At 44.3% G+C, this 288,358-nt stretch overlaps 3 protein-coding genes across 10 annotated transcripts in view; all 3 read right to left on the bottom strand.

Moving 5' to 3' along the window:
• Positions 1–101,888: 101,888 nt before the first annotated feature.
• On the bottom strand, positions 101,889–123,665 carry GATA3 (GATA binding protein 3). Of its 3 annotated transcripts, none has more exons than XM_080622520.1 (6): positions 122,577–123,664; positions 121,792–122,398; positions 118,642–119,178; positions 115,744–115,889; positions 110,084–110,209; positions 101,889–103,926 (listed from the first exon to the last, which is right to left on the bottom strand). In XM_080622520.1, exons 2-6 carry the CDS (start codon positions 122,027–122,029, stop codon positions 103,642–103,644), a joined length of 1,332 nt encoding a protein of 443 aa, XP_080478646.1. In that variant the 5' UTR covers positions 122,030–122,398; positions 122,577–123,664; the 3' UTR covers positions 101,889–103,641. The 3 variants fall into 3 exon arrangements, with proteins under 3 accessions (XP_080478646.1, XP_080478647.1, XP_080478648.1); XM_080622521.1 differs by having other exon boundaries at positions 122,996–123,664; XM_080622522.1 differs by having other exon boundaries at positions 115,744–115,886; positions 121,792–123,665.
• Positions 123,666–153,415: 29,750 nt separating this feature from the next.
• On the bottom strand, positions 153,416–278,757 carry TAF3 (TATA-box binding protein associated factor 3). Of its 4 annotated transcripts, XM_080622555.1 has the most exons (8): positions 274,758–274,843; positions 265,312–265,340; positions 265,098–265,201; positions 180,170–181,986; positions 174,266–174,348; positions 158,156–158,411; positions 154,900–155,006; positions 153,416–154,157 (listed from the first exon to the last, which is right to left on the bottom strand). In XM_080622555.1, exons 2-8 carry the CDS (start codon positions 265,338–265,340, stop codon positions 154,043–154,045), a joined length of 2,511 nt encoding a protein of 836 aa, XP_080478681.1. In that variant the 5' UTR covers positions 274,758–274,843; the 3' UTR covers positions 153,416–154,042. The 4 variants fall into 4 exon arrangements, with proteins under 4 accessions (XP_080478681.1, XP_080478679.1, XP_080478682.1 ...); XM_080622553.1 differs by lacking the exon at positions 274,758–274,843 and adding an exon at positions 278,482–278,757 and having other exon boundaries at positions 265,098–265,340; XM_080622556.1 differs by lacking the exons at positions 265,098–265,201; positions 274,758–274,843 and adding an exon at positions 278,482–278,586.
• A 3,258-nt stretch (positions 278,758–282,015) lies between these two features.
• Positions 282,016–288,358, bottom strand: part of ATP5F1C (ATP synthase F1 subunit gamma) — a gene marked incomplete at its 3' end in the record, with an annotated part of 8,018 nt that continues 1,675 nt past the window's right edge. For 2 of the 3 annotated variants that reach the window (XM_080638934.1, XM_080638936.1), the window contains 8 exons: positions 288,109–288,240; positions 286,559–286,763; positions 286,230–286,373; positions 285,819–285,883; positions 285,050–285,205; positions 284,003–284,099; positions 282,655–282,696; positions 282,016–282,152 (listed from right to left, as the gene is read on the bottom strand). In XM_080638934.1, coding sequence (XP_080495060.1) covers positions 282,690–282,696; positions 284,003–284,099; positions 285,050–285,205; positions 285,819–285,883; positions 286,230–286,373; positions 286,559–286,763; positions 288,109–288,240 — 806 coding nt within the window. Of the gene's footprint in view, positions 282,153–282,654; positions 282,697–283,998; positions 284,100–285,049; positions 285,206–285,818; positions 285,884–286,229; positions 286,374–286,558; positions 286,764–288,108; positions 288,241–288,358 lie in introns of those variants that run through there. The other variant, XM_080638935.1, reaches the window with a different exon arrangement.

Raw genomic sequence — 288,358 nt, 5'->3', positions numbered from 1 at the left:
CTGAGCAGAGCTTAGGTCCCCTAAAAGCCACTATATTCTTTCAGCTTCTAGATCAAGTTCTTTTTCCTCTAAAGAACACTTAGTATGAAGATGAGCTGAGCATCTCCATTTTGCATTTGCAGGGGTATCCTCAGCACCTTCTAAGATTGAGCCCTAAAGTGGCCTCATCCTCAATGCTGAGCAAAAACTGGGTTGCAGACACCACCGCGTCCCTTGCAGTAAAAGCATTTTACATGAAGTTTCATGTCTGCTTCCCACAGAACTGTCTCACACTCAACTGAAACAAGCAGGACGCAAGCGTAAGTCTCTGAAGACAGAAGGCAAAGAGAAAGATCCTTGAAATGTAATTTTTACAGCAGTTTCATGGCTTTTAACCCAAGCTTGTAATTTTGAAGAGCTTGACTTGTGATTTCTGGACCCCTGGGGTGAGCAGTACTGAAAGTAAGAGGTGCATTCAAGTTCCTCTGGATGTCACAGCCCTGAAACATGCCTCAAGGAAAGAGGGGAGGGACTGGTAGGGTACAAACCAAATGAGTGACAAATGCGTCTTCCTTGTCCTTCTCTCTCCCCACTCAGCCCTGCTCCTGGCACGCGTTTGCTTCTCTTTTGAAAGGCAATACTTTTGTTTGAGCTGACCTTCAAGCAGATGTCCTCACAAAAAAAGGTAATACTCTGGGAAGAAATGCCACAAAACAGAGCCCCACTATTGAAAAGGAGGTTTCTGAAAAGCTGAACAGATGGCCCTGGAGTCTCCCAACTCTATGGTGAGGACGCTTGGCAGCAGAACGAACGCTAAGGGGAAAAAAGGAGCTGATTTCATCAGCTCTATCTGGTCGAGCTGTATAACTTTGCCTTGGGTTTCTGCCTTTACGACCTCCTTTGCTGGAAAGTGCAATACTTCTTTAAACAAATTCCTAACAACAAGGTTTATGTTCGTTAATAAGGTAGCTTATTTCCTATTTATTTCTTTTGTTTCTCCTTGGTCAGCTGCAAGACAATAGCCTGGATCACTGCGTGTTTTCATTCAGAAATCATCCCGTACAGGAGTCTAAGCAGGCATCGCTGTAAGCCTGAGAGTGAAAATGTACATATGTGTGATGCGTGTGGAGAGGGATAAAACCACCCCTCCCTTATTCAAACAGTTAAACATTTACAGGAGACTGAGTCTGATTTTTCCCCTCTACTCCAGTTTTTTGTTTGAGCCACATGGAAAGGTTGCAAGGAAGCCTTAGGCAGATGTATCAGGATCATGACATATCAGGGGCATGCTGGTAGGATGCATGTACCTGTGGGTTGCAGAGTACTCTTCAGTGATGCCCTATCTGTAGCTGGCTCACTCATTCTGCAACTGATTTTCTCTGCGTCCTTGGGCAAGTCTCTTAACATTTGCATTCCATAAGATGACACCTCAATGTCTCTGTGCATTGGAGCTTTGCTCCTTTTCTCTCTCTCCGTTGCAAGCATAGAATCATAGAATCACAGAATGGTTTGGGTTGGAAAGGACCTTAAGATCATCCAGTCTCAACCCCCCTGCCATGGGCAGGGACACCTCACACTAGGCCATGAAGAGGGCTGTAAAACACCCTTCAGGGCATGGGGAGAGGGGGAATAACCTCTTTCCTCACCCCATCCCTACTGTCAGAAATAAGCACTACCTGACACCTACAGAATATGGTGTATAAACCAAGAGCCTGAGACTCATCAGTTTTGAGGATGTTCCTTGCTCTGGTGGTGCCTATAGAGTGACCTCATCCCCTTTTCCCCACTGCGTGATGGGTTTTCCCTGTCCCCAGCACAGAGTTCCAGTACATGAGCCTCTCTCCCAGCAAGCTCCTGCTTCACTGTTGAAACCTCCCCGAGGAGAGGTTTAATCCCTGTCACCAAAACAAAACTCTGGAGTGTTTGTTTTTTCACCCTGCGTAGCTGTCAGGATTAATGCCATTTAAATGATGTCAAACAGCCACTGGTTGGTTGGCAATATATTTACTCCATATGATTTTTCAATGTGGCGCTAATATTTTACCATGGGAAGCAGAAAAAGCAAAGCAGGGAAAAAAAGCCTTAGAAAAAAATACATGAGCAATAAATACCAGAGTTACTATCCCTAAACTGTGTTTTTTTAATCACAAAAGCACAAAGAGCCCAAAGATTCTGATAATGAACATAATATATGGCTGCTACTTAAAAAGAACTTCTCTGTCCCATCAATTTCAATTTACTCCACTGTAAATCAATGAGCTACTTAATCAAATATTCTCCCACTTTAATTGTTTTAGCTTGCTTTTATGTTAAGTTTCAGTGGGTAACTGTGGGCAGTAGTCTTCACACTGCAGAAATAAGAATGATAGTGGATTGGCACTAATTAGTATAAAACTCAAACATTTAGAGCATTAGCCATATTGAAGTAAGCTCCTGCAATTTAACTGGTTCAGTGAAACCAATCCAAGGAAAGGAAAGAAGTAGGGAAAAAGAAGCCCTAAGTTGGATTAATAAAGTTAGCCCGCTCATCTATTGTCAAATTCCGGAATTAGTTCCCTTCATCTTCAAAATAAGAATAACTTCTAACAAGTCCTTTGAAGACTGTCACTTGGTGTTATCCCATGAAGCATTAAAACTCAGCTGGGGTGTTCTTTCCAAATTCCTCAGCCTTGCCTCAGTCCACTTAGAAATCACAAACGCTTGTCTGGACTAGTCCAGCGTTTCCCATGAGAAAATATATCAACACAACGTCTATAAAAGCCTGGGCTCAAGCTCCAGTGTTTGCCATGAAGGGCATTACCCTTGTATTGTGAAAAGACAAGAAACTGTCCCTTGTGAGTCATTTTCTTCTGTAAATAGGAGGGGAAGCATTCTTCTGTGTTTTGTTTTGTTTAATTCTCTGTTATCGATCGATAGCTTCTTGAAAAGGCCGCGAGGGATACTTTATTAGTTGGAGTTACTGATTAAGCATTTGTAATTGTGATTCAAGGATGAGCTTGCGTGACATATCTTGTACACAATATGGAAAAATACGGACAGAGGCATGAAAATCCAATCCCCTTTGTGGTGAAGGTTGAGCTGGCTTTTGCCCTGCTTCAACAGCTAACAGAGTGTTCATAGGTTTTCACCACCAACATGCTCAACTGTCTGAGTTCCTCATATGGTAAAATGTCCTTGAATAAGATACCTTTGCAGATCCAGTAGTCTACACAAGTCTTTAATGGACACCGTTCCTGCAGAAGGTGTCACGGTCTGATCCAGACATAGACTGAAGCATGCTTTAGATGCCCTGTCTCCCAAAGCAAGGGATACCCGTCAGCAGCAACTATGGTAGCCTGCACCTGGGGAAATCTGCTTTCCAGTGCATGCAGGGGTGGATGTGGTGGCCTGTCCTCCAGCAGTAATGCTCTCTGCATCAGATGGAGAGGTCAGCAGCCCGAACACTGCTTATGCAACACACAACAGCACAGAGGTGGAAAAAGACCAGTGAGCAACTCTCAACTACCTCCACGCAAACGGACCAAAACAAGCCAGTCTTCCTTAACAAGCTTGTGTACTATGGAAACTTTCAAACATATGAGGCTGAAGGAGATGGTGGGGACCCTTTTTTAGCCATTGCCAAATTTTGCTCCAGACCAGGTCTGGATTTTGTCCAGCAGTGACGTGTTAAGGTGCTTGGTTCCAGGTTCTGTTTTTTTAAGCCACCCAAGTACAATCATCTGCATCAGGAGAAGGGAGAAAAAACAAAAGCCTCCACAACATTTACATGGAAGCTTTTGAATTTCAAAGATCTTTTTTAATAAGGCAAGAATGAGGAAGTCTAAAGATGCGCATATCTTCTTTACAGTTGTTAGCCTAATAAATGCAAATATTTCCAGCAGCCAAAGGTTTTACCCTGCAGTTCTACCTGCTAACATTTCCTTGTTTTGAATTATGTAGATCAGAAATGGAGGAAAAACATAACACTGGCTCTAAGGGTATGGAGCTGTCATCTAATTTTAGCTAAATGTTCTCCAAAGCAGAAAGATGCATAACTGTGGGGTAAATTGCTAGTGAGGTTTTTATTTTTTTAAGGATCTGTTTACAGCTTTGCTAGCCAAAGTCGGGAAGGGGGGGAAGAGAGGAACAACACACACAAGCAGTGCTGAATATTCCAGAAGAAACATCAGTAAAAAATACTGCTCTCAAATTCCAGTATTATTTATTTTTCAAATTTAGGTCAAAATCTCACTTTAAAAAGAAACAAAAGTGTACAGTTCACAAGATGCTGATTGGATGATCCTTGACGAGGATTTCTGATAGTCGGAGCTTTGCGGTGTCTGATTGTACGTTGGCAACCCAAGACCTTTTATCAGAGCCTGGGCTTCAGAAAGGGGGCACTCAAAACTCAGAAATCAAATTCATAAAGGCATCTAAGTTCAAGCCAGTCAAAACCAAAGACTCTGGGAATCAGTGGTTGTGCTTGGAAATGAAGACCTTTGTATTCCAACATTCAAAGTGTAACTTCCAAGATGCAACTTACATCATTTTACTCATCCAGAAACAGGTCACAACCTGGAAGTAAAACCCTGCAGACACCAATCTTCTTGGTATCACATGATCTACAGATCAAAGTCATATTTATATTGCTATCATTTGAAAATAGCTCCACAGAAGAGAATGAAGTCTCTGCTAAAGCTGATGAGATTAAAATTAGGTTGGTAAGTGAAAGCTATTAAGGACGACTGGTAGTGGAAATCTTATATTTGATGGATCCTAGCATCAGATTTATGTCTGTTGTCACTGCTGCTATCATGGTTATCACTGTTTTCATCATCTCTAGCGGTTCCAGCCAAGATCTACCAACACTGTAATTTCTACTTTACACATCCATGGCAAGACACAATCTCTGTACTGAAGGCTGCACGGTTTAACCATTCTGCAGGCAAAGAAATGGGTGGTGTTTATCTCACCTAGCTTTAAACATGTGCATATGAGCTAGTAATCAAGGTTTACTTTACAGATGCTGGAGAGAAACAGGAACTTCTACATCATGATTCCCCTGCCTGAAGTGAGGTGTCAACCTTAGGATAAAACAGTCTGGACTCCTGGAGTCTCTTTCTCATTAGTGACTACAGTGGGGATCTAAGATATTGCCCTCCATGTTGCAAACATGGGTAAGATGAATCCTGTGCAGTATTAGGTCTGGTACTGGTTTCAAGCGAGAGAGAAAAAGGGTGAGGTCTTGCTTCCAGTCCATTATTTCATTAATATATAAAAGAGAACTGGCATAAAATTTCCTTAAAAACTAAAAATTCAGGATTTAACAGCCTTTGTGAAGCAGTCATCATACTATTTGCAGAGGAAACGACTCACCTTCTTGAGTCATGTGTACCAGAGAGGGAAGGCCAAGAGCAAGAAGTGGAAAGAGTCTCTTAAGACATGTGAATCTCATCTGCACCACAGAAGAATATGCCTTCAAGTGCACTCATAAATTCAGACTGTTTAGAGTCTCCCCTTCACATTTTTGCATGACATTAGTCATGCAAAACTACTCTTTTTAGCAAGATTGAGGGTCAACAGCTGGGCACATACCCTTAAAATGCAGAGTGGACATCACCAAAGGCAACTTAGAGGTATATAAACTGCCTCATTGGGCTGCAATCACTTTTACATCTACATAGCGTGGCTGAAGGGTGCTCTATGGTAAATGCAGCTTCTCAGCGTAGCTAGCTGGGGTGGCAGCAAGGATGAGGAACACGGCCCAACCTTCAGTGAGACCTTCCCAGTCATCACCTTCGCTCAAGTCCTCTTTGCCACAACCCAACCATTGTTTTTCACCAACTGCTCTAGGTCACAACTCGTCTGGTCCCTTCCTCAGACAAATCTGTCTTTTCTATACGGTGTTCCTAAAGGGTATAACTCAAAACCCCACTGCATGAGAATATGCATATTCTGTTACTAAATTATACTGGTTCTTCACCAGAAGTGCTTGAAATTCACCCATTTTTCAGCCGTCAGCATTTCTGACCATGCGGAGTCATATAACTGGGGGAAGGAAACAGGTTCTGCAGTGTTGTTGCTAAAGATGTTGAAGCAGTTTGGGAAACTCCAAGATAAAAGCTCTCAAAATGCAAGCTAAGGTGATATAAGTTACTCTCCTTAACACGTCAGACAGGAGCAGTAAAGGCTATATAAGGTGATAAATTACCACATCCGTGCATATCTAGCAAAAGGAGGCTGAGATCATATTATAAAAATTAACCTGGGGGACATTACAAATGTTGCTTCAATGGAATTTTATGATCAACAGCCATAGAGAATAATATTTGAATAACTTTCAGAAAGATTTGTTCTTCCAGCAACGCTTAATTTTTTCCCTCTTGTAACCAAAACGAGTCTTTCAAAGAAAGCGTGAGGCAAAAGAAAAACTGACCTTTCAAGCTGCAGGAGCTGGAAACTTCACACTGATGCTGTTAAAGCTGATTTAAGTAATGCAAAACAATTATTTCACAAATGCATATGTTAAAGCTGCAAATTGATATATCAAAACCACAACCTGAATATAGCAATTTGTCTCTTTTTTTTCCTTTCTTCCTTCCCCTCCCTCTTGTAGTATATTCCACAGCTGCCTGTCAGATAATATACTGATTGCAACTTTCTTAATTTACAGAGCCTTTAAGTCTAATCTCATGAGCCAGCCTAAAGGGCTTCTTCATCCATTGAAATGCCAGAATAATTGAAATTGTCTTCAGCTGACAGTCAGGCAATAATGAATATTTTACTTTGCTGATTGCATGTCAGTGTTACATACAGCACTGCTAACACACCTAATCCTGTGGATCTCAAACCCAGGCTCCCCCACTATGCCATGTGCTTCAACTCATTATTTGCCTCCTCTCTCCATGGATCAGCGTGAGCAGACTAAGACCAAATGTGCTAGTGAGTGGTATAAGGGCGACCCAGTTGCTGTCTGAACAATGAAACTGTGGGTGTTCAACAGCGCTCTAGAGGCAAATGACAGTCTGGGAAAGGTTTTATTTAAAGGTTTCCCTGAAGGGAAAAGGGAGAGGGAGGAGGAAATGCACAAGTAGTCAGTCAAAAAAGGGGTTGGGAGGAAATGTGTGGTATGGCATGAAAGAGGCTTCTGTGTGAACCCAACCTGAATGAACTCCACACACTCTCACTCACAACCACACATGGGCATTTCTTGATCCAAAGTCAAGTCAATAGAGTATTAATGATATAGAAACAAAAACGATGATCATTGCTCTGTTAAAGGAAATAGGGAGTGTCTGAGAGTTGTGCACAGAAATAAAGGCATTATGGACATAGGGGTGATTCTGAGCTTCTGGGTCTGCATGTACCCACAATTCAGCTACACATATCAGCATGTGCAGCATACCAGAGATGCACCAGCTACACCCAATACAGTCATTTCCATAAGAAAGAAGCTCAAGCCCATGTTCCAGAAGCAATCACACTGTGCACAGGCAATGGGGAAGCCAAGATCCAAGGGCATACGGCAACTCATCCCATGGGGCAAATCAAGACAAAGCCCAACAAGAGAACACAACAATATTCTTCCTGCCCCATGTTCCATTTAAGACAATCTCTTACAATGAGTAAAGTGTAAGAAAAAGGAAACGCTGTCATTTTCTTATAAGCAAGAGCCATACGTGGTGGTTTGCGCATTTCTTGAGCCATGAAGAAATCTTTTGTTGCCAGACACCTCCGTGGGTTTTCCTCCATGAATTTATCCTAGCAGACTCTGATCCAAAGAAACTTTCAGTGTCCATAAAATCCTGCAGCAAAGAATTCCCTAGTTTAAGTGACTTTCCCCCTTGTTTTAGGAGAAATCAATGGTTGAGTCAGTATTTGCTCTGCGATATCTGACCCTGAGCCTACATAACCATTTTCACCACTTCTTGAAAAGAGAAATGTCAGTCACCAAACCATTCATATCCTAAATATTTCACTCCAACCGGAAAACAAAAAGACATCTATTCTGATATGGGTTAATTTCAACTATATACAAAGAAAGTAAGAGGGAGAGAGAAAGGCTTGTTTGGAGGAACGAAGAATGCGGAAGAAGAAACAAATCCTGTTTGGGGAGAAATAACATGAAACTTGGAGGCAGCCTAATTTGGCAGCATGGCTTCTGCATCCTCAGCAGTCTGGAAGACTGGCAGCTGCTGGGTTTGGACCTGACCACCCACGAACCATAGAGCCCAGGGTGTCAAAGGCCAGTACAGGATAGCAGCAATTCCTGTGTGATGCAGACAAATACCCAGCAGCTCATATGCAGCCCTAAGCAAGCTGGTCTGAATTCATAGCTGATCCTGTGTGGACGAGGAGTTCAGACAGAGATATCCTGAGGTCCGTTCCAAACTAAGTAATCCTATGGTCCTATGATCCAGGGAGGACCAAGGGCAATTGGTTGCCAGGCAACCTGCCAGACAAACATCCTTGGAGGCATGGAGTTCTGGCAGGAAACTACTTGGGTAAAGCAGGGCAGCAGCTCTGGGAAAGCTGTTACTGCAGAGGCACAAGGTCTCTGCAGAGAGGCCAGCCTTTCACTGCATGTCCTGCAGCCTTAATAGCAGGGAACAACAAACCTCACAGGAGCTCTTACAGAGAAATCCTTCTTTCTTCAGCATTTCTGCAGGACCAGAAGCTGGATTTGTCACTTCTATTCAGCTTGAACACCATGCTTCATCACATGCCTTCCTCCACCCAGCCCAGCATCCCCAGCAGCTTCACACAGCTCTGGAGGCAAGATGTTATTCACCCATCTCTCACCAGTTTGCCAGCTCAGATGCCAGCATGAACTCCTTGCATATAGAGTCCATGGAGTGTAATTAAACCTATAGTAAACTGTTTACTGATAAGATCTGCCCCTGACCTGTAAGAAGGTGTCTTTGCTGTTTTAACTTCACAGACTTTATATCAGTGCTTAAATTTAGCAAGTTGCCTTTATAATTAAGCCATCCAGGAGAAAGCAAAGGATGCAGTACAGAGTCCTGATTAGTATTAAATCATGACAATAGCAAAACCTGTGGATGTTCAGCACCCACCATACAGGGTGCTGAATATCCAAAGAAGATATTCTGTAGGCTGACAATGGCTCGTGCCAGTAACCTTCCTGTTGGCCAGAACAGTTTAGGCTCTTACACTCCAAAATTAGCTTTATTTTCCAATAAGAATAAGGCAGCTCCACCCTAAAGAAAACAACTCTGCCCTCCTGCAAATTAGGCAGCTGGACCCCTCAGGGGAGCAGCTCCTTCACATGCCAAGTAGCTCCTGTCTGAGCCCTCCTTCACCTTCCTGAGCTGGAAAACTTTTCAATCTGTGGTCTGGGAACCAGCCCATCTCCCCCCTCCTCCCTCAGCCCCTACCTTCCCCCAGGGCTCATTCCCATTGCTTTTACCTACTTATCCTAGCAAATAGGGTCAACTGTCTTCATGGGTCCTGAAAAAGCCCCTACCCTTGGCTGCAGTGAGATTATAATTAACTTCACAAAAGACAGACGGGAAACAGAGACAAGAAGAGAATTACCCCAGGTCCCCAGCACAGGCAGGAATGCAGCCCCTGGGTCCCAGCCCTCTGTACCCTCCACCTTACTGCTGGCTTGTTTTCTCTCACCTCCTTTACCCTTATCTTGGTGCAGTCCTGAGTATGTCATATTATGTCTCATATCTATGTTTTTAAGCTTATAATTAAGTGATGGTACCACAACTCAAAATGTCCATGGTCAAGCCATTCTGGCTCTCCAGTGTTCTGCCATGTAACAGCACTGGAGCACGCAGGAAGACCTTGCTCCATACAGCTCTAAAAGCTGTCAGGAAAACTCTATGGCCTGACTGTAAGAACAGGAGATTGCCACTAACAACTTTATTGTCTTCTCCTTACTGGGCTCCTCAATTCAACCCAACCAGTGTTTAGGGAGGTTTTGATTCTTCTGGAATGAGACCATGGTTGCTATTCGAGGTTATAGCCCATGACTCTGAACAGCTGGAGAGTGAAAACTGAACAGGACCTCGATAAGCATGATAGGAATCCCTAAACATGAAACAGAGCCGAGTATGTGCTCGCTTTCTTAATGGATTTGCCTTTCCCTCAGATTTTGGTTTGGAAAACTCCATCCAAAAAGATTCATAAAGTGCTGGAGGTGCTTGACATACACTTAAAAGCTCCAGGCCAGATCTTGCAGCTGATACAAATCACTGTCAGCTCCAGCAGCTCCAGTGGCTCAGGGGCTGCAACAGAACACAGCGAGAGCTAGTGAGAATAAATCAGTGTATTTATCAGTTCGTCCCCTTCTCCTTAAACCCAAACACACTTGAACTGATGGATTGTTGCTTTCATATCCCTGCATTATTGTGTCTCAATTGCATACATTTGTGCTCTCTCCACTGGATAATAGATACAAATAATGAACAGCTGTAGGTATGCAAATAGAGGTGGCACACTTGTGTGTAGTCATCTATGCACACACACACACATGCTGTCTGAAGCCTGCAGCTCAGCCCTGTGAGTCTATTGATCCTGAACTTCAGCTGAGGATTTTATTTACTCCTGGGAAGAAAAAAATCCTCCTTTTATTTATTTTCATATTAATAATGATGAAAAACGTTCCAGTGCACCATTTCTAATACAGTTAAGTATATTAAAGATCACAAAATAATACTACAATAACCAGACAATATATACATAAAGAACTCACTTTAATCCAACAACTACAGAGCTAAGACTGGAATTAATGCATTATCTGTGCCCATTGTTGCCAAGTATTAAAAGCTATACCCTGCCAGAGGAGAAGAGCAAAAATTGAACATTTGCCTTATGTTACCCCTCCCCAGGTCCTCCAGGATGTGACACCAACAACACAATCTTCAGCTTTTTTATGGTGATGCTTCATTTAAGGGCATCACTGGGTCCTGCTCTTCATCTCCAAGAGTTTCTGAGCTTGGCTGGTTCATGGCTATTAGGGCCCTTGCTTCTATGTAATTCTCATTTCTTACCTGAGCCTTGGTTCTCACTTATGTGTGTTTGTACTTCTACGTCCACTGCCATGTGACATCTAGTGATGGTGCCTTGGCATGCAGGGTCAGTGAGCATAGAAAGAGGTGAGCCTTGCTTAGCTCTGTCATTCATAAGGGCAATTTTCTTTCCATTAGTTAATGGGGAGACAACTGAAAAACCCCCAGAAGGGGAATAACTGAGTTCAGTGTTAACATTGAGTCATAAAAACACCCACCCTTTGACCATGTTAATATGACCTCACCTGGAGGTCAGTGTACCCCATGCTATAGGGCAGGGTGGACCTTCCCCAGTAGAGCAAGAAGAGGTGGTGGAAGAGTCAAGGGCCAGATCCAATGTGCAGGTCACTAGGTCTGGCCTAGATACCCAGCTTGGAAAAGGTACAGACTCATGAGAGTTGAAAGAGATGGGCCAAAACTCAGCTGGGACACAGACACACGTCTGTTTTGCTGAACTCCAGAGCTATAACAGGCATTTCAACAAGACCTATGGTGCATGGATAGACATTTGTCCTTGAGAAACAAGCAGAAAAGAGGGAATGGCTGTCACAGGAAAAGACCCAGCTTCATTGCAGGACCAAATGAATAAGACAGAATCCAGCTGCAAAGGAGAGGAAGAGTCCATGGTCCGAAGGAAAGGAACCCTGATGCCTGTGAGAATTCTGACCAGCTATATGTAAAAGTACATATTTTCTTTGTGACGCCTAAAGTAATGAGTGTTTTGTTCCTCACGGCCTTTGGAAAAGCCTTCCATCCATTTGTCTACAGAGCTCTGTGTTTCTGGGTTCACTCTAGGCCAAGGTGTCTCTAAGCATAAAACACAGAGAATGGTCCCGGTTTTGCAAAATTTAGGAGTTGATGAGCTTGGATGTATGTCAAGAGTTCCAAAAAAGATACTATTCCCCTCCACAGGCCAAAAAAGACATATATATACCCCAAAGTCCCATAATGGAAAGATGTTTTCTAGAGGTGTTGTAGAGCCTGACTGGAATCGTTTACAGGTGACCTGGCTGTGCTGTACCTCACCATAAAGGTTGGACAGCAGCTCATCTTTGGCTTATCTCTCCCACATGCAGCCCCCCAAAAGAGGTGCTCCTCAGTTCTCAAGGCATTACTTTTAAAGTTGCAAAATAACAAAAAAACCCTTGGTGCCAAATTTCATTCCTTGCAAAACTCGTTGAGCAGAATGGTTCCTCAGTTTGACTTCACATTACTGATTTCAGTGGTGACACTCCGTAGTCATCCATTCCTAACTGAGAGCAGAATCAGGCCCCAGACTTAAAACTGGAGCATGCAGCGATCAGAGGGGAGGCACAGCAATCACAAATGCATCCAAGGAAATTTTTAAAGTGCAAATCAGCATTCCCATAAGCCACTGCCATGGTCTTTGAGGTAGATATGCACTTAGGTGATTTACCCAGTAAGCTGTGGCAACTCCTTCAGCAGCTGCCATGCTCGACTGACTTAATACATATTTAGAGTATGCAGAGTAAGAGTGGGCAATGCAAAGCAGAGCTGAAACATCTCAGATACCTCGGGGAGGTGTTTCTCCATATGCCAAATCAGAAAATATTGTGGATTAATCACTTGCCAAATTCCTTTCCTTTTTTTCTTCCTTCTTTTTTTTTTTTTCCTAATTTTTTAGTCCAAGCTCTTTGAATTAAACAAGAGCCAAGAAAATATAAGCATCTTCATCCAGGAGAGACAGCTTTGCATCACTAGTTACCATTTCTAAAACAATGCATTGCTCCATCGTTATGTTGGAGGGGGCAGGAGGAAATGCAGCCCCATACCTGACAATTCACTGTGTTAAATTTTAGGCCAAAGCAAATCTTTGCTCTCAAACTTTACCCCTTCAAGGGCAAAATCCCCTTCCAGTCCCAACATTCAGCTTCAACAGAACTGCTGGCAGAGACAGCCACTGCAATATCATGCCTGGTGCTTAGCAAGACGGCTCCGAAGCTTGCTTCCTTTTGATTGCTCCTTATGTAGGACAAATCCAGATTAAAGGCAAATTTCTTTCTGACTTTGCTGGGTTTTGGAGCCTGTCTCTTACTCTGGCTTTGTTGTGCAGTGAGGTAGAGTGTAATTTTCTGACTCTTCCCAACTCCTTAGTTTGAGACAATAATCCACTCTGTCTCCTCTTAATTAAAGTAAATAACCCAGGCTCACAATAGCAGTTCAGAAAAGGGCCTTAAGTCTCGTCATTCCCTCGGTGCAAGGAGCTAATTGATTTTCAAATGATAATGGTGTTTACATTAGAAAGCCCACATCCCTCCCTCCCCCTTCCTTTTCTCTTCTTAAACCTTCTTCATCTCATGAATATCAAATGGCCAGGATCCCTCCATTGTGGCTGCCAGCTCCTAATGTACCTGGTGTCACTCCAAAATGCTTAACAAGCTAATGGAGTGATTTCTGATTTACATGCCCGCCTCTTGTGCCCTGTTTGTTATCCACACACGGAGGACCTGCAGGAATGCCCCTTTTCTTGCCTTCCTCACCCCATTGTCCAGGGATACAGAGGCCGCGGTTACAGGCCTGGAGGCAGGACTAGTTTTTCGGTTGGGTGGAATTTTCAGGGTGAATGGGAAAGGTCACTTCAACCAGGAGAAGGAAGTATATGAAAACGGGACAGAGCCGCCAATGTAGCAGAAAGGGAGAAATGAAGTCAAAGCTACAACTGCCCACTGAGGTGCAAATGAGGATGCCCAAAATGACTGAACAGGATATGAAAAGTGTTAGTTTCACAGTAATTTAGAAAAACATCCAGCTACAACTTCATAAACCCAGAATGTAAATACGTGCTGCCTATCTAATGTGTCTGCGCAAAGAGATGCATAAAACAGAAGTACATCAAACAACCTTTAGCTCAGATCTCCAAGTCAAGCGTCCAACACTTTGGAAGTTCCAGGATTAAAGCTGCTGTTCTGAACACATCCATCCTGCAAAAGAAATGCAAATGCACACTCACTTTTTTCTCTTCCTATAAGGCCATAATCTCTGCAGAGGCTGGACAGAGCTCCCATAGTCATAAAAGCTCTTCTGACTTTTACTTTCTTCCCTGTGTGGTTCATGACCCTCAAGACAATATTTTTCGCATGTTAGCATGGTTTTGCCCCAAGACAGAATGATTCATTTGCACATGGGCTTTTCCTCAATGCCCTTTACTTTAACGCTTGAAGGCGCCTCAGATATTTATGCTTTTCTCTCTGTAATGACTCTGTGTGTTGAGAGGGTTTTCTTGGCCTCACTTCTTCAGAGACTGAAATACAGAAAAGTTGAGGTGAAAAGTGTGAAGGTGTCCACTCTGTGGCAAGGAGAAAGCTGCTTTCCAGCATCCTTTCTGAGGACAAAACTGAGCCGTTTGGTGGAAGAAGCTCAGCATCTCCAAGTTCCCTCCAAGACAGGCCACTTGTACCGAAACAACACAAAACGGTTTGGCTGGAAACCTTTGCCAGAAGCAGAGCCAGAGTCCACTTCTGCAGTGCAAGAGCCCCTGATACCCACAAGGGCTGCATAGTAAACCCATCTCCCATTGCCTGACCCTACTCTTCACTGCAGCAGGTCTCTCTCATGTGATAAAACACACAGTTTGTGGAAAGGAAAGTGTATTATATCTTTATATATGCATTTATCACAAGGGGCTGAACCACAGGGACAGAGGGAACTTTATTTCCCAGCTAGGGGAATTAAATTTTCCATTTCATGAGGTGTTTTTATATCACTTTGACTTTTTTCCTGCCTAGAATACAAACTTCATCATTATATTCGTTAAATTTTTCATCACACAGCTTAAATTTAAAATTTAAAGTTTTGCTAACTTTGAAATATTTTATATTTGGTATCAACCCCAAATCTTACCAAAAAGTTATGCAAAAAGTACATTTCATTTTGAAAGAAAAAGGAAAAAAAAGTTAAATTAATGGTATTTTATTCTGTAGATTATAGAATGGGGCATTCTGCTATAGTTTAAGTGCTTTACTCTGAGCAAACCTTTTCAAAACATGAACTTCAATGAAACAATTTTTGGTTAAAAATGTTAACAACACCTTCTAAAGCATCTCTTTTCAGGCTGCGGTGCTAGGTCCACTCTTAATTTATTCGTATTTTTTTAAGTCAGGGGGTGTGTGCATGTGTTATTATACATACATATAGATGTAGGTTAAATAACTTAAGCACTTTATGTGTATATGTTTGTAAATATACACACGCATATATATACATGTTCTCCTTACAGTGACTTAATGGCAAATGTTGTTATTTGTGCATTAGATTATAGGCTCGGAGTTTTCTAAGACAAACTGGCTCTTTAAGTGGCTTGGGATGAAATAACACATCCCCAAGAGCATCTCAGTTAAGACCAGTTGTTATTAGTCATTGAAGAACCTGGCTGAGAGAGACACAATCACACACATCCCTCCCTCCCTCTTTCTTTCCCAAGCTCTTTCTTCTGTTTATTACTTTCTCTGTTGTATTAAAGACTCATCATAGTTATAAGCTCCTTCTCTTAGTTCTTCTTGGTCAGGACGTAGGAACATAAGTTAAGCCTCTGTCTTCGACACAGCCTGTGTGACCTTGTTTAACTCACTTAATACCTCCGGGTCCCAATGCTCCACCTGCGAGCTATGGAGTTCCTTTCTCCTATTCTGAATTCCACTCACTAAGAATGCAAAATCTTCAAAGCCAAAACTGTGCATTAATATATGTTTCTCCAACCTGCATTGATAAGGTTTGGATCTTGACTGGGTCCTGCAGGTTACTCCACAGTACTAATAATGACACTAATTATTTTGTGTGTGTGATCATTGCTTTTTAATAGACACTTGTGTTTTTCACAAAGTGGGAGCTAAGATGACAGGATCAGCCTGGCCCAACGTTTCTTGTTGTTGCAGAGTAATTGAGCCCAGGGTATGAACTTCCCACACTGAGAATGTCTGACCTCAGAAAATGAAAAGAAGATAGTTTTCCAGCGCATATATAGAAAGTGTGAAAAAGAGACACTTGTGAGTCTGGGGTGTAGCGAATGGAAGGAGAGCCTTGGCTGCTATTTTATCTGTTGAGAAAAGAGAAGAGGAAGCAGAGGACATTCCCCTCTAGCAACACATCTTGGCAAAATGATGGACACTGGAGTGACAAGCCACCACTGCCCTTTGCTTGGGCCTTGTTTCTTTCTGGTATTGTCTGTTCTGTTAAGAAACCACACTGAACTGGAGCCTTTTCCTCTCTCATACCATCTGAGACACTGATTTATTCTCTGGCCTCAGGCAAATCACTTACTTAACCTTCCCCTGCCTTGTAAAACAGAGACGATCATACACACTTCATCAGTCCTGTGTTGATTAATGCATTAAAGCATTCTATACCTTCTACCACATAAAATGGCATTACTATCTATACTCAAGCCTTATAAATATTTATATGTACATATACCATATTTTTCTAAATCTAGATTCATTCTCTCTCCAAAAACACCAGTTAAATCTAAGGGAATTCATAATCTGACTGTAACACCAGATTTGCAGTTGTCCCTTGAAGGAACCTTGATCCTATCTCCAGCAGACAGCCATGTCTCCCAGCCACTACCTCTGTCACTCCCACCAGTGCAATTCCAGCTGCCAAAGGACAAGATTTCCTCAAAGGGAATCTAAAGGATCTGGGGGTTCATTTATATAAAGGATTTGCTTATAACTGATACACTATGGGATGTAGAAGTCATTTATAGCTTTTCCCTATGGTTCATTCCTATGCACTTTTAAGCACTGAAAGATGAGAATGTTGCTCGACATTCTCCTACACCAAAGCTGCTCTCTTTAATGCCACAGAATAAGGCAAAGTAGGGGGTCACTTCCTCAGATTGGGAGCATTTGCCTAGCTCTTTTGAAGTCACAGCAAAGTCATAAAAGATGATCCTGTCTGAAGCAAGCCTAACTCCACCAAATAGCCTCAGGTGCAGTACAGGCACTTTCCAAGGCACTGGAAGGACAAAGAATCACCCATGGCTCCATCAGCTGGGTCTAAACTCGGAAAGCATGACATTGCTGCCGGATAACCAAACTATAAGCTTTTGGTTTAAAAACAAACAAATAAAAGGGAGAAACTTCAACAGATAGGAACACTGGGGGCTGTTAAACCTGGTTGTATAAATATAGTCTGAAGATGTCTACATCAGTGATTGCTGAAGGCATAGAGACTTTCTTTTCTCCTCTGTGAATAGTTTATTCTTCCTTTTAACCATTTACTCTTCACTGTTGTTGGAATTAGGATGCTGGACCAGCAGGGCCCTCTGGCTTGACCTAATATGGCCACTGTTACATACACTATGTTTAAGACTACATTAGCTAACATGATTTTCTTATGATACAACTAAAACTCTAATGTGACAAGTCCTTTAGACTGAATTAACTGGGATCTAACATCTTTGAACTTCTTGAAGTCATTTATCCTAGAAAAGATTCATCTTACCTTTATTTAGTCCTCTAAGATGCAAATATTACATAGCTGATACAGCTACCTCCAACTGCATCAGCAGTCCTGAATCAAAATGGGCATTTTTAAGAGGCAATTCCTCTGCAGATGTCTGTGTTATCATGATGCTCTAAAAAGGGTGAGGGTCTCAGACAAAGCCATCACACAAGAGACAGGCAAACCCTACTCCAAGTGTCACCATTGTCCTTTGGAAGAGCTACACCCAGGAATGGGCTGTTAGATGTCTGTGTTGGACAACCCTTCTCTCCATATATCCTCCTTCCATGCATGCCCAGCGCAAGGGCATATCTGCAGACCAGGATGTTGAACCTGTTTAGACTTTCTTCTTTCAGACAGCCTTGGTGCTCAGGTAGAGCATGTATCTGAGCGCCTACCTGCACACAAATAACATTGGGCTGTCGGGAAGTCTGGACACAGTCTGGGGCTTGCACCAGTCCTTCAACCCATCAGTGGGAAGCTGGGATGATTTCTCCCCTTGAATCTCATTAAAAGTGGTGTGTGTCTGCATTAAGGATCACCTGAGCTACTTCAGCATCTGCTTTAGGATGTAGATGCCACAGTGGGTTGTTAGAGGTCTCAGACTATGCTCTACTGATCCAGTCCTAACTGGGCAGAGAGGGAATCAAGGAGATAAGCCAGATGACCTTCTGCCTAAGCAGGGAGCCAAGGGAAAGAGTGTGATAGATGTATTTACTTACGTACTCACTGATGTAGTATAGAGCGGCGCTGCTGAAAGCTGGACCTCACCCATTACAAACAGACGCATCAAACAAAACCCCTAGAAAAGGGGAGGGGGGTGCACAGCAAATGGGGAGGGAGAGGGAGAGGCACAAATCCTGCCAAGGAAGGACGTAGAGGACGGGAAAACCACAGAACCTTTGGGAGAAGGGGGGAGAGCGGGATAACAGCGAGACGCAAACGTTGGCCTCGGCAATTGTAAGAGACAGAGGAGCTCAGAAGTGATTTTCATAAACTTTTAAATATAGCTTTAAATATTAGTAAAGCTAAGCCAGTGCACACAAAGGCAAGTTCTCTTTGAAAGACTTCCAGAAAACCATGAAATGCTGTTGATAAGGCTGTGCCAATTTGTAAAGCCTGCCACAATCTCTGGCTCACTTTTTTCTCTCTCCCTCTCCAATTCTCCCTCTTTCTCTCCCCTCCTCTATTTTTCCCATTCTTTCTCTCCTTCCAAAGGCTCACTGTGCTTAATGAGTCACAGAAACTGCAATGACAGCAACAACAACAACAATCTTTATTTCTGAAGCCAGAGCATCTTCTTGGCAACGGGGAGAATGCGCGTAGTGTCCGCGTTTGATTGATTTGGTAAAAATAATAATGTCAATGTGGCATTTGCAGAGGCAGATAAAAGATTCTGATGGAAAGTGCCCAGTGGGGATAATGTAAGTAAACTCAACCCAGAGTTTCTTAGCTTTTATTAGCAAATTGTGTTCAGCCTTAATTACAGGTTTGCCAGGGCCTGACACTTGTCAGTGTATTTACATGGAAAGATTGAAACATTGATAAGGGTCTTTTTGAACTGAAGGAAAAATAAGTTCAGCATGGAGGGGGATGGAAGAAGGGGGTTTTGACAGGTTCTCTGTCTCATTAGTTTAAGTTTTCAGTGCTTTTTGGTTTTTTGTGTTTGTGGCATTATTTAGAAGATGTAGCTGGGAAGAAGTTTTCAGTGTGCTTGGTGCTGTACATAGAGAAAGAATTACTTAATAAAGGAGAATAGAACTGAATTGGCAACCAAATGGCTGGAGGGACTCAAGATCACATCAGCTACCTCAGTCTCAGTTTAGAGTTTTTCTGCCTGACCACTCCTCAGCTTACATCCATCCTGGGAAATTCTGCTTCTGCTTTTACACCTCCTCTGTTGCTTTTCAGTCCCAGCATCAGGTTGGTTCCTGTTTGCTCAGATCACCCAGGTGATAAAACATGAAGAATGAAAAACAGATTAAAAATGTATTAAAATCCAATATAAGAAAGGCATTAAGAAGAGGTGATTAAACTGAAGCTTGATCTCTGTGTGATAGGAGTTCCCATAATCCCTCTCCCCTGGGTGGGGTGGTGGGGTGTGCCACAGACTGGGAATTCTTTCATGAAACCTTGATTTTCTCAGCTTCTGGAAGCCAACCCTGCCCATGGCCCAAGGTCCATTTAAGCAAGCTGATGGGCTTCAAGAAATGCTGGGAAAACCTCTCAAGGCAATCAAAGCGTTACACTTCAGTATGTTAAAGACCAGGTTTGTGCTTTTGCTGTTGGACTTGACTCCGGTGAAAAAAAAATCAGACTCAGATAAGTATTTATTCAAACAAGAAAGTTGACAAAAAAGGAATAATCTTTGTTACATGAACCAAAACCCTAACAAAATCTGATTCTTTTCTGCTTTGTGGAAATTTTGTGTGAATTTGGTTTCATCCTTTTCTGAGAGGTGACTGTTCCATTTGTTCAACAACTGCAGCATTTCTGTGAGATGAACAGCCTCTCCACAGTCAGCTCAAGCATTAATCTTGGAATTAATTTTGGCTGTATGAACAAGTCTGTTCATCTGCAACAACACCTCAGTGCCCAGACCACACATGGTGTGCTGGACCAGGCTGAGGGGGATTACGGTGCATCCATCCCTTCTCACAAGAGCAAATCCTTTCCTATTATACCGCAGTGACAACAGCTAACTACAATCTGTTCATACAGAGGTCAAAAATTCCCTATCTTGTCCCATACTTCATTTTCCAAAGAGATCTTGAACTAGCATGCAGAAGGTGGCTCTGCAAGGTACACCAGCTCCTGATGGTCCTTATTGTGGAGACAAAGCTGGGAGGTGCAAAAAGGTGCTAAGCTGGACTGGGTCAAAGGGACAAGGTGCAGGTAAGACTTTGTCAGAGGATGAGCAAGGAAAGGATGGTGGAAAGAGCTCATCTTCTTGAAGCAAGTAGTGGCAGGCAACTGGGTTAAACTTAGACCACACACAACCCATAGGCTTCACATTGAAGACACATGAAGATGCTGCACGGCCACCCAAAGAGCATGGCCCACACAACTCCCAGCTCTCAGTGATGTCCCAGCCCCTTCTCCACTGCAGCAGCCAACACCATCCAACCTCGACCCATTCCCAGGCAGGCTGGCCCAGCCCCATTTGTCACGTAATGACTACGATTACACGACAAAGATGTCCAGAGGCAGCCACCTCCACACCCCGCATCACATGAAACTTCACACAATGGGTCAGGAGAAAGCACAAGGAGCCTACCCTTTGCCTAAGGCTCCCAACTGTAATGTATAAGATAATTATAAGGCTCTTTTCACACAATGTGGAAATCTGGTGTGCATCCATACCCCTCCTCTCCTCTGGGGCAAATGCAGCAGCCTTTTAACAGCCAGCAGCAACCCTCCCAGAAGATGACAGGCCTTCCAGAGAGGAACGTTTTGTACCCAGCACAAAGCAATGGTGAGAGCTGTGTATGGCACAAGCAAGGGACAACCTGTGCTGAGAACAGCAAAAGAAGTCAAAGATCCTTTTTAATCCCCAGAAATTGTGTGCAAGGTGCATTGGGCTCAGGTTTTGCTGTATCCTAAACAGCTACACAGACTTGTCCCAAAGGCAGGCTAAGCCCTATCTTCTTAATAACCCACCACTCCCTTCCATAACTTCCTCCTATAAAGACCTTTTATACCTTCTGTAACAGCCAACACTGGCAAGGACCCAGCTTCTCACCTCGTCTAAATGTACTCAGCTCTCACCACAGGTGGTTTTGCAGTCATTGACACCAGTGAAAATCCAACACAGGCTTTGACCTGAGCTGTGTCTCCTATCACCTCCAGCTTGCAGGATATTAAAGGTTGGTAAGTCTAGACACATTAGACATGTGAGGACATCTTACACACGTATTAGGTGTGATGCCTCCATCAAAGCAGTTGATATGAAATGTTGAATGGCTCAGCCTTCTCACAACTAACTTTAGACATTTAAATGACCAAGGCTATCTCCACCCAACTGCCCTTCTGGTCTTATCTGTCACTTCTGTTGCCCAACCAAGAGGGTAAGGGTCTAAGCCTTGGACTTAGCTGTGCTCATAGCGCTATGCAATGGGCCTTTATCTTGTAGATGGGCTTGAATTGACTTCTATGTCTTAGATTTCTCCTCTCTACTGATACATAGCCTTTCATCCTCACCTTCTCCCCACAACATGCACATAGCAACCACAGAAAGTTAGAAAAGAGAAGTTATTACTGCATAGAAAAGGTGGCCAAATTACTTACTACAAAATGTGGGGTCAAAATATTTATGAGGGACTTCAGGACAACTTCATAAAAAAACACTCTAAAAGGTCACTTTTAGAGCATTTAGAGCTCCTCTACCATCTCAGCAACAGCCACGTTTCTAACACAGGACATTTTGTTACGCTTGCTATAGGAAATAATTAATTCCCATCGTACAATCAAAGGGACGATAGTCTTCACCTAAACGCAAGAGTTGTTCTAGGAAAAGGTCTCTCCCTTCCCCTTTCAAAGTAGCCTTTTCTATTAGCCCTGGAAATTGTATCAGTTACACCCTTATACTATTTCGGTGTGTGTTTTTGGTTTGGACTTCATTCAAATGTTTACCTAAGATCAGGGAAGCAAAAGGAAGACAAAGTTCAATGAACTGCAGCTACCTTTCTGAAGAGAATTACTTGCTCTTCTGTTCTATTTATTTTTTTCTATTCCTATTATTTGTATATTTATTTATCTAATTATTTTTTCTTTTCCTTCCCTTCTTCCTTCCTTCCTTCCTTTCATTCTTTCCTTCCTTCCTTCCTTCCTTCCTTCCTTTCATTCTTTCCTTCCTTCCTTCTTTCCTTCCTTCCTTCCTTCCTTCCTTCCTTCCTTCCTTCCTTCCTTCCTTCCTTTCCTTCCTTTCCTTTCCTTCCTTTCCTTCCTTCCTTCCTCCTTACCTCCCTCCCTCCCTCTCTCAATGTAAATCTTTGGATAATTGGTTCTCTGACATCCCAGTCAGAGATGCTCAGATGCCCATTTCCTATTGTGAGTTCCTATTCCTGTTTTTCTGTACCCCAAAGAGCAAAGACACATAGGAACTTTGGTTGGTTCAATATTGCATGGGCCCACAGAAGGATTTCACAGTGCTATAGTCACAGGTATCAAAGTAAAGATGCGGAGAGTGCAATCACTGCAACAAAGAGGGCACCATGCAGCAGGCACAGCTGACCCACTCTTCAAAGTCCATCTGCATATAAATAAAAAATGCCTGAATCTGAAGCCAAACCCCTTCTACTACGAACATCTTGAGTCTGAGCCTGTGTTAAACCCAGACTTGCTTCCTGGCCCAAGTTTAATCAGCAGCACATGTCTGTAGTACAGACATGATGGGCACAAATTGTTCCAATAGTCCCATGGCAAAGTAATAAAACTGGAGGCACTCAAATCAAATGATCTGAGTTCTTTTCCAAGAGGGACCCAGGACCGTGTGTAGATGGGATCTGTAGGCATTCTGAACAGCTTGGCATGCTGCATTGCATAAAGGCATCCTGAGAGCCCGAAGTTAGGTTACTGGAGGGTTGGCAACTTCAGTTTGCTTTCTGACTTATTTCCTGAGATACAAAATAAGTGTGGCCAAAAAAAGAGCAGTAACAAAGGCCCGGCAGCTATCCAAAAATCCAAATCTGACCCTGCTATTTAATCACAAGCAATAGCAGAGAAACAGATGATGACTTTCTCCCAACCACTACTGTTCCAATTTTTCTTTCTTTCTCAAAGCATCTACAAAGCGGAGAAAAAATTCAAGTTGCCTCATTCCAAGCATTTCTTTTCCACAGTGTCAAAAAGTAAGATATGCCTGAACCACTGGTGCTTCCACTAGCAGAACATGTTTCCATGAAATACAGGTTCTGAGCCCGAAATTCGTTTCTGCAGCACAAAGCATGCCGGTCTCATGTTCAGGTATGTAGCAAACTGAAATGCAAAGGTGTATAGCAGGATTAGCACAGAGCTCAAGGTGCAGAGGTCGTCAATGTTAACAATAACTTTCTCGAAACAGTGAGGAAAAGTGGGTTGTGAAATAGAAGCAGGAACAAGTCATAAAACCTCAGAATTGTTTGTATTGCTCTAGTCCCCAGAACAAGAAGGAAAATCTCAGGCGGGAGTGCTCCTATAAAGAATATTCTGTTGTATTATTGATCATGTTTACGGTATTGGTACAGCTTTATAGGTGCTTATTTGCTGAAGAAGTGTCTGCCTGGAGGCATGCAATGTATGATTAAGTCTCACTCTAGATGTGTAACAAAGGCCACCCACACCCTTCCCAGACCCAGGCAGGTATTCAGTGACCCAGCTCATGCAGTCAAAGTGGCTGGATGAGATTGTAGGTTCTTCAGCCCACTGTGAGGTCACTGGTTACAGAGATCAGGTTAGCTGCATATACCGTCTAAAGTCTTGGTGATAATTTGAATTATCTGAACTGATTCAGGTAATACACCAATACAGAATTATTCAGTCATTAATCTTCATTTTTCTATAATCACACTTGATTTCTAAGAATGCATCTGTCATTCAAAATAAATTGGCCCAGTAGCTTATGGTAACAGTTGTTAACCTACTGGTCAGAGGTATAGAACCCTCTCTTTCTTTTCTTTTTTCTTTTTTCCTGTACTAATAAAACCCATTAAGATATTCCATAGATTCAAGCCTAGGACCAGTTTCTCCCACCTAAGGCACTAGCAGGATCACTTAATTTAGGCAGGTAGTTGCCCTTGAGGTAAGATAGTGATGACTGCAGAACAATTCAGATATGAAATAATGTGAATCACCCTCGGCAGGTGACTATTGAGCTCTGTTGACTATAGAGGAAACACAAAGTGATCATGCAACATGCTGCCAAATGAAGCACTTCTAGTAAGAATCAGAAGTTTGAAGAAGTTGATTGGGGTTTAGAAGGATTAGTTTTTACAAGGGCTGCTCTGCTGCATGCAGTCAGCTCCAGCAAAGAACTCTGCAGCCTGATAATTGTATTTATGTAATATATACACAGTAGCCGTCCTTTGGAGACGTAACACATAGACATTCACCCCACGTGTGTTGCACAAATAGGTTGAAATGGAGAAGATGGGGTAATAAATGTATAAAGGCACAATCAGTTCCTAGATAACCAGGAATAGTAACTGTCTGGCAGTTCACTAGCAATTGCACAACCAGTTTTGCTCACCTGAAAGATTTATTGATAGTTTGCTACTAACCTGGGAAATGACCTTGGGCCAGAGAGAAATGAAACACACGCAAATTCCCATCCTAAATTACAAAGACTATTAGTTCCATCATCAAGGGCAGATTTCAACATGCGTTTGATCACTCCTCTGAGCTGACTTTCTAGTTCTGAAATCTTTGCTCTAACAACCCCTCTTTTCTAATCAGCAAACGTTTTGCCTGGATTCTGCCTTCAGCCCTCTACCATCTATATTACAGTTTTAAACCACCAAAGGAAAGGAATTCCCTTTTCCCGTCAGTAGACAACAGATAAATATTGAACTTTAACCTTTCTGCCGTCCTCGGCCTTTAGACTGAAGACATGGTAAAATTTGGAGATAGAACTATGTCTGTATTCCAGTGGCTTACTGCTTCTGCCAAATGACTACTCTGCATTTGGCTGCAGAGCTTACACACACACACGCACACTGGGAAGCAGAAGATGTGAAGAGAACCAAGAAAGCTGAGAAATGGAAAGATCAATCGTTAATCCCCAGAAAGTACCGTTTGTGGGCAGCATAGCTAAGTTTAGAAATCAAAACCTATTTCCCATAAAATAATCGTCACTAGAACAAAAAAGCCCGCAGCGTAAATTATTTATTTTGGGCCCTATAATGCAGAAATGCTGGTTTTTTAACTCTAATGTATCACTCGTGTTTTCAAACTGTGTCAAAGTCCTTCATATCAAGACAGTATTAGATAGAGGTTATTCCTCTCACTGCGGAGCTAGCTGCAGATAGAGTATCTACATCGACATCATGGTTTCTACCTAGCAAATTAATTCAGAGCATGTCGGCAGTGCGTAATTTTTTCCTCCTTTCTTCTCTCATATTTTCTTTGTGTTTATTTCTGATTCACTTATCACTAAAATACACATTTTAATTGTATTGTGCGAGATTCAAACTTCCCCAGCTTTGAACATTCACATAAACATTTTCACTCAACTTACCTTCACGCCGCCTGGCATCCTTGAGGGATGTTTGACTGCCTGTCTGCATTATACAACACAGGATTTTTCCACATAGACACACTGCTTTCTAACACACGTATGCTACAGAGACATGCTACACACACAAACACATTTATAATATATAGCTATATAGATGTATATATAATGTAGATATATATATTGTATAGAAATACATACATATAAACAACCACATAAATCTAAAGAGTAATAAATTCCAGCTGCAATAGCAGGGGCTTTTTGCCTGTGAGACCTCTAACTGGTATCTCTACATACCTGACTATGCCAGCTACCATACAGAGTAGTCAAAATCTGCTCCAGATATTATTCTTCAAATGTGCTTTTGTACAGAAACTTTACCAAAAGCCAGGATCAAAACCTCTCCAAATTCCACTGGGCTTTGAGTGAAACACAAAGGTTCTTATCCTGGGGGGAAAAAAGGCTTTTGTATGTGTTTAATAATAAAGTAATTGTCCCAAATCAACAAGATGGCTTATGGGTTTAACATACCCTTCAGGACAAGGTAAAAGCCAGGTAGGTTGGTAGGTAGATGGATAGACAGACACAAGGTTCTTCCTCCAGTTTTTTTACCATCTGGTTTGCTATTTATTGATTTCCACTCAAGTAGTATTACACCAGTGCTCAGTACAGTATGGGAGCATGAAGTATCAATTCATCTATCTACCTACCTACCTACCTACCTACCTACCTATCTACCTACCTATTCTTTAATCCACTTATCATTTGATGTGTGTGCATATAAATGCGTTGCACTGAGACACGATACTACCTACATGTAAAATCAATAGCTAGATGACAAGCAGATGATAGATTAGCTGAGGGCAGGAGGATTTAAACTTTAAAAGCTAAGAACAGAAGAGCTGGCTTAACCTGGCTTTAGCTGGCCCTGCTCCACCTTCTTCTTCTGACTCCGGAGCTACCTCTCACCTCCTGAGGCCAGACTTCCCACAGCGTCCCAAGGCTGATGCTTTAAAAGCACCTTTCAAATAAATCTGGTGTCAGTCATCCCTCTTTCTTCCCCGCAGCGTTATGGGGCAGCACTTCTCTCGGAGGGAAGCAGAGGGTGTGTGTGTGGGACAGGGAGGGGAGGAGGAAAGGGATGTACAACTTCAAAAGTAACCCAATTCAGAGCACTCAGCCTAAAGCAAAGAAATTAAGGGCTGTGATTCTGCCAGCTGATTGGTGGAGGAGATGAAATCCATATGGTGGTCTCAGCACACTTCCTAGCGGCCAGGTGCCTGTATGGTAAATCATGCAGACACTATCCCACTTAATCTGTCCCAAACCCACCAGGAACTGCATGTGGCACCCCTGCGTGGAGTAGCCTTGAAGGAGACACCTACAACACAGACATCATCCAGACTAGAGGAGCAGAAGGACTGCATTTCCCCACTGTTCTTGGTTGAACAGCAAGGGCCAAAGCCTAGACATGGAGAAATCATTTGGTGTCTTTAAGAGGACGTGGGTTTGCATATGAAGGACATGGATATGGCACTTCCAACCACATTTCAACCTTGTAAAATTAACCCTGGCATGATGCTCCTTGGCAACCATCCACCATTTGTATGTTAGAGTTTTCCTTAAAAGTATCTGAAAAAATGAACTATATTCAAAGCAAGACCCCAAGGCAAGGGCAAAGAAACCAGACACATTTCACATCAGTGCACCTCGAATCTCCTCCTACCTTTCCAGGCAGCAGCTAGGTACCCTCTGGTGCTTGGAAGGGTTGAGGTGCAGGGATGGACTGCAACCATGCTACATGGACACAGGCAGGAGCTGCAGAGCTTTCTCCTTACACCCTATCGCTTGGGAACCAAGTGACCATCACTCACTGCAGAGGTAAAGAGGGACCTCCCCTGCTTGAGGCTTACTCAAGGCTGGCCCAGGGCTATTACCTAGTACAAATGCACCCATGGCCGAGGCTCTTATCACCAGTTCACATCCACGTCTCGCCTTTTGGTTTCACCCTAAACATCCATTGAAAATAATCTACCTAACCCTAGGAACACATGCTCAGCTTTGAAGGTGCTGTTGTGGTCATTACATCTGATGACCTACCTCCGAGTTATCGTCACCATCTTCAAGCACTAGCAAACACATTATTATTCCACATAAATGTGCTCCTTAAAATTCACTCCTATGAAGATGGTCCTAGACAACCTTCCCTGAAGGACACATTGACCGAAGCAGCCTTGGAAGCAGGCCTGCAATCAATCACACTGAGCTAGAAACAGAGCCCTCTGATACTCCTTTTCTTCTTCTATTATCTGCAGAAGCAACACAGAGCTTGTCCCTAGGAACCCTGAGGAGAAAGAGCTCCTCATGGAAGGAGAGGGGCTGGAAGGTGAGCCTGGGGGTTAGCCTTGCAGTTCCTGTAGCTTCAGGGGGTGTCTGTCCTTTCCAGAGGTTGCAACATTCATGCGTTCTTGCCTTTCCTTTGCCAACCTGCTTTTGCATAGGCAAAGTAGTTTGCAAGCTCATGGCCATTTTGTCAGCTATGGCAACCTGCTATCCTAAACAACCCCTGACATTTTCATGTTAAAGCTGACCTTATAGCTTCCTATTCCATACAGGTAGGGAACATGGCACTGTTGACTGGCTGATGCTCTGACTGCTGCATGCTTAGCGCGTTGTTTGTGCAACCACAGATAAATAAGATATCCTAATAGCAAGATGAACATTTCTGATACAGCTCCCTCACTGCCCTTTCTGGCGGTGCATTGCCAGCTGACTACCTGTTGCCGCTCCAGTCACTAAAAGGTAATGTTAGCTCAAACAATGAGTCAGATTCACAGGAAGCTTCACAGCCTGTCATATAAAACCTTTCTTCTTTGCTTTGGAGCTGAACGGTGTTTAATAGCACTACCTTTCTCCCACCCACACGAGTGAAAAAGGCTAACTCATTCTTCCTCTCTCTTACCCGTTCTACCAGCTTTACACATCCTCTCTGCTTTGGCTCAGGTCCACGGCGTCTGACATTCTCTCTGCTCTGGCTACAACCCTTCCTGCTTGAAAAGTGGGGACAAGAGGAAAAGGTGGTTTGTTGGACCAAATGCTGTCAATCGGTTCAGTTTCTAACTCATGGGGAAATTTCAGAGGAATTAAACTCCTCTGGCATGGGCTTTCTTTTAATTTCAGTGTTGAGAAGCTCTGAAATGATGTTTGCAGCAATTCAAAGCCACATGAAACTGCTGCCAGATTAAAGCTGAGCCTTTATTCGTGGGCTAGCTTTGCTAGTACCATATGGAAACACACTGCAAAAACATAGCATAGGACCATAGCATAGTTCCTCTCCCATCTAGCAAATTCAGATGATCAAACACTAGTTTATTACCTGTATCAATCCTCTGCACAGGGTGGAGAGGAAGCTGTGCTGTCTGGACACAAACACCTTGATCATGCAAAATCCCAACCTCCAAAGTGCCTCTTAGACCTCTTGGTGTGTGCTCTTGCAGTAGAGCTAGTGACCAGCTGATTTTTGCCAAGATCTCCGGCTTATCCAAACTGTCCTGATGCCATTGCCCCCCAAATGCACCCACTGCAACTTCACATTCTCCATAATCATGGATCAAATTACCTCCAGGGACAGAACAAAAGAGCAAGAAAGCTGCTCCAACCTTGTACCAGTTGAAAAACAAAATCCCAGCCATTCCTCAGTCAGATGAGAAGGGGGAATACATGGTATACACCATTTTCTTCCTCCAGGATTGCTCCTACACATCTCCTTACTATTCACCAGTGGGCCAAAGCTGTTCCCAGCAGCAGAGACACATTATCCGCCAGCCCCCACAGCCAGCTGTACATTCCCCTCATTATAAGCAAGGTAACAACTGGAGGTCTGGCCTTGCACAGCGAAGGATGCTGACCTCAGAAAATTCTTTGCAAACCAACCTGTACAATGGCAGTGATGTATTGCTGGAAGTGCAGTTTTGTGTTCAAGAGGAAGTCGTGTCTAGTAAAAGCTCTGACACCTGATTTGCCTGCAAACAATGCAGCACCTTCTGCCTGAATTATCACCATGGCTGAGAGAGGAGAAAGGCAGAGAGAGAGCTGTGACAACATGAGGAAACCAGCAAGGAAACAGAGAGCTGGAGCATGAAAGAGTTTGAACAAAGAACAAGGGCTGAGCAAAATGCCTTCAGATTTGTCCAAACCAGGCAGCCCCAGAGGCTCAGATTCAATTTGGAAAATCATCATTTCAAAGTTTTGTCATTTTGTTGTTATTCTTTTTCATTTTTAGATGGGGTTTTGCTTTCAGACTGGACTCAGATACTTGTTTGTGACTGTTATTAAATTTAGTATTCAGCTATTTAGTATAAATACAATGAAAAGTTTCCTCGTGCTCCAACTGCGTGTCTGTGGGTTGAGCAGCCATGCGCTTTTTCTTTTCACTTCCTTTTATCTCATTGACAAAAAGCACTGAAAGGTTTTTGTTTCAGATCAACTGAAGGTGATTCTTAAAATAATTTGGCTTATTCACCCCCTCCTACCCAAAATCCTTTATTCATACATTTTTGGTAAGAATTTCTGGAGGTCTTAGAAGCCACAATCTTTACCCGGGTATCTGTACCATCTACTTCTAGGAAAGCTGTCTGTAAACTACTACCAGACAAGATCATAATCAGATGTTTCCTTCTCTGGTGTTTCTTCTTTCCATCTCTTACAGTACTGGTAATGCTGTTTCCCTCCGGGTCTGCCTACTGAAGAAGCAACACGGCTATGAGAAACTATGATTTCAGGAAAGGAAGAAAAGATTATTTCCAGTCTGTAAACCCAGAGCTGAGCAGGGTGATAAAAACAGGACAGAACAGACTATAAGGAAAGAAGTTTGTTTAGCAGTTACTCTGATCAGACCAGTCATGTAATTATTTCTGTACCCTGTTTGAGATGTTAATAGGAATAATTTATGATTTTAATAGAAACAAACAATTTGACAATGGATGCAAATAATTGTGATTTGTCCAGAAATCTTTCGTTAAATAGACAGTTGCTTATGCCATGTATTTATATAATCTTCCTAAATCTATTCCTTGTCCACCTAAATGTATGTCCACCTTGCTCCAGACAATAATGTGGAGTGCTTTATAAGAAGCTACCATTCCTTAGCTGATAATTACCATTTTCCCACTGAGTTAATGTCATATTAACTGAGATCTGGTGCCTTAAAACAGACCCATTTCTTTCCCCTTTAAATCACCTAATATTGTTCACTGGCCTGTTACTCTTTGCTCCTCAGCTGAGGCTTCTTAATTTCTGACATTAGCTGATGAGATTTGTGGAATTTAAACACAACCTGGTTAAAGACTATTTTACCAAATAATTATTTCTTGATGGCATTTAGTTTTCTTCTTAATCCTGCTAGGATCCTGGTCTTCGTGGTCCTGGATCTTTGTCTCTTGGAGGAATAGGGCTGGGATAAGAAGGCCAACATCCATCCAATCACATTTATATCATGTGACAATATACCATAGAGAATACATTTTCTTTGATCTATTTTAAACTTTCTGCCTTTTTTTTGCTGAAAGTACCCTTGTTTTACTGTTTGAGGATGGTAGTCCAGCTCACTGCGGTTCTCCAGCGCCCAGTGGGCATGCTTGCATCTGGTCCTTAACAGATGGATGAGGATGCATGAGTGGATAATGTCCAGGACTATGCAAACAGACAGATCATGGCATGAAGGAGGAGACACAGATAGGAGAAAGTAGAATCCTATGTCAAAGCACCCCTGGGAGAGGAAGTGACTCTTCCAACCCGTAGCCAGACACCCAGATGCAGCTGACTGGTGCAACAAGCCTTTGGTTCAAGGATGAAGGGAGATCACAGTTATGCCAGAACACTATGAGCTCTGGCTTTGACTGGGATAAGAAATGAGGCTGGACATTTATGTGGTTACGAGCCCCACAGGCCTTCCTTTGTGAAATGGCATCTGAGAACACAAGTTCTCATCTGAGAATGCAAGAGAATGTATGGGCACTACAGAAGGGCAGGCATAGAACAAAAACAAGCATAGAACAAAAAGAGAGGCCATCATTTATGAGTCTGTCCCAATTTCACTTTGAAGCCTAGAAACATACTGGAACACATTATTCAGTGAACTATTTGTAAGCAAACCAGGGACTAATAAGATGAAACATGGGTTTGTGAACAGCAGATCACGTAAAATCAATCTAATTCCCCTTAATGCCAGGACAGTTGGTATAATAGATGGAGGGAACATGAAAGTCTGATATAACAAAACTATTCTAAGGTTTGTAGCAGACTCCTGTAAGTCATTCTTATCAGTAAACAGAGCGTCTGAGGCCTGCATACGATCACTGAAAAGCAGGTTTAGGACTACTTGTGAAAAATACTCAAAGAATCCCTATCAACATATCAGCTACTCCTGAAGATGTAATAGGGGGATTTGCTGTGTGTAGTATGGCAGAGATGTTTCCAGAGTTGAAAACCACTCTATGACACACTGGGCAGTATCTATATAGAATCAGCATATAGTGCTATCAAGACAGAGTTTTCAGAAACTCCAGAAAAGATCACGATTTGTGCTTTCTTGGTAAACTGGAGAAATGGTCAGAAATCGTAGAATCATAGAATGGTTTGGGTTGGAAAGGACCTTAAGACCATCCAGTTCCAACCCCCCTGCCATGGGCAGGGACACCTCCCACTAAACCATGCCACCCAAGGCTCTGTCCAACCTGGCCTTGAGCACTGCTGGGGATGGAGCATTCACAACTTCCTTGAGCAACCCATTCCAGTGCCTCACCACCCTCTCAGTAAAGAACTTCTTCCTTATATCTAACCTGAACTTCCCCTGTTTCAGTTTGAACCCATCACACCTTGTCCTATCACTACAGTCCTTGAAGAAAAATCCTCTCCAGCATCCCTGTAGCCCTCTTCAGACACTGGAAGCTGCTCTGAGGTCTCCACGCAGCTTCTCTTCTCCAGGCTGAACAGCCCCAGTGTTTTCAGCCTGTCTTCATATGGGACGTGCTCCAGCTCCTGATCATCTTCATGGGCCTCCTCTAGACTTGCTCCGACAGCTCCATGTCCTTCTCTGCTTGTGGCCATCCAGGCAATTCCATATCCACTGAGTGGTCCACCCACTAAATTGGTGTCTCTCCAATTTAGAGACAAAGATGTCATGTGGGACAGTGTCAAACACTTTGCACAAGTCCAGGTAAACTACGTCAGCTGCTTTTCCCCTATCAGAGGAAAATCCAAGGAAACAATGATTAGCCTAAGCAAGCATAAAAATGTATACTAGGAAACTCAAGGGCATAAGTGTCTAATAGGTGGGAGCTCTCTAACAGCAGAGACGTAGATCTATTGAAGAGATATGCTAGTCGAAACATGCAAGGAAAGGTTTCAGAAGTCAGATTTGCTTAGTCTAGAAAGGAGGAGGCTCAATGAGGACAATCAAGCTTTCCTCCCATGCATGAAAAGTTGTTTTAGAGGTGATACCAACCATTGTTCCCGAGTGGCACTGAGGATAGGATGGGAGGGGAAATGGTTCAGTCTGCAGCAGGAAGGGTTAAGGTTATCTATTCCGAGGGCATGCTGAATAACAAGACCCATAATCACAGAGTCTGGATATTAAGAAGGTTGTGGAATCTTGTCCCACAGCCTTTAAGACCATGGTAGATGGATATCAGTAGCAAATGCCTAGGTATGCCTAGATCCCACTTCAGAGCAGAGTGGGACTAATGTCATCTTGCCTGTCTGGACAGAAGTGTGAAACATCTACCTGGATAGAAGACAACACACCCTGTATTTAAGTATGCATTTTTTTCCCAGGCTGGCTATAAAACTTTGCTTCAGATTTCTGTAGTATTAAAACAGTTTCCATATTCATTTCCCTCATATTTATCTCATTACATGTTTTGCTTGTCTTTCACTTAGAAGCAGTGGGAAAAGTAGAAAAAGTGAGGCTGTTATAGAACAGATACACACATGAACTCATTTGAACTGTAGAAGGGACTTTTCATTGTCCCCATCTGATTCCCAGTATAGACCTGAGATAAATCCATCCCAGCGCTGAGCTCGGGTTGGTTAAGTGAAGCATGGATTTCAGAAAGGTTTCTAACTCTACTATGGAAAAACATGAAAAGAAAAAATAATACCTCACCAGTTTAGCAATTTGTCCCGAAGTTGATCTCACTGACTAAAACACAAGGGAAATATTCCCAGCATAGATAAAATATGAACCTGCTGGAGCGAGTCCAGAGGAAGCCAGCAAGCTGGAGCACCTCTTCTATGGAGCCAGGCTGAGAGAGCTGGGCTTGGTCAGCCTGGAGAAGAGAAGGCTCCTGAAGGGGAGACCTGAGAGCAGCTCCAGTGCCTAAAGGGGCTGCAGGAAACCTGGAGAGGGGCTTTTTACAAGGATAAGGGGGAATGGCTTCAAGCTGGAAAAGGGTAGATCTAGAGTAGATATCAGGAAGAAACTCATCACTATGAGGGTGCTGAGACGCAGGAAAGCTGTGGCTGCCCCATCCCTGGCAGTGTTCAAGGCCAGGCTGGATGGGGCTTGGAGCAACCTGGTCCAGTGGAAGGTGGACCCTGTGGCAGGGTGGTTGGAACTGGATGATCTTTAGGGTCCCTTCCAACCAAAGCCATTCTGTGATGCTACGAAATTTATGAGGCTTAATTTTCCAGTCGTGGATTTTTCTTTCTGGATTTCTCTGCTGGATTACAGATGCCTTTAGAACTAGATCTTGTTTCATTGCAATCAAATTTCCCTGGGGATTTGCTAAGAATAAGTTCTCCAGACTGATGGTCTGGGATAAGGGCTACTGCAACTGCAGAAGTATAGTTACATTAATTTTTCATTCTTGGCCCAGGTTCAATCTAAATTATAGTGGCTAGAGGCAAGTTTGATCCCCTCCATGTGTTCAATGAAAAGAATCCATTGGAAGACTGTCACTCCCATGGCATATGACTTCTTTTTCTCTCTGTGGTACCATGAGGTCTTTTGTTCCGTCTCACTTTACAGCCTTCCCATTGAGTAGATGTGATTTATTGGCACAGGCAAACACAATATGAATAAAGCCTTTATGCTTTCTAATCTGAGATCTAACTGAAATATTTGATATGGTTCTTGAAATTCTACGTGTTCACTCTAGATCACCCAACAGAAATGTTCCCATGAAGGTCTGGAATGTTGTTTAGGGTGAGTCAGTATAAAAAGAGGATCATTCCCACTCTCTCCATCAAAAAGTCAGGAATGTCTGTTTTGGTTTATGTTATTTTATTTCTCCCGGAATGAATTCTGAAGGAATTCTGATATTAGTCAGTCCTTAAACCAGATATTATCTTACACCATTTTCCTTTAGCTGAAAAGGATAAAGAGGCCATTAAGGGTTATAAAGACACAGACAGCCCTTGGGGTCTTTTGGCATAAGTAACTGTTACACAGATTTCACCACTCAATTCAGAAGCACCTGATAGTGGGCAAGAGAAATAATGGTTACCAGATATTTAATATTGTCTATATTCTGACGTATTGACCCAAATTGATTTCTGTCTCTGCTAACAGATTAGGACTACAGGAGATGGTGAGATTTTGTAGTCGATGCACTGATCTATTTTCTGTCTTCCCTTGTGGCATGACTTTTAGCAAGTCACTGCCTCATTCTGTGCTGTAGTTTCTCCATTTTTATGACAGGGACTTGAACCTTTATCACGATCATTTCAGACTCACTGCTAATTAAAATAATCATCACCAATATTGTTCCCTGGCATCTGTTTTTATTTCCCATAAAGAACCTTCCCAACCTCTGAGGACTTTCCAAACTATATTCTCAACCTTCAAGGACTTCCCTTAGTAAAATTGTTATCAAGAATGAGGAAACGTTTTCCATGCAGAAAAATAAAACTTGTATTTCCAGTTTGAATGCAAGTGAGGAAAACAGCTGTGATTAGAGCAGCAAGCAAGGTTCACTCAGGAGCATCAAGGTGGCCACAAGAATACTGAAGCAGAAACAGCCTTAAAAGAATTTAGAAGGGGTATAGAATGTGCATGAAAAGGAGCTGAGAGGTGGAGGCAATGACATTTTCAAAGGAAGGAAGGAAGAAAGATAGGGGAAAAATTGCTGTATGCACCCTTTCATTTGAGTTTCATTTTTCTGATTACTGCTACGTTGAGTAGCACTGAGATACATTGAGCTACTGAAAGGCTCTATCAGATGAATAACAAGTATGCTGTTGCCAGAAGTAAATGTCCAGCACATCTGTTAACACAGATTGGGCTGAACAAGAACAGCAGGAGGAAAAAAAACAGTTGTCCTGGAAATAGCGAAGAGTTTTGAGATGTCAAAGACCTGTTAGGAATACACCTTGTATAAGACGTTGTGCAAAGTCCTCTTACATTAAATGAACTGGCCACTGTGCAAAACACTAATTTATGCAATGAACTACAGATTTTGCCCTGTCTATTAAAAAGATCACCTTTTGTGATCTCTGTGGATATATTATAGATACACAGTAAGATATACAATAGTACATATATGTATAATACAAGACATGGCTATCATATATGAAGTCTGGATGCCTGTAACACGCAGATCATCCCTGTGATGTACACATCAGTATGTAATTTGAATTTACCTCCAGAATGTCTCATCATTCTGAGACATAGCATCAATGTCTCCAGAATCCAGGCATCCCACCATGTTTTGATGGAGTCACTTCATGACATTTTGGTGTTTGGGGGACAAATGCCTGGGCTGGGAAAAGAGGAAAGAATAGGCCCATTTAGGATTCCCAGAAATGTGGTGTAGTATCTATGATAGAAGTATAATGCTTCCTTGAAGCTTTAAAAAAAAAAGTTAATTAATCCTGGAAGAACTAATAATAAGGAACAAATACGTTCTTTCTGGTACTGCTTCTGTGGTACATGTGTACCAGTTACATTTCTGTGTCATTCCTGGAGTGTGCAATTGAGATCATGAAGCCATTAGGTTGGTGGCCTGTGTGTCAGGAAAGGGATGAAAGCTGTCTGATAACTGCCCAGGAAACTGGCCTCTTTCACTGTTTGTTTGTTTGGAAAGAGGAATTTAAAAAAGAAAAAGACAAAATTCCAGACTACCAATGAAATAAAAGCTTAAAATCAAGATCTGCTTACTGCTAATGAAGGCGAAACTCGTTCGTTTCATTCTCCACAACTTCAGGGGTTTGGAAATATGAGTGAGACTTTGAGCATCTCTGCAAATAAAGGACTGGGAAAAATAAGGAGGAATGAGGAGGGAAGTGATAGCTGGAGAAAGGAAAAATCCTGTGAGAGTTAAACTCAAGTTGACCAACAAAGTAATGGCATCCACTAGTGTAGTTCTACAAGGTCCATTATTGGGCGCACAATTGTTTTCCACTGAGACACAGGAGGCAGTGGTCCCAGCTCTGCCCTCTGCCACACCACCCACTGATTTAATACAAGAGCCAAGAAATGACTTACAGGCCTTTTGTTTTCAAAAGAAAGTATTTCAGATGATGACTTGTATTTCTGGTCAAAGCAGAAGCACTGAAATGTAACTCAGCTCTGGTTGGATTGCATCTGCCAGAAACACAAAGGGGTCCTGAGATCAGAGATGTAAGCCCTGGCTGGACCAGCTTTCCCATGGAATAAGAGAAATATCTATATTATAAGCAAAAGGAGCTATACCTAGATGCCCGCACTGCACACCAATTCCCAAATGCCACTTTGCAGTGCAAAGGTCTCAGTCCCCCCAGGGCACCCTGAGAAAGCTGCATCCTGGAGCCAGCTCTCTGTGTACTTCCCATAAGCTGATGCAGAATTGGGCTATGAGCAATTTGAAGTAGAAAAACAATCCCAGGAGCCTGGCTAGTCTTGGCTTCTAAGCCTCCTTCAGAGCCAGGGACCTTAATGTTTGATCTAAATCCTCTGGTACTCCAGACTTTAATCTCTGTGGGTCTCATCTCTTCACCCATAGGATGAGGAAGCCTTTGCTCTTCAGCTTACCTGTTTAAAATTTAGCCCTAATGGAGCGCTATTGCCTACTCTGGAATTAGTTTAATTTTATGCCAGGGTTAGAAGAAGGTAATTAAACTCCACCTGTATTTGTCTAGCTGTTTATGTATATAAATACATATCCCCCAAGGAAAACTGGACAGCTTCTGTTCTCCTGACTTTCTTCTAGTCAAACTAAGGAACAAAACCTCTTTACATTTTTCTCTCTTTGTGTGTGTGTGTGTGACTTTTAATTCTGAGTAACAAAGAGAAGAGGAAATGATGGCATGCATACCTTCAGAAAAGGAATCTCAGGACAAGTAAGCATTTCCTGCCTCAGAAATTCACCTTCTTCACAAGTTCTGTTTAAACAGCCATGCAACAGCTCTGAGTTGCCTACATAAACCAGAAGAGTATTCGCTTGGCCTTTCGTCATATGGTATTAATACATGAGAAAAAAATATATATGGTTATTTATATTGATACCTACAAAAATTGCTATTTCCTTCTTACCAAATGACCAAAGAAATTGATTCTGGAAATCAGTAAATAGCAGAGAAGTGTCCTTACTCAATACTTCTTAGTTTCTGAATCATAAATCCATACTGGCAAAGATTTAAAGAGTCACACTTAATTCAGCTATAAGAAACTAAAGTAGACACTTTTTGATATTTTTTTTTGCTATGAAATTACTAAGAAAGAATAAATATTTGGGTCTTAAAGACTGGATTCGATACAGAGTAATGTTAATACAATCACTTGGAATAACTCTTATTCCCTAATGAGTCTTGGCTGTGTAGTAAGTATTCATCTGACCTCAATTTCTTAAAATAGCCTGCCAAAACCAGAGACAATGACAACTGTAAGGTAACACTGATATGCAACTACCATTAGTGTCAAGGGAGGCTATACAAACGAGGGGAGAATGAAGCTCGCATTATCTTGGCTCTCATCTCCTGTCTGATAAAAAGAAACATAACTATCAACAAGGCAAGCTACCAGCAAAAGATCTTTCTCTAGTCTGATATCCATAGCACCTTGATTAACCAGAGATGGTGGAAACAATACCAGGAGCAGAACTGGTGAAGTATAATCCCTTTGTATTCACCAGAGCCTTAATGAAAAGCTGGCACCTCTGATCATAACATCTTTATTACTTCTCCAGCAGAAATTTGCCTCCTCCTCTGCAGACATGCACATTTCCCATTGTATGTCCCTTCTGGCACTTTATAAGATAGATGAGAGCACGGACATTACATGGAAGATTTAGTCTTTGGTTTATCTAGAATTTAGTTATCTAGTCAAAATCAATTGTGTGGGTTCTGTCTATAGCAAAGGTCATTTGTGCTATCAGTAGGTGTTTTCCCCAAGGAGAAACAATTTCCCTACTGAAGTGTCTGAATACAGAAGATTAATCTCCTTGCTGAAGAGCTTTACTGTGGGAGGCAAATGCTCTTGAAGAAGTTTGTGTAGCCGGAGACTAGGAAGACACTGTTTGGTTCAAAACTACAGCCCAAATCCTTTGATTTAAACCTGTATTTCATGGGTCCTCTAACTTGAATCAGTTAATCAGAGGCAGATATGAGTATGAAAAACGCAGTGATGACACTGCACAGTTTTTGTCACCAGCACAAAGATGGTGAATTGAAAGGAATCGTTACTGCAGAGTAAGCAGCGCATGAAACACACCCTCCTACAGCAATATACTACACCAATGCCTCAAACATACCTACTGATATTTTCCATGTGTGTTGATTGGGGTTTCTGGGAGTTCATGATAAAATGCTGAATGTTTCATGCTAAGACATCCTCGTTTCTTTTCAACCATTATTGTCACTTCTGCAACAAGTTTGCTAGAATCATTACCCATTTGGACTTTCAGGACTGGGGTTCCCTTGAGGTTGGATTTGTCTCCTTACCTTGAAGCACAGATACCTACATCTAGGCTGGTCACCCTCAGTTCCCTTTACAGTCAATAGAGAGGAAGAAGCACCTAGAGAAGGTGATTCATCTCATCCTAATCTAGATATCAAACAAGTATCAGATTAAGTGCTCTCTGGAGATATCTGTTTATCTCTTTTGACAATAAAAGGAGCCTAGAGTGACTAATTCTGATTTACCTGTCTATATTTTGGTTACCTACAGTTAGCTGAGATAAATCCCAGTCAGAGCTTCCTTTGATCAAGCTATTCAACCACTATCACAAAATGAAACAGATAAGAAGGGCAAGAGTGGATGAACAGGAAGGACAGAGTAATTGTGTGTTACCTGATCAGAAATAAACACACCAGAGAAGGGATTCATAATCTTCCACTAGCCCAGAGATATCTTACTTTCTATTTGCCCAAACTGGTCTTGAGGGAAAGACTGTATTTGTTCTCAGGAACATGTTCATATCTCTTCATGGTAGCCGGTATTGATAGATCAGAGCTGGGGTTCCCCTGAGCCGGCCAGACTTATCAGAGCCTACCTCAGCAAGTGTGAACATTACAAATTACAACCGCTTGTAGATCTAGCCCTTGACCTTCTGCTTCATGACTTGATTGATTTACACTTTACATAGATTTTCATTTATGATCCAGCCTCATTGTGCTGTTAGATTGAGAAAAATATATCTCAGATATATGAAGGTGGTGGTGATTCTACTTCTTTAGTTTGTTCTTACACCAGTGTTTTCCTTGTCACAACTTGAAAAGAATGGAGATAATAGGACAGACCTATAGGTTATTCTTTCCAGTCTTGGACCAAAATGCATCCAAGATCTGGGAGCATCTCTACTCCAAATGCTTTTCAGCTCTCAAGGAAAATCTGTTATTTACCTATCTCTTCTAGACTTTGAATATTTTCTTTTATTTCTTCTTATTCTATCAGAAATAATCAAACCAAAGGACCCTCAGACTGTATGGACTGCTTGAAAGAGGGGAGAAGGAATAAGTCTGGCTTCAAAAAGTTTTGACAGTTGGCATGGTAATGAGCCCATTCCGACTAAAATTACCTCATTGCTGCTCATTTTTCCTGGCTACCAATCGATTTATGAACCTCTTTTAACATCAAGAGAAGTGTTAATGAATCAAGTGTTTAAAAATAACATACACCAGGAGGTCGTAAATTACAGCCCCAGCATCCTTTGAATGAATTCACATGCCACATTTCCAACACCCACCTGGTACCCGTCTGCTGCAACATGTGTGTTCATTCAGGGTCTGAATTTATGATGCACAAATATGTGTTTGGGGTTCCACCAAGCTTTGATTCTTCAGCATCCAGCTTGGCTGTCAGTTCTGATACAGCAGAAGAATCATAGAATCATAGAATAGTTAGGGTTGGAAAGGACCTCAAGATCATCCAGTTCCAACCCCCCTGCCATGGGTAGGGACACCTCACACTAAACCATGGCACCCAAGGCCTCATCCAACCTGGCCTTGAACACCACCAAGGAGGGAGCATTCACAACTTCCCTGGGCAACCCATTCCAGTGCCTCACCACCCTCACAGGAAAGAATTTCTTCCTTAGATCCAATCTAAACTTCCCCTGTTTCAGTTTGAACCCGTTAACCCTTGTCCTGTCACTACAGTCCCTGATGAAGAGTCCATCCCCAGCATCCTTGTAGGCCCCCTTCAGACCCTGGAAGGCTGCTATGAGGTCTCCACGCAGCTTCTCTTCTCCAGGCTGAACAGCCCCAGTGTTTTCAGCCTGTCTCCATACAGGAGGTGCTCCAGCCCCTGATCATCCTCGTGGCCTCCTCTGGACTTGTTCCAACAGTTCCATGTCCTTTTTATGTTGAGGACACCAGAACTGCACACAATGCTCCAAGTGAGGTCTCACAAGAGCAGAGCAGAGGGGCAGGATCACCTCCTTCGACCTGCTGGTCACGCTCCTCTTGATGCAGCCCAGGATACGGTTGCTTTCTGGGCTGCGAGCGCACACTGCAGCCGGCTCATGTTCATTTTCTCATCGACCAACACCCCCAAGTCCTTCTCTGCAGGGCTGCTCTGAATCTCTTCTCTGCCCAACCTGTAGCTGTGCCTGGGATTGCTCCGACCCAGGTGTAGGACCTTGCACTTGGCATGGTTAAACTTCATCAGGTTGGCATCAGCCCACCTCACAAGCGTGTCGAGGTCCTTCTGGATGGCATCCCTTCCCTCCGGCGTATCAACCGAACCACACAGCTTGGTGTCATCGGCAAACTTGCTGAATAAGAAGATTAAAGGGTGGTCAAGAAGGGGTGTCACTGCTTGAAGGGGAGGAAGTAAATGGAGAACCAAGGCTGGCTCTGGCCATCCTGAAGGCAGCACTGTTAAAAGAATGGCACAAAGTGGTTCTGAATCAGTGCACCTCACTGCATTTCAGGCTTTATCTTGAGCAACCAAATTGACCAATCACGACTTAGTGTGGCTAGCTAAAGCACTGCCATTGACAGTGTGTTTGGTATGGTCTGTTTGTGGGAGCCAAAAATTATACAGTGAGCTCTTAGGCTGCAATTCAGTTTGCTCGGCTGTCAGCTATGCAGAGCTAAGACGAGAGGTCAGCTCACAGACTGAGATGCCAGTAACCCGATATTGTAGCAGAAAAGAATAAACTTTTTTCTGGGCATCAATATGTCTGTTGTGTGTAACTTAAAGAAACAAACTATGAAACCATACTTAGGGTGCTAGACTTGGGCTTATGTGTTCAGGCTGAGCATCAGTCCTTAAAAATAGTGCTGGCAAACTGAAATGAGTCAAAAGGAGAACAACGAGGTTAAAAGCTGAAAGAAAGTTAAGAAAAATTGATTGGGCTGGGTTTCTAAATGCTGAGAGAGATTATCTCACCTATTGCTGCTATAGTTGTGACATGAAGCAATAAGTATATGTTTGAGCTTGGTTTTAATAGAGTAGCTCAGATAGTCTAAGCAATGTGGAACTCCTCTACTTCACCCTGCTTCACAAAAGGACTTTTCAGGAAGCAAAGTTTGTAAACCTCAGCCAGTGTCATACTTGAAAACTAACCCAGGTTTGCCTATCCTTCCATTCCATCAAACTAGACTTATCTTATGGATTCAGCCCAGCCAAAAGTAAGGATAAATCAGGACTGGAAAACTATTCTGCAGGACTTCTGGGAACGATCAAGTCAATCTTTCTCCTAATGATGTCAGTGGCAAAGCTCGCGCTGACTGAGGTGGCAAGGAACTAGGCTTTAAATCTCTTTAATTAGAATAGAAGAGTAATTTTTGTTAACACTTTGCTGAGTGGTGTATATATATTTATTATACAAGTGGTGTGTATATGTATATATAAAATATCTACTTCTCACTGAAGTGGTTTGGATTCGCATCCAAAACCAGCACACTGGCAGTCAGGAAAGCAGGCTACACTAGGAGCATATCAAGCAGGGAAAGAAAAAAAAGAAAACAAATTGAAACAGTTGTATTTTTTGATTTAGCGATAACAATTACACTCCTCTTGACCCAGCAGACTAGTGCTTTTGCTTCCACCAGGCACTTTGTTCATTCCTTCCAGTCACCCTTTTGTTCCATCATAAAACTGAATAGTACTCAATGAGATGAAGCAAAAGGTCATCTCACACTCACCCCAGTCTTCCCTTGGTCACCGAAAAAAGCTTATGTTATTGAAATATCCAGAGGATCTAGGATTACCAGTTGATGAGTGAGGAACACGTTGCCATTAGAGTGACATCACCATATCAAAACCTGAGAGGCATCAATTCATACCTGAAAAGCTCCTGGTTTCAGGCTGTGAGCAAATTTCTTCAATTGTGTCAAACTAAAAAGATAAACTAAAACTAAGAGTACATTCCTAAAATGAAAAACACAACAGTCCTATGAAAACCAGGAGAGCTCAGATTTAATGCAAAGTGTCATCACAGATTTTGTTTCTGTCCAAAGGGAACCTCCTGCTTTCACACAGATAGATGCAAATGCTGAAACATTCTCTTAATTTTCATGACTTTACTCCAGGTTTACAGTGGTGTAACTGAGGACTGGATTTAACTCATTGTGTTATTATTTTTAATCCAAACCAGGTCTTGGTAAAATAAATGCATTGAAAGGCTCACTGTGGAACCAACAGCACCTGTCAACCAAACAGGTTTTCTGAAGAGTTAAAAAAAAGGGCTTACTTTTTCAACTAAAGTCGACAAAATTTAAGTCTTTGGTTAAAATGCCAAAATATCTTCGATAACACATTTACACACCTATAAAAACAAAAGTTCACTCAAAAATTCCAAAAAGTGGTCTTTAGGTTGCATAAGAGCCATACAGCTGCGAAAACATCAAATACGTCTCTGATAGGTTTTAAAACCACAGTCAAAGAAAATTCTTGTACACAACTTTCAACTCAGTTTTATTTTATTCTTTAAAATTTGAACTTCTCATTAAATAAAAAGCAAATGTTTTGACTTGTAAGGAAAGACATCACTCCGTCTTCAGTCTGAAGTTTCCATGTAGATCCCAAGATATGCTTAACAGAATTTCTTCTTTAGCTAGACAAATATGGAAGAGAAAGCAAAAAAGAAATAAAAGAAGAAAAAATAATTGTGGGTAAAAATAGCCCAAAATCACATCCTCATCTGATGTAAATCTGCCTAGTGCTAATGAAGTGTGCAGGGGTTACATCAGCTGAGGGATTAACCCAGGTCTCACACTGAACACAAAATGAAAGCTGAGAAATACCAAATGCCATCATGATAAGAACACATTGAGAAAATATAAAGGTAAACTGGAATAATGAGGAGAATCAGTCCTTCACATTAAACAAGGCTCCATCATATACTCCATGAAATCCAAGTTAAATACTGGATTCCAAAACAGCTTGTTAAGTAGGAGTACAACAATTTTCCAAACGTTTGCATTCATATTTTACTGGACAATGTATGGCCTGATTTTCTGTTAAGCCATTATTACATTTTGCAGACGTCATTTTGACACATTTTTGAACAGGCTGGAAGCCCTTGTTTATTCAGCTTTCCCTTGGGCACTTCAAGAAGTTATTCTCCTGTAATTCCAGTTCTGCTTCGCCTATGTATACCTTTAACAGTCCTTGTTTTGTTATTAACTCAATGACTGATTGACAAAGGTGACTGGATTTTGAAACTTTGCCATCAAAGCCATTCCATCAACACAGTGGTGACATAAGAGTCCTTATAAGGGAAATTTAAAGGGAACAAAAGACTTTTCAAGCAGGAGAAAAAAAAATGCTGGAACCTTCAAAACCAACTTCTTGCCAAAACAACAAAAAAAAAGGTTGTAGATAAGACTACCAAAAGACCAGTAAGTATCTGTGTTCCCACATCAGCCATACCTTTTCTGTCCTTGGTGCTTCTTTGTGTATAATAGCTGTAGACTCACCATCAAAGAGCACCTGTCCTCCATAGACCTCAATCAGATTAGACTTCATGGTGTTTAAAGCATTGATAATCATCCAGGGGATTTACTGTATTCATTAACAGCTCAGATGGACACACTATACAAGCAGGCTGTCTGGAATAGATGAAGACAAAATAATAATGTGTTGTTTAGGTTATAAGAGTTGGTTTAATATCAGCTTGTGTACACAAGAAAAAAGTCTTGTTGAAGGCAAAGCCAAGAGCATAAGAATGGCCGTATCATGAGAAACCAAAGATCTAGCTGGTGTTAACCTTGTCTTCAGCAAAGTTCAAAAGTAACTGCCACGCTCAAGATAAGAGCATAGGAACATGAAAAGTAGAGCCCTACATTCTTAGAAGACTGGCTTCTATGCTTCTAATAAACCATGGTTTGAGGATATTCCTGGCTAGCAATGAAATCTTTGTGTTAAATAACCTCAGAAGATTTGTCTTTGATCAGTTTGTGCAGCTACCATCTGCAAGGTCCTGTGGAAGAGGCACTCATAGTTTGACCACATGTTTAAAAAGTAACCTTCTCTTTTTGTTTGTCTTATGATTGGGACAACTTGTTTCATTTGATGCACTCTACTGCTTTTATTAGAAAAAAAAGAGAGAAAAAAAAATCCCTACTTGCCTTCTCCATGAATGGAGAAGTCATCTCTGTCAAATCATCTTTTCTGAAGGGTGAACAGTTTTAGTTTGTTAGTTATTCCTAGTACAGAAACCATTCCCTGATCTTCTATGTACTTTTTCCAATTCTATCATGCCTTCTTTGAAACAAGGAAAACCAGCACTGCATACTGTATTCAAAGTGTGGGAGCACTATGGATTTATTCAGAGATATAGTGATGTTTTCTAGTTTTTTCACAATTTATTTCTTAGTAGGTACCAAAACCTAGTTTCCTTTTTTTACCTCTATCAAGCATTGATCTGGTCAATCAAAATATCACCCCATGATTTATACTCGTGTTGCAAAAATCATTTTCAATGTGGAACCTGAATATAAATTCCTATCATATCCCAAGACCTGTATCTAAATGCAGCTCTGAATTTCACAGAGGAACCAACTCTGCCTCAAGAGACAGAAAACTAAAATCCCAGATACAAAGCTCAACAGATGAAAGATCTTCAGAACTCCAGATCTTGGTTTAAAGACTCTTGTCAATATTGGAAGTAGATGATCTTAAGGTCCTTTCCAACCCTAACCATTCTATGATTTTATGATTTAAGGAGTATTACTGCTTGCCTGTTGTAAGCTAAGGCTCAGTATTAACATTCACCTGATGCCTGCCAAAATATGTATTTCCCCTCAACAATATGTAAGCAGAAATTGCCTACAGTTTCAGAGCTTATAATTAACCTTTTACGTATATTTTTAATCCTCTCTGAGCAAAGTTATAGAAAGAAGCTTCTGACTGACCTTCTTCCACAGGAAGATTCCAAATAGAATTATTATAGCCTATTCCCACCTATACTACAAACTCCGGGCTCAGTTATCATTCATACTACATATCTCTTTGGTATGGTGTAAACCTAATGGAAAATTTTCCTTTCAGACTGAAGACTATGCAAGGCAGAACTTAGGAGCAGGTAAAACAGGGCATTTTAATGTTTTGGGTTTTCTTCTGGACTACCTAGCAATACTTATCTTTTAGAAAAAGACCCTGAATAAATAAAACACTTTGATTTTATGTGCCATCAAGCCTATTCAAAAGGTGTAAAATTTCTCTTAACATTGCTTAAAGAGATTAGGAAGAAATTAGCTACTTACATTATGATACATTTTACTCTAATATTGGTCAAGTTTTGCTGACTAAAGTGGAGTAAACTCATATGTGAGAGTATCCTGGATAGTACATGTTCATTTTGGTATCAAGGCAGAAAGATAAAGGTGTCAAAAGACCCTGAAACATGAATTAAAAGGGCTAAGATCAGAAGTAGGCTTCATGTGACCAAAACCAAAAGGTCTATCCAATTGATATCTACAGCTGATCTAGAGTGTCTAGACTCCCCAGTAATTCAATGAATAGAATTAGGCACTTCAGGCTGCAACTCTTTTCATCATCCTAAATGAGAAATCTAAAATTAGTGATATGAATCAAGCTCTAAAAATTACTATTTTTAATCCAGTCTATATAAAGAATCTGAGCGACCTCTACACAGTAAATATTTTAAGTCAGCTGGGATGATTCCAGTTCCTCTTTGTTTGCTGACTTAAAATATTTTAGATTAGCAGTATCCTGATTAAAGGAGTCACACAAATAAAATATTCATGAAAGACAGTGTGGTGACATCCATCTACGTCACTGGAATTGCTGTCATTGACTTTAAAGGAACACGAGTTTTACCTAGGATGGAGCCTCTCCCTCATCAGTCTAGCTGTCTAAAAGTTCAATATTAAGCTAAACAGCTACAGCTAATTGTCATGAATCCATACCTAGTTTCTGTTTTCCACTGCTTTTCTTCTTTTTTCTAGTTTTAGAGAAAATACAGTAATATCTGTTGTAATATTTGAAAATAGTTGGAAAATATTTCTAATTTTCCATTGAGTTAAAGTGTTTGAAACTGAAACAAAAAGTCTTCATAACTGCTAGCTTATGCCATGGTTTCCACTGGGCTAGAATGTCACCCATCAAAGATACTCTCATGTTTCAAGTGACCTTTAAAACCCTTTGTCATAAGTAACATCCCACCCCAGTGCTGCGCCTGGTTCAGTAAGCTTGATTAGACATGTACACCTCTACAAATCACTTCCCCTTCTTCCCTAAGTCATGAACACGTTTAAAGAGCTCTGCTTTATTAGTGCAAGTTTGGAGCAAAATCTGGAGGATAACATACGTTCCATGTAATCACAGAATCACAGAATCATGTTTAGTTCTCTCGTCTTCCTCCCTCACAGGTAATACGTCCAACATGGCATTTCTTCCCCATTTTCAGCCTATCTTTCTCTGTCTCTTAAAGATCAATGTTTTCACCAACTCTTAAAGTATTTTCTTCCTCTAAATTCAGTAGCAAAACTAAAGTTCCCTCAGGACTTCTTGGGACATTATGAAACTTTTTATTACTCTACTTTCATGAATATATTTCATTTAGTATGCTGATGTATTTCAAGATAAATTTCAAGGTTTAGGAAGAGAGAAGTATCACTGTAAGAATGCAGTTTTTATTGAGAAAATACATATTTTCCCTTTTGGATTTTTTAATACAAAGACTTGTAAGCCCTTCCTAAAGACTATTGCTCTAAATTTATAGAACACACTTTTAAGGACACTAATTTCCTGTCTTTGGGCTCCTCAAGACAAAATGAAAACTAACAAACAAAAAAAATCAGAGTTCAATAAGCAGCAATATATAAATGATGAGGGAATTTAGCTCTACAGTACCTTCCAGGAGAACACTGTGGCATCAAGCCAGCATGCTGTGGATGGAGGGTCCATTTTCAGCCTCACCACAGACATTTTTGTGTCCGTTTATCTTGCCTGTCCTTTTATAAAATGAGGATAAGCACTCTTTGGTGCTTCTCGGAAACTGAAGTCAGCAGTTTGCCCAAGTATTCTAGTGATGAAAAGCATGTGACTGTCTTAGATTCGAGCTTTTCAAGGATTTCCCATTGAAATTATCTTCTGATGTTTGCTGCCACTGAAACATCACAATTTTCTTGGGAATCAAAGTTCCAAATTTCTTCCAACTTCATTTTAAATAGACAAATGTCAACCTACATTTTTGTCCCTACCTTCACTTTCAGTGGTTTCTAATAGATCAGTTAAGGAGCTGTATTCAGTGTATAAGGAGTTTGAACAATGCCTACTCAACAGGCTTAAACAGTCCAGATTTATTGTTGTTTTGGAATTTTGGAGGGGGGAGCTTACCGTTCCCTATGTGAGCTAGCTGATTTCTCTACAATTCTTGGTTAGGTTTGTTAGTTAGGATAATCCAGATCAGACCCTTTTACAGATGGGATTACCAGTAGTACCAAAAATCCTTTCGATAAATAGAGAACTAAAGCAACATTACACATTCCTAGGTCTGTAGATATAAGCAACTGGAACATCATAACTAAGTAGGCATTGATGAAAATGATGTACATTTCCTTTGAGCAGACCCCATGAAGCTTCCAGTACAGCGCAAGCAGCTACTTCTCCCTGAAACTTTCCATGCTTGAAATAAAGACCAAACCATTCCAGCAAAGCGGTTCCATGTTAAAATCACAAGACCACCTCTATAGTCCCTATAGAGTGGAAACATGCCGGGTTAAATGTTCTCATTGGCCTTATTTTATTGCAGTCAATGGAGTCATGCCAAAATGTGAATTTGGCCTAGGAACCTAAGCATATGGCATTGTTCTATTACACTTGCACAAATCACTGGATATTATTACTGAGAACATACTGGGCCCTTATTTGAGTGCTGGAGGAGAAAGGGTTTGAGCACAGGGCTAAGAGCCAAGAATTCTTGAGTTCAGTGCTGGGGTCTATTGAATAAGCCACGCTATTGCTGTTTTCTTGTGTGTGAAATACAGGGATAGGAGGACGAGAGTATTCACATTATTTACATTAATTTTCACCTAGAAAAACCATCTCCCCGGACTTTTTCCATAGTCTTTGGAGAAAGACAGGCTCCACCATAGCAGGCCTCAGAGAATTACCAGGTGTTGATATACCCCCAGTGATCAAAAGAAAGGATCCTGCAAAGGAACATATTTGTCCTATCTGGCTAACTTTGAAAACTGATAGCATTCATGTTCAAAGAGTCAGAATGGCAGGATTTATATACCAGCACATTTCCACCATAGCTTAAAGCTAGAATCGCTGTGAAAATGTGTAGGTGATCTTTGCTAGCAGAGGCGGTATAAAAGTTCACTTGAAATTTGTACAGCTCTTGAAAGACCGGAGACATTACTTAATGTCAGAATTACTGTAGCCACATGTAGGATATTCACAGAGGTCACGTAGGATAGTGAGTGTTGGAGCATTAGCCAACATATTCAAGAGGTTTCCAAGCACTTAAGGCCAGGCAGAACCACTAGAAGGGCTTGTGGAATCTCATTTCTTGCATCTTTCTTGGTTTTTTATAGTCACCCATAATTAAGGCAGACAGATTCCAGCTTAGAGGGCCAAACGATGCTGCAGGTTATGTTGCATACAACCAGTGAATGTCATGTTTGACTCACAGGTTGGATTCCCCGTTGCTCGCAGCTCAGGCATGGCAAAGGAAGCAGATGAAGGTTCCAGCCTCAGACACCTGCAGCAGCTCTGACGTATAGTGGGTGGAATAGTAAATAGCAGGAGAGACAGGGGTGAGGCAGCATCTGCTGAATTTAAGAGCATTTTGTTTAAGCAGGCCTGGACACCTACCCCAGGAATAGCAAGCTAAAAGCTTACAGCAACAAGCTAAAGAACTTTTTGAACTATGACCGAAAGGTTTTTAGGAAGTCTGGGAACACTCCAGAGGCTGGGATAGCTGCTAAAGAAGCTCTAACATCCTTTAGAAGATCTGGTATTTTTCTACATAAGGCTTTCAGAAAGTTCCTGGCAAAGGTTCAAAGCCCCGTTCATGCAGGTGTCAAGGGGATTGTCTAAACCATGACAGGGACAGTCACATTCAGTGAAGCTCCCCCCAAAGAAAAATCCTCTTCCTTCACTGGTAGTGTAAAATTCTCTAAAATTCTCTAAAATTTGCTCTAAACATGTTACCAGTTAATGTTCTAAACATATTGCCGGTTGTGGTCACTTTTAAAGGTGACCACAAGGTAAAGAATCAAAGGTCAGTTTGTAGGGTTTCAGTTAGCTGCCCTAAATAGTCATGAAGGATCCAATTCCCTGCCCTTTCCCTTCTTTACCTAGGACAGACTGGGGATGTTGCCCTTTATTTATCTTTCTAAAAAAGATAAATAGGCAGATGTAGGCAGCTGATCCACAGACTACTCAAGTTAGGTACCAGGTAACTGCTGGCATGTCCTCAGGTTTCCTCTCTCATTCTTCATTGCGTGTTGGCTGCAGCACATTTCCTACCTAATGAGACTGAATAAATGGAAAACACCACTCCACGCAAAGGCTGAAAAGCGATGTGCTGACACACAGCAAAGAAAGCCTTTGGGAACATCTCAGCAAACACTTTTGCATTCACCAGCCTGGGCATTGCTGATGCTGGCCAAACATATCCAACGAACACCACAGATGATGGGTCTCAAGTGTTGTGGCCCCATTCAGTTTATTACAACAGTTTTCTCCATGTAGTGTGCAAGGGCAGTGCTAGGGAAAACAAAAAGGATCACAGGGTTTATAACCACTCAGAGAACCCATTCCGCTTATCTCACCTCTGTCTTCTCCTCTTGAGGGTTTGGTCCAGTTCAGAGCGAGGTACAGGCTACTGGGCCAGCCATGAGACACAGGGCAGGTCAGTAGCAGAAGCAGGCAGCAACCTGAAACACCAGCTGGTTTCGTTAGAAGACACAGGCTCACTTTCATCCTGGGAGAAGATTCAATTCACTCTAACTCAAACCACGCTTGCCTGGCAAGCTCCCAGCTTGGTCTTCACGCGGGTACCCCCATCTCCCACACTATGCCTTACGAGGCAGTTTTGCTGCTGCAAACTATCTGATAAGCCCTTCCTGATCTTCCCACATGCTCCCAAGCAGCTTCAGGTCCGACAGGCAGCTGCCAATGTGCTCCATCTGCCCTCCACAGCTCCCCGCTGCAAGTGGTGAGTGGAATCCAGAGCAGATGAGGATGGGGAGGTCTCCTTATAGCATTTCTTCTGGTCGTTCTAGACCACCACATCCTCCCTGCAGATACCCCCATGCTGATCTCCAGCTCAGCCCCCTGTGACTCTCCTCCAGCTGATTTATATCTGTGCATTTGAGGAGCTCAGGAAATTCAGACCTTTGAGTTTAATTTCTTCTCAGAGGTGGGTGAGTTACAGCATCCCCATCCAGAGCACGGCAGCACAGTGACATTCCTGTTTCTATCTGCAAGTGCCTGAGAGAGCATCTCTCCGCTGCCCATGCCGTTCACTGCTCTTCACCCCACACTCACTCCAAGCCCAGGCAAAATTCCCACTGGAGCCAACAAAGGAACATTGCCTGAGTGAGGGATATAGGGCTTGATTAACGGTTAATTGCTGTGGAAGGCGCTGGGATGACGGATAACTATCCGTAAGTGGGATGAAGGTTGCTTTTTCCCTGGTCTTTCACGGCTTTGTCAGACAACTCAGATGCCCCGAATGTCAGCCTAGCCTCCCACAATGGGATTTGTGAGATCCCTTTGTTGTCTAAATTCCCTTAAGTGGAAATATGTTTTCTAACAGCACAGAAACTCTCCCCAAGGCTTCTGTTGTACCAGGTTAATCAACCGTACATGACAGCAGAATTAGAGGTGCTAGTATTTTATGTTCTGCATCTAAAGTGTGTTTCTTCGTGTGTACTTAACAGGCTTTAATTTTATAAAACATTGCGCAACAAGGCACCTTGGGGAAGAGCAATTAACTCAGATTATGTTTGCGTTTCAGTGAATACCAAATGAGAAGCTGAAAATACTGATTTATGTAGCCACAAAGTCAAATCATGCTCCTTAATACTGCTTGATTTTCCAATGCTGCCGTCTTTGGTCACAGCAAACCCTTTTAGTCTTGACGTGCAATTAAGAAGTTGCTCAAATTGAACTCTCCCTTACAAATATATCAAGATATTTTACAATCACGATACGCAGATAGCCCATCCTGTTTGAAGTTAATTGTGAGTCTCCTATCATCTTCAGTGAGAGCAGGAATAAACCTACTGAGGACATTTCGGTGTAATTTTCCTGTTGATGACTATCACAGCCAGTTTATGTTAATTATGGATGGGGATAGGCACTGCAAAACAATTTGAAGGATGAAGGTACTAATTTAGGATCCAATCTAGCTCTCATTAAAGTCAATGGAAAAATTCCTATTGACTCCAATGGAAGCTGGTTCAGGCCCATAAAGACCGAATGAGCTCATGTGAACCTTCTCATCCAATTTCTCACTACAGAAAAGAAACGATGCATCAGCACCTGAACCACTATTCATGCAGAGGGCTTAATTTGGTCACCTTGAGTCATGCACATCAGCTCCTTACTGTACCGGCCGTTCCCTTGGGATCAAGAGGTCTCTGGACAACATGTGATTTGGGTTATGATTTGGGCTAATTCGGGAACCTGCTGTCTGAAGGATTTTTCATTGGGAAATGGTCTTCTGTGGGTGGCAACAACGCAACAAAGGAATGGAAGAAGGAGAGTGAAGGGAAAGGGAATAAATGTCCATCATAAACCTAGAAACAGCCTCAGCTACCATTTTCAAGGCTTTCAGGTGGGATGCAAGGAGCAAGCCTCTCACGTTGTTTCCCCAGGGCATCACATCATTCCTTTACAGTTCTGCTGTGGAAGCTGATCTGACCCCGACAGCACAGAAAGCAGGGAGTTGTGAACCCCTCTACTTCCTCACCTTCTCTCTGAGGCAGTCCAGCCCCCTCTTCTCTGGCAATGACCGATTGCTCTGCTCCCTCGCTGGCAGCCGCCTGCCTGGCAGCCTGAACCAGGGAGAGCAAACAAAGGCTGAGGCCAGGCAAAGCCTCCCTGCCTGCAAGGTTCATCTCAGGAGTCAACCAGCAGCAAACCAGAACCTTCCATCCAGTTCTCCCGAAAAGGATATGTTAGGAAATCCCCTCCAATGAACAAAAAAGCTTCTTTTATTTTCTATCTTATAAACCCACCATGAATCCTATGCAATAGCTTTCATTTCTACTCTTCACATGCAGTGACGTTTTTTCTTTCCTTACACTAGGAAAAGAATCTCTTCTTTCTGGCCCAACCGGTAGAGAAATGTCACTCAACGTAAATAAGGTTGTCATTACTGTCTATTAAGGGATATTATTTCTTTAGACACAAATACATTTAGTCTGTGAAAAGTTCATGAAAATTGAAATTTGATTCCATCAAACAGAAGTAGAGAGATTTTTTCACAGCATTTTCCTAATTCTTATGCATGTCCTGCTCCGGCAGATGGCTCTTTAATAATGACACCCTATTACCTGTGTTCATTGCTTTAGGTTTTCTTTTCCCTTTTCCCTACCCCACTCATTAATAAATGTTTTACTACTTTCAGTTAGCATGCCAGTGCCAACGCAGCCAGGGCAAAGAAGCTGGATTTCCATCTCTCTGCTGTACTTACAGAGGAATCATTAGCTAATTTCCAGCTGCAAATTTCTACCTACTAATAATGTTCAAGCCACAAGGAAATGGGACTGAATTTCAGATTCCAGCCTGAATCTCCGATGCTAATAATGGTGAATAAAATAACATTCTTGGTACCAAGGGGTTTTGATGTAGTCTTTGAAAGATAAAGAATGGGTCTGATCTAGGCTCTTTCAAGACTGATGTGATGTTTAAGCTCAAAATGGAGCATTTTTTGTGTCTTCCCAATCTGGTCTTGCAGGTAAAAAAAAAAAAAAAAGAAAGAAAAAAAATGCTATATCATGAATACTTGCTTCTTTGTAACAGGATATTAACTGTCAGCCGACCAGCCCATCAGATAGCCTGGCTTGCCGTCTCTGGGCCAGATTCCTATGGCCCTTAGTCAGCATTGCTACCAGGGAAGGCAGAGAGAGCCCTCCCCTCTTGCCAAGGCAGTAGCAGTGCTGGTGAGCTCGTCTCTGACAGAAGTCACTCTTTGCATATCTTCCACCCATCAGTCTGGGAATTAAGAGATAAGGAGCATTTCCGTACATAAATAACCTCTGAGCTGTCTTTGAAAACAGAGCTCGGCGTTTTTCAGCTTACCACTGGCGATGGCATTCCTGCTTATGCAAGGCTAGTTCATCATAGCCCTGACTCAACGTTGCAAGAAACATCATGAAGGCCACCCCCGACCCCTGTGCTGCCAGGGTGACTGGATTCCCATGCAGAAACCTGCCCTGCTCCTCCCTCTCTCAGGAAAATGAACAGTCTGCATTTTCTGCCTTCAGCATGGGGCTGGGGTCATAGAATCATAGAATGGTTTGGGTTGGAAAGGACCCAATTGATCATCCAGTTCCAGCCCCCTACCATGGGCAGGGAGACCACACGCTAGACCATGTCACTCAAGACTCCATCCAGCCTGGCCTTGAACCCTGACAGGTTCAGGGCTGCTCCTTAAGGATGGGCAATTCTGGCTGCAGGATCAGTTCCAGACCCACTCATGCTGGTTGGAAAGGAATTCTCCATGCCCATCTCGCCTTGTCACAGTCCCCCTATCCTATGGGTGTTTCCTCCTTCAGTTCTCTGACTGTGAACACCCTCACCCACTGCAGCCTGGATAACACCTACTATTTAAGCTGCCTACACCAGCCTCACTCAGGTAGCACCCACATGGATGGTTTTGGCCAGCAGGTCATATGGGGCTCTCACCAAAGTGAGCAGGACAAAGAAATGGCAATCTGGTGTCTCTGTTCAGCTGCTTGCAGCTGCCTGCACCTATGGTGATGCCCCCCAGGACGCTGGGTGATCCCTGCAGTGCTCCATGCAGGCAGGAGGGGATGGATGGAGGGAGAAGCACAAGGCACAATGAGGGTGCATTTGTCACACTGGGGCAGCAGAATCCAAAACGCAGACCTGTGCTGGAAGTGGAGGGAGGATTTTTGGCACACAGGGTGCCAAACCCCTTTTCATAGCCCTTCCATAGACCCTCATAGACCCTGGTGAACATCCCCATATCCCAGCTTTGCTGGATGGGAAGGGCCACAAGTAGAGGAAGTAATCAGGCATATTTGCTTCCAATGAACGTATCCCGCTGCATGAGAAAAAACACTGTGTAGTTAGAGCACCATTCTGACCTCCTCCTTATCACAGCCCTGTGGCACTTGCACAGAGAGACCTGCAAGGGGGACCAGAGAAAAGGACCTAACCTGCAATCCTGCAAACTGGCTGAGGACACCGGCCAGAGGAACACAGCACAGCTATCTCATCTCTCTCTCTGACTTCCCTCTGGCTGTTTCCAGTATGACACTCATAGAATAGCTGTTACCCCCAGAACTGCTGGAGGTTATATTCTGATCTCTGTTGTTTCTCATCTACACCTAGCTCTGCTGCCTGTAAGGCAGCTGGTCTTGCATTGTGATGAGACGAGAGCAGCATACTAAACCCCACTCAAACCCCCTGCCAGGTCACAGCGTCCTTTCTGATTCTTATATCCCAGTTTTTCAGTACATCATTCCCACAGTTCCCCACACACAGAACAGTATTTTGAAATCTCTGGATGCAATAACCCCTTTTTTTTTTTCCCAGAAGGGCTCCTGCTCTGCGCTATGGGCAAACACAGGTTTCTGCATCCAGCCAGCAATTCAGCTGCATGGCACCCTTCTTGGCCAAGTTCACATTGGCCAGGGTTTTTCTTCTCACTTCCGTGGCCTTCATTCTCTGACACATACAGACCTTGCTATGCCATCACAGGCCTTACGTTGCATAAAGCAGTTGTAGAAAAATTGAATGCTTCCTCTGCTTTTTCACTGTCCTCTCTCCAGCCTCGCTCAGCTACTCCAGTGCGCTGGTTTTCAGTCCTGTCCCCTTCCCAGTCCATTCGGAAAGCTCATCTCTGTGTAGAAAGGCCATCATACCTACATTTCTTGAAGCATGCAGGACCTTTTCTACTGCCTTCTGCAAGAGTAGGGCCAGGCACTTGAGGATCCATTGACAGCTTTCCTTGAAGCTTTCTTTAATGGTGATTAGAAAACTGTTCATGTCCGCATCCATCAAAAGCTAGAGCTGATCTGAGGATAATATACTGGGCCAACGATACGTAATTGGCCTTAAGCACTGTAGAAATCTTATGAAATAGACTCAAGTTTAAAGAAATGCCAAGAAAAAGTCTTGCCTTGGGGAATCTCATCCCCCTGTGCTCCCATCCAACTCCCCAGAGAAACAGTTTCTTCTGTCCCAAAGAGGATACTCTTTTCTCTCTGCTTCATCCTCACTCAGCCATGTTTGCCCATGCCCTCTGTTCTTCTTTTGGGAAGAATCATCTTGGTAAAGAAGTACTTTAACCCAAGTTCATCCCCTTCAATTTTCACTCCCTAAGAGTGATACCTCAGCTAGGAACAAGAGAGGGAGTTCCCACTGGAGGGTGGTTTAGATATTAGTTTTATTAAGTGACTCTTTCAATCCATTGACAATGGAGGGATCAGGAGATAGCTACCACCTCAGTAGGTACTTGCTTTTCGTGGCTGAAGGCACTCTAACACCACGATTAATGCTGGTGGACTTCTGTTCCAGCTTTTGAGTTTGGTGAGCAAGGGAATTTTCCAGTTCTGTTCCACACTGAAAACTACAGAAATTACTGTTTTGTGTGGAACAGGCAAAACAGAAACTCATGGCACAAAAGGCAGCATCACTTAAAATCTGATTTTAGACTCCACCTCTATCACTTGAAGGTAAAATCAATACTTCTCCACCTCTCCCACCCAACTCTCTGAAATCCCATTGACTTCAGTGGGTATTTCCAGCTGCAACTAAGGCATATTTTGGGGCAAAAAATAGAAGTATTGTTCCCAAAGTACTCCAGTAGAGTATTCCCTTTCTTTCATGCAACACTCCTTGTCACAGATTTTGTTCTCCACAGTTTCCATTCCACAGTACCAGGCAATCCCAACATAGCTGAAGAACTGGACTTGGCCACACAGGCAAAGCCATAACTATAACTATAACATGTTCCCAGCTAAGAACAGAAACAAACATTTAAGCTTTAAAGCAATCTTGTCAGAGAGGCAGATCAAATAATGATGGCTAACACAGCAACATCTCTGCCCACAAGAGACACAACACACAGTGAGTGTTTGTGAAAAGATCTCCCACTGACTCCCATAAATATGCATCATCATAGCAAGAGCATGGGTGGGGTGAGACGGACAAGCCACATGAGGGCAAATATGTCCAAACGTGCTATCTCTTACTACCACCATCACCCAGGATAAAAGAACTGGGATCATGAAGTGAGGAGGAGGAAGAGGCTGAAAGAAGCCTGGTGAGAATTATAGAAAATAAGGAAGATAGCCAACATGATTGATAGATTCTTTTCATTGTCGTTCTGGACATCCTTGGCTGCAGGTCTCCAACCTGCACTGGGGTTTTCTGTTGTTTCACAGTTCCTGAAGGATTTTGACATGGAAGTTTTTCCATCTTTGAGATCACACTAAGGGTGCAGATGGACATACACACGCACATCTCCTGTCCATCACACCCCTTTCTGTGGAAAGAAGAAACATTTCCAAACCACAGACAGAGTGGGAGAGATACCACAGGTCTACCAGCCAGGGCAGGGTGCATGGAGAAACTAGCTCACAAGTGGCTTGATATGGGCAATAAGACAGACTTTTCCTAACTCCCCCAGGATTTCTTCCTCTTCACATGCAAACGATTCATGGCAGCAGCGTTAGTTTTCCCACCAAGGTGCATTGTTCCTGTTTTCTGGGGTCGTTTCTCTCTACAGCCACCAATAAAAAGACCCAGGAGGAGATCTTCAGGAGATGGGAACCTCAGGACAGGATCTCACTGTGGACCTCCTCAGAGGTTTTAGTTTCTGGCATAGCTCTGCTCCTAATGAGTCATTGATAATCACTACCAGTACATTTGACAGTGTTCAGCCAATACTGAGCACTTTAGGAAGTCCCAGCACGAAACACTCTCAGGTATAAAGGATGGTCCAAGGGCAGATCAGATAACTCTTCTACAAGTTAACTTCAGCCATGACATTGGGAGGTACCACTGAATGCTCTGCTTTAGAAAACCAGGTCATTTGTAATATTATTTTGCATTCCTCGGACAACAATTGTGTCCACAAGCCATAAGCATATTCACTGAGAGTCATTGAGCAATATATAAGCAAAAAAATTGCTGTTTCTGCTGAAGATTGCAATTGGAAAAGTTTGGGCAGTCTTTATGCTGATAAAAATGATAATCCACAACCAAATTCCTGAAAATTCCCAGGGTCAAGAAGTATCCATGGAGAAGAGCACTAAAGACCTTTTTATGATTTTTATCCATTTCTAAATATGGATTTGGGATCCTAAATTTAGGTCCCTACTTGAAAACAGAATTCCTGATTCAAGTGGTTTCAAAAATACATTCGCATAAGAAACCCAAGTGAGGGAGAAATAGAGAGTAATGCAGACCCACAACTGGAAGCAGAGGACAGCCATTCCATGCCTTTGAGTTTTGCAATCTTTACTTGTGGCTAAAAGCAAAGGCAATTAAAGTAAACAGGAATCTGTTGTTGACACCAAGGTCTTGGAACAAGGATTTCAGCCAAAACTTTACACTGAATCGACATTCCAAGGTCTATTTTCAGGGGGAATAAAGAAAGAAGAGAATTCTTAACTTGCATGTGGCCAACCTGATTCAATAAAGCAAACAGGAAAAAGTGGTGGCTCTAGACACTCTAAGAAACAAATCCTGGAAACAAAGCAGCTCCATCTCTACACTGTCTGTAGGGGAGCGACTGTCACAACCCCTTCTTGGTGAAGGCTTCCAATATGAGCTGGAATTCTCCATGTGAATCTACTTCTAATTCTGAACTGATCAAAGATAAGAGCATTTTGAGATCAACTTTACAAAGTAATTCATGTTCAGCATCCAAACCCTCTCTATGCTTTAATCTGTTCCTTTTAACTTTAAACTAGTTAAAAACAAAGTTATTATGCCTACATGGCCTTTTTTTGCCTGAATTAGCCAACTCAAGTAAGTCAATACAAGAGAAAAGCACTTCATGTAATTCTACCTCTGCTTTATCAAAGTATTTACATATGCTCCTGTCTTTAAGCTCAACTAAAAGTGTATTTATGTGCTTTTGGAACTGAGACATACGGTTTTAATGACATGAAATCAGAGACTTCTTCCTATCTGAAATAGCACCTCTACCTTCCCCTGAGCATTAGAGTTTAAACAGCAAATGACTTTGATCTCAGCTACCCTTCATTTTGGTTGTGGAGTTGCAAAATGAAAACCCACATGACAAGGCTATGCCAAGCAAATTAACACACCGCTTTGCCCTTCTCTGCCGAACCCCCAGCCTGTGAATATTAGACAGAGATTTAGAGTAGACTAAGTTCTACTGAAAGTTAAAATGCATGAAATCTCATATAGAATGTCATGCACCTAGGTTAAGTTGGACTCTTTTTTGGCACAGTGATCCTTTACAGGGCCGTGCAGTGAGAAGAGGATACTGAAGATATCTGAGAGTCATTTCCAAAGGGAGAGTTAGAGAAAAAGTTAGAGAAAAAGTTCTTTCACATTCAGTGCTAGCCAAAGTAAAATATAGCATGGATTCAGCAGAGGTAGCAAAATCAACCAAGAAGGTAAAGACCGTACAAAACATGTGGATTGTGTATTGAGTAAATCTCACTCCAACTTTGTTTTTTGCCAAATTACCTTTGCTGTATTAAACTTGAGAATTATATGCCCCACTCCTAGGTGACCAGCCTTGATGCACAGCCCAGGGTGGGTCATTTATGTATGAGTTTTGCTGATTATCTCATGCATGTAGCAGATATTAGCTATCCTGTATATAAGCTGGAAAGTGAGTTGGAGGGTGGTCTTCAGCACAGTGTGCTTCACGGTCCTACTCAACTTTTCTGTTGAGTCTGTACAATGGACAGGGCTCTCCTCAGTCACATCCATGACCTCCTCTCATTCCCACCATCTCCCTCTGACTAACAGTGGGTCTCATGCCGACACATTGCTGAAAAAACAAGCTTTTTTATTTTACTTTTCTTGTTTGATTTTTCTCTTTTTTTCTTGGCCAAGTTAGTTTCTGGCCAGATCATTTCCCTGATCTGGATCACCATGCAGATTCACGAACATTAGTGTAAGCTCAAAGAGAATGAGTGGCTGTAGGGAAAAGGGGACTTAAATGACCCTTCCAGTAATTCTTTTCAGCAGACTTTTCAAGAGCTATGCCAGATTAAAGCAATGACTAAACCACAGCCTTAAACAGTCAGCCTTTACTCAGGCAAATTTTCCATTATCAAAGGACCACTTGTGTTAGTGGGAGAAATCCCTGTTCTCTAAGGACTCTGGAAGTGCAGTGACAAGAGCACTGTAAGTATTTATAGAATTTATCCTGGAATCTTGTTCATCTTGAAAAATCTGATCAGTTGCTTCTTGATTTAGGCTTAATGGATCCAGAGCTGTCACCTCTAGACTTCTTTTATGCGCCATTCTCCTAGCAGGAAATGTATCTTTCCCAGAAGTTTTTCCCAGGGGTTCTATGTGAGATGACCTTATGGAAAAAAGGATCAGACACAGAAAAATCTGTCACATGCGGTGAACCACCTGAGGTTCGTTCTAGAAAAGGCTGCCAGCCCATCAAATGCAAGACCAAGAGAGATGAGAAAGTAGCTTTTCCTTTACACCCCCAGCGAATTGCTTTGCACCATCTCTGACAAGCTGTGTGTAATCTCAGGGCAAGCGTGTGTCATGGGACAAGAGGCTGTTTATGCCCCAGGACCATACGCGTTGAATTCAACCAAGGGGAAACTTCCCCACAACAGAGGCAGCTTTTTTGTGGAAACAACAAAACAAAAGGGAGTGCTGGGACAAGCTGCCCCCTCGATTGGAGGAGCGGAGGGTGTTGTTTCCAGCAATCCACCTGCGTGTTCATATCTGTCTCATTTGCATGCGTTTGTTTAAGCTTTTTAATTAACAGAGGGTCAGATCCTGATTACATATACACACAGGCACAACTCCATTGATCCCGACGCTGGCCCATCTTGCTGACCTTACAAACCACCTACCAACACCTTTCATTCAGCCAAGAGACAGAAGACACGTATCAGGCACATCAGAGAGGGAAGGGAGGGAGAGCAGCAGGAGTGGTTCACCGAGGAGATAACAACAGCTCTCCTCCGTCTCTGCACCACTGTGGGATGGGATGGGATGGGGCTGGGCATGACCTGGCAAGTCTTGATGATTTGCTTCATCCCACAGATTACCCAGCAGCCCCGCATCGGTGCAGTCCCACTGCCGATTACATGATATCACCCCAGCATAAATGCACTTAAATTGCTCAAGAGCCATATGCAGCTCAAGAGCCCCCATGGGTATAAAGTATCTCGCTTTCCCATGCAGCGAGATCAGAATCAGGCACAGTATTGGGTTAGGGAGCGGCAAGAGTTGTTCCATAATTAACTCTGAAGCCGGGTTCTCATTAGACCTTGCTTTTCATAAACACCCTTCCCTCCACGCATGCCTAATTTCCTACTACTCATCAGGGAGGTTAATAGGGACTGAAGTCAGTAGTAAAGCTCCCATGGGTTCCACTGGGGCAGGTTCACACCCACATAAGAAAGGGCAGCTAACTGGGCTCATCTCTTTAACTATCTTCTTTTTTTTCCTAGATATATGCACAACACCTTGCAGCATGAAGATCAAGCCAGGCTGCTGCTGCCAATGAATGTTAAATACATGTCACAGTGACACTCTGAAAGGGCAGGGTATTATATCACCCTCCACATTGTGTGAAGTGTTTGCTCAGTGTCAGCCCTATTCAAAACTACTGTCACATCTCTTTTAGATTTTCTTTTATTGTCGCTCACTCCTGTTGTTCCTTGGGAATATGCATGTGCCCTTATTTATTCATGGTGCTCCGTATCTGCAACACAATAAACGTGGGCAGATGTCTTGTCCCACATAAAGTGGACCCTTTCGACATGTCACGATCAGGCCCATCTTATCTTGCTCTGGAATGGGAGGTTTGCCAAAGAGAACAAGCCGGGAAGGACAAATATAGCTAAGATGAAGGTAGAAAAGTGGAAGCAATGGGTGTAGAAAGCAGAGGGAAACTCCTCTGCAGGGAGATGATTCCAAGCCCAGTTCCTCTTTTGGGTGCAGGGTTCATGTCACTGCTGAAAAGTAAGATGAGCACTTCATTTGTCATCCCAAGTATCTATATTGGGTGGATCTCAAGGCCAGGCTGGACAGAGCCTTGGGTGACATGGTTTAGTGTGAGGTGTCCCTGCCCATGGCAGGGGGTTTGGAACTAGATCATCTTGGGGTCCTTTCCAACCCTAACTATTCTATGATTCTATGATCTTAGCCCCCTGTTGCAACAGAGTGCCTGTCCCTCCTCTCTGCCTGGAGAAGGTGCTACAACCTATCTAGTTTATCCCATATGTCTAACATCAACCTGCTCGACACCAGACAAGCTACATCCCACCCTTAATGCCTGCCCCAGTTGCACGGGCAGGGAGAAGACAGGAGGCAGGGAAAACACAGTTATGCTCCTAATGCCTCTCCCTCTCCACCCAGCCTTGCACATCCGCACCCTGTTTCATCTGCTCATCAAAGTGGGGGGTTCATATTTTTGAGCCTCTTGAAATTAATTCATCTTCCACAACCTGAGCAAATTTTAGCTGAGGGATCATTTTTCAGCTGATTTCCAGCCTAAGTGAGTGAATGCATGGTTTGACAGCTCATCTCAAAGCAAGGATACCCTGGTGAATGCAAAAGGATGTCCAAAGCCACATTTCCAAGTCCTTTGGTCACTCAGCTCACGATCCTAGAAGACAAGACTCACTGCAGTCACCTATGACGTCTGCCCCCTCACTAGGATCCCCCATCCCAGCGTTGGGATTTCCAGGCAAACACATATTTCATCTCCCCCATCTTCTCAAGAGCCTTTCTCCCACTCCACCTCCGCTCTTCTCCACCTTAGCCCCCCTCCTCTCCACCTGCCTCTCCTCCCATCGGTCTGAACACCGACCACAAGAATGCGAGGGAAGTTTCTGTGCCTAGGTGGTGATGAACAACACAGCCGAGCGATTGTCTGACTGCGGAGGGTAGAAACTTAATTGGAGAGAGGATTAATGATTCCTCCTGCCAAAAGAGTGAAAGGCGAAATTCAACAGAGCGAGCTCAGAGCAATGAAGTCCTCCGGCCGGTTCGAGCAGACACCAGCTGCTGGGGAAAGCACCGTCCCAACTGGGAAAGTGACAGGGGCGAAAGAGCCATTTTGGCTAGGTGTAGTGTCTGACCAATTCATAGAGATGGGGGTGACCTCCCCACCAACACAATGAGAGCAGAAAGGAGAAACAGGCAAAATTATGTGCCCTATGCCATATGGCAAGAGGCAGAACCCAGAAAAGCACCTGGAGCTGCTGTATAGTCCCTGCTAGACCCCAACACCCGCTAGGTAGTCAGCTGGGGAATGCCCAGTAGTGTTGTTCCTACAGACCTCAAGGGTTTCTTGAGCCAAAACCACCAAGTCCAATATCTCATGCTGGGATGTAGCACCAGATATGAGTACATGTGTTCCTGTTGGACATGGTGCCCTGTCTCCTAGGGCATCCTCGACTTATTCAAGCCAGGATGGTAGAACTCTTCACACATAAGGAAATTGCTGTGGTGGTTAACTTCTGATGGGAACAATTGCTTGGCAAGAAGATAAACTCTATAATAAATAAACTCTATTCCCCCTCTGTTTTGGACTCGTTCATTAGCTGTGCTCCACAGGTCAGCCTAGAACCTACTTTTTAGAGACGTGGTGGACCTGAGAACAGGTCCCAGCACGGATGTGAGGATTCCTTTGGGCCAGGAGTCTCCAGCTGTGTGGTAGCCCCATGGCCAGCTGTCTGCCACCTCCTGCCACATCCCTCCTGCCTTGACAGGAAAGGCTGCCATGAAATGCCACAATTTCCAGCCAGCATCATACCCGAACGCCATCACAACTAGTCAGGGCAAGTTAGAGCAGCCCTATGGCTGCTTGACGGCATGTTTGCTGAGTCTAATGTAGCCCCTGCAGTTCAGAAAGACAAGACAGAGAGGTGGTTTAAAGCATCCCTGTAATGGGCTAGCTGCACTATGGCCCTATGTTGTGTGCGCACACGTATGTGTGTGCACACATGAATCAATGTGATATATGGTTAATATATATGAAAGAGTTCAGAGCCAACATTACAGCTTCGGGGGAGCCAATCCAACGTTGTTACTCATCTAATTCCAAAGAGCAGTTATTCCTTTTAGTCAAAGTTTTATTTTTATTTCAAATGTGATGTGGTTACAAACTCATTCCCTTGTATAATTTTGCTTTCCAAGTTAATTACAAGATGTTCTAATTAATTATATTTAATGATTAACGTACAAACTCACAAGGAATGAACATAGCTTAAAGAACATTTGCTCTCAAAAGATATGTCTAGACTAGTTTGGTTTATCAGGAAAAGGTTGAAAAAATTAAAATGAGAGAGCGCCAGGGAGAGAGAGCAAAAATACACCAAGTAAGAAAAAACAGCAATAAAAAAAGAAACCCAATTATGTCCAAACAAGAGCATATTTTTCTTTGGAGTTCAAACACCACCTTTAACCATCTCCCCACCCAGTATCTGATTACTTTTAATGGGACTCTGCTTGTGATTTAAGTTGTTGTTCATTTGTACAGTAATTAAGTTGAGTTGAGTTGGTGTCTATTACATCATGGTTTATATTATGAATTCACACTGCAATTATGTGCGTGTGTGCAAGAGTAAGTGAGCAGAAAAAGGACCTTCTAGTTAAGATCACAACCGATAACTCCAGCAGGCTGGATTTAGCTGAAGTCTACCACACACTTCTTCCCCAACCTTAGCTTTGTCACCTCCAGACACCCAAATGACACATACAGGAGTGGGGACTTTGCCTCCAGACGTCCTAGTAACAGAGATATACCAGTGTGAAATGTCCATGAGGAAGCAGGATCCATGAGAAGAGATTGTGAGACTAATCCTTCACCCCCCAGGCTAGATGGCTGCTGACACTTGGGCACTTGTCCCTGAGCAGCATCCAGCCCAGCAGGACCATGATTTTAAACAGGGCATCCATTGCCACAGGAATCAGGGATTATAACATTAATTATCCATCCAGGGATAAAGAATGCACTTACATATCTATTACACATACCTCTGCTTGTAATTCATACACATATGGGCATGTATAATAGACATCTAATTTCTAATGCAAGAAACTTAGATTTTCTATAGACAGAGATTGGAGTGCATTAAGTCAAAATATGTTTCAAAGTCAGAATTTAAAACCTTCTATTTAAAATATATTTTTCCCCCTTTTTGTCCAACTCAGCAAAATATCAATGGGCTGCAAAACAACCCTAAATGTTAATGCCAAGACGACTGCCACAAACATTTTCAAGCAGCATGTCCAGAGCCCCCCAGTTTGAAGCATGTGGATGCTCTGCTGGGTTTTAATGCTTGTGGTATCATGTTGCTTGGCGAGCTGGCTGGGGACAAGGACACCCCTCCACGAGGTGCTACACAAACACAGGCTCTATTGTTCACCCAGACGGCTGAGTGCTCGTGGCAAGGGATACAGATATGCCAGCTTTCATTCTGTGCTGTGAGAACGGGACAGAGTCATCTCCACTGATTTATTCTCACCAGCCATAAATGCTGAAGTCTCATTATCACTTTCCACCAAATATTGCACCGGCACAGATTAGAGGGGGAGAAAAATCTCCATCCACCAAGTTATGACAATTACCTAAAGAAAACACTAGAACAGCTTGTTCCTGCTAAAAGCTTCACTTTCATTCCAATAGGAAATAACACTGACTTGCTGCCCTAGTTGTTCATCTTCAAGACTTTCATACTGTTGGGAGATCTGGGAAGTGACCACGAGTGAATTATGAGTGTTCAAGATAATAGCAGCAGAAAAGGGCAATGAGGAATCTGGTCCCTTCTGGGTCTTCTGGAAACAAAGCTGTGCAAAGCAGAACTGCGGAAGGAATGAGTTAATAGTTGGATAAAACAAGCACCACTTTAATCCCTCTTTCTTTTTCAGAGCTAGGATCCCAGCTATGCTCTTAAGACCCTGTTTAGCATCTCAGGCTACATTCTTGAAAGCATTTAACTTCATCTAGTCTAGTAAATAAAACATGCATGGGGCTGTTCTTGGGCCCAGAGGCCAATTGGCATGGACCAACCCACGTCCGTGCTGATAAGCGTCTTTGCTTCCAAAACCAGGGGGCTGCATCTGAACTGCCTGTGGTGATGCTCCTTGGCCCAGGCTGTCCCTGGACCATGCCCAGGCATTGTCTGGAAGAGTGCTAGTTGGAACAGGACAAAACCATTGTCAGGGATTGGATAGTTTGGGAGAACATGTGCCAGTACCTGGGATTGAGCCCTGGCCTTGTTTAGTTTATCGACACAGCCATAGCTTTAGGTGTTTAAGTGTAATTATTTAGGGACCTAATTCCCATGGGTGTCCCCTTAGAAAACAGGTTTCATAGCACTCTGTGCATGGCTCGGAAGACTGCCTAAACTAACCAATAGAGAACAGCAAAGGGAAAAGAGAAAAAATGATACGTTTTAGACCCTGCCTCCCTTTAGGATGTAGGTACCATACTCTGTGGGGCAACAGGACATTTCCCTTCCCAAAGGATAAATGGCCCTGACCCCTCTCCTGGAGTTAAGCAAAGATTTTTCTCTCAAAAACCCAAGAAAGGGGCAGGAGTTTCCTATTCCCCACCTCCTTCATCCCTCTTCTGAAGGGCCTCACAGTGGATGTGTAAAAGAGAGTATGAGCTCACTCCGTCTGAAAGGATTTGAAATTTCATTCCAGGAAAGTGCATGAAAAAAAGTGGAAGGAGGAAAGTCTGGAAGGAAGAAGAGGACAAAGAGTGTTGAGAGGCACTTAGCCAGGAAGGCTTCTTATTGACATATAAGTTAGTATCATTATTAAGCAATTTGGAGCAGGAGGTAGAAAAATACAAGAGAAATAAAGATTGGAAGACAATATAAAATACTGCAGTGAAGCAAAACTTTGCTTTACTGCTAATCCCACTGAAGTCTCTAGCCTGGTGTTGTCTCAGCAGAACATATTCTGTGAGCAACTTGGGAAGTAATCTGAGTGTCTCTGAAGTGTTTTGTCTTTCATTGGCTCATCCAGTATTTAATCATCTGGCAATGAAGAAAAGCATTTAAAGCTAACTTCCACACAGAGTAAATTCCTCTGGAAAACTCTTGTCCTTCAGCCCAGGTTACCCAAAGTCTGGTAGCATTGATTAGGCTGGGCCTGGGTTTGAATTTTTTAATGTGTTTTCATTTTTTCTATTAAAATAAAAAGTCAATTTAAGAGAGAGCTGCTAACTTCTTTGGACTTAGTCACTTGCTGGAAAACATAGAAGGCAGATGTTTGAGTTGAGGAAGAGAAAGCTGGTGCTAGGCTTCTGATATGCTCTTCTGTCATACTGGAACAATGAAAATGCAATTACAGCTCTCCCAGGACTCTGGGGATTAAAAGCCTTGTGTATGTGACAGTTCAGACAGGGAAGCAAGGTGCATCCCTTCTAAACAAGGGCTTTGCATTTAGGCTACAGCCAGTGCTAAAAGCGTCTCAACACCCCTACTCAGGGGTGATCTAAGAGGTCCCCTCTACCTCCAACTCCACGCCTGGCTCTTTTGCACCCACACTAGTCTTTTCTTCTCTACATTCCAAAGGCCAAGAAGGCTACAAAGCCTTTGATGTTCCCAGGAGCCCTGCTTCAGTGCTCTTCTCCGCACACACCCACAGTGCTTAGCCAACCCAGGGAGCTCCTCATCCACAGGCAGCTTGACATGTCCTCCCAATGGACCAGCACCATTGCCTCCACACATCCACCTGATCCTGACTGGTCTCATAGGTGGTTTGATACCTACTAATTTGCTCCCATCTGCCTCCATCCCCTTCAACCCAGGTCACCTCAGCTTTTTTCCCTTGTTTCCAACCCCATTCCCCATTCTCGCTAGCTGACAGACCTGCTCATCTCTTCCTACCCGCAGGCTTGGGAAGCTGAAACACCCCCGTCGAGTAACACACCTAGTTAACTGTGTAATGCTGTACCTATGGGGCAATTCCATCCCAGCACCTGCAGGGATCCTGATTACACCCTAAAACATGATATTTCAATTTCATTATCTGATCGGGCATTAGCAACAAGCACCACTAATGAGTATATTAGTCAGTTCCTTTATTAAACTAGCGGCAGCATTTGATGCAATGACCTCCTCATGTAGCTCTTTGATGCCATGTGATTTGATTTTTATTTCTTTTTTTAAACTGAGAAAGATACAGCAAGGCAAATGGAAAAATGGTGAGGAGCAGAATTAGCACATTGGCAGTGCAGGCAAATACATGTTCAGCAAGGAGAATGAGTTTTATCAGAGCTGCAGAAATGGCAAATGGTGAGCTCTAGCTAACTAATATTGGAATATACTCATTCATTATTCCTGCCATTATTACTGTGAATTTGTTGTTGTTATTCTATTACACAGCCAGTCCTGTGGACTGGTTTTGCCATCTATAACCTAGCGATGTTTCACCCTTAACAATTGTTTGGCCGTATTACCACAGGGCTCATTGTGCAAGAGGCACAGCTCAGAACAAAAAGGGGATGCCAGCCCCAGGGCATTTCCAGTGCAATTGTCAGATGAGTGACAACAGAAAGATACAGACAGACAGAGGAGTATGAGGAAACAGGGACAGATGTGTGGCTGATCCAGGAGTAAAGGTTTGGAGCGCAACTTAGGGCTTAACCTTCTATTGACTCCATTGGGGAAACATTGTGTTCAGGCACATGAATTCCCATGTTCTGGCAAATCTACGTGCTGCAGAGTAATGCAAAGCACCCTAACAAAGCCGTCAGTATAGTTTTCACTAGAGAAGTCATTGCAGCTTTCCTTCCAAGATACTCTGATAGTGCAGTCACAGGCCCAGATGACTCCTGCAGCCCTTTCCAAACATGACTGCTTTTGCACAGATTCCATCTCAAAGTTCAGTTCCAACCTGATAGTTAACCATTATAATGTTCAGGACTCCTTCAGATAATTACTGGATGTATTAAGCTAACCCAAACTGAAGCATTAAGTGATTCGCACCCCTGCAAATGGTTTGCATGGGCTTACCTAAGACGCATTTTCACTGGCCATAGGTTGTTTGTGGCACTGCTTTGGCATGCTGACATGTGAAACACCATTGTATGATCCACCTGAAGATGGGACGTTGAGGCCAGCTCACTCAGGCTGCTGGGAGTAAGATGCTAAATACACAGGAGATCTTAACAGAATTATTTCTGCAGTCACTTTCCTTCAGGAGGCAAAGAAGCAGCAAAGGAAGCTGGGAAGATGAAGACTGAAAACAGCTCTGTTGATATGATAAACATTGGAAGACTCAACCTGCCTACTTGCTGCATGACCTTGAATCCAACAGGTTAAAATACTATCATCACTGTGCCAAGTTTGTTCTAACCCTAATACTCATGTGTCATCAAGCTGTTGTTTTCTCCCCATCACAAGCAAAGCCCTCTGCTCCCTGCTGCCATGGAGGATGGTGCCTGCAATGGCCCTACTGATAGTGCTGCGCCCAGAGGTCTAGTTCAGATTTCTTTTCAGGAGAAAGAGGGTCCTACATCAAGGTTTATGGTCTAAATACTGCCCATAAACTGTCCAGTCTTTACACAGCTGCAGCAAGGGGCTCGTGGCTTCCTTTGACCAGGACTGGCAAGTGAGTACTTCACCTCCCATCTTCACATTAGCCAGGAACTGGGCATTTTAGGGGGATAACAACAGAACACTAAATGAGACCTGGAGGTCCTCCTCCTCATACGCTGGATTGGCTCAGCCAAACTGGCCTCTCTTATGTATTTTTAAGCAGACCCTCTGCTGCAAATCACCCAACCAAGTCGCATGTCCACGCATGCCTGGCAGCCCTCCACAAAGGCCAAGCCAAACCCCAGCACACCCGGATATGCAATGGGCCTTCTTCCGTCTGACTGCCCAGTTAACATCCTCCTGCTGCCTCCTTAATTATAATGCCTTTATTTTATCTAACCCCAATTGTAGCAGTTGGTGAGTCACCGGGCTCCATAACAAGACGATCAGGACACATTTCATATTACACTGCAGTTTTCATTCCAGGGCGTGGGTCGAAGGCATTGTTTATTTATTTTAATTTGGTTGGGTTTGGGGTTTTCTCACATATGATGGAGCGCAGAGATTGAGGCAGGGGGTAGAAGGGTGGAAAGCGGTAAAAACAATAACAACCTCAACCCATCTGGATCAATTAAATCTTGTTGAAAAGTTTTCAACCCCAGGGTTGCCTGAGGTAGGTCTAATAGTCACACTCTGGCATTTAATGAAAATGCTAATGATTTCTTCTTTGGAATATATTTTCACGTCTAGTTTGAACAAGATGCATCTCTGCTCCAATCAATTCCACAAGCTCTTTTTTTTTTTTCCCTCCCCATTTATGCGCGTGCCCCTTAAGGGCAAATTAAGAAATTATTGCCTCCATCCAAAAAATAGCTGAAATGTGCAGCCTTACATTTCACGTCACAGGGGTGGGGAGGAAAAAACTGCATGGGAGCAACAATCCCATTTGTGTCTGACTTGCGTAGGAAAAAATGGCATCAAACCGTCCTCGCCCTGGTTCACCAGGGAAAGCTGCGGGCGCAGGTCTCACCATTGAGCCAACAGAGCTGGCTTTAGATTTATGGGCACTGAAGACCTTACCTACAATGTTAAATATTCTGGTTAGTTCATTGTAGCAAGAATAAGAGTGAGAGAGATAAAGAGAGAAGTTTCATCGGATGAGACTTATCTCACCCAACTTTTAAGGGATCGGAATGAAGGTCAGTGTTTCACGTCATCCATGCACTGTGGAGACAGCTTTGTGCCGTCTCAGATTGGGCACTGGGTTTTTTGATGGCTGAAAAAAACGCATCAAGTGGGAGAATTGCCATGAGTCAAAAAACTTGGAATTTGCAAAGGAAATTCAAACAAATCACAAAAGTTTCCAGTAAATGATGTGAATACTGAACATGGGCTTAGAGGCATAAAGGCTAATGGGAAAGAGTGGATGGGAATAGGAAGCATCTCCTTGAAATTGCCGTCAGCTCAAGGGAAGACTAAATAATCTCCCTACAGAGGTCTGAGAGAAAATGCACAGAGAAATATTAGTTTTGCCTATACTGGTATATTAAACGACGCCATGGCATGTGGTTGCCCTGCTCTTAGATGAGTTCCTAGCCAGTTTTGTCCTGGCATGCTGAGGTTTGTTCAGCAGACATCATGTGCCAGGCATCATTCCTCATACACAGTACCCATGGGACCACTCTTTTTCGGTGGAGAGGTGGATGTTTTACCATCTCAAGCCATGCCCTGCCATTTGCCTTTGGGATCAGAGATTAAGCCATGGACCACTTTATTTACTTTTCTAAACACACGCATAAAGTCTGACTGTGAACAGTTTTAAGAGGTCTATCAAGTCCTAGGTTGAAGAAGTTGATCCAGAAAGTGTTAACTGACATCAGCAAAAAGTGGGACTAGGACACCTTCAGCCTTAAAGAATAATTGAAGACATGGATGTAAAAGAAAATTGTAATAAAACACAGCATGTTTTCTGACAAAGATAGATCATTCTGAACTCACCCGATATTTTACCTTGATAAGATCACTGATTTTCTAATGAAAGGAAATGCAGTAGATCTAATCTCTCTGGACTTCAGAAAAGCATTTGTTATGATACCTCATGGGAACTTATTAAGCAGTAGAGTATGGAGATTAGGAGAAGAATTTTAAGATGGAAAAAGGAGTGACTATAGCGGAAATGTCAACAGGTAGTGTGGGGAGAGGAATTATTGAGCTAGAGGGAAGTCATGACTGCAATTCTTCAGAAATCAGTTTGGGGACTGATTTGTATTACTATTTTGCCAAATGCCATTATCACAAAAAGTGGGGCAGTGTTATTAAAATTTGCTGCTAACAGAAAATCAGAAGGCACCACTGTCAGTACCTAACAGTATGAAGTTATCACATAAGATGAATAGCATGTCCTTGAGAACCAGAGGTTCAGTACTGAAGGAGTGATGCATCTCACCTATCTTCAGCTGTATTGAACATGTAGTCCAAGGTAGCTGTCTAAATTTCTTCTATAGTCAAGTAAAGATGTAAGTAGATAAATCAGCTTCTGAGGGTGTCATTTTTAGGCACTTGTAGTAAGATATGATACCTATTTTCTCTCCTGTGTCTGTAGAGCAACCGTAGACAGCTGTCAGATAAGCCTAAGCTAGACAACCCTGCTGGCATTCAAGACAGATGTTGAATGGGTGCTTTAACAGATTAGGTACTAATGAGAGTTTTTGAAGCTATTCCACTAAAAAAGGTCTGAAAAGTTGGATATGTGTATCATAGAATCATAGAATTGCTTAAGTTGGAAAAGACCTTTAAGATCATTGAGTCCAACCATTAACCCAGCACTGCCACGTCCACCACTATACCATGTCCCTAAGTGCCACATCTACATGTCTTTTAAATATCTCCTGGGATTGTGACTCAACCACTACGCTGGGCAGCCTGTACAATGCATGACAACCCTATGGGGGAAGAAATTTTTCCTAATATCCAAACTAAATCTCCCCTTGCACAACTTGAGGCCATTTCCTCTTGTCCTATCACTTGTTACTTGGGAGAAGAGACTGACTCACACCTCAATACATCTTCTTTTCAGGTAGTTGTAGAGGTCTTCCCTGAGCCTTCTCTTCTCCAGACTGAACCCCCCAGGTCCCTCAGCCCTTCCCCATCACCCTTGGGCTCCAGGCCCTGCACCAGCTCCATTGCCCTTCTCTGGCCCCACTCCAGCCCCTCAATGTCTCTCTTGTAGTGAGGGGCCCAGAACTGAACACAGGATTCGAGGTGCAGCCTCACCAGTGCCCAGTGCAGGGGAACAATCACTGCCCTGGCCCTGCTACTACACTGGTGCTGATACAAGCCAGGACTTTGGTGGCCTTCTTGACTGCCTGAGCACAAGCTGCTTATGTCAAGCAGTTGTCGGCCAACGCTCCCAGGTCCTTTTCTGCTGAGCAGCTTTCCAGCTGCTCTTCCCCAAGCCTGTAGCTTTGCATGGGGCTGTTGTAGCTCAAGTGCAAGACCCAGCACTGAGCCTTGATAAACCTCATACCACTGGCCTCAGTCCATTGATCCAGTCTGTCCTGATCCCTCTGCAGAGCCTTCCTACCTTCCAGCAGATCAGCACTCCCACCCAACTTGGTATCATCTGCAAACTGACTGCAGCTGCACTTGATCCCCTCATCCACATAGTTGATAAAGATATTAAACAGAACTGGATCAACCATCAAAAGAGGACATGTGACATGGCTGTCAAAAATGTATCTGACAAGGTATTTCCAATACAGATAGGGAAACGTCTTGATCTCCACAAAATACACAGACAACCTCCAAAGCACCAGAACAATTCCAGGGTAGAGAAAAACCTGGTTACCTATATTTAGGAGAGATGAACTCAGAGTACAAAGCTGAAGTACTGGGATGCATCAGGAAATGGTGAACCTATATCATGGGAAAAGAATATGCGTCTTGGCTCGTTTGGCTGAACAAAGTGAAGACTGAGATGACGGTGCTGATTTATGTAAATATATCAGGGGAGGAGGGAGGAAAAAACTATTTAAACTAAAAAACAGCATGGGCACAACAAATGGCATAAATTGAAAGTAAATAAATACAGGCTAGTGAAAGAAAGACTAGGGTGAAGGATCTTCAACTTCTACTTAGCAAAAACACACAGGCAAGAAACTTCCTTGAACTCTTTTCAGCTCATGGAAGAGACAGGACTTACAGACTCAAGAGGTGCCCTCCAGTATTACAGGTCTGTATGAGAGAAAGAACAAGTAAACTTTCTGAAGAGGGAAAAACCTGTCTGGTATGTTATACAGAAGACTGCATGGTTGTCGTTTTAGCACCTGGTACTTCCTTTTTCTCACTAGACTGCTGGTGTTTCACTTGTAACAATACACTAATTGAATAGCACACTGACAGATTTGCATGCCACAGTCCTCCCGCTTCTGATTTCTTTGTTGCATTTGTGTACATCTAAGCCTGGAGAAAAGAGAAAGAAAAAAACTCAACAGCTAACAAGAGAAACAAAGCAAACACACATGCACACAGCACTTCCAAACTGGTCTGGAGAGCAAACAATAGCAGGAAGGGATAACTACCACTCTCAGGGCTCTCAGATGATCGGGTCAGTGAAGCAGACACAGGAAAGGGGATTTCGAGAAACAAATGATACCTGTGCCTGAAATGGGAGCTTTGCTGTAAAGAGAAAAGGAACATATGCTCTTCAGCTGGAGTGGGTTTCTTATGTTGCTCAGAAGTGACTGGCTCATCCTCAGTGTAAAGGACTGGTGTTGTATTAACCATTCTGTATCAGTTTCCCTTCTGAGTAGCCTGCCTGAGACATCGTGTTATTTCATTTCTGACAGGCAGCACAAACAGAACACTAGGGTAACTCAAGTCCCTGATACTGCTGAGCAGACATCCATCTGTGCTTCCTGGGAACACATATATATATACACCCTGTCAGGGCTGGATGTGGCTGAACAGCATTGGTCAGGAGCAGGGACAAGTGGTGACAGCGGTCTGACAAATGCAAGTCCCTACTTTTCACAGGGTACCACATTAGCCTGATGTTCTTGCCAGGATCCCTGGAGTCCTGCTCCTTCTTTGCCAGCTGCCCTTGGCCAAAAGGGAGCAATGCAGCTACAGCATCCTTCTCACTTTGCTCAGTGAGAGCAGCAAGTCCCCTGGGAACACATGGACCCAAGGAAGCTTTGGGAGAGGCCTGATTATCAAAGCATGGGAAAAACGTGTGCTCTACAAGCAGTTTAACAAATTTTGGGTCCATCATCATTCTCCCTGTTCTCATGTGGTCTTGTTTATGCTTAAGCCAGCATTCTGAAACAGGCACTGCCAGGTTCTGCATCATGACTGCTACAGAGCTGGCTCTTTTATTGTGTATCCATTCCTAACTGAAAAGAAGGCATTTGCCTCCAGGGGAAGAAGGAGGTGAGCTACCGTCTGAGTTCTTCTCTGTACCACCCTCTACATCACATGGCTTCAGAGCCAACATATACAAAGTTTACTTTGCCTTCAACCTACGTACCTGAACACGGTCCCACTCCCAGCTATTCCCTCCCTGCAGTTGTTTGCCCACTTTTCAGAATTATGTTCCAGCTGTAGATGGCCTGGATCCAGTGCAGAAAAAAAGATCTCCCAACACCAGTGCCATTGTTTGCCATAGACCTGGATTCTTTTGGAACTGGAGCATTCACTTCCTTGATAGACCGAGACTCGCAGCTGAAAGTTAGATGATTTCCCTGGAACTAGCACTGGGAATTATCCCTAAACCCTTCATTTCAGCAGAATAACGTCAGGGGAATCTGGACCTCCTTTGATCTTTATAGCATCAGCCCCTCTTTCCAAGCTCAAAGCAAAGCAGATTGTGACTTGCCATCTTGGCCCAAATGAACATCAAGATAGATGCCAAAGACTTCTTTGTTCCTTGAATGTCAACTGTAAGTGTGAGTCATTGTGGCTTCAGGAAGGAGGGAACCTCTCAGACAAGGTTTTTCTGAGGGAGAGATAGGAATTGATAGATGATGCAGAAGATCCAGTTTTAATGATATGAAGGTAGGTTCTCAAGGGCACTCGTTTACCATTGATTCCTAAGTACCTCGTAGGATCCAGTCATAATGACTGAAATGACAGAGAATTCATTTCAAGGGAACCCTAGTGCTTTGTTCTACCATGTTGCAGTGCTTAATAAAACAAAATATCCATATTTTGACCAGATAACAGCTTAAAACTCAGTTGTACACTTTGTCACCTGATGCGTGGGCTCTTTCTTCACAACCAGATCCACTCTCTTGGGTTGCAAGGTGTGATTGTTCACCTCTCAGTACTGCTCCGTGTCTTTTTCTTATTAAGTGAATTCAATGGGATTTCTTATACAAGGGTGGAGTAACTTAACAATGAACAACTTAGCAAAATTGGGCTTTATGTAATTACTTGAGGATTTGGCCCAACATACTGGTACAACATGAGATGTATCTCATGATCTTTCACTTGCGTAACCCTCTTCCTCTTGTTGTTTATTGTCATCCCTTGCTGGGTTAGTTCCTTGGGGCAGAGACCTTTTATTTAATTAGTCTGGAAAAGGCCTGGCACACCTACAGAGCCATATTAATAATGAGAAACAGTACTAACCTACCCACAAGAAGATGTGAGCTTCCTTGCAAGATATGCGACAGGGTACGACCACAGTGATCAGTCATGCTCTGACCCAGTAGGGCTCACCTTGGTTTGTCTTGGGTGGGAAACTTATCACCAATATGTCCCCAGGCTTTTTTTCCTCTTATGTTCAGAGAAATGTCATTATGATAAATCACCTGCTGATTAGATTTACCTCAAATAATAAGCTAGTAAGTGTCTCTCCAGCTTCTGGAACTCCCTTTCCAAGACAAGGAAGAGGGAAAAAATAGCAAGTGGACAGCAGGTCTCATGGAACTTGTCTCCAAATGATTTCTATCTGATGACTGATAAACTTCTAATAGGGTAGAACTAAGGTTGCAGCAGGAGCTCCCTTGTTAGTCATAGGAGAGAAAGAAAGGAAAGAAGGAAAGAAAGGAAAAGAAAGGAAAGGAAAGAAAGGAAAGGAAAGGAAAGGAAAGGAAAGGAAAGGAAAGGAAAGGAAAGGAAAGGAAAGGAAAGGAAAGGAAAGGAAAGGAAAGGAAAGGAAAGGAAAGGAAAAGGAAAGGAAAGGAAAAGGAAAGGAAGCTTAAGCATGTGTTTGTGACTTCTTCGATGCCACAGAGAAACAGAAGCAGGCGGTGATTTCTGTGGTGTTTGAATGGGCATAAACTGATTAAAGCCGTTCCTGCAGGTAGGGCATTCAAAACATCTTTCCTGTGGGGATTCTCTAATATCTAACAAGGGCGGACCTCACGTTGCTGCCTTTCAGCAAAACCTCCAGCTCAAGTCTGTTCCCTGTTTCCTACAACTTACAGGAGCTGCATATCTTTAAATCTCTATTCCTGCTGTCAAATGTGATTGAATTTGGCTAATGGCTTCCGAAGTTACCAGGCAGACAGACACACGATCAGGCACACACATCTAGACATAAAGGATGAGCCAGATTTCCATTGGAAAGGAGGCTTAAGGAGACCAACGTGGCCAACTCCCCCTTGCTTGCATCCCATGTGAAACACTGATCTGCACCCACACTGAAAATTGGACTTTGCAGAGCCCAGCAACAGGCAGCTCAACAGCCTTCATTTAGCCCTTGTGTCATGCTTTGCCAAAAGCAGTATGCTTTCCTTTGTCACTGCTCAAGGAAGAGTCTAGATTGAATCAAGAGGTGTCATTGACTTTCCCTTTTTATCCCATCCAACAAAGCCAGCATGGTGAAACAGAACCGGAAAAGCACGCTGAATGTGTGGCTTTTTGCTGTTCATATGGCTGTGTTTTGGAGGCTCTCTCTGTTTTCAGTTAGGAGCCATGTAGGCACCTCCAAAAGACAATTTAGATATTACATGGGCTGAGCACAGGCTTATCAGTCAGAGGTCAGAAGGAGGGAGTGTTAAATCCAGCTCAGAATGTGGTTTGTTGTTTTTTCTCAGCTGAAAAGGGCTCCAAAGGCCTCAAACCTTACAACCTTCCTCAGTTCACCTCATTCTTTTGATAGCTCCCAGGTTGTGGATGTCAGCTTTTACCAGAGACAAAAGACAATACGAACGGCAACAAAATTGGGAACAAAACTGAAGCTTATTAAAATTAAAAAAAAAAAAAAAAAAAAAAAAGGAAAGTGAAAAAAAAACCAACAACGCACACTAAAATATTCCATATGTTCTTATGGTGGGTTGCCCTCGGCACATAGAGAAAGATTGTAACTAGGCACAATACGATAAGGCAGAATGCAACTGCGAGCTACTAGGCAACCATGAAAAAAAAAGAGGGGAAAAAAAGGACAAGATCAGCATACACACAAGAAAGGAGAAGGTAGAAGAGGGAGGTGAAGCTGAGTTTCTGTGCGTAAAATATCACTATTCATGGAGGAGCAGATGTTAATAAAACTTTGAGAGGGTTTCCAAGTGAGGCTATAAATGACGCTGCAGTTTGGAGGCTGCACAAAGATGCCTGTTGTAGTCTAGCTGGTTTTCTTTCCCTTTTTGTTGCATGGTGGAGAAACACACGCTAACAGCATAATCACAAGACACTCTCGGCACCTTCTTCTCCCTGTCTTTGTAGGTCTCATCCCATTGTCAAGCCTTGTCATTAATAGAGGCCTTGATCCTGCCATATGAAGCAAGCACAGGATGGCGGGTTCTCCCTGTTCTTCACTGGAGAACAGTTTTGCACCGAGATGCTAAGGGAGGGTGCTGTACTGCAGAGATTTCAGCCAAGGCCCGCAAAGCTAGTTTTGTTCCCAACATACAGCTTCTTAAATAAAAACCCTACGGACATTAGTATGCAATTAGAAGTTAAACTCTGGTGGATCTAGATCTGAAATCTCTAAGGACAATTACTGTTTCCTAGCTCTGATCACTGATTAAGAATCAGACGCACTACTGCAATGAATATTAATGCTAATAATAATAGTGCAGTAGTTCTAAGCTTGCAGCTCTGGTTCAAGCAGACTTCCTATTGAAATTAACCAGGCCTCCACACATCCTGAGAAAGTGCATCTCCTAACAAAATGGAAATGTGATCCTGCAGTCCTACCCCATGGTAGCAGTCAGGCCCAGGAACAGCGCCAAACAGCTGAGCAAGATGAGCCCATACAAGGGCCATTTTACATAAAGGAGGAGTTATCATAGAAACACGGCTCTCTGGATCTGAACCAAGCCCCTGAGTCACAGAGCAAGACCCCCCTGTTGTAGTTTCTGTAGAAACACAGAGCAACGTGGGAACGTGGCCTCATGTGAAGAGAAGAAGGGCAAAATCCCTTATTCTGGGTTTTTAAGGCAAGCTGTTTCACACCAACCTGCTGTTTGGCTTTGAGCAAATCACTTTGCTTGCTTAAGATTGTTGGGCTTTTTGTTTCTTTAAATTAATACTGAAAATGGGTTTCGACACATTTTTCCTCACGGGGGTGTTGGGAAGCTGAGTTAAGAAGTGCTTGCCAAGCAGTAGGAGATTCTCAGATGAATCTCACTTCCCCTGGATGTGTACCATGCTCGTTGCGGCCGTGTCTGAACGCTTACGCATGTATAATTAAGAAGGACCATGATAACAGAAAGTGCAAAGCGCTGCTCCTTTCTCACTGCATAATCATGTCTTGGAGGTGGGTGGCCCAGAAGGGAAGCATTGCATCAGGTGCGACAGGGTTTGCTGCTGAGGTATGTTCTGAGAACAGTCGGTTTTTGTCTTTCACTGAATTGGGGCTAGGTATAACCTTTAGATTTTTCTCTATATGTTAATTAAACCTTCCCTGGGCATTCAGCTATTCCCTCCAGCCCCTGCTTGCTTTCTGTGTGCAAACCCTCTACAAGCCTACACAAGCACCCATCAGCTTTCATTATAATTTCCCTGCAAAAATCCACACACTCCTGCTTTCATGTAAAAAAGAAAGAAAAAACTCCCCAAAAAAACAAACCTAAGGTATAAAAACCATTGTGAAAGCCATTGAAATAATCTGTTGCCTACAAATCAGGCCTGGGATGGTAGGAATTAGACCTCCCACATCATGTTAGCTTGGAGGGCTCTCCCTTCCCCTTAGCCTGCAGTGAAATTCCCATTCCTACCACCATGGTGGAAGCCAGCCCTGGCCCGGTGTCTGCATACCACCCCTCCTGTAGCTGCATCATGTTTACTTCAGGATTAAAAATTAAGGAGGGAGGGGGGGAATGACTGTGAACTAACAGCCATCTCTTTGTTGTGTGTGGTATAGGTAGGGCAGGTGGAAGAATCTTGCTTTGGTTGGAGGCCAAGGTTGCATGGCCTCCCCGATCTACTGTCACTGAGATCTGGGTGATCTCAGATGAGTTAATATGTTAGAAAGAGGGAAAAGGCATGCTGGGTCAGGCAGACCAATGAGGTGGGATTGGTATGTTCCCAGCCTTAAGCACTCTATATGACATAGCCCTCAGTGTTCTATGATAGCTGCTTCACTGCCCATAAGCTCTCACAGCAAAGAAGGTCCTTTCTGATACGTGAGTTTAACCTGAGCTCAACTTTGCCCTATCACTAGTTACTATAAACTGTTATCTCACTGCTGTTGGTTCCACACTTTGTATTGCCAAAGATAACCCTGCACATGTAGACAGCTCTAGATGGTTATCATGTCACACTTGGAAAGTGGCAACACCTTCTAGTCAAGTGGTACAATTCAAGCCCACTATCTCCTCTCAAAGTTGAGGGCCTTGCATGACCCAGTGGCCACCCCAATGCTGTGAGGAGCACTGGGTTCTTCTTGTTATCTGGGTGTCTCGCTTGTATCTCACTCTGCCAACCAAGACGGTCTCCATCACAACGGCTCCCGTCAGCACTCCATGCTCACACGCACCAGCTTCCATATGAAGAGAGGAAGGAGGAGGAGAAGGAGGAAGACTGAGCAGAGCCAGTACTCCAGGTTCCACCGTCTGCAAAATTGAGGGCTTGAAATTACTGACTCAAGTCAGTGGGTGCCAACTCACCGAAGCCTGTACCGCACCCTCTCTTTTTGGCATACCTGAAACAAACACTGGGGAGCCTTCAAAATGAGGGCTGTACAATCGTTAAGATCTACAAAATGGCTTGCAGGACCTTGCCAGTCTTGGTGCTGTAGCAAGAGCCTGGGGAAGACTGAAGTCGGCAGGATGTTTTCGGAGAAGGGGTGCAGTAGGATCTCAGTTATTTGGGCATTTGACGCATTGGGGTTTCCAAGACACTGTGACAAGGACTAGGTAGATGGACAGACAAGAAGTGACCATGGCCACAATAACTCGTTGTCTCTTGCATATTCATCTACCACAGATACAGCTTAGCAACAAAACCCTGAGTGGGCATCACATGATGAAACCAGTTAATGCACAAAAACTCTGACTCCAAATACTCCCATAAATATAGAGCTACATTTTTCACACTGCTAAGAGTCAGCAGTAGCTTTCTGACCCAAAGGAAAGGAAGGCTGCACAAAGGGGAATAGGAGCACTCAAAGAAGGATAAACAATTCAGCTGAAGAGGTGGACTGGGGAACAGAAGAAAAGCAGTGAAGATATAGTCTAATCAGAGCTAAGCAGGGTCATCCCTTAATGAGAAACAGGCCTTGCAGAGACACAGGCTCCCATCCAGAGCCATCAAGGATTTCCCTTGAGACTTGAAGAGGATTTTGGATAATATGCTATAAAAGCGGTTACAACTCTACTGAGTCCTGCAGTGTTCATTAGTAGTTAATTTAGGAATTATTCCAAAGAGTCAGAAATGTCAACAGGGATATCCTTGTAATATATTAAAATCAGTTGATCTGGGTTTTCCCACTGCACATGTTCACATCATGATGAGGAGGACAACACACCACAGTCACATCCAGGAGAAAAACAAGCAAGTGGACAAGCCACCTCTCCCTGGGAGGTCCCTGGGCAGAAGGGATATGCAGAAAGTCACTTACAAAATCAGAGACACTCATGGCTCTTGGATAACATGGGTCTGCAAGAGCAAAGATGCCTGTTAACTTCTTTTACACAGTTAATAAATTTGGTAAATACTATTATGAAGAGGCTAAAACAATACCCATAGACCTATCTACAGGGCAAAGTCTTATAGTTCTTCCCATTGAAGATCCAAGTCCTCACTCAGCCAACAACCACATTCAGAGCACATTCAGAGCCATTTCATTGGCCCTCATTGAATATCCTATACGGTAGAAGACCAGAGAGCTGCCAATGCCCAGTGGAAAAACAACAATCCCAGCGATGTATCTAGGTTCATGAACCCCTTTGATAGCTGCATATTTTTCCCTTGTGGTTTGCCAGCTAAAGAGATACCATTCCCAGCTATAAAATGATCGGCAGTTCTCTGACAAATTGAGTGCCTCGTTCATGATCCTCCCCTTTCAGTTATCCAAAAATCAGATTGGTATTTTCCATAATGGGTAACGGCTGTTTGCCCGAGGGGCAACTCATACTCTCCTGGGCTTGCCGTGTAGCTAATAAGTAATTGGCGGTTTAGGGATACTGTGAAGTCTTGGCTTTTTCCTTGGAGACATTAGACAAGACAAGAGAAATTATTTCTAATGGCAAGTGTATTAATCGCAGGAAGTTTTAAGAACCGCTGACGAATATCAGCCCATAAGGAACAGAGCTGAACCCGCCTTCAGAAACCTTGGGGTCAGAGCAAGAGATTGACTTCTCTCACCCCTGAGGTTCCTTCCCATGCTATTTACTGCATTTGCTACTTTTCCAGGAAAACATTATACTTACTTCCATTCTGCTCTCTATAGGTCCCAATACCACCTCTCTCTGGAGGTTTGGAGACACCTTTCAGTAACACTGGAAGTATCATAACCAGCATCTCGCCATTCAGTGGCAGCACTCAGAAACAAGTCAAAGGCAGGCAGCAGGGGCAACAGCCTTCATAGATACCCAGCTCAGCAACCTGGGTGCTCACATAACCTCCAACTGGGATCATTGCAATGTTTCTGAGCCACCCAGGACCTTGTCTACAGGGACCGGTTTGCTGCGGTCTCTTACCACGTAGCTGTGCTGTTTAAAGACATAATCAAATGGATTCCCTGAAAACAAGCCTGGACTGTAAAGTTTCACTACAACCCCTAACACACCTGCTAATGCAGCTATCGTCCGGCTGTGCGCTATCAAAGGTGTAATAACACAGCCGTATCCTACTAAAGCTCCAGGGGAAACCTTGAACAGAAAAGCCTTCATAGTCTTAAGGCAAGGAAAATATTATTGCACTTCCACAAAGCAGCTTCCCTTCCTCCAGAACAACCACCTCAGGTCTTTCATCTCAGCGTGCTCTTGGCATTTATTATTTTAGAGCTTTTTCGCATTGAGAAATGATTGGTTTTTTTCTTGCTCAGAGATCACTCCTTATTGTTAGTTAAATAAATCAAATTGGTGGAGAAAATAGCAAATGCTTAACAAAAGTGTATTTCGTCAAACTGTCTGATCCTGGGGATCCCAGGTATTTATTCGACGTGGAAAAACTGCTCAGCTGGATTTATACATATATATATATGCATATATACACACACACATATACACATATATGTATATACATACACATACATGTCATAAGTGAGTGTACATTCATGCGATGGCTAATATCGAGTCTCTCTCTGCTGCTGGAGGTGATCATATTTCTTGAGTGCAGACCTAAAGACTGTCTCTTTCATAGGAAACAAAGAGGGAAAGTCCCAGAGACTTCCATTGATTTCATTTCCCTTGGGAAATCTAAGTTTTGACTGCAAGAGTGGCAAGCACTTCACTGGGAAAGGAGAGGAGATGAGATGATGTTCCCATCTGCCTTACTCTATGCGTCTCTGCCTAAACTTCTCTGCCAAACTCTGGGTAGGCTGATACGGATGTTAAATCCCGAAAGAAATCATAATCCTAGGTTTCTGGGAGACCTGGAAATTCCTGCACACATCCCTGGATACACCATCGCATCTGGAGCATCCCTTAGAGGCTGGTGGCTCCCTGCTGCCTTTCAAAGGCAAGGGCTGCGGTTTCATGGAGAAGATGAATATTTGCTTTTTATTCACCCTTTGATCAAGACCAACTCCAGCAGCAGCCAGTGGGCTCTGCCGGCTTCCCTTTTGGATCTGACCCATTTTGGGTACTGGTTTCTGCAGTAACTACCCATGGATGCTTTAAGGCATGTTTTTGTTTCTCATCTATCTATTCACTTAACAAATTAGCACAGTCTAGTCTTATGCAAATCAGAGGTTCGATTTCCTTGTGTACATTGAAACTCTTCCTCTGCCTTTACCAGCCAATGCACAGCTACTGTTATTTCCCTGCTAAGATGGGTTTTCATTGTTCGCTGCAGGCTGTAGAAGTTAATGCATGTGAATACAATCCAAGTAAGCTAAGCACGTGTTTTACTATACACAGAGAGTAAAACATGGGGACAACAGAGAAAGAAGGGAAGGAGGGAAAAGGGAAAGGGTCAGATTCATTTTTTTTCAGATAAGAGAAAAGAAAAAAAATAAATAGAGGGGAAAAAAAGCTTTAAATTTTATTGGTTTTTAGAGGAGAGAGTACAAATAATTACCTGCACTGAGCTAAAATGCAAAATGGCAGCTCCCCCCCTGGATGAGTAGGGTACCTCTCACATGTGAGGGCAGAGCATGGGGAAAACACGATGTTATTTCTTTTCAGATGCACCTTGAGATCATAGAATCATAGGATGGTTTAGGTTGGCAAAGACCTTTAAGATCATTGAGTCTAATCATAAACCTAACACTGATAAATCCCACTAAACCATGTCCCTAAGCACCAATCTGCACTTGCCACAAAGCCCATGGGACAGTTTTCTCAGTGAAAAAATAACAACCTCTTTATGATGTCCATAGCAGGCCTGAAGACGGTGGAAATGGGAAAAAGGGGAAAAACTTTATGAAGGGAGGAACAAGATTGCAAAGAGATGATCCCACAGCAAACCTGCAGACCTCAGATCCTACAGCCCCTAAACCCCAGCTTCAGACTCTGACCACTGGACAATAAAACCTGCTGTTTTCACTTGATTTCAGTCAAGTTAAACTGGGGCCTGATTTCCATGCAGCTGTAATTTTGTCAAGGGAATTGTAATGCGTCCTTTGCCAACACAGTTAAAACACCGTAATATACGCTATTCTGATGACAGCCATCAAAATAAGTAGATAGATTAACTAACAGATAGACAGAAAAGGTTTGAAATAAGGAAGATACATACAGACAGAAAGAGAGATGGGTAGATAGATGAGCAGGAATTGCTGGGAATATAAAAGATTAGATAGATAGATAGACAAATCTTGGCATTAAGCACTCGCATTAAGGTGCATTTGGCAGCCCTGATTTAATGCATCGTTTGTTCAAAGTGCTCATCTCCCTCCCTTTAAGTAAAACGAGGTTGTTTGTTATGTGTTATGGAACAAATCTGTGTGTGGGCTCCCTCAGGGTCATAGGATTGCATGAGGTGAAGGGCCCAATCCTGCCAAGTTCCCAGCACCCTTTCTGCCCACTCTGAAATGCAGGGTGAAGGGATGATGCCCATCAGTATCAGCACCCAAAAATGCCCTTGCAGCCCTGGCCAGTGCTGGAAGGAGCTCCAGGACACAGGGAAGAAGGAAGGAGGGTGGATTATGACTTACCTGCATCATCTCATAGCCTGCCTCAAGATGTATTTAAATTATAAGTAAGTAGTAAGATTCTTTCTGTCAACACATTTCAATTTAGGTCTTCTGGTTTGGCAAACAGTTTCACAAGAAAGCTCCTTACAATACCCAAGACGGTGTGAACACAGAGGACTCATGGCCACTCTTCTGCATCACAGAGCACCCTTTCCAATTTCACCTGAGAAATACTTCTTGTAATTGGTTTAAACTTCGAGGCTCTCAGGAGGCTGCCTACCCTTCATTTTCATTTATAGCAACTATACCTTGTTTCTGGGCTGCATTAAACCCTGACATAAATGCCTTTTTGTCAATCTAATACCATAGCCCAACACGATGTTTTAACAAAGCATTATGCAAAGCTTGGAGCTAGGGAAAAGAAACAATGCAAATAAAAGACTGCAATTCTCCTATTAAATAATCTTGCTATATTCTCCCCCACTGCCAGTCCCTGTCTGATGGGCAACCTCTGCTCTTTTTCAAGGTAGGGGTAAAATTCACCCTATCACAGAATCATAGAATCAGCGAGGTTGGAAAAGACCTTTAAGAACACCAAGTCCAACCGTCACCCAAGGAATGCAACGCTCATCACTAAACCACATCACCCTGATTTCAATGAAGGCAGAGGTTTTTGCAGCCTCAGCAGGGACTTGAGTCGTGACAGAGCTCAACCATAAAATTAGTTCAGTAGTGAAGATTTTCTCTTTCCCTTTTTACATCTACAACCCAGGATCATTCTCAGTCACCCACGAGGAAGACTCAGTTTTTACACTTTGGATGGCATGGCTGGGTAAAGGTTTCAGCCCCACCTCCAAACCTCCTCACTAACGAGAGCCACCACGAGCTCTGCAGAAGCGTGCTGGAAACCTACCCAGACCAGATGGCCCTTTGTGGTATTTCAGCACATCCTGCTTCTTGTCCTACCTTGGAGGACTGAAAATGAAAATATGAACACACTTTCCAAAACCTCAACATAGTTTTGGTGCAAGGGTGGGGAAGGCAAAGCTGCGGTTTCGTTTGCATTGCACATCCACACAAAGTTCAGCCTTTTCTCTGTTTTTTTGAGCCACAGTGCCCGATTACCTTCTATGAAATGGTCCATTTTGGCCTTGGAACATGTCATTTATCCATAGGAACAAAAAACCATCATTTCTTAGCCAAAGTTACCTGTTTGTTGACAGTGGCTGCGTTCTTGACCACTTCACAAGGACAGATAACTCCAGCAGTGATGCAGAATTGCCTGCCGTAGTTTGAGGAGGAAACACTCCAAGAATCTCATGTTTTCTCCTTGCTTGGAAAACTGATGGTCCCGATATCTCCAGTCAGGTCACATAAAACCCTGCATTCATTTCATGGTAATAGCTTTTTCCCTCGGCACTGTGTGGCAATGCTTAATTAACAAATGCTCAGACCTGAGGAAAGACGTGAAAGATTGAAGACGTTTGAGGTGTATCACCAGAAGTATTTTCAAAGAGGTCACCAGTGGTGATTCACTTCAGTGAATTACTGCATTTTCCAGCAGCGTGGCCAAGCATAATAAGTGTGGAGGGGGGAAAAGACTTCCCAGAGTCAAAGCAAAGCAAAATGGGAAGCTTGAAGGTTTTCATTTGGTTTTAATGAAACAAACACCCAAAAAAAATGAATCATTTGAGTCAGCCCAAAACATTTTCTTCATCTGAAAGTGAAATGCTGAGTATCATTTGGAACTCATTTAAAACCTTTCTTATCTTTCTTATTTTTCTAGATTAGGTCAATCCTTCAAAGAAAATGTCATTTGGAAACAAAAAATACTAAATGCTTCAGTTTAAAAAAAGTCAAACCAAATTGTTATTTCCATTAAATAAAACATTTTACCCTAAAAATACCTACATGTTACAATTTTTAAATACTTTGCTTATTTATTTTGGTCACAAATTTCTACCGCAAATTCAACCAGTGAATTTGGGCCCTGGTATATCTGTGTTATTTATTAAAAATATATGAATTGCCCTCCACATCATTCAGTACAAAATGCTAATTGCCCATTACCAAAAGCTGAATTAATATGCAAGCATGAGACAAGACAGTGTTCCAAACCATCACTAGTGTTCTGGTAAAAATACCTAGCAAGTAACAGACTCTCTAACAAACCAGACCATAACTAGAGTGAGTTTTATGGCCATTATCCTTGGGAAGGGGCTCACAGACAGCATAATGCCCCCAGGCAGAAATTCAGGATCACCACAGAGCTTGTACGGATCTACAGTGATGTTTGCACACTGAAAAGCTGATCAAGTGTCAAGAAAAAGGCTACTGCTCATGACCCTCACATTTTCCTTAGTGGTCTTCATAGCAAAAAGTTTGGAAATGTCACAAAAATCACTCCTCCCGTGGCCATTTGGACATTTCTCCTAATAGAAGCAGCACTCAGCTTAGCACCTGGGTATTTGCCTACCTAAAGGGGGGGTGGTGGGTAGGGGAAATATTGGATTTTGGGGGTTTTTTAGAATTTTATTTAAATCTTGGAGTCAAATTATACCTGTCCCACTTAGGAATATATGCTATTAAAAACAGATTTGTTTTTTATAGAAAATGCTGTTACTGTAAATGTGCTGCCCAGGAGCAGGTTTATTTTTACTACATGCTTTGGAGTACTTTTGCCTGAACGGCCACGTGTGTGTCGTGTTGGATGCTGGATATTTTGCCCCTAGGGTAAAGGGGCACAACCCACGTATTTATGCATGTGCTGAAGCGCAGTTACCCTGACCACCCTATCAGCCTATCGTCTCGTTATCAGCACCTCCATCTGCCTGTATATTTTATCTCATCCTTCTCTATTTATTTATATTGCTATGATATCTGAGATCCTGCCTACACTCAGCTGCCAGCGTCTAGAGCTCGTGTGCTGCACAGGAGGCGAAGGCATGAGGAGCGGGTTCAAGGCTCAGCCTGGCCAGACGTAGTTGTATAACGCAGGCAAAGCTGAAGCAATGTCTTGCCTCCACAGAGTGCAAAATCTGTGTGGGTTTGCCTTTTTGTTTTCTTGGCTGAGGGGTTGTTTTTCTGCAAGGTGATTATGCGGGGAGGTGCAAAAAGGTATTCAGCTCCCTTCCAAATGAGCTCAAATTCACCCAGATGGTGTCGGGGAGACTTAGGGAGAAAAAACAAAATTTGCTTCATTTTTTTGGTCTTTCTGACACTGTTTTTCAACCATTCATTCCCCAGCCGCTTGCTTTGCTCGTTTCTGAGTGTTAAACACAGGGAGGCAACCTCTAATTGTGGTTTTCCTGAGGGTGCTGAAACATTAAAAACGCGCACAGGCTCGAGGTCAGTGTCCTGGAAGTGTCAGCTTTCTCCCTCAGAGGAAGCCCGGTGCGAGTGGTACCTCGTGAATCACTCTCCCAAGGCTGTATACCTGAGATTCTGCCTGAAGGAGGGGAGAAACGTGGCTCAAATGCTATTTATCACCTCTGTCTTTCAACAGCGCCAGCAGAGTCATCCAACATCTGCGGCAATGCTGAGAGACTCCTGTCCATGTTTGCTGGGAAGGTCACCCAGAGGTAACTGAGCACTGCTGCAGTTAACCATTTCTCTTGATCCGATGGGTTGATCCCCCCTTAAACCAAACCCAGGGCACAGCACAGGTATGTTCCATGGGGATTATTTTTTTCTGTATCTCTAGAAATGGGATATAAATGCAAAGTGATAAAATGATTCTTGTGGGTCTCTGCTGGGGTTGTCATGGCAGGGACCCTCAGTTCCAGGTCCCTATTAGCAAAACTATAAAATGAAATGGCAATGTCAGCACTGTTTTTATTACAACATGCTCGATTTATGCTGTATCTTACTTTTGAGACCCAGATGGCCTTACAAATGTCAGTGAGTTATGCCCCGTTGCAAGTAGGTGGAGCTATTATTAGTAGTAGATCAAACATAACTAAGATATTAGATTGGGATTTACACCCCTACGTTCATGGATTATAGGGGAGCAGCTGAAGGACTTGTGAATATACAAAACTTTGGCTCATCTAAGCCCACTTCTATTCCCCCACCAGTACCCGATGCCTCAGAAGAATCCAATGCATGATCATGCCTTAGCAGCCTTCCATACACCTGTTCTAACAGACTAAAACAACGCTCTACCCATGAATGTGCCAAGACACCCTTCAGGATGGAAGAGAGGAGAGGAGAGGAGAGGAGAGGAGAGGAGAGGAGAGGAGAGGAGAGGAGAGGAGAGGAGAGGAGAGGAGAGGAGAGGAGAGGAGAGGAGAGGAGAGGAGAGGAGAGGAGAGGAGAGACAAACTCTTACCTCCTCTACCTGTTAGTGATCTTCTGGCAAGACGGCCTCAGAGATCTTTATGCCAAAAATCCTATGGGAAGTAGTACAATCATTTGATACCTGAACTGATAACTATGTAGTTGAAAGCCTTTAGATGTATATGCCCAGTCAAGAAGTCCAGCTTTTCACTCTCTGTGTTTGTGTGTATACACATGCTGCTTTTACACGGCATCATTATTATTGTCCATCGTTCTGCCTGGACAGAAATTTGCGATCTTTTCATTCATGGCTACTGGTCAATATGTCACTCACAGATAAAATAAAGCTTTTATTACATCAGATATCTCTATAGAGTCTCTAAAGAGAGCAGCAAAATGTCACCATCCCTGTTAATGATGGGATCTCTGAAGTTAGGCTGTGTTGGCTTGGCCTTGATTATTGATCACAAATAGAGAAGACTAAGCCCAAGAATGATCTGAAAATATATATGTATGTGTATATATGTGTGTGTGTATATATATATACACACACTTTGCTAGAAGGAGAAGAGGGTTTCTGATCAGAAACTGAAAAAATATTTAAGGAGAGTTAACATTCATTTTTTATTTTACGCCTTTTTTTTATTATTGATTATAAGTCAAGGCAAAATATTGTGTTCAACTTGACCTTCTAATTTTTACATTCATTTGCCTTATTAATTTCTTTTCCGCATTTCTATTATTTCTTAAGCTAAGTCAGATTTTTATGAAGAATGACTTTTTTTGAAATGGAAAATCATTTTGCTTTGGAAACGTGAAAGCAAATACATTTCCAAAAGAGAAACATTTCGCAAATGTTGAAATTAAACATTTGGGGACTAATTTCCCCACAGCTTTTTCAGTCAACTTCAAGCTCAGTTTTTGTAATGAGTCTCCATCCCTTTCTCATGCTATTTTTAAGAAAATTTAACTTAAAAATATACCCAGCTGCAGGAAGACTGCAAACTCGTCTGCTCCACCAGGAACTCAGCTCCTGTGAGAAGAAACCAAAGCAGTGCCACAGTCATAGAATCATAGAATCATAGAATAGTTAGGGTTAGAAAGGACCTCGAGATCATCCAGTTCCAACCCCCCTGCCATGGGCAGGGACACCCCACACTAAACCATGGCACCCAAGGCCTCATCCAACCTGGCCTTGAACACCGCCAAGGATGGAGCATTCACAGCCTCCCTGGGCAACCCATTCCAGTGCCTCACCACCCTCTCAGTAAAGAATTTCTTCCTTAGATCCAATCTAAACTTCCCCTGTTTCAGTTTGAACCCATTACCCCTTGTCCTGTCACTACAGTCCCTGATGAAGAGTCCCTCCCCAGCATCCTTGTAGGCCCCCTTCAGATACTGGAAGGCTGCTCTGAGGTCTCCACGCAGCTTCTCTTCTCCAGGCTGAACAGCCCCAACTTTCTCAGCCTGTCTCCATACAGGAGGTGCTCCAGCCCCTGATCATCCTCGTGGCCTCCTCTGGACTTGTTCCAACAGTTCCATGTCCTTTTTATGTTGAGGACACCAGAACTGCACACAATGCTCCAAGTGAGATCTCAAGATCAGAGTAGAGGGGCAGGATCACCTCCTTCGACCTTAACATCATCTTTAGTAGCCAGAATTATTTTTCATGTCATTATTCTTACCTGTTTAAGATTGGCAGCTGAAGAAACCCAATGATTTAACAGCCATGCTTTGTGGGGTGGCATGCTTGTAGGTTTAGATCTATCAGGACTTTATCCTCACAGAACTGTATTTTTCAGAGCATCTCGTAGCTCCCACCATGGCAAAGTACTGTAATATTAGGTAGGTGTATTGTAAAGGGGGTTTGGCTTTTCTGAGGTCACTCCAATTAGAATTTAGATGGGGTCTGTACTGTTATGGTGGCCACTTTATCATTTTCTTTTAACTTAGAAGGTTTTAACATCATACTCAGAAACATATTGTTATTCTTGCATAGAGAAGGAGATATAATACTTTGCATCTCAAATGCTTTCACAGTGTTTGATGACATGAGGCTACTTACCTTCGTTTTTCAGATGTACAAAAAGATGAGAATCTAACAACTTACAGAAATAGGCATTGAAGCCTAAACCTCACTTCCACTATCCCAGGTAAAGTCCTGAAAGCTAATATGGTAAGGTAAAAAATAAATATAATTAATTAAGATTCACTTAATAGATTTGTGTTTATGTAACCATAAATTTGTGATGGGTTAAATGCACAAGTTAAAATAAGACTCAGGAGTACAGACTTGATTTTAATGCTTTAACAGTGAAATAACACCCCCTTAAGATGTGTGAAGCATTAATTTTATGTAGCTGAGAATCAAAGTATTTATGTGTTTGTTTATTTACTTATACAATGGCATTTCAAGCTCCTTTAACTTCATTGCTGTGTCTGGGTGCCCTCCAAATGCATGCTCAGATGTTAGATAAGATAAATATTAAAATAATTTGTGTCTATAATTATTGCTGCTGCTGCCAGAAGCCCTTTTGATACCACGTCTAAGGCCAAAAAGAAAACCATGTAAATTAGTAGATCATAATAAAGCTAAGGAAGAATCACTGCAGCACCGACTGCAACACTGATATAAAAATGAAGATGCCCAAATCTGGAAAGGTTTGACCCTCAGAGACTTTGCTGGGATGTCATTTTAGGAGGAGGTTTTAGGTGAGGAGGGATGCAAGTCTCCTTCCTACTCTACCTACTGTATTCCTTGGAAAATTCCTTGCTACCAAGTAGTGCCAGGACAGCTCCAAATCAACCACAGAATCTTCTGTGCAGAAGTCAAAGGCCAGCAAAATCACTATTGCCTTACATGAATAAGTTTTTCTCTCATTTTGCTCTAATACCTGAGATGGGACTTATCTCTCCTTCCTCCTAGTACTGGCAAAGCCCATAGCTAGAGTAGAGCTACTCAGTGAAAAGAAATAGGCAGTCCCAGGATGCGGATGACATCTTGAAATTACTGTCTAAAATATGTATAAGATTCAAAGAAGCACCTTTTCCTCTTCACTTATTGTTGAGAAACTCCAGACAACTACGTGCAAGTAAACCTTTTCTCTGTAATGTCCAAAGTTGTCTGGAAAGAGCCCCAAGCCTGCTGACGCAGGACAGTTGACTAGATATACCTGAAAAAGGCCATTTCTCCAGCTGGATATTTAGCCTAGTCTAAGAACCTAAGTCTAAGCATGAGGAGGTAGAGAAACATGCAAAATGAGCCAGGTAACACAGCAAGCACAGTCAGAAACCTGTCATAAGACACCTCAGGGGGAAAACTCGGTTATTTTCTGAGTCGACAGTGAGTCATTGGCCAGCTCCCACAAACACTGATGCAGGTTTTAGAGATCTGAGGACTCTAAATAAATGTCATTATTCAGAAACAGGAGCACTGTTCCTGGATATTTGCTATAAAGAGGGTTTGAACACAGATGTTCCTATTTCACGCATCTCAACTGATCACTATAATCCAGAACATAACTTCATTCTTTGGTTTCATTCCAGCCTTAGTTTCACAGCTCTAACACCACCAAAATCGATCACGCTGATGTACTTGTGGGCAGAGATGGACTCTTCCTGACCACCTAAAAAAGTAAAGGACCCAGCCCAAATGCTGACCCCAGTCCACTATAAATGTGATGAAACTCTGCCTTCCATAGTTATAAGGAAATATAAATGATACCGGTATAAGGACAGCAGTGCCAGAGAAGGATCAAGCAACCTCTTCCCTATCTCTTTTTTCATTGCCTGAGGACATGTGCTGTGAACATATCAGAGGAAGACTACTACCATCATAACTAGCCCTCACTGAATATCAACAAAGTGCGGTCAAGATTACATCCTGTGCCTGAATCTGCTCTTGGGAGTTTCTTTTGAAAACCCTCACACTCCAGGACAGGCAATGGCATGTATTGATCACCTCTGACAGGTTGTCTGTTCCTTTGAGGACCAAGAACAGCTGACAGGCCAGGAAATCTAACATCTGACCCTTGTTCAAGGCTGACTGATCCAAAGCTGACAAATGAGACGGGAGGCTTTCTATAGCGCCAGTGGCTCTCTCGAGGGAGAGGAAAGGGCCTTTTCAGAAGCAACATCTTCCAGAAGATCAGGATCTGAGTTGATTCCTATTTCTGAATCAGGTGCTGAATCAACTGAATCAACCCTGCTGCACTTACGGCTGCAAGTTGCCTCTGCTTTGCTGAATGCAAATAACAGTCAGCAAATCATTACTTGAGCAAAGGCTAGAGGTCATGGAAAAGTCTTAAGGATGGAGTACATAAGATAGGTGAATGGTCTCAGAAATGAATGAACAGACATGAGTATCTTTTTTGAAATGAGATCATACATTTTTTACACAGGAAAAGTTTGACTTTGGTTTAGCAGAAAGGATGCTAAATAAACTATGTTGCAGGTCAATCTGATTAATGGCATTTGTAAGCGCTTGTCCACCTGATATACACTGATTTGCTGAGGTGTCCTATAGCATGTGCAGGCCTGTGAGTCTACCTTACATACCTCTGCTCCTGACTGCAGCTAATGTGGACACAAATGTCCCTAAACCCAAGAGCTGTAAAGGGGCACATCCCCCATTTAGGTAATGCAGTTCCCAAGCCATAGTCAGTCCCAAGCAGTCAAAAGCATCATCTAAAATATGTTACAGAACTACCTAAAACCACCTAGAAATCTTTGTGATTATCCTGCAACAGCAGGAATAAGTTTATCTGGATTGATCTTAGCCCAGGCACTTATCAAAATCGATAAACTCCTATAGTTATGGTAGATGTTTTCCTTTCCATGCCCCTGGGTTCTCATTGACTACAGGCTTCCAAATGCCTTAAAGGAAAAATGGCTTATGTTTCTAACCTAGCAGATTTATGGCAGAGAAGAGCGAAAATTTGGGTATCCAGTGGCCTGAAGGGAGAACTTTGTCAAAGGAACCCAGCAATTGCTGGGAGTGAGCAGAGAATGAAACTATTTATTTTAGCAACACTGGGATGAATGCCTGATCCTCAAAGTCTGAAGGCAGGTTTGAGCTGAAGGGTTATTCACTCTACATCCACAGTAAAGATGCATGACATCATGTCAGAGATGTGGATCAAGTAGACCAGAGGGAATGGAAAGAAATTGGTGAAAACATAGGATTTCCTCATCCCTCCAAGCATCATAAATCATGTCTGAGCTGCCAACACACACTATGCTGATCCATCATACTCAAGTAAAGCAAGCACTCAAGTGGTTGACCAGCCTGAGGTCTTCAAGAAGGCAGGAGGCATGATGATACCATTTGAAGGCTGGTCTCCCAACTTAATTCTCCCCCTCCAAAATGAAAACAAACCCAGAGACCAGCTACTTCCACTTAAACAGGTCAGGAATGGTTTGAGCATATTTCCTCTGCACCATGGGCGAGAGAAATCTGAGACATGCTGCTAAAGCCAGAAGCCAAGCAAAACATTGGTGTTGATCACTATTAGGACAAGAGCAGAGAGAAGGGACACTCTGAAACACCAACTCAGAGCAAAGATGATGAATTTGATGCTCAGGGTTTGTGTGATAAAGCTTCAAGGCAATTTGCCAAAGAAGTGGTACGGAGACGTGTCCTTACCAGAGCCTGCGCCCCGCTTTCACATGCAAAAACACAACTCTGTAAAGCAGACTTCACATCTGTTCCTGTGTGACATCCATGAAATACTGATGCATACACAATAGGAGCAGATAGATGTCGTCAAATCCATAGGCTTCCACCTTCCTCTCCCATGACCCTTTTGGAAAAGGTCTACTAAATAAAACAAGGTTGACAGGCCCATATGCAAGCATAGTTCTATTTTGTTGTACAGGATTTTATAGAAAAGCCACTGTATGGAAATTAATAGACAGCAATATCCCTATTATACATATGTATGCATATTACTATACACGGTACACACAGTATGAAAATTCTTATAGAAAGGTTATCAGTATCTGACAAACTTTATCAGGTTTTCATAAGGAAAACATCCTGCCTGCTATTAATGGAAAGACCCTGGGTTGACTGTTCAGAAATCCATCATAGGTTCAGTCTCTCCTTCCTCATTTTCGGCTTTCCCATGGGTCCCGTTCAATTCTTACCCAAGGATCCTCCTCTCTCCAGGCTCAGCAGAATTTTATATTCACCACCACTTCCTGTCCCATACTGGTACTTTTAAAAGAAGTCTATTATGGAGCAGCTGCAATCAAGGATCATAGTTCAGGACCTGTGCCTATTCATTGCTGTTTCCTCAGAGCCCCTAAATATAGTTTCATATTTATCACAGAATCTATAAATCTGCTCCAGTGCAACTCCACAGGAAGTAAATTCATCAGTGATCATCTCTGCATGCATGCAGAAAAGGGATGACCTTCTGCAACTAGCTTGAGGTTTTGCAAGTAAGAACTTCACCTCTTTCACACAGGACTCCTCTGGCCTCCCTGGCCATGGGCAATCTTGGTACATGGGGAAAGAAACCAAGAGTCTCAAGAAGCCAACAGTCATAGAATCATAGAATGGTTTGGGTTGGAAGCAACCTTAAAGCTCACCCAGTTCCAACCCCTGCCATGGGCAGGGACACCTTCCACTAGAGCAGGTTGCTCCAAGCCCCTGTGTCCAACCTGGCCTTGAACACTGCCAGGGATGGGGCAGCCACAGCTTCCCTGGGCACCCTGTGCCAGCGCCTCAGCACCCTCACAGGGAAGAACTTCTTCCTTATATCTAATCTAAGTCTACCCTCTTTCAGTTTAAAGCAATTGGCCCTTGTCTTATCCCTATAAGCCCTTGCAAAAAGTCCCTCTCCTGCTTTTTTTTAGGCCTCTTTATGTATTGGAAGGCTGCTTTAAGGTCTCCCCTGAGCCTTCTCTTCTCCAGGCTGAACAAGCCCAACTCCCAACAAGCCTACCTTCATAGGTGCTCCAGCCCTTGGAGCACCTTTGTGGCCCTCAGCACCCACCTGCATTCACAGCTGTTCCTATTGCTTTCTTCTGACTTCTTAATTATTCATAATGATCGCAGCTGAGAAAGGAATATCTTCTGTGATTGGTGAATATGAGGGGAGACTGTAATTAAAAGCAGAATTGGAGCTGAAGGATTGTGTCCTGACCTGAACCTGTGGACAGCAGTGCTCCCTGAAGCCACTGGGACTACCCCAATCTACACACTGGTTGATTTGTGTCTTAGCAAGAAAAGAGTTATCCAGTCAAGTAGTGTAAGAAGATTACTGTGGTTCTAACATAGAAATAGTTATGTGAATGACTGCACTATAATATTGCGATAGAGTATTAATTGGGAACTAAAACAGTTCATGGGCTAAGCCTAAATATGCATGCAGAGGTTTAATTTTCCGTGTTAACATGAACATCAGCCTGTGAGGCTCGCGAACAAGCTTCCCCTGAGCATTTCAGTCACTTCTGTCTTCCCAGAGGACAAGTTTGCATGAATTATTTCAGTGCCTCTGGAGTTGACAGTAACCCAGAGTGGAAATGTAAAAGGACAGGTTAAATAACCAGGTGTTTTGTACCTTGAGAGAAAAAAAATGAGTTTAGCTTCAGGTCAAAGCCTTAATTTAAACTTATAACAAGGGAAATATACTTCTAAGATAGAGTGCTCCAACATCCACCCGGGAGTCTGCGTAGCCTCAGGGAATTGTGTGAAACAGGTATAAATTTGCTATACATTTGTGTTGTGCCTCGCTTTCTGTAGAGCTGTTGTTTAGATATATCCACACAGGCACACATAGAATGTCACACAACCAGCAAAGACAGATGGGTGACAACAGGCACCCTCCAGTTCTCTGGGTGTAGACTTACACACACATAGGCTTGACACATGTCATGTTTCTTTTGCTGACAAGGTACAGAGTCCATGCCACCAATAAGCACCTGTCTGTACCTGCACATGTATATCTTTATGGAGGAATGAAACCAAAAGAACGCATTAAGAAAACAGCATGAAGATTAAAAAATCAACCACTGAAATGTGAGGAAACACCAAATTGAATTTTTCACCCTTCCTCCACCTCCATTGCTCCTTCTGCATAGGACAATCACACCAAGTATTTTTCCTTTGCCTCATTGAGGACACAGGGAGGATGTTGACCTTCATGAGCTGTGGACCTGTGTTCTGCTCACTCCTCAAGCCTTCCTTCCTGCAGAGCTGCTGAAGCTGGTGGGTTTTCCATGGTGCTCATCCAAGCACTTCTCAAGTGATGGATTTATCTTCGCAACACATCTTTGAGGAGAGAAGGAGTTACTGTCTGTTCTCCAGATTTGGAGATGGGAGGAGGTGGAAGAAATGAAGCTCTGGATTTGCAGTATTTTTAATATTTACTATATTCTGCAGGATTAAGACAAGCACAAGATCCTTTGGCTTAAGGTACCACTGAACATTTCTGCAAAACAAACTTCAGGGTGTGCAATTAGGCAGCACCAAAAGGGATGATCACATTATTAGTGGCTGTTCTCATGTGAGTTTCCCAATGCCAGATAGAAGATCTATGAAAGACGAAAGGATAAATATAACGTTTTTAAGGCTTCATTTACAGGGTTCTTTCCATAAGAACTTCTGGTCTGTTGTCCCAAACACCTCCCAAACTCTGCAAAAAACAAGACAGGCTCATTCCCTCTAGCCCCATCATCACCCACCCGGGTTCTTCCCCAGACTACAACCAGTCCTGAGTGGATCAGAAGTCTTGGTGACCAAAATGGAGTAGGAAAACGTGTTTTACGGTGATGTGTGTACTAACAATAGGAGTGACGCTGGGGGGGGAACAAACAATCCATGCTGAGGACCCAAAGGACATATTTTGAGGGGTTGCTTCAGGGTGATTTTAGCCCGGCCCTTTGGCCTGAGCTCCCATTAGTGTGTTAGCACATTAGGTGGGGTTCCAAAGAAATCATGCTGCCTGAGCCAAGGTAAAATTTCATCACCCTAAGGTGAAACTACTGGGAAATCACTTCAAAAACACACTGGTAATCTGAACCTAAATACAACTTTAGATGCTTCCTAAAATAACTCATAAGTCAAATGCACAGGAGAAACATTAGAGTTTTGCAGTGTGTAAACAACATTTCTCACTTCTTCCACCTTGAAGCATTGAGCTTGGTAATCTTCAGTATCTCATGTATGTCTTGTGTACTGACACAAGACCGATGCAGCTGAAAAGTTAACTAAGGCAGATAAACGAAGGTGATAACACTGAAATTAATTGGGAGGTCTTGATTCAAGTCTTACTACATTACTCATTGGGAGTCTTTCCACTAATGCCAGTGGACTTTTGCTTGGATCATGAGTAGAATGCAGTTACCACCGTCACACCAGCACAGCAGCTATTACTCACTCAAATTCCCAGAAGGCATCTTGCCTGCAAAAAGACCACAAGATTTGACCCCACTAATGATTTCCATGGTGTTTTCTGCATAATATAGATTACCAAAGTAGAGCTGTGACTCAGAGGGCTTTCCTGCTCCAGCCTGCCTATCATCAGCTCTTCCTTGCAGTCTCAGAAATGAAGAAAGGAGGAGTAGCTATTCACAAGATGTTTGCCTAAAAGCAACAGTCTGCCTTTTCTGTAAACCAGACTTTTCTCAGGTGTTAAAGGGAAGGAAGCAAACAAATCAAAGCAAATAAAACACCATAACAAAACCAACCAAAAACCAAAGCCCTTCAGCACATTAAAAATCTGGAATATTTACTCTGGAAGAAAAAGGAAAAGACATAACTGAGAAACTGGTAGATTCATGTTAATTTCTCATCTTGGCCAGTAATCAAGGGTACATGGTGTGAGTTCCTATTCATCCTGCTCCTGACATCAGAACGTAAGATGATTGATGTAAGAACTCTCTAGACAAACTGTGTGTGTTTCTTAGAGTATATGCAGACACAGCGTCTCCATTTGTGTCCTTTTCGGGATGCTCATTATCTGAGCTGGCCTCAGTCCTGCATCATCTCACTCAATACCCCTAAGACCTATGAAACAACATCAGAAGGAAACTGCAAGAAGAAGGTGTTTTCATTTTTTAGGAAGAAGTTAGAGCAAGAAACTCAGGAGCCAGTTCCCTCTAAAGCAAACTAAAAGATAAAAACACAACAATAGATGAGCACACCACTGCAAATACTGGAATCAGTATCTTAGTCCAACTGCAATCTGTTGATGAGCAAAAGGAGGGAAAGGTTGTAGCATCACGAATTAAAAAATAATAATCTCTCAAGCTTAATATCAGCAAAGATGATCATTTCCTTTGATTTGTCAGTCTAAGTGGAAATAGCTTTACAGTTTGCAGATGATTAATTAGGAGCCAACAAGATCTCCATTTGCATCTCAGTAATTCTTCTCTCTGTTTTATTTTAACATTTGGTCTTTATGCTTAAAATACTCATTGAGTAAGCAGAAAGGTGATTAACATAAGATTTTAAATGTGTGCTATTTGTTCTGACTTTTTTTGACACGTTTTTATCAACAGAGAAGAAAGGAAAGAATATACAACATTACAAAACAATTACTGTCTGTTCTGCTTACATCTGCTAAATCCTCCTTTATGGTAGATGTAGTTTAACAGTTCATAGCTGATGAACTGGGTTCATTTTGAAACAGGGGAAGAAAAGCACAAATAAAGGTCAATACTCTTCCCCTTCTCCTCTATTCCAAAATTAAATGACTGTTTGGCCTCTGTATAATCATCCTGAAAGTCTTGACGTGGTCTTTCTTATGTGAAACATCCTTACTCATGTGAGCCATCCTGCAGAAGAAGATTAGACCAGGCCATTGTTAACCCTCTCCAGTTATCACCTCAGGGAAAGTGGGTTCAAAATAGCATCTGACACATGCGGTGATAATTTTTCCATCCACCTGGCACAGAAACACAGGAGTATGCATATTTCTGGGTGAAAGAACTCAGCGATTTCATTCCATATCTAAATAAATAAGTAAATAAATAAATAAGTCATTTGCAGGTCATGTCGGTTGAGGTTTTAATGTTGTTTGGGGAGTTTTAAGCATTTTCTCACAGCTGTGGCAACCTCTGTCTTATCACACCATGCTTAAATCTCCAAATGGAGCGGGGTGATAAGTTTAACCTTTCATTTGGAAAGCAAATGCTCAAACCTAATGATAGCATAAAGAAGCTGGAAGAGTAAATGCTGAAGAGGAGGACCAATATTTAAGGATTAAACCATCAGAAATCAAATCAAAAGAGCTATCCACACTAATAACATTAATATAAATGGCATTATAAGATTCTTGCAGGAAGGGGCTGCCTGAGGGCCTTTGAAATTTGGGGAATTGACCTCTATCTACCATCAAATCCAGCTTTTTGTAACAGGTTCTGCCCACTCCTCCAAGCACAAGGACAGGGGGTCTGGACCATCCATCTTGATTTCACATCAAGATCTCAACAGCAGACCACCAAATTATATCACCGAGTACCCAATGGGCAGAGCAGGAAGAGCTTTTCCAGTTCCTGTCCATAGCCTCAGGGTCTTTCCTAGTACTGGCCAAAATGTATCCAGGATCATAAAAACCCTGCCATATCTTTGCACTTATCCCAATCCCAAATTGTCCTCAACACAGGTTTGCCACCTTGGTAGCCATGGTTCACTGAGACCAAAAGGGACCCATCCCATGTGAGAGTTTCACATTAGACGGCAGCAGCAGCTGGGCTGAGATTCAAGGGACAGGGAGCACACACTGGACAGTGGGGTTATACTAACATGCAATCTATTTATTTGTGAGGGTTTTTTTCCTTCCTTTGTTCTGTGTTTTTTCTTATTCTCAAGCCACTACAAACACTGCTTTGGCTGTCAGCATGAGCACAGAGACGCACATTCCCGTATCCATGATAACTATGGAATAAATACCATCAAACCAACTTTAAAACAAAAAGAATAATAATAATAAAGAAACATATTCCCTTTCCCCAAGCACAAAACACTTTTAAGTCAACAGAATTTAATCTAGTTTATTCTCAAAAAAAAAAAAAAGGAAGAAAAAATATGAAAACCAAAAAAAAAAAAAACAAAAAAAGAAAAAGCAGGTCTTATCACTAGCAGTAAATAAATTTGTACAACCATTCAGTCTGTATAATAGGATGAAATAAATCTACATCTTCCTTATTTTGGTGCGTTGAATTATACATACAAACAACAATTACAGGAACTTGTTCACAATGCGTATAGACCTGGAGAATGGCTATCTGAAAACCCCTTGTTGGCAATGTCCGCATGGTAACACTGATTGCCTGACACCATTGGTACTTCCTATGTAAAAGGGCCCGTGGCCCAAAATGAATGATCTCCCTATAGGTTTTTATTGATTTAATTATTTATTTCATTAGTTAGTTAATGCATCATCCAACAACCGTTCTAGCCAGCCCCCTCCCCCTTCCCCGGCAACCAAATCGAAAGAAACCAAACCAAAACCAACAAATAAAATCAAATCAAAGGAGAAGACATGACTGGCAGTCGGTCCATTTGTTCGTAAGACCACGTTTCCTCTTGGTCAGCATTGTTTGTGTGTCTGGTTTTTCAATTGTCCTCCATTCCTCTTTATTTTTTTGTCTCTTTTCCTTTTAAAAAAAAAAAAAAAAAACTAAAGAAAAATCTCTCGGAGTCCTTCATGCCTTTTTCTTTGTCTTTACAGCTCTCCAGATGCGATAAAGTCTTCCTCAATGTACAGCATTTCTTACAATATAAGTTATATGCAATGTTCAGCGCTTTTTACTTTATTTTATTTCATTTTATTCTTTTTTTTTTCACAGCACTAGAGATCCTGTCCAATAGGGAATGCAAGTTCTGAATGGCTTATTCACAAATGGGATCCAGATTCAGTGAGTAAGAATACATAGAAGCCATAGTGAGTTCCTTTAAAAAGTGGCAAACATCACTTTTCTAAAACTTTTTTTTTTTTAATTTTTCTCTCTTTTTTTTTTCTTTTTTTTTTTTTCCTTTTTGTGGTTTTTTTGTAGGGTTTTTTTTTCTGGGTTTTTTTAATTTTTTTTTCTCTCTTACGCCTTCAAATAATTTTTTTTCTTTTATATTCTTTTTTTTTCCCCCTCCCATTTGATTCGGGACATCAGACCCATAACCACACGCCTGCAAAAATGCAAGTATATAAAGTAAATCTCACTTTGAGAGCGTAAGCATTCAGCAGGGGAGTCTCTTGCTAACCCATGGCAGTGACCATACTGGAAGGATGGTGAGGTCCGAAGGAGAGGCTGGATGGAGGATGCATCGGTGTCGGTGTAGTCAGCATGTGGCTGGAGTGACTGAAAGGTGAAATGTGGCTGATGGAGGACATGTGTCTGGAGAGGGCGGCAGGGTTAAAGGAGCTGCTCTTGGGAAAGTCTTCGAGGTTGTCATGGACCTTTTTGCACTTTTTGGATTTGCTAGACATTTTCCGGTTTCTGGTCTGAATTCCTTCTTTCTTCATAGTCAGGGGTCTGTTAATCTAAACAAAAACCAGTTATTTTTTTTTGTGCTTCCATCCCTTTTCCCTGCATCACCATGGGATTCATGTGCCCAGCACCACCCGAACAGCCAGCAGCCCCCCCTCTTTCCTTTGTAAACCGTACGTGCCATGGCTACACAACTTCTCCCCCCCAACCCAAAGTTCAGATCCCACCAGGAAATCCCAAGTTTGGTTGACATTTCTGAAGACAAGATGACAGAAAATTGCTGGCAGAGCCTCACTGGAGCAAATTCAGCTATCTGCACACTAGGTAATTGTACCGTGTTTGGGGAAACCAGTCATTATCACCTTGAAATATCCCCTGCAGACACCATCTCACCCCGAGGCTTCCTGACTGATTTAAAACCATTAGTGGCAATAGCTGCTGGGATTTCAGTGCTGTGAGAGATCTCAGACTTTCACAGCAGCACTAAAGAGCTGGGCAAACACAGAGGAGTTGTGAAGAGTTTCTCTATTTTTTTTTTATCTTTTTTTGTCTTATTTTTTTTTTCTTTTTGTCTTATTTCCATGTTATTTTTCTTTTTTTGAAAGGTTTTGCTCCAACCATCTTTTCAGGTTTACATTAGCTGACCTGGTTTTATTTCTAAAGCCTGTCAGGTTTTTTGAGGGAGGTTGAAACGCGTATCTGTGCTGCCCAGCAAAGCATTTTCTACTTGCATGCAGACATATCTGTAAGAAAACTAAGCATTCAGTTCTCCTGCATGGATAGGCACAGCAGCAATGACCATTTGCACACCCATCAGAGTTAGGAAATGGTAGCAAAAGGTCTGTTGGACCTATTGTAAGAAACTCTTACTACTGCATAGACAGCCAGCATCACAACATGCATTAGCACAGGTGCCATGAAAGCCCCAAAGACCACACTTGGAAGGGACTTTATGCATCCAATATCCATAAACAACCTAAAATCTAAACATGAGAGTCTAGATGATCTTAAGGTCCTTTCCAACCCTAACTATTCTATGATTCTATGATACACGAGAAAGTATATAGATATTGCACTAGCTCCTCTGCAGGATTTCACCCACAGCAGAAGGCAGGAGAGCCCATCAATCACCCCAGGGCTGAACATTACTTTTCATACTAAAAGTGAGCACATGACAGCACTGATGGGTATTCTGCAAAGGGAGAAAAGGGGGAAAGAATGGACCTGCTATCCACCAGGAGCTACTATCTCAGCCCCAGCGAAGGACAATGAAAAGATGTCCCTGTAAGGGTCCTGAGCAGATCTTCACCTATAAGATCTTAAATCAGTGCAAGGGACAAAGCACTCCCTTCTTCCAGATCACAGCAAAGTTTCACTTGTTGCTCATCGGCCGCTGCCTAATGCTTTTCCCCGCTGCATGGGAATCATTCACAGATTTCTCTCATTGAGGAAACAAAGATGCAATAGCTTCCTGTTATATGTGGGGATGCAGGCACTGGGAATGAAAGGACTGGGTTCATCTTCTCCAATTTAAGGATCCCAAAGTTTTTCATCCTCATCTGAATCAGTGACCTCAGGCTCTCTGTATCAGCAGTGATGGGAAACTTCATCTTGTCCTAAAAATAAGCTTATTCCTCTACCTATGGATAAAGGGAATCAGAGGAAACAGCCTTGCTTGCCAGCAGCTAAATGTAGGAAGGAGGAGTCTGCCCATGTGCAGCCCAACAGCCCTGGGGCAGCAACAAGACAAAAACCTCATATGTCATGGGCTTTAAATACAGCTTCACCAGTCTCCCTGGCTTCCTGTCCTCGACAAGGGAGTGGGGATACACACACAAGGAAGGCCCTTTGCTCCAGCTGTATGGCTGGGATGGGAAATCTTTGCCTGGCCTGTTTTAAGCCAGAGAGCAGGAATATGCTGCCCAGGTTCAAAGCTGGGAGGAAGCCCCAGGTGAGCCCCATCAGGCAGCAATGTTAGAGCAGACCTGGAAGTCCCAATCCCTGATGAACCCAGCTCAGATTTGGGAAGGCACAGTTTAGCCTCCCCAGCTCCCGATGTGAATTCACATCATGACACACAGGCTCAAGAGCAGCCAGAATTGATTCCCAAGGTGAAGCAGCAAAGGTGCAAGCTCAGGAGGTGGTGCTGGCAAAGTGACACTGGCCTGCTGCTTGGACTGGGGCTATGCTGGCTTTTTGAGCACGCGCAGGGTCCTGACCCTGTGTTGCTTTGTGCCCTGCAGGACAATGAGCACTTCCCCAAAGTGACATCTCTCATGTCTCACTCAAATGCTAAGAGCAGATTGGCCCAGACCATGATTTGATGCAAAACTTATGGATGGGAATACCAGTTTTGCCCAGGACGGTGACAAGGCCATGGCCAGCAACTAGAGGCAGAAATGCCATCCAAGCTGTTAGGTGGACACATCATCCTGGTGTACATGGTCTCACCCTCCTAGCAGGTACCTGACCTAAGTGTCAAGCAGATAAGGACTCAGATAAATGTCAGGAGTAAGACCAGCACTGTCACAGCAGCAAGCTGGAATATCTTCCAGTGACTTCAGAGGTCAGCCACAGCAGAATTAAAGTAGTCCCCAAAACATCAAAGCCATGGCCTCGTCTCTGTTTCTGGGGTAGAGAAACAAGAGACCCAGAGGGAAGACCTTCTCCATGAAAATCCATTGTGATAAAAATGACAAACACATGCTAAATTAAAATTAAACCAGCCCAGTGCATGTATATGAAATTCATTAATTTCAGATGGAGCCAATTAATTATGGGCATGGATTATGCTCTTTGTTTTATCAAATGCAAAACACCAACTGCTCTGCTCTTGGGACACACAGCCCTGCTTTAGGATAATGTGAAAGAGGTCTTTTCTGAGGACTTGTACCACAAGCAAACACAACTCACTCATTCCTATGGGCACAAGCCAGTCTGCTGTGCATCTCCAACAAGGTTTACTCCCCCCATCCCTGAAGCGAGTGAAGGCTCATCCTGCTTCTAAGAAGGACTAAAACAGCAAGGATGAGAATCTCACATTCAACAGATGAAATCCAGAGGATAGTCTGATCTTGCTCTGGCTGAAGACAATGGGATTTTGCCATTGACCTCAATAAGGTCCTGTCACTGGTGCAGATTTATCCTTCAGACATAGTCATTACAATGTGGGGTTAATCTTCCGGATGGCTGTATCATAGAAAGCACTCTGGGATGCCACAGGATGAAAGGCACTGTATCAATGTGAAATATTAGTCATTGTTAATACTGGCGTTAATGGAGCCTGTTCTTTTTGGGAGAAACACCAGCAGCTTCACTAAATACACCCCAAGACTATTATGATTGTTGCTTGTATCCTACTGGCAAATGGGTTTGCTTAAGCTGTGGGAATCAACAGTAAAACAAACTGATAAAGCCCCATGCAAAAGAATAGCCCCGTGACAAAAAATAGCCTTTTCACTGCAAGTGTTCCCAGTATGGACTTAAAAACTGGGTAAGTTTCACCTTCAGATCAATCCATTAAAATACTGTAAAGAACTGAAGGCTCAAGAAAAATCCATTAAACCCAAAGAAAAAACAAAATGGGGAGGAAGGAAGATAAAAAACAGCCATGAGTTTACTGTAATGTAGCCTAAAACAGGGTTAAGGTATCTCCCAAACATCTAAAGACCTTTCACTGTCATTGATGCAACATCTGTGCAGACCCTCAGGTGTTTGGGATGGACAAGCTACACTGAGCATCTCTATTTCTGACACCTCTCCTGATGGAGAACCGATCCAGATAAGGTACATACAGGGAGCAGGACCACAGCCTGCACAAAGGGGTCTTGCACTTGAACAGACCAGACCAATTTGCTCCAGCCAAGGAGCCTTGTTCACGTGCAACCACCAAACTTCCTCCCTTCCTTGAGTTGACTAAAGGATGATGCTGGTGCCATTTACCAGGCAGTTAGCTCAGATCCCTAGGTCCTGCCTCGCAACAGCCAAAATGAGAAGGCTATCCCAGCCTTACCACTGCTCACAAAAATCTTACTGCTGAAGTATTTGGCTCCTGATCATAATCTGGCCTTCAGCGTCACAACTTCTAAAGCAAGTTGGGCTGCAGAATAGTGTTCCAATGCTCTGCCATCATGGACCTAACTGAGATAACTAAGCATCATCTTAAAAAAATAAAATCAAAGGATCTACCCACTCACAGCCAGTCTTTGGTGTCCTTGCCTAGTTATACCGTTCACACAGCATCTCAATCCTCTAGGGGTTCCATTTAAGCAGGCCCCATTAATGGAGTTTCTCGTAAGGCAAGATACTACTTGACTTTGCTAAGTAGCTGTGCTGAGCTTTTAAGCAGCTGTCAGTGCTTTTAATGAATATGAAAACAGTTCCAATGTGCTCAAGGCCTGCCCCGTGTCACAAATTTCACAGCTGGATCGGAGTTTCCCTAAACACTGGGTCTAGGGGGTCAATTCAGGACAACTGGGATCACAGAGTTAGCATGAAAAAGAACAGGATGTTCTCTTGCAGCACATTTCTGGAGAACCTCAGCATCCAGGCACCATTCTAGACACCTTAAAGGGGATTCTTCCAGTCAGATGTCTACAATATAGGTAATACATCTGAACCCATCATCCAGCCACCTTTTATAGTTGTAGGGAGAAACTACACCTCCTCCAAAGGTAAAAATCATCTCATCCAAACAAAGGCACCTCCATCAGGTCCAACCTGAGAAGAACCTATCTTTTTCAAAGGGCTTTGCCAAGGTACAAGGGGAGCAGCCCAGGTGTAAGTCTCCTTATCTGTCTCCCAGTCTATATGATTTAAGTCCTACTACTGGTGGCTGCAAGGCCAAAATGAAAACACAAGCACAGACTCCTCCAGTGAATCTGGCTGACCTTGCTCCCTTCTTCCCATGGAAATAGCAAACAGAATACGTTCTTGTGGTAGTCTCAGAGCTTTCACTCTGGGTCCACCCCCTTTGTTTGCAGTGACCACACTGAGAGTTTGATGACAAGCTTTGCTTGCCACATGGGACTCGAAACGTGCTGAGACGCCTGCTCACTACAGGGTAAACACTTTTTCCTGTTTTCCAAGAGAGATGCCTCTCACAAAACAGGTGAAAATTAGCCTGGCTGACAGTTGGGTTTTCTATTTTTTCCCACTTAATCCAAACTTGTTTACTCATCACAAGAAACCAAAGAGCTTGAAATAACAAATGCAGGGGACTAAGACACCACAAGGGTTGGGCGCTCCGGGAAACCCGATCTGTCTTTGATGTGTTTGCATGGGTGGAGAGAAGGGCAAAACATAGCCTGAGATTTCTAGGCCCAACATAAAGCAAATGACCACTAGGAAGAAAAGGATATAATATCTATCAAAGCAAAGAAATAAAAAGTCTTCCCTTTTTCTGATATACTAATTATTCTAATGCCACATGTGGAATGAGAGTAACAGGAGTAGCCTTAAGACTCCTTTATTAGCAATATTATTCAGTAGAAGAATTTTCAGATCCCTTTAGCTCTTTCCCTGGGGCACATATCCCTGGCTCCTGCAAGCTGGCTTTGCATGGAGACATTAGATTAAATCTGCCAGCCGTTTAATTTCATTTTTCCTTCCCTTCCATGACAGATGCTTTAAAATTCACATCACAGGTTGAGCAGACTCTGCAACCCACTAACTAAATCAAGTCCTTTTTGGTTTAGGAATCACTTGCGTCAACCAGGGCAAAACACAAGACCTAAATAAATCATCTTTGGGGACGGGCTGAGGAACGGGACAAAGGCAGCCGCAAACCCAAGAAAGATCTAAATAGTTGCTGGCACATTTTGCTTTTTTTCCAGAGTTCGTATTTGCTGGAGGAACCAAGCTATGCCTAGAAGGGGTATCAGCTTGCAGGACGGCGTGTTGTCTTTTCCAACGCACTGAGTCCAATCAGCAGTGGATAATGTCTCTCTGTGTTGATCCACCCCTCCTTTCTTGGCTCAGGCATGGGAAAGCTCTAACGTTACCCACGGACAGCCCTGTTTTATACCTCCCCTAGTCAGACTGGCTATGTTTGAGGGGATGCCGGCTCATCACTCCAACCCTTAATGTCCCCAAAGGGATAAATGAGGCATCAGCACTACCCGCAACTGGAAAACCTTAAGTCAGGGAAGAGTATGGAGCATCGAGCACCGCAACTGAGGCCCCGTTGTGGAGCGTTACAGTCACACTTACATTGTGCAGCTTGTAGTAGAGCCCGCAGGCGTTACAGACGGGATCGCCGTTGGCATTTCTCCTCCACAGGGTGGTAGTGGTGGTCTGACAGTTCGCGCAGGACGTGCCCGCCCTCCTGGCTGCAGACTGCGGGGAAGGAGGGGGAGAGAGAAGGGGAAGGGAAGAAGAGAGAAACACCCGTGTTAAAAAATCATATGAAAAAGAGAAAGAAAAAAGATGACATCAGCAAAATCTCCAAGAAAGAAAACATCAGCCCTGCGAGACTGACGCACGTTGACAGGGACCTCCAGAAACTAGCTTGTGAGAACAAATAGTAATTCTGCAAAAGAAAGGAAAAAATCCCCAAGGTACTTTAATCCCAAATTATATATGAACTGAATCAGGTGCCAAAGGGCATCCTAGAAGTGAGTGCTAAACCTCTAACAGAACTCGTCAAAATTAGCAGCTCTGGCACAGCCCATTCCAGAGGGGAAAATATCATTTAAATACCAACATGTCTTTCCATCTTGATTCTCTCAGACCCCCCAGGGGTCTAATTCTGCAGTCAGGGCCTGAACCAACAGTTGCTGAAGTCAACGGCATGAGTCACGCTGGCTCCAGTGAGCACTGGGTAAGACCCGCACTGGGCATGGTGGGCAGCTGCTCGCCTGGTCCGACCGCAAGCACAGCTCTGTCCCGTCAATTCAGCTCGGCTTCAAAGGATACGGGCTCCAGAGCGGAAATAACACTGTGGCGAAGAGCGAGAATCCCAACTTTTTAATTACACCCTCTTGCAGCCTAAACCTTCATGTTTATTTAAGGATTGGTAATGAGCCTGAAAGAAGAATTTACCATTTCATAAAGGGGGAGGAACAAGGGGAAAAAAAAGTCTACGTGTCAAAGTGTACACAGAAGCTTTTTTGTTAGCTGTGATAATGATTTAGGGAAGCCAAATTTAGCCAAGTCGCTCTCCTTTCACATGCATGAATTCGTGCTTATCATTTCGAAACTGTAACTTCAGCAAACAAATTGTCCTTCTGCCACTGAAGGAGGAAAAGGAGTTTGTAGACTTCCATGTGAATGCCTATGCATTTTTGCGTGTGTGCAAGTGCCTACAGCTCCTAAAAAATAAGAGACCTTTAGATCCCCGTCCTCTCTTTTCTTCATCAATATGACACACTCCTCGAGCTCTGATTTCATCCCGATGCATCGCTTTCAATGGGACTGCTCATGTGCTTAAAGTTAAAACATGTGCTTAAGCGATTTGCCAGATCATAGCAATGCTTGGCACCTTGCAGAACTGAGCCTTTAATGCTCCCTTTTGTGCTCTTACTGTTTCAAATTTACCCCTCACCCCACACAGCCGCACACTGTAGCACATCCAACGTTTAAAAGAAAAAATACCGCATCTTTGGATCCCGTACAACAAACCCAAAATGCAAACACGGACACTGGCACAGCGCGAGCGTTAATACCGACTCTTGTTAGGTCATGTTGCAATTTTAATCATAATTGAATGCGGCGTAGGTGGAGAGAGGACGGGTTGGTTTTGTTTTAGATAAAGTAGGATTCTTTTTTTTTTTCCCCCTTTTAATTAGACAAAAAGGACTGCCTGAAAAATAAATAATGCAATGCCCATGAGCATTAGGAAGCATTACAGAGCCCCAGATCTGACAGAAAACAACTCTCACTGCCTGCCCATGGGGACAATTCCATTTTGCCTGACCATAAACCACACTGAAATGAGCCGATCTCAAGCCTGAGGAGGCCTTCAGTCGACTTTTCCATGCTGATGACATGCAGGAGCTGGGAATAACACATGGGTCTTTGGTTGCAAAAATCCCAGTGCCAGCAAAAGCTGAAGCATCCCACCGCCAACAGCGGAGCTCCAAACAGATGCACATACACACGCCTCTGTCCTCTCCTCCTTCAGACCATGCCACGGCACCAAATTTGGTTCCCATCAAAATCACCAGGTTAATACACACACATCAAACGCAGCACAGACACAACCAACTGCAGAGCCGGGCTCTCACTGAGACCCTGGGGACAAGTCTGGAGGTCTTTGCTCCATTGGCTCCCACCAGCACGGGCGGCTCAGTGGCTAGATTGAGTCTCTCGATGGCAGCTTTGCCCTTATCAGACCTAAAAATCAAGCCTAGGGAAATTTCTGAAAACCAGTGATATTTGACTCAGCCCACACGGGGGAAACATCCCCTTTGAAGATATTTGGGGTTTCTACACAGCGCTCGCCATAATTTCTCTTATGGCAAGTGTGTTTAAAAGACACGCCTGGTCACCACCTTGCTACCTTCAAACAAACTCTTGACATTAAATAAGCAAATAAATCACAACATCCACTGTCTTCTCTAAAACCTCTTCCATCTGTCATGTTTCCCCTGCAAAAATTCAGCATCATTAGCTGCATGTTTTAAACTCTGTGTTCTTTTGGTCCCAGGCTGTACCCTTTATGCTGTACCAACTTTTGCCAGAGACACCAGCAACAAGCAGGAAACAATGAATAATAATGCTATTGTAAAAGCTCCTAGCAATGGCATCCACTGATGCTAATCTGACCCCAGCCTGGCCATGCAAGTAGAGGGGTGAATAACAGGGTGCCCCATATCACATGCAGGACCAGACCCCCATGACCCAGCTGCATGTGAGTGAGGGCACAACTTCAGAAGTGCTGGTAGTGATGAGAAAGTGGAATTGAGGATGATGTGGGAAGAACCACACACTGATAAAGATGCTTATTTAAGGGGCATATTTAGTGTCTGGATTTGCATGAGGTACCCACAACACTGCAAGCATCAGCTAAATGCGGCTGCATGTGCAGGGGCCTTCTGACAAACTGGTTATAATCCTTCAAAAACCAGCATGACTGGACACAGAAATGGAAACCTCTGCATCCACATGGATAGGAAAAGGAAGAAAATCTAAGGAAGGTTTTATCTCAGAAACAGCAGTGACGGGACTGCCATTGGCTTTGACAGGGATGGGAATGGTCTCCAAGAGGGCTGTAGACCCTGTCTACAGACCGTGGTGGTGTGCTACTACCCGCCTGTTCCTGCAGCATCTCCAGATCTTCCCCCTAAGATGAAGCAGAGCTCTCTAGGCCTCCTTGGCCGGCAAAACTCAATCCATCTTCCCTAAAAGAAGCCCTCACAAAGACACCCATTGAATTTAATAAACCTTGGGATGGGCTCTCAGCATCTAAATGATTTATTTGCCTTCTCTCTCCCACCCATTGGAGTCCTTTCATTGGCTTTAGCATGCCTGGGATCAGAGCCTACGAAACCAAGCCAAGGTCACGCAGGAAATTTGTGGCAGAGGCAGAGGAGCACACAGTGGATTCCCAGCCTGACCCTCCATCACATGTCACCTTCCTCAGCCCACTCGCCTTCACAAGTGAGGAAAGATCAAGTCAAGCTGCAGACACACACACATCAACGTCGATGCACACGAAAAGCAAACGCAGACCCAGCTTTTGTGCCTTCTGGGGGAAATAAACAGAGATACAAACAGTATTAGAAATGTTTCTCTTAGCTTTTTTCTCCCCAGGCAGCGCTGGATTAAAGATATATATAGAAAATTCAAAAGTTCCCATTTAGCAAAGACCACGTTTAAAGAACGGGAACTTTCTGTAACTTAAACTTTACTAAAATGCGCGAGATTGGAGTGATTATGCAAGGCAAGGGCTCTCCTTACTTTTTTTCTTTCCCTTTCCTATTTTTTTTTCCCCCAAGAATGACCTTTTACAATGTATTTATTTATACAGTTCATTTTACATGTGCCGGGCTGAGGGTGACTCGGGACATTCTTTCATGGTTCCATCAGACAGTGTTTGAAAGCTCTCCCCCCCTGTCTCTTTCCAGCCGCTTTCCTATTCTGCCTCCCCCTCTGCTTGTTTGGATACGCTCAAGCTCCTGTGTGTTTGGGCTGGGGAAACAGAGCTGTTGTTTAGGAGTTATCTCCAGGGCTCAGATATCCGGCAGCTTTTTCCTAGGAAGTTCACTTTACACATAAAGAGAGAACGAGGAGGAGGGGAAAAAAAAGGAAAGGAAAAAGAAAACGAAGGGGGGTGTGTTTAAGACACAAGGGCTGGGGGGAGGAGGAGAAGGCAGCAAAAGAGCTGCCCAAAAGAATCAAAATCCCAGCCTCTACTTCCCTCCCTAGAAAGCTTTTCCTTTTTTCTAACAAGGCTGTGAAAGATGAAGGAAACCAACGTTTTCCTATGCAGGCTTTTCCCGTATAGGAGAAGTTTCGTCTGCGGGAAGTTTGGGGGTAGAGGAGCAAAGCCACGTCTTCCCTCAAACCCACATGGCCAGACGGAGCTGCCACCACTGCCCCTTGCAGTGTAACCCCTCCTGGGGCTGTATCCTGCAAACACTTCCCAGCGCCTATGGGAATAAAGCTGGTCTAATAAAGCCAGTCCAGTTTTGCAGGTGAGGAAGCTGAATCCATGCCTAAGAGTTGCCCTTCCAAAGCCCTGAGCGCCTTCATGGTGCTCAATAAACCTTGTATTACCATCCTCCTTTTCGCAGGATCCAGCCATGCCAGGCACAAGCCTTATGCAAGGCCGGATCCATCCATCACCTCAGAAACTCCATGGAGAGGCAAGAGCTGGTTTTCCTCCGCATTTTGAGTGGCCTCCAGGAGCCCGTCCACATCTTGAACAATAACGAAACCAAACATGCCCCAATTCAAAACATTCAATAGCTTCCCACAGAAGGAACGTATTTTTCCCCCCACTTTGATGTATCTTTTCCCCTTGTGGTTTGCCTGATTATTTGCCATATCTATTGCAATGCATTTATTACCCATGCCCACAGCTTCCAGACCTTTTTGTGGCTTCCAGGGAAATTCGCAAGTAGATCGCTGGGGATGCTGTAACTTATTGCCTGTACACTGTGCAGTCCTGAGGCTTGCAACTAGGACTTCAAATATAGCTATGCATTTTGTCTTCCTGCAGCTTTTGTGACCCCAGGTACACATTCAGCTTTGCACACTCACCAGCCTTTGTCATCCCCTACCTTGTGTTCTTGCTCACACCAACTCGGAGAGGAATGGCATGATTTTAGACCCACATAGCTGAGGTACAAATGACCACAAGTGGCACCAGGAGCATGAGCCAAGAATCTTGCAGGACCAAAGTCCAGGCGATGGCCTAGCGGTACCCAGTACCTAGCTTAGGTCCCCTTTCCACGACACAGCCAACCAATGGGGATAGAAACACACTTGGAAAGGGAAAGACAGCAGTGTGGAAAGCCCAGGAGAAATCCTGTTCTCATGATGCTAATCTCTTTGGTCACTAGGAAATGATTACTTTGCCCTTAGCCCATGGAAAGAGCCACTGTCCCCATTGTCCTTGGGTCACTATCCCAAAGAGTGCTGGGGAGGCATCTGCCCCATTGTGACCTGGGAGAAAATTCAGTCCTGGTTTACAAGATATTCTCGGTCTTGATTTTTTAACCTGTTTTTCACTTTGCAAGAGGGCCAAACAACCGAGGCCCACAGCAGCTAGGAGCATCACTCCGAGCATCCCCATCTCCCAGCCCTCTGATGTAGTGGAAACAGATTTTGAAGCTGGCTGAGCTTCCCTGTCCATCCTGAGCTGTAGACAAGAAGCAAAAGTTGCAGAAGAAGGTAAAGAAAGAACGAAATGGAAGGAGACTCACCAGCCTTCTCTTGGGTTTGATCAGGGGCCGGTTCTGCCCGTTCATTTTGTGATAGAGTCCACAGGCGTTACACAAATAGTGCCCGGTGCCATCTCTTCTCCACAGAGGGGTTGAGGTAGCCCCACAATTTACACACTCCCTGCCTTCTGGAAACAAGAGAGCACATAGTTCACTAAGGGAAAGCAGAGGTAAAATAGGTTGGGGAAAGGCCCCCCTCCCCCCCCCGAAATAAAACAAACCCATAAAAGATGCAGCCCTGCCAGGCCTTGCCAAACCTCTCCAAATTCAGGATGTCCAAGCAAGGTTCCAAGGCCACGGCTGAGCAACATCCCTGGCATCCCGTCCCCGTCCCCAGCATCACCCCACAGGCAGCATCAGGCCCATGTCCCAGCGGAAGAGGGTTGGTGACAATGACAATCTAAACCCCATGGTGGCTCAAGGGGCTCCTTTGTGGCAGGATGACAATTCCCCCCTCACCTCTGGATTTAGGGTTTCTACAGCCCTCCAGCCCCTATGTTGCCATATGGGCCAGGCAAACCGTGGCAGGCTTTGGAAGGAGCCTCCATCCCTTTCCCCCGAGATGGATGGATACCCAATGTAAGTCCAGGCCCCCCTTTCCAAGGACCCCAGGGTCACTCCTGGAGCACTGCCCCAGCTCCCATGAGCCTGGCAAGGGAGAATCTTCCTTTGGCCTCGGGTCAATCCTCATCAAGGCCCCCCAGAATAACCACATCTCAACAACCAAAACACCTCCTGGCCCCAATCAATACACAACCACTCTGCCAATATCTGCTATTGAGTAATTTGCAATTAAGCTTCCACAACCTAACTTGTGGAAACCTCTCTGGCCTCCCCACCGCATCCTCAGCCTGATGGTCCATCCCAAATATGTGGGATCCCAAAAGACCCTAATTAGGGTATTTCCCTCCTTCTTCTCCTCCTTTTTGCCACCTCTCTAACCTCTCCCCCCTTACTGGGGGTCTCCTGCAGTGCCACCTTAAAAAAGGGAATTGAGAGGGGGTTCAGGAATGCAACTCAGCTACTTTCAGAGGTTTGAAGAGTATTTTTGTTGGGCTTTTGGTATATTTGGGTTGGTTTCTTTGCACCTAATGACACTCTCGGCCCATGTGAGAGCAGCAGAAGACCTGAGCCGGCCAGAGCAGAGCTAACTCAGCACAGAGCCGGCTCCCCGCTGCCCCAGCCTGCGCTGCATTCAAGCAAGAGGCATCCGCGCCCTAACCACAAACGGCAACCGTTTTTCCAGAGCCTTTGCACTGAACCCCTCTCCTCTCACCACCCCTCCAAAACAACAACAACAAAAACCTCTCTTTTTGAGCCGTTTCTCCCTCTTTCACCCTGCAAAAACAGCCCCTTCCCTCTCGTTTTCCTCCAGCTCCAACCCTCTTTGTCTGCGAGCTTCCCAGCTTGCTAAAATCAACTTTAAAAGAAAGGAACAAAAATAGGTGTTGCTGCTGGGGCTGGGTTATCACAAGCCGCAGATGTCTCTCTAGAAGGTAAAGTAACAGAAAGTGGCAAAAGGAAAACAACGAGGGGGGCGGAGCGGGGGGGGGGGGGGGAAGACGGTTTGAAAATACCGCGCAGCCGGTGCCCCGGCGGGAGCTGCGGCTCAGCGGGCGGCCGGGCAGCTCAGCCCGTCCCGGCATCAACCGGTCCCTACCCCGACACAGCACCCGGTCAGTACCGGGGCCAGGCTGGGAGCCTGCCGCGTTAATACCCAGGTCGTTTTGTCCCCCTCCGCTTAAACGGGGGCAGCCGCTCCGGGGCTGTTTGAGCCTCTGTCCCTCTCTTTTGTTTCACTCTATCTCTCTCTCTCCCCTGCTTTCATGTACAAAACATACAGGTCTGGGTTTTTTTGTCACTCTAACCGCATCCGGACTCTATTAAAGTTCCTGGCGCTGGATAAACAATGCAACTGTCGCGTGCAGCAGTCTGAAAATAATTGGATTAGCTCAAACATATCAGCTAAATAGAGACAGTCCCTGCTCAGACAGACAGAGTAAATGTCACCCTGGAAAAACCCTGAAAACTGATCTCATTCACGCCAGGCAACCCTGCAGCAGCCTCCTCGGAAAAAGAAATAGAGAGAGAAAAAGAGAGTTTTGACTAATGGCCCTTTCCTCTGCACACACATACACCCCCCTCGCTGCACACAAACGTCCAGACACGGAGCGTTCAGCCATCGGGACCCGCAGCCGCGCAACTCCCGCACTCCGCGGGGTGCGCAAGGCGCTGGGACACCCCGGGTCCCCTCACCCCGAGCCCTGCGGTCAGCTTTGAGGTGGTGCATTAGGTATGGGCAAAGTCCTCGTATGGAGATGGATTGGGCTGTAGGTGGGCAAAGCCCTTGAATGGAAGTGGATGGAGCCAGGGGATGCCTCGGGGTGCTCACATTCCCCCCCCCCCCCCCAGGGAAAACCCTTCCCGTATGTCAGAGGAAGAGGCCCTGGGAAAAGCGAGGCGGAGAGGGCAAGCAGGGGAAGTTGGCCGGGATTTAGTACCATGATTAAAATACAGAGATACACTAATGCTGCGGTTCCTTGGGTTTCGCTTCCTCCCCAGGCGCCGAAGCTGAGCGCACCGGGGGCGCCTGGGGAGGAGCGGGTGGGGGACCGGAGCATCCCCCGGGCAGGAGCCCTGAGGAACTTGGGTGATGCCCGACAGGCCTGGGGCTGCATCCCAAGCCCGTGCTGGCCAAGGGGGAGCTGGGTTACAAAGCAGGGCAAGGTGAAATATTGACCCCAGCTTTCACCACACGGATGCTTGTGCGCATCCCTCTGTATGGGAAGGATTGGGGGTAGCCCTTGTCCTTTTGGCCTCCTGCTTTCCCACATAATTTCCTCTCCCGAGCAATGGTCATGAAGAAGCCGAAAGCCCTACCTGTGCTTGACCGTGCTTTCGGTCGCGATTTACACCCAAACCCGGTAGGCGATCCTCCTAGGAGGCTACTGGGGGGAAAAAGTCCAGAGCCATATTCTGGGACATACGGCGGGTAGGTCGTGATGGGGTGATGAGCAGAAGAGGTGGCTCCTCCTAAAGAGGCCATGCTGCTCCGGGAGTGAGAGGACTCCAGCTTCATGGTATCGGCCAGGGACACCTGGTATTTGATGCATTCCTTCTCGTCCTGCCGGGTGGAGCCGGTGGAGCCGGGTGTGGAGATGGACGGATCCGGGGACACATCTTTCGGAGGGGTCGGCGGGAAGGTGAAGAGGTGCGGGCTGGAGTGGCCGGCGGATAAGGTAGAAGAGGAGGCGGGTGGATAAACGGAGAGGGGTCCCGGTGAGCTGTGATGGATGGAGGTCTTGGGGAAAGGGCTGAGGTTCCACGGGGAAGCGCTGTGGTGGCTGCCCAGCGCCTTGCTCCCGTCCAGCCAGGGCAGAGAGCCGTGCAGCAGCGGCGGGCGGCAGACCTGGCTCCCTGCGCGGAGAGAGCACAGCCGCACACCGGTCACAATCCCCTGGACCCCCGGACACACGGGGGGCCGGGCTGGACCCCCTTGTCCGCTTACATTCCCGCCCCCCCCCCCTCCAAGGGCTCTGCATCCCAAATGACATCGGATGTAAAACCCCGCTCCCCTTTAAAAACTCACAGCTAAAAGCGGTAACAGCCCGGATCCCGCTCGCGGAGGTGTTGTTCCCCCCGTCCCCGGGACATGGATTTTGGCTTCACTGTCTCCCCTTCCCAGCCTCTGGAGCGAAGATCCTGCCTGAAATTGCCAAGCCCCGGCTGCAGAATTCATTTAATTTTTCTTAGCTGGGAAATAATTTCCCTCACGCTGCCTTGGGCTATAAACCCTGGGAATATTCTAGCCAAACGAAGGAGAGCAGAAGGTGCCATCAAACTTGACAACAACCTTCCCAACAGAGCCTATAAACTTTGTAAACTGCCCAGTTTGTCTCTTTTCTGTCCCCCCTTTTCCATGAGGCTGCACGTAAATGTCAGGCGGCTTTTTCATGGCGATATGGCACAAGAAGAGAGCACCCACTGTCCCGAAGGAAACTCTTCATCCCTTTCTTATGACAGGAGATCCTTCACTTGTATTTTAACATACAGACCTGGGCTTTGAGATAAACACAGAATAGATTTACTAGGCTAGATTTACGCAGTCAAACCTATTTTTCTTCTTTGGTTATTAACGTTCTTAAGGGATGGTACCTCATATTTTAAATTCATCGTTGCCCTCGCTATAAGAAATAAAACTATAACCCCCCCAAAAAATCAAATCTATCCAAAATCCACAGCAAGTTGTGCAGACGGCTGTAAGCTGAAAACCACAGCTACTCAACTGGAAAAGAGCAAGTTTGTGCCTGCTAATAGAGCCCTGGAAAAGGATTTGACGTCTAGAGAGCCTCAGCCTCTGTAGGTATCGTGATATGTGTGTAAAGGCTGCTAAATATACAGAAGAAGAGATGCAAACAGAGATCTACAGAGCCAGGGAGAGTTAAGGAGCCGGTGCAGTGTGGACACGTATGTTTGCATGGGAGCCTGTGAGTGTCTAGAAAATCTCCAAGCTACTTTTGCACTGTACCAGGCATTTGTGAACAATACTGAAAGTAACTGCTCGAAAGGAAGGGAAGGTGGGTTATACGAATAGAAAGGGTCAAGATTCATTATCTTCTCCAGGAAGTAACATAGTAAATAATATTCAGGCTAGATCAGAGAGACCGCATTTCCACTTTCTGCTGATATATCGGGGGGGGGGGGAAAGAGAGAAATGCAAAGAAAGAACGGACAAAGGCTGCTGATCCTTAGAAATAATTGTTTTAAAGAGTCTAATGACAGAACAAAGCGGTTATTGAGCAGAGCCTAATGCAGACCCGCTCTCAACAAGTAGCTGAGGGCCGGGAGCAGCCCCCGAACCGGCTTGCCTCCATCTCTGCTCACTTAACCCGCTTTCTGCTCCTTGATTTTGGAGTATTTCCACTGCATACCTCGGGTATTTAGATTTCGACAGGACAGAGGCCACTGTCCGGCTTCACAAATTACCATCTGTTTTTTCCCCTCCTTTTTTTGCTTTAACTCTTTTCCCTATTTTCTTAACCACACAGGTAAACTCCAGCTACAAACACTGCATCTCTCCAATTCCTCCTGAAAGATGGCCCCAAAGCGCTCATCCCTCTGTGGACCTGGGCCCCATCGGCGCCAGGTATTTCACCTCCTTTCTAAAAGCTGTGACCCAGGAACTAAACTCACGCTGTGGATCATTACCTTCCTGCAGGACCCTCAGGAAAACACAACCGGGCTGGTACTTAACAACAGCAAGGCACTTATATTTTGTCTTTCTCTCTTATTTTTAACACACGCCGTGGTGAGGCCCTGGGTGCATGTGTGAAAGTTTCGACCCAAGCCCTAGCAAGCTCCCCGAGTGCCAATGGAAGAACCCAAGCGTGAGGACAACGGGGTCATCTTCACACCCCTGCTCCCCAGCCGGCTTTTCTGCCCCAAAGCAGCTTAATCGTGCAAAAACTAAACACCGCATGAAAACCCTGACTGTTCACCTAATTGAAGCGGGGCGGGGGCTGGAAAGAGGGGAAGAGGAAAAAAGCAAGATGAAAGGGAGAGAAAGAGAAGGAAGGAGAGGGAGAGAAAGGGGGGAAGGGAGAGAGGTAAGAGGGGAGCAGAAGACAGCAAGATAAAGAAAGGGAAAGAGAAGAAAAGAGGGAAAGAGAAAAAAAAGGGAGAGGGGTAAAGAAGGGAGAAAGAAGAGAAAGAGGGGAAAGAAAGGAAAGAAGGGAAAGAAGAGAAAGAAAAAGAAATAGAGAGAAAAGAGGAAAAGAGATAAGAGAATAAAAGAAAGATAAAGAAAGAGAGAAAAAGAGTATTTTAACAAGAAATAGGTAAAGAAAGAGAAAGGAAGGAAGGGAGGAACGCAGCCTGGATTGGGGTTTATTTTCAACAAGCCAACCCCAAAATCCACCCGTGACGTCGTTTTCCCGCTGGCGGGAGAAGGTCTGCCCGGGCTGCGGGGCTCGGGGCAGCGCGGAGCCACCGGGGTCGGGGCCGGGATCTCTGTGTCTGCGGGGCACTCACCGTGATGGGCCGTGGGGTATCTCTGCACGGTGGCTCTCACGGAGTTGCCGTAATAGGGCGGGACGGGGTTGCCTTGTCCGTCGATATTAAAAAGTACATCCACTTCCTCGGCGAGAGGATACTGCGTGGGGTCCATGTAGGTATGGCCAAGCGTGGGGTGATGCGAGTCCGGGTGCTGCCCATTGAGCACGGCAGGGTGATGGCTCACCCACCGCGGCTGGTCCGTGGAGACCTCCATCTTCCGCGCCCGCTGCTCCGCCGCCGCTCTTTCTCCCTTCCTCCTCCTCAGCAAGGCGCGGAGGGAGAGACGCTGCTGGAGTTATTGGGAGCGAGGGGAAGTGTTCGGCGAGTTTGGGGATGTTTTCTGGTTAAGTTTGGTTGGAAGTGGAGGGGAGGGGGGGTATGGTGAGAAAAGGTCGATTCCAAAAAAAAAAAAAAAAAAAGTAAAAAAAAAAAAAAAAAGAAAATAAAAAGAAAAAATAAAAAAGAAGGAAAAAAATGTAAAAAGAAAAAAAAAGAAAACAAACTCAGGGGATAAAAAACTCTACGAAGTGAGATCCCCTCGGTATCTTCCGCTCTTTTGCAGATGTTTCTCTTCTTTGATCACCTGTAACGAGAAAGAGGAAAGGGAAGGAGCAGAAAGAGAGAGAGAGGAGGGAGAGGCAAGAGAGAGAAACGTGCTTGAGAAGTTCTGAACTTTAGCACCTGACTTTTTAGGCAGGAGAAAACCCATCCCATCCCTCGGCAGCCATCCCTGGGAAGCGCCTGCTCTGCCCTGGACCCACCTCTCCCGGCGCCTCTTTCTCTTTCGCTCTCTCCCTGCTCAGAGCAGCTCTCACCGCCCTCCTCCTGCTCTCGCTGGGTTACTGGGGGTGGGTTTTTGGGGGCTCTCTCTCTCTTTTTTTGTCATCGCGGTTGTTTGTTTATTTGTTTATTTGCTCCATTTGCACCTGAGAAGCTCCAGCGGCTCAAGCTGGTGAGAACTTGTGCCCTTCTCTGCTCCGCAGTCACTTTGATTGCTCATTAATTATTATGCAACCGAGCAAGGGAGGAAGAAGGGGAAAAAGAGAAAGGAGGAGGGGGGATACAAGGAGGGAAGCGATGCAGAAGGGGGTGTGGGTGCAGGAGAAAAGGAGAAGGGGAGGAAAAGGAGGGGGGGAAGAGAAAAAAAAGCGACAAGTTGCTAAAGAAATTGCGCACAAACCTTGGTGGAGAAGCAGTGTGTGACCCGGGAGGGATGAAGCTGAAAGTGCTTGATCAGATCAGATTGTGCTCGCTCGCCCTATTTTTTTTCCCTATTTTTTTTTTTTTTCCTCCCTCTCTCAATTTTTTTTTCTTTCCCTTTTTTTTTTTTTTTTTTTTTTTTTCACAGGGAAGGCATTCTTTCTGAAAGGAGCAGGATGGCGCCAGCCGGCTCAGTGCTTACAGACAGCTGTGGCGAGACGCAACTTAAGGAGGTTCCAGTGTCATAAGCCCGAGGGAGGCGGAGCCTGTCCCCGCCCGAGGAGGGGACCGGCGGGACGCACCGGCCGCCCCCTCCGGAACCCCTTTGGACCAACTTTGAGTCTTCCCCCCCCCCGCCCCTTTTCTCTTTAATTATTTCCTATTTTTCCCTTTTCTAAAGAGGAAAAGTTTTCCCGCTCGCCGGCAAACTCTGCCAATGCCCACTCCGGTGGGGACGGGACCGGTTCTCTTCTCCTGCAGGCATCCCGAGAAGGGGCAGGAGAGACCGGAGACCCCCGAGAGCAGCCAGGATGAGCCGGGATGTACCGGCAGGTGCAGGACCTCCGGGAGCTGCCCCTGTTCCTACAGCGGCGCGTTTAGAGCCGTTCCGTCTCGTAAGGGATTTAATTGTTATTAGTAAGGATATACGCGCAGAGAACGGCGGCGTGTGGGAATAACACGGTTTTGGGGTAGTTTAGGGTGGTTTCTTTCACGTTTTGCGGGAGATCCCAATGCGGGACAAGGCGAGGAGCTCGGGGAAGGGAAGCGGGAGCTGAGGCCCGAGGTGGGCTGAGGAGCCTGGGGGGAACCGGTCCCTACCCCGGTCTCTACCCCTGCCCCGGCCCCGCCGCCTCCCAGCAGGGGCCGCCGCCACCGTTCCCGCAGCCAATGGGGGCCGAGCAGGAACTGGGGAGCCGGCCCCGGGAGGCGCTGATTGGCTGCGGGCCGGAGCCCCGCCGGCCGGGCCGGGCGCTGCGTTGAGCCAGGGCATCCCCTAGCGGTCCCGGCGGCACCGCGGCACCGGGCAGGGACAGCGGGGCTGAGGGGGGAGAATGGGGCGGGAGATAGGGGAGAGGGCAGCAGAGAGAGAGGAAGGGAGAGAAGAGGGGAAAGGGAGAGAGGAGAGTGGAAATAATGACAGAGAAGAGGAGAATGACAGAGGAAAAGAAGGAGGAGGAGAAGAAAAAGCAGAGAAGAAGGAGGGAAAAAGAAGAGAAGAATAAGAAGAGGAGGGGAGGGAAAGGAAAAGGAAGGGAAGGGAAGGGAAAGGAAAAGGAAGGGAAGGGAAGGGAAGGGAAGGGAAGGGAAGGAAAGGAAAGGAAAGGAAAGGAAAGGAAAGGAAAGGAAAGGAAAGGAAAGGAAAGGAAAGGAAAGGAAAGGAAAGGAAAGCCTAAAGAAAATGAAAAAGAAAAATAAAGGAAAAAAATTAAAAAAGGCGGGAGGGGAAAAATAAAAAAAAAAAAAAGGAAAAAGGGGGAGAAGAAGGGGGGGAGAAATAAAAGAGGAGGAATGATAATAACTAGAGGGAAAACAAGTAGAAGGAATTAGACAAAGTCACTCACGGTGCCTTTACGCGCCGTGTCTGTGCACACCGGCAAGAGCGCGTCTGCCCGGCTGCGGGGAAAGCACCTCCCTGGAGTCTTTATACAGGGGGGAGCTAATTAGGAACCGGGCTCCGAGAAGCTATAGCTCCTCCGTGTCCGCTCACGGTGTCCGGCCGGCGGGGCCAGCGCCAGGCTGGGCTCAGCCTCGACGGGCGGCAGAGCTGAGCCGCCGGAAGGGAGCTCCGGTCCCGGCGCCCTCTTTAAAACCGGGTTTTAAACCGGTTTTAAGCCCCGGTGCGGCCCGTCCGTGGGGACAGAGCGCTGAGGGATCGCGCTCCTGCGTGGGGATGCACCTTTATGTATTTATTGTATTAAAAGTCGTGAAATTCAGGGTGATCCCCCCAGTTATTGGGGTGCACAGGAGAGGAGGGAGGAATGGATTTATTTGCAGGCAAGAGAGCAAATTTTCCGCTTCCCGACCCCAGATTTAAGCGTTTTATGGTCAGGAGAGCGAAGTGTGTCCCTGGGATTTGCCTCTTTATCCCCGCTTCCCAAACTTCCCCAGCTCCCAAGCAGACCCTCTGCGGGGCGGTCTCCAGCACTTGGGAAAAGTCGCTTTAAAAAGAAATCTCTTTTAACATATAGGATCGGGAGGGAGGGGGGGTGTTCTTAGTGCCGAGCTGGGATTTTGGGTCAGGTGAGCTGAGATTCCCAAATCCCCCTCCGTTGGCAGTTACAGCCCTGGGACCTACAGCCGTGGGACCACAGGAGGGGAATTTCCGTCTGGAGGTCACAAAATTGCTGAAGCAGCGAAGAAATGTGCCTTTCCCCTGTCCGGGGGTAGGGGGAAACCATTTTCCTTTAGCTCTTTGGCGGGTACGGAATGTTTAATGCGAGGTAAAATGAATAAAGTCAAAATACAAAAGAATGAAATGAAATAATGAATTTGAATGGAATAAAAAATAAAATAAAAAATAAATTAATAAAATAAAATAGTAAAATATATAAAAATTTAAAATACATCAATAGCTACACCAAGTCTGATCAATGGTGAAGGAGGAAGAGTGGGAACAGCGCCGAGGGCCCCGTCCTGCCCCGACGTGGAGGGGGGTTAAAGGGTGGTATGGTGGGACCCTGCACACCGCTTGCCCCTCGCAGCCCTAGCCCCAAATTTGAGGGAGAACACTCGCTTTCACATCTAATTTCCTCCGCTTGTCGTTTTCTCTGCATTATCACGCTAATAGACGCAATTGTCCTATCCCCTCCCCAGCCGGGGGTGAAAGAGCGATGGGGAGGGCAAAAACACCCCCTTCATAAAAAGAAAAAGGGGTGGAAAAGAGGAAATAAAAAGAAAGAGAAAAGCAATCCCATCATTCTCTTCCCCCCCCCCCCCCCCGATTAATCTGTGATCCCGAGGAGCGCTGGCATTGACCGTCCTTTTCCCAGGCTGTGGCTGCAGCTCCAGCCCCTCGGCCCCCCTCCTTGCATGGTTTCCAGTGACAGCTCGGCCTACAGAGGAGTCCATTGTTGGAGCAATTAGCCCCAAGCTCGCCACCAGTCGCCAGATAAGGCCCGGGGGCTCGGGGGTTAATTCTGCCGGGGGTAATGGCGGAGGGAGGAAGTCAAGATCCCTCCTAGATAGGAGAGGGATAGGGGGGTGTGGGAAGAAAATGGGGCCAGTTCTGGTGCTAGAAAAGTCAGGAGGAAACGCTTTTGACCAAAAATAGCTGAAAGTCCCCAAAAGAGGGGAAATAAATGATTAAATAAATCAAATCAATGACAATTATAATAATAACAATTAATAAAACCCACCCAAACTGGGGGAGAGGGGGCGGTTACTCAGCCTCCCCCTCCCCTAAAAATGACCAAAGGGCACTAAAGCTTCCTTCCACCCCCCCACATCCCCCACCTCATTTTTCCTCCAAGTCTTCCTATTAAAATAGGTATTTAGGGAGCATTTTCAGGTGCCGGGACCCCGGGGCCACCCTCTGCCTCTGTCCCCATCTGTGCCCATCGCTGCGAGTGGCACCTCGGGGCGGGAATAGGCAGACAAACACACACCCCCCTCCCTCTTTTACCCCCTTTTAGACGACAATTGACTGAAAGCAGATTAAGTTACGTTTGCCGGGCTGGTTTTTTCCAGGGTACCAGAACAGGACAGGTAAAGCTGTACAAACAGCCGGGAGCGAGGAATCGGGGGGTTACGGAGAGGACACGGCCCAGGGCAGAGCTCCCAAGATTGTTACTTCATTTTTTACTTGCATTATTGAATATTTTTGTTGTCTGTGTACGGCAACTGGCTCCGAGCAAAAAGGACCCGGTTTTGGACCTCCCCCCGGCCGGGGCCTGCTAATGCTGCTGAGATAATCTGAGGTTAAACAAAGAGGGAATAGATTTTCGCTTTTTCTTTTTCCTTCTCGAATCAGGCAGGAATTAGGAGCTGTTTCCCCAAGGCCAACCCCCCCTTCTCTTTATCAATAGAAAAGGATAATCAGCATCCTTGCAGATAGGGGCTGGCAATAATAATAATGAAAATGATAATAATGATGATGATGATAATAATAATAATATGAAAGAAAAAGAGACGGAGACACTACACCCGCATTTCTGCATCTCCCCTTTCTCACCCCATGCAGCCTCCCCCTTCTCTGAAACCAGCCACATGGGTGGTTTTTCTTCCTTTTTGTTTTATCTTTTCCTTTTCTTTTAATATCTACATGCATATTTCCGTTCTCTTCTTATTATTCATCTCTCTCCCCTTCGCGAAGATGGGGAGGAAACACGAACACACGCACACACAAAGCAGCGCCGGAGTCATGCAAATTCGGAGCGAGAGCAAACCAGCGGCTCACTGCAGCGGGTCCAACGCTTTTCTCCCTTCGAGCACCAACCCCCCCTCCAGACACACTTTATTTTCCAGCACAAATGATGCTATTTTATGGGGGGAGGGGTGGGGGGGGACGGGGGGACCCCGTTCTGCAGAAGAAACTCGAAGAATTAGAATTGGGAGGAGAGAAACTGGGACTTTTCTTTCCCCTCCTCTGCCCCCCCCCCCCCCCCCTTTGAAGCTGAGGGGAGGGCGACTGCCCCGGGACACTGCTAAAAAAAATAGAGGCTGAGAGAGATCAAAAACCGGCTCCGCAGGTCCCAGAGGCGGCTTCTCTCCCCGACACATTCCCCGAACTGCGAGGTGGAGGCAAAGGCAAGGGGGAGAAAAGGAGGAGAAGGGGGGGAAACCTCCGTGTTCCTCCATGCCTCCGATGCCCCGTCCTGCTCCGGGACAGGAGGCAGATTCCCGCTCCATTCCCACCCTCTTTTCCTCTTCCCGTGCTTCCCTCCGTAGTTTCCAGCTCAACACGGTAAGTCCGTTTGCTCCCCCCGCCACCCTTTCCCTTTCTCAGACACCAAAGGTGTTTAGAGCTGCGTTCTCCTTCTTACTTTAGTTTTCCCCTCTATTTTTCCCCCTATTTCCTCCTTTTCCCCTCTTTCTCAGTGCGCGGAGAAGCTCCGCGCCCCTCCGCTCTGCGTTGCGCGGGTCTCTGCTGCTGCTCCCGCCTGCCCGGGGCTGCGCTCGGGCAGCGCTCCGTTAGAGGCGTCCGCACGGTGAGCTCACAAATGGAACAAGAAAAAGCAGGAAAACCCCTAGAAAACTCCTCCAAATTAAGGGGAGATGGAGGAAATAAGCATTTAAATATAATTTGCATATATATATTTATATATGTAAAAGGGGTCGGTTTATTTTCGGGTTTGCTTCATCATTTTTGTCAGCGATAGATTTGAAGCGAAGGCAAAAAGCATCTTGCTTTAAACCCGATCTTGCGTCGTTCCCCTCGCACCCCATGGAGAAGGTGAAGCTGCCGTCGGGTTTAATGGCTTTTCTTTTTTATTTTCCTATTATTTCCCCCAAAGCAGGAATCACCCTGGGATTTAGATACAGCACAAAACACGGATCGCCGTGCGGTTGGTGTGAAAGGAGGCGGCTGATTTACCACCCCATACTTCCTTGGCCAGGAGAAGGGGCATATCTCAACCTTCAGGGATTAAAACCGGAGTCATTTACTCCTGGAAGCGTCCGGCTCCAGCTGCTTTACAGCTGTCCCTACACCCCCAAATAAACCCCCCGTGTCCATAGAACCATCCCTCCGGGTGTAACCCGGCACGGCCGCCTCGCACAGTGCTTCACATTTACCATCTCATGCTCCCAAATTCAGGTTGTACGAGCAGTGGGGTGAAATCTGCGGGATTTTTCTCTGAGAAGGGGAATATTTCACCCCAAATTCCCCTGAAGGGCCCATATAGGCAATTACCGCCCTCTCCGAGTGCAGCGGAGGTGCTGCCTGCATCCCGGGGGAGACCGGAACCCCTATTTTCCCTGCATTACCCCGCTCCCTACCTGCCCCATCAGGAAGCGCTTCCTCGTCTCTTTTTCACTCTTGAAATTAAAAACTAAACCTCAAACCCTCGTGTCTGCAGTCAAATTAAAGCAAAATAATAACCATAATAATAAAATCCCTGGGATAAGGAAGCGTTTTGCCCCAGCCGGGAGCAAAGTGCCGGCGAGGAGGACGGACCTTCCTAATGGAGTAAAACAAGCTGGGCTGGTGGTTGTTAATTATCCGGTTGCATTCAAATCCGTCACCCGGAGCCCGCTGCTTGTGCACGGAGAAGTGAAGGTAAGAGGAGCTGGGAGGGATGGATGGATGGATGGATGGATGGATGGATGGATGGATGGATAGATAGATAGATAGATAGATAGATAGATAGATAGATAGATGATTGATTGATAGATAGATAGATAGATAGATGATAGATAAGTATTTTCTCCCCTTTCTGTTTTAAAGGCACCCAAAGACGTTAACGCGAGTTTCTGGGCAGCCCAAGCCATTTCCAAGCTCTATCCCGAAACACTCCCTGCCCAACCTGGAGGGTTGCAAATGTTCCTACGAAGACCTAAATCCAAGAGAGCCGGGAAAGAGGCGACGCTCTCCCCTCGTCCTCCGGGTTCTGCTGGAGCCCGGCCTGGCCCGGCCAGCGGGAACCCCCAGGGGGTACGGGGACGGGTTCTGGCCCGAAGCGGAGGCCCCCCCTTCCTCATCTCATCCTCCTTAACAGCGTATCTCCCCTCCGCGGCTGGGGCTTAGGTTTACAAGATATAAGAAGGAATATGAGCAGAACGAGGCGGAAGATCGCCCTAATTAGAGCCTGTTAGAAGCGTAGGATGAGCGTTGTATATTATCTACTAGATATTTCTAAAGCGAATATAGATAGTACTAAAAATATTGTATATATTATGCACTTTACAGCACAAAGACAGCTAGCGTGGTCAAATCAACATCGCTGAGTATAAGCCGCGGGGAGAGAGCAGAACACCGGAGTCCTGCGAGCACGGACGTCACTCCGCGCATAGGGGCCTCGGGTCTGTATATACGGAGGGATCTGCACATAGGTAGGGAGCCAGGCACAGATAATTCTCTTCCCGTCCTCAGATCAGCATTTCCCATCCCAGCGATGACAGTGACGCGTCCCATCTCCCACCCCGACCATCCCAGTCTCGCTCCTTCCCTAAAACCCGCGGAAAAAACAGCTTTCTCTCGCGCGCTTCCCAAATTTCCTGTCTTTCCCGAGCCGGGGGGTGCCTTTCTCCAAGGTCACCGGGAAAACCCAACTCTCCCCCTAAGGAATAAGGAGAGGGGGGGTGACGGGTTGAGTTTCAAGCCCTTGAGCCGAGATCCCCATCCTAATCTCCACGTGGAGAAGGAGTAAAAGGAGGCAGAGAATGAATTAAAATAATAAAAATTAAAGAAAATAAGAATTAATTAAAGAAAGGAGAAGGGGGGGGAGGGGGATGCAGGCACCCGGACTGGGGCATTCACTGACCTGGGCAGAGGAGGTTGCTGGAGTCCCGCTCCGGTGGAGCTCTCAGGGCAGGAGCGCAGGAGCAGCGCTGGCATGTCGCAAGCTCCCACCGAGGGGGAAAACCTGGGGGAGCCGCATCCTCCAAAAGCCCACCCTCCTCCTCCTCCTCCTCCTCCGGGCTGGGCTGAAGATCAGAGCTCTTCCGGGTTGGGAAAGGGCAGAGAAGGAGTGAGAGGAATATGATGGGCCGGTTCTTTGCACACCCCTCCCGGGAATCACAGGGGGCGGGAAAAGAGGGGGGGACGGGTAGGGGCAGGGCCAGGTACCGGGGCTAGCAGCGGTGTGAGCGTGATGTGACCTGTCCCGGGAGCGACTGTCACTGCCGGGGAGCCTTCAGCGCCTGGGGACAGGGACAGAGACTGGGGGGGGGAAGAGGGAGGGAAACAAATACTAAGCTGACGATGATAGAAATAACGCCGGAGCTCGCTCCGCTTGCATCGAAAGCTTTTGAGGAAAAGCTGTGAAATTAGCTATTATGGGCTGTTTCTTCTCGTCTGTCCCCGCTTTTCTTCGGGAGGGGCTTTTATTGCTCCTATTTTCCTTTATTTATTTTTTTTAATTCTTATTAATTTTTTAAATATACTTTTGTGCAAGGCTCCTGGATTTGGACATAAAAACCCCATAAACCCAGAATTCCAATCCACACTCATCCCCTAGCATTTGGAGAGCTCAGGGGGGTCTGTTGCTCTGTTCCTCTCCTCTTCATCAGGAAGAGAAAGGCTCCTCTGCAGAGGACACCGATCTCGGGGATCGGTCCCAGCCCGGAGGTCTGTGTGTCCCCCCACTATCCCAGTCTATGCTTCCAGAGCTGGATGGGCTCGAACCCAGGGCCGATCTTGCAGAATGAATTGGACGAGCCTCCTGTCCCGATCACCCCCTTCCCCCGAAGACCTGGGGGCTTTCGGGGGCTGGAAAGGGAAGATCCTCCCTATCCCCCCAAAATGCTGTAGGGCCGCAGGCTTCGGGGGATGCCCCAAATCTTGCAGCTACGAGGAGATGGAGCTGAAGCTTTTAACGCCCCCCACTCGTGTTTGTGCCCAAAACCTAATGCTGCAGCCTCAGCGTGCCCCCGCAGAACAAACTTCCACCTTGGTGATGCTCTTGTTTTACTATTAGGGTTTGTGCTCATTTCTGCAACCCGCTTCGCGGGGAAGGGGGGGTTCTGCCAGCAAAATCCAGCAGTACCAGCTTGGGGGGGGAGCTTCCCCATGGAAAACACGTCCCGGAGCCCCCACACTGACCTACTGGCGTGGGCAGGCGCTTCCCGGGATGGAAGCGGGGGAAAGTGGGAAGAAGGGGGAAAAAACACCTCCCTCACCCCAATTTAGCATTAAACTCCACTTCCACCACTGGCATAAAATGCTTCTACGGGAATAAACGAGGAATGTTTTATTCCCAGGACTAAGGAGGGTGCGTGGAGCTTCCGAAATTATGTCGAAAATTGATAATTTAGGGAAAACAATAATAATTATATATATATAATTAGTCCTGGTTAATATTATTCATATTATACATATATATAATTACAATCCTGGTCCCGGAGGGATATTGTTGGGTTGGGTTTTTTTCTGCTGACGCTGGGAGTTGCTATCTCTGATTCTAGAGTGACTCCCTGTGAGGTGAAAGGTAACGCGACCGCCTCCGAATTCTATCTTTAGAAAACCCATTCAATTAAGGTAATAACCTAAAGCTCATTAGAACTGCGACCGGAGCCTTCCCACCACGAAACCCCTATGGAACCAGCTCGGGCACCCCTGGGGAGGCGGGTTGAGCCCATCTATCCCCGCTAAACCTGTGCTTTTTGCTAGGAAAAAGGTTCGAAAATCAGCTGTTTAAAGCCAAGAGGGTTGCACGGATTGTACGGAGCCGGCTGGAGGAGCCGGGGCTAAATCCTGGGCAGGATATGGGATAAAATATAAAGGAGAACACAGCTAAAACCAGGCAGGGTGTGTATTCTACATCACCGAGCACGGAAAACCCCTGGGAAAACTGCTCCCCAAAAATATCTCTGCGGGAGGGAGGGGAGACCAACGCGGAATATGTCGTATCCCCCGCAAAATGCCCAGAAATACATAATAAATGAAAGAAAGGGGTGTGTGTGAGAGAGGGAACTGGATCTGGGATATCCGAGCACATTGTGGAAAGCAGGGAAACGAAAAATCAAGGATCCTCCTGCAAAAACCTCTTGGGAAGGCCATGGAGATGGAATCCCTACTCCCCCGGCTTGGGGAGGAGGGGAAGAGGGAATTTGGGCACAGGCGCAGGCGCGTCCACGCAGCACCCCCCCCCCTCCGCATTCACCCCGCACCGCGAAGTTCATTTCCAGCTCTGACGGCCGGTGATTCAAAGGTTAAACATAACTAATGAGGCTTTAAATGGCACCCGGGGTTTATCATCGATATCGCAGACCTTCCCTGATGCCTGCGGTTTAGGTCCCAATATACATTAAAAGCAATAGCCAGGTAGCCAGAGGTCATTTAAATAAATACGTACATGCACATATGTGTGTGTATATATATATATTTGTTTGTGTATATATTTATTTATTCACACTCACATATATTTTTTCCTTGTATGTGTATATATACGTGGAATTTATACGTATCGTGTGCGTGTGTGTATATATATTCCATATATATTTTATATATCTCATATATTCCACATATGTAATATATTAATATACTCCACATACAGTATATTAATATATTGTATATATCCTATAGTACACACATATAATATATTATATGCTTTTCCTGTAATAGATGAAAAAATATCTATCTTTTATATATTATATATACTTTTTTCTCCCTTGTGTTTTCCAGCTTCCGTGGTGAGCCTGTGATTCGGCCAGCGCATGTGGCTAATCCCACCTCTCGCTCTCCTCTTGGCACACATTTAGCCGCCTTATACATCGAAATAAATACCTAAACACACACACAGAGAATCGATTTCGGCTCCGCCTGAACCCAGGTTTGCAGCCGGACCTTCCATAAATACAATCCGTGCGGTATTGTTAGTGAGAACCGCTCCGCCGGCTGCAGGGAGGAGGTTGAAGATGGGTTGTTCGCTATAATTAAACTGCTCTGGAGAGAAAACCCACCTTTCTCTGCCCCCAACACGGAGAAAAAGCGTGAATAACCAATAATTCCCCCCTCCCCGGCTGTGAAACGTTCTCGGGCAGGTTATATTTAATATCATCCTCGTAATCTTCATTTCCAAGGAGGGGTAGAACGCTCCCTTCGTCTTGCTCGCCCCAAACGAGCCGCTTTGGCACTGCTTTGGCATTGATCCTGGGCTTTGTGTGCGCGGGGTGTATTCGCTTTGAAACGATTTCCATTAAACGCAGCCTCCCGCATTCGGGTAGGCTCGACCTAATGACTTTGTGTGAACGGTGGGGAGGGACAGCGGGGATGGGGGGGGAAACCTCAGGAATTATACACATACACACCCCTAAAATTCCCCTAAATGAGGGACTCGGGAGTGAAATCAAACCCAGACCCCAGCAAATCGCCCCGGTTGCAAATTCCCATCCATTAGAGCCAAGGTGCAAAATGTATTTATAAGAATACATCCAACACGTGGAAGTGGGGGATTTTAATTAAATCTCACTGCGGCTCTAACAGCATGGAAGTGATATTTCATTCCGAGCCCGCCTCTTGCTTGTGTTTTATGGCGTTTTCTTGCCTCTGACTTTTCTCTCTCTTCTTTTTTTTTTCCCCCCTAAATATTAGACGAGGTACAGAATTATAAATGACTCTTTCCTTATCTGAGCTGCTCACATATCCAGGATCAGAGGAGCTGATTAAGAAAGAAGTCAGAGGCAACGTTGGATTCATAATGATTCGGAATAATGAATCCTTATCTCTGCTTTCCAGATTATCACCCTTTCAGCTCCCAATGTTTTGTTACATGGGATAATTTATTGCATCTAATACATCACAATGAATCTGATGGTGGAAAGCGATGGGCAGCGTTGGGGGGGGGGGGAAGGAAAAAAAACCCCAACCCAAAGCGTGGGTCCGTATTTTAGTTGAGTTTTAAACCGAGGGGCAGCGAAACTGATTTGTTTTATTACTATTATTTAAAAATTGGGGAAATATAAGTTAAATCTGATAATAATAATAATAAATCGGGAGGGGACGAGGAGCTTTAATTAATGTGTCACTTTCAGCCTGAAATTAGGAAAATCGACCGGAGCTTCTCCTCTTGCTGGCTGCGAGATCCTAATTTTACATGATTTATATTTTATTCAAGGGGGAGATAATGCATCATAAACACGGGCTAAAGCACGGAGCCGGGTTAAGATAAAACACAATTTGCATCTTAGTTTTCCTCTCCCCTTCTTCTTTTTTTCTCTTAAGGGAGGGCTGCCAATAATGTTCCATTTTTCTCCCCGCCCCGTTGCCAAATAAATACATGCACAGCAAAGAATCGATAAGGCTCCTGCTAAAGGAGTCTCTCCCCTTTCTCTCCCTGTGTCTCTGCCTCCTTTTATTTTAAGGTATTTCTTATAGACCGAAGAAAACTCCGAGCGTTGCTTTGTATGTAAATGGAACGCTGCTCCGGCTTTCTGGCTGCAGAAATAAAAAGGGAGGGGGTTAAGGGGTGGGATTCACCTGAAATTATTGATATCCGTGTGCCTGAGGAGGGGAAGATCTGCTGATATTTATGCTGGATTGGAATGGATTCGTTTGAATCCAGGGAGGGAAGGAGCAGCCGGGCTCTGCCTCCTCACCTGCGCGGGGGGAAAAGATGGACTTCAACTATTTCCTGCGGGGAATAACCCCCTTTTCTGCATTCTGAGGGATGGGGTAGGAAAAGGGGGGAAGATCCCAACGCTGCCCGAAAGTTCTTCTCCACTGAACCACCGATAAAGTCTCAAACACCCCCAAACCCCACCCTGAGCAGGGCTGGGGGTGCTCCTCAACCCGCGCGTTAGAGCATCCCCACTTCTTCTTCTCTTAGGCAGCAATGGCCAGAAAATGGTGCCTAAAATCTTTTCCATGGTCAATTTGCTGCATCTCGGATTTGGGGTTTTGGGGTTTTTTTCTCCTTTTATTTTTCCTTTCTTTTCCTCACCTCCTTTTTTTGTTTTTCTTCTTTTTCTTGTTTTCCCCCTCCTTTGCCTCCCTTTATTTCAATCTTTTTCCCTTTATTTCCCCCCCGCCCCCATTTCGTGTACGGACATTCCTGATCCTAATATTCCCGAGGACAGGTGCTGCCAGCCTTATTCTCTACCTTGCTTTAAGTTTCCCTGCCTCCCTCTCAGCCCTTCTTGGCTCTGCCGCCACAACGACGGTGTTTAATCATTAACCACCTCCAACACGGTCCCTTTCTATTTTCTTTCCAGGAAGCGGGAGACGCTTCTGAAACAAGGTTGAAAAATAACTTGGCTTTCCCCTTTGCCTAAAGGGAAAAGCTCCCACTGGGGGTCTGGACTGGGGGGAACCGTCCCCACCACCACCCGTGTGCGTGTTGCACGTCTCCCTGCTATAGGTTCATCGTTTTCTATGCGGTGCTTCCCAAATCCCATCCAAACGGTAATCTCCGCTTCCCTGCTCTCCCTCCACTGTCTATTCCCTGCAATATTTGTCAAGGAATTTCAAGTATCAATTATAACCGAAATTTTTGATCCCCCCCCCCAGTTTGGAGTGTAGATGATTTGATAGGAATATACACATATATAATACCCGTTCTCCCTCGGATGAATTTATTGGACCACGTCCCACCCTTAGCTGAACATTCAATATTCCAGCATTATCTCCGCACTTAAACTCGCTTTCTCCATTGCTGTGCCAAGATAAATTTGCATAATATTTGCAGTTGTAATTAGCTGATGAACATCTCTCAGCCTTCCCCTTTGTTTTCCGCGCGTTTGGTTTTCAATTGATGCCACTTTTGATCTTTAATATTACAGTATCCTGATAGAGTATTTTATATCTTATCTGGAGCGCACGAAAGTCGCGCAGAAAGGGAGAGAGAAGAGGTGGGGTGTGTGTGTGTGTGTGTGTGTAAAAAAAAGGCAACCAAAAAACAGGGAGAAAGGAGAAGGAGGAAAAAGGCACAGAACGAAGCCGAACTAATCAGAGTTTCCAAAGGTTGCCTCAGATCCCTGGATCTGCAGTTATGGGGCAAACGTGATAAACGTGGAAATTAGAGCTATTTAAAAGGATATAAGGGCTTAATCGGGGGAGGTACCGCCCGCATCTGGGCATCCCCCTGGAAGGGCGTCTGGGGTTGGGAACACGGGGATTGGAGATACAGGAGGTTGGGGAGACAGGGATTTCGGACACGGGGGCTGGGGTACACCCCATTGTGTGTGTGTCTGCTCCCCCTCCGGGCTTGGGGACCTCGGGGAGAGGCTCCCTTTGGACTTTTAGGGACTCAAACACATAAGTTGGGGTTTATTTATTTTATATATACATATATATATAAGCGTGTATATATATCTATATATGTGTGCATATATATGTATATGCGTGTATATATATGTATATGCGTGTATATATGTATGTGTGTGTATATATATATGTATAACTTGGGGGGGCTGTGTGTGCTTTCTTCACCCAGCAATTGCATGGGGTTCAGCCCATACTGGCTGCCCGGTACCCCCCGACCCCCCTCCCGTAGCATCATTCCCCCCCCTCCAGGGTCACCTCCGCTCGCAGAGCCGGGAGTAAAGGATGTTATCACGTCGGGAGGGTTATTAAACCGCTAATGAATGAGTGTCTGTGAGACTCTGGACGGGCTGGAGAGACTGCGGGAGGGGGGCTAAGGGGGGAAGAGGAGGCAGAAAGGCTCGATCTTCATGCCAATCTCTGGAACAAATAGCTAACATTTAACGTTTACACCCTGCTTGGCGACGAACTGGCGCTCCACGGACCCCTGATCCAGGCTAAAATGTCCAGAAAGCCTTTGGAGAGAACAAGTTCCTAGCTATCAGGTTCTTCTGATCTCTCTCCTCCTTTCATAGGGCTTTGGTTTCAGGCTGGACTTGTCCAATGTCTGCTTTACCGCTGCGAGCTCCTAAATGAGTGTCAAGGAGGCGAATATCAAATAGCAGAGAGGTCAAGGCGATTTGGTTAACCGTTGGCTGGGCTGATGGCTTTAAACTTGTGTGGGAGGCTGGGGACGTGGCGGGGGGGAGGGAAGGAAAAGGGGGAAGGAATGGGAGGAAAGGGGAAATAAACCCAGGAGAAAGGAAAGCAAGGAAAGGGGGATAGGAAGAGGGTGGGGGTGCGGTATTGATGCTTGGAGAGCCCCAAAAAGGCAGCACCAATGATGAGTGGTTGAGGGTTACGGGAAGCCATGGTGGAGGGTCTACTGGTGGCACCGGTTAGGCTGGGGGTGTCCTTGTCCATGAGTAATGCATGTATTTTGGTGGCATCTACATTTGGGCTTGATCTTTGGTGTTTTACATGGGATGCTGCACCCTGGATGAGCGTCAGGGTTTGAAGACATGGGGAGGGGGATTCTGTAGCATGCAGATGGTGGGGCAACACTGTGTTTGTGTGTGTGGGACAACCCGAAGATTGATCCCACAGCCCAAAGAGAAGGTGTGTTCATGCAAAGGGCAGGGATGGCTGGGGGAGCTCAGAGCCTGGGTTGGGATCTGTGGTCCTAGGGGTGATGCAGGGCATGTGTGGTTTTGGGGCTGCGAGGGTGGTTAGGGAGATGCCATGTGTGTCTGCGCACTGGGAGGAGAGAGAGATGGATGTATGGAAGCGATGGGGATATGTCAGGAGGAGGGCAGGTGAAGAGTCCCTATGGAACATATAAAGGTGGGTGTAAAGCTGTTGTGGCTGTAGCTGAAGCGTGAGGTGTGAGTTGGCTGTGGGTGTAGGATGGGCTTTGTAAGGGGGCTGGCTGTGATATGGGAATGTGACTGTTGGGTGATGAGCACAGGGAAAACCTTGGGCTGGGTGATCCAGCATCACTCTCAGGGGGCAAATTCCCTCCCTAAGTGCTATTGCAGTTCCCATGGGGAAGCATGGGGACAGGCTGGGTCAGCAGACAGCGAAGAAATCATAGAGAAATTTTACTTTCCCTATATAATAATCCGCTTTAAACATATATATAAATATATATATATAAATAAATAAGAGAGAATTTCCTGGGAGAGAAAGTTTTCTATTACTGAAGTGGCCAATGAACAGAACAAATACTCGAGGCCCTCTCCAGCCGCACTGCTCCGCTACGGGGCCGCACCAGCCCTCCCTTCCCTGCAATCACATTCTGCTCCTGACATTAGCGGAAAGCTCACTCTGGTCCCAGGTAATGTAAAGCTCGTCAGCTGAATCAAGGCAAACAATCGCCATAGGAAATGTGTGCACAGCTACACACGGCTGAGCAGCGCCGGGGCTTGCAACTACCGCAGAGTTTGCAGTAGCTAAAACCAAGGGGGAGTTAATCGTGGGTTTGGTTCCCATGCCCTTGACCTACAAGTTGAAGAGCTCAGGAGTGCAATGCTGATAGAATACATGCAGGTGAAGGCTCCATGGCCCTCAGTCTAAGGCTATAGTCTCCATATTGCCCCGGCTTTTGGATTTTGAGCATGTTATGGGGGAATGGTTTCCTTCCGCTCCCCCTTTTGGAGGTGCACAAAGGACTTCATGGGGTTGTCCTGTGGGAACAAGGGGTGCCATAAGAGACATTTTAACAAAGCCTAGTGAGGATGGGGAAGAGGATGAGCAAATTTCAGGATCAAATATGCATTCTGGGTTATTCTTGTTCTGGTGGTTTCATTTGCTAGGCTGCTCAGGGCAGCATGGAGCCTGGCGAGCATGGGGCCGCGCATCATATGGGCATCACCAAAGTGCATCCCTATGGAGAGGTGCCTCCTGCATGTGTTTGGATACGGATGTATTGGGAATGTGTGTGCAGGGGGTGCTTGTGCATCTGCAGGTATCTTGAGATATATATATATATATATTAAAAAATACATATCTATTCCATAGGAGGCCCAGAGCTATAGGTCTCTCCATCGCACCCGCATACATCCACATACATACACCCACTAAGGTTGCGTTTCCGGAGACATTCTCAAATAGAGCAGTGTAATTTCTCCGCTGATTTTGATTGACACGCTGTCCCTGGGATCATGTGTTAATCCCTTCTTCACTCAAGCCTTTTCATAACTCATTTCTCTCTGCTAGATGGAGACTCTGATGGTTACCGAGGCAACGATGATAGCACTAAGCCATTTCCCTCTCTGCACGGAGACCATTATTCCGCATGCATAGGCCATTTGCAACAAAGGTCGCCACAAAGTCATCCACAACACAGCACACGTTTATTAAACTTTTATTCCTTTTTGCCTTCCCTCCCCCTAACACAGAAACTAGCCAGCACGTGTGCAATCTCTGCCTTTCTCTTTTTTTGGGGGGGGAGGAAAGATCTTTGTAATATAGGTAATAATAACCGTAGCAGATATTATTGTACCCAAACTATATATATCACACAGATCAGGGGCTTAGAGTTCCTGGTCTAGAAAGATCACGTTTAGATGGCGAGGTTTTGAACCAATGATTCCTATTTATCTTTTGTTCTCCTATCAAATAGTAACTTTAATAGCAGTTGGAGGAAAAAACAGCCAACGGCAATGATATGAGGACGGTGTGAGGTGAATATCTGAATGCAAAACCCACATGGAGATTTGCCCTGCAAAACCAAGCACCTCCCAAAACCCAATAACCAAATAACCATCAGCAATAACCACCCCCTTGATGGGGTGATTTTCTTATGTCCGATTTCTACTTGGCTCCTTACCTGGGCTTCCTGAGTCTGGGTGTAAGCTGCAGAGGGTCCTGCTTGGGTTAGGAGCTGGTTTAAGGGTGTTAAAAGCCAGCTCTGGTCATAAGAGGACAATGGGTTAATGCACTGCTGAAAGGGCCCCCACTAACCTGAGGTGCTCCCTCCTCACTAGCAAGGCTTTGCCCATATGGGGCCACGCTACTGGATTTTATTTCAGCCCCATCCTTTGCCTCTGGAGACCGAATATGATGCATTGCTTTGGGCTGGCTTTTAGCGAGCAGCCCTTTCCCGTCGGGAACGGCGTGGGTAAAGGCATAAACCCCTTTACTTTGGATTTGTGAATTTAGCTCTGAAACCAACCCCAACAAACATCCACATGCAGCATCTTCTGGCCACCAGCCACATCACTGCGCCTGGGGTCACAAGTCCTTATCCCTAAGCTATTTATCACCTCTTTCTATCTCTGTATTAAGGCACATCTCTGGAGGTCTTACATTACCAACCCCATCAGGACAGAGATCCCATCCTGCTGTATGGGTCTTGTTGCTGACGGCAGCAGGGACGGGCTGGGCGGCTTGGACAGTGCTGCAGCATCAGGTCTGCCACGGATGTGAAAGAGGAGGAGAAGATGGCCCACGGTGATAAGCTCCCAGGCAATTTCTATGGTGCCTCCTACTCTTCTCTGTCCAGACAGCTCCAGCGCTCCTCCGGGATCTTATCTCTCCCTATTGCTGCACCTCTTCGGCCTCCCTCCTACAGTGTCCTGCTCAGCTTGGTGCAAAACACACTCCTAATTGCACTGGCCTGGCCCAAAGCTCTGATCCCATCTGCCCTCTCTGACTCCCGTCACTGGCTTCGCTGGTTTTATCACCTATTTCACTTACATGTTTCGTGCCGCCTCTTCAAAGTCAGGCAGAGGTCAGCCCAGCCCCAGCTCCACCACTGCTTTTCCCTTTATTTTCACGTGGGGAATTGAAAGTAATAGTAATTATCAACCTTTAAATATTTAGCTTCTTCTTTCAGATATGTAGAGCCACTGAAACAATTGAGAAGTCCATGAGTCCAACCTCTGCAAGGGCATTTAGTCCTGAGCTTGGAGATCCATCTAGAGGAAAGCATCTCCCAAGAGCAAACCATTACTCGGAGAGAGCCGCAGTGATTTCCAAAACAGCCCATGTGCTTGTTTGCAGAGTTTCTGTTTTGCAAGATATTCAAATAGTCAGAGACAAACAGGAGTTGGGCTTAATCTTCCCAATCTGCCATTTATCTGAAGAATCACTTTCCCACCACAATGCAACCACCGCCAAAGAGGGTGAAGCACCATCGGTCCAGCTGACACAGGAGAGGGTGGTCTATGATATAGGGTGAAGTGACTCCTCTGCTGAGCACTGATTTAGCAGAGGTGTTTGAGAACAGCAGTGCCCCGGATCCTCAGTGGTTGGTGTCCAAGACCTATCACATCCACCCCTTTGAGCTGATGGGGAGCAAGAGCGAGCCTTGCTCCATTAGAACAGCATCACAATCGGGGGACCTGAGAAGGATTGATCCCACAGACAAGGTCTTGCTGTCCGGAGGATGCACTGTCTCATGGCACTTTTCACTCCATTCCCAAACCACATGAAGCCTTTCTGAATAAAAGCCCATTTCCCTTTCCCCCATTCCCTCACCATCCAGCATTCTGTCTGCTCTTGCACCACTCTTCCTACGGAAAGTTACCAGCCTGTCTGGCTTGATATTATAAAAGAAGGTGGAAAAAGGTATTTCTCATGATTTCAGCTCATAAGGAGCTCTCCCAGCTCACACAGGGATGCTCCAGGCCAGGAAACACAGGGGGATGTTTACTTGTGATGCTGCGCTGGGATGGTGCTGGGACTTTTGAGCGAAGCGTGGCAGGTATTTTCAAGCCCCCTGCACTAATTGATGGGCTCTCTATATATCATGCCAGATAAAGGGCTCTTGTGCAGTAAATGCTGATGTTTAGAACATCCTGATAGTGTTTTGTTAACAAGAAGATAACGGGAGAGCAAGATACGTTTGTTTAGCTGCCTATAGATAAACCCAATAGGGTCTTTGTTGAGTTTTCATGACTGATGGCAGGTACTAAATGCGATAAATAATACCCCAGATCCTGATTGGAGCTACTGTAGCACAAATTATAACCCATGGCACTGACCTGTGAGGGGTATGGAGGGGTTGAAAGATACAGGAGGGAAGACCTGGGGGTTATATTTGGGGAGTGACCCCTTGTTTCTGAACAGGTTGGACATAAGGAAGAAGTTCTTTACTGTGAGGGTGGTGGGACACTGGCACAGGGTGCCCAAAGAAGTGGTGAATGCTCCATCCTCAGCAGTGTTCAAGGCCAGGTTGGACAGAGCCTTGGGAGACACGGTCTAGTGTGAGGCATCCCTGCCCATGGCAGGGGGTTGGAACTGGATGATCTTAAGGTCCTTTCCAACCCAAACCATTCTATGATTCTATGATGGTGGTCTGCTGAGGCTTTTCCGACAGCCCTGCAAAGTGGTACCCACCAGAGAAGCAAGAGATGAGAAGGATGTTGGCAATAAGATGTTTGAGGCAGTAGAAAAACAGAGGGGCTGTAAAAATTCAGAGGCAGAGGATGGTGGTGGACAGCCCCAGTTTAAAACCAGCCCTTTTCTCCAGGGCTCTTCACCAGCTCATCCAGGATGGGATGGCCCAAGAGTCTTTGGAAATGGAGGGTGACCAAGGCTGTGTCACAAAATCACATCCAGCAGATCCCGAGCATCCTTCTCCCCCAACCCAGGAGGACACTGAGTCAAGGCAGCATTTGCCTCCCTCCCAGGTTCACCTCATCAGGGTGCTTATTAGAAGCTGCTAATTGCAAGGTGGGTCGCTGTCAGCCCTCTTACAAAAGACAGGTTTGTCATTGAGAGATGTGGTGGCCCTGAGTCATGGGAGGAGATGGGGGGGACACCAGGTCTACCCGCAGTGGTCCCTGGTGATGTCCCAGCAGTGTCCCTATCAATGTGCCAGCCTGAAAGGCCAAGGCTCATATTAAACCAGGGACAGATTACCAGCAGGGGGGGACATGCTGAGCATCCAAAACCTACAGCTGCAGAAGCTGTCAGGGTTTAGAGGTCAGGCCATGGAACAGCCCAGCTGTCAAAGGGGTTATAATTACACTGTGTTCAGCACCACCTTCCCTGAGAAGGCACCAATTTGCTCCCATTTCTTTGTTTTATTCTCCCCATGTTTCTGTTTGTGTCTTTTAGAAGAGGAGACTGCGGGAGCTGCACATGCTAAAAGCATCATGATCCTTGGGCTGGTGCCCTCCTGGTGCATCCCACCAAGCAATGGGATGAAGAGGGCTCCAAGCTTAGCTAAAAACCTCTGGGATGCTGGGGGTCTCAGCTCCTTTTCAGATGGAGGTGAAGCCAGAAAGCAGCTGTGGCATCTCCAAGCTGATTCTGGTTTTGCACAAGAGTGTGACGCCTGGCTTAAGGTCCTTCCCAACCCGAACTGTTCTATGATTCTATGTTTCGGCTCTCTAGAAACTGGCAATGAGGAGCTCAGAGTCCAGGCTTCCACCTAAGAATGAAATGGATCCTTGTGCAGTTTGGGTTTTGGTTTCTCTGTCCCAGCTGCTCACATGCGTATTTGTGTATAGTGTTACAAAGCCATTTGTTTGGGCTTTTTAACACTATAAGGAGATGCAAAAGGCTGGAGAAGAAAGCTCTGAACTGGGTTTGTGCAGTGTTCTGAAGAATTAATGTTAATACCTGGACCAGCCCTGGGACATACCAAGAGCTCCTGATTTCTACTCCTGCTTCACGCACATCTCTCCCATCCAGCACCAAGCATCCAAGACCCCAGCAAACTTTGGAGGGTTTTCACTTCCTTTAGGTTTTCTGGCCATCAATAGCAATGTCCATTCCCATCCTCTGACCAGCTCCATTTCTGCAAGGCAGCTGCAGGGTTTGGCTGTAGATAAACCTCATCCTCCATTTACGCTCTAAGCCCAGATTACTTTCCAGCAATGGGTCCTCACCAAGCAGAAACACTGAAAGAGGAGGGAGACTTTGTACCCAAGGCTGAACCATACACATTTAAACACTCAAACCTTGAACATTTATGTCTGGAGTAGAAGCTCTGCCCCATAACTGGTTGGGAAGAGCCTAAATATCCATTTCACAACCATGTGCGATGCAGGATTCATGTTGTGCTCCGGTGTCAGAGCTGGGCAAGAGCAATGGAGAGATGTAAATGGAAAACTCCATTTAAATGGGTCTTCCTGAGAAAACTTTGAAGAGGCATCCAAGAAATGAATGTGTTTTCTTCTAATGAGGAGCGTTGGTTATATCTCGTGGTGATCTAGAACAAGCCACATGCCAGTTATTGTTGGTACAAGCACAACAACCCTGACTGTGGGAAAAGAAGAGTATTTCCAGGCATGTAGGACACAAAACGTGCTAAAGGCATTTTAATGGCACTTTAATTAATCTCCAGGCATAGGTTAAACAGAGAATCTCTGAAAAGGTGTGTATGTGTGTGGGGGGTAATAACAAAAGTTAGGACTCGAATCAAAAGGTGTTTCAGTACCTGCAGAAGCTATTAAATATAATTATATTCATTTAAAATATCCCCACGCACAAGAAAGGGTGAACTGGAACGAAGGTTGGGAGCAAATCACAGTAAATCAAGGCTTAAAGAAGAATGTATCCAAAGAATGTTGTGATTATCATAGGAACAAAAACAAACCCGAATGCGTTTGGAGTGAAGGTGAGATGTAGAGAAAGAAATCCAAAGCAGCTAGGTGTGGAGAATTACACTGGAGGCAGCTCAGAGATGTAAGAGCCTAAAGAAGAAGCCAATGTGGGTTTAGAAGCGCATTATCCTGACCCAGGACCACAGACAATGGAAATGCCTTTCTCAGATGTCTTTGTCAGCTGATAGAGTTTATCACAGTGAGCAGAGCCTCATTTCCAGACCACGGTCCTGTTCACACGTACATCTGTGACAACGCAACCAGGGGCTCTGCAGAGATGGTTCTTTTGGTTCAAGGAGAAATGAACCTGGTTTTATCCAAAATCACCATTTCCTGCCCAATTCTCGCAAGTGCTTTGCTGAGCTCGCCCTGCGTTGTATCCCACTTGTGGATGGGAGCTGTGCCAAGCAGCCTCAGGGGGAGCCCATGTACAGGCATCTCCCCATGCCTTTGGTTTGGAAGGACCTTGCCGAGGGATCCAGACTTCTGCATGTCTATTACATGGAGATCTTGGCGGCTGATACCCACTTTTGGGACAATGTAAGCTGGTGTACCCAGTGAGAGGTTCATAGAGAGGTGCCTGGAAAAGTACCCGGAGAGGTACCCAAGGATGAAGGAAGCTCAAAGGTGTATTTGCAACAGATGTCACTGTTAAGACAAGGATTAGCTGCTAGAAGGGACCTTTCTTTTATCACCAGGGGACTCTTCTCCATAGGCATTCACCTTCCTGGCCTCTGATGGCTCCAGCACCAGCTTTGTCTGCTTGGTGTCTAAGGGAGCTGGGAGCGTGGAGGTGCCTGTTCCCATCTCAGCTTTGCCCCTGACGTGCTCTGTGACCTGGCACAAATCACTTCACCACCCTGCTTTGGTTTCAGTGCTCATAACGCCAGCAGAAAACAAACCAGCCCTTGTTCACAGGAGGTGAGTGATGCCAGCCCGGCCCCTTCGCTTCTGCAAGCACATCTGATGGGAACTACCACAGCTTTGGAGTCCTTAAGCCATTAAACTAATATCCACGCTGAATAGTGACCTGTTTTGATTACCCTTTCCCACTGATGGTTGGGACAGCCACCCACCGTGCCCAAGCACATGCAAGCATGATGAGACATGTTGCACCCTGATGGATTTGACTAGATGCCTTGGGAGGTCCCCTTATGTCTTAGCTTATAAATTATTGATTATTATATTATAATAAACAGTGATTTATTGTGTTCCCCTTCTGGAGAGCTTGTTTCTAGCAGGAAGATGCACCTCCATGAGATGACAACAGGCACTTGTCCTACACAGAGGATATGTGCAGTGTCAGACAAGTAAAAGTGAGGGACCCGTTGCAAGCAGCAGGACACTTCTGATGGAGATAAGGATAACTCAAAGCGGAGATAAACAGCTGAATGACTAAGTCGCTGCAGAGAACTGGAGTACCTCGGGGGTGCCAATGCCAAGAGCACACTCAGCTCTGAAACTATTCTGCAACGTGTGCATCCAAGGCTGGCTTCATACCAGAGCTCTGAGTAATGCTGTTTGGTGAGCGTTCACTCCATGGCCAGCACTTGCTATCCAGAAACAAGAAGAAAAACAAGGACATGATGCAGCTCCACAGCTGTTTGAGCATGGCTTTAGTAAACAGAGCTGGGATAACACTCACTGGAGCCTCAGGCACGGGGTAAGGCACCAGCTCCTCCTTCCACCCACTTGCACACAGGTACAAACCTGGGCCTAATGGGAGCCCTGGCAATTAATCTGATCCCTCTGCATCTCCCCATCACCCAGCACCAAACCAGCCCGCTCGGTGCTGCTTGTAAACACAACCGGACCATCAGCCGATGAGGATTCAGGCTGCATCCCAATATCCATAGCCGGTTAAAAGCCCAGGGAGCGCTTTCCAGCATAGCTCTGCCAACACGGGCACCAGGGTGTGGGAAGAATGCTGGCAGGGCGATGAACTCATCAAGGTGGAGCTCTGTCACCACCTCCCAAAGGAATCTGAGATGAGTCCATCGCGCTGCCGTACCCCTTGTGCAAGCGGGTGTAGGAAGGATCAGTCACCGGAGCCCCGCGCTCCCCTGCTCTACACACCAAAGTCAATGCCACCAGGAGAAATAGGAGCCCTTTCCATGTAAGTGAACTGATCCGGCTGATATCAAGTGACTCATTAAGGGCTTACAAAACTTAAGTGGACCATGGCGTTGCTCTCTAGTAGTGGAGACTTCTTGGCTTGAGAGGCGCATTTGATACCTGCCAAAAGCTCACCTTGGGGCTAACCGTCGCCAGCAACAGCAGATCTGCCCTTGGCTGTGCTTGCGAGAAGTTGCAAACTGCACCTATTTTAACTGAATAATCCAAAGATTCCAAAGAGATGAGCCGGACCTGCACTGGGTTAACAATGAACTCCAAAGCCTGCAAGGCAGGCGATGAGGAGTGAAGGTGGAACCGACCTGTTTCAACACTGAACAAATACATCTACCCAAATTGAGTGTTTTCTCTGTAGTTCATAGCATTTCACCCTCTGCTTTCCTCCTTTTCCCACCCAAGCCCCTCAAAATGAATGAAGATATCCCATAATGATCAGATGTGAGGGTGCTGAGGCGCTGGCACAGGGTGCCCAGAGAAGCTGTGGCTGCCCCATCCCTGGCAGTGTTCAAGGCCAGGTTGGACACAGGGGCTTGGAGCAAGCTGCTCCAGTGGAAGGTGTCCCTGCCCATGGAACTGGATGAGCTTATGGTCTCTTCCGACCCAAGCCATTCTATGATTCCATGATCTCCAAGGGACTCTGCTGGAGGTTCAGCTCAAGACTTTGCACACAAGACATTGCTCAAGACTTTTACATCATGGTTATGTTCCCTAAACATCACCTCCTGTGTTAGACAGCTACGCCGCCTTCAGTGGGATCCTCAGCACAAACCTGCTGCACATCCTTGCTTTGGGAAACTCTTGCCAGGCCAAAGCAATCCTGAAGCCAAAGCAATGCAGCATGTAACGAAGGAGGGCTGGAGGGACGTGCTTCCTTCTGAGCTGTGGCCTTTCGCAAAGCAGGTGGCACTAAGAGCCAGCGGTAGGGCTGGGTTATCAGATACTGAGGCAAAGGGCTGGGTTTGGGGCTTGACTGAGCACCCGTCTTTAGAATATAGAGAACAACAGCATCACTTCATCCTCAGCACCTTAATACGTGCCCACCCCAAGCACTAACTCAGATATATCACAGTCCACGAAGCCCAGAGAAGGCAGCTATTGTATGGATTATGAGAGGTGTATTTTGATGTCCCTGAAGTCATTGTAAGCAAGAAGCTGTTTCTCAGATGAAACCCCTCCTCCAGGCACCCCTGGAAACAAAAACCAAGTGGTTAGGATTAAAATAAAGTCTCGGTATGAGCCCAGACAGGTTCCTTGCACAGAAAGGCTCAAAATCAGTGGGCGAAAAGGGTAGGATTGATGTTGGAAGAGGGTCAACTGAAGCTTGCAAAGCCAAAGGGTCTGCCTGGTTCAGGAGTGGAGGAGATGGTTCCCAGCTCCCAACCTCAATGCAAACACAAGCACAGAGGTGCAGAGGAAGGCTCAGTGGAGGGGCAGCTTTACCCACCCTGTGTGAAGAGTGTTATTTAACCCGCGGGAAGGTCTGGGCTGGCTTTACAAGCTTCGCATCAGCCGGGTCCAAGGCTGAAGCAGAGCTGCCAGAGTAGGAAACGTTATCCTCCTCCGTGGATGGAAACTGGGACACGCACTGATCCCGTGCCCAAATGCATCACTAAAGCCACGGCAGAGCTGCGAAGTGTCCAGCTTTGCCCACAACGAGATGATGTTTGTCCTTCTGAACGTGTGCAGTGGTTACCGTGTGGACAGCAATGAGTAAATGCATACCCCCCCCAAGATGACAATTCTGACAGCAGCTGTTAGAAAAGAGCTGTCAATGACATCTCAATCAAATATAGGCAATTTACACACTATTCCTCATCCTTTTTTGCTGATTTATTTCTCTAAAAGGGAAAAGAAGTAAGTATGGCTTTTAATGGGGATGCCAAATTAAAAAGAATCCGCAGCAAATAGGGCCCAGTCCCATAGATGGGGATGGACCAGCTTGAAGGAAGAAAGCTGAAGGTCTCCTGTACACAGCTAAGCAGAGGCTCCGGGTGACGCAGTGATGGGGTGTCGGGCTGGTGACACCCTATCACAGTTGTCATTAGTGCCATGGTAAGCAGCCAACAGGCACAGTAAGTTGTCAAACCCATGCTGGCTTAGGCAGGAGCAGACAGGCAAGACTTGGGAATCAGAAAACCAAATTCCTGCTCGTTTGACAGGTGATGAAACCTGGATTGTTGTGAAAGTCTCTTTCTCCTTCACCCCCTCATCTAGGGATAAAATAATAAGGATATAAAAGAATCTAACCGCTTTCTGTTTTGTTTTATAAATCTGTTTCAAGGCTGTTATGGGAACGCTCACACTGAGAAGGTATCAGGGAGTTCATAAGAAATCACTTTCTTCTCGTGCTCTAAAATATACGTGGAAGATCTTAGACTCATAGAACCATTAGGGTTGGAAAGGTCCTGAAGGTAATCACAGACTCACCAAGATGATGGTTTGTGTTGAAGGGACCTTAAAGCTCCTCCAGCTCCAACCCCTGCCACGGGCAGGGACCCCTTCCACTGGAGCAGCTTGCTCCAAGCCCCTGTGTCCAACCTGGCCTTGAACACTGCCAGGGATGGGGCAGCCACAGCTTCTCTGGGCACCCTGTGCCAGCGCCTCAGCACCCTCACAGGGAAGAGCTTCTTCCTTAAATATAGTCTGTACCTCCCCTCTTTCAGTTTAAAACCATTCCCCCTGGTCCTATCACAACAGGCCCTGCTGAAAGGTCTTTTCTCCTTTCACCCAGCTCAAACCATGCACAGCACCTTGAGGGAAGCACCCCAGGAGCAGCTGCGGTCGCTCCTGTTTACGTGTGAGCTCCTGCTCGCATCAGCCAGGTACAGGCTGTTTGCTGGCCGTAAATCTCCCATTATAGCCTCCTCTGTAAGAGAGCACCCACGGGTTAATAGCAGCTTTCTGCTTTGGAGGTTACGGCTGATCCTAAAGTCCCCAGAAGCAAAGAGTTTCTTAAAGCAGCATGAGTGACAAGAGTGCGAAGAGGGAGTTTATTCAGAGCATGATCTAATTCATTCCCCGGTGAAGGAAACTCATCTACTTTTGGGACTGAAAACTTCTCAAGCCAACTGCTATGATCTAAAGGAGATTGGCCATAAAACTATTAGTATTGAAAACTTAGCCAGCGTGCCTTTAGTGAACTTCATTCATTAACATTCTTCCTGGCAAGGGTTCCGTATCTCAGCGTTCATTTTATACTTTAATTTGGTTAGTAGGTCTCTGTTTAATCGTCCTATTGAAAGGGGAACAAAGAAGGTTTAGGCGATACAGTGGAGTAATACACTATGTTTTATCTCTGGAAAGCCCAAAGTCAGCAGGCCCTGATACCCTCTGATTCGGGGTTTCTTTTCATTCCGTTTCTCTTCCAGGACATTTGGAATCACAAATCAGTTGCGGAGCAGAAAGATCCTCACTGTATTTAGCTGCGGACACCTTCAGAGGAGAAACACCTTGTCAAGGAGAGGAATGATGCCCTGAGCACAACGCACAGGAAGATTATCTTAGGAAAAGTGCATCCCCATTACTCCGGGGAGGGATGCTCTGCGGTTATGTCTCTGTCCTCCAATGAAAATCAGTTTCTTCCACTTGTGAGTGTTGTGCTTCTGTCTCAATGCTAACACCATGGATTTTCCTGGGTGCAGAAGTCATTCACACGTTGCAATTCCACCTCTTGACATGCAAGCACCCAGCATTGCTGCTTTCCGTGGTGACCTGCAGGCACAGGCTGCCCTAAAGGAGGATAAAAAGGGTAAAGAGGAGAAACCCCCCCACATGGTTTCCCAATAAATTGAGCTGCTCCCCGTTCCCAATGCCGGCTGCTGTAAACTGACACAGCTCTGACTGACTCCCAGCTGACTCCAGATAATCATCTGGCCCTGGAGTAGAGGCAGGATTCAACAAGCTTTTCTCATGGAATGGCTTTTATGCTCTTTTCTGGAGTATTTACTACCAGGATTCACTGTACCACTTAAATCCACCATGCGTGGTGCATCAGTAAAGGAGGGGAATTGCATCTTGTCCTCTTTTTATGGCGCAGGCAGATGGTGAGTTGTCTTCTCACTAAAAACCCACTTTCTGAACTGCTAGCCGGCTCCGCTCCAGCTATCCATGGAAATAGATGCTCACAATTCATCTTCCTCTTGGATGAAGCTGCCCTGAGAGGCAGGAAAATCATTCAGAGACACTGATGCTCTCTTATGCCATCCAATGAGCAAACCAAGTGGCAACCCACCCACTGTGCCCACTTCCCATGGATGGTGGTGACCAAAACCCAGATCATAAAAAGGATTCAGAGGAACACGAATGCCCAACCATAAGAATCAATTGGGCAACCAAGGGAGCAGCCCTGTGGCAGAGTCCATGGAGAAGAAACACAACCCATGAAGTTATGGCAGCAAATGCAAACATCTGGGGGAGCAGCGAGTTTGCTCAGCACTGGGTGGTACAAGGGGCCATAAGGAAGGTTCATGACACATGGGTAACTAGTTCTGGAAGCCAGTGATTCTTTAATACCATGGATTCCTGACACACACCCCAGGGTAAGTGAAAGGGGAGGCAGGCTCTGCGTGGCTATGGAGCAGGGCTGGCTTCAAACCGATGACCCCGAAGGGCCCCTTCTCCCATTACTAATCCCATCAGCCACACAAGCCTCCTGCAAACGATGCTTTGGGTTTTTACTGCCATTTATAAAATCATAAACCCCAGGGTAGGAAACCAACCCGGCGGTCAAGCATGCACAGAAATAGCTGAAGGGCCAACGGGCCAAGTTCAGCCTTCCCGTGTGGCACCTTGAATAATGGTGTGGATTCGATGAGAGAAGTTCTGATCAATGGAGGGGAGGAGGAAATGGACAAAACAACTTATCAAAAGCTAGTCCTTTTATTATTGCAACCAGAAATGACCAAAGACTGTGCATTTTGTATGTCTGCACATTACACGTGGGAACAGAACCAACCGAGAATCAGGTTTGCAACATCCAACAATTCGAACTGAAACCAAAGGCAAAAATCAAACCCAAGAACCTCCCTGACTGGTAATTAGCAGGGACGGACTGTAAATGAGGTGGCATTGAACACAGAAGGTAACGGTGCACTTTTAATAAACCGATTTCATCCGTATCTGCACCGATATGCAATTTTAACAAGTTCTATCAGCAAAGCCTCATTTCCCTGCCTAAACCGGTACTGTTAAAACCACAACTGATTCTTTCCCATTAATATCAATTTGGATGCATTCAGGAAATAACTCTTAGTATCTGTGCAACGGGTTGAAGGGTCGTATTCTCAAGCATCAGCTGTTTCTCACTGGAGTAGAAATTGATTGAAGTAGAAATATCCCCAAACGAACCAACCAAGTCTAAAAGCCCTTTGGAAACAAAAGGTGTCATTTCTGTTTTCACGGCTTTAGCCTTGTATTTTCAGTTAGCTCCCCAAACTATTGCATTACAATATTTAATACTGACTTATTTTATCTCTGCAATCTCTCCCCTCACTTTGAATAGGGAATACAACTCGTATTCACTTTACTGGTCTTTCCAAGGGGATGCAGAAGGCAGAGGAATGCATCCTCTGGCCTTGATGCTATTCTGTATCTCCTCCATCTAAACACGAGCCCGATGGTTTTGGCACACTACCACTTGTTAAAGGAAAAGAAGAAAGTGAAAAAGCTCAGCTCCAGCTACAGATTAACACACTGCAGCTCCCATTAGACGTGCAGAGCCCCCTGGCTTAAGCTCTCAATTCAGAAGGCATTTAAGCACATGTATAACGAAGTGTGGGAACGGGCTCCTTGAAGGCAATGGGATTACTCACTTCTTAGGAAGTTACCACATGTTTAAGTGTCTGAATCAAGGCCTAATTACGGTGCTGGCCGACTCCTCGTGCAGTGCACGCACCACTGGGGCAGATCTCACCAATCCCTTAAAGCCGTCGGGACAAGGTGGATGTCACGCGGGTTTTTAACAGCTGCAAGGTTGGTTTTCTTGGGCAAACCAAGGGAAAAAGGCCCTAAAAAAACCCGTAATTACAAAAAAAAAAAGAGAGAATTACTTTATAAATATCAGGTATTTACACGTGTGACCATCTTTTAATGGGAAGTGTTTTTACACATCAATGAAATGTACAAGCAATGACACGGTACAATTGACAAAGACTAAAAAAAACCAACCCCCCCCCCCAAAAAAAAAAAAACAACCCAATGTATAAAATATATTACAGGTCCACGGAAATCAATTCACACGGAAGGAAAAAAAACCCCTGACACAATAGAAACTTTGCTTTTTTCCTTTTTAAAAAATAGAAGATATATCACAAAAGCTTGAAGGTGTTTTATTTTATGTTAGTACTAAAAATCAAGGGCAAAAAGCTTCATATATTCTCATCACAAAAATATTTACCAGCCACTCTTTTTATTTCGGCGTTATGATTATCTGGCTCAGCAGGAGTCGAGGCTGAACTGCACCCAGACTACAGAAAATCATTCCAGAAGGTCGTCTCAGTTTACAACTTACTGCAAATTTACATTTCCTCCTCCTCTCAGCACCTTACTGCAAAGGTTCAAGAGGGATTAAGAACAAATGGAGAAGGAACGGGGCAGGTATCTGTATTTACAACATTCGTCTTTGTTGCTGCCGAGCCACAGGAGCGGGAGCGGGAGCACGAACTACCGAAGTCTTCATGTCACCCTGTGCAAATTGGTCTCGGTAGGTGAAAGACAGCATCAGAATGTACCAAAATCCAACCCCCTGGGCTTGGATGGCCTCTGAAAAGCAACAGCCCCTGATGGAGAGCATCTCCTCACCCCTGATTCGCTCCAGAGTCATAACCCTGACCGCCGGTGACGGAGGGTGGGACAGGAGCCGGCTGGGTTCCCCTCCTGCAGCGGAGTCAGGGCAGAAGGTGCCGTGGCCACCACACAGTATTGGTCCACTGCGGAGTCTTCAGTGTGCCCTGTGCTTCCTCTTCTTGTGTTTCTTATCCTTCTTTTTGTTGGCACACTTGGAGCAGAACCATTGCATCTCTTCTGGGGGTGCAGCCGTAATCCCAACGCAAGGCCTAGGAAGGATGGGAAAATCTCTTATAATTTCAGTGGAGTAACGTTGCTTTTGTTTCTTACCCAAAGAAATGAAACTTTTCAGTGGGAGACATTAATTCAAATTAATTTGAGCTGTATTAGTTCAAATTAATATAGAAATTATCGTTATCTTCGTGATCGAACAGAAACCGAAAATAACACTTGCTTTGAAACAAATATTGAAAGGGCACTCAGATAAGAAGTGCTATTTTAATAGAAGATAGAAGTGCACTTCCAGGTATAACAGGCTAGATTTAAAATAATATCAAATGCTTCTTTAACATCTGCAGCAAAACTGATGATTTTATGTAGCTGTTTAAGAAAATGCCTAAAAAAGTGATTAATTCCCTCCAACCCTTTTATGAGAGCTGACATTTATATTACTGTTCATACAATGCTTCATAATTTGAAATGTCTCTCTGTATACACGATGCTCATAATCCTGGAGTTCTCACAGAATTACCGGAATCAGCAATATTTGCCAGCAGTTTCCAACCCAAATGCCCGTTAATTAAAAAGCAACTCTCCTTCACAGCTTACAATCTGCTGCTTCAAATTCCACAGACACAGAGATAAAAATATCTCCCAGATGATTAAATTGGACGCATAAAAACCATTTAAATATTCCTGGCGTCACAGACCATTACATAAAAAAGAAGGGTTTTTAATAATAGAGCCCCAGTCTGCCGAGGAACAGCAGAAGAGGAGGGATGAGCAACTTACCAGTGATACCAATCGTCGCAGTCATCACAACCTATCATTGGACTGCCATCATCTGGCTTGTTACAGCCAGGACAGATCCAGATCTGGTTACCCCACTCATCTCGGATCTGGTGCAAAGAAAAGGGAAGTCAGCTGGTTTTCAGGGCTAAGCAGGCAGCAAAATTGATATCTAATAGTTAATGCAATTCTTGCTTCTCTAACACAGCTATTCGGCAGCGCCGCTGTTATGAATTCTCTGATCAGAAGTGCTTGGCGTGATGTCTCAATTGATTTTCCTATGGTGTACATGACAAAAGCATGCATTTTTCTCTCCTGTCCTGTAAACCAGTAAAGCCAGTTACATTCACACGCAGCAGCTAGGGCTTATGGACACAATTCCTTCTCTGTCTATACTACAGTGACTCTTAAAATTCTACCCTGCTAATGGCAAGAGCGAGTACCGGCAGCCTCCTGTGGAAGATAACAGCTTATATACATGTAAAACATACAGTGCCATGTGTATATATTGCCGTATTACTTATTAGCCAAAGTCTTCAACTTCAGCTAGCTGATAAGATCAGGATATAAAAAAAGTTGTTACTGAGTAACTTTCCATTCCCCCTATGACATTTTTGTGGCAGTTCAATTCACTAAAGGGTAAAGGAAACAAGAAAGGCAGATCATTTACAGCATGAGGCAGCTGCTCACTGCATTTAGCATATTCAGAGCTTTATGATTTTTACGTTTACATCCTCATTTTAAAGCTGATTGATTGCAATAATCATTCCTGTCTGCTTGAATGAGTCTAGAGGGGGGCCATGAAGATGACGAGAGGGCTGGCGCACCTCTCCTACAGAGCCAGGCTGAGAGCTGGGCTTGCTCAGCCTGGAAAAGAGAAGGCTTTGGGGAGACCTCAGAGCAGCCTTCCAATACCTTTAAGTGTGAATCGCCATGAGGGTGCTGAGGCGCTGGCCCAGGGTGTCCAGAGAAGCTGTGGCTGCCCCATCCCTGGCAGTGTTCAAGGCCAGGTTGGACACAGGGGCTTGGAGCAACGGGGTCTAGTGGGGTTGAAACCCTACGGCAGGTTGGAACTGGATGAGCTTTAAGGTCCCTTCCAATCCAAACATTCCAGGATTCTATAATCTAATCTCACACCTGCAAAGTCATTTTAAGTTGGTAGAGAAGCATCTGCTGTGCTTGGTGTGAAAAGGTCTGCAGTCATTGCTGTGGGGTGATGCTGCTGGGCAGAAGGAGATGCTGGGCTGTGCTGCGGGCTGTTGGGCTGACAGCTATAGCCTTTTACTACCTACTTGAGCAATGTGGATGTACCCATACCATCCACCATCCTCCAGCACAGGCAGTGGTGTTGCTGGGTGCAGGCAGCACTGCGTGATGTCCCATTGAAGAGAGATACCCTAACTTTCCCAAACTGCTGAATGAGGAGTTAAATATATTGCATCACTTCTCACTCCCTAGTGAGCCAAGGGTCGTGGAAGCAGAAACATTGTGTGATTGCTGAGTGCTATTTCAGTACAAACCACTGAGAGTTAATGATCAGAGCACACTGACTGAGATGCTATCCTACAGGAAGATCCCACATCCTTTCTTCCTTCTTTTTAAACTCCCGTCCTCCCCTGCAGACGGAAGTTGCACACCTCTGTCACACTGGCTCCAATCTTATCTCTGGACAAGCTTTCCCATGCGACCTGGGGAAAACCATTTCATCATTCTGTGTCCTGGATTCCCTTCATATAAGAGGCTAATAGTTAGTAATTATTCCCCAACCTCTCTCTCAGCTTTTGGACTTATAAATGTCTCATATCAGGAGTCTCTCTGACTGTGCACATAATTGGAGCCTAATGCAGTAAACCCCTGGTTTCAACAATAATGTTGCAAAAGAAATAACCTGGAGTCTACATGTCCTCTGAATTCTCTGTAAGAGTGTTACCACCAGAAGTACATAGGCAAAGTTCTAGGTTTTCCTTCTTTAAACTAACAGAACCTCTAAATTATTTGCTTTACTGAAGAAAATGGGATGTAGTGCAGTATTCTGGCAATGTTCCTCTTTTAGAGTGCATTTCCAAGCTTGATACATAAGAGTTTCACTGTGTTTACACTTATGATACAGAAGGTGAGGAGGTGTATCCTACACCCTGAAGATATGCACAGCCTATGTGAGGTCTAGTGCTGTAACTAACTCAGGAGTGAAATGTAGCAGCTGTTTAAATAGAGACCAGTAACATGATATACAACAGTTTTAAGTCCAGCAGGGAAGAGCACTTTTTCCATTAAAAAAACCAGGGTAGATTTACATTAGGAATCATTATAAAAACAGGGATTAAAAAAAAGAGGATAAATATCATGATATGCTGCAATTAAAGCACAGGAAACTGCAATAAAAGCAAGGTTTAGCTGTTTCAAATGGTGAGTTTTTAAAGTGCTACCCACTACAGATGAGTAAGGTGTCACCAACCAAGCTGGAACTTGGCCAGGACAGGGAGGATAACGACACTGCTGCTGTTGTTAATGGTATCTGCTGCTCTTGAGTGATCAGGAATGGCCAGGACTTCCATTTTACACTGCATCTAAAGCAGAAAGTTTCTGCCTGGAGGTATGTCCATGTTCTTTTAGAGAATGTAGTTCCTACATCATGTTTGATGGGAGACTTCTCTAAAACAATGAAACCTTAACGCTGTCAGAGAGAGGCCACGTTCAGAGCCTCTGTCAAACAGACAGGCTAACGAACTACCTACAGCCTTCCTGAGATGCACAAACATCTGCAATTTCTGTATGCTGAGGAAGGCAGGAAAGAGATTTGTAGACTCTACACATTTCAAACGAGGGCTAAGTCAAATTCTTGATGTTGTACGAGGTTTTGTACTTTACCTGACTGACAGCAAAATCTATGGTGAGTTTGACATTTGAGGTTTCAATTCAGTACTTATGAAAGCACCTATATAAAAATATTTGCCACCTTCAAAAATAAATGCTCTAAGTCAGTGGGCAGAAAAAACCCAAGGGGAATATAACCGGATTTATGGAAACTTAAAACATTGAGCTGGGAACAAAGGAAAAATGCAGTCCAAGTAGCAGTGTTTTAATGGTTATTAACCCCTCAAAACGTGCATGGAAGCAAGGGAAGGATAAAGAGTGGCTTAATGAAGAGGAACATCACGAGGTACCATCAGTTTGAGCTGATGAGTCACCCAGGAGCTCAACTACTCAAGAGAGGAATGTCACTGGCACTGGGACAAACACGGCAGTGTGTGTAACCTACCACGTAAGTACTGACGGTCTCGGTCACCACGCTCCTAACCGGAGCTTTGGAGCCTCCTGCTGCCGAAACAGCCGGAGAGGGCGGTGGGATCAGGACTGGTGAGACGGTGGCTTGTGGAGGAGGAGGAGCTGGAGCTGGAGGAGGGGTGACATGAACGGGAGCTGGTACTGGTGATGGGACGGGTGGAGGAGTTTTGGGTCGGCTCACAGGCGTAGCAGGTTTGGCCTCTGGAGCTGGCACCACTTTGCTGATGACTCTGTAGGACCAAAAATGAGAGTTGTTAAGAGTTGATGGGAAAACAACAATCAATCACTGACTAGACATAAGGAAAACACAGTACGGCTAATTCACATCACCCTTGCGTCGGCAAAGAGACTGTTTCAGCCCAACGCAAGGTCTGTTGCACTGCTACACCCATCCATTGGACAGGACAAAGCAGAGAGCCATTACAAAGTGAACACCAGGCCAGTCTGAACCACTCTATAGCTCTCTGTCATCCAAATATTCTTTGTGGCTTTACTAAACCTTGTTTCGTTAAGTTTTATTACATTAGCTCGGTTTGTGGGAAATATTAGAAAGGAAAGTCAATCAGCTGTGAACAGCACTGATTTTAATCTTCAAGCTGAGAGACGATATCAGCCTCTTAAGATCCTACATTAGGGGGTTCTCCAAATATTTGCTAGTTTGGTATTTCTTTTCCCAAATGTTTATGAAATCAGCAGTGGATCTAGGCAGGACAAATAAATGACGCACACTATATACTCAGCAGTTAAACTATTGCTACTTACTCGAGTAGCTCAAGTAGACAGGATGTAGCTCTAGTAAATATACAGTATAGAGTAATCTTGCCCAGGAAGGGGGATACATAGAGGACCCAACGTTTATTAATGATGTTGATACACAGTGTTACTGATGTGTGTGCAATTTAACAAGGCAGAAAAAGCCCTTACTATAAGGCTCTAGATTAAAAACTTAAAGAGAAGGAAAAGGATGCTTTAGAAAATAAAACCAATAAAACCCTGAAAAACCAAAATCCAGGATAGGTCTATTTGTTTTACCACATTTTGGTAAATAATTTCATGAATTTATTTATATTTGAATGGTAAGCGTGGGAGTGCAACAGACTTGCGATGGGACTGTATGAAGAAGGCAAATTAAAGAAAGGTTAGACATTCCAGAGAGGAGGACAGCTTAAGACAGCAGAAAAACAGAGACATCAGTAGGAAAACCATGACAAAAATCCAATTGCAACAACTCCGGAGAACCAGGAAAGTCAAATGCTTGACTTTTCCAATGGGAACTTTACATTCAACTTTAGAGTTTACTGAAACTTATCAAAAGGCAGTATCACTACGATCAGAAACACTGTCTGCATTTCAAGTCAATAATCCAAGCCATCATTTGAGAAAGGCTTGGAATTACACAGTTATTTAATGTTTGGCTGAGATAATAGTGTTTTCCTCCCAAGGTATTCCACTTGCACTACTAAATCAGAACTAGTTATAGTGCAAACAGTTAGCAAAAGGACGCAGAGCAACGCGTTTGGTATTCCTGCTTAACCTGGCAACTGTAGCATCATGCCTACCTTCCGAGACCTACTTTGAGTGACTAGGGGAAGATAACCAAAACCAAGGAAGTTTAGAAGCTTAGAGTGGAGCAGAATCTAGAAGGTGTCAGATGATTTTCCATCAGCAACACTGAAGCCACTCACAGCACTTGATGTCCTAGTGATTGCTTCAGGTACCCAACCTGGGAGCTCAGGCTCTTCATGTGTGTCAGTAAGGTGCTAGACTGTGAGTCAAAGTAAAGGACTCCTCATTGATGTTGTCTGTGACTTGCAGAAGGAAGGAAGTCCTATTATCAGGCCATCCTGCATGCAACCTAGGCATCAAACCCAGCCTCTTTCTCCTGTTAGTGGGCTACATTTGAAAACCCACTGGTATCTCCCACCAAGAAAGCTCTCTCTTTGGCTCCTGAATGTCCATGATGTGTTTCTGGTTCAATGAAAGCCTCAGTGTGTGGCTCCCTGGGGCTTTGCCACCCCAACTTATATGTGTCTTCTGTGCCTTCCTCCTTCCACTGCTCCCACCGAGAGCGCTGGCTCCCATTGTCAAATGCCTAAGACCTTGGTTTGTGGCAATACTCCCATGGCTTGCGAAGTCACCCTCACGACTTGAGAGCCACCTCTCAATAAAGAATCTTAGCAATTATAAGAGCGAGGAGAGGGACAGAGAGCAAAGTATGAGGCACAGCAAAAGTCGCTTGGACAGTTTCAAATCTCATTACCCTTTCTGTCCCTCTTGTACCCCCTGCAAGTAAACAAAGTCCTGCTACGAGTTCTTCAGGGAGTCAACCCTCCCCAAGTCTAGCCTAGGAAATGTATTAGCTAATAGGATGTTAAACACAACTCTGCACACAGTGTAAACAGTTTTAAAGAAGCATTAGCTAATACAATTTGAATAAGAGTGACCATGCCCAGCTAAGAGATGAAATTAAATGACACAGTTTCTTGGTTGAGATAAAGCCAAGTTCGCCTCCTGAACAGGGTCTTTGGAGCCACTCTGTTAATAACTGCAGGAGCCACAAGGAATCCCACATATGAAACCTTCCAAAACTACAAATATTCATTAGCGGGCGACACACACTCGTCGATTGGCTGCTTTGCTTCAAGTGTGCAATTAGGACATGTTCAGTATATAGGGCAGCTTGTTTATCTTGATTTCAGAGCTCAGTTATCAAAGCAGGAGATCGGCATTTCGGAGCACGCTTGGGCCTACCACTCCCTTGGGCTAATGAAGTTCAGAGACTTCAGACTCCAGAGTGGAGAAATGAATGGCTTTGTGCTACACCATCAGAGGTGATGGAGTAATCTCAGCCAGGGTGGTTTAGCCTGTCCTCTATCCTGAAAAAGGGGCTGCATACATGGCAATATGGAGGTGGGGAGAAATCAAAGGGAAATAGCAGTCCCACGGCTAATAATTAATGTTACTTCAGACTTGGAAGAGAAACCTGATATCAAAACACTATGCAAATGATGGCAAGATTTATGAGCTCTGTTCTATAGACAGGAGAAGTGAGGCACAGAGCATACTGCAAACAGGCTGTACTCAATACAGCAGAGCTTCCACCCTCTTGGTACCTAGATCCCTGCTAGGATTGAAGCTCTACATTTGGACATAACCATACAGATATCATTACCTTCTTTTCCAAACATGTTTTTCACATGCTTCCAAAATCAGCACTTGTATATATTAAAGTCTACAAATACAACACTAAATGAGACAAATTTTCCCTTTCTTCCCCACCCCAATCCGAAACCTCTTGAACTGAGGCTGGATTAATTATTTTGGAGTAATCAAACACAAATGAACATCAACCACCATTAACACACTCAGACTCTTGAGACAAGGACTATACTCCTCTGCAGGCTGCTTGCCTGGCAATGTATCACAAACATGTTTTACATTGGAAGGTGCAGAGTCAGTTAAATGCTTTTGAGTCAAAATAGTTCCTCCAGAATGAAGGGGTGTGAGAAAACCCATGTGTTCAGTTATAACTGAACACAAGCATCAGTATACCTCTTTGTAATGGCAGGGCAAATGAAACCCCATTTTAATCGTTACTCTAGGGCAATCATCAAGATAGAAAAGACTCTGTCAAGGCCAGGTTGGACACAGGGGCTTGGAGCAAGCTGCTCTAGTGGAAGGTGTCCCTGCCTGTGGCAGGGGCCTGGATCTGGATGAGCTTTAAGGTCCCTTCCAGCCCAAATCGCTCTCTGATTCTATGAATCACCCCATTCACAGCTACAGATCCAAACCCAAATAAGATGAAAATGAAGTGTTGGCTTGCAGGTAAAGTGCAAATTCTACCAAGATTTTAAGTGCCACAACAGGTCAGTTGGTTTATGATCGGCTCTAACTGGCATGACCTGTAAAATGCTACAGCTGGAGCAAAATGAGGCTCTAAGGTGTGAAACGATTTCCTGTCTTTGGAAGTAATTTATTTGATTCCATTCTGATCCTCACAGCTGAAAGCCCCATTGACTGCTTCATATAAACACAGGGAACAGACATGTGCACTGAATGGAAATGGCTTTTCAAAAATAGGATATGAACCACAGGGCTGAACGACTGCTATGGGTGATGAGCTCCAAAAACCTGCTGTACCAGGACTGTGAAAGGTCTGGTGAAAAATCACAGCAATCTTTGTTTCTGAGCTCCACGGAAGCTGCTTCTCTGCCCAAAGGAAAAGCAAGGTTGAAAAGTCCTAATTCTTTAATGAACCCACTTTATATATGGTTTATATATAAATAAACCATTTTTAAGGAAGGAGCTAAAGGGGTCTTTGTACGTGACACCATCAACTGCACTGACTAATCAAAACTAGTACAACTCACTGGGATTATTAGAAGCGATATTATTATCTATTCGTATTCATATTCCCCTTGTTGATATAACTTCCTTGATGCCAGAAAATTAAGTGGGGCAACTGTTTTATTAGTGAAGAATCTCACACCTGGAACTGAGATTGATGTATCAGAAAAAAACCCCTAAATATTCTAAGACCTATGGGTAGAGTGTCAAAACCACCCAGGGGGATTCAGAAGATTTCCATATGGTTTAGATTCCTCACAGATTAGAAGTATTCTGACAATTGTATTCCAAGCCTGGAGCAGAATCAGTGTAATTTAAGCTGTGTAAGGTAGGCTAATTCCCATATTACTTTTAGAAAGGGAAATTTAAGTTTTTATCTCTTATGCCCCGCTGAATATTTTATTCTGTGCAAACAAGTCGTATTGGCAAACAACGAGCTCCAGAAATACACACTGTGACCATATTCATGCATTTGGAGAGTGCCAAAGATGCATCGAACCTCCAGTGGGGCCCCTGGCAATTTTGCAAGTGAAAAGGCTGCACTACTTACATTTGAAATGTAAAAAAAGATATAAATAATTAATTTGATAAGCTGGCTGAAACGTGATATTCTTCTCTATTAAGGAAAATAAACTTCGAGTGCTTATCCCAAGATACCATTTCTGTGGGCTGTGCTTGGTCTCATACAAACAGCACAACTTCCATGTTGTTGACTTGTTCCATGTACCATGTTCCATGTACCAGTACAGGTTGGGGGTTGACCTGCTGGAAAGTAGTGAAGGGGAAAGGGACCTGGGGGTCCTGGTGGATAGGAGGATGACCATGAGCCAGCAATGTGCCCTTGTGGCCAAGAAGGCCAATGGCAACCTAGGGTGCATTAGAAACGGTGTGGTCAGTAGGTCAAGAGAGGTTCTCCTTCCCCTCTACTCTGCCCTGGTGAGACCGCATCTGGAATCTTGTGTCCAGTTCTGGGCCCCTCAGTTCAAGAAGGACAGGGACCTGCTGGAGAGAGTCCAGCGCAGGGCAACAAAGATGATGAAGGGAGTGGAGCATCTCCCTTATGAGGAAAGGCTGAGGGATCTGGGTCTCTTTAGCTTGGAGGAGACTGAGGGGTGACCTCATCGATGTTTACAAATATGTAAAGGGTGAGTGTCAGGATGATGGAGCCAGGCTTTTCTCAGTGATGTCCAGTGATAGGACAAGGGGCAATGGGTGTAAACTGGAGCATAAGAGGTTCCATGTGAACATCAGGAAGAACTCCTTTACTGTGAGAGTGACAGAGCACTGGAACAGGTTGCCCAGGGGGGTTGTGGAGTCTCCTACGTTGGAGATATTCAAGGCCCGGCTGGACAAGTTCCTGTGTGATGTACTCTAGGTTACCCTGCTCTTGCAGGGGGGTTGGACTAGATGAGCTTTTGAGGTCCCTTCCAACCCTTGGGATTCTGTGATTCTGTGACTTTCAGTGGTGCATACGGAGCTCAAAAGCCCCTTTGCCATCACTATAGCAAAACCTCACAAACATCCACGGGCAAACGAGTCTAGTGATTTCACAGGCACCATGTCACCTAGTCCCATTCACAAGTTTATTGATCTTCATCTTAAAACTGGTTATCTGTTTTGTCCTCACCATCATTACCCTGTTTCAGGATCTCACTGCTCTGGTGGCACAACAACCTCTTTTGATTTCCAGCCTTCATTCATAGCCACCTAAGTCCCATTTGTTTTTGTGCCAACATTCTTCTTTAGCTTAAATTGCTTTCTCCCTCCAAAATGTTTACTTGCCTGAGGTATTTGTAGCCAGCAATCATATCACCTCTTCACATGCAAGACTAAACACACAAAGTTGCTCTCCTCCCCTATCCTCTGTCATAATACAGACCCCCCTATGCTCCAACTAACAGTGCTCCAAGCTCTCCTCTGCATCTGCTCTTCCCAATTCATCCTTTCTTCAAGAGCTGAATATAACATTTCAGATGAAGTATCAACAGATTCTCATATGATGGCCATAATGATACACTGATTGATCAGCTCTTTACTTCTGGCTGAAGTTTCTAATGGGTAGAATTCGCTTCAAAAGCAAAGCCTTAACTGCAAGTTGTTTTTTACTGAATTAAATACCATTTCTGCCTTCTACTTAAGGGGATCCAGCTTTCCATCAGATTCATCAGATCCTCATTTGTACTGACATGGTCTTTCAACCTTACTGCCACAAAGACATCAGTGCTCTATCTCCTTCTGTGACAAAGTTTTAAATGAAATTTAAATGAAATTAAATCAAACCAGCCCTAAAATACATCCCTGAGCATATTCACTAGTAACCTCCTCTCTGGTTAGATAAGCTCTCTTACAACTCTCCGCTGCTATCTTCCTTCGAGTTAGTTCCTCACTGCTGAGCAGCTCCTCTACTAATCCTGTCTCTGCCAGCTTCCCTAGGAATGTCCTGTGTGACAGTATTAAATGTTTTCCTGAAACCCATCTTTTTTTTGCCATCATCTATTCATCCATTAGAAAGCATTCCTTGTTCCAATGGTAGGACAGATGTCGACTTTGTTCCATCTTGTACGCATGCGAGCGTCTCACCTCTTCTTCATCACGGATGAAACCGTCCCTTGGAGGGGAAGTGGTTTGATCCTGCACCCAGCCACTCCTTCCCCAGTCCAGAAGAAACCATTCTGCAGTGGGAAGTGGAGGCAACTGCTCTCAGCATTGGTGGTGGAAACAGATACGTGAGGTGCATGGCAAAAATGAGCGCTGCCATCCACATCTCTTGGAGGGACTGCCAACTGGAATAGGCTCACCTAGAAAACCAGTTGCTTATCAAAGATTTGCTATCAATCAAGCCTGCTGGTGTGGTTCACTTCTGTTTTGTGTTTTATTCCATTATTTCCAAGAATGAACATAGGATCATATGGAAAGTGATCTTTCTCTTCTTGGCTCATCCTCCATCTTCTGCCTGTCTTCATTTCCATGGTCCTCCTTCTTCCCTTCTTTTCTTATTTGCTCAAGATCCTTCACAACATTTCATCCTGCCAAACCTGACTTCACCTCCACAGTCTTTTGCCTTGGAGATGTAAATTCTTTGCTAACAGTCCTTTTCTCCTTGAGGTATGATGCTTATTCCCAATGTTCTTTGGAAGGAGTTATTCATACCATTCATTCTGTAGCCATTTTACTACAAGCACCCAATTCCCACAGGTAGAAAACATCATGTTTGAATCCATTAGGTCTTCAGTCCAGCTGACACTTCTTGCTATCTCCTTTGGTTTATGGACATTTGCACTCTTGGAATTGAATTACAGTTTTTTTACTGTTTATTTTTCCATTACTGTAAGTAAAAGAGAATTCTGCTCTTGGCCTCCACCCTCTGCATCTGTTACACCGGAGTATTTCTCCCAACAACCACAAGCACTTTGCTTCTGATGACTCCTAAATCTTCCTCCCATTCTTTCTCACCAAACTGACTTACATCTTGGATGGTTCATTGCCAGTCTGACAAAACAAAACTGAGCTGGTAGCGTGGCGTCTTGGTATCTTTCATCTTCTTTTCTCTCTTATCAACAATAACATGCTGCTCAGAGCTTCAATGTGAAAACCACCTGGCATTATCCCTTCTGCTGAGCTCTAGACTGCAAAACCAGAAGCTGGTGAAACATGTTTATGCCAACGAGCCCTTTGCAAACATTCTCTTATGTGCTCCCTGAAAACTGCCCTTTATTGTAATTTGTTTTGGGACATGCTATGGGACACATGATCTAGAAGTTGGTCCATAAACCAGTCCTACACCTACCCTTTCCAATGGGAATTAATCTAGATATCAATTTTATCAACTACCAGCAAATTATGCCACAATGGGTTTAGAAACCTCTAAAACTGTAATTTCCAGCTTGTTACTGAGACATGTTTTCGAAAGAACCAAGTGAGATGGTCAGTCCTGAGCTTGGAGGCTCCATACAGCTAAAAATCAACTGCTCACAGGACAACTTCACTAAATTCAGGTAGGACCATCTTTTGCCTTTGTGTCGATGGATGGCTATTTCTCCACATCCTTCTTGTCCACATCCAGCTCTCATAACATGAACTAAATTCAGATAGGATCACCTTTTGCTTACGTGTCTATGGATGGCTATTTCTCTACGTCCCTCTTCTTCACACCCAGCTCTCCACGTAACATGAATCCTTGGGTCTATATAGTTTCCTCACTTTTGTTTATAAACTTCAACAGAAGAGTGAATAAAAAGCAGCACCTCTGTCAAAGACAAGAGCAAATCAGTACCTCCCTCTTGCAGTCATCTTCCACAGAGATGAAGTCTATTTTTCCAACAAATACCCATCTGCCTTTCTAATCTTTCACACATATTTGATCCATTTCTGTAGTGCTTTAGAAGGGCAGCTGCTCATGCCCATTTACACAAGCAACTCACTTATGTGCCCAAACCTGCCTGAAGTAGGTTTTTTTCTAACTGTGGTATACATGTACGATTTCTTTCCTCTTGAGCAATAAGCAGCAAAATCAAAGAATCTCACAGTAAGTTGTTTTGTTTTCTAATGACTCAAACCTTCTTATGGATTCACTTCTGGACTCATCACCCAATGTGGCCAGCAGCAAAATGAAAAGCATTTGCTACAGCCTAACACCTACCATAAACAGGATGAATAATTAGCTGGGGTGGCTTCAGTAATTAAGAAGGAAGAAACAAGTGAAGGACTACGTCTGAAGCTGGGAGTAACACTCAAGAAAGAAAAAGCTCTTCTAAATGACATCTAGAAATACAAACAAAAAGGATTATTTACTTGTTTCGGTAAAAGGGATAGAGTATTCCTTGCCTTTTTTTCATGTAAAAGCTGCAATCCTGCAGCAAGAGAGAGGCTGGGGAACCTCCACTGAAGTGAGTGAGACTTTTGGATGGATACAAGACCATGCATGGGGATTTTAGCGCAGGATTGAGGCCAAAATGTTATGCTAAAGAAGAACCATCGGGAAAGGGACATGAATCATACCTGGGACAGTATCTTTATTAAAATATGTTCAGCATTCAGCACTGAAAATCAGTCCTCCAGCTCTTCGAATTTAAAAGACCACAGAGCAGAAAAATGCAGGTATGGGTATGCACACACGAAGATTTACGTAAAGATCACTGGCATTCCTCAAGCACACCTCTGCAGCCGTGGAGAGGAGCAGGATCGTTTTTCATTCCTCTGCCTCCTCACTTAGGTGGTCTATTGAGCAGATCAGAAATCATTTCACCATTACACGCTCTTTTACAGCCAAAGTGGGACTGACACCCAGAGAGTTAATTCCGTCAGCTCACGGTTAACACAGCCTTCCTCTGCTAAGGGCTGCACTGTAAGGTAATTGGGATACCAGTTAGCACTGCAATAAACAGGCTTTTGCTGCCTGGATGCTCCTGTTTAATTTTGCCAAACAGTGGTTTACCCTTCTAGGTTTTTCTCCCTGCAGTATCACTTTTTTCCTCTTCTCTTTAATTCCACAATAAGTTCTCCTCCAGAGCGTTCTGTTGAATAAGCAACGTCTCGCAAGGTAACCAACACCGCCCACAGCTGTGTCCCACAATAGCCCCATGCTGCTTGCATTACGTCTTTGGGAGGATTTGGTCACGGTGCCTTAACTGCTCCAAACACTGCTCTTATTCATCCGAATGTGTGGAAGGAGGGGCTTCCAGCAGGATTCCTTTACCTGTTTCCCCACCACAAAACAGTGAAATAAATGCAATGGGTCATGAGCTACTTGGCTGGTAATGCAAACCTATGGCTTGACAAGTCAATAAAAAGCCAGTCCTTTCCTCCCCAGCCACACGTAGGGAGCCAAGGCTAGAGGCAAACAATTTAGATGTGCCTACACAGGGAGGTTAATGAACCCCATTATCCAGCTATTGTGGGCAAACACTGAGAAGACAGTAATCTAAAGTATCAAAGTCTGAGTAGCTCTCCACTAAACAGCACCAAAAGTTTAACAGTTTCACACAGGCTGATTTATCCATACAAGAACAACCCTATTCAAAACCAAAGCTCCGGAAGAGCCAGCGAAGGTCACTGTAAAAACAAGATGCATTCTTGGTAGCTACATAGGGCAGAATCTAATTTAACTGAAGCTAATAGAAAAATCCTGTCTTAGGTACCTACCTTTCTTTTTCATAACTCCCAGGGAGCTTAAGCAGTCTTGAATCCCCACATATTCATGTTACAGGAGCAACTACAGATCCCCAGTGAACTTAAGGGAACATCAACATGGCCCTTGCCCAATTTCTTGCTTTCAACCAGGTCAATCAAAAGCTTATCAAGGGATTTGCTAATACCTTCCTCTTCTCTCCTTCCTTGGTGCCACTACCTATTTAAAGTCTGATTGTGTATGTGTGTGTGTAGTTTCCCCAAAAAACCCAATCTCTGGAGATTCTGCAGCTCAACTCTTCCGTCAATCAAGCTCGCTGCAGATAGAAGATTACCATTTAGGCATCTATTTTTGGAGAGCATTACACTATAATAAATCTGGTGGTGCTCTGCATGCTGCAGGTCAGATAATGAAGTTTTACAGAGTTTTATAAAGCATGGATAAGGAACTGTTTTACTGCAATTCTGTTGCCCAACTGTAGTTGCACTTAATGAATCTTGAGCAAGCAGCAGCGACAATTTAAACCATGTAAACTGATGAGAAATAAACTCCTCCAACAGTCTAGCTGTGTTTCAGGCAGTGTTATAGCTTCAGTGAGGAGATTTTCTCAAGCTGCATTTCCTTTCAGGATTCCACTTTTTCAAACACGTGTTATTTTGGCAAGTTACAGCAATAAATGTTATTTGGCATCTTACTGCAGTAGAAGCTGTGGCTGCCTCATGCCTGGCAGTGCTCAAGGCCAGGCTGGACAAGGCTTGGAGCAAGCTGCTCTAGTGGAAGGTGTCCCTGCCCATGGCAGGGGGTTGGAACTGGGTGAGCTTTAAGGTCCCATCAAACCTAAAGCATTCTACGATTCTATGATTCTTAGATGGACAATCACTGGAACTCAGTGTGATACAACAGGTTCCCCTGTCCTCTTAGTCCCAAATATAGATCACCAATACTACATAGAGAGGTCACATCTACTGGCCACAAAATAATCTGGTCTATACTGCCCCTTGGTTTCGAGATTCCCTACAAAGGATGTCAGCTCTGAGGTTGGCTTTTGTCATGGGGATATCATGCAGTTGAGTGAGCCTCCAAATGAACATCAGTTAGGCTGATAATATCCTACCAAGCGATAAAAAGCTTTAGTGAAGTCAATTAAATATCTGGATAACAAAGATTTCTCTATCCCTTAATCCTTTAAGGATTTTATTTTACAATCCACAGGTTATTCAATACACATTTTTATAGACACACACACATCTGAGCACGTGTGCCTTTTGTTTTTGGAGAAAGACACATACCTATTCACTTTAAAAGTACCTAAGACAAGGGGCAACTTCATAAGAGCAGCAGGTCAGGTTTACAAGTTAAACCCTGTTAAAATACCTGTCTGTCCCCTTCTTACGTCTGGTTTCCAGGTTCCTCTGCTGATGGCAGAGCTGTGATACCAGGAAGCACAAGTGTGGAGCAAAGGCCTGACATGTTAAGGTAAATATATATCCTGCTTCTAAGTCACAGAAGCACTGACACAGAAGCACGGAGTGTAAATGTCAGAAGCCATGTGTTTTTTCTTAAGAACTGTATTTAAATGGCGAAGAAATTTATCAGAAGTATCAAAAATTACGGCACATGCTTTAGCTGAAGTTTATGTCAACTGTGGTAGTAGCTGGAATGTCAACACCTCATCAACAGATAGGCTTACAAAAAGTTCTGTGCATGAAAACCGGCAAGGCAAAAAGAAACCATGATGCAGTTGAGTAACGGCGTTAAATTCTGCTCATCATTTGCAGATGACTTAAAATCTAGAAGCCTATACTAGCTGTGGGTTTCTGTTTTGTTTTGTTTTGAAGAAGATAGCATCTCTAGTTCCTTCCTATACTAACTCAGTTAGCAATCTACCTTGATAACACTGGAATGGAAAAGAAAAACCCCAGTCAAAAGAAGCCTTCCGACATATCATTCAAATCATATCTCAAAAGGTGGTCATAAATATTTTAGAACCCAAGCAAACCAATAAGAGCCAGGCCCATTAAAGGATAAGATCTTTTGCAACAAATTAAATAAAACAATTTATTGAAGCCTGGACTTGAGATAAACTAGATTTACTAGCTGACCTTTTATTCATTTAAAGAACAAAATTAGCTCTAATTGCATTAGAATGGAATCCAGTAAATTTCTTCTAATGTGGCATCCATGCAAGTATTGCTGTAATTGTTTACAACTAAGATGGAAATGCTTTGATTAGAATCTACTTTCTTCTTGTTTTACTGTGCAGTTAAAGCACTTGCAAAAACCTCCTAATGTAGAAGAGTTTTTCCAATATTGGTTTATCCATCCTTCAGCAAGGGTGCATTTTCATGTCTGTTAACCTTACATTATTAATAGCTGTCCCTTTTCAACTGATGCATGTTGTAAGGATATTTGCACACCAGACAAGCTTGAATGCAGGTATCACTTTGAATCTAGGAGCAATATGTGCTCGTTTTCACAGAAAAAGACATCACTGCTGCTACCATCACTGCTTTGTATGTTGGTCCAAGCAGAGGAGCCAAGAAGTGAAATGATAGAGAAGAAACTGTTTGCTACACTGCGAAGGCATTTTCCTCACCACTGCAGGTTTATTTGAGTAATCTCACGTTGCTGTTGTTGTGCTGTGTTTAGGGTGTGATGGGAATCTTCATTTCAAGCACCATCAATCTGACACTTTCTCTTCAGGCACCTGAAAGACTTTGTGGCCTCACCAAGATCTGTAAGTACTTCCATTATAGAGAATGTTTTAGATGGAGTTCATAGAATTCCAGACTGGTTTGTGTTGGAAGGGAGCTTAAAGCTCATCCAGCTCCAACCCCTGCCACGGGCAGGGACCCCTTCCACTGGAGCAGCTTGCTCCAAGCCCCTGTGTCCAACCTGGCCTTGAACACTGCCAGGGATGGGGCAGCCACAGCTTCTCTGGGCACCCTGTGCCAGCGCCTCAGCACCCTCACAGCGAAGAGCTTCTGCCTAATGTCTAATCTAAATCTATCCTCAACTCTTCTTTTGAGTTCTCCTAAACAAACCAACCTCCAGTTCAATGGGTCCTTAAGTACTTCCAAAAGCTTCCAAACAGCTCTTGTCAAACAAAGGACACTGAAAAAACTCATTCCATTTGGTTTTTACTCATCGAATTCTATGAATCCCAAAACACTTCTCTCATACCTTTTCATAGAGATCGATCCTCAGACATCCTCAGATAATCCCATGCTAGTAAACTCCAGAGACACACTAACTGAAACACAGTATTTCTATACGATCATTGCCAAATATTCAGCACTTCATTACCAACACAGATGAAACACAAGCAAGTTTCACTTTCCTTTACAATAACACATCACAAAAGCTTTGGTTTCTGCCTGTTATGAGCTACTTAAAAGGTTGATGATCCTACTATGGTGTTTTCAACTAATAACTTTAAATAGAGGTCGCAGAGATTTCTGGTATTACTTCAGAGGTCGAAGCCACACAGAGAACTATGTAATGCTTTGCCTTAGAGCCACACCAGTTCCTTTCATAATGGTTACAATACATGAAAATTAAAATATGCTCCACGTTTAGAATGAATTTTGATTGTTGAGGACAAAAGCAAAAGTATTATTTAAAGCAGGACACCTCCACTGCAAGCTCTACACATTAGACACCGGATCGACACACAACACAGTCCCCAGAGACACGTGGCACAAACTGGATTTACTTGTGTAACGGCAAATGCCTTCCTAGTTTTTGCCTTGGAAAACTATGGAAAAATCCCCAAAGCTATTATGAAGCTCCAATTTCTTGTTTGCTATTAGCCAGAACATACGACTGGGTGATTTACACCAGGACAACTTCAGGGGGCCAGTATGGTGGGCAGGGTGGAGATACTTCAGATAGAAACAGGAAATAGAGATGGAATACTAATGGCTCAAACCTCACTTGGTTATATAGGTTTAATCAGCCTCAAGGATGTGGAGAAGATGAAGTCCCCCTTGTGACACCCGAGGTCAGGCAGAATCACAGAAGCAACCAGGTTGGAAAAGACCTTTAAGATCAAGTCCAACCGTTCCCCAGCACTGCCAAGGCAACCACTAGACCGTGTCACTAAGGGCCTCGTCTGCATGGTTTTTGAACACTTCCAGGGGTGGTGATTCCACCACTTCCCTGGGAAAAGATGGTGGTCAATGTGTCACTGAGGATGCAGAAAGGAAACTGCAATAGAAGCAAGTTTCCCCAAAGACTGTAAACCAAGATGTTGGTATCTCTGACACACAACGGGCTGGCAGAGCTGATGATGACGTACCCATATGATTTGTAGCAGGCAGATGGAGTCTGAAGTCCCTTCTCAAAACGTGTGTGGGTACAGAAAGATTGGGGTCTTTCTATAGGGATGGAGATGGGAGGCAAAGTCAACTCTTTGGTGCTAAAATATGGCTTCAGAACTCTTAATTTAGAACTTCTTCCTTGAAAATGTGTTTTCATTTCCCCACATAAACACTTGTACAGTCATTGAAGAAGATGAGCTTAAGAGTATCCATAGTTCCTCAAGGAGGAACATGAACCTGTGGGCTTTAAAGAGGCAGTCTGTCCAGATGTGCACATTCAAACCACAGACAGCAGGACAGACAACTGTTCTGCGAAAGCTGGAGCTTTCATACAGCAACCTGAGGCACTGAAACTGTAAATCATACTTAAATGCTGTGAAAGAAAGCAAGCAGAAATGGTTGAAGAGCAGGAAACAGCCCTGATGTTTGGGATGGGGGTGTCCCATAGAAACCAATTACAGAAGTCCCTCAGCAACTTCAAACAAGTGAAAGTCACGGTTACCTACTGTGGAGGAGTGGGACACCATAGAAAACACAATAATCCTCAAGGATGCCATTCAACTTCTAAAGCAGAAAAATTAGCCATTCAGTTCATAATAGCTCTAAAAGAGAAACAACTACATCAAGTGATGAATGGAAAGGAAAGATTTGTTTGGGGCTCACATGCACCATCAGCCATTAAAAACCAACACGAAAGAAGTGATTAAAAGAAACCCTTCCCATACAGCACAGGACCAGCCTAAAAAGGCCAGTGACACGTGGTTTCCCCAGCCTCTCCAGCTACCTGTTTGTGCTGGATGATCTCTCAGTACAAAGTACCTATTATTTGTACAACAGCACCCAGTAATTAGGGAGCTAATGAACCACCATGTGAAATGCGTTAGGTACGCTCATAAATAATCATCAACAGTTATAATGAAACAGACATGCGTAAAGGCACTTCAAGTGTTATGTTTTAAAGCATAAAACAACTGTTAGCTGAAGAGGGTTATGAAACTTAGCTGTAGGTTACACTAGGAGTAACCATCCATTATGGAAACCTCATTAAATGTCACTGGAGGCATCATATGAGTCTAGATGGAGTCTTGTAATCCATGCCCTAGAAAGGCACAGAGTGAGAAACACAGTAGGATGGATGGATGGATGGATGGATGGTCAAAAGATGTCATAGCTGTATAATTTGCCACTGATTTTTAAGCATTTCCCACTGAAAATAAGAGCTGCCACAAGTGACAGAGCACGAACTGTGGAAAACATAAGCCTCAGAGATGGATTTATTTGTACTTACATCTTGTCTTGGCCTGCACCCACTCTTAATGTCAGCCGAGGAATAACCGGTGATGGAGCTGGAACAACTGGTTCCACCTTTATCTGTACAAGGGAACACAATCATCAATCAGAGACTGCAAGCAGACTCCCCAAATACATTAATTACATGAAAGCACGGATGGAGTTCACTGGAGTCTATGAGCTTAATGAGACAGACCTCTGAGCGGCTGATCACTGCTCTCACGCTTCATGCTGTGGCACGGATGATGGTCAGAGTCTAGTTGGGAGTTCCCAACCGCAGCAAATCACAAATATCAATTCTGGACTTCAAAATCAACTTGAAGTTTCATTGCATTTGCACCTCCTAGAGACACAACCCCCTCTAAACAATGATATGAAATGCTTTGACCTTAGTACTCAAACTCGATGGGTACCCAATGGTGTTCGCATTTCTGAGATTGAAATCTAATCATCTCCCAGGTTCATCATAGAAGTGTATGGTGACCCTCTTGAACCAAAAGTAGACACAGAGGAAGCAAATAAAACCCAAGCACCAACACTGGATTCTTTATGAAAGTGCATATCCACATAGGCATAAGTGACCCACTGCTTTTCAATGCAATTAGAGTGAGGTTTCTAATGGCTATTTTTCAAATGGCCTGGTTTCCAACCTCAGTTTCTGGTGGAATTTAAACCTCTTGAATATGTCCTTAAAACTCTTTGAACTAGCATCTGCCAAAGTTACCAACTCCCATTGAGCTACTGCTTTGCAAAATCTGTACAGATTCATCTCAGATTTTACAGTTGACACTAATGATTCTCCATACATAGGATGCTCAACTTACATCCATATATAAGCGTATATACATTATATATGTGTGTATATATATAGAGATAGAAAGGGAGACTGATCTTATTTTAAGCATGTGCATCATCATATTTAATGAAATAACCACTTAGCTGAATCTGATCCAGGAACTTAAAAGAGACAGAAGTAGCCTGCATCCACTACATGGAAACGTGAGCAAAACTCAGTGAGAGAAATCTGGTTTAGAAAGCTTTCCTAAAGAAAGGGGGGCAAACAATCCATTCAAGGCACAGAAAGCAGCGCAGGAGGCAGCAGGCTAAGGTGGGGGGGACTCAGTTAGGACTTACATTGAGGAATGGCAATGACAAAGCCCCGTGCCACACACCTCGCCCAGAGAATTGGAGTTGCTCACCTACTCCAGAGAGAGAAGGGCTGCAGCCTGAGGACTATTTCTGTTGTGACACAAGTTAACCATGCTTTTCAATGAAGCCCTCTATTGATATGTATTAGCTTACTCCACAGGCCTCTCTTTACTCTTTTGTTTATATAGCATGATTTCTTTGTTATGTCATTCCCCTGGAGTGCTGCAAAAGCTTTTCTCCTCTGCAGCTCCTAACGCCTGCAACAATCCCACTGCCACTTCCCACAGGTACATCTCTTAACTGCTTTTCCAGCATCTTAACCTGTAGCGATGTCCAAGGGACAGAGACATGGAACTGAACCCTGAGTACAGGAGGCTCAGGAATATGGTTTTGCACAGATTATCTTACCTCTTTTGCTGCAGGTTTCTCCTCCTTTTGTAGTGCCTATTTTGAATACAAAGCTTTCTAGCACAGGCACTGTTGCTTAGCTTGCAGCGTACAGCACAGAAAGACACCTATGTCATCTGTGCTTTGTAGAAAGGTCCTTTGTGTTGTTATCTGTGTACCAGAAAGATAGAATCACAGCATGGTTTGGGTTGGAAAGGACCTTAAAGCTCATCCAGTTCCAACCCCCTGCCATGGGCAGGGACACCTTCCACTAAAGCAGGTTGCTCCAAGCCCCTGTGTCCAACCTGGCCTTGAACACTGAGGGATGGGGCAAATTGTTCCAAACAACAGTGGTGTGGGTTCACGTGGCAGAACAAAAGCAAATAAACCACCTTTTTTAAGCTCAGATACCCACATCACAGCCTCCCTGAGAGCAAAACAGTGTTCCATGACAATCCTACATCTTACCCTTTGATACAACAGGAGAGGAAGCAATTTTCTACAACATGGGTCTGTGTGTAGGGTTTGCACAACCAGAGCAGAGAGAAAATGAAGGAGCATTCACAGCTACATCCTGCATAGCCTGGTCCTCGGTACCAGTGGTAAGATTTTGATTCATGATCGGGGGCAGCATACTTTGGGGCAGCTCCAACAAGCCTTGTCCTTATGCAAGGACAGCTCCATTCCTCACGAAGCAGTTCCTCAACCACTTTAGTGTACAGCTCGGGGTATTAAGGTTAAGGCTGAAACTGGGTCAGCAGCAGCTTCCTGAGCTGCTCAGTCACTCCTACAACACACTCAGTAATCTCCGTAGTAGAAGTGGTGTGGAACTGCTTCAAGTGTTTGCTTTTAATCCGGCAGCGCACGTAAGGCAGCACCCCAGCTCACTGCCTCCTTTTCTGGCTCCAAGGGCAGCACCCCGAAGCTACTGCGGAGCACAGAGCTGCAGGCAAGCCCCGCACAAAAGCTGCTCTTCCTCGGTGCCGCCATCAAATGCTTCCAGCACGAAGCCTTCAGATCTGCTTCCTGCCATTTATGCAGGGTATCAGTTGCTGTTCTGTGTCTTCCAGGGGTAAAATTACAGGCAAAAGGTGATAAAAAGCTTCAACATATGAGGGCATGTAGTGATGGGAGAAGGGGGAATGGCTTTAAGCTGAAAGAGGGGTGATTAGATATTAGGAAGCTATATTAGATATTAGATATTAGGAAGCTCTTCCCTGTGAGGGTGCTGAGGCGCTGGCCCAGGGTGCCCAGAGAAGCTGTGGCTGCCCCATCCCTGGCAGTGTTCAAGGCCAGGTTGGACACAGGGGCTTGGAGCAAGCTGCTCCAGTGGAAGGGCTCCCTGCCCGTGGCAGGGGTTGGAGCTGGAGGAGCTTTAAGGTCCCTTCCAACCCAGTCTGTGATTCTATGAGGTTCCCAACAGGATGGGAATCACACCTAGGTAATAACTATAACAGCACTCAAAAATGCAAACATCATTGAGTTACTCTGTAAATACAGTGATATCAGAAACAGAAATCTGATGGTTTGTACTGGCCATCAAGAGCTGAAAGTGCAGTGAGACCACAAACTCACCTTTCAGGTTGCACTTCCACCTCTGAAGCGGATGTACCATGGAAGTTAAAAGTCTGAGCAGTAACACAGTCATTTGCTCTTACAGCACAACTGCTGGCTAAATAAGCCATTGTGTGATCTAAAAGCTAAATTAAGGAAACATGTAGTTTTAGGGGTTAAAACGAAAGAGCAGCATTCTGGGGTAATACAGGGAATTGGGGCCAGCAGAAGAGCATTTACAGTGGATTACTAAGCTTCGCAAATCACCAAAGAGGTAAAGTCCAGCAATATAAGACTCCTTTGTAGCCAACTAAAAATACATTGTCAGTGGATTTGTCCAGTTTTATGTATAAGCAATACTTCTTTCACCTGAACTAATACTAGTAGTCATATAAGCCCCTTATTGCCATGTGCTGCATTTTTTTTGCTAATCTTCAAGGATTTAGCTTCTTTGCCACATACCTCAGGGCACCAACTGATAAAGCTCTAACTCTCCATTTTTCCAGGACACCAGCAGTGCGGCCTTGCAAAAAATGAGAATCGCTCCAGAGATTTAAAGGGGAAAATGTATTGGGAAAATCCTGACTTGCACCAAAGAGGTGGATTAAAAAAAAAAAAAAAAAAAAAATAATAATAATGAAAAAATAGAAAAAAAAGCTTATCTATCAAAAATCAGTTTAAATTTTAATTCCATTTGGGCACTTTTGCATGCATTTTAGCTTTCAAGTTTATCTCTCGACAGGGACTTTATGCCGAGGTAATGGGCAGCTTTGTCAGTTTAACTTGTCCATGTTTTTATTACTGTTGAACTCATACATATATAGAATCATATATATGATATATATATTCTATCATATATAGAACTGTTAGGGTTGGAAAGGACCTTAAGATTATCTAGTTCCATAATTTGTCCATGTTTTTATTACTGTTGAACTCATACATATATAGAACCATATCTACGATATATATATAGAATCATATATATGATATATATATTCTATCATATATAGAACAGTTAGGGTTGGAAAGGACCTTAAGATTATGTAGTTCCAACCCCCTGCCATGGGCAGGGACACCTCACACTAACCCATACATATATATATATATATATGTTTCCTAATATTTCTATATTCCTATATATGTATATTTCCTAATGTTTCTGTCAATGCTAAAGCTTTACCAGGTAGTATTTGTTTCTCTATCTGTTCTGCTGCTCTAAAGCAAACTAGATAAAGAGATTTGCAGAAGAAATGCAAAATCAAATGGATGAAAACTAGGAAACTCTCTATATACATGCATTTAACCTAAATCTCTAGTTCAAGGCCAGGTTGGACAGAGCCTTGGGTGACATGGTCTAGTGCAAGGTGTCCCTGCTCACAGCCGGGGGTTGGAATTGGATGATCTTGAGGTCCTTTCCAACCCAAACCATTCTGATTCTATGATTCCTTGCGGAAATTCTCAGTGGAATACTGGCAAAACACCTCAGGCATGAGGAGCAGCAGACAGACAAAAGGGGGAATCCATGGAAGTGCTGCTGCAGCCTAAACCCAGACATTAAATTAACATGGACAACTGGGCCACCAGTGACTCATCCACAGCAGACAAATGTTAGTTCTCCAGATCACCCAGATTCTGCATGGAAAATCACTTGTCAGCTTAAAAAACATGTCAGGTTTGGATATCAGGGGTTTGTTTCAGTTTCAGTAAGCAAGTAGCATAACAGGGTACAATGGCAGAGGAGGAAGGTGAGGAATATCCCACATCTGAGCTCGCATGAATTGAGTAGCACGCTCAGAGCAGGATGTAAAGAGCTCCTTGGTAAAACCCCAAGTTATACAGGGTTTCCTACTGCTAAGGATAGAGATTTAGGAAATCCTGTATCCAAGGTTATCACATCCGAAGACAATCTCTTTCTTTTCTTCTTTTTTTCCTTCTTTTTTTATTAACAATTTAATGCGTATTAAAAGGTGAAGTGACAAAAAAATTAGAGCCAACCCTGAACTAGAGGAGCCGATTCTAATGGGATTTCAAATCTGATAACATGCAAATATGCTGGTTTCATTTCTGAAATATTAACTATATTCTCAAGATTAGGTGATATTGGAAAGAAGAAATTATCTTTGGCTGATGCAAATCAGGAAGAGTTACAGGAGTGGAAGGAGCTCAACCCACTCGACAATCAGCTCTCCCGTCCTCTCTCTCAAGCATCAGACTCAAACCGAAAGGTGACATTTAGACCATGATTTGAGAACAACTGTCTTACTTCAAACAAATTAGAGTCCTGCTAAGAGAAGATTCGACAGCTCTTTGGAGCATCTGAGACTACTTGTGAACGTGTTCATTTGAAGGTGATCTGCTCCTCACTTCTCTCCACCTTGTAACCTACAGGCTTCTAGAGCTTTGAAACAATAAATTAAAGTCTATACGACAGGTATAAGGTTGTTGGCCCTACCAGTGGAAATCTACAGAACCAAATCTGTGCATTGCAACACTATATACATTCATGGTGTGTGTGCTGCTGCTGAGCATGGGTCCAAGCTTTTCAAAGGGAAAACTGAGTTGAGGAAAACCAGGACAATCTCCCATCTCAAATTCACAGCATTGAACTTCCACTGTTTTATCTTCCAAAGAGGTGGGACAACCCCTGAAACTCTTGATGGGTGTCTTCCTTGGAGCTGTTCCTTTTAAAGCTTAACCAAACCTGTAACCACACATCTCCTCAAAGCTCTTGAACAACACTCAGCAGCAAATACAGGAATCCATGTGCGTTTTCCAAGCAGGCATGCCACCTCAACCCAACTAAGGAGCTTACCTTCTCATGTTTGTGTTTCTCTTTTTCTTTCTCTTTCTTTTCTCTTTCTTTCCTCTCCTTTTCCTTCTCCTTCTTTTCCTTTTCTTTGTCCTTCTCCCTTTCTTTCTTTTTCTTCTTCTCTTTTTTGTCTTTCTTCTTCTCTTTTGGTTTCTCTTTGTCCTCAAACAGTTTTTCGGGAAGCATTGGAGACAAGGAAGGTAACATACTGGGAAGCCTCATGGCAGTTGGTGTGCTGAACAAGGGCAAAGGCATTTCTTTGGGAGGTAACACAAGAGGTGCTGATGGAGCCTTTATCTTATCTTCCTTACTCTTATCTTTAAGTTTCTCTTTGTCTTTCTTATCCTTGTCTTTTTTGCCTTTCTCTTTCTCTTTCTTTTTATCTTTATGTTTTTCTCGGTCTTTTTTGGTATTGCCATCTTTCAACTTTACTTTTGTGTCAGCATCCTCAAAGTCCTTTAGTTTGAATTTATAGGGATCAAGATCATCTTCTTTGAGTAGTTCCTTCCACTGAAACTTTGCTTCCTTGTTTCCTTCCTTGTCTTTCTCCTTCTCCTTGTTCTTGTCCTTCTCCTTATTCTTTTCCTTGCTTTTCTCTTTATCTTTTTCCTTCTGCTTTTCTTTCTTCCTCATCTTTGTCTTCAGCTCTTTTTTCAACTTCTTTTTCACTTCTACTGATGCAGCCAACTTGGCTCTCTCCTCATAGACCTTGAGAAGAGGTTCTGGAGTAGGTGGTGAAGCGGAAGGAGAGGAGAAGTAAGTGAAGTTGGTAGGTGGATTAGAAGGTGTCCCCATGTTTGCCTTTCGAATGACCTCATCAATTGAGTCATCCATTGTCCATGAAATGTCTGAACTTGAAGTTCCACCTGAGGGAGGTATTGGAGTCGCTCCTGCCTTATTTGTGTTATTGGCAGAAACAGAAGGTTTAGGAGTTGCAGTCTCTGATATAGAAAGTCTTTTCGGACTGGTGAAAATTTCCCCTTCTGATTCAGAACCAGAGGAGAACTCAAAGGGATCCGGTTCTCGTTCCGCACATGCACGAGCAATTACAGCATCGATCGAATCATCGATGGTTTTGTCCATCACTGGTACTTTCTTAGTCTGGTTTTCAATATTTGGCTTGGTGGCAGGCTCAGGTGGCGTCTGTCCTTGTTTCACTTGAATGTTTTCCTTTCCTATCTTGTCACTTAATGCAGCCAGAGGGGTTCTACTTGGTGCTTCAGGCTTGACCGGTGGTTGAGGAACATGAGCAGGAACCTTTGGACTTTTAGGACTTTTTGGGCTCTTGGCGCGACCCGGTGACTTCTTCTCTTTGGATCCAGTTTTTGGTGAACGTATGGGACTTCCAGTTACCACTGGTGAAGGTGTAGTTTTAGGTGATTTCGTCTTCTGTCCTGGAGAACTTGTTTTGGACTTAGTTTTGGGTACAAATGGCTTTGCCTCCAAACTTTTGGGGGTTGGCACTTGCGGTTTTGCAATGGGAGCCAACATTGGTGGTTCTGGTGAAGGAGGGGCTAAGTCTGTACTGTCCTGAACATGAACGGGAGACAGCATTGGTGGTACTTTCTGAGTGTTTATTGAGCTAAGAGGTTCACGTGGTTCCAAAGCTCCATCCAAGGTGTCCCCTTTGGAAATGGAGAGTTTTGGCCGTTTCACAGGTGGAAATTCCTCAGCATCAGGACTGTCCAATGGTCTTTTGCTCAAGTAGTTCTCATCGTTAATTGCTTCATCCTCTTCCATGTCTCCCTCTTCTTCCAGTGGCACCTGCATGGCCTCTGCAGATGTACCTCCATCGGTGGGCACTTGTTCCTCTTCCTCTTCTGTAGCAAAGAAGATATTACAAAGGCATTAGGATAATTAAAATGTGCTTTACAGGAACAAACAAGCATCACAGCAAATGTTCATCACACATGCACCTCAGCCTGTAAGAGGTAACTGGCCAACCAACAGCTTCTTGCTGGTCCACTTGGCAGGAAAGTGAGGCATCTCCTGCCTTGCGCTAGCCACCATCACAACTGGCAGATGCCCTCAACACAGTGCAACGCCAAACCCATGAGCAAAGGATACGAGGAAAGAGCTCAACGGTAGTGACAGACCTTGTGGAGCAGGTCTAAAGCATCAGTTTTACCTAAAAGCATCCCAATTATTTCTTATTGCAGTTGTTGGGATCACAGTAACATGAACCTGCTTCATTTTAAATGAAGGGAGAGAGGTTGAAGCATTTTTTTGCTGTAACAGAGAACTTCAAGGCATACATGGAAGCAAAATCCACTGGAATTCGCTGTCTTGCCTCTATAGCCCACAATCTGGATTGCAAATTAACTACTAGGAAAATGTCTTCCTAAACCTGGTTTGTGTTCCTTGAAGCAGCACGGTCTGTAGGTTAAAGCAGAGGACTAAGCCCCACTCAGCCTGCTAGGTTCTGCCTCTGATACCATCTTAAGCGCTTGCTGCACATGGATGTTATCTGTTATTAATGGGAACACCCCAGCATTGCATGTGTGTGCTGGTTTGGATCAGAAGCATGCCTTTGAAATGCACTCCCCCCCATACTGTTGTTTTGTTTGCATCATGAGCAATCCTGGAGTGCATACGCTGGCTTCCTGCTGTAGTGGAAATCAAAATGAAAGGTATGTTGCCAGAATACACCTAACATGCTCCGCTCACAAGTGGGCATTCATGCAAAGAGGCCAGAAAAACAGCTTTTGAAGATAGATAAACCTGAAACATGCACAGTGTGGACATCAGCCACCAACTGCTTCAAGCCAGCATCGGTACCACCTGTGTGATTGCTCTGGTTTTCTGTTTAATAGCAATTATTCTTCTTCTCCCCACATTTAACACCATGTTCAGTCCTCCACATGTGACATTATGGTGCAGAGAACAGAGAAAACTCACTTGAGATCTCCCAGCAAATCCACAGCAGGTTTGAGAAGAAGAGAATCTCTGATCTCCCCAACCCCAGCCAAGCACTTTATCCTCTTGGCTGTACTTCCTCACCCTCAAAATGGAATTATCCAAGCAGGAAAAAGGATTCTTAGTCTGGGATATGAACGTCCACACCAGCGTTAACCTGACACATTTGTATTTGCTATCATTACTTCATCACACCTCTGCTGGTTAACACTCCTGTGTAGACAACCCCACTTCACTTCCCCTCATGTCTCTGTTTATTCACCTGCAAAAACGCATGACATTTTGTCTAGCAGGGTTTCTGTGGAAAGATATCGAGCGCCCTGAGGTTCTCACATGGAATATGCAGTAAACCCCATTTATTATGCCAGTGGCTAAACCCCAACTTCTTAATGAGGAGGAAGTTTTAAAGCAGCAAACTCGTTACGCTGACACCATTTAGAGCTCTGCCAGGCAGCATCTTTCTGAAATATCTCTTTTCAAGGCATTTATTTCCAGGTTTTCTGTGCTGCTGTTTCTCTGCTGTCATGTGTCAATGCTCTGATTTAGGAGAGTCGAGTCAAGAGCCCTGGGCTGCAGCACAAATCTTGCCAGCATCACAAATTAAGTAAAATGAGCGAGCAACTCTGCCTTTTGCCAGGGCCCAGAGGATTTACAGCAGCCAGCCTAGAGAGGAGCCTTTGCCTGAGGATAAAGTCTTAGCCTTCCGTGAAGAACAGAAGTGTTTGGGAGTTCGGTTTTGCCTGGCTGGGCACTGACATTACAGTTTATAAACTGCAAACTTGAGAGTATAACTGAGAAATCTCTGCGGACCCAGCCTGCACCTGCTACAGGGGGAAAAAATCTTGCTTCCAGATCATGGAAGTCATTTCAATCTCTGTTTAAGCTGTTGCAGAAATCAGCTGCCTTCATCTGCTCGAGACTGTTCTGGGGATGAAGAATTAGCATTCATCAGATGTCACACAGCGCCGACTGCTACCGAGCAATTCCCTCCCCAGCCCCTTCCACCTCGTGTGCCGCTGAGAGTTTGTTTTCATTTCACGTTTTAAAGGGTGATAAAATGTAAAACAAACACCGTGCTTTAAAATGGCGACGTGCAGAAGTCGTCTGCCTCGGTTACAAGATGAAAAGTGTAGCCCAATTCAAACATTAGGGAAGACAGCGTTTGATCGCGCTGATAGCAACATAAACCATTTGAATATAAAGAAACACAGGGATAAAAAGAGTCAATAAAGTGGAGGGGAAACTACTGCAAAAAACTGCATTTACTACAAATATCAGACCATTTCCTTGCCAAAGATTCCTGCTAAACCAGCCTCTTTTCCACTGTGTATCACGATAATTCATACTCTTGCAACTCCTTCCCATCCCAAGGTGCTTCTCATGTTTTCCCTGCTCAGGACTGCAGAACAGCAGCAGCTGCCGGATCAAAGGCGAACAAACAATTCCAGAGGAGGTTTGGAGAGCAGGACCGGCGTTTTGCACAATGAGAAGAAAGAGCAGTGCTTGTTCCTTTCTTAATAAGGCCAAGTAAAGTTTGCACCGGGCCCACCAAGCGTCTGTGATCTTGTGTGGAGATGCCAGGGAAGGGCAGAAGAGGTTAAAGTGCAGTTTGTAGAGGTGAGACTAGAAATCGGGGTGCCTTGGCTCCAGCTTTCATGCACATTCCTGCAAGCCACAAAGACAACTTCGTAAGGCAGCAGAAGCATTACCATCCCTTTTATATGGACTTGGATTCCCCCAGAACATCTGGAAAAAATTGCCTGGGTCAGTCCTGAACAATCGGGGGCCTAAGGAAGTTCACGAGCACTTAACTCCTGACACACATTCACCACTTCTCAGACACGCTCAGATGACAATCTGGAATCCTATCGTGGCCAAATGAAATCCAAATTTCTCTTGGAAGGAGGCCACGGGCTGATCCTTCAGTGAGGACTGGGTTTGTGCCAGGCAGCAGCTTTCAAACCTGAGCCACCACAGCTGTGGCCATGGCAGAAAACAATAGAGCACTTTTATTTATGGGGGGGGGGGGTTAATCACAGAAAGTGAAATCTCTGTCTTGCATTCAAGTGCAATAGGCTCTTTTTCCTCCCAAAGGATTCACACCGGAGCAGGGACCAAATACGGGAAAACATCAGCTTTTAGGTGTAATCTGCTTGACTTGGTGATGAGCATTTAAAACCGTGCAGCCACTTTTTCACCTCTGTCCATCTCATTCACTATCCGGCACTTCCCAACGTGCAATCCTTTGTGCACAGGACTGCTTTTTAACTCTCTTTACTGCCACCTCTCCCTATCTTTGGCCACCTTATTAATGAACCGACTCGAGTTAGCATCTATAGGTCAAATGGATATCACCTCGGCCATCTGCCCTAATAACTCTCTCCTGTAATGAAAGGAGACTGGAGCTGTTTGGGAGGTTTCTCAAGGTAACAGATACATTTTTCTCTTGGTTGTTATAGAACTCAGTGCTGGATCAATATTAATGCTCACATTACTAAAGCTACACAGAGCAATTGGTTATTATGTCAGCCAGCCCCACGTGCAGAGCCCGGCTGGGACGACGCACAGGTTGCAGGAGGGATGAGTCGAGCCGTCGCAGTGCAGCCCCGAAGGTGAATCTGTCCATTGCTGGTATAAAACAAGCTGATAGCTGCTAGATGCTGCTCCCGAGAGAACTGTTTGTTAAGGCAGCATTTCTTACTGGAGAATAGATGTGTAACCTATGTGTCTATGTAGATGCGACTCCTTCACTTGCATGAAAGGATGATTTTAAGGGTCGGGGAGGAAGGAATCCACTCCTGCCTTGACACAGGTCTGCAGCGTGATTTCGGGCAGGTCACACCATGTAGTGCTGTGCTCCCATCTGACAAGTGATGATAATGCCATCTCACAGAGGCGCAGTAAAAGCTGAACTTGATTAATACGTAGCTCCTTGGGATGACTGGACAGAAAGCATTAGAATCCCAAATGCAAGCCGTGGGGATCTGTTACCACTTCAAACGATGGGAAATTCCTGAAGCTGGACAGTTCAGGCAAGAAACTGAAACTGCTGCACTTTTTAAAGGAAAAACCACTAAAACAGCCCAAAATTTCTTAGTACCTCACTGTTTCTGTAGTACCTCAATGTTCCAAACCCGAAGGTTTGTTTAATATACACCTTCTTAATTCGGCCATGGCTTAGTTTCAGGACAGCAATACTCAACAGCTCAGTAATGAACTTCCAAGTTCACAGTGATCGAGGGACTGTTTATCCCTAACACTGACATAGGGGTACAAAGGAATGGAAATCCTGGGTTTACTAACAGAACCATGCTACCATGCTCTCCTGGCTGCCTCATCAGAGGAGGGTGCACCCACTGCTCTGATTGAAGTGAAAGGCACCTCTGTACAGGCATGCCATCCAGAGGGACCTCGACACGCTTGTGAGGGGGGCTGATGCCAACCTCATGAAGTTTAACCATGCCAAGTGCAAGGTCCTACACCTGGGTCGGAGCAATCCCAGGCACAGCTACAGGTTGGGCAGAGAAGAGATTCAGAGCAGCCCTGCAGAGAAGGACTTGGGGGTGTTGGTCGATGAGAAAATGAACATGAGCCGGCTGCAGTGTGCGCTCGCAGCCCAGAAAGCAACCGTATCCTGGGCTGCATCAAGAGGAGCGTGACCAGCAGGTCGAAGGAGGTGATCCTGCCCCTCTACTCTGCTCTCGTGAGACCTCACTTGGAGTATTGTGTGCAGTTCTGGTGTCCTCAACATAAAAAGGACATGGAACTGTTGGAACAAGTCCAGAGGAGGCCACGAGGATGAGCAGGGGACTGGAGCACCTCCCGTATGGAGACAGGCTGAGAAAGTTGGGGCTGTTCAGCCTGGAGAAGAGAAGCTGTGTGGAGACCTCAGAGCAGCCTTCCAGTACCTAAAGGGGGCCTACAAGGATGCTGGGGAGGGACTCTTCATCAGGGACTGTAGTGACAGGACAAGGGGTAACGGGTTCAAACTGAAACAGGGGAAGTTGAGATTGGATCTAAGGAAGAAATTCTTTACTGAGAGGGTGGTGAGGCACTGGAATGGGTTGCCCAGGGAGGTTGTGAATGCTCCATCCCTGGCGGTGTTCAAGACCAGGTTGGATGAGGCCTTGAGTGGCCTGGTTTAGTGTGGGGTGTCCCTGCCCATGGCAGGGGGGTTGGAACTGGATGATCTCAAGGTCCTTTCCAACCCTAACTATTCTATGATTCTATATATGCATGTGTATATATATACATATCTATTTATATATATACATATGCATATATACATATAATTAAAATTGTCATCATCTTGGTCATTACCAGACTTGGTAGCTTCAAGGACAGCAGTGAGATGATGTCCTAGAGAACATGGCACAGATTGGGCCAGACAAGATCTCTGCTCAGCTCTTGGTCCTGCCAAAACCTTACCCTGTCTTATTGGCTGGTATTTAATGAGGCAAAGTTCCAGTCTTCTTCTAGAAACTGGATTAATATTTCTCTATGTGAAAGGGTGGTGATAGGATAAAACCATCCAGCTAAGACCTGGAGATCTAAGAAAACCCCCTAGGTATAAGATGAAGCAGAGTCAGACACACTGGACTAAAGCTTAGAATCACAGAATCAACTAAGTTGGAAAAGACCTTTAAGACCATCAAGTCCAACCATACTTGCTGAAGAAAGCATAATGGGATGTTAGTGACAGCAGCCTCTCACCTTCAATGCAAGGGCTAATGTATTTATTGCACAAAGCTCTGGCAGGTAATAGTTCCTGTGGAAGCCAGCTCTCGTTATTACAATAATGCAAGATTTTGGTATTTGGCATTTGATACTAACTGATAAACAGTATCAGCTATCAGAACAAATCCATTAAGATAGAATTCTGAATGAGCAGATGTATCCATTTGACTTCTTCCACAGCCCTTTTAAACAGAGTTTGAACATTTTATTTTCTAACAGAATGACAATGGCCAAATAAAGATCTATCAGTAGATCACACATTTCTTTCCCGCACAGTTCTTCTGCTCATATCATATCAATGAGCTCATCAGTCTTCCAATACCTAAAGGGGGCCTACAGGAAACCTGGAGAGGGGCTTTGGACAAGGGCCTGTAGGGACAGGCCAAGGGGAATGGCTTTAACCTGCCAGAGGGGAGACTGAGATGAGCTCTTAGGCAGAAGCTCTTCCCTGTGAGGGTGCTGAGGCGCTGGCACAGGGTGCCCAGAGAAGCTGTGGCTGCCCCATCCCTGGCAGTGTTCAAGGCCAGGTTGGACACAGGGGCTCGGAGCAAGCTGCTCCAGTGGAAGGTGTCCCTGCCCGTGGCAGGGGTTGGAGCTGGATGAGCTTTAAGATCCCTTCCAACTCAAACCAGTCTGGGATTCCATGATACCTCCCTCCTCCTCCTCCTCCTTTGCACTGTAGCAAGTATCTAAGTAAGGGGTTGAAAGTGTTAGAGTCTTTAAAGAAAGTTAGACTCAAGAAAGGCAATAATGTGGCAGTGCCTGCTCTGAAGTCTTCAACCCCTCTTTCTTCCCAAGCAAATGCTCCTCAGGACAGCACGGCTATAGACCCAAAGGTTTTATACCATTTATGAAGGTTCTATGAAGCTATACACAAGCCAGCTCAACCTTTCAAATGCAAGGAAGGATCATTCCCACCCAACATACAGAACTTTTTAGGGAACAAAACTCCCAAACCTACCAAAAAACTTCCTGCAGGCTTCCAGAATAATTCTCCTATTGTCTAGATAAAGCATGAGATTAAGGCTTTTGGGATATTTGAAGTTACTAAGTCAAGCACTTAACATCCCTATCGTACCCAGTAAGTAGAGGCTTTTGGCTTCTGTTAAAGAGAACAGTTTTTGTCTTATGCCACTATAGGTTTTATCTCTTTAACTTGTAATAACAATGGCCTTTTCCCAAAACAAACAGAATGTGTGCTTGTAGCCCATAAAGGAAATGAATGGAAGAGCGACAAAATTCAATCCTGATATCCTCCAGCCCAATATCCTGATACCCTAATGCAAAATGAACACACTAAAATACCTGCAGTGCATTTTGAGCTTAAATAGCTGAATTTTCTATAGATATGTGTATATATGTATATGTTATATATATATAGTATTACATATATAATTTCTCTGCCATACGAAGACACTGATCACTGATGTGACTTGTTTGCCAAAGAGGTGATGCACGAAGGGGTTTCTCTTTTACTGCATAAAGGAGATAAACCAACCTATTGCCAAACCAGTTGACACTCTCTATGGGAAGGGAGCTGGTAAGACAGCACCAGCAAGGAGCTCATCTTCCACATGTCTCACATTTTTCCACTGACATTGTCAGCAAGTTCATTCCAGGGCCTTCTTGCTATGTTCTGAAGTGCAGAAACCACAAATACATTAAAAAATAAAGAAAGAAAGAAAGAAGAGCTTTCAGGTGTGGCTGCTAGTTTTGCATAAATAACTGTAAAGAGGATGTTAAATGTGCCTGAAGTTAAAAAACATTCACATTTGTTGGTCACATTGGAAAACTCTGGACCAAAGGGGATGCCTCCAACAATCAGTATTAGGCAGGATAAAACTTGGAGGTGCTCAACAGGACTAATGTGGCACTAATGTGACTTAATGTATACATTTATCAATCACTCCAAAAGTAGTTATTAATCTGTTCAAGAAGCTACAAGTGATCAACAAAACCCCCCTGCATCCCTAATGACAAAATAAATCCATCCACCTTGAAATACAGATGACAATAATAATCTGGCTCAGGCCTCAGAAATTTCCAGGCCAATTCAGTTACATCTCCACTGTGTTGAACAACTGCTTCACACTCTTGATTAGGCTCCTCTTGGTATGAAATCAATGGAGATAAACGTTTCAACATCAGCATGATGATGATACAAAATGATACTGATAGTTTGCCAGAAAGAAACCACAAGTGTTATGATATACATAAATCATGTATATCATTATAGAATGGTTTGGGTTGGAAGGGACCTTAAAGATCATCTAGTTCCAACCCCCTTCCATGGGCACATACACCTTCCACTAGATCAAGTTGCCCAACATGCAAGCCTAAGGGCGTGGGAAAGAAGAGGTGAGAGATGTGGAGCATCGCTCTTCAGGCATCACACTGTGGCTTAGGGTATAATGTGCACCTCTGCCTTTCAGTGCTGCTTTAAGATACTGGATGCAGTAAGAATAACACGTTAAAATACTTGCTAGTGGCAGTCCTCATTATAATACCTTTTAGAATATGCAATGTTTATGAAGCCAAACTGCTCAGGATTCTTAACATGACCCACCCTGCTCTCTGCTGAAGACAGAAAAACAGCATTCGTAGACTGTTACCAACTCAGTTACTTACTGTCCCTCTCTGACAAAATATCAGTCCTGCATTTGTGCTGCACACAGCAAGTAAAAACGTGTTTCTGCCTAAATACATAGAGGGAGACTTTATTTTTGCTTTGACTTTCTAATAGCAGCTCAACAGTTTTTGTAGATCACCCATGTGTACACGAAGAAATGCATGTGCATGGCAGCGCTGTGCTAATGTGTCTGGAGCAGTTACACAGACTTTGCACGGGGAATAAAAACAACCACAGAAGCATCTTTAGGAAGTGATCGAGCAAGAAGATGCGTGAGAACCAGGCAGCTCCCTATCAGCAGGGCAGCCTTGGTTCTGCCGCTTTGGTGTTGCTCTGAATTACCTGGGATTGAGCCTCTCCCCTGAAATCTGCAGAGTACGACATGAAAAACACCATACAGAGGGACAGAAAACCTCCGTACCCAAATCCGGATTCATCTGCACGCTTCCTATTTTACTTCTTACTCCCTCTGGAGTGTATGATCCTCAAGAAGATCAGGAGCTCACCCTGAAGCGCACACGCAGGCAGAGAGGTTTTCTTTTTAAAGGAACATTTTGACTTCTAAAAAATACAATTATTAGCACGGCAGGGGGGTCGGAACTGGATGATCTTCAGGTCCTTTCCAACTCCAACTACTCTATGATTCTATGAAAGACAAGGTAATTAGGCAGTGACAATCCATAGAGTACAACCCATCAATAACAGGGTACATGAGCAAGACTGACAGAGGGGTGAAGCTGATACGTTATAAATGGCTCTATACTGACCTGTGAAAATGCAGTGTTTCCCTAACATTCGGCACAATAAAAACCTAAAATGCTATATAAGCAAGCCAACCTGAAATGACACCTAGTATTATAAATGGCCTAATCTATATGTTAATACTGTTGTATCACATAACTGCAGCAAGACTAAGATAACAACATGACTTTGGGGTTTCTATGGCTACATCCTGGGCTAACGTGCCTGAAAGGGCTTGCTGCTGACACCACACAAGCTTTCTGAGTGCTTCTCTTTGGTTATTTATGATATGATTTATGATAACGACAACATCTCCTATTTTCTCCCCTCGTCAGATACAATAAATTGCCATCGTTAATCACCGTTCTTGCTTCAGCTATGATTACAATAGTATAATAGGCCCTAGCTATGGTAATACTGTGTATTAAGGTGATTTTTTTCCCCCCCTTTAAAGAAATATGCACAAGTAGGTATTTGTAGCTGATGTCAGTACCTGTAGTAGTTTAATAATCTTCCCAGGAGTATTCCTAGAGGAGAACTCCTGTTACAACTAAGATTCGGCACCGTTCCTCTTGCAAAGATTGACTTTATGATCTAAAGACTCAAAATCCACACGGTATTAACCGTAGCTAACAATTCTCAACTATAATACGAGGGGTTTATGTGTGTTTTTTCCTGACAAAACCAAAGCCGATGGTCAGCCTTTTCACTTTGCACCTCCGCATCTAATCTTACCGGCTGAGCTTTCCAAACCGGCTTTTCAAGTATCACAAATCATACAGAAAACGAAGCCACTGAACCTATATAAACATTTGGAAGGCTCTTACAGTGCGTTTCCTTTTCTATATTACGGTCTTGTATAGGAAAATATACTGTTCTGCCTTCAGTAAAATCCTGTGATAGCAAACCCCAGGCTTTTACAAATCTTTTAGGAAGCAACCATTTATACCTTCTAGCAGAGGAATGAACTAGGTATTTGTTAGACTGAGGGGCCTGTACTTCTGCCATACTAATAATATTACCTGGCATTGCAGAATTCGAGTACTTCACAGATTTGCAACCTACGCGTGTATTAAGGTGCTTGGATTCAGAAGTGAGAAAATACTGTGATTATTTCATCTCTTATCTTGTGAATGAGGTAAAGAACCCCACAAATGGTATAGAATCACAGAATAGTTAGGGTTGGAAAGGACCTTAAGATTGTCTAGTTCCAACCCTCCTGCCGCGGTAAGGCATAATTATCTCATAGACATCACATATTTCTTTTACCACATTACTTCAGATCTCACCCTTTCTTCCCAAAAGATAATATTTAAACCCCAAAAGCTTTCTATGCAATGCAGAAATGGGGTTTAAGGCTCAGGTACTAGAATTTCAGAGTCACATTTCTTGTCCTCAGGAGCCTCAGAGACAGCGAGTAGGAGACACACATGATGGCACAATGGGATATGTTAGACTGTATTAATAAGCATATTTCTATTTATGTTACAGCTATAAATAGCTACCATGCCCTCCAGCCCAGCCATCATTAGTGACCCGGCTCATTACTGGTTTTGTGGAGACAGGAGAGGAGACAGTGGCGACACTGATGAGCGCAGGGAAGACGTCTGATGTGTAAGTGGAAGAAATGGGAGTATGAAGACAGTGGTCTCCTAGGGAATGATGAGCTCATCTCAAAGTTCAGAGGATAAACATGGACATCCCTGTGTGAGGTGTGGTACAGAACCTATGTGGAGAGAGAACACCTTTGCAATCAGCTATAGAATCATAGAACAGTTTGGGCTGGAAAGGACCTTAAGATCATCCAGTTCCAACCCCCCTGCCATGGGCAGGGACACCTCACACTAAACCATGGCACCCAAGGCTCTGTCCAACCTGGCCTTGAACACCGCCAAGGATGGAGCATTCACAACCTCCCTGGGCAACCCATTCCAGTGCCTCACCACCCTCTCAGTAAAGAATTTCTTCCTTAGATCCAATCTAAACTTCCCCTGTTTCAGTTTGAACCCATCACCCCTTGTCCTGTCACTACAGTCCCTGATGAAGAGTCCATCCCCAGCATCCTTGTAGGCCCCCTTCAGATACTGGAAGGCTGCTCTGAGGTCTCCACGCAGCTTCTCTTCTCCAGGCCCTGAGCCTGCCTATGACCTGCTTTGCTCTCTCAGAAGTAAACCTGGGCTCTTTAGGGTATTAAGCTGTTATTTACTTGCTGATGTGATGGAGCTCCTGCAAAAATGCTTTACCAAAAGGAAGCTCTGGCTCAATGCAACAGAAAGGCCATCATTACTCTTCCTGTGCAGGACAAAGATGCAACTTTGCCATCGTAAAAAGGCTGCGAGTGTTTATATCACCTTCAAATAACCTTTTAGTTCAACAACTCATTTGGCCATTAATTGCCTTTCCTCTCCTCTTCCTCCTGCACATCACTGCCAATTGCAAGGGCACATTTGCAACCAAATGATAAACTGCTCAGGGCAAGAACCATATCTGTGTTTTTTAAAGTGCTTTGCTTACTTCTGGGCAGCACAAAAGACCCACAAATACTGGCGCATGTATTTAGAGACTTTTCCACCCGTTTGATTGTCTTCACTGGATAAGAAAAGGAAATCAAGTGTAATATGGTATAAAAATGAGGAAGACTGAAGGAGGGAGAAGTTTATTTTCAATATGAGATGGATAAAAACACCAACCAGATCCTGTGCTCTAGAATGAACTGGAAAAAGTCTGTCTACACTGTCAGGCAACCCCCTGATCCATGTTATCTATTCATAATGCCACAAAAGAATATAAATTAGTGAAATTTAATAGTAATAATAGAAAAATGATAGAAAATTGACTGGGGACTCCTACTCGTGCACAGTTACTACATCTTTAAGGCAAAACCCCCCTTATGTTCACCCTCTCTCTTAATGTATGTATGTACACTCTGCCCACAAGTGTTCACCAAATATTCCAGCTGTTGGGAACGGGTGTATCAGCTCATTTCCTTAAGGACAGCAGCAGGAATGAAGAATGCTTCTGCCTACAAGAGCAACTTGTTTATTCCAACAGTTGCTAACTCCGAAATACAAATGCAGTTGCAGCTTATGACTGTGAAGAGCATCTGAAGTCTTCCTAAGCATGTGGTGACTTCCGTACTCTTGAATTGGTAGCCGTGTGTCTTGGTACGTACATGAAACCCTGCGTTTGATGGGAAGAATTCTGAGAAACAATATGAGTCCCCTAACAAATACAATCTTCTTGATCTAACAGAGAAGGAAATCACTGATGATAAGGTTTTAATAAAACCTGACAAGCCTCAAAATTACCTTGACTGGGAAGGGCTCACCCCCGAAACAGATCCTTCACAAAAGAAGCCAAAGGAAGACTCAAGGAGAGGAAAATGTTTACTTTGAGAGGTTTTTTCTTATAGCTACAAATCCAATTAGTGCCTCTCTTTGTCTTTCAGCCTCTTTGCTTTACTCTGTTATAGGGGTGTATGTGTATCCCTGGCTCTGCCCCCTCACCCTGCCCTTCTAAAGGTGCCCATAGAAAATTACTCAGGGCAGCACGGTCACCTCTGCAGCAGCACTGCTCAGGCAGCACTCAACAACCAGGCTGCACAGCTCTACCCTATGGTGGGTTCGAGATGCTACTGTCAGCACCAGTGGAAATAAAGCGCTACAAGAGCATGGGGTGACTGTGCTGAGCAATAATTCTGCTGTTGGGCAGCTTCCCTCTCCAGCAAGGAGCCCAATTCAGGCGGCTGTAGGAAAATTTAAACCACATCCAATTTAAAACCTCTGCTTTTCCTTCTTTTCTTTTTTTTTTACCCCAGGACTGCTGCTAAAATCTATTGCTTCTTTCTGGAGGACCTCATGGCTCACAGCAACATCTGCACATAAATCTCACTTCCGAGGACCTCAGAGGCTGAAAGCACAGCCAAGGAGTCTGTTAGATGCTTGCGCTGTACAAGAGCATTTGGGGGGGACAACTGGAAAGACCTTGTGGTCTTTCGCAAAGCCACAGCCAGGAAACAATCCTGCACTCTGCAGTTATTGCAAGCCTTTTAGGAGTGTGCAGCTAAGCAAAAAGTAGTGCAAAAAACCCCAGAGAAACAGAATAAAAGAGGGATTCAAAGACAGCAGAGTCCTGCATGTACACTAGGAGAGCTGGGCATGAAGGTGAAATGATTTGTGATCCACTCTTCATGGCATTGCTCGCAATGGCTGCAAAGTACCACAGGATTTGTGGAAGCATTAAGCAAGTCTCAAAGGATTGTCTCTGCTTCGAAACATTTCAATAGACCTTAAAGTAAACCAACAAGGACCTCAAAGCCAATGTTGGGTGATGCTGCACTTCAGAGCCAGCTCCGAAGCATGCAGCAGCCTTCATTTCGATGGCAGGGCTGCCCAGTGCTCCCAACGACCTTGGCAAAATTCCTCCAACCAAACCAAACCAAATCAAACCCCCAAAACACACACAAAAACCTTCAGGACCTTGGGCTCTAAAGCTATTTTAGAATTAGCTTTGAATAATAGTCCCACAATAGGGGTTTTCTTGATTAATTGCTTAAGATAAGGCCTCCTTTTCCTTGCTGGCCTCCAGTGACTCTCTCTGCTTCCCATAATCACTTTTGTCTCTGTCTCCTCTTCGCTAGGACCTGCTAAGAGAAAAATCAGAGCCACCCCAACTGCATTACCTGAGGATTAGGCAGGAGATAACCCTGTGCATTCCATTACTGACCATCATTTGAGTGATTATTCAATCAAGCTTAGACCATGTGGAAGATGCTCTAATTGTTTTGCGCAGCTCGCCTGCCCAAGCTGTGCTACATCTAAGGGATGCAACTCGTGTCCTTTAAGAACATGAAAACGATGGGCTGATTGCAAAGGGAAATGAGAAGTGGTTTTGTATCGAACTCTGCTTTTTATTTAACATAAAGAAGCTAATCAGGCTTAAGTAGGAGTTAAGGATCTATTTTGATCAAGTTTCTGCACAAACTGGCTTGTATAGATACTCGATTACAGCAATCTTACAGCATATTGCTTTTCCATCAAAATTATTGAAAACATAATGGTACTCAGCCATTAGTTTTCCAGCAGTTTATGAGATAAGCATCCCGAATAGGGGGAAAACAGGGATAGAGAAGAAACCAACAAGGCAGTTACCAGCAGGCTTAATTTAAACGAGAGGCTTGTGCACATGCATCAGTGCTAGACTCAGAGGGCTCGATACCCTGATTTAAACTGAATTAATGTCTTTTAGCTAAGTAATATTTTTGTTGGACACAAGGGAGAAATGAAGAAGCCCAGTGAAAACAAATGTAGTGCAGGAATTGGCTGCAGTAGGCACTTTTCTGTAACATTAACTTTCCACCCAGACATTGAACCCAAAAAGTAAAATCCTTCATTTTTGAGTTGCAGGATTCCCACGTAATCTTCCCGCTCCATGGACCCCAGACCGGTACTACCAGTGACTCAAATTCCCAGGGACATGAGCCGATGCTCTACAAAGACCTCCCAAAGAAGCCACAAGCGAAAGACAACTCCTTCATCTCCAGATACAGGACTTCCCTTCACTTCCAAAGCCCACAGAAGCCTTTACAGCTGATGCAAAATTCATTTGTAAGTGTTCATTTGATCTTCTTCTTGTTGCCACACTTTCTTAACCCGTGTTCTTCAAACTGCCACCACCAAACCAAAGCTATCGCCTCTACTTTTAAAAGCCCATCAACCTTTGAGCTCCAGCAGATCTCATGTACTACCTCATATAAGTTATTTTCTAGACATAGCTTCCTTGTAAGTCACATTCTGGTAGACCACAGAATCCCAGGCTGGTTTGAGTTGGAAGGGACCTTAAAGCTCATCCAGCTCCAACCCCTGCCACGGGCAGGGACACCTTCCACTGGAGCAGCTTGCTCCAAGCCCCTGTGTCCAACCTGGCCTTGAGCACTGCCAGGGATGGGGCAGCCACAGCTTCTCTGGGCACCCTGGGCCAGCGCCTCAGCACCCTCACAGGGAAGAGCTTCTGCCTAAGAGCTCATCTCAGTCTCTCCTCTCTGTCTAAAGTCACTACCTCATGTCACTACCCATGCCTACTTGCTCTTAGATGGATATAACCAGCCCCTGCTAGCATCTGGAGGGGTATTTTGGCAATTTTTAACCTAAGTTGCTTGACTGTGCAGTGTTTAAGGCCAAATGGATAGGGCTTTCGAGCAAGCTGGTCTAGTGGAAGGTGTCCCTGCCCATGGCAGGGGGTTAGAACTAGACGATCTTTAAGGTCCCTTTTGACCTTAACCATTCAATGATTCTAAGACTGCCTTCCAGCTCTTGGCTAACACAGATAAGCCTTCCCCATGGCTTCCATCAATTCCAACCTTTACCACCCGTGTCCTCATGAGTATTAGGGGTTAGAGGGGAGATATCCCTGTGAGTGAGCACAAACGGCTGGCATTCTCAGGACTCAATGCAGAACGAAGCTTGCTCAGCCATGGCGAGGGTGCTCCTTCCAGGCTAGGATTAAAGCCAGTAGTAGAGAGGGTTGGGTTCTAATGGATCAAGTGTTCTAGAATACACTCAGCCGAACACCTCTGCTGATGAACGAGACCTGAGATTTGGTGGGGAGGGGATGATCATCCTGCCGTGCCATGTAGCTTTTAAGAACACCCCCTATTAATCTAGTTCCATGCCAAACAGTAAGCACCAGTTTGATCCAAATCCTATTAGCAACAACAATCTGTCATTACCTCCTCTCCCCCAAATTAAATAGGCTCTGGGATGTGTTACAGAGAAATCAGTTGAATTGAGGGAGGTTTTCTGCATTAACTTCTCCCATCTCCCAGTTCATAGAGTGAATTTACGGGGCAGGGACCTGCTTTCACCCACACTGCTGCTCAAATAGATCATGAACACAGAAAACACTGAAGATCTTCTTTCTCATTTCTCTGTTTCTTCTTTTTGTTCTGAGTCTCTGTTTTCTCTCATCTTTCTGTTTTCCTCTTTCTGTTCGCTCTTTGTTGCCTGTCCCTTCCAAAAGCCAGAAAATAGTCATTTTTCTATATTACAGCTTTCCTGCCTTTTCCTGCCCCTCACTCTCAAGCTTTCTCGTTTGGTAGCATTCAGCAGAAAGACAAAAACTACAACAGGGAAGAACACATTTGCTTTTTGTGTCACTCAGGGTATCTTCCTGAAGGAGACTGGTGGCCAAAGGCAAGACTGAAGCAAAAGGTAAAGGACAAAACATCCATGAAGCCCATGAAACACGGGACTGTAAGAAGCAGTCAGAAGAGGGAGAGGAGATAAAGAGAAGTTACACTAAACAAGTATTTCAGGGGCAAAATGAGGAAGATGGGACAGATAAGGATGCTGTGGACATATGGTCTAAGTGGCTGCAGAGCAAGCCAGAATGTGAATGGGCAGTAATCACTTGTTAGCTTGGTTTCTCCATCACATGATGCTAAATCCCAAGATTTCTGCTCCTCAAATGGTCATTTAGGGAGAGTCTCTTCACTCCTGAGCTCTCCCATCTCATACCTGTCACTGCAGATACTGTGGCTTCATTTCTTATGCACATCCATAGAAACAGAAAATGCCTGAGGATACTCTTAGATAAGAAGCTGTTCAGATGTGACGTATCTCAGCAGTTATTAAAAAGTAATTACACCTCATATTCTCATGAAGCATTCATTACTTTCAGAAGGGATTTAGATATCTAACTTTCAGATATATAGCTTTTACAGATCCTGCTTTATTATTCATATGTTACAGTAGAAATGAGGAATAGCTGAAGAATCCCAGTTTGGTCACTAAGTTACAGATTGTCTTGCTTAAAATGGGGAATTCAGTGTCACCATGCCAAACCACGACAATATATCTGTCTAGCACAGTACAGCCAAGATGAATTAGCTTACAATCTCTTGGGTTTTTCTGGCTTTTAATAGAATGCTGAAGAGGATGAAGTCGCTCGCTATGATCAGCAGCTTGGGACACAGGGTACTAACAATGTCTACCGTAGACTACTTTCGAGCATGGTTTCGTGCTCCCCTTGCTTCCAGCCCAGCCGCACTCTGACATTCATTCCACAGCATCCAGTGACCATAAGGCAGATCAGTTCAGTGGGATGAAGGAAAAGCCCAATTCTCCTCTCCCTCCTCCCTGAACAAACCAGCTTTTAGCCTAAACTTGTTTAACCAACTCAAAGTAACGGGGGAGAAAGGACCAGCCAGAGATAGTATCCCACAGCTACAGCTGATAAACCTTTCACCCGGCATGCAGCAGCCTGTGTCAGACACAGGGGTATCTGTCCTCTGACTATAAAGAATGGCACATGATGAAAACACCACGTTGAAGGTCAGTGTACCCAGCACATGTAGAATCACACAATGGTTTGGGCTGGAAAGGACCTTAAGATCATCCAGTTCCAACCCCCCCCCGCCATGGGCAGGGACACCTCACACGAGACCATTTTACCTACACGATTTCTGTTGTTAACTCTGCAGTTCGTATTTCAGTAGAGTTACGAACCCTTTCAGGGGAGATGGGACTTCCTCCCTTAGGGATAAATATGGATGCTTGTGTAGGTCGAGAGAGGTCCTCCTTCCCCTCTACTCTGCCCTGGTGAGACCGCATCTGGAATATTGTGTCCAGTTCTGGGCCCCTCAGTTCAAGAAGGACAGGGACCTGCTGGAGAGAGTCCAGCGCAGGGCAACTAAGATGATGAAGGGAGTGGAGCATCTCCCTTATGAGGAAAGGCTGAGGGAGCTGGGTCTCTATAGTTTGGAGAAGAGGAGACTGCGGGGGGACCTTATTAGTGTATATAAATATATAAAGGGGGAGTGTCACGAGGATGGAGCCAGGCTCTTCTCGGTGGCAAACAATGATAGGACAAGGGGTAATGGGTATAAACTGGAACACAAGAGGTTCCACTTAAACTTGAGAAGAAACTTCTTCTCAGTGAGGGTGACGGAACACTGGAACAGGCTGCCCAGGGGGGTTGTGGAGTCTCCTTCTCTGGAGACATTCAAAACCCGCCTGGACACATTCCTGTGTAACCTTATCTAGGTGTTCCTGCTCTGGCAGGGGGATTGGACTAGATGATCTTTTGAGGTCCCTTCCAATCTCTGACATACTGTGATACTGTGATACTGTGATACTGGATTCAGTCTCTTGTTGCAGATGGAGAAAGTTCAGGAGAAGACTTACTGAGATGTCTACCTCTGCTGTAGGACAGAGGATTCTTCTTCCAGCTGCAGGAGACCTATGTATCCTTCCTGAATGGTATCACTCCTCAATCTACCTTCTAAGTTTTGTTTTGTTTCCCTCTCTTTGCACCATAATAAAGTGGAAGAGAGAAAATCCCTTTCCTTTCTCCCTCCACCAAGAACTGCCACTGCTCCGAGCTGAAAGACAGCAGAAGAACTTCAGATAACGTGTAGAAATCTCTGAAATGTGAAGTTTCTGCACCTCCTCCACCATTTCTGGGCTAAAGAAACAAACATAAAACCTCGGTGTACTCTGTGTACACCCAGGAACTCATTAAGTTAATCAAAATGACCTCCAGAACCGGGGGATGAAGTAACAAGAAAAACAAAGCATTAGGAATTTTAATACAATAACTACTTGCTTCCTTCTGCCATAAATTCTTTATGGGTCTCTAAGATATATCTGCTGCCGTAGCACAAGTGTCTTGTGCTCTGGCTATTAAAGGTTCTCTACAAAGATCTAAGATTTACTCAGCTATCTTCACAGAAAGCTGTTTGGAAAATCTAGGTGCTTTGCAAGGAATCTAACCATAAAATCAGTGAGGAAGAACTAGGACACCTTCTTAATCCTCTAAGAAAGGTGTTGTCAGGACTTGCATCTATGCCTGCTGCAAATTAGGAAAGAAAAAACCCAGGCAGTTACAGTCAAAAGCTTAAGGAACAAGGAGAATCACAGAATGGTTTGAGTTGGAAAGGACCTTGAGATCATCCAGTTCCAACCCCCCTGCCATGGGCAGGGACACCTCACACTAAACCATGGCACCCAAGGCTCTGTCCAACCTGGCCTTGAACACCGCCAAGGATGGAGCATTCACAACCTCCCTGGGCAACCCATTCCAGTGCCTCACCACCCTCTCAGTAAAGAATTTCTTCCTTAGATCCAATCTGAACTTCCCCTGTTTCAGTTTGAACCCGTTACCCCTTGTCCTGTCCCTATAGTCCCTGATGAAGAGTCCCTCCCCAGCATCCTTGTAGCCCCCCTTCAGATACTGGAAGCTGCTCTGAGGTCTCCACGCAGCTTCTCTTCTCCAGGCTGAACAGCCCCAGCTTTCTCAGCCTGTCTCCATACAGGAGGTGCTCCAGCCCCTGATCATCCTCATGGCCTCCTCTGGACTTGTTCCAACAGTTCCATGTCCTTTTTATGTTGAGGACACCGAAACAGGAGAAAATGCAGGTAAGGATTTCAGCCAGGACACCTGAGGAACTGCAAGCACATTATTTCCATTTCCAATATGCTGCACCACTGCAAGAGAATATTGCCCTTGACATGCACCAGGGATGCTGAATGACGGAGTGGCAAAAAAGCATCATTTATCATAAGCAATATGATTAATAAACTCTCAAGAATAGCACGTATTTAGAGACACAAGACACCCAATTCAGAATAAAAGCCTAAATTCATTCTGGTCATGAATAGCATCTTTGCCAAGCCACTGCTTTGGGAATTTTCTGTTCCCAAGAGCAGATAGCTCAGGAGCATTTGCTCATGGCCACGTATTTTTACAAGCTCTTCATCCGCACGTGGGGAAGAATTTGCACAGGGGAACAAAATCAGGGGTCTCATCTTACCAAGGGAAAACCAAACAGGGCTCAGAAAGGACAAACTATACATGCGTGGTCACTGTCACACAAACTGCTGGTGGTAGAGGTGCACATTGAAGTATAGAGTTTGGAAACCTCTCACTGAAGCCGTCAGCTGGCTTTTTGCTTCAGAGAAGGTGTAATCTGGCTAATCAGGTATTTCTTATACAGTCAGAAGGAGAAAGAGTCCACCTCTTACTCCTTGGATCAGAGGAGGTATCTTAACAATGAAATGGTGTTTGTTGGTGTACAATATGATCCTGCCTCTCTCCTCAGCAGAGGCAAGCTCCTCCTGCCACTGAACCCGTTAGTAGGTTCTTCTGGCAGAAAGATTAGTTGAATTCCTTGCAATTCATTACTACTTTGGCCATTGGGCTCCGACTGATTTTGGAACGACCATCACCACTTTGCGGCTGATGCCCCATTCAGAAAAGGTAGAGTTTTAACTTCAAAGTAAATCACAAAAGAGATTGCAACATCCCCTTTTTGTACCGTATCCTCCTTTGCCTCCACCCTTCCCCAGTGCGGATTAGGATGGGGAGAGGGATGAATTATCTCTGGAGAACTATAAAAGATAGAATTGATTTTTGGTAAGAACTCCAAGGAAGTTCTTAAACCACCTTATCTTTGTGAGTAATACAGAAATGTCCCTCTGCCGAGTGAGCGCCTATCTCCGAAGCTATCCTTGCCAATGTTATCTCTATAGAAAAGCAGCTTTGAAGGATAGAAAATAAGCTGTGTTCCCCATTGGCTGAAACAGAGTTGTGTCAAAACTGGTAACACAGAGTTTAGGTTCTACACTAGATATTCCCAGAACTTAGGGGAGTTCAACAAGTTCGCTGCTGTGACGCCAGCGTGAGGCCAAGATAAGATTTGCCGATCATGCATAGTGGTATTTAGTAACTGTGATGTGCTTCAGAGCACCTGCACAAACCTGATGATGTGACATTGCCCAAGTTCACAGTTCTGCATGTTAATATTTTTATTACAGTGTGAATTTGAGAAGCTTCTTTAAATATATTGTAAAAATCTATCAACTTGCAGTTGGAAAGGAATATTTTACAAGGGCCTGTAGGGACAGGCCAAGGGCAATGGCTTTAACCTGCCAGAGGGGAGACTGAGATGAGCTCTTAGGCAGAAGCTCTTCCCTGTGAGGGTGCTGAGGCGCTGGCCCAGGGTGCCCAGAGAAGCTGTGGCTGCCCCATCCCTGCAGTGTTCAAGGCCAGGTTGGACACAGGGGCTTGGAGCAAGCTGCTCCAGTGGAAGGGGTCCCTGCCCGTGGCAGGGGTTGGAGCTGGAGGAGCTTTAAGGTCCCTTCCAACACAAACCAGTCTGGGATTCTATGATGATTTCTTGAGGAAAGGCAGCAAAGTTCCCCTTAAGTTTATACAGAGAAACAATCTCCTATGAGATGAGTAAGAAGAGATGGGGAAAACACATCTAGTTTCAGATGCACAACCTACTCATGAGGACAGAGGCTTGTGTGCTTGAATGCTTTTTGCATCTTTTTCTTGCTCACAACAGGCCTAAGAGGAAATACCACCTCCTCCTACAAACTGTCTGATTTGGCTGCAACATTATCATATTGGACTGGCCCAACCTGTACCCTTACCCACTGCTGCAGGTCAAATCATAGAATCATAGAACAGTTAGGGTTGGAAAGGACCTTAAGATCATCCAGTTCCAACCCCCTGCCATGGGCAGGGACACCCCACACTAAACCATGGCACCCAAGGCCTCATCCAACCTGGCCTTGAACACCACCAAGGATGGAGCATTCACAACCTCCCTGGGCAACCCATTCCAGTGCCTCACCACCCTCTCAGTAAAGAATTTCTTCCTTAGATCCAAATGGTCAACCTTCTGAAAAACAGAAGCCTCTGATTAAAGAGTTCCAGTTTCTAAGCCAAGCGTATTTAAATGTGCATCAATCTCCAAACACAGCCTTCACCCCGGTCCAGGGTTACGCTTATGTCTAATACTTCCCTCCTTATTTTCAGCCCTTGACAACTAGCAAGGACAACAGACAGAAAGCATCTTGCAGCTCCCCTAGAAACAATCCTGTGCCGCAGTCAAGCTTTGTCTCCCGAGAAAAAGGAACTTTTTGGTCATCTGCTGAAGCCGGTAACTCTGGTTTCTGGACTCCCAGGATTTCTGCTATCTGATGGAATATTTAAGCAGAGACTTCATTCCCCGGTGGAGCATCGACGGCTCAGCCACTCCACTCCGGTGTTCAATGAGCTCTTGTGTTCTGTTACAGAAGAAATGCGATTTTCTGCCCAGCTGGTAAGTGATACTTCTTCCTAGTGCAGAGATCTGTACCCGGCTCTAGCCTGTCTAAATAGGTCACAGGCACATTTTCACAAGACTCCCAATACAGCCCTTCAAGAAATGCAAAAGCTCACTGCACCCAGGGCAAAGACTCCCTCCTTAGTGAGGAAAAGGAAATCAAACTAAGGAATACATCACATCTCTCTCTATAACCTCTTCCATCCATCCTCCTGTATCTCTTTCTCTCATCAACTTTCCTATTTCAAGCAGATTTGAAAGCTCTGCTCTCAGTGACCAGCTCGGTGGTGCTTGACAAGACAAAGCTCAGCACCTCACTCCCACCCTCTATCAAATGGGGATTACTGCTGGTTTCCCCCGAGTGCTTCGAGCTCTCTGGGTGGACCACGAAGCTTTATTTATTCATGTGCCTGCCCCAAATGAAACAAGCTCTGTCAATCCTGGGCAGGAGGCTGGAGCATTACTGTTATACATGGTACGAGCCTGCCAAAAAATGGGCATGTCTCAAAATATCAGTGTTTTGAGGCCTAGTGAGATGTTTTGAGGGAACAAAAGGTGTGACATGTTGTTGTACTTCTTCTTCAGGTATCTTTGCTTCTCTAGATGCTCTTTTTACACTGTTTTACCAAATACAGTCATTAAGCGCTGGCTAACGTCCCGCCAAAAGCACACTGTTCCCAGCTACCCCGATGTAAATCTGGGCTAAGCTTAAAAAAGCCAAGAGAGTGAACCCCTGCATGTGAGAAGACTGGAACTTGCAGTGTCAAAATACATTCGAGGTAAAATGAATCAAAATGTGGAGAAAGGGGCTGCTCAGAATTGAGTTTTCCAACAAGGCATTTACAGGCACTCCAAACACGATCTCCACTTCAAACATAAAATAGTCATTGTGCTGATTTGTTACAGTACGACTTGCTAACGGATTTGATTCCACATTATCTGAAACTCCCAGTTATCCGAGGTCTCATCTTCTTAATGGAAGGGAACGTACAAAAGCAGAGCACTCACTTTAACACACAACATATTATCTATACAAATTGGTACTCATTCAACAGACTAACTCAAAAACCAAATTATGGCTGACTATCAATTTGATCCTCTGCAGCAGAAAACACCATTTAAAGCCCGATAGCTTATAAAGCCTTTTAAAGACATTTCTTGGCATTATAAAATGCCATGTCTTGACTACGTGCTAGAACTCGGTATAAAGCTCCCACGAAGAGAAAGGTTTTAGGAGTTGGTTAGGTGAGACCTTACCCAATATTAAACCACCACTGAGCTAATGTATCAGTAGCCTAAAAATGGTTTGGGGCATCATACCCCACTGCTGTGTTAAAAGCAAAGATTCCTGCTGAAGCAATGTGTGGGGTAACCCAATGGAAATGATTTGGAAGGAAGCATCATAGGGAACCCTGTACCTAAGACAACCCTGTACCTAAGACACTGGTCGGGCAGCCAGTGAGTTTCAACTCTGATCTTTGCTTTGATAGAGCCAAGTCTCAACTAAAGTTGTCTGAAAAATGAATTCAGAGCCTTGCCTCAGTTTCCCCAATTCTAGAGACTACAGAACCTATACGGAACAGTGAATTAAAATGCAAACATGGAACCTTCATTCACCAAACACACATGAATGCAGAAATGCAAATTGCTTTTCCCTTCCAACAGACTTTCTGCATTTAACAAAGGCAGATGCTAGAGGTCTAAATAAATATTTCTATTTAGAAATAGAAAGAGGTCTAAATAAATATTACTATTTATTTAGACAGTTTTTCATGGTAGTAAGTAATAGAATCACAGAATGGTTTGGGTTGGAAAGGACCTTACGATCATCCAGTTCCAACCCCCTGCCATGGGAAGGGACACCTCACACTAGACCTTGTCGCCCAAGGCTCTGTCCAACTTGGCCTTGAACACTGTCAACAATGGAGCATTTACGACTTCTTTGGGCAACCTGTGCCAGGGCCTCACCACCCTCACAGTACAGAACTTCTTCCTTATATCCAAGCTGAACTTCCCCTGTTTCAGTCTGAATCCATCACCCCTTGTCCTATCACTACAATACTTCCTAAAGCACAGAGGGTTTTGCGCTCAGGGTCCACAGCACTTCAGTAATTCAGGAATAAGAATCCCACCAACTTCCAAGGGAAAGGATATTTTTTCTTTCTTAGCAGTCAGAGGACCCCGCTGTCATTTGCCAACTCCTTTAATTAAAACTTATGAGAAGTTCTACCTTGCAATCAGAACTCCGCAATAAAAACAGCAAACCCCACATCTCATTCTACAGCTTTTCATCAGGACAGAAGCCAGATCCTAGCCGCACAGCATCAGACACGCTGTCAACAACACTGCACACTGTACACTTTACTGAATAAAACCTCAACTCCACACAACAGTGACAGCTACTTGGATGCTACTGGGCAGTTCATGTTATAAACAGAGGCATTTCTCTTGGAAGTTCAATAAGGTTGAAAGCCAAAAACAGTGATACGGCATCAGGGATTTATGATCTAATAATAAAAGAGTGTTTGTTCCACTGGATCTGCTCCTAACAAGTGGAGTCTCATGCTGAAAGAGCAGGTTCAGTAGGCATGCAGCTTTTCAATTGCACTCCTTATTGTATGCTTTATATTAAAGAAAGCAATTTAACTTTTGAGGACAAGAAAATTAGCTTGAAACTGAAGTCCTGCCTAAGCTCAAGGCCAAGCTAGGAAGGAACATATACAATTATTAAAAGGTCTTCAATTACCACCGCAGCTGGAACACCCGTAACAGCTATAATTCAGGGTGCCTACACGTTTTAATTATAACCCCCATTTTCAGCAGGTTATAGCTTTCCCTATCATGCTAAAATTTATCAGGTCTGGCCTGTCATAGCCTTTAAAAAGTGGAGGTCATATTGCTCATTCCTGCTCAACCCATCAGAAAGTAGAATAAAACTAAAAGTAACCACGGTTCTGCTACAGCACAGGTGGAAACCAGTTGAGCAATCTCTCTTAATGGTGCTTTGGAGTTTTCTGGTGAAAAGCGGGTATGGTATCATTGAATCCACTCATATACATTCAATAAAGTATAAAATAAGCAAAGCAAGAATTCAGATGTCAATTCATAAAGCATTGTGAAGAAGAAGGGCACCATCCTCCAAGAAGCTGTGTGGTACCTGGCGTATACCTGAATTAATTGGTCCTACTTCCACAAGTACAAACAAGGTTTCCTACTTCAACAAGCCATAGAATACCAAGTTGGAAGGGACCTCAAGGATCATCTGGTCCAGCCCTTCTAGGCAAAGCATGGCCTAGACTCAATGTCCTTTGAGGGCACAATGTCATGCTGCGTCCTTTCATGTTTACAGACTTCAAGTAAGTCAAATATTAATGATACTCTGCTCTTGAGAAATAAGGTGTGATGGTAACGCAACCCTGCAATGACACGTTAAGACCCTATGTCCAACCTCACCACTGGTGCTTCCTGACAAGTAGAATCTCGTATGTCTCAATGTTTAGAAGACTGATGTAACATAGCAGTGGCATTGAACTTACGGCTGCTCTCCTTAAAGAAGCATCTTGGAGACCCCAGCTAACAACAGAACTCCACTGTGGTAGATGCTGTCCAGATTTAACCTGAAAAGCCTTCAGTCAGAACAGTTTACAAATCAAACACGGAAGACATACCTAAGATGAAGGACAGGAAATATTACTGCAATAATACTGATTTAGGGAGGAAGTGACCTACCCAAGGTCACAAAGCAGGTCTGAACCCCACCTTCCCAACCCCAGTCCACTGCCTAACTGCAAAACTGTTCTTCATCCTCCTCTTGAGATGAATTGGCACAGCAAGGCTGATGCCGCACCAGGAGACTTAGGGTTCCAATTGGGCATGGCAATAAAACAGATTTACAGGTGCAGACAACAGTGATCATTTTAAGGATGGAAAGGCAAAATCTTCAGTTGTCTTCTCTCTTTGCTGTTTTGTCTCCTAATACTTTTTGTTTGGAAAATTCAGCTCCATTTTAAAATGAGGTGAAGGATCTTCCTTCGTGGACTAAGTTTTATCCTCATGCAATACTCAACCCCCACAACCCTGCTGTCCCTTCTACACCTCCTATGTCCAGACAATTTAGTGTCCTACCACCCAACAGCAACTTCTCTATGTATTTAATTGCAGGATATACTGGTGTATTATGTGCATTTTTAAAGCCTTACATTACCCTAAACTGTTAAAACACCCATTTCACAGGTGAACAAACTGAGATTAAATGATACAAGAAGCCTGTTTGCGGGATCAGCTGAAGGCCTGACGCAAATTCGAAGAGCACTTGAAGCAAGACCCTTTATTCACAATAAGGAACTTGCAAGATGTGCAGAGAAATCTGCAGAAAATGCACTTAACAGGATCCACAACACAGAGAACACTCACTGCAAAAAGTAAGTGGTCCAAGACCTTCAACTTACACTGGCTGAAGCTGAGGAAGTTGAAGCAATGGGTCACCTTTAGCTGGTGCAAGAAGCAGCCATCCCCTCCAGAGGCTCTTTACTCTCCTGGATGCCAATATGGCATTTGTATTTACAATACACACCACCAGGATATTTTAGGTCAGTCCTAAGGAATTTAAGTACAGGTTTAGTTATGGTTCCACTGGGAAGTTCTGTATGTTTAAGCTGCTAAAGTGAATCACTGTTATGATGATTAAACCCTATTGAACAGACACAGCGTGAAAGCAGGCAGAGCTTGGGAGCTGACAGGTATCCCTGTTGGTTTGATTTTGGCTCCATCTCCCCGAAAGCAAGCAAGAAGATCCCATTCTGGGTTAGCACAGGATCCATTAAGAGCCTGTTTTAATTGCGTGGAAGCCAAATGTTCCTTCAGAGCTCTATGGGCTGTGTATTCCCTGACCAGACAAATTCCTCCCTTGTGTGACTCTTCAGGAAAGCTTCCTTGTGTGATGCAGCAGCTGGAGAGCCTCATACATCAAACCTTGATTGCTGGGCCAAATGTTTCTTGACGTTGGTTTTTAGGTACCTTTAAACTTCTAATTCAAAACACTAAAACCAAATGAGAGGTTAACCTTTTGAACACGGTCCCCATTAAACAGGAGCATTTATAGGGTTACAACTGAGGAAACAAGTGCGTTTATAGGGCTGCAGGAGAAAAGCAACTTGAGCTTCTGCTGGCAGTGAAAGGGGTGGGTAGGCAGGGAATGGAATATAAAGAGAGGTTCAGGGAGTTTTTACACAACCTGCATGTTTTGACTTCTGATTTGTCTGCCTATCAAACCGTGACACACACAGACTCAACAAGTGAAGCTCATCAGGGACTCAAATCACCCCAGGAAAGAGAGTACAGGCTTGCTGCCCTCTGAGAGGCTCAATTAGAAGACGCTGGGATGGGGGAGCAGAAAGGACCACCGTGGTTAGGAACGCTGAGCAAGTAACACCGGGAACTCTTACACTGCAGCTGGTTTGCAAGCCACTAAAGAGGAAAGCACCAGGATATCCCTCCCATTACCTGTGTTAAACCCCACTGCAGGCAGGGCTGTTAGAGCTGAACACAAGATGAATTAATATCACACGCGCTGTCCACCCTGCAAAACCCACAAATAGAAGTCCTGCTCTCCCCTTCCCTCCCACCCTTCTCCCTGCAGCCTGGCGCCAGGCTCGGCCCAGGGAACAAAACCTGCATCCCAAGGAGTGATGCTTCCAGACGCGAGCCCATTGACGGCACGCAGCCATGAATGCCTTCTCTTACTGTAGGGAATGAAGAGCGGTCGGGTGGCGATATTGTTTTTAGCCAGGTACATCCTTGAGCCTGTCATCGGGTACAGAGGAAGCCTTTATGCAGTGGTTGTACTGTCCCATTTCCTGGCTTCTGTCAAGCTTAACAAAACCCAAGTACTGAACACATTTTATGCCTTGGAAGTATCAAATGTTTCTTTGCTATCAGTCGAAATGGAGCTCTGTTAATTTTCATTATTGCTTCATATGAAAATGTTAGCTCTATTCATATTCCATATTCAAGATGTTTAACCTGGGTTCACTGTATGAAAAGTCAATCATGTGTGCATAAATTCAATATATTTCCCCCATTTATTGCAGTACAATGAATATCTCAGGGAGAGCAATGCTTGTGTACTGATTCAAACATACTATCTCTTCCTTTGGCCCCATTTATTTTGCATTTATTGGAGGTGAGGCAGGTATATTTGGGTTAAATAAGCTTTCTCATGGCTCAGGGTTTGTTCTGTTGAGCAACAAGAAAGGAAGGCGGCGGTAAGAGGAGGGAATAAAAAGAATCCATCTTGGAAACCATGCCAGCAAGTGGGAAGAAACACTTTTGCTGATAAACAGGAAATATTTTATCCCCAAAGTTAACATTCTGAAGGAAAAAAACAAACACTTCAGCTGGATTTGTGGGTTTTAAAACAAACTGTGGGAAACATTAAGGGAACTAAATGGAAACCATCTTTCAAGATGGTAAAAGGAGGACAACTGCAAACATGAGGTATTAAACAAGCCGTGACAAGGAGCGTACACAACAGCCAATTCTGACACCACTTAAACGTGTCTGCAACCCAAACCTGAAAGAACAAATGCTTTGAGAAATGTCAATCACTATTACGTAAAATAAACCCTTTACATTATATGTATTTCATGGAGCCGCACATGCTCCAAGGAGCGTCCAGTGTATTCAAAGCATCCCACAAGGATGCTGGGGATGGACTCTTCATCAGGGACTGTAGTGACAGGACAAGGGGTAACGGGTTCAAACTGAAACAGGGGAAGTTTAGATTGGATCTAAGGAAGAAATTCTTTACTGTGAGGGTGCTGAGGCACTGGAATGGGTTGCCCAGGGAGGTTGTGAATGCGCCATCAAAGCCAGGTTGGATGAAGCCTTGGGTGCCATGGTTTAGTGTGGGGTGTCCCTGCCCATGGCAGGGGGGTTGGAACTGGATGATCTTAAGGTCCTTTCCAACCCTAACTGTTCTATGATTCTATGATACAACCTACACAAAGAGTAAATGAAGAGATGATCCTGCGGAAAACGTGTGGTACAGTGAATGACTAAAGGAGCTGGGGTAGAATCATAGAATAGTTAGGGTTGGAAAGGACCTTGAGATCATCCAGTTCCTGTTTAAGTTCTTCCCCTGTTTAAGTTTGAAGTAAGAAGGGTGAGAGAAGAGTGATTTAATGCAATTCAGCCCAGAAAACCAGCAAATGTTGGTAAAATTCCACCTGGATTCTGCTCTAACTCTGGAAAAGCACCAGTTTTATGCTGCTTGGAAGGGTTGTGATCCAGATGGCAATAGTACCTACTGCTGAAATGAAAACACAGAAGCAGAAGCAGAAAACACCAGCCTTCAGCTTTCTTCCCCTGCCCCTCCTTTCTGCAAGTTAGCTTAATTATTTAAAGGAAAGATCTAAAGGGAGTTTTTCCATCTCTGTTGCCCTGTGCCGAAAGTGGAAACGGGATTTCAGACTCTCTTTAATAGAGGAACTATAAGTTTGCTTCTGAATTGAAAAAGCAGTTTTTGCACAGGAAAAAAAGGCAGCTAAATACATGGGTTCTTCCCATCAATCTGCCTATTCCACTAAGTATTTTCACCTAATGGGTAAACGGATTGAGCCCACTTTTTAGACTTCTGCTTAATACGCAGTGACCGCAGTCAAGTGCCCATAATAAGCACAGGTTTCCTATAGGAAAACAGGCTTTTTGTGCAAGTCAAGTTAAGGTCTTTATAGACAATACAACACAAAGCATGTGTTAGGGCACAACAAGCACAAGTGATTGATGCCTGTCAGATTGCTGCTCACCAATGCATCCAGTCCAGGCATGCTGCTGTGCTGCAGCGAGTACTGGGCAAACTGGGACGTTGGGGAGATGAATTAATGCATGAAAAGTGCTTTGAAGCTGAAAGCAAGGAGAGCTAAGTGTAATATCCCATTTCAGCATGTCATTTCAACAGTGGCCCGAGCTTGGGATAAACACAATATATCTATAAGAAAAGACAAGCAGGTAAGAGGTATTCAGCCCCCAGTTCCTACCTGCAGAATAATTGCCATGATCACACATCGTAATCAATACATATTGTACAGAATGGGCATGCAAGAAGATCCAGAAAGCGCTGAAAATGCCCCAACAAGCATAAAACTGCTCTTTAAAACCTTGAGGTCGAGTCAGCAGCCGCGTATCTCCCTTAAGCGTGGAGCATTAAAAGGAACTTAATATTCTTGCAAAAGGAAGCCCTGCTCTGATCTCTCTCTTGCTTCGATTCCTATACCAACGCCAAAACGCGGAGGACTAAAGCACCACGACAATATTACACTCTGTTGTTTACCTACAGCGGGGCAAGAGAAAGAGTTTTAAGCAAGGCAGAAAAACCCCGAGGCCTTCAAAGCAAAACCTAACGATGTGTTTGGCTAATTCCATTTTGAACAGATACACAGGGCATTCCCAACGACCCCTGCGCAACTGAAAACACAACTGTGTCTCTCCGGCTGGAAAAGAGCTCCTGAGAATTACCAAGGGATTCCTGCTTCCCGCAAACACAGCGCCACTAATAACCTCCAGATTTGCTGGCCCTGCTACGAACCAGCTCAAGAAAATGTTTACATTCAAGTCGGGTTCAGCTGGGAGGTCAGTTAACTTGAAGGCTTGAAGGAATCAGCAGCCGTCTTGTCTCCCTGAGCAGTGCAAGGGGGATGGGGAAAAGGGTTTATAAAATCATTAACTTGCTGCACGGGCAAAACCTCGGTTTTGGACTCGGTTTCCATCAGCGATGTGGAAGGGGTTTGTGGTGGTTCTGTTCCTTCCCTCTCTTTAAGTGCCCATCTCCAAAGTTTCTGCATAGCTCTCCAAGCTGCTTTTAGACCAAGGCGAGGCACCTCGTGTTTTCAACCTATAATGAAAGTAACAGCCACTATCTCACACAATTAGCTGTGATTTTTATCAGGTTCCTGACTCTCAAACTGCACACATACATCACGTAAACAAGATAAGGAATTTATACGGTATGTATTCAGCCTTTAGCCCTTAAAAATTGCTTCGATGGACACCAGGTGGATGGCAGATGCTTTCCCTGTTTCATTCTGTACCATATGAGAATCAATGCAATCTGGGTTTATTTGAGCCCGGCTCCTAAGCTTACGCCTTATTTACATCTCGCAACTGATAAATGATAGCAACAAAAGTGTGGCATTCCACAGGAAGAAAGTGAGATTACACTTCATCTAATTGTTTAAAGTAGGAGAAACAGTATTCCCACTAGGAAATGAATGCCTTAAAGGCTCCCACTGGTATAACTGTACCACAAAGGTCTAACGCAACTCTACGCTGAGCGAGAATGGATGCAAATGTGACAATAAGAAGTCAGCTTTTCTTTTTCTTTTGCCTTCTTTATAGTTATGTATACATGGAAACAGGTCAAAAAACCAGCCTTGGTCCAAGAAATAATCAAAATAACAATAATAATGAATAAAATGGCAACGTCTGCGTAAGAGCCTGCTCATGCGTGCTGTTAAATGCAATCAGATGCACATTAGCAAAGAGCACGAAGGCAACTGTTAGTATTTGCTTCTCCCACTAAATGTGTTCAGCAGATACAGGGTCATGCACAGAGCACAGCTTATGGCAACTGTCCCACGAGATACGGGCTTGCATTGTGGCTGATCTGATTTGTAGTATTATTATGATTTTAATCCCCAAACCAGTTCCTAAGAGCACACAAACAGAGGGAAGGGAAATACCTGCACCGTGTACTGGTTCTGTCTCATTAACTTCAATTTATCTCTGTTCCAAGTGCAACTATTTTACCAAGGAGAAAAGCATGAGCACGCATGTGTGAGCTACACAGGTAGAAAGAGAGGTAGGAACAGACAAGTATAATCCAAATTAGAAATCATTTGTGTACAGAAACACTCCGAGTAAATTAAGCGACTGAGTTAACACAGGGAATGGATGTAAAAAGCCTTAGGAAAGGAACTGTTCCTGTCCACTTTTAACTTGCAAAGTCGGGCTTTCCGCAGGGTCTGACTCTTTCGAGCAACTCCTTTCCCTGCTCAGTGAATCCCAGCATCATTTCCAAAGCTTTCCCTCCCTTTGACACAAAGGATACAGGAGACTGTTTAGACTCCTAATAAGCCACGAGCTGTTAAAGCTGCACAGTACTGTTAAAACACTGCATGGCGACAGCCAAGAAAACAATTCCTTGGAGAGGAAAACAGCCAGCATGTGCCCTCGTGTAGAAACCACATACCAGAGGAAAAGAACTTCTTTGGGCCGGCCTGTGAGATGCTGATTGTGCACGGAGGGGCTCCATTCCTCTGCCGTGCCCCTAGAACTGGAAAAGGGGCATTTGTTTCAGGGAATCATGGCATCTCAATTCATCTGAGCCTCCCAACCTTGCTGTCACCCGCCCAAGAGCTCCGCGCTTGGGAAGGGCTGGTGTTGCTGCCATCTGGCCATTACATGTTAGTGACATATTGACGCTGAACGTTATGCAGGAAGAATTGCTTAATTCTATTAGAAATGTTCCTTTCCTTTCCCCACTCTTCTACCAGGAAAAGCCGGACGCAAAGCGCTCCTCAGGGGTGCCTGCAATACCGTGCTCATCTGAAGTCCAGGAATCGCTCGCTATACCATAACAAGGGAAAGCAGCACAGCGCGGTAATTAACACATCACTTCCCTATTTCTCCCATTTCAGCAAATTTACAGCTGAAAACAATCCCCTGTAACCCAATTTAATTACATTAAAAATTATGCAACTTCTTTTATTAAAAGGGGATTGATTGCTCTACAAAGAATTCCGATCCCACAATGACCTCCTGTGCTACTGTAAAGGAGGTGTTCCAAACCCAATGAACATACAATGAAGGCTCTAAACCAGAAAGTAATTAGCTCACACACAAAGTATTAAATCTGTTTCACAAATTATGTAAATCATATAAAAAATGAGGTATAATACCAATGGCAAACTTTATAGTGCCAAAATGGAATAAGCTGTATGTATACCTGCCTTCAAATTAACTAAAGCAATTATACTGTAAAATCATTAGCCCAAGACATAGTTTAAAGTCAAGCTTTAATAACTTAATGCTACATGCATTTCCTAACCACAGAAAAAGCATTACATACGTTTACACTTCCCACTGAATTTAGAGGAGGTTCTGCTGCATTAAACCAAGCAGGAAAACCAAAGTATGAACGAAAAAAACCCGGGAATGCCAAAAATGTTTGCTGCAGAGAACATGCACAAAATCAAACCCTCATCTCCTCTGCAGCTCTGCTTCCCCATTAAAACCAGTGCGTTACTCTGCTTGCCGAAACACCAGTGTGTTTATTCTAACAGCCGCTGCCAAAAAACTTCAGCAAACAACTCTCCTGAATGGGGAGAAAACACAGCACAATTGTCCGTGACCCTGGCAATACTTTTAAACCCCAATTATCTGGTTGCATGGCTCTGCGTGGCAAAGTTTCTTACTGCTTCGCATCGGGGTAGGTAAAGAAACAGCAACTCATGGTGTTAAGTGTCTCTATCCTGCACGGAGCAGGGCTGCCTCTGCAATCCTAAGGGATGGGCTGAAATGTTTAACTCTTTTGCAGATCTGGAGTGCTCAGAGCCCCTTGCGCAGAATCCTAATGGGATTGCCAACCTGCTTTTCACCCTTTAAAGATAACTGCCGTGGAGCTTGATGTATCTATGTAGGAGTGAAGGGACTGCAAGTAAGGCTGAAATACACAAGCGTTTGTACTCTGCTCAGACGTTACACTGGGACTTGCACAGCACTAGGGTGTATAAGATAAAGTCCTTCCTGCAACCGTGTGGGAGGACACAGTTTAGGGAAAGGGCTGTGAATCATCTATTTGCTATCCTACACAAGAGATGGTTCTGCTGGCTTTCATGAAGCTTTACAGGTGGGACTTTGCAGGTGCTTCGGGATTCCCTCAGCACAAAACCAAGACACTGCACGATTGATGTCCGAAAATGAGCACATACGAAATAGCTGCATAAAGTTGTCCTGGATTGGTTTGAGATGACTGCATTTTGGGGGGTGAAGCTAAAAGCTGAAGCACAACTGTCATGTAAGTGTTTGTATTCAGAAATAACGACTATAATTCAGCGTTACCAAATGATGGCTCAGAACTTTTTCTTCTAGTTGTTCATACTCAAGGTGTTACTGTCAATTCCAATGGCCAAAACCCCACTTTTGGGATTCCTACATTACTATTTTTCTAATCTAAAAGAAAACAGCTTTTTTTGTACATCAACATTATTTGATATATTATGACATACACAAATGAAAACTAAATGCTCCACTCCCCTTCCGAACAGTTGGGATAATGCACCATCATGGCACACAACCTAAACTCTGTTCTGGGAACGGATGTGGCTTCGTTGTGTTATGCAGAGGATCTTGCAAGAATTGATCAAGACAGGCAACAACTTTTCCTCTGTTTCCAGAATACTGAATTTGTTACAGAGCTTTAAACACTAGAATTCCAATGGAAGACTCAGTAGCAGCAGCGAGGTCAACTGTCCAAATATGTACAACTATTTTTGTGTGTATACATATCTACAATCCCTAATCCCATGTAATCAATACACACAGACTCCACCTTGACTAGGCACTGCTATAACATTGTTTTAATATCATCTTATAGAATCATAGAATCATAGAACAGTTCGGGTTGGAAAGGACCTTAAGATCATCCAGTTCCAACCCCCCTGCCATGGGCAGGGACACCCCACACTAAACCATGGCACCCAAGGCTCTGTCCAACCTGGCCTTGAACACTGCCAGGGATGGAGCATTCACAACCTCCCTGGGCAACCCATTCCAGTGCCTCACCACCCTCTCAGTAAAGAATTTCTTCCTTAGATCCAATCTAAACTTCCCCTGTTTCAGTTTTAACCCCTTACCCCTTGTCCTGTCACTACAGTCCCTGATGAAGAGTCCATCCCCAGCATCCTTGTAGGCCCTCTTCAGATACTGGAAGGCTGCTCTGAGGTCTCCACGCAGTCTTCTCTTCTCCAGGCTGAACAGCCCCAACTTTCTCAGCCTATCTTCATACAGGAGGTGCTCCAGTCCCTGATCATCCTCGTGGCCTCCTCTGGACTTGTTCCAACAGTTCCATGTCCTTTTTATGTTGAGGACCCCAGAACTGCACACAATGCTCCAAGTGAGGTCTCACGAGAGCAGAGCAGAGGAGCAGGATCACCTCCTTGGACCTGCTGGTCACGCTCCTCTTGAGGCAGCCCAGGATACAGTTGGCTTTTTGGGCTGCGAGTGCACACTGCAGCCGGCTCATGTTCATTTTTTCATTGACCAACATCTTCCTATATAAAGAGTATAAAAACAATGGGCATATGCTGGGAAGAAGTAGCTGGGATGAGGGAGAGAATGGAAAGTATTACAGGGGGAAGAAACCAGGAAAATCGGAGCCGTATCTAGGTTAACCTGTAGTGGAAGTTAATAAGGTCCAACGCAGCCAAGTGAGAAAGGAGGACTGCAAGGCAGGATCCATGATTGAATCTCCTAATAAAATGCATTTGATTGGAAAACACATTTCCTTGCCTCTAAGTATTTCTCACAGCAATCACACTACGATAGAAGTTGTCTCCCCAATATCAACTGCCTCTTGCTGTTGCATGACCACCTCCTTCTCTCGCTGCAACCAGAATATAAACACTATGGTAATTACAGTGACTGATGATATGTAAATATTTAATACAGTGGAGGTTTTGTCTTTAAAATGTGCTTCAGAAAGGAAAGTAAATTAGTTTCCGGAGCTGACTCTGGAACTTAAGTTATGGAGAATAAGGATTGCAAAGCAGACAGTCGAGGCAGTGCCTGGCACTGAATTTAAGGGGAAAATACCTGCTGGTGTCAAACTGCATTTCTAATTCGTTCAAATAAGTCAAAATGTGATCTTTGCCATCGAAACTGATGCACCGAAGCCAAACCCCTGACAATGGTTAACCGGGTCTTTTTGACTTCTTGAATCTGCGCACTTGCCAAATGCCACAATACTTGCTAACCACTTAATCTGTTGCCTTTGAAACTCACCATCAAATGCTCCTTTCTGTACAGTTTATGGCAGGGTCTTTGTAAGGTGTTTTCCTTTTAAAATGTAAAACCAGCGTCTTGGGAAGGGATTCTTTATTATTTATTTTCTTTTATTTTTAAGCCCACAAACCTATGAAATCTCATTCCTGTGCTTTGAAACAGCAGTGTTAAATGTAACGCATTAAAGGGAAAAGATGTCACTGATTGGAAAATTCCTTCAGAGTCATATTTTCCTTTCTGTGAACTTTTAATATATTATTATTATTTTCTGAATGAATAAAATTATAACTTTTCCATCTGTTTATCTTTATCTTTGAGAAACGTACATTTTTAAGGGAAAAAAAGAGAATGAATGGATAGGTCATGAAATAGCCTAAAGACAAATGGCAAGAAAAACATCATTTCAGCTGTATTGCAGCTCCAGTTACTACTCACGCCCCATTTTCCTGGGTTAGACTGTATCTTGATCAATGATATCCCAGCTGGTTTTAGTTGAAAAAGTTTCCATTTCTATCTCTACTAATGGTGCCACTGATAAAGAGGGAGAAATCCATCGCGTCTGCAGCAGAAGTGAAACTCCATCCAAGGATATATATTCATATCTGCATGCATGAACTGAAGCCGTCGAGGAACATATATATATTTATGAACCCTTGTCCATACGTGTAACATGCAGAAATACAGACATCCTAAAAGGAGAGTGCAAGAAGCATACCGGGATTAAAAACTATGCCAGGAAAAGGACTGCAAACCTCACATCTCTTGAGTGCTGAATACAAGATCAGTGGGAAGCAGGACATTTCTGCAGTCACATGAGAAACCCCCAGCTTTGCCATATCACCCGTCAGCACTGTATTTAATTCCCACTTCTTATTTCTCTAAGAGCACAGTGTCTGCAGATACATCTGCAACAGTTAAGGCAAAAAGAAAGTAATATACCCAGATAGTGACTGCTACAGCTCGGCTGATCCTTACGTTGTCCCTTTGCCTTGTTTTGGTGCTCTTCTGATTTACACTGAAGCACAGGTATAAAAATCCCTCTGGAAAGGTGGCAGGATATTCTCAATTCCCTGTATAATGCTGTCGGAGGAAGAAGGCACGACACCAACGTGGCAGCCCGCTTTAAACACCACTTTTCTCTTCTATGCAAGCTGAAAGCACCATCGAGTCGGTGCTGATCTCTGTTGTGCCCAGGGACTGCAAGCAGAGCTGGGGACCTGCACTGTGAGTCACAGCCATGACCTTCAGCATTCCCAACCCGACCAGTGAACACGCTGGCATGCTCAGCACATCTCCCCCAAATCCAGGATGCTCCAGTTATGAATCAGCAACTACATCAGTGTAAGGAAAGGCAAAATAAACTCTAACCAAAACTCATCTGAGGTTTTGCTCATTTTTGTTTCTCTCTGCTTATACTGAGGGTTTTGGGTGCGTGGTCCCTTGTTTTCATCTTTCGGGGAGGGGAAAGCTTGGTCCATGCTTACAAATGGGACATAAACCATGAAAATAGTTCACCAAACTTTTCTTCTCCCCATGAAACATTGCTACTGCACACTTACAAAACAGAGGAGCGTGAAGCAAAGCTTTGGCTAATAGGAGTAAGCTGTAAAGTCCAGTTACTTTGACAGGCTCCTTTTCAAACTGACATTCATCTTTCAAGCAAAGCCAGTCTGGCATGGAGGATTCAACAAGTCCTACTGCAACCGGGTACTCGTGTGCTCTTAAAATAAACATTTCTTCTCTCGGCGTGGAAATGTCATCCCTTTCAATTTACGTCTTTGGAAACAAAAGCCCCTGGAAAAGTATACAGAAAAAGCTGGAAAACCCCCCATCCTAGTGTGCAAAACAGAAGTAAGATATACAACGGAAATGAACCTGTGATACTATTGCTGTAATGCAAACACTCGCCGTCCACCACCACATTTAATTCACATTACGTGCTTTTACCTAATCCCAGGTTCTTCACTGTAGCAGCGACGAGGCACATTACAAATGAGAACCTGTGTAACTGCATTTTGGTGCCTCGTGCTGCGTTTCAGGCCAAAACAAGCTGCGAAACAAAGGAAACTGCCTTTATTTTTGCTGATGGAGTAGCATAAACCTCTGTTGGGAGAACAAGAGGAAAATAGGGGAGAATCTGAGGTATTTCCATACTTTTCTTTAAACATCCAGTTTAGATAGCCAGTATTTCGAGTTCTATTCCTGGAGGTGTCTGTCTGTCTGTTCAATGGCTTTATAGGGATCTCTGATTTGTAATCACTTCTCTAACAACTTGCCTATCTCTCTTAGCCTATGTTAGCCAGAGTGAATATCCCCGCACATGTTTAAAGTGGATCCTGAACCAAAATCCTTCAACAGGAGCAATTTTGATTTCATCTTTTTCCTTTTTAAACGTTTAGACCTGCATTTCAGAGCTTAAGCTTGCCCCCATACTCAATTAGAAGAAAAGTTAATGAGAGTATAGGCAAGCAACCATATGAAGGCCTGAAAATACACTTTATAGCTGAAATTACTTTGTTCTGGGTTTCTTTTTGAGCATTTATTTTAACATGAACTCTCCCGTACAGGCAGCAATTCCCCATCCATCCATCCTAAATGCTTTGTGCCCTGTGCACAACTCTGTCACAGAACTAGATTTCCCATGCATGCGGAGTCTGCTATACCAAAATCCATACCCATGTTACAACCACAGCACATCATTTGTGGCTATTAGGAGCTCTGTAGCCAAATTAAACCAGCTCCCCAATACCCAAGCCTCATTTCCTTTCTTTTCTGCCCTCTTATTTCTGCTGCATCGTGCTAAAAATCAATTTTCCCATTGGATTTCCTCCTGTCTAAGGAAGGGACCGACCAGCTATCGATCAGCCATTCAGACACACACAGTTTAGTTGAAGGAGCAACATGAGACTGGAATGAAGGCACTGCCTGTGTCTGAGTGTCCTCACACACGTACGAGCTCACACACTGAAATAAACAGAGCTGGGTCAGAATTTGATGCACTGAGTGCTCAAAAAGCGTGTTCCCATTATACTGGAGGCAAAGATCTGGAGGGCTACACCTTGCTAAGTATCACTTGGTGAGGAGGGAAATAAGCACCACAAGCTTGGAAACACAATTTAGCATTAGTGAAAACCTTTAGAACCAGGGCAAAGCCACTATTTAGAGCCAGAAAGAAGAAACCACCCCATGCCATCAAAATGCTCGTGGAGCTGAGACTTTAAAGTGATGGATAAGAAAGTGCATTCCAAGTGTTCATAGAATCATAGAATAGTTATGGTTGGAAAGGACCTTAAGATCATCCAGTTCCAACCCCCCTGCCATGGGCAGGGACACCCCACACTAAACCAGGCCACCCAAGGCTCTGTCCAACCTGGCCTTGAACACCGCCAAGGATGGAGCATTCACAACCTCCCTGGGCAACCCATTCCAGTGCCTCACCACCCTCTCAGTAAAGAATTTCTTCCTTAGATCCAATCTAAACTTCCCCTGTTTCAGTTTGAACCCGTTACCCCTTGTCCTGTCACTACAGTCCCTGATGAAGAGTCCCTCCCCAGCATCCTTGTAGGCCCCCTTCAGATACTGGAAGGCTGCTCTGAGGTCTCCACGCAGCTTCTCTTCCCCAGGCTGAACAGCCCCAACTTTCTCAGCCTGTCTCCATACAGGAGGTGCTCCAGTCCCTGATCATCCTCGTGGCCTCCTCTGGACTTGTTCCAACAGTTCCATGTCCTTTTTATGTTGAGGACACCAGAACTGCACACAATGCTCCAAGTGAGGTCTCACGAGAGCAGAGCAGAGGGGCAGGATCACCTCCTTCTTCTGCTGCTGCCCGTCAAAGTTTTCCAGCCTTAAACACACATTGCAAACTGGGATTCCTCCATCACTCTTACACAGCTATGTCACTTTGGCAGTAGCCAGACCAAGCTCAAGGATGCTATAACAAAAATTACTTCACTTGGAGTTATCCCACTGGACAAACTTCTGGGAATTGATTTACACTTTGAGCTTCTATAGAAAAGAATTCCAAGCACATGGATATAAATCCATCACTATCCCGAGTACCACGAAACCCCAATTTTATGGTGTGTGTGTAGTTGAGGTATTTTGACCAAGGAGGATGCACCTCTGATCTGACTGATGTGGTGAGCAGCCACGTACCAGAACCATTATAGGGGAATCTGTGGCAGCCTCTTGCTATCGCAACTGCCAATAACTAAGAACATGAACAAAGCTGTTCATTCATCTATTAAAACTCTGATTTTGCCTGTTTGGGCCGAGACCTCTGAACAGGTGACTGCCAAAATGAGAAACATGCAAATATTTTGTATTATTATTATAAACCCTAACAAAACACCAAGTATTTCAAAATCTTCATGCTCTTTAAGGCCAGGTTAAGAGGCCAGGAATCACAGAATCAACTAAGTTGGAAAAGACCTTTAAGATCATCAAGTCCAACCATTACCCAAGGCGTACCAAGAACACCACTAAACCACATCTTACCTGCTAACAGTAGTCTGGCCACTGATTTGCTACACAAATGGACCTGAGCTGCTCCTGCAGTGTGTGGGGATGATACCTGCTACTGCAGTGACAAATGTAATGCATGATACCTGGCACTGAAGTGACAAATATTTATCGGGTGATCCAGAGAGACCCATCATTAGATCAGTGAAGTACTTTCTGACACTGTTCTGCTTTAACACAGATAAATGCGGATGTTGTACATAGGGTAAAGGAAGCTTAATAGGCAAGCACACAATTCAGCAAACACTAAGTGCTATTAGCAAGCATCGCTGTGACCATGAGGTTGGTTTCTGTCTAAAAGATGAAAACCCAATGTAGCTTAAACGGCACCATCCCTATCTTACAGGCACTGCAGTTCAGCACCTCTTTCTGCCCCCTCCTCACTGCTCCCTATACACAGAGCTTTCCAACCAGCCTGTTTTCTCTGCTTTACCAGCATAGCTCAATGAAAAGGCACAGTCATTCCAATGAAGGAACCCAAGTCCATCCAGGGAACCCAAGCCAGGAAGAGGAGGCGCACGAGTCAACCCAGCAACAACTTCCATGTGGCGTTACAGGAACATTTCCAAATGGAAACTCTGGTTTCTCTCTCTCTTGAAAAGCTTTTGCTGTATCAAGGTTTGGCGAAAACGTGACATTTTCCAGGAAAAAGCCAACGGAGCCTCCTCCTGTTTCCCTTCCTCTCACCTCACACGTTTTAGGCTGCTGCAAGTGGGACCAATAACCACAGTTTCAGAGGACAGAAAACCACTGGAGCAGCTAAAGCTCTCAATAACAACTGGGGAGGGGGGCAAAAATACCCTGGTATTTATAGTTTATTGTATTCCTCTTCTGGAGCAAAGGATGAAAAAGCGAGGACCTTTCCTGCTTTCAGTAAACCTTGCGCGATGCAGATAGGTTAGCACTTAGTTTCCTTAGGAGTGATGAAGCTGTAAATGGTCTTTCCTATCGGCGTATTTTAAAGCTGGTCAGGAAACGGTTTCCTGGGAAAAACTCTTCCCTGCAGGAACAGAAGTTTTCTGCTTTAGCACAAGAAGGGAGTTTTCTTCAGAAAGCCAAGAACCATCTTTTCTGTTAAAGAACAGCTTGTTAATTTAACCAGCTGCTACAGTTAAAACTGTCTGGAGTTGGGCATCGTTTACTGCTTCCTGAGTTATCAAATCCTACATCTGATGCCCCAAGACTGAGCTTTTCAGGGCAAGAACTGCCCCTATGTGTGCATGCAAAGCACCCAGCAAAAGCTGCTTGAGCATTAAGTTAGGGAACTAATTAAGTTATGGAAATATGAAGATAATGAACTCTTTCAAGTGCTATTTCACATTTTTCTTGCCATCCAGAACATCGATTTATGTTCTGAAACTCCATCATCTCTAACTCTAAACCAAAATAGGAAGTTGTTAACATTTTCTCTATAACAGTAGGCTGCCTCAATTGAAAAATACACAGAATGGTCCCATTTACACTCAGAGTCTTTAAATCCTCACTGAAAGCTTAACTCTCTGTAGAAATATCTTCTGAAGTGCCAGTAGAGAATATCAGTTTCTATTTTATTGACATGCCACAAAAAACCACCACAGTGTAATCCGATGCATTATCACCTCAAAAGTTCATGTGAATCAATTTAAATCTGTGGAAACTGGAACTCTATTATCATTACTATTCTTATCATCATCATTATCACTGCTTCATTTTGGTGGAGGTTTTCAGCTCCATGGTGTACTTGAGGTTCCTCTGTGCTAGCGAACAGCAAATCACAGAATCCAGGCTGGTTTGGGTTGAAGGGACCTTAAAGCTCCTCCAGCTCCAACCCCTGCCACGGGCAGGGACCCCTTCCACTGGAGCAGCTTGCTCCAAGCCCCTGTGTCCAACCTGGCCTTGAACACTGCCAGGGATGGGGCAGCCACAGCTTCTCTGGGCACCCTGGGCCAGCGCCTCAGCACCCTCACAGGGAAGAGCTTCTGCCTAAGAGCTCACCTCAGTCTCCCCTCTGGCAGGTTAAAGCCATTGCAAGGGAGTACAAAGGCTTCGATTCCCGGGATAAGAAAAGAGAAATGGTTTAAACCCAACAACGTGCTGATTTCTTTGCTGAAGCATCTCTGCTTTGCTCTCTCCCTACCTCCTTGAAGCCATGGGGCTCCATATGACTACCGCTGTTGACTGGGCAATTCAAGGGATGTGCCAGTACAGAGCAGCAGATAATCCTGTTAGTGGCATTTTTCACCTGGATACTCATACATGGATGACGGCGGTGTTCCAACTTACTGCCCAACCTCTTCTCCCCCAGCAAAGCCCCTGATCTTCCCTGTGCCTTTGAAGGGAGCAGAGCAGAGGACCCCATGTCCAAGCGTAGGGCACTCCTTCAGAAGAAGTGTCTAAAATAAGCAGTTATTGAACACAACTCCAATCCACCTCAAGCTGAGAAAATAACCAGTTCATGCTACAATTGCTACAAAAATGAAGAGGGAATAAATGACCAGCTACAGCTCTGCACATGCACTGCTCCAACCGCAACCCTCAACAGTATTCCTCACGCTTCCCAGCCGAGTGTTAAGCAGAAGAGGCAACATGTCAAACTGTTCAACAACATATATACAGGGAGGAAACAGCCTCCATTCACAGCACCAAGGGGTTCTTACATGAATTTGAAGGTTTATTTAGGGTGTCCCATTGCCAGAGGATCATTTAAATATCAAATGGAAACAGAACTCATGACATACCATCTCACCTTGGTAGCATATGGATGTTACACACGGTCATAAGGCACATGTATGTATTTTCGTGTGCATACGTGCTTTGTTTTACCTTAAAAGACTGGTTCCACTGTCAGCCCATCTGGGGCAAAGCCCAGTTCAAGTCATTCAAACTTCACATTCTTGGTGTTAGAGCTCCCTGGCAAACACAGGGAGCACAGGGAGGCCTTGGTCCTGCCTGCAGCCACCGGGCATTGCTCTGGAATTGTATTTCAGGAAAACAAAAACAACTGGAAAGATGGGAATTCTCTTACAGTTCACTGGAAATGAGGCACGGACTCGAATCCCAAATGCAGATACCAACAGCAGGAGGGGTGGCTGGAGCAGAGAGCTGAGCCACCCCGACCCACACCTCTCATCTCACCTAGGTAAGGAGGAAACACCGTGTAACAGCAACGCTAAAAGGCCAAATCTTGACCCAAAATGGAAGTATCAAAGAGCAGGGGAATGCAGAACACTGTGCACTGGCAACGGTGAAGGCCAGGATCTGGTACATTGGGCCAAACTCTCATGGTCCCAAGGAATGCCGCTCAAGTTCTTTGAGCCTTGGTGTTACCTCCAGGCTTGGAGCAGGGGTACGATACAACAGCAGGAGAGAGCAGGAGAGGAGCCCTGAAGTTAGAGGCAATAAGCAAAGGAGTAAAGAAACAAAACAGTCTTCAGGAATAAGCGACGGAGTCACTGAAGTGGCTTCAGTGACAGGTGATCACCACCTCCTGCCAGCAGCACCTTTAATCATCCTTGATGCAATTTGACTAAAGCAAATTCTATTTAATTTCATTGTGCCTGACCAAGCAATGCAATTCCTACCAGCTGGACACTTTCTAGCCTTCATCAGGCTTTTGCAATAGCCCTCATTCCCTGGAATTTATCAGTGCATTTATCACAGCGGTTCCAAAAGCGCCAGCTCCATGAGGCAGAACCTGGTGCTCAATACTTTATTTGTATTCAGCAGATCGACCTTTGCATTCTGGCCTGGTACGCTGATAATTCCCCCTGTTTCCAAGAGAACTCCTACTCCCCTGCCACGTAATCACTGCCTCGTTTGACGAGCAGAGCACTTCCCTGCACATAAGCTCCGGCGCCTTGAATATTTATAAAGCTTTTAGTAGCCTTAGGTTTAACCCATAGGTACTTACTTTTGCTTTGCTATGAGAACAAGCACAACTCAGCTATTTACATGACTGGGTTTAAACCCAAACTTCAGCATTTTAGTGATTCTTTTGAGGAAAAAGAATGAACTAATACATATACGGCAATCAAAGACCAAGCTGAGGAGCTCTACACACAGGATGCACTTAATCATTATTATTTTTGATATATATAAAATATATAATATATATTATATGTATGATATACATATTATATATGTATGATATATATTTGAGAGATATATATATAATCATAGAATCATGGAAGAGTTAGAGTTGGAAAGGACCTTAAGATCATCCAGTTCCAACCCCCTACCATGGGCAGGGACACCTCACACTAGACCATGTCACCCAACCTGGCCTTGAACACCACCAGGGATGGGGCATTCACAACTTCCTTAGGCAACCCATTCCAGTGCCTCACCACCCTCACAGTAAAGAGCTTCCTCCTTAGATCCACCCTAAACTTCCCCTGCTTAAGCTGGAATCTATCACCCCTTGTCTTGTCGCTACAGTCCCTGATGAAGAGTCCCTCTCCAGCATCCTTGTAGGCCCCCTTCAGATACCATATAATAATATTAGCAGTGAGATTTTTACTGCCAATCTAAAGGACATCAGACACTCGCTAAAAAAACCCAGAGAATCTTTCCCTTCCAATTGTTTCAGCACATAATCACTTGTTAGCAAAGCAGTGGAAGGAGATTATAAATTATATTGATGTATATCGAAATAGGCAAGAGTTCTAAAACAAAGTAGCTATCTCTACAACTATTTATATTATATATTTATATTCATATATTATAATATTTTATATTTATATTATATAGTTACCTTCGAATGCATTACTCTCATCATACCCATCATCATGTCAGCTCATCCTTCAGAAGTCAGCATGTCTTGATGTTTGGAGTTTACACTTGCACCGTTTGCTATTTAAACAGTAGAAAACGTGATCTTATTGTGGCATAATTTGTCTTTAGCTTGGATTGGATCCAGGTCAAAGAGCTCTGTATTTTCAGCCCATTAGTCATGGGAATTAGAAGTATTATCCAGTTGCTTTTAATTGGTAGCTCATGCTCAACCACTGCAATTCAGTCTACGACTGCAAAACTGCCTAAATGATATTCTCAATAAAACATCATCCAGCCTGCCACAAAAAACCCCAAACCCTTGTCCCAAAGCAAATTACATCTCACATGCATCAGTAAAATATAACCAGCTCCACACTCAACGATCATGGGAAAAATGTTGATGACCAGCCACAACTGGCCACCGGAGCAAAGCTCCAGCCACGTTCCAGCCCAGCTCCCTTTCAAAGGAAAGTCGTTCTCAATGCTCCAGTGGTCAAACACAACATTAAGGAGCAAGCACTAAAAAGTTAATTGAATGTTTGCCAGGAGACGTCTGCCCCGCTTTTATACTGGATAATTAATTTCTTTGTTTTTATAAGAATTTTAAAGAGGGACCAACACGCGCCCTGAGGGCAATGATCTTCATTCAAGGGAGACTTCGGACTTTGTGTGACACGGGGCTTCTTTGCATTTGGAAAAGCTCCAAGCGGGGGGTTTGCTTTGAACATCAGAATCATAGAATCATAGAATAGTTAGGGTTGGAAAGGACCTTAAGATCATCCAGTTCCAACCCCCCTGCCATGGGCAGGGACATCTCACACTAAACCATGGCACCCAAGGCCTCATCCAACCTGGCCTTGAACACCGCCAAGGATGGAGCATTCACAACCTCCCTGGGCAACCCATTCCAGTGCCTCACCACCCTCTCAGTAAAGAATTTCTTCCTTAGATCCAATCTAAACTTCCCCTGTTTCAGTTTGAACCCGTTACCCCTTGTCCTGTCACTATAGTCCCTGATGAAGAGTCCCTCCCCAGCATCCTTGTAGGCCCCCTTCAGATACTACACTAAGATATTACACTAACTCTTGTCTATATTATACCTTAAGCAGCTGCTATCTTTCCATAATTCTCCTAAAAGGAGACCATTTTGATTCAAGGATCTCCAATAAATTGGTTCTTTATGTTTTAGAAGCAAGAGAGAAACACAGGTGAAGCACCTTGGGCTGGAGGCACACTGGAAGACTATGGAGCAGGGGCTATCCATACTCCTAGTCATGCCCTTTCTCATTGTGATAGTCCCTAAACCCCGTTACACACAGTAACAGGGCTTGGCTGTTGACAGCGTGAGCTACTCACTAAGATAAACTGCAGTTTTGGGGTTTAAAGTACTTTTTTCTCAGGTTACTATCAACTGTGTCAGGCTTAATCGCTTTAAAGTATATGTAAACTGTCCAAACAGTTCCTTATTTAGAGCCAGAAAGGAAATACAGACTATCAGCGTCTCACAACATGAGCCCAAACTTCCATGTACCCACAGACTTCTGGTCTACTACTGTTTTGGAATAAAAATCCAGAATGATCTTTATCATGCCTCTGCCTCAGCTGCTTATGATGAATGTTGATGTGATTTCAAATCCTCATCATTCCTGGGGCGCCGCAATCTGTGGATAGCTTTCAGTGCTTCTGCAAACAAGTGCTTCACACGGCCAATGCCCTATACTAAGGAAATATTGACAAGTAAACAAGAAATATCATGCCCTGTTCCAAACCTCCCTGTGATGACTGTAGGAACTACTACTAGTTGTCACGAATATACACTGATTGTGCACATGGTGGCTTTTAAGTTCCTTAGGCTTTTCCATTAAACATGAGCAACCATCCCAGTGACCACAGAAACACCAAACTCCTGACCAAGTGAACTCTAAAATGTCTTTAAGCTTTCATTTGTTTTATTTTATTTATTTGCTCTCGGGAGACCTCACTTGCAGCACTGTGTGCAGTTCTGGTGTCCTCAACATCAAAAGGACATGGAACTGTTGGAACAAGTCCAGAGGAGGCCACGAGGATGATCAGGGGCTGGAGCACCTCCTGTATGGAGACAGGCTGAGAAAGTTGGGGCTGTTCAGCCTGGAGAAGAGAAGCTGCATGGAGACCTCAGAGCAGCTTCCAGTATCTGAAGGGGGCCTACAAGGATGCTGGGGATGGACTCTTCATCAGGGACTGTAGTGACAGGACAAGGGGTAACGGGTTCAAACTGAAACAGGGGAAGTTTAGATTGGATCTAAGGAAGAAATTCTTTACTGAGAGGGTGGTGAGGCACTGGAATGGGTTGCCCAGGGAGGTTGTGAATGCTCCATCCCTGGCTGTGTTCAAGGCCAGGTTGGACAGAGCCTTGGTGGCATGGTTTAGTGTGAGGTGTCCCTGCCCATGGCAGGGGGGTCGGAACTGGATGATCTTAAGGTCCTTTCCAACCCTGACTGTTCTATGATTCTATTTCAAAGTCTGCACAGTTTTCAAACTCTATTTTTGATTGTCATCTAAGATAATCCCAGTTAACATACAGAATCAGGACAGCGGACTGAAAGAGTAACGAGGTGATGACACGTGTTTAGCTGCTAACCTGGGCTAGTTCCTGCAGGTCTAAACATGTCTCCACTCCAAGATAATCAGCAGGCATTCACTCCACTCTGGTACCTCCAACTTTCTTATTGCTATCACTGCTAGAAGATCTTTAAAGAAGCTCTTCTTCACTGCCTGAACACCTGTATTAGAGCCAATTGCAACTACCCACATAGAATCCCAGACTGGTTTGGGTTGGAAGGAACCTTAAAGCTCACCCAGTTCCAACCCCTGCCACGGGCAGGGACACCTTCCACTGGAGCAGCTTGCTCCAAGCCCCTGTGTCCAACCTGGCCTTGAACACTGCCAGGGATGGGGCAGCCACAGCTTCTCTGGGCACCCTGGGCCAGCGCCTCAGCACCTTCACAGGGAAGAGCTTCTGCCTAAGAGCTCATCTCAGTCTCCCCTGTTCTGGCAGGTTAAAGCCATTCCCCTTGTCCCGTCCCTACAGGCCCTTGTCCAAAGCCCCTCTCCAGGTTTCCTGCAGCCCCTTTAGGCACTGGAGCTGCTCTCAGGTCTCCCCTTCAGGAGCCTTCTCTTCTCCAGGCTGCCCCAGCCCAGCTCTCTCAGCCTGGCTCCAGAGCAGAGCTGCTCCAGCCCTCGCAGCATCTCCATGGCCTCCTCTGCACTCGCTCCAACAGCTCCATGTCCCTCTTGTGCTGTTGCCCCAGAGCTGGGTCAGGACTGCAGGGGGGGGTCTTACCACAGATAAGCAGAGAGGGATCCCCTCCCTCAACCTGCTGCTCACGCTCTTTTTAATGACAGAGAACATGTAAACCCAATAACTACGTATTTTGCAGAGCAAGCAAAACCTGTGCTCTGCTCTCTCCCAGATCTCTGTTGATGTGATGGCAAATAAAAGGCAGTATCTATTGTTTCTTGTGGAAGTGGGAGTATTTTTAACAGTGTGTGCACACACAACCATTTAGGAGCAGACAAAGCTGTGGTGGTGATGAGGGGCTCACAGCATCCCACCAGCAGCCCTCAGCAATCATTCACTGTATAGTAACATGCCAACTGGAAGAGCTGGTAGCATCTTAGGTCTGAGGCTGAAGTAAGCTCAGGTTTAAACGATACCTTCTGTCCCCAAATAAAGCACACACATTGACTGATCAAATGTGAATCAAACGCAAAGGCTTTCACAGCCGCAGCCTTTGCAGACACCGTAGTACCACGCTGTAACACTGCCACAGCCCAGTTAAAGCTGATACTCCACTCACATTGGCAATTTTCCACTAACAGCAAAACCAAGTCTAGTAGATGCAACATTTCAAAACGCATGCAAACTATTTAGATGAGTTCTTTTTATTGACAATCCCAGGGGAACGGAGACAAAATGATTTGTTTTCCCCTCCGAGCCCAAAGCTCTCCTGGGAGGGCATTCAATTGAAATTTCACATTCAGTCTAGCCAGGCAGTGATAAACAGATGCTTAAATTAGCTGCATTACACCATAATCAAATATCTTAAAGGGGAGGGGGGGGAGTTTCCAATAAACAGTGGGGGAGCTTCCCAGTATTTCCAGAAGGAATGTTTTTCATACCACTCTAAAGCTTCTGCAGCAGCTCGCCCTGCATCTAACAATGCAGGGAGTACACACACAAACCCAACCCCAATTCATTGGGATCCAGAGCAGATCAGGCTACCTGCATCCAGCACTTCATCGGCTACACTTTAGATGGTTTCTATTACGATGTCCTGCTACACCATGGCCGCATCCTTTCATTCTATATCAATGTTTCTCTGCTTTTCATTTAAACAAACTGTTGCGTAAAAAAACCCCGCACATAAGTGAGGCAGAAGTAACAGGACCAGTGCTGCTGCTCGGCACCTGCTGCTCAGATGTAAACAGCTCCCTCTGGTCCCAGTGGTACCATGCATCTCCATCCCTTGCACCATCAGGTATTCCCCCTCCTTCTTGGTCCTTCTCCACATTGGCAAGCAAAAAAGCCCATACTCCTGTTCCAAACGTTGGGAATGAGAAGTTTCTCCCAAAATAACTAAATGCTTTGTCCATCTGGGGGGTCCCCTTGTTACTCCTGAGAAATCCCTGGAAGGGCATGAATGGTCCAGGAGAACGTTAGAAATACAAACTGTATCGTTCTCCCAACTAGAATTCCTAATCCTAAAAGAGAAAATAACAGGGAGGGAGATAAAAAAACACAACCTATTAGAAGTTTCCTAAATTTTAGATCATTTTCTTTTTACAGGTGTACTTTGCATTTCTCTCTGGACCCTATGTGCAGGTCCACAAGACTGCAGGAATGATCCTCGTGGCTTGTACCACAACCACTTTCTAGCGCTCATGGTTGTAAGTACAATGTGCTTTAAGCACATCCACGAGTTTCAAAAACCAAGAGGAACAAAATAATCAAGGCCACAGTCAAGATGCTCCAATAACCAAGACTTAATCACTGAGGAGTTCTCAGTTACGGAGTTTGGTGCTCACTTGTGCACCCCACACAAACAAAATGCCCTGAAACGGAGGGTCAAGTGAGCAGAGGTCAGGCTTCCAAACACTGTGTGCTTTAGGGTGTTTCGCTTTGTTTCTTTTGAAGTTCACTGTCACTTTTCCTTATCAGTAGATGCTCTTTCGCCTTCAGTGAGAGCATCTGCCTGCTGCAAGAGAGGCAGTATTAGAGGGAAAAATAAAGACTTAGAATTCCAAAAGTCCTGGATTGAATGCAAGCTGATGAGAAATCTACTGCCTCTTATACTGAAGGCTGAAGTGAGTGTTACAATGATTCCTTTGCCTTAAAAAGAGAAACACATTAATACATTAAACTGATTGGAGGTTCAGTGTACTTGACTCATCTTGTGCATCATCACAACTGTAAGATCCAAAGTGTAAATGGCTCCTTGGGTTTGTAATGCTCAAACCCAGAAGGTCCTGTTGCAGAAAACTGATTTTTTAATTGGCATTACTGTCTAATTTGGAAAATACTAAGTTCGAAGCAAACCCAAACAGCAACAGTGGGAAAAGGCAATTTGTCTATCCTCCAGGTCAGCTACCAGCTAAGCTTTCAAACTCCCTTTTAAACCAAGCATGTGTTTAGTGTATGAATACTTATAACACAGCCAGTCCTACAAAGAGTAGATCATCTTTTAAAGCAGTATGGAGCACCACAATCAGAAAAAATGAGGCCAAGAACTAACAGTTACTTATGGAAAGCTGGATTTTGCTGTTACTGATTTGAACAGCAAGTGAGCATCAAAACTGTGTGTGCTGGATCAAAGAAAGCGCATCGAGTTTTTCAGTCCGTGGTAAAAACAAGCTACACATTAGACACTTAACAACTCCTACTGCAAGAGAAAGAAGGCATGCCAAAACATATTTCTCTCTGAGCTGCATTAACTCCCATCACAAGAGCAGCGAGTGAAACAGGAAGGTAAAAGCTCCTTGCGAGCAGAGGAGCCGAAGCCAGCGGCTGACCTGTATTTCTCTCCTCTTTTCGTGCCAAACACCCCAGGAAGGAGCTGCTCTGAGAACTCAGCGGCAGCTGCAGTGTGTGAGCTCAAGCTGGATCACAGGAAAAGCTTGACAGACGTAACGACAGACCTAATGCTGCAGTTCAAGTTCGCCTGACCCTCGGGTTACCACCACACCGCGGGCGATGGCGGTGGCGTCTTTCTCTGAAACCCAATGCAGCAACGTGGTTGGTTTTCTCTTTTTTCTTAAGGGATAGCTGAGTTTCCAACTTCATTTACTCACAGGGTGAAGAACAGACTGTAATTGCAGCAGATTAAATCCATCTTCTCTCCTGCGTGCCTTACATCTATGCTTTAGTAAACTGGACAGACTCCCAAGTTACCTCCTAAACCAAACAGTAGCACAACCCCCCAGACCCCACAGCCTTCAGGCACTTTTTAGTGCTAATATTTCCACCTAGAACTCACGGCTTTGAAAGGATCCAGGAATGAGAATAATGCCATGAAATCAGTAATTTAAATAAAGTGTTATTTTAATTGATTCTGACATTCAGAGACATTGCTTTGCATTGCCCCCTCTTTCTGACCTTTCACTCAAGCGTGTTTCGCTCCAGTGACTAGGGCCAGCTATTTATTGCTGTCTTTGAAGTTAGAAATGCACAGTAGCACAATCTGCCCCCAAAGAACCAAAGTGGGATATTTCCTACTAATCTTAAGGAGAACAAGATTTGGCCATTGGAAGTATAATAAAGATTGCCCAAGAACACACAAACACATCCAGAGAAAATGCTACAAAATCAGAAGCCTCTTCAATTATTAGGGTTTTTCTTTATAGGAGGGTCAGGGAAAAATAATAATAGGGGATTGTTACATACAAAACAACATAATATAGTAACATTACATAGAGAATTAGAGCTGCAAGGGCAGAATTCACTGGCCAAAGCTGTGACACAACTGCATGCTCACTTAAAGCATTAAAACAAAAGGGAAAAGCAAAGCTCTGTAGGTAGAGGTACAGAGAAGGCAAAGATAAATGAGGAATTTAATTCCCAAAGACAATATAAAAATGCATCTTTTTTGCCTCCCATGCCAAAAGTGTACCATTAAATGCAGGAAATGCACTGCCAAAGTCCTCTAAAGTTTGTTAAAAACTTGGGATATGATCTGACACATTTAATAACACTATCCAAAGCTCTCATAAAAAGAAGATTTCTAAGAGCACACAACCCTTACAGGGAGAGCTGAGGGGAAGTACTTCTGTTTGGGGGGTGGATATTCTACACTTGTCCTCCAAAGGATATTTCACACTTCTTTGTGATACACGTGGAATTTACCTATCACGCCCAGGTTAACAAACCAAACCCTCTACCGGGACACCAACCTGACATTACAACACCTGGACTTCTGTATCCTTAAATGAAGTTAGAGAGCTTTGTCATTCCAGCTCCTGCTGACTCCTATTTTCACTTCTGTTACCAACCACATTCTGAAGAACTTTGTCAGCTTCTGACATCCTTTACCCAGTCCTCCTCCTCCTCCAGCCTTCATGTGACTCACCTTCCCTTGTACTGCCTAATAATTCATCAGTTTTCTACTTAATAGCTTGCTGGAAAACACAGAACCATCTATATTCACACACAGCAGCGTGATCATTTTAACTGAGGACTTTAGCAGCCTGTATATACAATATTGCAAGTGGTTCAGATACGTAATACACCACCACCTTCAGTAGATTACTCCTAGAGTAATATATAGTGAATATATACATATACCCTGAGTGCAGTACATCACTGGGCAACAGCGGTAAGAATTCAAGCAACATGTATGAGAGCATGAAGTCTGCAATGGTCTGTCTGGCAAAAGCATGAATGCAAATGTACATGTGAAATGTAAGAAGCTCCATGCAAAGCTTCACAATTCTTCTTTAGCTTTCATTTAATAATAAAGGTTGTTTTGAAAACTCTTGGTTTCTGCCCTATCTGTTGTTTGGAAAGTCAACTGTTAATGTAAGCAACAGCAAGTTATAACCCTAAATCATTTATCTGGAGCCATAGCAGTATTTGCATGAGCTTATTATTATTTACAGTTCTACTTGGTTTTCCTAAGATTCATTTTCCAAAGCTGTGCAACATAGTTTTGACATGAAGCCCACTGAGTTTCATTAAATATATCATCAATTAAATATAAATCAGTATCTCAGCACACAAATCCCTTGACTCCTACAGCCCTACAACTGATGTAACCCCTCTTGAACGGAGATGAAAGTTCCTCCCCCCCCCCCATCACACTCCTGCCTCGTTTCTCCCTGCTTTCTCATTTCAGAGCATCCCAGGTTGTCCTGTCTATTCAAGCAACAACACCACATTCATTTCCACAAACGGGTGAGCCAAAGGGGCACTCTACCACTCCTACTTTACATTTCTTTCACCTGTGACCGCTACTAACATGCTTTTGAAACACGAGATTAAAATCAACCATAAAAGAGGCAAAATACAATGCAATTTATTTGTATATCCCATCCACACGACAACGTACCTCCTTTGTCTAATCCACTCCCGGGGTTAAAAGAAAGAGGAGGTCAGGAGGTGAGATCTGAAGAGAGGATGGAGCTCAGTGGGATGGAGGAGAGCAGAAAGCTCCCCAGACCGGGCCAACACAAGTGAGATACTGTGGAACCACAGGAAGGGGAAAAGGAGAGACTAGAGGTCAGATCCTGGTGTTTTTGCACATCAAACTCATGCCAAGGCTGGTTATTTTGCAGGGCCAGTTTCAGGCTGCAATCCCAGGACACCGGAGCGGAGGCAGGGATTTTAACAAGGCACGGTGCTGGGTTAGGGGAGCTGAGCATCGCCACAGCCTTGTCCTGCAGGGCAAGCGTTCAGTGGAAAGTGTGCTCTGCGCAGGGCGCAAAACATGGGAAAGAAAGCAAACAAGGACGAGAAAAGGGAGAAAATGAAACAGAAGAGCACTTTGGCTGTTGCTTTCTGGCCTCATAAATCCTTACTAGCAGAACAGAAGTCGGATGGAACAAAGCATAAATAAAGTATGAGGTGAGTTCTAACCATTTTTCAGGGCAGGGAGAAGGAAAGCTAAACAGACTGCACCTCTCCACCCTCATTGAGATGCAAACCACACAAAGGCGAAAAACTCATCTTGATGCACTGGTAGTTACGCATGTAAATTCCAGCACAGGGAGCAAGATAAGCCCAAAGAATGCAGTTTCTCTCACCAGAAAGCTTCAGCTTTGTGTATAATGCTGTAGTCTAACTACCGAAACCATCGGGACGATTCTGTTTAATATCAATAAAGTGAGCAATGCATTCGCCTCACGCTAAACAAGCAGAAAACCCGGAGCAACCAATTCCCACAGCCTAGAAACACCCATACATGAAACGGCAGCCAACTTTGCTTTGATACAAACAAAAACCAACCCATTTCTTTCCACTTCAGGCTCTTCTTTCTTAACCAGGGAGGCAGAGAGAGGAGTCTGAAACGAGAGCCCACCTGCGCGGCGCAATGTGAACCTGGAGTCTTCTTTCCTAGTGGAAAATGAAGTTTGAGTTTAATAAGACAGGCCCATGCTCTTGTAGGGTAACACCGAGAGGACCACTTTGCAACCTCTTTCTCTTCCCTCTGCCTCATCTCGGGATATATATATATATATATATATAGTATATCTTATTTCTATATTTCTAGTTATTTTGGCAGCTGCAGAGCACATAAATCTGTACCCGGCAGAACACGGAGTTATCGAGATGCCAAATTCCTTATTTTAAGCCATTAACAGCAATTATGAAGCGTTTCTTTTGAAAGGCCATAATGAGGGATGACAGACAAACAGTGGCTGTGGCAGGGAAAAGATAGTACCAGTTCTTTGATAGTACAAAGCAAAGCACCAAGGCAGCATGATAGCACTAGTTTCATTCCTTCTGGAGTTCATCAGTTGCGAGCGACTGAATTCTGCCTCGTGCCTGATAAATGCGTATTTTGATTTGTTTCCCCTTGAAAGCCAAGTACTCGTTTACTGGCAGGCTGATTAAAGTGGAATTCAAATGTTCTCTGAGGAAAGAGGTGAAAAACTTGTCACCTTTTCTGCAATGCTCTTTTTTCACCCCCTTCCTCTAGCAGATAAGGGGTTTTCTGAGTCACAGACACCGGATACTTGGGGGTAAATGAACCAAACTAGTCATGTTTTTTAAAAGGACAATTGTTCCTATTTTTAAAGCTGGCATTTGCTGAATATTTGATTAGGGCTGCGTTACAAAAGATAACTTTTCCAAACAGCCTGTTCTCCCCCCTAAAAAAAACCCTTCATTTTACGTTACATTTCCACTCCGTTCCAGCAAACTCCCTGCTCCATAGAGGCTTCCCTACTCCAGCGATCTCTGCAGTTCAGCTACAGCAGCAAACAGGCAGCCAGAAACCTCAGGCCCCGAGCTGAAGCGCAGCCTAGGCTCGAAAGAAATACAAATATTTAAAGAGAACCTATAAAAAGCTGAGGAAAAAAAAGAGCATTTACACGACATAAAGCTACGGGAGTAAAATAAATGTGGCCCTCGTGAATTTGCTTTACCAGAAGTTTATGCTTCCCTCAATTTCAAATGTTCAAATAAAGAGGGTAAGTACAAAGCCCTGGAGAGGAAAATAGTGGAAAGTAATATAGTTACGAGAGCAACATCAGCCGTTGCGAGTGATTTTGTTATTCTCCATCGAGGAAGCAATAACTTTGATGAATAATCCCCTTAATGAACACCAAGATGGGGGTTCAGCCTCCCTAATTAAATTAAATTAAAAGTGTCAGGTATCAAACCTCTGCGGTAAAGACGAAGAGAAGCAGCACAGCAGCTTCCAACCATGGTATTATCAATCCTCAGTTTGAATTTCCAAGTACTGAACAGCAAAAAAGCAGCAATTCTTTGCGTGCTCTGGAGCCAGGAGGGGTAGAAAACCTACCTATGAAAGATGAGGTGTTACTAAAAGACCTTAAAGTAGGTGACGGTGGCAAAGGTGGAAACTTTCTTCTTAACTCAGTCCTTAACACTACTGTGTTGCAGGGTTTTAAAGATCAGCGATTGAAAGCAGAGCAAGCAAAATGAGTTCAAGCGAGCCACGCGGTCTTATCAACAAATTCTCTTTAGCAGATATAAGTCAGATCTTCATTATTACTTGAGTGGGAATTTTTTGGTGGGTTAATTTTCTTACTCTCTATCTGATGCAACAGCAAAAAATACAAAGCCTGAGGGGAAATAATCCCTTATAATTTGCATTTTTCAATGCCCCTACATAAAATACATATTTAAGTAGATGCATCATAATGGCCGGAATTATGAAGTTACATAAGTATTTAGAGAGCTTTATGAAATACTTATTGATTTAACTGCCTAAATATGTACCTAGGGAAATTTATATCACAAATGAAACTGGCCTGAGCCACTCTGTCAAAGCCAAAACAAAGACAATTATCTTGTCAATAAAAAAGGGAAGGTAAAATTCCAAAACCCCCTATTAGTGTGCTAAAAATAGAGCAACTTTATCACCATCACAGGTAACTTAGGGATAAACCTCATAAACCCCTATACAGACACCCCAGCGAATGGAAAAGTGAACACTTATTTTGACTGTGTCCAAAGAATCTGTTAGGATTTGGGGGAAGAGGAGCACTGAGCTCTATCCCCACTAAAAACCATAAAGTTGTCTATTTAAAACATATTTAGTAAGTCCTTAACTCTTTAATTGCATAGGCCCCGTTATAAACACCCATTCAGGGCATCCAGACTACACTGACAGAGCCTTACAAGCTTTAAAAATTCATTAGGATCTTGGCAATAAATATTACCAATGTATTTTACTGTAACTGCATCGATCCTAATGCACTTGGACTTATCTATAGAGATAAAACTTATCTTGACCTTGTCGAATACAAACAGCCTGGGCTAAAAACCTGCGATAGCCTCTCAGGGGGAAAACATACAACAGATAACAGCTCCAGAGATGATACAGGAGCACTACATCAGTATTAATGTTTCAGACAAAACAAGAATTTGCCTGAATATTAGCCTACCAAGGAGGCACTAATACATAAGAAATGATGGAAAGCTTGAAAGAACCAAACTGTGTGTTTAATTCTTGGGCATAATATTAGCCCCCTTAGAAGAGCTGGAACACCAGCACGTTGCAACCCACCGCAGAGCATTACGACTGAGTATGCTTTGTGATGTTTTATTCTGGGGAGGCGATGGCCTCTCTCTGTGACTCAGAAGCCAGTGGCGTTGCACTGCCCCGATCAGAAGCAACCCAACCAACTTTTCCCTTTGTTATTTAAAGTTGCTGTTCCCAGCTGCAATCCTAGCGGCGATTCCAGACAGCGGCATTGGCCCCGAGACATGAATCCTGCTGCAGAGCCGGGCAGTCTGCGGGCAGATCCTGCGGAGCAATGCTCCTAGGGACCCTACAATGACACCAGGTCTGCAGCGGGATCAAGCTCTGACCCCAGGATTTCCCATGGAAGCCCTGGGAGCAAAGAGCCGCACTGATCGACACCGAACGCTTTCGTTTCTGAACAATTTGGTGCTCCTCTCCTCACAATCCTCCCGATTGCGTTTAGCTGACAGGAACTTAATTAACATTTTCAGCTATGAAAGGGGAAAAAGAAACAGATTCCCTCTATCTCTAAAGACATTTCTGGAGAAGATGTCTTTTGTGGTTGAGTTTTAAATGCCTGTACGAGTATCCTGCCTGTGTGGGGCAAAGCATATCCCACGATCTTCAAGGCAAACTTCTCCAGCTTGTTCACGTAACCCAGCTACAGACAAAGAGTCACTTTCTGACAGAAAAGCAGAGCATGGTTTGTAATGAATTCCTTATGTATTTCCCAATTAAAGAGCCAAATACATCACAATATTCAGAGACTTCCATCTCCCACATATAGTAACAGACTCCCATCTCCTTTACAAGCAGTAAGACCATTCTAATGTAACAGAAGCATTAAGATCGCTAGTATCTCAGAAAGGTATTTCTTTCTGACACAGTGTTTTGTAGCTGGCCCTTATAAATCATATAAAAATGAGGATGCTTACAGGTATTTGGCAAAACAAACTACTTCTAGGTCACAGCAATGACTTTGCATTTGCAACTCATGACAAATAACTCAGCCTGATCACTCTGTAATTAATATTTCAATATGCTGAGCAGCACCAACACGGTACACCTTCGTGTAAGCATAGAGAAGAAAACAAATTCCAGAGGCAAAAATAATCTGCCAAATGAAATCAATCGGTTTCCCACATACTTAAATATTAAAGGTTTGGCCATGTATTTTTAACAACAACAAGGACTGACAATCCCGGAATATTATAACACACACTGGGATGCAAAGGTAAAACGATTCGGGAGCATTAACGCTGCTATTTCCTGAGCCATGAGCAGGAATGTTCAAGGTTTCCTATTTACTCTGAGGACCTAAATGAAACTAACTACACCGAGTTTTATATTTCCACCTTTAAATAGTGCTTAGCTTCGAGAGACAGCAAGAAAACTTTCCACGTTTTGATAGGCAACAGTATTTTGCATTGACCGAAGGCAAATAGAGACAAAACTAATACTATCCACAGCAGTGGCACAAAGAATAAGGCTCCATTGCTAATTATACAGGGAACTGAATTTAATTACATGGAGAACATTAAACACTTTCCAAAACAAAAAAAAAACCCCAACATATGAAGAAAAGCTGGAGAGGAGACTTCCAAGTGCTTTTAATGCTACAACAGTGCCCTCTGCTGAGGTACTGCAATAGTGCTGGATTCCTGCACCGACACCAACCAGGAGAAACCCAACCGTAGTTTGGGATTGTTTCTGCTTAAAACTGGGGATGCGCCCACAAACCGAAGGAAGGCAACTTTTCCCGGATGAGTATGTGAAAGCAGCACTGTGGCAGGCATGCATCGGGCACTGAGACTGCACCTCAGCTTGTCAAAGACGTTTAAAAGCAACGTCTGAGGTCTGAATTGTTTCGCTCTCATTCACGGGATCCATCCAGCGAGCATATTCCCAAGGACTAATCTGGTTGGGATTCAGTGCTAAAGCACTGCTTTTCTTGAGATCCATCTCAGTTTGATTATGCATTATATGACCGATACAAGTAGGTGATACCAGAAACACCCTGAAATCAAACAGGCTATGAAATAATTCAACCAAATTTAAGAACCTGCTCTAGTATTCAATATATTTGAATAGAAAAACTGATACATTATTCTATGGATGGTAACTACCCCGAAATAGTGCTGTCTGCCTCTTAAACCAGCAAACTAAATGCGATTCTAAGCACCAAGGGGAGACTGGCCGATGGTTTTCAGAATTCCAGGTTCAGATGGCCAAGTGGAAAAGGGGAAGAGAAACGGGAGGCAAAGGATCTTAGCACAACTGGGAAGCGTAGCAGAGAAAACACTGACAGCAACTTCTCTGTTCCTTGCTTCTTAAAGACAAAAAGGAAGAAGAAAACCCAATCGACCCCCTCCCCATCTCCCAATTACAAGAGGGGTTTTAAAAGGACCAAGTGAAATTGAACTCATCCTGAGAGAGGGAGTTTTGACAATGTGGTTTCAGTGCAATCATCCTAATGCGATGTGTTTGGGGGAACTACTGCAGCAGCAGCGTGATTTCACAGCTATAGCAAGGGAAGTTCTCAGGACCGACAACTTGTAGATATGAGGGAGGCAGAAGACCCTCCTTTACATCCCCTTGGCTTTCCTACCTTAACCTAGGAGAACACAACAGAGCTCTTTGCTTCCACTTCAATGCTTTTGTTTCACTGAAGTATTTCAACACAGTTCTGAAAGTCTGAGCACTGCCTTTCCCCCAAATTCCCAAGTTATTCAATAGCTCTCTAACAATTCAATTGCAAATAGTTTTTGTCAACTGCATGAAACTACAGCCACAAGCACAGAGATATTTTAGATCAGAGTGTAATCCAGGCTGCAGCAAGCACACGATGTCAAAATGGCCATGAATTACTCGTATAAGCCCATTTTGTACCAGCAGCTCCCTGAAACTGGGCTCCTCTCCACAGCAGTCCCTGTGCTCTCTGGGTATGCACCAGAAGCAAGGGACAAACACAGACCAGGTAGGTTAAAACTCACATCTTTTTTACCTTAGTGACACCTTTTACAAAAGTGGGGGGAAATGGGGATTTTTACATTTTCACTTGAAAGGCTCGAATTCAAAAAACCATCCTATTTTTGAGAAACCTCAGATTTACACGGTTAAAATTACGACCTCCAGTGTAACACACAATCGCCGGCTGGCACTCCTGAAGCGAGGCTTTTTTGCCTATGCAGTAACTTTTCCACCACCTCCCAAGCCTCCCGAGAGGTGGCAATCCATCAGACACTCATCTAGATGGCGATGCTGGAGAAGGAGAGCTGGATGCTCGCTCAGCCTTCGATACGGACACCGTCTCCCGCGATCTTTATCACGCACGATGGTTTGAAATCGGGATGCTAAAGCTGGGTATAAACCTTCAGGGCTGGGAGTACCTGCAGATGCTGCTAATTCCAAAGAAAGAGATGAGTTCTCAGCAATTCTGAATGCCTTTTTATTCACTACACCCTGTTACAATCCCTGGGCTTTCTGCATACATGTCTATCTCTCTTCTGGCTCTGTTTTGCATGAGCAAAACTGGAATACTTTTGGTTAACTGTGTTCTGGAGAATTAGTTGTTTAAACACAGTAACGTAGAAAAAGCTGAGATGAGAAGCGTCTTTTTAAGGAGTCACTTATCCTCACACCCTGCTTACTTCCATTTCAGATCTCTGTTGTGAACCTCATTTTCCCAAGTCTATTTTTCCTCTGTTACAAAAGCCCACGGCACAGATCCACAGGACATATGTTTAAATGCACACCAAAGGTTAAATGGACATGATAAAATGACTTCAAGTCACATCAGTGCAATAACAACAACAAAAAAGCATAGTAATAATGCAATATCAAGGATGTGTGATATTACCATAAGTTCAAACCCGACAAAAAAGCATTTAACAACTTGCTTACTCAAAATGCTATGCAAATGATGGAAGATTTACTGCTGCTGTTGGATCCTGAAGGTCCATTTGCTGTCTAAACCTGCAGCCTTCATGTAATAGCTGCCTGCTTCTAAAGGAATGTCAGTTGTGTGGGACAGCTGTACAATCTGAAAATCTCAACCCATTGCCTTCTAGTAGGTTTAGACAGGTAGTGCCAGGAGTGATTTACTGTATTAAATCATTCCTTTTCATTCCCAAAAGGGAGACTTTTAAATCGAATGTGTATTTCTAAGAAAATCCAACATGGGCTTCACAAGTTTTCCACTATAAATTAATCTCCTTGACAACAAGACTTAAAAGATGCGGTGTTGTCTGCTGAATAATCACAATAATGGAGGCTCAGGCGAGGTTTGACAGGTCAGTGTGCAAAATGCTACAGAGGTCCAGCAAGCAATAAGGGCAAAAAGCCTTTTCTTCCTTTAAGTGTTAAATTGAGGATTTTTAGAGACATGGGAGATAAAAACGGAAAGATGAGGCCACCTTTTTTTTCCCATGGACAGTTTAAGTGTCACCAGAATAGTGAACAAATAACCGGAGAGAAAATACATCCTTAATTTACTACAGACCTATCTGTTCACTCACCTGGAAATCCAGATTTCAAGGAATTCTCAATTCAGGTGCCACAGAAGCACACCTCAGCCACCCAAATTAATTTGCCACACGGGTTTTAAGCACTGATAACTCTATAGAACACCCCCTGAGTTTTGAGATCCATCTTGGAGGGCACCAGGCTCTAAGCTCTCCCCCCCCTTCAATATCTGCTGCCAGTCACCGCAATAGGGAGAAAAGGAAGGCTGGAGGTAGTGAGGGGAGGAAAGGTGAAGCAGAACAAGGCAGAGCTCCCGCTGCCCCTAAAACCCATCAGTGCTGCTGTGCAAACTGGAAAGCCTCCAAGTTCTTTACAGGACAAGGGAGCCCATTGGAGGGGCAAATATTCCCCTAATATTTTTAATGCAATTTATTTTAAATCAGGGGAAAAAGCCCCGTGAAACCGTATCTTATTCACAAGCAAAACCCTGAGACCGTATTTTACTCGCAATAATCTGTCCACAGATTCATCTGGAAAGACGGAGTGGGATGTGCAGATGTCAAAGCAAGCTAAAAATGGAGAGTATAATATAAATCCACCTTCCTCTGCACGCCCTGCATGCTTTATGAAGACCTATGGCACAGATTTCACAGCACACAACAGTAACTTTGCCAAGTAGCCTTTCCCAAATCACACAAACCTTGGCTTCCGCCTTTAAGAAGCATTTCTTTAGCACTTGATCAGGATCTGTTTAGCCCTGTGCTCAGTGAAAATGAGACAAAATGCCTTCAGTTCTGTGTGCTAAGCTATCACGATACACAGCCAGTTGTCAACAGCTGGGACGTACGTTGCAGCTTTTGTGATTACTATTTATTATGAAGATGAATTCAGGCTAAAACATATATATATATATATATATATATATATATATATATATATATAACCACAGATTCATGCACTGCCTCAAACTGATTTTTTACAGGTATATTTTCCACACCATGAAAAGTCAGTGATATTCGATCTGACCTTACACTTTTTACCCGCAATAGACAAATAACAATAAACATCTTTCAACGAGCAGATCACTGACAAAGCACTAGATTTTACCCACAGATTGCTTCTCTGGAAGTTAACGGAGTTAGTGGATTTCAACTTTGGTCACTAAGGGAAACAAAGCTTTTTGTGTGCATATAATATTAGCTCAGAGATACTTTAAGTTGGGTGATTAAAAAGTTACTGAAATGCACTAAAATCCGATCTCCTTCCAAAAACTACAACCTAAACCGGGACACATAATGGAAAGGAATAAGAGCAGCACGATATTTCCAAGTTAAACCGTTAGCCAAATTCAGGAAACAATACAACCCCCAAAGTTCTCATTTCAGATTAGACAGACTTTGCGCATCCAGAGAGAAGCCTCTTGCCAAGCAGTGATGCTGTCAAAGGAATCAAAATTGCATCATTCCCCTTTGAAAGACTTCTAAAAGATTCAGACAAAACCCCCACAACCCTAGAAGCTGAGAAAACAAAGAATTGTCACACATATAAAGAAGTAATTTAAAGAGGGGAAACTAATGTGACAGTGAGAACTTTGCTAAGAGACACCTACAGGGAACATCTCACCTTCCTGGTACCTCGATATTATTAGTGTGTTTGTCCTTTTACATTTGTACACCACTGTAACAAATAGAGTGGTGCACAAATATAGAAAGAAATATATGGTGCATAAATATATGACACAGTCTGCTTATTAGACTGACCTGCTCACAGCACTGCTGCTCTGTGAAAGCAGCCACAACAGCAAGGTAACGCGATGCTCACTAAGATCCCGAACACCAGCAATAATGGTCATATCCAGCATTTTGCACTCTTGCCCATGGCACTAACTAAGCTTCAGAAAGCTCATCTAGGGTCAAGGTGATTTAAGACATCACCGTTTTCTTCTCTTTCGCACATCTGCACAGAAGTTTGTTCATAACAATTAACCTGGTTTTTCATTAAATAAACCCCCAAACCTGTTTTCTGCCTTAACAGACTAAGGTACTTCCAGTAACAATGAACTTAAGGCATTTTCAGTCATTCTTCCTTGTTATTTCTCTTCCTTTCCTCCTCAATATCCAGTTTTACCTATAAAGTAACTGATAATATTCTTACTGGAAATTAGGATAAGCCTAAGTGGCTATTAAGCCAAAATAAGCACATTTAATAGGGTAAAATAACTGGATACAATAGAAGCACAGAATGGTTTTGGTTGGAAAGGACCTTCAAGATTTTATACTTATATTTCTTTTATATATATTTATTAAAGATTATTGTTCTATATTTATTACCTTACTAGTAAATCTTTTTGATTTAACAAAATGCAGTTAGCAGTGACGCAACAGTGTCGAGATAAAAGTCAAAACTCTCTTCATGTTAAGGAGACACAAACCTTTAAATCTCTCTGAGATGCTAAATCTGGTGCAGAGCAGCCATCAAGTTTGGATACAACACCAGTCACACAGATCAACAGTCAAAGACTCCTTCAGCGTCCAGCTATGCAAGGAAAACCCTTTTACCCTTTCAGAAGAAAACAAACTAGGCAAGCAAAAGGAAACTCTTAGCAAGAAAGGACTGAAAACTGTTTTATTTTTATCCTGTAGGAATAAAGGATAAAACTCCAGGGAAAAAAAACATTTGCCTGTAAGGGAGGCAAACAGAATATGGTTTAGAATATGCCCCAATATTCAGCCCCATCTCTGTGCCAGCTGGTCCCAGGTATGAACGTAGGGTGAGTTTCCAGCGAGGCGAATAGGGATGGAAATAGAAATTGCAAACACTTTAAGCCTCTCTTTCTCTGCTCTTTATGCTGACTTCTTGGAATTTCTTGGGCAGCTTCCATATTCGGCTGTTTGTGCTCACTTAATAATATCTTCACCCTTCTATAATAAAACTTGGACAGAAGAAAAGCTTTTTCAGTGACCTGAACCCAATATATTGTACTTCTGGTTTGTTTTGATTTAATTCTGAGTAGTCTCAGGCTGTAACCATCACTACCAAATCCCAGGATTATAAATAGCCACAACAGTGTGCATTCTGAACCCGATGTACATAGCAAAGAACACGGTTTTGATACCGAAACAAAGAGCATCTGGATCACTTTGTCTTGCTGCTCGAGCAAATTCCTGTCTCAAACAATTGTGCTGTCTCTATCAGGAGTTCACTGATTACTAAAGCTGCTTGTTACTACATGTATCTAATTAATATTATCAGTAAGTCCAGAATATACATACACTTCAAAAGAATGACCCTAACAACTACCACTTCAACCCGAAACAGAATTAGGATGTATTAAGAAAAGAAAAACCCTACAAGATTAGACAGAAAAGAAAGAAGAATAAAGATAACTTGATCAATTTTCTGCTTCTTCTGAAAGAACTACAAAAATAATAGATAACTGGGAACTGCTACAGAAGCTTTAAAGTTCGACATCTGACAGTATCACTACATCTTACTTGAAAAGTCTTGGACAAAAATGAAACATGCGGGAAGAATGCAGACAAGTGGTAATGAAGAAGCAGAGGGAGTTATCTAGTGAGGAACCAAAAGAATATCATTTACACATGCTCTTATCGTAGCATATTCTAAAAACCAGGACGATCCTGTTTAAGGCAACTTGTCAGGAAATGTAACATTGGAAGTGTGGCTCGCGGAGAACAACAGCTATAAGAAATACAGGTATAAATAAAGTGTGCTGCTTAGAACAATGTAAGCTCAGCATGCAGGAAAAAAATAGTTAATGTATTTCAGGAAACATGTGAATGATAAAATCATAGAATTAGGAAGGGAAGCACGGAATGCTCAGGAACTGCTAGGAAGAATCATTCAGTGGCAGAGAGAAAAGGCACAGCAAATCTGACCATAGCATTTAAGTCAGTTGTAGGATTAGAAGACCCACAACGCTGCATGGGAACAGTACAGAAGTGTTTGTCAAAACAAGGTTCCACTTCCAGCTGGCAAAAGGGGTTTGATTAAAATAAATGAAAACTTCCAGAATGCTGGAAAGACTGAGCTTGGAGAGGGAAAAATTAATTCCTAACATGCTAGTTTGGCAAAGTAACGCATGCGTAAAAGCAGAGATGGGGGAAAGAGTATATGAGGTTTGTAAAACTACTCATAGAGGAACCCGAAACTCACTGAGCACCAACAGCACTTGGTCTCTAGTCCCTGTAGGTAATACCCATGGGCACATCCACACACTCTGGCTTTTGCACTAAGAGTGAAGAGCATTTAAATAAAAAGACTGCAAGATACTATCTTAGAGCTCGACTGAATCTATTTTATCTCTCCAAATGCTTTAACTACAGCAAATTGATAGTGACACAACAGTGAAGGCTACGCTGCTATTTCCATTTTAAATCATGCCTCAGACATCGAGAATTCTCAGGGGAAAAAAGAAAGAAACAACCAGTTCTATCAGAAATACAACATCTTACACACGTATTCCCCTTAGGAGCCGAATTTCTATGAGAAAGTTACCGTAAGACTTCAGTTGTTTGAGTTCACAAAGTATTTCCTTCCACATTCTTATGAGCAAAATGCAGCTAAAATAGAGAAGTTTTAAACTGAAGTTTATTGACTACATAATTGCACATAATAACCGAAGCTTTTGTTGCAGGTGAAGAAGTGTTTAAAAATAGCAGAACTTGCAGCTGTCTGAAAACTACACGTTTCAATAGCCTTAAGTCATAACTTCGCTGAACTCGAGGCTTGGAACGATGCTAAAAAATGCTTGCACGTGTGGTATCTGAAGGGAGAAGGGTGATAGAGACCTCTTGGGATTTTCTAGCTAATGTAAAGCAAGCTCAGCACGCTTCCAAGCTGGAAATGCCTCTGAAAATAGCAGCAACCTATGCAGTTGTGCTGTGATTTGTAAAATACTATTGTCAGAAACACACTGATGCAGTCAGGGTGCAAGGCTGGAGCAATATGATATTGAACCAGGTGTTACTGGAAAACATCTGATCTCATCTGATTGAGTTTGAAGAGGGAAGAGGAAAATATCTGATTTTCCAGGGTATTGAGAAGACTGATGAATAAAATACTCCAGTGGAATATGTATTTTCTGTTCAATTTCTTCTTTAACAAGCTCTTTGTTTTGCAGGGAGAAAGGATATCTCAGGATATCTCAGTTTCAGCTTGAGAGTGGGCTACCTGTATAGAATCATAGATCAATGAGGCTGGAAAAGCCCTTTAAGCTCATCAAGTCCAACCGCTTCCCAGCACTGCCAAGGCCACCACTAACCCATGGCACTGAGGGCCTCATCCACATGGTTTGTGAACACTTCCAGTGGTGGTGATGCCACCGCTTTCCTGGGAAGCCTGTTCTAATATCTGACTGGAACAGCTTGAGGCCGTTACCTCTTGTCCTATCACTTGTTATTTGGGAGAAAAGACCGACCCCCACCTCACTACAACCTTCTTCTAGGTAGTTGTAGAGTTGTATCCCAAAAGGTTGCTCAGCTAGCAGAGTTAGTATAGTCATGGTATAGTGTAACATGGCACTACACTGGGACAGATGGTTTCTGCTTCCCTGCAGGGATTCCTGTTCTTCCTTAGATGGATCCATCAAGGACCATCAAGCAAAAAGATGCAGATGTAGTCTCTGAATAAAGAAGTCCTTTGAGTGGGCATCATTACATGTGTGTGTTGTACAAGGGTATTGTGCAAGTTCTGATCCAAAGCATTCTCTGAGTGCTCCCAATTCAGGGCATCCATCTAAGCAGAAGTTCAGCTTGCCAAGCACAGCTGGGCTTAGATTCTTCTCAACAGTATAAATTGCCTGCCCCATCCCTGGCAGTGTTCAAGGCAAGGCTGGAAGGGGCTTGGAGCAACCTGCTCTAGTGGAAGGTGTCCCTGCCCGTGGCAGGGGGTTGGAAATGGATAAGCTTTAAGGTCCCTTCCAACACAAACAGTTCTGTGATTCTATGATAAACTGAACCAACAAAAGCATCCTGTTAATATGGCTCTGCTGTTTCTAATACCCACGTTCATTTGTTTAGCACCATCATCATTTATCTGTCCATTCGACACACCTTAGGCACACACTTTAAAGACCCGGCTGACATCTCTTTCACATTACATTCCAAAACCTCCCCTTACTGAATTAAACACCAGAACTACACTACTGCAACAAGCCCAGGAAGGGTTTGGCTTCCCCCAAGTCGTCTTTTCCTGAGCATCACCATGACCTTGGCACCTTAAAATTGATGAGGGTACAACTGGAGACAAGATGTGGTCCTGTGCTTCTCCCAGACTTGCAACGCTAACGGTGATGTATTGCCAACAACTTGGTTGCCAGTGCCTGACCAACAGTGCCCTGCTGGCTCTGATTCAACTTGAGATGTCCTCCGCTAGCATAAAGAGTGTTTTATTTTCTCCTTTCCCCTAACCTTAGCAACCATGAAACACCACTTTGGTGTCTCTTTTTTTGTCTCCCAACAGCAGAGATTTCTAGGAGCAAACCACTGCACCTCCTGCTCCAAACTGTGCTGCATTCATCACACACTAAGCTCTTGCTGTTAGTAGAGATTATTGCATAGTAACTACTAATACAACCTCCAAGAAGATACACCAGGACTGTAGTTATCTGATCTCCAGTGCTCAGATGGGCCTGAAACATTTCATTTTCTTTGCATGTCCTGTCTGCCTTCTCTCAGCTTCCCTCCTGAAGTTTCCATTCTCAAAGCCAGAGTGGCACAGAAGTAACCACCCTCTCTGGATACGTGCTCTTTAGTTTTGTTTTCGAGCAAGAGAAGAGGCAGTGATAGAAAGAGTCATACGAACTTAGAAATCAGCAAATACATTAATTTTAATTAAAATACAGTAAACATATTAGTCTTTTACAACACAAATAATTTTAACACAGCACTTAAAACATCCCACTTGTGAAGTGCATTTCATAGCCATGCAGAATATAGGATGCTATGGACTCGTGTTAGAGAAAGCCAAGATCTTTTGTATTATTTCCTTTGCCATATGTAACCAGATTAGGCTGCTGTCATTTTAAGAACACAGATTTTGCTATGACTGCTGTAAATGCACATAAAAGGCAAAATAAAAGCTGCACAGAAATCACTTTCACAGAAGTTTCAGCCTTGATACTGCATCAGCAGAGTAAAAGTAGATGTGATATAATATAGATATATATTATATATATATATATTATGAAGACAGGCTGAGAAAGTTGGGGCTGTTCAGCCTGGAGAAGAGAAGCTGCGTGGAGACCTCAGAGCAGCCTTCCAGTATCTGAAGGGGGCCTACAAGGATGCTGGGGAGGGACTCTTCATCAGGGACTGTAGTGACAGGACAAGGGGTAACGGGTTCAAACTGAAACAGGGGAAGTTTAGATTGGATCTAAGGAAGAAATTCTTTACTGAGAGGGTGCTGAGGCACTGGAATGGGTTGCCCAGGGAGGCTGTGAATGCTCCATCCTTGGTGGTGTTCAAGGCCAGGTTGGATGAGGCCTTGGGTGACCTGGTTTAGTGTGAGATGTCCCTGCCCATGGCAGGGGGGTTGGAACTGGATGATCTTAAGGTCCTTTCCAACCCTAACTATTCTATGATTCTATATCTAGATATATCTACATATCTATATACAATATACATAGCTAATATTAAAGACATATAAATCCTTGATGAGCACAGTGTTAAGATGCTCTCAAATGGAGGGGAATCCTGAAAACCTTCACTCGTATTTCTAACGTTCTTTACATGAAACCAGGAGGTGTGATGATGACAGAGCAGTTAAGGTGCCTCATTGCAACAAGAGGCAAAGAGGCTGAGTCTTGCTCTGGATTTTTGCCAAATGTCACTCTTTGTCACCTCTGTTGTAATCAGGGATCCAGCTCTTTGCAGAAGGAAGTAAGACTTTTCTTTGTATCCCCTTTCTTACAGGAATTGAATTGCCTTAAATGTGCTCACGTCCCATGGTACCTATGACCAGGAGAGGCTCCTGTTTAACAAAGCTTTGGCTGATTAAAATGAAAAGGTTATAGCTGCTATTGCTCGAGAAATGAATCAGAGAAAGAACAGCACTGATGCAGCTCCGGCTGTTCCCACCTTTGCAGGATGCTGGCACACTAAATGCAGGAAAGGAAACAAAGTCACCTAATTCTGCAGAATGGTGTTTAATGTTATCTGATAGCTCATGTGCTCTCTCCCTGTTAATGCGATACTAAGTGGACATGACTTCTTGATGGGATGTCTCACTCTGAAGCTCGCTTCTTCCCTCATCACGCTGCCCTTTCATAAGAGATTATCTGGGAAAACAAAGCTTAGACAAATTAAGGCAAAAACTGGACATTTAGAGGCTGCAGTAACTGCGAGTAGTCTGAACTGCAGTCGACTCGTGAAGAAAGCAGGTTTTTAAACCACATCTAAGCTTTTCCTCATAAACCCAGCATCTAGAGTATTTCCCCTGAGATACTACCAACGTATTTTATCTCTTCTAAACAACATTAAAAGATAGTAACAGCTTAATGCAAAGATGATGCATTGAGAAACAGATCTGAGACAATTAGACTGTAGCAGAAACCTCCTCTGCTGTTTCAACAATACATAATGAAACCATTTTCATTTATTTCCACTTAAAAAGGAAGTTGGAGTCCTGTGACTGCATTGATAGGAATGATGTACACACACTTCTGGGCGTACTGCCTTGAACTAAGGAAAAAGGAGCTGGTTCTTTCAGATGGAGTGGCAGAGCACAGAAGTCTTTGGCTCAGAGTCCCTTTGCTCTGGATAAAAGCTCAGAGCAATGAACTCTCAGGAGATTAGCACACACACTAGCTCCAAAAACTTTAGGCAGCATACATGTTCCTTTGAGTCTCGTACATGTGTCGTGTATAATGTACTCCTTTTGATACTAAAAAGTCACTAAGTTGTTCTCAAGCTGGAAAAGGTTTTCCATTTAGATAAGGCCAATAGCTACTGCATAGAATAAGCATGTGGGTGACACTGGAGTCTGAAAGCAGCACAAGCGTTACCCATTTTACCAGAGGCTGATAAGAACGATTCCACTTTATAAAACCCCACCACGCATTCTGCTGTTGGCACACACACCACTGCAGCATCACCTTCCCACCTCTCACACCTCTTTTCCAGGAGATTACAACCAGTTGTCCTTCTACTCTGCTATTTGCATTGGATTCCTTTAACAGTCCACGCACCTTTTCTATGCATTGCTAAAAGTACCACGTGGAAATGATTTATCTGTGGTGCACACAAAAGCAGCCCCTCAAATGCATGTGAAAGGAAGAAAACTACTTAGATAAAAGGAATCAGCATTTCTGTTTATTTGCCTGAGTTTCTTCAGTACATTACAGCACCTGCGGATCACACAGGGTCTTCTCCTCTGCAAACACAGATTGGGTACCAGGATGGGCTCATCTCCCTGTCCTGAAAGAGCATTAATGACCTTGCGTTTATTTCTCTATCATCACTCACACATGCACTAACATTAACCTAGAACACACACGTGCACTGCTGAATTTACCCTTAAAACAAGAGAAACTATGCTGTTGCATTCAGACAGGCCTTGGTTTCATCTCAGCATCACTGTAGCTGAAGCACAGTAACAGTGCTGAGCCGCTTCTCCTCCCCGAACCTGAAACTGCTCGGGGCATCCAGGTTGGCAGAACTCTATAACGCAGCGGGCACCATGCCCGCAGGGTTAACATGCCGCTCTTGAAAAGCGAGCCACAGAGGCTCGAATTACCACGAGTGGCAAGGACTTCGTTTTTCATCCCATCTGAAACACGCTGGTCTCGAGAGCGCACCAAGCTGCTTATAAAATGCCATCTATTAATCAATGCTGCTTCATTGCATTGCCTTGGATGTCTGCTGTTAGGACAAGTACTGCAGCAACCCTGCTCGGCTTAGCCCATGACCTAGGAAAATCATAGCCTGGGCACAGGAAGATGTCCCTACATGGACCAATAATACTGCAAAATTCAAGCTCCAAATCCATATAACATTCTTCATTTTAGGCCACATCTTTACACTGGCATCCCATCTGTATGGGATTACACCGGGGGGGTCTAGAAGACGTGCTGCATTGCCTCACCCTGTGTATTTTACATACACCCCCCCCCCGAAAAGTTACTTGAATTACTATAACCCTTGGGATCTGAACATGGAAAGCCTGTAGTACAGAAAACTAAAGCTGTTGCACAGAAGAATGGTAAAAATCCATCGATTCTCTTCAAAAGAGCGAAAGAAACTTGTCTCAGGTTACAGATGAGCCATCACCTTCTCTGCCTCTGCACAGCAGAGACAGACCAAAAATATATGTAAGGAGCTCAGCTTAGTGAGGAGTATCTGTGTGAAGGGAAAACTCCCTCCGTAAATGGACCACTTACAAGACTCAGGTTTACTCTGACAAAACGCAGTGTTTCAGCCTGAATCACCTCAAGTTTTAAACAGATATTATGCATAAGCTCTACTCTGTGAAAATCGGTGCATCTACGAGAACGTTGTTACCTGCAACGTAAGCATTAAGATACGTACCATGTTTTAATTCACAAAGTTTACTTTCGCCGAGAGCCCTAAAAGCCATCCTGAATTGTATCAATAAATGCAATATTGTGATAAACCCTTCACATGCTGCAGCTGGTGAGTGCAACTGAACTATACAATAAAATTCCACCTTGATTTTTCAGCTCATCAAAACCGCTGTGATTGCAGATCATGTTACTAAGGGACTCTGAAAAACAACTTCAGGTATGACGCTAAAGGAGGATAAACAGATGGCTAGATCTCAGCTAAATCTAAATAGATTTTCACTTGTAATTCTAATGCTTCTTAAAAAAACCCATCTCCACTCAAGTTGCCTGGGCGAGGATATGTGATTTTAAGCATTGCTTTTATCTTAATAAACAGATGTGCATGTTTTGATCACATTGCAAATGTTTGTATAATATTTTATACACCCCCCCCAAAAGGTAACTGAATTACAATAAACCTGGCTAAGCTGACCATGTAAAACCTGTAACACAGAAAATAACAACTGTTGCACATAAGAATGGTGAAAATCAATCGATCCTCTTCAAAACAGCAGAAGAAACCAGTTATCTCTAAGGGATTACAGATGACACATCACCTCCAGCAATACTGTCATTTAAAACACTCAAGAGCAGAAAGGAAGCCTCTTTAATGAATGTGTTAAAAGTTTCTCATGCAAAACCAGATGCATCCTTGTTCCATATTTAATTTGCAAGAGGATACCCAGCAGCTGAGCTATGAGAGCTCTTCTGACGGTGAGTAGCTGTTTGCTGAGACGGGCTCCATGTGTAGGTAGCCTGCAACTGAAAGCTAAATCCTCAGAGCTGCACCTCAGCTCCCTTTCAAGTTAATCTGGACGTACTGGACTCAAAAGGAAATGAAAAGTGAGTTTCTCTCCCTTTCTATGGCACCAGGACTTCCTGTGTTATAGCGATTGGTCAAGAACTATTATTTCCTCCATGCTATTCCCAGTTGTGACTGTCAGACGTGATTAGCGTTGTCCACACACAGGCGCAAAGCATTTCTTTAACGATGCCTGGAGCACAAGTCCCACATGCACAGAAACCTGACGAATATTAAGATTCAAGTATGCTGTACCTGAACGAACATGCTGCTCCTCACATTTAGAAATGCAAAGTTCATTTGCTGAGATGAATATCCACAAAAATCTATGCAAGATAAGGGGTATTAAAATTATTTGACTCTCCAATTCAGCATGGATTATTTGGCCAATCTGTTAAGCCGTACCTCTCAGACACACAGAATCAGTACCATCCTCCTCCCCTCAGGGAAAAGAGCTCATAACGTTTGAAGAAAAGTATGCTTCATCCCAACCATAGGAATACACATGAAACACAGAGTCTTCCTTCAGTGCAACTCTTTGGAATGGGAAAGCAGCAGACACCAACAGTGCAAACGCAGAGGGCAAACAAGTTCACCAAAGAAAATGAATTAAGCAGAATGCTGCAGATTGTAAAGTGGCCAGAATAAAGGCCATTTAAGTTGTTATTGGACAGATTTAAACACACACACTGAGTTGAACTTCAATTTATCTTTCCATATAAAATACCACCTCTGGCAGTGTGGCGTCATCACTTATAACAGTATTGAAACATTAATCTCCAACCAAGTCAGGGAAAAGTGTGACTTGCTGTGTTACCACCTGAAGACCCTATGTTTTCCAGCCTTGGGCTAACTACAAGCCAGATCCAGCCCTCCTCAAGTTTGACATTGCTTCTCAAACACACAGGTATGCTATTGCAGGTTTTGCTTAACCGATCCAAACAATATGCCTTTATACACAAGAGGCAAACAGAGCTATATTTGATCTAGTCACGCAACACGCAGCTGTTCAAACCAACAAAATCCAAACCAAAGAAATAGACAAAAATACCACCATCAAAGAACCAATAACGTTTCTAATGACTGCAATTACAAAAATGAAAGATTCCAACAAAACGCTCAGTTGAAGATGAACTTCAATTATCCAAGCATCTCGCTACAAGAACTAGGGTCATGTCTCCAAACGCCTTCTAATTTGAACTCTGTTCTTGATCCAACCTTACATTTCTTAGGCTCTTGCAGAATGAAGTGGAACTGCCCACACACCAAAATGAGTTAACCCTTCCTAATGACTTACCCACTCACTACTACTCCCTTTAGTTGAGACTTGGAGAAAACAGGAACGTGGACCAAAGGTGAAGGCTGGAAGAAGACACTGAAGTTAAGAGCTGCACGGTAAAGTTCTAGCACTTATCTGTGTGTGGCAAAGGACAAGTAATTCAAATGAGGTCTCCTAGTAATAACTTTTAAAATTAGAAGGCAGAGTTCTTACCCTGGACCCTACCTACTTGTCTGCAGAAGCTTTGCAATGAGTCATTCTCACGATAAAGGCAAGAGAGATACGGGTCCTGTAATTCACTTGTGATCTTTGTCTAGACAATGGTTGCTCTGATGAGAAGATCAAGCTCAGGCTCAGCTACACATGAAATTGTGAGTGCAAACATCGTGTAACATCTATTCCTGAATAGCTCCAAGCATGGGTATTTTTTACAAGAAGAAAGGAATATTTCAGACACTTTGGAAGTGTTTAAGGGTTAGAAGTTGATGACCTTTTAAGGTCCCTTCCAACCCAAACCACTCTTTGATTCTATGGTCCTCTGGACAGTAGGGTTATTCAGAACAGCTACCTCAAGTGCCAGCTCCTGAACCCCAAGCATGGACCCTTCCCCATGTCCATGCAAATGCCACAGCTGTTAATGAGCAGCAGAATGATGCTGGCATTGCAGGAGAAATTTAAAGCCACTGGTCTCAAAATAAGATAGATGTATTGAGATCTCAACCAACACGCTCGGCTTCCACATCCTTCCCAAACAATTCTCTCAAATACAGTTCACAACTAAGGCTTGCTTGGGTTATGAGCCATTTCTCATGAGGTTTGGCACAAATTTCTGTGTAAGGGGGTAAGAATCAGCTTTGTCGTTCTGATCCCAGTAGCTACAATAATTAACATTTGCTTTTTAAATGCCAGGAATCTTTAGTCATCACTAACATTTTTAATAAGTTAAAGCAACTTTGGTGGCAAAAGTGAAAGAGGAAAAACGTATAAAAGCATGTGATGAGAAGAAAAATAGGACAGGCACTGAAAAATAACAAAGCTGCAAGGTCAGCCCTTAAAACAGGCCAGTTTTGGCCAAGGACTATCATTCTTCTATGCTTCTCTTTTATCCTGCTTTAAGCAGTGGCTAGACTTTCCTTTGCCCACCTCGTCCCCTCGAGCCCCCCAGAATACTCAGTGCAGTAAGGGAAAGCCTGAAATGCTTGAGAACAGTCACACACGGCTATCGGACGATGACCTAATTTGAAACTTCTGCTTTCAAAGGCACAAAGGTGTCTGATGATCCAGAGGAAATAAAATCCTCGAGCACAGCAGCAGCAGCCAGTGCAGGAAGCAATGCAGGCGCTAAACAAAGTCACACATTGTCAGAATAGGGGGAAAACTGCTCTGAGGTGATGAGTGGAGACCAGGGACAAAAGTTTTGCTGAGGAAGGATCAGTAGGAAATGAAAATCGTGACAGCATTTCTGTTCAAAATGCACAACAGAATCCTTTTATCATAAAGTCCCATTTTTATCATAGCCAAAATTGCTATTTGCACATCACAATGCAGTGAAAGAAGCCCACGACTTTCGTTGCAACGCAGTGTAAATAATCTACTGCAAAAAGCTGCCTTTTACGAGTCCACTTCTGCCTTTTGCAGTTTTTTATTGTGAATCAGAATCACTGACAACCCATAAGTTATCTCCACAGGTCTGAAACCCAGACACATCTTTGTGGGAAGGTTTTCAAAGGATGAGATCGCCTTGAAGTGAAGTCACGTTAACTTTTTTTCCGTGTGCAATATGCCGTGAATAAGAGTAGACAGCTGAGGAAGCTGAGGAAATACATTTACACAATGTTGAATTGTTATAGTTGGTATTACTAACTCCTCATTATTACTTAAGAAAGGAGTCAGCACTTTATAAACTGTATTTGCCAATTTGCTTACTGAGATACAGCCAGATTCAAGCTGGTTTGTTTTGAAGGATACAACACAAAAGACCTCGAACAACAAGAAAATCCATCACAAGCTCTCTCTTAAAACCAGTTTTTAATCCATTTCCTTCCAGCTGCTACTACGCTTCTTATAGAAAACAGCAAGAGGTTGTTTTTTTAACCCAGACATGAATGATTAGGAAAAGTTAGGTGCTAGTCTCCTATAGAATATAAAACACTATGCCTCTGTCTCCATAGTCTCTGGATCCCAGCTATGCGATTTGGTTTCTGCCATGGATAAAGTTTTACTATGGCATGCATTACATTGATTTCTTTTTCCCCAAGTGCTGCAAATTAAATGAAGCTCTCGGTGAAAGTCTATTTAACTTCATACTTTCGGCTTTTTTTACAATAAAAAATAAACTCTTCCTCATTAAATCCTTTCTTGAAGTATTGCACTTGGAATTATGCTTTCCATTATGATCCAACTTCTTAAGAAAAGGTAAAGATACACTTGTCTTCCCAATTACAGCTTTATCAGCACGCCTTCTATACAAGTTATTTTTCTGTCTAATGGCAAGATTTAAAGCAGGCACATTTTCTGTACACTTTTTTTTCTGTTCCTGTCTCACATTTTCCTTTTTCTTTGAAACCTGCCTCTCCTATTGGCTCTTTCCCAATGCCTTTCTTCTGTCTGCATCTCAAGCTTGGCTGCCTTTCTCATTTTGTCTGTCTCTCCTGTTGCTTCCTCCTTGCCAGGGTGATGCAGACATGAAGACTCATCCGCACAAAAGCAATCAGCGTCTAACATTCCGCATCCTGCACGGACAGCTAAAGGATGCTCGCGAATGCTCAACAGCCAGGCATGGGTAGCAGCCAGGAGCAAAGCGTTCACAGGCAGGCAGGGGTTTAACTCTTCAAGCTGGTTCACTGCACAGCACCTGTTTGGTGATGGGTGGTGGGTTCCTAACTGAGTATACTGGGAAAAGCTCTGTTGGAAAGATCGTTGCTGCTTTTAAATCATGGGTGTAAGAATGAAGAAGAGTTGGTCTGTGTGGTTGAAAGAGATCTGGGGAAAATGCAGAAAGGCCTAAGAACGACAACAGCAAGACTTGTGTTATCAAAACGACAAAGCCGATATCCCAGTGTGTATTTTGAAGCCCATCACGTGCTAATTTAGAGAATTATTGGCTTTGCTTAACCCTTGAGGAAACCAGAGACCACACTGACACTGGACTGAACTGACACTGGTCTGAGATTCAAGACCTGCTACATTCAGTTCTGGACCCAAAGAAATGAACGCTAGACCGAAAGGCCAGTGGATTTAAAAACCTGATATATCTAAACACTAATGCTTTGTACCATCATGGTGCTTCATGCTTTATACAGTTACAATTCTACAGCACTGGTAAAGACCAGATATCAGATGCAAAAATTATGTCATCATAGCACCTTGCTTCATACACATATCCCCCCTTCTCATCAATCCAAATGTGAATTTGAGCAACTAATACTGAAACAAATGACATATGTTCTGAGATGGTTTGACAGCTGGGTTTCCACACTTCCAGGCGGCTGCAAGACTTGTTACCCACCAAAACCTAACCTAAACATCAACAGCAAAAAGGGGAAAAGGCAGGACCGTAAGAAACCAACAATTTTATGCTTTGATCTGCCACGGAAATAAAATGTTCTTACAGAAAAGGCTACAAATAAACCCAAATTTGTACATTGTGCCAAGAACTGGTCCTGACTCAATCATCAGAAATACACTGCCAGCGCTTAAACACGTGTTATTAGGAATGAAAGACCACAAAACTTAATGTCCAATAAAAATGACATTTGTTTCCAGATCCTCATTAAGGGAGAGGAGATGCACCTTTATGAAGCAGGGGTGAAGTGGTATGAAGCAGAAGACAGACAAAAGTGAAGGAAGAAGTCTGACTCCCCGAAAGCTACCCTTCTCCCCACAAATAAATCTCAACTACTGCGAAGAGACTCTCATGTCTTCTCCCTCTTATCCTTCTTATGCACCTTAGCACAACTATGGTGTAAGAGAGAAATGAGGGCCTAATAAAATATAATAGACTACGAACAGCATTCCATGCACAACAGCAATCTGTTTTCTTCCGTCTTCTGGTTAGAGAAACAGGGATCAACCACCTGGGACTTCAGAAAGACAGGAAAATAAAGCAGTTGACAAAAAGTGCTTATTTTTATAAATTATTATTATTATTGATGAGGTAATAACAAAAGGCAGTAAGCACAGGTAGAAATTCATCCTAGGAAGCTTAAAAATAAGGTTGCTATGGCACATGCGGGAGTCACACTTCGTTTTAGCTATGAAGAATGATACATGTCCTTAAAGCATCAGGACGCAGAGCTCAACATTACCACAAAATGTAACAGCGATTATTATGATGATTATTATTCTTATTACTAGTACTATTATTATTATTAGCTGTGGAAAAGTATCCGGGCTCTCTCTCTGGCCTAGTTTCAGCACAGCACTGTTCTGCTTCAAATGCAATCAACAAATTCTATGAAGCTGCTGTATTATTGCAAAATGCATGTTCTTTTGCATTAAAGCCCAAGAAATAAAGCATGACCATCATGTTTTGCAACTAATTTATTTTTTTCTCCTTTTTTAATCTGTCTTACAAGTTGACCATGACATTTTAGTGACAACAGTGCTAAAATAACTCAAAACAACAAAAACGAGGCTAATTAAAAATAGGCAGGCACTGAACATCATGATACATTGGCATAAAATCATTTCTTCAGTGTCCTTTGTAAAAACCCTGCTAAAAAGCCACCATTTGCCATGGCAATAGTGAGTCAGATTGTTTTATAAAATATAGAATTATACATGTAGATCCTCGCAGCGCGTTTGGTTGGTGCATGTTACTGGAATACGGCAATCTCTGTTTAAAGCAAGAAAACAGTTTCAGCTTTGTTGGAACACAACGTGTATCACCCAACTGAGCTTCCAATCGACACAAATTACACATGCGGAAAACCTATTTGCCTTCTTCCCTTTCTCCCCAACTTCAGTGATCATTTAGAGCTGTTTCAGCAGATTTTACTATTGAGTATATACGAAGGGAATGGCTCCTCTCAGGCTGGAGAGGGCTTTTTGCTCTTACTGAGCAGTGCTAACTAAGACATCGCACAAGCGGCTGGGTATACTCTGAACACAACACCACCAGTTCTAGAGTAAGTGGAAAGAAGTTAGTTACAGGCACAGAACTAGAGGGCTTTTGAGAAGGAAGTTAGCAACACCTACTGGTCATGGTGCATACTGAACACTGGTTTGGTTTTTAACTTAACGATTAAACCCAGCTTTTTCTTACTAAAGCACCTGCATAAAATTACCTTTAAAGTCAGTCTGCCACCAGAGATAACACTTCTAAATAGTATTATTAAATACTATTATATAAAATACATCACCTCTCCTAATAAACCTTGTTCTGCTCACACCCTCAGACCATTCATGGCTACACCACTGCTAAAATACATCAGCACCAGTGATTCGTGAATCCTATCAGTAAATAAATATTCATAACATGAGCTGAGCTTTAGGCTTCGATAGAAAATGGGACAGAACGAGTCGTCCTGACAGCTCTGTAAGTGACTGAAGGATTTACATTATACATCATAATGTGCATGAAGCTTTCCTTCATTACTGCCTAATTACTGCCTACTCAAAGCAGCTCAGATCTTATGGACTGCACAATCTTAGCAGCAGCACATTGTTTTTGGACTCTGTAAAGATCTGCAAACTATTCAAACAGCTTGTGCACTTCCTCAGTAGTTTTACGATGCATTTCCCTTCATCTGCAAAAGTAAGTTTTTCTGTCTCATTTTACTTGAAGTTAAATACAACCAAACACACACAACGGAGCCTCTTGATCCACTTCACCCCTTCCGAAAAAACAACACAGGGCTTAAAATTACAAAGAGCATTTTCAGAAACTATTCAATTCAAAATTAAAACGCCCTCAACTCTTAAGTATCTCAAATCAACTCTAAGAAACCTGCATTCAGCAGCTGTATTTAATGCTTGCTTTAAGTTACCATTAAAAACATACTGTATTCGTGTTTCTGAAGTTGTGCCTATAGGTTCTCTGACACACTAGCCTGAGGCATCAGAAGTTTTCCTGGTTCTCATCCAACTCTGGCAATAATATCTTCTTACTTCTGGTGTTAAAAGGATTCATACATTATTTATAAGGACTGCTAAAATCTAACTCCTGGATCTAACTTGCAAGAGAAAGAGTATAAAAAGTTACATACAAGGAAAAAAAAGCAGCACAACTGTCCCCATTTCAATTTTTAGCCTCTCTTCGTATGTCATGTATCAGCAGCCTGAGCCTGCAACACTCTCATCTCTCACGCCCCATGTTCAGATATTTCTTTACAGCTGCTTTGAGCCTCCTTGGATTTGATCTTTCTTGTGTATTTTTAAAGTATGATTTTCCAAGTTAATAAATAAATATTAATAAATAAATAGGCACAAACCCACAGGTAACTTGTTACAATTCAAAGATGCCAGATTTCTCTGACACAATGGTGTTTGCCTCCTGAAAAAGATCAGGCTAAAGCGTACAATGGGAATGGGGTAGCTAAAATCCCTATTCACTTCTCAGTGTCTTCCTCCTCCATATTTTTCCATTATGAATGTTGTCTACATATAAGATATTTACATTTTGCTTGTCTCTTCCTGGTTGAAGAGAGTTCACTGTTAGAATGGAAAAGCAAGCCTTTTAACAAACTTCACAACGGGAGATTTCAGTATCTCTTTATCAATCCCAGACAGGATTTCTGCTTTGAACTTCATATTAAGGCAAAAGACATTAAAATGCTATTGATCTATGAAATAACTATGTATTTGATGCAATTAAAGAGAAAAGTCAAGTCTACAGAGCTTCCAAAATACTCACCAGTGTAAGTCCTCACGTTGTTACTGGAAATAGTATATTTGTTCTGAACACACCCAAACCATCGTGTCTGACAGACATCTACACCTCAGATAAGAGTCTCCGACTATAATCTCACTTAGTCTAACTGGAACACATAGGAACTGCATCTGTCTAGCTGAACATGATGTATAAAAGGCTGAACATACACTTCAGCTTACTAATCACTGAAATACTGCCCTGTGTGACATTTGTAGCAGCACATCCGTGGATTTCGTCTACCCAGTAAGGTGATGCTGTTTAAGTTCATCTTCACACTGGGCAGAACTTTCACATGTATTTCCACATGCAGACATTGAGACCTTAGTTCTTAAAACAGAAAAGTATGAATGACAGAGCACGATATCCATTATCCATTAAATAAGTACGTTGTGAGGATTGCTCCTGTTCATTACACCCTTTTGAAAAACAAAGTTCTTCTCTCTGCGATTTTGTCTGCAGTCCACAAGCTCACATGTGTTAACTTCCCCACAAAGTACAGCTGTGTGATGTTCACTATTCAAAGGGAAAGTTAGAGTAGGTCACAGTTTTTAAAGGTTTATCTTATTAGCAGTCAAGTGTCATACAGCTGAAAACCAGAACAAATTTAGCTTGCTCCAGTGCCACTGTTAAAACTCTCAGGGTAACCGCAGCTCGTAGCACTTGTGTAAGTTGGTTTCACTACTACAGTGATCCTCAACCTCTGTGGGACAAGGTGAGCAGCTGTATCAGTAATGATGAAACCCTTATGAACATTAGCAAGGACTGAAAGCAAAGCACTCTGCCTCTAAATGACTCTTCCTTATTTTAGATCCGAATTCATTTTAATTGGAATTTTGTGTGTGTTATAGTTGTTTGAAGGAAGAAGAAATACCTGTCAGGAGCTGGGAATATAGTGCCAGTCTCACTGGCATTCCTTCTTCTACCTTTACCAAATTACTGGAGGTCTTGCAGTATCCATAAGAGGTGGGCTAATACATAAGAGTGAAAAGCATTCAATTCTACTGTCATCCAAAACCTTGTATTTCAAATGCGATATAGAAAAGTGTATTAAGATGGTGTATTTTAACACCATGTTACTCTTGGAGGAAAGCGAAAGAGTGGAAAACAACCTTGCCACAGCACTGCTCCCTGTTGTGAAACACCACACTTGTGTAACACCCAGCGGGTCCTTCCTGAGCCACCGCTCTGGGGCAGCACAGCTCCGACTGCTTGAGGATGCAAAACAAACATGCAAACACACAGGGCCCAAAGCTTAAAGCAAAGGATTGATTTCGCACCTTCTTGAGAGGAGACAATGGGTGGCAGGTAATCGGGGATGTACTCCTTCCTTTCTTCTGCATCCTTACTTCCTGGCTGGGGAAACTGCAGGACATTGTTCTTGCTGACGGGGAACGAAGGGATTTGATGTGCAAAAGTGACAGGCTCGATATTGTGGATGTAATCTTCCAGCTCATGCAGGTTAACCCCCATAAGCTTGAAGGCATTACTTACATCATCCAAAATTGGATCAGTGCGGCCATCTGCAACAAAAACAGCAACAACAGAACAACATCTATTAAAAATCCAGCTTCAAACCGTTTGACCTGCGGATCTATGCTCAGAGGTTACAGCTCACTGCCAGCAACAGAGATCAGAGTCCCACCAGATTCCCTGTTTGCTGGGCTATCCAACATTCCAGACTAAGAACACATTTATATGTGTTTTGTTTTGATCCGTATCACTTTGGTTCAATTCATATCATTAAGAACTGCACCTCAAGAAGCAAATCAAGCAAAGCAGAGGGAGCAGCAACCAGCTTTACCTGGCAACAGCCAAGTACAACACCTCTTAAAATAGGTTTCTACTTCATAAAGTAAGTTCAAGTGAATGAAACAAGCCCTTACTATGCAGAAGGTGCCCCTTTACTAGAATGTAATAGACCAAATGTTATTTTTCAACCTAGAAACATCTTAATTTTGTTGAATCAAATGTAGTTTATGGGTAGCAAAAAAACCCGACGATACCTGGTGTATCTCCTGATAACACAAATACTTCACATCCTATCTTTCCACCAGATGGAATCTACTATGAGTCACTTTACCTCCCGGTTAGATATACCTCCCGGTTGAAACAGAGGAATATTAAGTAGTGGTCTGATGAGGACAGCATATTTTATGCTAAAGTTCAAGCGCTGATTTCCTGGGGTGCAACTGAAGTTTGACTCTACAGCAAAAACCTTCTTTTCTTTACAAAGAGCACAGTGAAACCTCACTGGCCAAGCTGTCAGCACCTTTACTCCATCAGACCTCCATGAAAGGATGCAGTTTGCTCTACATATGGAATTTGGCTCCAAGATTTAAACTGTACAGTGCGCAAGTCCTCCAAGTGCCTCAGTTTCCCTGGCCTGACAGAGGGATATCCCTCTGAAGGCCTCCAGAGGGAGAACCAGACACCTGGCTCTGGTGCCAAGGCACCACTTCGAGTCTCATCTTAAGTCTTCGTAACAAAAATAACACCAAAAAACGATGCTTTAAACCCCAAAACATGATGGGGTTTTTTTTAATTCAGTAACATTATAGTGAATTATTAAAACTCTCTATAGTTGGCTTATGAAGATAGTACATCCCTACATGATGATAAGCTGTGATTTCCTTTAAAAAGCCATTAAGGAAACCCAGCCCGTGCTTACTGAAGGAACACAATCGCTATTGTGAAGCTCCAGCTTCGGAGGATGGGGGGGAATGCTCCTTTGTTTGTCTTTTAACCTAATCTCTTCTTGGTTTATCTTGCAGTCGAGCTGGCTGGGTCTCACATCACTGGATGAATTCAAGCCCTGGGCCAACTTATGCCTTCAGGTGTATTTAGAGAATAAGAATTTTGTTCTAGAATTTCTCCTCTTAGTCTTGCAGTGAAGATAAGGGTAATGCTCAGATTATGGCTTTGATTCTCAGCTCTGTAACACTGGCCTCTTGTGTGACTCTGGGCAAGCCACTTGCGTTTTAATTCTCTCCACAGCTAAAAGGGAGATCAGACCAAGTTATTGTCCCTTTTGCCCATCTGTATTTAGACTGTGAACTGAAACAAGAACATTTTTTGTGTGTCTATAGTATCTGGTACAAGTGTAATGCCGGTTTCCCCTGCAGACTCCAGGGGCAGAGAAGTGTGGAGACTTGAACTAACATAACCAAAGGGGGATATTACAACTTTAGAGTAGTTATGAGACCATTATAGTTATTAAACAATATATATAAGATATTAACATTATAGTTATTAAACTGAAACACGGGAAGTTCAGGTTAGATATAAGGAAGAAGTTCTTTACTGTGAGGGTGGTGAGGCCCTGGCATAGGGTGCCCGGAGAAGTGGTAAATGCTCCATCCCTGGCAGTGTTCAAGGCCAGGCTGGACAGAGCCTTGGGCAACATGGTCTAGTGTGAGGCGTCCCTGCCAGTGGCAGCAGTGGGTTGGTCCTAGGTGATCTTCAGGTCCTTTTCAACCCAAACCATTCTGTGATTAGACAGACAACAGCCTCTTTCATCCTTAAAGAAGTTAAATTTAGAGAACTGACACAGTTAAGGAATTTTGCTTCATCACTTTTAGTTGTTCTTCAGACTACAAATATGCCTTTCAACTTACTGAATCTGAAGGTGTCAAGACTTAACAGATACTAGGCTTGACAGCCAGCTAAAAACAAAACTTGGGGAAAACTTTCCAACAAGCCCAGAAGTAGAGCATATTTATTCCCTGAACACTCCTGCAATCACTGGCTGTGCTGCTTGCAGGACACAGGGGGATTCATAGAATGGTTTGTGTTGGAAGGGACCTTAAAGCTCATCCAGTTCCAACCCCTGCCACGGGCAGGGACACCTTCCACTAGAGCAGCGCCTCAGCACCCTCACAGGGAAGAGCTTCTGCCTAAGAGCTCATCTCAGTCTCCCCTCTGGCAGGTTCAAGCCATTCCCCTTGGCCTGTCCCTACAGGCCCTTGTCCCAAGACCCTCTCCAAGTTTCCTGCAGCCCCTTTAGGCACTGGAGCTGCTCTAAGGTCTCCCCTTAAGTAGCTTTCCCTTCTCTAGGCTGACCCAGCCCAGCTCTCTCAGCCTGGCTCCAGAGCAGAGCTGCTCCAACAGCTCCACAGCACTCATTCCCAGGTGAGCATTGCCTGGACATAGAAAGCATATCGACAGACACTGACGCATTCCCTGCTTCTGTCTAGTTTTCCTTGGTAAAATGGGAAATTTCCTTTGGGAATGCTGCAGGACTGCAAGATGTGCCACATCATCTACCCGATGAGCAGGGCTCAGTGAAGATGTTTCAAGTACCTTGCTCAGTCCACGCTTCTTGACACCAGCACCATCATATATTCAGCATGAAAAGCTTAGTCCAGTTTATCACTGCAATAGGAAAGGTCTTTTCCTAGACCTGTATATCATCTTTTAGAATGTGTATCGATGTGAGCAGTAAAATGCTACAACAAATTCCCTCCTACAAGAGCTTCATAAGAACACAAGGCAGAGAAGCAACTACTAAGTGTAAGTAAAGCATGGAAGTATTTAAGCAACTATATATAAAACCCAACTATGTTTGTTAGAAAGCAAAAGGTGACCACAAACCTTCTGAAGATTTAATTTTCCTGTATCTTTGACATTTGCCTCCAAAGAGACAATAACAAGTCATAAGGTTGGTTCAAAGCTAAACAATTCTTAACCCTGCAACTGTCAGAGGGATGAAAGACTGATGGGTTACAGCGTCCTCAATAGTAAGAACGTACCAAAAACGTTTCAGGTCTGTACTCATATCTATATTTAAATCAAAAGTTACCAATTGGAAACATACACAGCACAAAAATGCATTAAGTATAATTTCAGGTGATTCATCAAATAAAGGCTTTATACTTCTATTTGATTAGTTCAGCATTCCTCTTCTCTCACTGGTTGAATAAAATTCAACCTAATATATAGCAGCTAATATATTCAACTAATATAGTAGAAGCCAGACACATGAAAGAGAATGCTGATGAACACCTAACACAGTCTCCTGGTCTTTCAGTTAGTCTTAAGCTTTGTCCTGTAGGGAAACCATGCCATAAGAAAGAAAAGCAGGTTGAATTTGTGCATCCTGAACTTGTCTCAATATTCTTCAGGTCTCTGTGCTATCCCCAGGTTAAAAGCTCAGATGCTGAATCCTCCCAGTGTCACATGGAGCTTTTAGTTTCCAGCCTCCTGTTGTCCTCTAGAGCACAACACTTCAAATACCTGTTGTCCAAGACTGGGAAGCGATGGAAGGAGGCGGGAATAGTTCATCCACCAAGTTATAACTCTCCTCCTTATCCTGCAAACAGCAAACTAAGGAAATACCTTTCTCCCAAGCTTTTAAGCTGTTTTTGCCCCCTGAATGGGAATTGTGCTCCGAAACTGATAGAGCTGCAAACAGCAGAGCTATATTAGGACCATTCGGTCTCAAAAGAGCTCACCAGGACCCTGTGGGAATGACCATGAAGTTACAATACTCTCAGCTTCCCTATGCATGAGAACGAACACTGAGTGAGGAGGAATCTCTACACAGAAATGGATCCTCAAACCAGAAACAGAAGAATTGAATCTTCAGGGGGGTTTCTGGTCATTTTGAAACTGTTTCCTAACGTAGTTGCTTTTTTATATGGTTGCTTAAATACTTACACGCTTCAGTTACACTTAGTAGTTGCTTCTCTGCCATGTGTTCTAATGAAGCACTTGTAAGAAGGAGTGTGTTGTAGCATTTATCATTACCAAACAAAAAACAGAACCCACACAGAGCTGAGGACTTGGGTGGAAAGTTATCCAGCCCTCCAACCCTGGTGCTCAGCATCACCTCCACATACACCTAGTGTCCACAAGGGAAAACAGATTTCTCTCTTGCAACAAAAACTTGCCTTTGGTTTGTGGGGAAGAGGAATATCTAGAGGCAGCTAAAACCCACTTATTTGTGCAAGAGTCCCAAGAATTCCTGCAGCAAAGAAGCTGCTCAATGCTCACATCATCCACAGGAACTGCAAAGGTGGGAGTTACGGAAAAATGGATCTTACTTTCCCCAAATCCAGCCTCAGGAATAGCTGGTTTACTTTTGTCAAACTCACCCCATCTTCTCCTTCTTCCTGGCCCAAAGCCTGCTTGAATCAGTGAGAAGGTAACAAGTCAGTGCAGAACAGAAGAGCTTCTCCCTTCATGCTGGGGTTTATAAAGGGAGCAACTATAACTCCAAAAAATACATTAAGTAAAAGTTAATGAGTCACTACCCATGCAACATGTAACGTCTATTATAAATAGCATCACCCTCATGTCTGCTATAAAAGAGGGGGTTTTTAACATCATTTTAATCAGAAAATTAATAGGTGTAGCTCCTCAATATTTTTACTACAGGCTCTATCAGATTCCTGGTGCTCTGGCACATCACATAACCCTGCCACATAGTAAATACTCTGTGTAAATACACAGAGTAGTTACTCCAGGATTAATCTTTCAAGCAGCCAACACATTGCTTTCATCCAGCAACCACAAGAACAGTCAGAAGCTACACAGTAGATTATTTAGTAAGTCTTCCACTACCTAAAGGGGCTACAGGAAACCTGGAGAGGGTCTTTGGATAAGGGCCTGTAGGGACAGGCCAAGGGCAATGGCTTTAACCTGCCAGAGGGGAGACTGAGATGAGCTCTTAGGCAGAAGCTCTTCCCTGTGAGGGTGCTGAGGCGCTGGCACAGGGTGCCCAGAGAAGCTGTGGCTGCCCCATCCCTGCAGTGTTCAAGGCCAGGTTGGACACAGGGGCTTGGAGCAAGCTGCTCCAGTGGAAGGTGTCCCTGCCCATGGCAGGGGTTGGAACTGGATGAGCTTTAAGGTCCCTTCCAACACAAACCATGCTATGATTCTATATGTCTTGCACTTGGGTGGGGAAAAGGATCCTGTTAATGGAGTTGCCAGTCAGGCAAAAGCACCTTCCTGCTATTGCTGCTCAGTCTGCTTCTTTTCCAGGTAGCCTCATAAACATCAAGCAAAAAACCAAGTTGTCCTTCTTTACTGGTAACCAGTATACAGTAAATTAGCTTAAATCCATCAAAATACAAAGTTATCGGGATATGCAGAGGTACATTTCTTATAAAAAATGTTATGGGCCCCACATAGATACTTGTTACAAGTCATCAGGATCAGGAACCAGCACATTTAAACTGCTCATCAAAGTCTAATACTTCGAAACATTTGGTTGATACCAGGTCAATTCTCTCCACTGTGGTAATTCCCAGCCAAAGTCCTGGTTGCTGTTTGCATTCTCCAAACAAGGTATTTGCTAGAATGACGTTAAGTTTCCCTTTACAGGAGATGGTGCAGTGACAAGGGAGCAGGTTTGGAGCCAGCTCTACCTCATCATTTTCACTTCCAGCTACAATGTTGTGATTGCCAGACTAGAACCTGCCTTTTCAACAGAAATGCAGCTGCATTATTAATATCAACTTACTGTATTATTTAATATTGTCTATATTTAACATCATATGGTGTATATCTTACGTATTTTATACATTACTTTTAAGTAGTCCTGCAAGGAGCACGGAGCTGGACCCGATGATACTTATGGGTCCCTTCCATCTTAAGATACTCCATGATTGTATGTTAACATACCAATGAACTTCAGAAAAAGCAGACACATAATATGAAACTAAAGACCAACTTTGAAACTTTATTTCCTCACTCTAAGCCAATTTCAGCAGAAATTAATTAATTAAAATCACCGCATAACCTCAATCACAGCACATGCTCACCACTGAAAACTCAAGGAAAGGGTATTGAAAAGCCCACTTCCAAATCCAACATACCTCAAAAGTAATTATCTAGTTTATTATCAGAGCAGCCCTGCAGAGGAGGACTTGCAGGTGGTGGTCAATGAGAAACTAAGATGAGCCGGCTTCAGCGTGCGCTCGCAGCCCAGAAACCAACTGTACCCAGGGCTGCACCAAAAGCAGCATGACCAGCAGGTCAAAGGAGGTGATCCTGCCCTTCTGCTCTGCTCAGACTCCACTTGGAACACTGTGTGCAGTTCTGGTGTCCTCAACATAAAAAGGACATGGAACTGTTGGAACAGAGTCCAGAGCAGGCCACGAGGATGATCAGGGGCTGGAGCACCTCCTGTATGGAGACAGGCTGAGAAAGTTGGGGCTGTTCAGCCTGGAGAAGAGAAGCTGCGTGGAGACCTCAGAGCAGCCTTCCAGTATCTGAAGGGGGCCTACAAGGATGCTGGAGGGGGACTCTTCCTCAGAGACTGTAGTTATAGGACAAGGGGTGATGGGTTCAGACTGAAACAGGGGAAGTTTAGATTGGATCTAAGGAAGAAATTCTTTACTGTGAGGCTGCCCAAAGAAACAGTAAATGCTCCATCCCTGGCAGTGTTCAAGGCCAGGTTGGACAGAGCTCTGGGTGACATAGCTTAGTGTGAGGTGTCCCTGCCCATGGCAGGGTATTGGAACTGGATGATCTTAAGGTCCTTTCCAACTCAAAACAGTCTATGATTCTATGATTACACTTTTCGTTTTAGCAGCAGATAACTAAATTTGTCCTGTTAAATTTGTCCTGAATTCCATGCTGAAATATGCCCAGGTGCCCTCAGTGATTACAGTGAAGTAGCTGCTACCTGGTTGGTTTTTAAAACAATGTAACAGAAAAATCAGGGGTTTAGGGGCTACAAACCATGACTTCCCTTCTCATCCCTCCCACGAACTGCAGCACCCACCTAAATATCCTGGAAACTGAACTCTCTCCCTGGATGTGCCAAGTTAAGAAGCAAAACACAACATATTCTGCATGTCTATAACCAATCCAAGCTGCAGTCACTAAATTCATAGCAAATGAAGCAGAGACTGGGTTTTCTTCACAGGACACTTCCCAGTGTGAAAAACCCCAACATAGACAAAGAAAATCCAGAGCACTTAAGCCAAAGCAGCATCTGTGCCACCACCTCTATCAAACCACGTGAAATGTGAGTGCAAACCCAAGCAGTACATAACAGAACTTTCCCCTTTTCCCCTCTTGCTTAAAACAAACAACAACAGAAACGTGGAACTCTGCTTTCAGAAACCACAAACCCTCAGTTTGTTTTGTAATTCAATACCTTAATGACACACTCCAAGATTGGTTTTCACATATTCTGTTTAAATCTTGGGCTAAAACCATGTGTGAAGTGTACAGCACATTGAATAGGCTTCCTCTTAGAAGCTTTGCAGCATAATATGGTGTACTTGAATAGGAAACCCCTTATTTTCTCCCTTGTAAGTTCACTCTCTCCTCCACCCCCTCCAGTATTCAGAAGCATTTCACGGCATCAAACACATCTCAAACCCACTTTGCAAATCCTTTTGCCTTCCCTTTGCAGGCACTGAAGCTGCCATCAACTACAGCTCCTGCAAATGCAAAGAAACAAGAGCAGAAAAGTAATGAAAATCTTGACTGTAGCTCTCCTAATGGGATGTAACAGCTGGAACAAAGATCTAACACAGCTGGGAAAGGCATCCTTTCCCTTTGCAGCTGAGGAGATGTGGGAATGGCAATGACATGCTTTTCAGAGCAATACCACTAGGGCTCGGTTACGTCAAGAGTAAATCCATTCAGTTTCAAATACAAAGATTATGTCCTTGCAGCTGACAACTCTGCTAACTCAAACCCCACTGGTTTGACTCTGAGATAACACACTCACAATAAAGATGCTACAATTGGAATTTAATTAATTCTACTTATGCAAAACCATGGCAAAATTCAGCTCATTCATTCAGAGCTGGGTTTGGACAGGAACTTATTTGAGGAGCAAAAGGAAACAGTTCTCACGAAGCAGTGAGACAGCAGCTGAGTATTAAGATGTCTTTTTACAAGCCTTTTAAAGAAAGAAATACAGCAATCATTTTAAGAGAGGTAATACAAAAAATACCATGTCACTGGCATGGAAACAGCACATCCCACTTCTCCTCCATGAAAAAGGAAAAAAAAGAAAAAAAAGACTGTGATCCAGACTGCTTTGGGTTGGAAGGGGCTTAAAGCCCATGCAGTTCCCATCCCTTGCCACAGGCAGGGACACCTTCCCCTAGAGCAGCTTGCTCCAAGCCCCTGTGTCCAACCTGGCCTTGAACACTGCCAGGGATGGGGCAGCCACAGCTTCTCTGGGCACCCTGTGCCAGCGCCTCAGCACCCTCACAGGGAAGAGCTTCTGCCTAAGAGCTCATCTCAGTCTCCCCTCTGGCAGGTTAAAGCCATTCCCCTTGGCCTGTCCCTACAGGCCCTTGTCCAAAGCCCCTGTCCAAGTTTCCTGTATCCCCTTTAGGCACTGGAGCTGCTCTAAGGTCTCCCCTTCAGGAGCCTTCTCTTCCCCAAGCTGAACCAGCCCAGCTCTCTCAGCCTGTGATATTTCCTTATCCATTCACAGACTGAGAAAACTCCTCACCCCACTTCCAGTAAGCTCACCCAAAGTCAGAGAATGATGCCTTAGTTTTATACACTTTCAATTCCTCAAGCACTGAATTATCACCATCTCTGTATCTTTTCTTCCCTATACTACAAACACTGTGGCCCTGAGCCCCTGTGGTAGAGGCAGCGGAGCTCGAGGGACAACGCTGCTCCACAACTCATCTCCTGCACAAGTAGTGACCCAGTTACAGAAGCATCTTCCCCAGTATTGGTACTGACCAGACCGTATCAAAGGTTGTACCAGCTCTGACCAAGCCTAGGTTAGCTCCTTTTCCACCCCATAACTCAGTTCTCCCAAACTCTCTCTGTTTCTCCCTTTAAATGTTTTGCACATCATTCCTGTCTGGATTGAGATACAGACTTCAGAGATGCTGCTGGGTGATAAAGGTTAATATTGCACAGTGTCATTTCCAGACTACTTACACACAGCTTTGCATCTAGCTAGCCGTCAAATTTGGGAAATGCTCAGACAAGGAAACCTATTCAACCTGGAATTAAAATCCAAGGAGTTTGCAGCAATATCACCAAGTCCTTCCTAAGATCAGTTCCACTCAATTCTTCCTGAAGTGCTGAAGCAGAGGCAGGTCCAGGTATTGGGTACATCCAGGTCATCACGGCTTTATCAGGGATCACCACTGCAGTGAGAACTCCTGCTTCACAGAAGGGATATGACCATAAGCAGCAGCACCTTCAGGTACTCCTGTGCTATCTTTGCTCCACACACTCTCCAAACTCACTCCTGCAGAGGTAGCTGACACCTCCAGCCTTAACACTCTCTCTGGCCTTGAGGCTGCATCTGCCACTGGTTGACAGCAGCATTTCTCTGGTACTCATCCGTGACCGACACTTTAATGAGCACAGCTACCTCAGCATGGGCAGAATCGCTGCCAGACTTCTCCACTGACAGCCTTCGTACCTCTCTCATCACCTCCTGCAGTCCCCAGCACATTCTCTGAACATCTACAGTAGCCCCCAGTCCACCACCAGTGTGTCACCTCCTCCTCACCCAGCACTTCAGGCGAGCAATCACATTCTCCACCTCAACTCCAACCCCTGCTTCCTCTAAACACCTTCCCTGCTGCCAGACCCAGCCACCTACGGGCTCTCCAGGACTTCCCCCTCCACAAGTACACTCAGATACATGAAACAGTGGCAGTCCACAAGCCCACAGCACCCCAAAAGAAAGGGGGTATGTGTCCCTCTTGGCACAGGAGGCACAACCAGCCATGTTTCTCTGTGCACACACAGCCTACACCCCCATTCTCCCCCACCTCTCCATCCTTCCCTAAGGATGCATCCCCCTTCCCTAACCTCCCCTCAAATACAGACCCAGCAGCAGCACTGGCAGCCCTACAGAATCACAGAATGGTTCAGGTTGGAAAGGACCTTAAGATCATCCAGTTCCAACCCCTGCCATGGGTAGGGACACCTAGACCATGCTGACCAAGCCCTGTCCAACTTGGCCTTGAACACTGTCAGGGATGGAGCAGCCACAGCTTCTCTGGGCACCCTGTGCCAGTGCCTCAGCACCCTCATAGGGAAGAGCTTTTTCCCTATATTTAACCTGAACTTCCCCTCTTTCAGTTTGAACCCACCACCTCTTGTCCTATCACTACAATCCCTGATGAAGAGTCCCTCTCCAGCATCCTTGTAGATTCCCTTCACAGTCCCTCAGACTCTTCTTAGCTTCTCTTCTCCAGGCTGAACCAGCCCAGCTTTCTCAGCCTGTCTTCATATGGGAGGTGCTTCAGCCCCTGATCATCCTCGTGACCTCTTCTGGACTTGCTCCAGCAGCTCCATGTCCTTCTTATGCTGAGGACACAAGAACTGCACACACACTGTTGACATCCTCCCCATGCTACACGCTCCCTGTCCTATATGCAGGGCAGCAAAGGCCTCCACATACAGACCCACGATCCCCCAGCCACACTGATAGCCTGGGCCTTGCTCCCTCATCCCACTGTATCCAGACCTAGCAATGACCCTGACAGACTCTCTCTTCCCCCATATTGCCACTTCCCCACACCTTCCCCGACCCAAAAGGACAGCAGCACCCCCTTCCTGACATCCCCACACCCAACAGATCCCTACCACCATCCTATTCCCCCACCCAGCCAGCAACTGGACACCCCATCCTCCTGCACCCCATATCTGCAGGTACCAACAGGTCATCCACCCCCGTCAGCACCTCCACTGCAAGGATGCAGGCAACCTCAAGTGACACACTTCATCCTCTGTCATACTGCCAGGCCCAGCAATGACGCTTGCTGCCCCTTTGCCATTTCCCCCCCCACTCCATATTCCTATGTGACCCAGCCAGCCGTCTTCACATTGACTCCCAGACCTCTCTTCTCCCACTTCAAGTAAACTCATCCCCCTTCCACGTTCCCACCCCAGCTCAGCCTCATCCCAAATCCAGTGAGGCCTCGAGCATCACTCCCAGCTCCTTCTGCACAGCGTACCCAGTCAAACCTCTTCCACTGCACCCACACAAGGACACTTACGCCTCATGCCATGTCCACTAAAATGATCCCCCATCCCTCCCGTTCTGCATTCACATACTCCACACCTCCCACATGCAGGCCCATCACCCTTCCACATCGTGCATGTGAATTACAGCTCTGCCTCCTCCAAAATACACTCTAGAGCATCCCTGCCTTCACACGCTGCAGACCCACATCCCCTTTATGCATGTTTAGGATCTTAAGGTCCTTTCCAGCCCTAACTATTCTATGATTCTATGACTCCATGTTCCCAGCCCCATGGTACTAGCACTTCCCCCTGTACACACAATCCCCAGCCTCACACAGATCCCACACTGACCTGATACACAACAATCCCTGACCACAGCCCTCTGCCCGCCCCACACACATGCATACCTGACACCAGGCACCACAGTCCCACGTCATCCCTCTGCACACACATCCCTGACCCCACAGAGCACAGTACATGTGCATCCCCACCCCAGTACTAAAGCCCCACACCTCCCCTTACACACAGGCACCTCCAGCCCCACAAACCACCTCCCCTTACACATATATGTGTATATGAGTATATATACCTAACCCAGAGCACTCCAGCAATAGCATTTCCTGCCACATCTCTCCCTACAGAGGTGACTCCCCTTCCCCAAGTACACCTCTCAGACCCCATGCACTGCAGCTCCATCTCTTCACCCCTTACACACACCCCAGACACACACGGCTCAGCCCCAGCCGTGAGGTTAACACCTCCCCACCCTGTCACCCTGTACACCCAGCCCAACCCTTGAGCCCTACAGCCTCAGCACTTACTCTTGCACCAACACTGTGAATCCTATACCTCCACCCCCGAACCCTCCCCAGCATTGCCCCCAGGGCACAGACCATCACCCAGAAGTAAGCCAGGGCAACACAGCAGCAGCACATCCTCCCATGCACCCAAAGGGGCTGGCTGCGCCTTCTCCCCACCTAGTACACTCCCCTCCCATATCCAGAACACTACAGCCCCAGCAGCAGGGCCAAGAGCCCCATCTCCCCCTCCTGTTCACATGCACCCTGGTATCCTGTAGGCTATAGACAAAGAGAAGCAGCAGCCCCATCTCCCCAGACCCACTGCCCCACAGCCCATTTCTCCCTCACAGCAGGGCTGCCATGCACCAGCACTGCCCCATGGCTTCCCTTCCCATCCTCTCTGTCCTCCACACTGCTCCACAGCCCAATTCCCCTTCGTCCTCCCCACAGCCCACCTCCCCAAGGCCCCCTGCACTGGCTCGCAACCTTATCTCCCCCATCTACACCTCACATCCACTGCCCCACATCCCACCTCTCTACACACCCCCCAGCTTCCCAGTTTGGGTTCTCCCACTCCCCATACCCCCATCTCCATCTCAGACCACTTCCCCACGCTCTCTCTACAGAGTTCCCCCACGGCCCACTTCCCCACGCCACCACAGCACTGCCCCACAGCCCCCAGTGCTGCCCAAAGCCCACACCTCCATGTGTATCTCCTCTTACAAAGCACTGCCCTACACCTCACAGCGGCCCTCCACAGTGAAACCCCACAGCCTCCCCTCACAGAAGGGCCTTATGGAAGGCACTTACAGAGCTCGCTTCCCCCAGATCCCTCCTCAGGCACAGCCACCCACAACCGGCTCCCCATGCCCGCGTCCACCCGGCAGCGCCTCCCTCCATGGCCACAACCGCTCTCCCCACACCCCGGCCCCTCACTCACAGAGCTCGCAGTAGCGGTGGCAGCCCCGGCCCAGCCCCTGCAGGTACCGCTGCAGCACGTCGGTGAGGAGATCGCAGGCCGAAACTTGCACTGAATCCCACCCCAGGGCCTGGCAGATCTGCGCCACCGACACCCGCAGCAGCCACCGCGAGTAGGTCTCGCACATGCCGGCTCGGCTCAGCGCGACCCGGGCCCGCCGCCCGCCCTGGGCCGGGAGGGCCGCGGGTGCCTCACGCACAGCCCGCCGCCGCCGCCATCTTGGCGCCGTTGCACCTCCCCGCCGCCCGCCACAGGCCGCGCCGCTCCAGCGCCGAGCGCATCGAGCGGGGAGCGGAGCGCCGAGCGCATCGAGCGGGACTGCGGTGCTGCCGGTGGTGGTGGTGGTGAAGAACCGGTCCCGTCCATAAACCGGCCCGCTCCGAAAAAAAACACCGAAATCGGGTGTTTTCTGGCAGCAGCGACGTGAGGTGAAGTTGGCGGCGGGAGGGCTTCCGGGGCGCTGGAGGCTACGGCCCTGGGCTGGGCTTCCCCGCGGCCCCGTGAGGCGCTGCCGCCGGCGCATCATTTGAACACACAGCGGTGCCACGTGTTGGCCGAACGGGGGAAACACCGGTTAAAAGGGTTTATTGAAGCGCTGTTTGGTTGTGTTTCTCGCCTTTCCCCTTCAGATGGATGGAGAAGGCAGATGTCAGCCCTCAGGAGCGCTGGGGTTCACTGAACTGCAGCATCCAACGCATCCTGAGGCAGTGTGAGCCCACAGATACCAGCTCTTCACTGTTGAAACCTCAACATTGAGTCTTTTAGGTGAAGCGCTTTAATTACTCCTCTGCTAATGCTGACAGCTGGTCGCTTTTCAGTTTGGAGATGGGTTTGGGCTTTTGGGTCCCCCTGCATCACCATATGGCCTCACCACGTGTGTTCCATATATTTCATGTACGGCAAATGCTGCTCAGGTTTGCTGTGCAGCAACCACCTGTGCGAGGTGGAAGTTAAGGATTAAGCCTATGCTGTGAGGAACTGGAATCTGAAGCCCAGACTGGTTTGTGTTGGAAGGGACCTTAAAGCTCATTGAGCTCCAACCCCTGCCACGGGCAGGGACCCCTTCCACTGGAGCAGCTTGCTCCAAGCCCCTGTGTCCAACCTGGCCTTGAGCACTGCCAGGGATGGGGCAGCCACAGCTTCTCTGGGCACCCTGGGCCAGCGCCTCAGCACCCTCACAGGGAAGAGCTTCTGCCTAAGAGCTCATCTCAGTCTCCCCTCTGGCAGGTTCAAGCCATTCCCCTTGGCCTGTCCCTACAGGCCCTTGTCCCAAGCCCCTCTCCAGGTTTCCTGCAGCCCCTTTAGGCACTGGAGCTGCTCTCAGGTCTCCCCTTCAGGAGCCTTCTCTTCTCCAGGCTGCCCCAGCCCAGCTCTCTCAGCCTGGCTCCAGAGCAGAGCTGCTCCAACCCTCGCAGCATCTCCATGGCCTGCTCTGAACTCACTCCATCAGCTCCACGACCCTCTTGTGTTGGGGGCTACAGGTATAGCAAAATTGGCAACAATAAAGTGTTTATGGGTGAATTGTGTATTTGGGAAAAAAATAAACCCAAGCACAGAAAAGGTGAAACTATGATGGCAAAAGGGAGGATCCAGAAACAAGGATAATGGTTAGGGAGTGGTATGGGAATTAGAATGAGGAGCAGCAGGGCTGTTACTCAGTGCTGGCTGTGCGTACACGAATGGCAATTCTGTGTAATTAATCAGGGTATGAAGGACAGAATTGTGAATAATAGCAGCCTATTGTTAGAAGTTAATTATTTCACAAATTAGCTCTTTGATTTCTTAGACCATTAGTAGTGTGCTGATTAGTCAGTAAACAGCCCTGTCTCTTCTATCAGTCACACGTCAAGTTTGAAACCTGTAGAGAAGGGAGCTGGAGCCATGATCAGTCCTGTTGTTGGTCAGTGCAGGTGGATGTTCTTTAGTCGCTCCCTTCAGTCCATAGGGAAGCTTTGGGCAGGTTTGAACTGGCATCACCTTTCCCATCTTAGAAATGGGGTTCCTTCTCTCTAAATTGGAAAGACATGGGTTTCATGGTTGGACTTTGGTGGATGAGGAATTAGTTGGGTGGTCATATCCAGAGGGTAGTGGTCAAGAGCTCAGTGTGCAGATGGAGACTGGTGACAGGTCATGTCCCCTCAGGGGTGCATGTTGGAACCAGCACTGCTCATCAATGACATGGACAGTGGGATTGAGTGCACTTTCAGCAAGTTTGCTGACACCACCAAGCTGTGTGGCTTGGTCGATACGCTAGGACAGGATCCAGAGGGACCTGGACAGGCTGGAGAGTTGGAACTGTGCAACCTCATGAAGTTCAACAAGGCCAAATGCAAGGTCCTGCACACAGGTTAGGCAATTCCAAGCACAACTACAGGCTGGAGGAGACTGGATTCAAAGCATCCGTGGGGAGAAAGACTTGGAGGTGTTGGTTTGATGAAAAGCTCCCCAAGGCCCAGCAGCATGCATTTGAGCTCAGAAACCAACCACGTCGTGGGCTGCATTCCCAGAGCATGAGCAGCAGGTTGAGGGAGGGGATTCCTTCCCTCTACCCTGCTCTGACGAGACCCTCCTTACGGTCGTGTGTCCAGCTCTGGGACTCAAGCATGAGGACATTGATCTGTTGGAGTGAGTCTGAGGAGGCCACAAAGACGCTTCAGGGCTGGAGCACCTCTGCTATGGAAACAGGCTGAGAGCTGGGCTTGTGCAGCCTGGAGAAGGCTGTTGGAGACCCTGGCTCCGTCCCTGGCAGTATTCAAGGCCGGCTGGATGGGGCTTGGAGCAACCTGCCCTAGTGGAAGGTGTCCCAGGGGGTTGGGACTGGATGAACTTTAAGGTCCCTTCCAACTCAAAAGAGCCTGTGACTTTATAAATGTACTACAGATGCAAGCGTAAGCAGCCCCCTCCTTCCTCAGGCTACTACTGGACTAAGCTGGACTTCAGTCAGCTGGTCTAGAAACCAAAGTTAAGTGCTGAACTTGGGTAATGAGTTTCCTTATAGGCAAGTTGTTGGCTTAACAAAGTGATGTCTCTGTGATACCTGCAGCATTTGCACACGTGAATAAGGGAAACAGTACGAGTATCCTGGGGTGGGATTCAGGGAAATGAGAGGCTGTTCTGGAAGAGATATATTCTAAACAAACACTGAGATGACTCGTAGCATCAAATCTGTTCACTTGAGAATATGAACATCTAGAAACAGTAGTAATGTGGTATTGAAATGAGAGAGAAACAACAGTGTTCCAACTGCATGATGCAGAGGTTATTCCTGTCTCCTCCAGCATGCAATACTATGTGCATAACAAACCAACACTTAGAAGCGCAAGGTGAAGGAGGGTGAGCACTACTCTTCCGAAGAAACACCCACTTACATGTTTTACATGCCAGGTACATTACAAAATACAGAGCACAGCCTTTAGAAATGAAGTTTCAATGCACACCTCCATCAAAACCAGACTTAGACACCAACAGTGTTTGCTCCACGAACAGCCAAGAGGATTTTGTCTCATGTAGGTGGTTTATTGTAAGAATTTACATATTTCTGGGGCCTTCCCATTTCTTCACAAAATAAGAGCAGTTTCATTACCACAGACACGGGCAGGTTAAACCATATGCTCAGAAAAGCTCTTCATCACCTGTAAGGAAAGTGGAAGCAAATTGAACTCCTTCCATTTATTCAATCACTTAATACTTTAATCTCCTCCAATCTGAATACTTCATTAATATTCTTTCCACCTTCCCCCAATTCTTTATCAATTTTTCCCTTAAGTTTTAAATTTGGAATATGCTTATTTTAACTTCAGAAACCTGTTTAGGTTTTTATATACAGACATTTTTAAGTCATTGAATAATGTCAGGGCACTATGAAAACATTTAAAAAAGTAACTGAAAACTAACCAGAAAGAAATAAAACCAGCACAGAAAATCCTGTCAAATGATTTAGTATCATGGAAGTGTATTGCTTAAGATTACTGATGCTTCAGTACTTCTTGTTCAGATTCAATGTGGCAGCAGGAGCTTTTCCCAGCTCTTTGGGAAGAGCAGTTTGGCTGACCAACACCACTGAATTCCAGCTTCCTCATTTGACTTGGGGACTTTCTGTGCTGATCTAACACACAATCTGTTTTGTCACTTTACCTCTTGGATTTGGCTGAACCGCTTTGTTTTTCCGATTAATCCCTGGTTATGGTATTATAAAAGAAAACAGAACAAGCAGGTTAGGAAGCAACTCATGCAAATTCAGGCAAAACGATACATTTATGACCACAAATGTATTGTGAGGAGCACAATACAGCAGCTAACTGCTGCATGGTCAGTATTCCATGGTAGGTATTCCAGGCATTTTGTAAACAGGCAGGGCATTAGCACATCTATTTGCATCTAGATACAGCACAGATTAACTCTAAGATGTCATACACATTGGACAGATGTGGTTACAACTTGGGGGCCAAGCCCAGATGTTTGTAACCTGCAGTACACACATTCACAATAATAAGGAAATAAGCAAAATATTGACCTTAAAAGTATAAAATACACATCTTGTAGCAAGAGACTCTTGAATTCCCTCCTCCTTCCAATCCCACCCCTAAATTCTCTGCCTCTGAACACTGCCACAGGCTGATTGAGCTAAAATGCAAAGTTTCAGTCACCCACGTTGTTCTCCCCCACCCAACTCTGCTGGGCTGTCTGGGAAGAGTAGGAAAAGTCCAAGTGGAGGGGGAGATTCACTGAGAGCCAAAAAGGAAGAACAAACACTGGCTGGAGCACCTCCTGTATGAAGACAGGTGGAGAAAGTTTGGGCTGTTGAGCCTTCAGAAGAGAAGCTGTGTGGAGACCTCATAGCAGCCTTCCAGTATCTGAAGGGGACTACAAGGATGCTGGAGAGGGACTCTTCATCAGGGAGAGATAGGACAAGGGGTGATGGGTTCAAACTGAAACAGGGGAAGTTCAGGTTGGATATAAGGAAGAAGTTCTTTACTGTGAAGGTGGTGAGGCACTGCCACAGGCTGCCCAAAGAAGTGGTAAATGCTCCATCCCTGGTGGTGTTCAAGGCCAGGCTGGACAGAGCCTTGGGTGACATGGTTTAGTGTGAGGTGTCCCTGCCCATGGCAAGGGGGTTGGAACTGGATGATCTTAAGGTCCTTTCCAACCCTAACTATTCTATAATTCTATGATCTTGAGGTCCTTTCCAACCCTTGGAACCCAATTCTATGATTTTATTTTCAAACAAGGGTGTGTGTTGAGGCTAAAGATCTATTCTACAAGTGTTTTAAACTTAATCTGGCCAAACCAAGCCTGTCAAACTTCACACTTGTTAGTAGAACTGCACAAGCTAGAAAACTCAAGACTCATGCCATGGATTGCCTTCCCTTCAGTGTTACGACCTGCATGCCCTAACTTTCCCTGTTCACCTGCATGAAGCAGGACACACACACATTCCATGATGTTGCAACCACTCCTGTTTCACGTTTTCACAGGTACTCACAGAGCAGCAGCACCAGAGATGATCTCAATAAGCTCCTTGGTAATGACGGCTTGGCGGGTACGGTTGAAAGTCAAGGTCAGTTTGTCAATCATTTCAGCTAGGAAAAATCAAGATTGGGATTTAAGCATGCAGTAAGTATTCAAATACAGATAGGGAGAAGGTGTATGAAGTAGTCTTGTAAATCCATGCAGGCAGTGAAGAGGCTTACTGCACTTTTCATTTTTTCTCCTATAGATAACACTCAGTTTACAAACTTGGTAATTTGGCTTGAAGCATCAGAGTTAAACATCTGAAGAATACCTGATGGATAGTAAACACCACAGTATGACACAGCTTATTTTAACATAAGTACGCATTATTTGCCTTTAAATTAGATTTTACTGTCAATTAACTACATTGGGATTTCTTTCAAGTTACTGTGGTTCTGGCAAAAAGAAACAGATCTTTCTGAAGTGTTATTTTTGCATTTGTTTTTCTTTTAAACACAGAAGATATCACCTCTCTGTCAAGATAAGGCTGTCAGCAGAGAGCCACACGTACAGTTCCAGATAGCCCATCTGCTCATCACACCAGCTCTGCTAGGTCATGAGTGTCCTACAGGCAACACTGCCCTTCTTAAGGCTGAAATCTCTCACAGCATGCCACATTAAAAGCTGTCTCCTACTAATACCAAATGCATACACCATGCTGCACCCAGCCTGGACACCTTCCAAGGAATACTTGTGAGAAGGACACACAGCTGTTGGAGTAAGTCTAGAGGAAGCCACGAGGATGATCAGGGGCTAGAGCACCTTCCATATGGAGACAGGCTGAGAACATTGGCGCTGTTTAGCCTGGAGAAGAGAAGCTGTGTGGAGACTTCAGAGCAGCTTCCAGTATCTGAAGGGGGCCTACAAGGATGCTGGCTCAAATACTGACTCAAAATGGAACTGAGAGAAGAAACCAGCTAATTTCTTACTATTTTGGAAGCAAAGAATTATACAAAAGGTGGTCAGTACTCTCATGCAAAACTACTGAAGTCGTGGGAGACTCATAGAGTGGACTCACAAGCATTCTTGCTAGCGTTGTCCATAGCAGTCATCCTAGCACTCTGCTCGCTGGTGGTGGATTCTTTCAGGGAGTAGTAGAGAATATTTGCTAGTGTAAATTCCTGGTAGTTTCTCAACACATCAGCATCAATATCATCATAGATACTTAGGCTTTCTGTAAAACAGGAAAGAGCAGACTGAGAGAAAGCTGAGATATACTACTTCTAGCAAAACAATACAACACCATGCAAAAGGCTGCTAGGCCAGCTTGTTTCTCTACTTCAGGCAATCCAGAGGGATTTTCTCCACACGTTCTGTATACTTTCATATTCTCTTTGCTATTACAATTTTTGTTAAGTATTTTATGTGGTTTAATTTAGTTTAATATTAAGAAAATCAGATTCTGACCACGGCCAAATACATGACTGACACATTATGTTTAATCTTCCCACGCAATGCTGCAGAAACATTTTGGGGTGTTTTTACTGAGTTAGTGCAAAGTCACTACAGTGCTGAAAACACTGGAACTGACACAATTCTTGCTTGAGAAAGAATCTCAAACCAAGATTAGTAAAACCTTTCATTTTAACCTCACAGCACCTTGGTAAGTCAGCTTTGGGCTGCCAAGATAACACAATTTGTTCAACTCATGCTACATGCATTGTATTATTACTACTATATTCACTACACACACCACATTATTAATACCAATTATTAATATCATATTCCCATGTTCAGAGTAATCTGTGATTTATCACTTAACTGCTGGTCTCTAGTTCACTACTTACCAGAACCAGCAACTGTTTCAAAGGAGAAGATTGGTTTTTCATCGGTCTTGTAGGAGATGACAGACCTGGATAAAAACAGCATCTTCAGTTCAACTGACCCTAAATGGAGAGCTTCAAATCAGGAGAGGCAGCTTCTGGCCCCCCCAGTTCCACAAAGTTCTGTGATAATCCTGATGAAGAGATCTCAGAAACAACATCGATATAACATGGTGACTGTAAATGTGATGCAAAAAGAGAATTCCAGTCCCAGCTATCACAAAACAACCACCAACGGCTCTTCATACACAAAAAGCACTCACTCAAGAAATAAACATGACAAGTCGGCCACTTTTCGTATTACTTCATCAGGCCAATGTGCTCTTTGAAGCCTTCTACCCCTGTTTTTCCAGTGCAGTCCCAATTTAACCTTACTTGAACCGATTGTAGATGACAGAGCCCTCATCAAATTCATAGCCAGAGTTTAACAGCTCCAGTGCAATGGCTGAGGCGTCTCCAAAGCTTGGAGGTCTCCGTCCCACCTCTTTGAATGTCAGCAGGAAGTAATTGCCATGTGTCCTGCAGGAACATCAGATCTGTCTTAGAAACAAGTGGATGCTCTAATGTACAACATGCGGTAGCAAGAGTTATTTCCATTAAATACAATCTCCTCTGAATGCCACACAGCTTTCTAAGAAGTCTTGACATTTCTACCACATAATACAATCACCAAACCAAACTCTTTTGGGACCCATGCTTTTTACCTCTGAAGGAGGCCTCTGATCTTGTCACCAACTCCAACCACCATAACTTCTTTTCCTGCGTTTGAGAGGTTGGTAATTTCATTCTTCAAGGTTTTAGCAATAGATGTATGGATAGCACCGCACAGGCCTCGGTCAGAGGACACACCAATAAGGAGGTGCTTCTTCTTGTCCTCAGGTGCCTTTATTTCTGCTTTCTCATAGAGAGCTAGAAAAAAAAAAAGATGGTTAAGTTTTTAAGGGTGCTAAGAAGCAAATAGGTCACAGCAAAACACCTTTGAATTATTCTAATTAAAACAATTTCTAAAGGGGCTTCAAATCTCAGCCAAATGAATTTTATCTCCCTCACATTCATTCAGGTTTGCACATGACCTGACCAGAGGTGACAGTTCAAAACCAGCCATGTTTCTGATCGGGTATCACACAATCCATGTCATGACTTAGTTAAGGTCACTGTGTTAAGACCAGGGCATCAGAAGCATGTGCAGCCCCAGAGTTCACAAGAAGGTCTGGCAGTGGCTGTGAGTGCTACAGAGATATAACACAATTCCATTAATAGATAGAAGCAAGCCAGATATAAGCTGTGGTGTCTGACAAGTGGCAAAACCAACCATGCAACCACCCAAAGTTAAAAACGTAATCAGAAATCATCATGATTTGGGGATGAGTTAATAATGCTTGGAGAAGAGTGACTGGAGAGCTGCTTGGTGGAAAAGGACCTGGGAGTGCTGACTGACAGAGCTGAACATGAGCAGCTTGTGCCCAGGCAGCCAAGAAGACCAATGGCATCCTGGCCTGTATCAGCAGTAGTATGGTCAGCAACAGGGCAGTGACTATCCCCCTGTACTGGGCACTGGCGAGGCTCCACCTCAAATCCTGTGTTCAGTTCTGGGCCCCTAACTACTGGAGAGACATTGAGGTGCTGGAGCGGAGCCAGAGAAGGGCAACGGAGCTGGTGCAGGGCCTGGAGCACAGTGTGACGGGGAACGGCTGAGGGACCTGGGGGGTTCAGTCTGGAGAAGAGAAGGCTCAGGGGGGATCGTATCGCTCTCCACAATTATGTGCAAGGAGGAAGGAGTCAGGAGGAATCTGGTCTCTTCTTCCAAGAAACAAGGGATGGGACAAGAGGAACCGGCCTCAAGCTGCACCAATGGAGGTTTAGATGGAGATGAGGAACAATTCCTTCCCCAAAGGGTGCTCAGGCATTGGAACAGGCTGCCCAGGGCAGGGTTAGAGTCACCGTCCCTGCAAGAGTTCACACACCGTGGAGACAAGGCCCTCGGTGCCATGGGTTAGTGGTGGCCTTGGCAGCGCTGGGGAATGGTTGGACTTGAGCTTAAACGTCTTTCAAACCTGGTTGATTCTATGATTCTATGAACTTCACATTCGAACTCTTAAAAATCACTTTCTGTAAACTACTTATAAGGAATGCTCAGGGTGGCCAAGAGATGCAAATCCTTTCGGGGAAAAAACTACTGAAAGGTTAAAAAAGTCTAGGCCTTTCATCACCCCCATGAAAACCTTCTTCTTCTGCTCCTAGAGTCTTTTCTCACCTAATGCTCCTGTTCCATAGATCCTGGCAGGCTTCAGCTCCCTCTCAGCTCTTGCGTATTTTGCTGCAGAAACCATCTTCATGGACTTTGTAATTTTCTGAATGTTCTTGATAGACTTCAAACGCCTGGTAACTACAAGGTTAAGAGTTGAAGGTCATGGGCTATACTTATACTGGGTATAAGGACATCACAGCCAAACAATCAAATGCTAGCAATCGCCATTCAAAAGTATCTAGCCAAGTTCCTCATA

This window comes from Psittacula echo, assembly GCF_963264785.1.
Source record: "Psittacula echo genome assembly, chromosome: 1".
In the NCBI taxonomy this organism is placed as follows: Eukaryota; Metazoa; Chordata; class Aves; order Psittaciformes; family Psittacidae; genus Psittacula; species Psittacula echo.
Note: the sequence above shows the minus strand (reverse complement) of the source record. Positions and strands in the feature narration are given on the sequence as shown.

What these genes read in the sequence shown, in the direction of transcription:
- GATA3 (XM_080622520.1), bottom strand. Translation starts at nt 122,029, where the DNA reads ATGGAGGTCTCCACGGACCAGCCGCGGTGGGTGAGCCATCACCCTGCC. An exon ending in GAAAGCACGGTCAAGCACAG is followed by an intron (nt 115,890 to 118,641) that starts GTAGGGCTTTCG and finishes TCTTGTTTCCAG; the next exon opens with AAGGCAGGGAGTGTGTAAAT. An exon ending in TCTACTACAAGCTGCACAAT is followed by an intron (nt 103,927 to 110,083) that starts GTAAGTGTGACT and finishes GTTTTTGTTTAG; the next exon opens with ATTAACAGACCCCTGACTAT.
- TAF3 (XM_080622553.1), bottom strand. Translation starts at nt 278,647, where the DNA reads ATGTGCGAGACCTACTCGCGGTGGCTGCTGCGGGTGTCGGTGGCGCAG. An exon ending in CCACCGCTACTGCGAGCTCT is followed by an intron (nt 265,341 to 278,481) that starts GTGAGTGAGGGG and finishes TTTTTGTTGCAG; the next exon opens with ATGGCCGCACTGATCCAATT. An exon ending in GGTGCAGGCCAAGACAAGAT is followed by an intron (nt 158,412 to 174,265) that starts GTAAGTACAAAT and finishes TTGGTCCTACAG; the next exon opens with AGTCATCAGCAAAGTGGTGC.